Here is a 288,358-nt window from a genome sequence, read left to right on the forward strand (position 1 = left end):
CAACTATTTCCAGCGTTTGAACAATGGATAGTGTGAAGTTGCAATACCTGGGGGTGTTGAAGCACTCCAGGTCACCTCCCTGGAGACACTGTCAAACATGAGATGTGGCAAGTGCAACCAAAAAAGGAAGCTTTCTTATTGGATGGAATTTCCAGGACTATTGAAGGCATGCTAAGGTTCCAAACTGTTGCACTTAGTTTTTATTTTTCTAAGAAATTAAATTGCTTCTTTGAAAAGTGATTCTTACATATTTCTTAAATAATCAATTTTTAATGATTGTTAGTCCAAATTTTAAATTGTGTGTTGTGTGGAAGTGTGAGCCTAATTTTCATAATTATTGGGAGTGGTGGGGACAATTATAAGTAGTACTCCATTGCCTTTCAAACCTTAGGCTTGCGATTTAAGAGCGCCAGCTTTCAAAATAAGGACCAGGCAGAAAATTTTGCTATTTTTCACTTAAATGTATCAGTTTTGTTAACATAAATGTTATATTGATATTTTATCATTTTAAAATTAATATATTTTTACAGTTTCAAATAGCAATAGTTGTAACTGCCCCAAACAAAAGCTCCTTTAGGTCCTCAATAATTTTTGAGTGTGAAGAGGTCCTGAGACCAAAAATTTCACAGCTACTGTTCTAGATCAATAATATTCCATTGGAAACATTTTTTTCAAGGGGGAAAAAAGCTCATTCATAAACACCACAAAACCATTAAAACACATGGAGATACCTAGAATTAAAAACAAATGAAAATAATTTTAAAACTCTACTATGGAACATATTAATATAATAAAGAAGCAATATTCTTCTTAGATAAGATTGAATTATGTAAAAATGCCAAAATTATTCTGAATAACAATCTGTGTAAGCCAATGTAATTGCAATAAAAATGTCAGTAGAATTTTTATTTGAGTGAAAATTGAATACTTCTAAAATTTATCTGTAAAAGTACAGAAAATTCTGGAAAAAATAGGTATTAAGGGTGTGTTGGGGAGTAAGCACTTGACTTAGACGGGAAAACATATATGTTACATATAAAACATTTTAAATTAATGTTAAAACAATAGTAATTAAATCAGTAATGGTAGTGAATAGACAAAACAATGGAACTGAATAGAGTGTTTATAATATCAAATATAAAAATTTATTATCTGGTGGAGATCACAGTCTAGATCAGTAAGGGAAAATAATTATTATTTCCGTAAGTGGTATTAGACAACTAGATAATCTTGGCAGAAGTTTGTGACTCTTTACCTCACCCCTTAAATTATTTAATATAATTTTCAACTGCATTATAGACTGACATAAAAACAATCATAAAAATATCAGAAGAAAATATGGATATTTTTATAATCTTGGACAGGGAAAATTCTTCCTAAACATGTTATCAAAGGCAGATATTATAAAGCAGGTCAACAGATCTGATTAAAATTTAAAAGTCATAAAGAAATATTATAAATAATAAAATGACAGAAGAAAAAAAATACTTGCAATGTGTGTAATAAAAGATTAATGATTCCTAACATGAACCATAGCAAACTTATAGACATGAACTCCCACAAGAAAAAGTGAAAAGAGCATAAGAAGGTATACAATATACAATAAAGAGAAACAGCCATTACCGTTTTGAAGTATATTCACTTTCACCAAAAATAAAAATAATACAATAAACTTTTGGCTCTTACTGAACAATTAAAATACTGACAATATTCTATGTTGTTGACCTTGTGAAGAAACACACTGTCATACACTAGTGGTGGAAATGTACACTGGCATCGTTCTGGTAAAATAGTTGGACAATTTAACTCCAAATTTTAAATCTGTATACTCAGTAACTCGGAAACTATACATCTAGAAATTGAGTAGAAAGATGAAAGAATAAATGTAGTCTACACACAGACATAAGCAGCAGCCTACACTGTATGTTCATGAATGAACTTCCCTTATAATCAAATACTGTAGACTAGCAAGACAGGTAGATTGATACATACTTCCTGAAATATGTGTTGATTGCATTTTTGCTTTATGAAACTCACGTGCTAGTTGTGTGTGTGTGGACATGCGCACATGCATAGAAAGATGTCTAGAGGCACCAGCAAAACGTGTTGGGTCTGCTGCTGGGTAGACAGATGAATTTGGGTAGATTACTACTTTTGTGTCACTACATACATTTTGTTTTATGTTCACACTGCCTGGCAGATTATTATGTGGCATGCATGCAGAAAACTGTGTGGGTAGGCATGGATTCATATTATATCCCCATTCTCCACTGCTGATTTTAATAATAAAGCATTACATAGCATCATAGAAATGTCTCATTTGATAGAAAAGAGCAACAAGATTTCAATCTAGCACATTTACTCTTGATGTCCCAGAGATAGTTTACAAATATATTTCTGAATATTTAGCATTTTAGGGATTAACATATTGGATACAAAGAAACCTTTGAGAGGAACTAGTGTGTTGGTTCTTTACCTATTGTCTCGCAGCTCCAATTCAGGTCCGCCTTTCTATCCTCTGTCCAATGGAGCTCTGAGATGCTGGTGCTGGGACCCTGCAAACTGCATTTTCTTGACCCCTTTGCTGCATTCCGTTTAGGTTCTGCCAATAAGAAGTTCTACTAGAGGATAGTTGGTAGGGAAACAAGATTTACTTCTCAGTCTTTGCCTGCTGGTCCTACCAGTGTTGATCTAATAGTGTCCGTTGATTGCAGTCTTCAACTACTTTAAGAACTTCTAGAACTATCTTCATTGCATCCCTCCAAGGTAGGAAGAACAGTTAAGTTAGGTGGTGGATTTCCTCAGACTGAGCAACAACTCCATGGGGACTTGGAGCTCCAAGTTTCTGGTAACCCCAACTTATGTTACCTTTTGTTTCTCTACCCCTAGGAGTGGCTGCATCCTGCAGCCAGAATCTCTGGGTTACCTTCTAAAGTCTCTACCATGTCTCCTCGGTTGAAATACCTGGTGCAGGCTTCCCGGATTGGACACATGCTGCTGGAGGTGCTATCTGATGCGGTGAAGTGGTTCGTGGCAGGGTCAAGATAGACACACAAATGCTGAAGGCCAGCGCGCTCAGGTCAGCACTCTGGACCGTGTGTGTGAATGTTCCCTCCCGGGTATCAGTAGAGGAAGATGCTCCTGTCAGTAAGGGGCTGGGGCATCTCTGTCCAACAGAACTTTCTGCAACAATGGAAATATTCTAAAACACATTGTCTGATAGGATAGCCGGCAGTCACATTGCCATTGGGCATTTGAAGTGTGACTAGCATAAGTAATTTTATTTGGTTTAAACTAAAATAGCTACATGTGGGCCATGGCCATCACATTGGACAATGGTCTAAGGTGACTGGAGGGCTGGAGAACCTGCAAGAGTTCACCTCTATGAAGTTACTGAATATTTTAAAAGGTATCGGGGGTTACAAAAACAAGAGATACTGTCTTCCTCTAAAGAAGCTCAGTCCAGCAATGGAAGACAGACATGTAGAAACTTTTTGAAAGATAATTCTGCTAACCATGTGGAAGATGGATTGTAGGAATAAGGTCAAATAGAAGGCACTAGGGGCCAAATCCAACCATGCAAGTTTAAAGATGAGACCTCATCAGCAGTAGAAATTAAAGGGATACATGAGTAAGTATTAAAAAGTTTGACCTGTTGCCCTGGCTGCATGGCTCTGCTGGTTGGAGCCTTGTCCCATATATTGAAAGGTATGGGACGATGCTGGTTTGATCCCTGGTCAGGGCATATGCCTAGGATGCAGCTCTAGTCCTTGGATGGGACATATAGGGAAGCAACCAATTGATTATTTCTCTCTCTCTCTAAAAATCAATGGAAACATGTCCTCAGGCAAGGATTAAAAGAAACAAATATTGACCTGTTCACATTGGTAATCAATAGGAAATAAAAGAAGAATTGATAATTTCCCACTTTTGGATTATTATATAAACAAGTGAATATATGAGAATCAGGCTTGGGAATAAGTGATGAATTCAGGTTTGGACTGTAAGTTTGAAGTGCCTGTGAAACTTGCACTTCCAAGTTTGTATGTATGTTAAACTAACAACTGGAAGTATATATGGACCTAGATTTCACAGGGAAGGCTTGCTTAGAAACACAGATTTTCAAATCAGCATGTAGGCAGGGCAGGAAGACAAGGCAGTAGACATGCCCACCCAGGAAAGGTGAAGAGTTACAAGAGGTCTTGACAGCAGTGATATTTAGGGAACAGAAAGAAAATGACAAGGAATGCAAGTAGGAATTAGAGTAGCTCAGAAAAGCCTGCCTCAGGAAGGCAGGGATTTTAAAAATCAGGAGCAACAGTAACCAAGTGACAAGTATAAAAAGGGCCGACAATTACTAAACACTATGTGGCAGAGATTACCTAAGTGTCTTACATATAGAAACCCATTTAATCTTTTAAGAATCCTGGAAAGTGGGTCATACTGTAACTCTATTTCATAGATGGAGAAACAGGCACAGAAAGGTCGAGCTCACTCAAGGTCCACATGCAGCTCGCCGAACCAAGATCCAGGACCCAGGCACTCCGGTTCTAGAGCCTGCACTCTTAAACTACTCAGGAGAGAGAAGTCCAGTCAATTAAACACAGAAAAGCACGTACCAAAATAAGTATGCTCTATGGCTGAGGGCCAATCAGTAACCCCCCTGCCTTTTCATGTGATACAGACTGAGGTGAAAAAGCAAGTTTCTCCACCTGAGTGCTTTAGCTAGGTTCAACTAGTCTCCCAGGGTAGGGCCACAGGTCAAGTCGGAGAAACACTTACCAGATGTCCTTAAAGTCTTTTAAGAACCCACATGACAGGACTGCTTACATGCTTTGGATGCACGACGAGGGTGAAGAATTCTAGCCTTGAACAATGATAAAAAAAAAAGAATACTAGCCTAGCTCTAGATTACTGAAAAAACGAGAGGATCACTCACTAAAAGGCAAATATTGATGTTGTACGGGCCTTAGGCTAGTACAAGGCAAAAAAAAGAGAACTTTTTGAATTAATTTTGTAGAAAAGCAATTGTCTCAAAATAAAGGATGTAATTTAAAAGTATAAGTTCATGTTATATTACATTTATATTCTCCGCATAACATTGGATTTTCAATAATGTCCATCCCCTTACCACATCCTGGTTAACTAATAATTGCCTGTAAGTTTACAGGTACAAAGAAGAAAAGTTGAATGGGGGGATCCTATCCAATGTCCTCACTTTTCTTAGTAAAGCAAAGACATCATCCTGTTTTTACTGGAGCTGGCACTGAATGGGAGATTGAGAATAACAGCGAGGGGTTGAAATAGTCATTGAGAAAACCTGTATATGGAATGAATGAGGATTTCTGAAATTCTGGTGTGTGTGCATGTGTATATGCAATTATGTACATAGTTCCGTCAATCATGCCTTATTTAAGTAGTGTTGTATTATTTATTAGTATTTGATTATAAGTCACGTCTATCAAAGCTACTTAGAAAAAGTACTAGAGGCTAGAAACTACAGGAGGGGTAAAGAGAAAGGATATATAAAATAGATGACATCTCATTTTTGTAAAAGCAGTAACTCTCTTCTCCCAATCCATCCCCCCCCACCTAAAAAACCCACTACTGCTTATGTCTGTTCACTGTATAGGGTAACATCACCCAAACATGGAGGAGTGTGTGGCCACTAGGGTCAACAGTAGTGCCTCCAGGCTGGGGGTGAGGTGGAGAATGGAAAAGGGATGTGGAGTAGGTAAGAATAAAAACACTAGCAAAATAGAAACAGATCCATGATATAATGTTAAGTAAAACTAATGAAATAAACACATGAACACGGACAAGTCAACAAGGACTCCTGCATTCATTTGACAAAGGTCTGTTCAATAAAAACACGCTGAACTGATTAGGTGAATGCTTTGTCAGCAGTGTCTAATTGATATGCTATAACTCTAATAGAGTTTTTAGCATCAAGTGGAAGTTAAAGAAAACAATAAAGCAGATATAAGAACAGAACTATAATCCTGAGGCTAAAGGAGAGAGGCTAACAATCAAATTTTTGTTTTTGAAAGGGAGAAACGTGAACTGGGCCTTCACATACTGTTATGGACAAAACTGTGTGTCCTATCTGCCTACCAAATTCGTATGTTGAAGCGGTCACCCACAGTGTGACTGTATTGGAGGGACAACCTTTAAAGAGGTAATCAGGGTTAAATGAGGTCATCAGGGTGGGCTCTAATCCAGCACCACTGGTGTCCTCACAGGAGGAGGAAGAGACGCCAGGGCTGCTTGCGTGCAGAGAAGGGGCCGTGTGAGGACAGAGCGAGAGGGCGCTCTGCCAGCCAAGGAGAGGCCTCAGGAGAGAACTAAACCTGTCAACACCTTCATCTTGGACCTCCAGCCTCCAGAACTGTGAGGAAATAAATTTCTGCTTTTTAAGCCAGTCTATAATGTTTTGTTAAGGCAGCCCTAGCAAACTAATACATGTACTTTGGATAAAGTTATCATGGGCAGAAATGATATTTAATCAGTGTAATTTTATATATATATATATATTTTTTTAATGGAGGGTTACCTCCATTAAAGGGTATCCCTCCTTGCTTCTCCCAAGCATCAGAGTGACTGTACTCTTGGAAAAGGACTGGAGGACCCAGAGGCAGAAATCAACAACTCTGTATCATAAAACAAAGACACTGACCTAGAGAATCAGGGAGAGAAACCACCTTGGTCTCAAATTTAAACTAAGGAAAATAATTTTTAATCACTTCTTTGAAATTACAAGTGAGGGAAATAAGAAAATCTTCCAACAAACAAAGGATCATAAGTAAATGGAAATTAAATAGCATCAGTGTAAGATGTGGAAAGTGTTCGTAGTTTTATTCAGTGCTGCGGTTCTCAAACTTTAGCAGACGTCCAAATTGCCTGAAGGACTTGATAAAACATAGATCCCTTGAAGAGCTTCTGTATCAGCAGTCTGGTGTGGGACTCGGAAATTTCCAGTTCTAACATGTTTCCAGATGCTGCTGAAGCTGCTGGTCTGAGACTACATTTTGAGAACCACTGATTTGGGTATGGTCATTACAGTATTTTAATGAATCTGAAAAGTATCAGTGGGGTCTCATAGGTCACTCATGGCTACAGTCTCCCTAAGCCCTGTGTTTAAAATTTCCTACAAGTCTTAAGTTCTATTTGAATTGCTCCTTCTATTATTTCAAAATATCATCTTTAGGGAGCAGGAAGGGAAAACTATAGTAATCAAAATAAGTCACTTATGCCACAGACAGCAGTTTTATGAGGTTCCAAGTTTTAAATTACTGCCTGTAAGTTATATTTAGCCCAGTAAATAATATAAGGACATTTTATTGACCTAAACCTTAAAACTAGATTAAAGCTGATATAAAACAAGTGGTTTCTCCAGGTCTTGAAAAAGGTTACTTCTGTAACTTCCAGTTCATTACTAGGAATGAATGAACTGGCTTTTAGAAACAAGGTAAATACAACAATGAAACTTACCTTCAGCACAAGAGCCACATACAATTCTCTGGATGTGGCCTGTGAAAGGAGTAACTTCCACGTGGTGTGTGAGCGCTTTGTGTCTCAGAGTCCGCTGCACACACAACACAAACCACCTTACTGGTCCGGCTGAACGTCACCAAATACTGAGGATGATTTACAAAAGCTTTGATGATCCGTAGAAAGTCCCTAAAGTTTTGACAGAACTTAAAAACCAATGCAGAATATGAATTCTGCTCAAGTAGAGAATATAAAATCTAAACCAAAACACATTTTGATAGCTATGATATGCAAAATTTATATTTACAACGGAAATAGTATCAAATCCTTGTCATTAATACCTTAGCAGTACATTGATACCTTTACAAGGAGCATCATATAACAATTTAATAGTTTCTTTTTCCTCCTTTATCCAGGATCTTTTGTGAGAGGCACTTATAAAGAGCACTTTTGGCGACGCTGTAACATACATACACATAAAATAATGGTATATTTTACTATGCTAACAAAGTATTGTTTATAAAGAAATTTTTATAAATTCAAAAATAGGTTGTTGGTAATGTGATTACCTTTAAAGCATTGATTTTCATTCACAATATTATTTCATCAATCTTAAACAGAAGTTCCATCTATAAAATGTTCTACAGCCTTTTCCTTTTTGAAAAGGAGGTAAAAATAGCAGGTAAGATACTCATAAATTCTAGGTAAACAATGTCAACCTCGTGTCACAGCACTGATTAGTAGAGAACATTTTCAATTACAGTGGCGTACAATTCACAAAAACAGAACGGTTACACAACGCAAAGCACCGCCTCCGTTGTGAAGACTGTGCGCGCGCCTGTGTGTATCGCGTGTGTGCACATGTACACAGTTCTTACAAGTTCCACTAGTAAATAGCCCTTATTCAAGTATTTTTTTTTCTGGTACCTCTTGAAATAATCACCTTGCTATACTATTTGTAAATACATAAGAAAATAAAAGTTTAATCTAAGAAAAGGTTAAAAGTTTCAGTGTGGTTGGCTTAGCCACTCACTTTATAGTGAAACCCTGATTTGAATTCAAAACAGGTTTAGGTGCCATATTAAGTTTAACAACTTAGTCAAAAATATATATATATTTAAGTGTCAGATATTTAGTAAATATCTAATATGCTAACATTTGATTAAAATCAAAAGTTTGTATTAATCTATTTATCACCAATCTTAATCCCCAAAATTCATTTATATATTATAACTAAAATAATACACTGATATATAATATACCTGCTAACAAACAAATAGGTAGCCATAAATAAAACTTTATTCTTTAATTCCATTTACAAGCTACCAAATATGATGTATCATACACAGTGCTGAACACTTAAATGGCTGTAGTCATGGAAGGATCCAGACTAAATGAAACTGTAGATAAAGATAAAAGCAAAGTAATACTGTAACATAAAAGTGGCAAAAACATGGTTTCGCCACGATGAAATCACTCAGATCTGTAATTATACACGAGTGCTGATGAAAACACAGTCCGAGCGCCATGCGATTCTCAGGTTTATTGTTTGCAGTCCAGCTAAAATCTTATAGTTATTTTGCATTTTGCAGTCATTAAAATAAAAAAATGTTAAAAATGATAGCAGCAACAAGCAATTCCTGTGACAGGAAGGCAAGGGTTAAAACTAAAAAAAAGTTTATACAGTGTGTTTAGGGAAGAGTGTGCTGTTCATCTTCCATCAGCAGGAGTTCGACTGAGGGACAACATGATTTGGGCAAATCGCTCACACAGTTCGTGCGTGGAATAGGGAGGTATCTTCGGTGGCTCCTGGAAACCTTTAATCTCTGTAGAACAATCAAGCAGTTTTGGCAGGAAATCTGTCAGCTTCTCTTGGAGGTTTGCTGCAAAATACAAATAGAGGTAACAAATAGAGAGCCAGTTCGAGAAAATTACCATCTTCAACAAGATTTATAAAACGTGAAGTAGCCAGTTGATGATTCATTTTAAAATAGATAAAACAATGACCATTTTGAGGGAAGAGATGAAAGATAAATGGCAATGGTAGAATTCATAGCTTAATTTGTAAATAAGAAAAAAGGGAATACTGTGAATATTACTGAATATAAAAAATGATACAAATAAATATAACATTTACTTCTAACTGCTTTATATTCCAACCAACTCAGATGCCCACTACCATTGTTTAAACTTACATTCCATTTCTTGTCCAAGGTAAGAACACCATCGATTTCTCATATCTTCCACAGCAAGTATATCTTTCTCTTCCATTTCATCCACCAGTAACAAGGGCAAAAATGGGACAATAAACTCATTCATAATAATCAGACCATTGTTTACTTCGCAGTCCTCTCCAGATTCAAACAGTTCTGCTGCTTGCTCATTTAATTTCTTAATAAAATGAGGAAAAAAAAACAGGTTTGTTTCCTTATTTAATGAAATAAAAATACCTGTAATTGTAAATACTGAAGACAACATAATAAATATGTCCACAAACAGTATTAGAACAAATGGCAATCAAGAAAAAATAATCTCAGCCTGTTCTAGCTAGTAGGCAAATCTCTTGGAAGAAACTATAACAGAAATAAGAGAAAAAAGAAGTGGGGAAAATACTGTCATGTTTTTAAACTTCATGTTCATTTTATATTGATCATCATGATAGGGGTCAATTTTTATTTATTTTCCAGGGATGAACTTCCCCCAATACTAAAATTTAATAAGCACTGAAAGTAATTTAAAAATAAAGAAATTCAAACTCCATATTAATTTAAAAAAACCTCTTTATCGTCTCCATAAATGTCAACTGAATAAGAAGGGCTATATTCCTTGGTATAAAGATATAAAGGCAAACAATTAATTCATTTATCCCTTCAAAAAATTCCTACTGAGTTCATGCCACGTGCCAGCAACTGCTCTAGATGCAGGCGCACTCGAGTGATCAATACAGAGCCCTTTCACGAGCTGAGTGTGGTATAGGGACCAGGGGGCTTTTTCTGTGAAGGACAGGATAGGAAATATTTAGGCTTTGAGGGCCATATTGTTTCTGTTGCAATTACTCAACCTTGCCATTGTTCCACAAAGGCAGCCATATAAAATACATAAATGAGCATTTTTGTATTGTTTATGCTATTAAAATTGTCCTGGTTTTGTTTTCTCTCCCTCTGCCCATCTCTACCCAGCCCCAGGCCCTCCCCTCCTTCACTCATTCTCCATATCGGGGTCCGTGTCCAGGGGTCATACGGGTCATGCATAAATGCTCTTCGACTAGTCCCTTCACCATCTTTCATCCAGTCCCCCTTCCCTTCCAGCAACCGTCAGTCTGTTCCATGTATCCATGCTTCTGTTTCTGTTTTGTTTTCATCAGTTTATGTCATTCATTAGATCCCATATATATGTGAGACCATGCGGTATTTGTCTTTCACTGACTGGCTTATTTCACTTAGCATGATATTCTCCAGATCCTTTGAGCATGGCTGTGTCTTAATAAAACTTTATTTACAAAAACAAGTGACAAGCTGGACTGCAGGCCAAATGTGCTGACCCCCTAATGTAGAACATAGAAATTCTTAAGATAAGAAATACAGATATAAGAGACAGATAAGGAATACAGAAAGAGCTCTAATATTTAAGGATTTAGGTTTGAAATCTTATGTTTATAGCATGATAAATATGATTTTAAAATCATCATAGTTTTAAGCTGAATTTAAAATCCAAGAATTGTATTATTTTTATGATTATATGATTCTTGTGCAATTTATCTTTAGTTAGGTGAAAGGCTTATGTTAAAAATCTAACTAAGGCCACCGACTAATTATCTAATCCTGAGCAAATAAGTATCTCTTAGCTTCAGTTTCGCTATTTGAAAAATGATACCATTACCTTCCTTATATAGTGGTTATGAAGGTTAAATAAGTTAAGTCTTGAAGTATCTACAATACTATAATTTTTATAATATGCATTCTCTTTTTTTATTGCTGTTCAGTTACAGTTGTCCCGCCTCTCCTCTCATTGTCCTGTGCATTCTAAGACATATCATTATTATCTTTGAATTTAACATTAAGTTTGGCATGATCAGGTTTGCTCTCAGAAAATCCTGGCAGTGCTATGTACTGGAGGATAGACTGGGAAGTAGTAGTTGAAGTCAAGAGGGTAAGAACTTCAACTGCGGCAAAAGTACAACAGGCAAGAAGAGGAGTGTAGAGAAGATGCTGGAACAAATGGAAGTCAGGCAGCTTTGACAGCTCTACAGTTTCCTTTCTACTCATCCAATATAGTGCATTTCTGGTGCCAAAAAAAAGCCCACAAAGATTTTTAACAGCTTATAAGAACAATATTTCAGCACAAAGACAGTAAAAACATTTGAGGAACAAACTAATGACTGAATTAAAAAACGCAGTGTGCCCCTGCGCACTACCGTGATCACAACGCCCCCCTGACGTAGGCACACCCAATCCACTGCCGGCCGCACAGCTCAGGACGAGCCTCATTGTTTTTCTGGGGTCGTAGTAATCCCTCATGCTCTATGTAGCCTCTCCTCTCCCTCGAAAAGGGTGTGGCAGAGTGATGAAGAAATCTAGACATAAACATGTAATCATTCTGATCTCATTTTAAGAACATTTATGGTTTATCATATGTAATACTTAGGTTCCATGGAGAAGACGAGATAAAGAACTTAGTGTATTCTCTCATTTTAAGGGAGCAGGCCTATTACAGACATCATCGTGATTCTTACCCCATCAGAGTTTATAGAGTCAATCGCTCTCATCTATCTGTCTGGGTACTTTGCTCAATGTAAGAAAAAAGATGGAGTAAACAAATAAGCCAGTCAGAGAAAGACAGATACCATAAGGTTTCACTCATATATGGAATCTACTGAACAAACTGAACCAAAAAGCAAAACAGAAACAGACTCACAGATGGAGAGCAGATGTCGGCTAGTGGTGTTCGGGTTAGGGGGTGGAAGGATTGAACAAAAAGGAAAAAGGGCCCATGGACATGGACAACAGTGTGGTGATTGCTGGGCGGGGGCGGGGGAAGGGGTGTAAGAGGACTGAATGGAAATGGGAAAAATACAATAAAGATTAAATTAAAAAACAAATATTATATGCATTCAACTTACTAGTAAACATTCCCTTCTATAATGTGATATCAACTCTTCATCATGTCCTCTGTAGGGGCCTTTGGACAAGAGTTCTTTGTTATTCTGGTAAGCACAGATAAGGAACAGCAAGGAATCTATATAACTTGAAAATTACAAGAAACATACAGCATTAGTATTGCATATAAAAAGTCAACTGTAATTATAAAACATTTTAAATATTTACATTTTGGTTATCTAGAACATTATAATAAAAGCTATCATCTGATGCATTGTAAAGCCTAAGAACCATGTTTTAAAAATAGATGCATTTGAACCCAGGAGATAGTTAGTTATGTCTTAAAAGTGAAATATAAAAAACAAAACAAACAAAGAAAAAAAACTGAGAGAAAAGGTCATAACTGATGAATTCAGGTAGTTCCTTTTGTCTGCTTTGGCATTTATTTTCCTGATGTCTTTCACTTAGATTCAAAATTCAGACTGACATGAAAGCCAATAAACTACTTGTTTAGTATAATGTCATTTTTTTGTGTGAAAGGCAGAGTGTTATTTTGTTTTCTGATCACATCATTTGGTTCATTCAGTGACTATGTGGTCAGGTTTCTTTTCTATGCCACAGGCACGGTTCCAGTCACTGAGAAAAATTTAAAGGCAGAAGAATCTCTAAGGGAGATGGGTGAAGTAAAAAAGGGAAAGAATGCTTTTAAGTCTGGGAAACCTAATAGGATGAGAAGAAACAACAGAAAAGGCTGAAAGGGTAGAGCTTTGTATAGTACTTAATACAAATAGTATTAATTTGTTATAATGATCAAGTCCAGATATTATGAAGTTCAAACTAGTATTCATAAAGGGAGGAGAGAAAAAATGTTTGAGTGTTGTATTTGCCTTTAAACTAATTACCTTTCTCCTAATATGCTACAGGAAAAAATACATACAGATATAGATTTCTATAACCAAAATGTGAAAGATATTTTAAGGTATCTCCAGTGTGTTACTTTGTCCAATCATAACTTTCATAAAAATGGAAGATCTTAAAAAGTGAAAAGTTACAAAACTCTAGGGTGAACACTCAGTCAGTGTCATTGTTTTTTGTTCAACTTCATGTGTTCAGATATAATTCAATTCTATACTCCAATGGTTAAATGTAGAATTATGCAGCTGTATGATTTGTAAAAATCAAATTATACCCATGAAACTGTCTTGAAAAAATAGGTTATTTTATACATTTATTAAAACTGGCTTCTTCCAGAATTTATTTTTGAGAAAATCCAAAATTTTGAAACTTTATTTTGAAATAATATGGACACAATTTCAGCTAAAGATTTTTTGTTTCATTTATGAAAAAAGAAGTGACAGCAATATTGAATGTTATTTTATGCCACGAAGTCTAAATAGTTTGTTGGCACATCTACTTTCGCTTTCATAGCTATTACGTTTCCTGTTACAAAGGTCTCCCCTGAATGACATTCATATCTGGCCTCCTGGACCTGAGTCACTTCTCTGAGAAGAGCCTTGAAACCATGACTTTGTTCCAATTTTCTACTGAGGCACCCAAAATGTTCCATATTTTATCAACTTTCAAAGTTTTAAAATATATTTTATTTATAAAATACTTTTAAAGTCTTATAAATATATTTTCAAATGAATCAGAGTGAGAGTCAGCAGTCCATTTACCACGTTCTTATTTAAGAGAAAACTGGGTAGCCTGGCGGACTCCCTTTTTGTCTTCACTTATATTCCTTATACTCCTGTAAAATTATGGTTACTAAAAACATGACTTGACTTTACCACTCATAGAACTGACAATGACCTATCAATAAATATTCCATTCATGGCTTTAAAGTATTATGTTTTCATTAAAACCAAATTTGACAGAACCTACTGGCAATATTTTACATGTTGCTAGCTATGGTAACTGCTATAGTTAAAGCGACAAAATTAACATTTCTTTTTACATTACTCTGTAAATATTATTTGTCGCCATTACTGACTTTCCAGTCCATCCTGCCAATTTAACTAACACTTGCTATACTAGAATACTGACTATAGAACAAATATCTGAGATAAGGAAATTATAAAATTTCAACATATTTCCAAGTTATATCTTTTTAAAGACCTTTAATGGATGTTCACAAAAAAAAGCTAATATAGACACTATGCAGACAGCTATAAAGTGACAGCTTCCCCTTTTTAATTCTGAATGAGATAAATGAGTAACAGTTTTTGTGCTTAAATGATTTCATTGCATTATCCAGAAATACAGGGGTCTCTATTTTAATTTTTCTCCTCTAGTTAGTTGTGTGGCCACGACAAAGGTATTGCACTGGGGAGCCTATTTTCTTTTTTTTTAAACAATAGCATTTTGGTCTTAGACACTCTATTGAATTGTAGCATCATATTAATACTTTTCTCACATCAGTACAAACCTGAGAAATCCTAATGTGAGTTTAAATATTCTTTTTAAAATATATTTATTGATTATGCTATTACCGTTGTCCCATTTCACCCCCTTCACTCCATTCCATCTAAATATTCCTATTAAAGAAATAAAACCTTGATCAAAATAATAACTTACAAAATAGAGCTTATCAAAATAGTTTGTTTCAATGGCCAATGTGAAGTGAACTATGTTATAAATTATACAATAACTAGGACGTTAATAATTTGCATCCAAGTATTAATATTACTTTTTACTTTTGTAATAACTTGAACTGTGGGAGTGACAGCGTTTGCACTGTCCAGTGTACAGGGCGGCACTGCCCTGGAGAACCTCTGTAAGGAAGGAGGCGCTTTGTCTCTTGGCCAGTATGGTAGTTACTGTATGGAGCTGCGGAACATTCACCATGTGGCTAGTCTGACTGAGAAACTAAATTCTTAGTTTTAAAAAATTTAATTAAATTTTCACACATGGCCGGTGGCCACCACGTTGGAGATCGCAGCTCTGGAAGTAAAGGTCTAAGTTATCATTTAAGAAAAAATAATTTCATCACCTAGTGGGGAAAAGGGAAAGACAGAGGAGGGGGAAGGGAAAGGGGAAGGGAAGGAAGAAAGAATTCAATATACCTTTTACTTTGTAATATGGCACTATTTAAAATACAGCACTTTTTAAAACAAATCACTAGTCAAGTTAAGTTCATGTTAAACGATATAAAGAAATATATAGAGAAATAAGTAAATGCAAACTAGTGAGTAAATAAATCAATATACATCTTTTCTTCTTGGTAACAATTAAAATAGTAAATAATAATATTATAGCTTAAGTAGATGTTCCTTTAAACCACTTGCAATTTAAATTAAAAAAAAAACAATATAAAATGTTTGCAGTCACAATGTTCAGAAGAGATCAGTTTTCTACAGCTATATTTTTTTATAGTCATGGAAAGTTCAGGCCAAGACATAGACTGGAAAAATTATCTCTGAACTGAGGCACGGACTGGACCCAGAAGGAATGTGAAAAGGCAGGTGCCTGTGGGGAGATGTTAGGGAATACAGAGAACTCCATGTGCCGGCTACCCACACCTCCAACGTCCAGCAAACTTCTAGGCTTCTATTCAATGCTACCTCATCTGAAACTTCCGCTGTAGAATTTCAGAGCTGATACAAAGATACTGATACCAACCTCATAGATTTAATTTATAATAAAAAATACATTGTATGTAGGGTATATGAAACTCTCTGTATTAACTGTGTAATTTTTCTGGGAAATCTACAACTCTTTTAAAATAAAACATTTATGAAAAATATATAATGTGAACAAAATCTTTTCTATAGATAAGGTCATATCTGAATATTAAGCTCTTCTTTTCAGCTGTGTCCACTTTTCCTTACCTTTCTTTCTGAAAATTTTCCAGCCCGTTTATGAGATACATAGTTGTTTCCCTGAATTTCCTGTAATCCTGATGCCAATCCTGTAGGTGAAAGAAAGTATTAAAGGTTTACACAGGAACACATTAAAACTACAATGAAATCTCATCATAAAGTAATACACAGTTCTGATAAATTAATAGAAGCAAAGAGTTCAAAATTAAGATAAACTAGAGCTAAATCAGGGAGGGGAGTGTGGGGGAATGGGTGAAGAGGAGAGGGGGTAAGTACAAATAGGTTGTTACAGAATAGCCATGGGGATGTACAGTACAGTGTAGGAAATGGAGAAGCCAAACAACTTTTACACATGACCCACGGACATGAACAATGTTAGGGGGACTGCCTGAGTGAGTGGGGGGTGCTGGGTGTAGCAGGTAAAGGGGGAAAAATCAGGACAATGGTAATAGCATAATCAATGAATATAATTTTTAAAAGTCATGAGAAAAAATACAATAAATGTTAACTTAGAAAAGACTTCAGCCCTGGCTGGTGTGGCTCAGTGGATTGAGTGCTGGCCTGCAAACCAAAGGGTTACTGGCTGGGTTCCCAGGCAGGGCACATGTCTGGGTTGTGGGACAGGTCCCCAGTAGGGGGATGCTCGAGAGGCAACCACACATTGATGTTTCCCTCCTTCTCTTTCTCCCTCCCTTCCCTCCTCTCTAAAAATAAATAAATATAAATCTTTAAAAAAAAACCCAAAAGACTTTGATTTCTGACAAACAGGTTTACTTATTAGTAAAATAATAAACAAAAAGTATTAGACATTGATGAAAAATTAAACAACAAAGATTGCATTAGAAGACAACAGGCAGGATAATCAATCTGGTTATCTCTCGCTCTAAAATTCCTCAGTATAAAAAGCATATAATGAAAATACAGGGTAGGGTAAAAGTAGGCTTACAGTACACAAACCACAGAGTTTATTCTTGTATTATTATGTTTTAATTATTGTGTTATTTTCCATATGAATAACTCTAAACCTACTTTTGCCCCACCTTGTATTATATTTATATATCTATATGACACTAAATGTAGGAAGTAAATAAAGCTACTCTAATGTAACTCAAAGCTTGAAGACTATTATTTGATGAAGAATTTAAACTAAAAATAAGTTTTATCATAATGAATTTATTTAACCTTTAATTTTGTCAAATTTGTGTTTTCTTTTATTGTTTTAATTGAATTTATTGGGTTGATATTGTTTTACAAAACCAAACATGTTTCAAGTGTACAACTCAACAAAATGCCAGTCATCTGCACACTGCATCGTGCACTCATCACTCAAAGCTAAGTCTCTTTCCATCCCCATTTATCCCCCCTTAACCACCTCCACCTACCCTCACCCCCTCTTCCTCTCGCTATCGTCACACTGTTGTGTTCTAGGTGTTATATACATTTTTTTTTTTTTGCTTAATCCCTTCACCTTCTTTTATCAGCACCCCAACCCCTTCTCCTCTCTCAAAGAGTCAGTCTGTTCTACGCATCCATGCTCCCGTTTCTATTTCGTTCATTAGATTCCACATATAAGTGAGATCACATAGTATTTGTCTTTCTCTTAATGGTTTATTTCACTTAGCATAATAACCTCCAGGTCCATCCATGCTGTCACAAAAGGTAAGATTTCCTTTTCAATGGACACATAGTATTCCATCATGTAAATGTACCACTGCTTCTTTATCTGCTCATCTACTGATGGACACGGGCTGTTTCCAGATCTTTGCCATTGTTAATAATGCTGCAATGAACTTAGGGGTACATATATTCTTTGAAATTAGTGTTTCGGGTTTCTTTGGATATATTCCCAGAAATGGTATTGGTGGGTCAAAAGGCAGTTCAATTTTTAATTTTTTTGATGAAACTCCATACTGATTTCCACAGTGGCTGTACTAGTCTGCACTCCCACCAACAGTGCAAAAGGGTTCTTTCTCCACATTCTTGTCAGTACTTGTTGATTTATTGATGATAGCTATTCTGACAGGTATGAGGTGATATCTCCCTGTGGTTTTAATTTGCATGTCTCTGATGATTAGTGATGTTGAATATTTTTTCATATGTCTGTGGGACCTCTGTATGTCTTCCTTGAAGTGTCTATTCAGGTCCATTGTCCTTTTTATAAATTGCGATGTCTTTTTGGTGTTGAGTTGTGTAAATTCTTTCAACTTTTTGGAAATTAACTCCTTATTAGATCTGTTATTTGCAAATATGTTCTCCCACTGAGTTCCCTTTTCGTTTTGTTGATGGTTTGCTTTTCTGTGCAAAAGCTTTTTAGTTTGATGTAGTTCCATTTGTTTATTTTTTCCTTTGTTTCCTTTGCTCAAGGAGATATACCAGTAAACATACTGCTATGAGAAATGTCCAAAACTTTACTGCCTATGTTTTCTTCTAGGATTTTTATGGTTTCACAATGCAATTCCTATTAAAATACCAATGGCATAGCTCACAGATCTAGAATGAATATTCCAAAAATTTATATGGAACCACAGAAGACCCCCAAAAGCCTCAGCAATCTTGAGAAAGAAAAACAAAGTTAGAGGAAAAACACTACCTGATATCAAACTATACTACCTGGCCATAATAATTAACACAGCATACAGTGGCACAAGAACAGGCATATAGAAATCAATGGAATAGAAAAGGGAGCCCAGAAATAAACCCACGTCTTTATGGTCAATTAATATTTGACCAAGGAGGCAAGAATATACAGTGGGGTAAAGACAGTCTCTTCAACAAAAGGTGTTGGTAAAGTTGGACAGATACGGGAACAAAAATGCAACTGGACCAACTTACACCATACACAAGAATAAATTCAAAATGGATTAAAGACAAATTTGATTTTACATGCGGCCGGTGAATAGTCTATTCATCTGAGTCATAGTGAGAAGGACTGATGCATTCCACATTTCACTGCCCTACCTCCAAAAAGCCAGCGATAGGGCAAGTAATAGGACTAGACAATTCAGAACTGACATCCTAGAACTCCAGAAAACAACAAAAAAAATCATCATGATAATTTTTTAACTTAATAAAAATTGATTCAAGGAAAACCATAACTGCAATACAATATAGGAATAACCTAAGAGATATACTGATAATAAAAGTATTAAAGCTCTTATACACACATTTTTATAAGCAAATTAAAGTAAGAAACATACAGACCAGTTATTGACCAATTATATTCTCCCTGAATGTAAACCACTTTAATTTTTAAGTTTTTGAGGCATTATTTTTACACTGTTAGTAGACCTTAATAACAATAAAGGCAAAATTTGTTTTGCAAATATAAAGTTAGCATTCCTTGGAAAGTATTCAAGTTGCCACTTTATTGTCATTAGAATTGCCTCAGAAGTTATGAGTTAGTAAACTTTTTCTGTAAAAGGCTAGACAGTAAAAGTTTTAGGATTTACAGATTACTCAACTCTGACAGCTGTGTGAAAACACACATAAACAAATGGCTGTGTGTCAATAAAACTTTATTTATAAAAATAGATGGTAAGCTGGATTTGGTTTTCAGGTCAAGGTTTGCTGATCCTTAACTTAGAGTAAGACAAAGATGGTGAGATATAACAAAATCCAAAAGTATGTTATGTGAATACCTGTAAGATTTAATGGCTCTGCAGTTAGAAAAAAATATAACAAGTTTGTAGAATAAAAATATGCTGAATCCAGTCTGATGAAGCAACCCAGGGGAGGAACTGCAGAATCAAATCACAATTAAAAATTCAGTCCCATGGAACCTGAGTTTTGGGAACGGGGAAGAGTTAGCAACCAATTTGCTTGCCATCTGTGTCACGTGTCATGTGTCCATTGATTTGGGGCTATGTTCTTGATCTATTATGCTTTATTGTTCTAGTTTTCCTACTCTTTAAGTTAATATTTTTATAAACATAATAGTTATTATGTCTTTATTTCTAGTAAAATAAGCCTTCTTACTTTGTTCTTCTTCAAGAATGTCAGGACTAGACTGAGATCATTGCATTTCCATAAAATTTGATTCAGTCTATCAAGCTTCCTAAAACAACTTGCTAAAAGTTTGACAGAAACTGCAGTAAATCAATAAACCATTTAGGGGAATCCTGTCATCTTTTTAATACCCAGTTTTCCAAACATGATACATATTATTCATTTTTTAAAAAGATTTTATTTATTTATTTTTAGAAGGGAGGGAAGAGAGAAAGAGAGGGAGAGAAACATTAATATGTGGTTGCCTCTCACAAACCCCCTACTGGGGACCTGGCCTGCAACCTGACTGGGAATCGAACCAGTGACCCTTGGGTTCGCAGGCCCGAGCTCAATCCACTGAGCTACACCAGCCAGGACTACATATTATTCATTAATATAGGTCTTCTTTAATGTCTCCTAAAGTCATGCACATCTTTTGTTAAATTTATTTCCAGGTATTCCACAGTTTTGGCTGATATTGTAAATGATGTTACTTTTTAAAATTTATTTTCTGATTATTTGTTATTGGTATAAAAGAATAAAATTGATATTTGACATAGGTTTGCATGTTGCAAAGATCTCCTATTAGTTTGAATAAATTTATCTGTAGATTTTGTTTGTATTATATTGGTATAAAATTGAAAATAATAACGTTGTTTCTTCTTTTCCAATCTTCTATTTTTTGCTTAATTTTGTTGCCTTAGCCCTGCTTGAACCTTCAGTACCATCCTGAGGAGAAGCAGTGAAAGCAGGCAGCCTTGTCTTCTCCTGGTCACAAGAGGAAAGCTTTCAGTGTCCGCATTCTATACACTTGCTGTAATTTTGCTTTTGTTTTTGTTTTTTGAGGCCCTCTTTAGCAGATTAAAGTAGTTACCTTGTATTCCAGGTTAGCTAAGGGTTTTCATAAAAAAATGAATGTTTTCTGTACCTTTCTGTCATATTATCTGTTATAATATGGTGAATTGCCACAATTGTTTATGGGAATCTAAAATAACTAAGTGGAACCAAACATTAACTGAAGCACTCATGAAAGCAACTGAAAATATACTGGATTCATAAAGTGAAAAAGACACTCTATAGTTAAATATATGTATGAATAATGTATTATAAACATTACATTTAATAATATACATATATATGAAACATTATATATAGTATACATTTAAAGTTTAAAAAATATTAAGTATTTGAATTGGTAAATTTAAAACGACATTAATTTTAAAGTCAAGGTTAAGACAGAGAATTTTGTGCAGAAAATTACTGCAAGCCCAATACGAGTACTTGTGCGTGCTCTCTTACACGCATTTACACGCATGACAGCGTCTAGTAATGATAAAGACAGGTGTGGTTCAAGGATTAAAATAAATTTCTAACATCCCATAAGTATGTGATGAAACAAATGAAGAAAAATATACAGCATGGCTTCAGTAAAGGATAGCATTTAAGAATGCAAGTTCTAAACTGAACTAACAAGCGAAATAGAGACAAGACTCATAGACAGAGAACAGGCCGACAGCCCCAGGGCAGGGGGCAAGGCTGGGGAGATGAAGGGACTGAGCAAAAAAAAGGAAAACCCGGGGGAAAAAGAACACAGGTTCTGTTAACCAAGTTTAACCTGCTAGCTGAGAAAAACCTTGGTAGGTTATTTCCCCACTGTATGCCTCAGTTTCTCAGGGCTTCGCTGGGCGAACCTGACGATCAAGGAACCACAGAATTTCTCTGTCTACAGTCCAGCCTCTCAAAAGCACATTACCTCATATTCCTCCAAATTCACTTCTTCAGGTTTTATCATTTCAAGTTTGGCTTGAGCAACTTTCATTATGTTGTGACACCTTTAAGTAAGAGAAATATATTCCTAAATCACAAGCAAAATCCATAAAAACTGGAAAATGTATGTTACACAAGACAAAACTATCCAACACATGAAAATGAAATCCACTGTCACTGAGGAAACAACTCCCAAGTAACTTAAGTGAGAACGTGTTTAGGGACCAATGCTGGATAGTTACAAAGTATGTAAAAGACAGTCCCAGTAATTCTAAGTTAAATTTACTATGTTACATTTATATATAGTGTGTAAATTATATTCTATAAATAAAGATTGCATAGTTAAAAATCTGTTCAAAAAATAATTTATATTTATTTAGCAAGCTCGAGGAGACATTAAATTTTATTTTCCCCCAAATGGCATTATTTGCAAATAGTAAAAAGAATCCAAAATGTGCCTATCACTTTAGGTAAGAATGGAAACATTCCAATAAATTTTATGATCAAAATCACCGCTAAAGAAATTCCCACAAAATATATTTAGTTATCACGTGCATCTTAGTCTCTCTTTCAAGCACAGCAGAAATTAGGTTATCAAAACAAACTGACTATTTGCAGTCCCCAGGACAAATAATTGCAAAAGAATGAAAAAATGTGATTATTCTACAAATCTCTTCTCCAAATTCAATAGCATATATTCACTGGAACACAGTGCGTTAACAAATAGATAATAAGGGTCACAATCAGTTATACTTCTGAGCTATTTGTGATCATATTTAACAAAATAGACAATGCGCCCTATTAAAACTGAAATAGCCGACACTCACTCTGGGCACTCACTGTCTACCAGGTACTGTTCAAAACCATTTACTTGCACTATTTCACTTAGTCCATGGTGAGGCAGGATTAATCCTAGATGGTTGTTTCTCCTCACATTCTCCTCTGCTAAACATATTTTTCATTCAGTATTTTTGAAACTGCCATAAAAGGATAATCACTTATTTCAGAATTAAAATGTGATTACAGTGAACTCCAAGACAGCATAAATGTTTTCATATTCTAAAATTACTTCCAACACTTTGATCTTTAACAGAGACCCACCTTTTTAAAACAATACACGTTTTAAATTAAACTGTAAAATTTTAACATTAGAATAGTTTTAATTTTAACATTAGAATAATTTTAAGTATTAGAATAGTGAATAGTTTTATAGGAGCTTCTAAGAGAAGACATTTTTTTGGTAAACCAAAATTAATTTAACCAATTACCTGACTCAAAGTATTCATAGTGTAAATGTTGAGAAAGTCTTTTCTTTAAAACATTAAGTCCGTCAAGGCAGTGATTATAGTATACTCTTCTTTACATCATTATATTGCCTAGTTCAGTACCCTGTCTCACAATTAAAATGTACTAAAATGATATAAATAATTTTAAGTTCAAGCTTTTAAAAGTCATGGCTATAAACTGTAGCTAAATTACAAAACAACTGTTCAAATTGAGCAAAGTCTAATTTTGTGTTTTATTTATTGAAATGTCTGTGTATGTGTAAAATAAACATTCAAATGTTGCACTGGGAGCTATAAAAGGCAAGAACAACTTGAGTATATGAATTAGGTATTTTGTATGTTTAAAATTACCTTTCATCAAAACTCAAATTTCTGTCTGCAAATTGTTCTAGCAATGTTTTCTCAATGATTTTCTTTGGTGCCTGGTTCTGGATGAAGTAGACCACTACATGATGCAGACGGTAATCTGTTTCTGGGGGGGTATCTTCTTGCGCCAATTTAACCAATCTTGAATACTCCAACTTAATTGCCTAGGAAAAGCAACAAAATGTCAGTTTTTGTTAATTGTAACAATTAAATCCTTCAATATTATAATTTTAATGATTATTGCAGTAAAATATGCTTTTTGTTTCCTCTCAAAGTATTATAAAGTCGTACATCTAAGAATATTGTTCTATTGTCCATAGATTAAAATAATTTTCTAAGAAAGTGACCACAGAAGCCCTTACTTATCCATTCATTATATGTTCTTTTTGTTTCCACACAGAGAACTGGTGAAATAAACAAAATATCTAAGTTTACTGCGTGAATAATTTTGTAAAACTTAAAAAAATTAAAAGCCTAGTCAAAGGCCATTCAGAGGTATCCTAAGATTGAGATACTAAGTATCTCCTATCTTATACTTTCTAGTATCAGTTTGATGTAGCCTCTAATATCCCAAATTCTAGGGCTGAAATACAGCTCCATTAGAACACCCAAAGAAAATGGCTGGTTCTTGAATGCCTGACAATATCACTGTAAGTAACGTTTTGCTGAATAGCCCACAAATAAGGGATGAAAGAGCAAGCCATGAGATTGTAGTTATCATAGAATGAATCTGTTGCTTCAAAAAATGTGCATTTTATTAGTATAATTATTTATTGATGAATATTATCACTATTACTACCTTGATGCTGGCACATATTTTTCCTTTAAGGATGGAAACACCTCATAATTTATTTTTATTTTAAAAAAATATTTTATTTATTTATTTTTAGAGAGAGGGGAAGGAAAGGAGAAAGGAAAACAAACATCAATGAGCAAGAGACACATTGAACGCCTGTCCTCTTGCACCTGGCCGGCAACCCAGGGATGTGCCCTGACCAGGAAACGAACCAGTGATGTTTTGGTTCACAGGCTGGTGCTCAATCCACTGAGCCACACCAGCCAGGGCTAATTTATAACTAATTATAATGGTAAATAAATACTAATATATTTCAACACATGAGCAAATGATCTGAAAATATTTGCTCCTATAGAAATATAGAGTTATATACATCAAATACTGCTGTATATAAGAACCCTATATGATTAAAGATAATAATTTTTAAATTACTCATTTATATTAGACATATTTAAATTTTAGCTCTACTAACCATAAATATTTGGAGGCTGCATGTAAAACGTATTATAGGTTATCTACTCTATTCCAAGGGGTTTTCTTGGTCAAATGTATGCCTGCCTTTCTGAAGCAATTCTTGGGCATACATATATTACCACCTATATGACTATTTTATATAAGTGAGAAATCATAACTAACAAACATTAAATGAAATGTTCTAGTTATATATTGTTATACTTCATTAAGAAGGGTAATAAGTCCTTTTTATATAGTTTAAGATTATAAATAAAGATTATATATTCTGTTTTTAAAGGATCTACATGTCATCCTAAAATCTTAGAGGTAGGGTTAAAAACAGCCATGAAAATTAACTCTACCTTGACATGTGAGATTACCAAGGTGCACTTCTTGGCACACCTACAGCACATACAAGCTTTGCCTAGAGCTCTTTAAAACATGTCCCTATTTTCCCAATTTGAAAAAAATAAGGCACATGTTCATTTAATAACCAAATTATACTAAATTTGAGAAAAAAATGTAAAACAAAAACAATCAACTCTTTCTTATTATAGCACTTAGACAATGACTATTATGGGCTATTACAGGGTTTTTTGAATATTCAAATATTTTAGATACTGTGCTTTTGGCCAAAATTAGTATGCCAAAATAAATCAAATTTGTATTGAGTTTGTTAAAATAATACTATGGTTTAGAGATAGAAATAATAGCCCTAAATGGTTATCCATTTTCCTACCTATTTTCAAAATAAAGACTGATTATTTCACAAATAGTATATAGACTTCTACTACAGGGCCGGGATGTATATTTATCTTCTTTTACTCTAAGATTATGTTTATTTCTTGATTTTGCTCTACTTAAGATGCCAATTTTCACAAGTAAATGCCAAATTTACAATCTATAGGTGTTTAAAGCAGTAAAGGTATGTTTTAATTTCTAGGAGTAATTCCCTCCCCCCTCCCCCCCAACACAAACCACATTTTACCAGCATACATTCCTCATTTTTTAAATTTAATTTTCTAACTTTTAAAATATACTTCAATCATATCTATTCCTTCAAACTGTCAACAGATTTACCATGCTGATATATTTAGCAGAGCTCTACACAGTCTAACATGAGTACAGTTAATACTGTAGAGTTGTTAAATTTGCCTCATTTTAATTCCTCAGAATCCTTTATACTTAGAACTGTGTTTGTTCTTTCCACACTTAAGTTCATTACCACAGACACTGCAATGAAACCACCACACATTTACAAAATGAAATGTGACACTGGTCATTAAGCGACAGAACTGCTTTACATTTAATTTTAAATTTATTTTCACCCGTCCTTTTACAGGGTCCTACTAATAGGCCCAGTGTCACCTATTCAGTCTTATTTCCTATAACTCTTCAACAGAGATCTCCTCCGTCCACCGAGGTCAGGCTCGTCTCCTCAGATGCGCACGTGCCTTTGTTTCTTAAGTTCTCCACACGCATGACGTCTTTTCGTGTTCATTCCCCACCCATCTGCAGATGACTCCTTCAGTAAGACTAGTTTAAGTCTCTCTTTTCAAATCTTCAGTTCTAAAGATTCAAATGATTTCTACCTAAACATTTTTTTTTACTTTTCTAATTAATTGTAAAGTCATTCTAAATTTTATAACTTCTTAGAGACTGTATTTTGATGTAACTATACATAAAGATGTATTAGAAGATACCAAATGTACAAACACACAATATACTATGGAGGCTATAAGATCTAAGGGAAAATTGGCTAGACTAAGATTCTGAAAGCTAGGATATCATTTACTAATTGTGACAAAAACACAGTCACACAATTCTCCAAGTCTTAAGGCTTTTATCTCTAAAATAGTGTTTAAATACAGAGGAAAAGTGTGTCTATATATAAATAAGTATGTACATTTAAAATGCTTATGGACTATTTTTTAAAGACTGACAGTGTACCAAGAGCTGAAGAAAACCCACTTCACATTCTACGGATCAGCATCATGTAGGCTATGATTTTGACCACAATCCAATACAAATAGAATTAAAACTAAAGATAACTCCCAAATAAAACACTTACAAATTTAACAATACTGTTTTAAATAATTCTTGAGCCCAAAGTGTCAAAATTATGTTAATATTGGGAATATGACATATCAAAATATATAGGACACAGAAAGACTTGTAAAAAAAAAAAATTCCAGGACTTCCGGCCAAGATGGAGGCATAGGTAAATACACTTTGCCTCCTCATACAACCAAAAGAAGGACAACAACAAATTAAAAACTAAAAATAACAGAACTTCCAGAAAATCGAGTGGTATGGAAGTTTGACAACCAAGGAGTTAAAGAAAAAACATTCATGCAGAATGGTAGGAGGGGTAGAGATGGGCAACTGGGGTGGAGAGGACTGGCTAGTGGCAAAGCAGGGGCTGATGGACCGGGTGGCCCCACATTCTCATGCAGATAAACCAGGAGGAACAACTGGGTAGCAAGACAGACTGCACAACCCAGGGTTCCAGCATGGGGAAATAAAGTCCCAAAACCTCTAACTGAAAAAAACATGTGGGGGTTGTGGTGGCGGGAGAAACTCCCAGCCTCACAGGAGAGATCATTGGAGAGACCCACAGGGTCCTAGAACGTACACAAGCCCACTCACCTGGGAATCAGCACCAGAAGGGCTCAATTTGCTTGTGGGTAGCGGGGGAAGTGACTGAAAACCGGCAAAGAGCTGAGCAAGTGGCACTGTTCCCTCTTGGACCCCTTCCCCAGATATAGTGTCACTGTGCAGCCATGGTGGGTTGCCCCACCCTGGTGAACACCTAAGGCTCCGCCCCCTTACTACTTAACAGGTGTGCCGAGACAAAAAAAATATGGCCCAAATGAAAGAACCTATCAAAACCCCAGAAAAAATAAAATTAAGCGATGAAGAGATAGCCAACGTATCAGATGCAGAGTTCAAAACTCTTGTAATCAGGATGCTCACAGAATTGGTTGAGTATGGTCGCAAAATAGAGGAAAAAGTGAAGGTTATGAAAAGTGAAATAAAGAAAAGTATACAGGGAACCAACAGTGACAGGAAGGAAACCAGGACTCAAATCAATGGTTTGGACCACACGGGAGAAATAAACATTCAACCAGAACAGAATAGAGAAACAAGAATTCAAAATAATGATGAGAGGCTTAGGAACCTCTGGGATAACTTTAAATGTTCCAACATCTGGAATCATAGGGATGACAGAAAAAGAAGAGGAAGAGCAAGAAATTGAAAACTTGTTTGAAAAAATAATGAAGGAAAACTTCCCCTATCTGGCAAAGGAAATAGACTTCCAGGAAGTCCAGGAAGCTCAGAGAGTCCCAAAGAAGTTGGACCCAAGGAAGCACACACAAAGACACAACATTATTACATTAACCAAGATTAAAGATAAGGAGAGAATCTTAAAAGGAGCAAGAGAAAAGGAGAGTTACCTACAAAGGAGTTCCCATAAGACTGTCAGCTGATTTCTCAAAAGAAACCTTGTAGGCAAGAAGGGGCTGGGAAGAAGTATTGCAAGTCATGAAAGGCAAGGACCTACATCCAAGATTGCTCTATCCAGCAAAGCCATCATTTAGAATGGAAGGGCAGATAAAGTGCTTCCCAGATAAGGTAAAGCTAAAGGAATTCATCATCACCAAGCCCTTACTATATGAAATGTTAAAGGGACTTATCTAAGAAAAGGAAGAAGATAAAAAACATGAACAGTAAAATTACCACAAATTCACTATTATCAACAACCAAACCTAGAAACACCCCAAAACAACAACAAAAATAAACTAAGAAAACAAGTAGACCAGGAACAGAATCACAGAAACGGAGATCACATGGAGGGTTATCCACAGGGAGGGGGAAGAATGGGGGAAAAGGTACAGGGAATAAGAAGTATAACTGGTAGTTACAAAATAGGCAGGGGGAGGTTAAGAACAGTATGGGAAATGGAGAAGCCAAAGAACTTATATGTATGACCCATGGACATGAACTGAGGTGGGGGAATGATGGTGGGAGGGGGGTACAAGGAGGAGGGGAATAAAGGGGAGGAAAAAATGGGACAATTATCACAGCATAATCAATAAAATATACTAAAAAAAGAAATTTGATTCATCTAAAGTCGCAAATTGTATTTCATCATTTTCTTTAAATTTATCTTCAGTGTCTTACTGTGTAGAATTTTTAAAATCTTATAAAATATACCAATACTTTCTTCATGGATTTGGGCCCATATGAACATTTCCAAAATCATGCATATCTTTAATTCTAATATTTTTAGGATTTTACTTTTTTGATTAGATTCCTAAATATGGAATTTCATTTTCTCCAAATAGAGAAATAGCCAAACAATCTACACATAAAATTTTGACTAATGCATCCTTTATATACTGTCTTGAAATGACATATTAAGTACCATTTCTAAGGGGGTCTGTTTGGGTCTTTCTATTTCAGATATATTTTATATCTATTGAATAAAGAAAGGAGTAATAATAATAGGCATTTCAAAATTAAAAGAGAGAAATTTATTTCAATTGGAAACAATTGTTATGAAGCAATGAAATAAATGTTAAAAATTTTTCATAATATAAAAGTGTTATTACCTCATTAAAATCCTAAGGGCACTTCAACAGGTATAGAAACAAATATACAAAAAAGAAATTTTAGTTTCTCTTAAGTAAATGAAAAAAGTTAAACTAATCCCACAATTATAATTATCATCATCTCCACCTCCCATCCCCGTACATATACTTACAAGCAACTAGTACTTTCAGAGGAATATTATTATTTTTTGTCTGGCTTTTATTTTTGTTCATCCTAGTAGTCCTGCACTGCCTTTCTCTGGGATTTCATTTTTGTATGATAGAAACTTCTGTCTTTAAGCCACTCTTTTTTCTGGGCTGGGGGGGGCGGCATCTGTCAACAATGAAAACTAATCCTAATAAATAGTCAAATTGGGAGAAAGATCTAGGTAAGTATATTTACTCATTTATTTTTCCAGATCTGCCTGACTGTTAACTCTTTCACACTGTGTTTCCAGGGCACTCCCTGTGGGCGGCTGACATAGGAACTGACTGACTGGGTTGGTAACTCCTAACTCCCTGGAGAAACCTCGGTAAGTCCACCACCCAGCCTGATGTCAGTTTCACTTTGCAACTCACATTTTTATCAGTAACAAAGTTAACACTTTCATCACAGTTGTACCACCAGGAAACATAAACAACACAGAACAATTTAGTATGATCATAGGAAATCCTTATTTGTAAGTACTCAAGCACAGAGTTGAAAAGCTTCTTTCTCCTAGCTAAAAAGCCAATATAAAATAAAGCTGACAAAGATATGCGATGTACATATTTTGGACACCTCTATATTACTGAGTGACTGCACAATGCACATGTTACTTTTGTAATTCACATCATAGATTTCCTAAAATCATATATTATCAGCTAGAATTTCCCAAATGCTAGTCATTTACTATACCAAAAATATACATTAATTATAAATAAATAACATTTACATAAGATTACATTACATTCCTCAATTACACATGTGTAAAAATAAAATGTGGACAAATACAAACTTTAGAAATTTGTTGCTGCATAAAAATTAGAGGGTAAACCAAAAAGAGAAATACATGAGATATAGACAATGCACACAGGACAAGATGTAAAAAGCACCCCCAGGTGATGGTGAAAGGAGATCTTGGGGTAAAGAAAACCAGTGCAGGCCATGAAGTGCCAGGCAGATCTCCCCAAGAAGACAAAATTCACAAAGAACAGAAGAGGAGGAGATTTAAGCAAATGGTGTAGAGTTAGAAGTGAAACAGTGATGCACAAAGAAAAGTAAGCAAACCAAAAAACACTAAAACTGACTCCAAGGAAGATAAAAGCTGAGGTTAAACAAGGTAAAATAATAATGTTTAGAACTTAGCTCAATCCTGAATAGCATACATAAAAATAATACAAAGAATTCTGATTTAATCAACATGACAAAATTTTAGGTGGGGGGGCAGACAGTGTAGGTGGACAGATGGGAACTTTATGTGGGCGGGGATAAGAAAGAGGGCTCATCGTTCACATCCCATAGCAGGGAATTCAAAGAAAATGTGTAAACTAAGGATCGTAAAGACAAACAAACAAAAGCAAGCATTCTAGTTAAAGTTATGGAAACAATGCCAACAGGCCTAGATAAAATAATTAAAAGTTGTTTCTGTAGGGGAAGGGCGTGGGGTGAGTGTTGCTTGTAGCACGTATAACTGGAGGGCTCTTTAAAATATATGCAGAGATTAATTTCATAAAAATGAGACTTCCAATTCAACATAAAGATACCCAACTTGATAAAAAATGACAATGGCACTGTAAACGATAGATAAGTTTTCCAAAGGAAATAGATGGAAACTTTAGAAAATAAAATTCAGTGTTTTTTAAGAAAAGAAAATGTAGCTAGACTATCTATCTAGGAATAAAGATGACTTCTTAAACATAAAAGGTTTTTTTTTTTTAAGAGTAGCTTTTCAACCTTTTTTTAAGGGACTTTACTAGGGTGATCAGCTCATTCTGGGACCATTTTGCCAGAACTTCTACAGTTTGTTACTTAGGGTGTCTGTCTCCCAGGATTTCTCACAGTTCTGGGCATACCTGGATGGTTGGTCATGCTAATTCAAACAAGTTCAAAAGTGTTGATTGATAGAGGCTACTATGCACAAGGCCTTTGTTTTGTATTATATATTGAAAGAAATACCCCAAATAAATAGTTTTTTGAAGACTGAGTTTGATGACGGCAGAGTACAAAAAATTAAGAGGAAAATTTAGATTTTTTATGTAAAATATGGGAGCATGTGCTTACTGTAGTGAATTATACCTCAATAACCCCGCCTTTTTTTTTTAATAGAAAAAACAAAGACTAACAAGGTGATAGGAGTGGAAAAATCCTGGTAGATTTTGGTTAATCTAACTAAAATGACAAAATATACAGTATTTTCATTTTTCAAATATGTAAAAGCAAATAATATTGTAATTAAAACACTGTAAGGATCTGGATTTAGAGGAGAAAAAGACTGAGTCACAGAACAACGCATCAGCCTGATGGTCTCACATGTCTTGAAATGACTAGGATATCAAAAATCAACCATGGGGAAAACAAAAGTGACTAGAAGAATAAAAAGATAACACATGAATGAATCACTTTACAAACAAACCAAGAAAAAAGCAAATTAGTGTCATGTGATAATAAAATTAAAGAAAAATATTATAAGACTGACTAATAGTGTTACTAATGAGGAAAAAATAAACTACTACCAGAAAGTTACTCAGCTCCTAGTTTTGCTCATCAATATCCTTTATTCCTTTCAAATATAATAAAAACAAAAACATAATTCATATTTCTGCTAACAAATTAGAGGTGCACTATTAGGGTAACCCAGGTAAAACGCTTTGTTTTTGTTGAATTATCTGTATTAAAAGAAATAAATAATCAGTCTTAGATTCATGCACAAAAGAAACCTCCAGAGCATCAGGTGACTGTGGCTACGGTAGGAAAGGGGAAATTATACAGGAAATCAAATTTAATTCAAGTAAAGAAAACATTTTAAGAAGTCTAATATAAAAAGTAAGAAAATAAAATGAAAATGTTCATTGTACCTTAAAGAACCCTGCTTCAGGGCCACACCTGTCATACACACTTCTGGATTTACCTATCGCCATGATAATACCTTGCATGTTCGGTGTCATCATGATCTGCCACAAGGGATTTAAAGTAAGAGTTTTTGAGTGAGTAATGTAAAAAAATTTAAAAAACCAAAATAATTTCTTCACATGCAAGTTAGAATTCCTTTATTTCTATTTATAATCAAATATTGCATTTTTATAGCAAATGTGATCCAATATGCATGTAAGTATATTTCAAAATCATCTATACAGGGCCACATCTAGTTTATATGGTGCCTTTGTGCAAAATGCAAAAAGGCATCTTCTCTGAACCAAAGAATTTTGAAAAGACATCTCCTTCTTTCTTGACAAATTAGAAAAATGTGCTGCTCTCAGAGTAAGAGAACCATTCAGAGCTAGCAACAATCTTTGTATTTAAAAAGGTGCCTCTTCATTAAGGCTTGGGGTGCCGCTCAGTCAGCGAAAGCTCAACTTCAACTCTACTTCTGCCTATTGGCTAGGCGTCCCGGCCAAACCGTACAACGGAACATCCATAAGCAGTAGCCCTGTATCCATAGGACTTAGTTCCAAGGCACATGCACTGTTAAACCGCCACTCCAGTGAACTAAAAAACAAAGCAAAGCTCTGCTGGTAGCATAAGCATTGCACAAAAGAGAGTGTTAAGTGATTAATCACAATTCTATTTTTCTTTTAATGCCAGAAGGCTCACCCTCAAACAAGCACTAAGGTATTTGATAAATGAACTAGCACTTTTATTAAAAACAATAATTTCCATAATTTTCAAGCACCAATATGGAATTGGTAAAATAGTCAACTAGAACAGCATATTGCTATTAAGTACTAAATACTTAAGTATATTTTTGTTTTCATATAGCTTATTATTCTTAGCAGTTTACATTTTAAAATATCTGCAAAATGAAATCATCAAGGCACTATGAAGCTATTATATTAGAGCTATCGAGAGACTGCATCAGTCACCTCTGACTCACTGAACCTATTACTCATAGTACTTCGGATTATATAATGAGAATTGCAGTAACATTAAATTCTTGAGAAAAATTCTTCTGACCAGTTCCTGTCCCATAAACCTGCTTCTTATTCTCATTATAGCCATACTTTCTTACACTGACACAGTAAAACTTGTATCTCTATGATACCTCTGATTTTAGTATCATAAAGACATTTTAATTCTTATATAATGGTTTAATTATAACCTTGGAGTGAGTCTGGAAGACTTAATTCTTATCTACGCCAGTAAAAACTAACAAATGATAGAATCCAAGGTCTCCTCTATTGTTATGCAGAAGCAGCCTTCCTGACCCTCCCTGAAATACGGAAAATATCAAAATGTGAGAGTCTTAACAGGAAAGCGGAGGAACGGGGAGAATACGACGGGACCAGGACACAGTGCATTTTCTGGATTCCCAAAAGAACATATCATGAGAAGCGAAAATGGCTGCATTCTGTTAGAAAACTAAGTAGATGAGCATTAATAGTGAAGAGGTAAGAAGAGATAGCATGGAGGTCCCACTGTGTGTAAAACACTGGTAGTCATTCAGCAACTGCTGATGAATCACTCGATTCATAGTCACATGGATGTTGCAGAAACAAAAATATAAATCATCACTTTGCAATCAGGATGTATGTTGTGGCAGGAAAAGGTGAGCAAAGGATTATAATAAATAATTCAAATGTAAGAAAGAATAACAAAAATTATTTTTAAAATGTTCGAAATTTTTGCTTTTTAAACAAACCTTATTTTAATATATCAACCTGAGAGTAAACCAATCCTATGTCAGCATAAAATAATTAACAGTAGAAACATAAAGTTATTATTTTGAAAAATTCCACAAGCTTTCTGCTTAAATTTCCATTTGAAATTCAACGTACTGCGAGCAATTGGTAAGGTAATTTCAGACCAGGAGTGGCAACGCTGTGTGTTATGCGGCAACAGACATAAGTGAGGGGGTGCAGGCATACCCAAAGTACTGGTGGTAAGTGGCCAAAAGTAAGTAGGAACAGTGCAGAGTGGCATGACAAAAGTACCTCATCATCATAACCCCCCTCCTTTGACTCAATCATAAATTTCCCTACATGGGGAATCGCCACCTCTACAACTTGCTGGTTAGAAGGTGGTTGGCTTGTAGTACCTTCAGGTTTCTGTAGAAAAAAAATCATTAGTATGAACATTAGAAAAGAGAACAACGAAGTACCCAGTTTAAGTGCAGAGATTCTCAAGTCTTTTAAAAATACCTGTATTTGCTTAGTGTGAAATAAAACCACTTAAAACTGAGTATTAGAAGCAAATGCATTAATCAAGTGATGATACAAGATCTCCAGCTTTCCCTTTACATCTCAAACACTAAATTAAGTTTTCATTTTTCTCCCCCCACGAAGCATCTCGGACTCTAAATCCTTAAAAATAAGAAACAGGGGAGTTGTATTTCCAACTGCTATCTTCAGAGCTAAGGATTTTATTTGTTAAAAACATTCTATCAACTTCATAAAGCCTTTCTTGATATCTCCATAAAAATAATACATGACCTTCCTCTGAACTCAGGAGAGTATGCAGGTGTTCTTTCTTATAATTTTACCTTTCTATCCTGTCTGGTAATCAAATGTATGTCCATTTAATATCCATACTCTATTGTGCTCAATTCATTCTGTACAGCCTATGGCCCAATACCGTATATTTACATCACGTGTCCAATGAATTGTTTTTGAAAAAGCTGCTGAAAAGGGATGCCATTTTTAACAACATAATCAGTTTTTCTTTTCTTTAACAAATTCTATAAATTTCACTAATCCACACTAATAAAGTCCAGAAAAGTCCATTCAAAATGACTCACACAGCTCATTCAAAATACTGTTCAGATGTTATTTTACTGAAGAGAATTATAACTAGCATATTCACTATTTACCTATAAGCAAATTTCAAAATTACCTAAAACACTTCAATGCAGCTTTGTTTGAGTAATTTCAAATTGCACCATAAAAGTTTTCTAAGCAAAGATAAACTTTAGTTTTGATATAACATAAGCAGAAAACTCTAATAAGATAAAATAAAGGGTTTTGTTTCAATTTAAAATATAGTTACACTTTAGGGATATGAACACATTCTGACTCTCCAGAAGTACATAGCAGAAAGAATTTAATTAAAAGATAAAATAAAACTAATGACCAACACTGGCACTTCTCCTTTTAAAATAAATGATATTTTTAACTAACATTTTTTAAGAAAAGGTTTCCTTACTTTATTTGAGTCCTCAGTGTTTCAAGGGAAAATAACCAGCCTGCACGTTTGCCATGGTCATGAGAGAGAATATTCAGGTAACCCGGTACCTGTGCATGATCGCTGTTCTACAAAGGACGGCATTGCCAGTATTACTATACTGTTATGCTACTCAAAATCGCTTGTGTCTGAATAATTCTAACCTGATGTTACCATCACAAATATCCTATAGAGATATGTTTGGCCCGTGGCATTTAATTAAGAATTTTTAGTTCTAGTGTTTTAAGAAAATGGTAATTGTCCTAGGTCTTCAGTCACAAGAGTGAAACATAATCAAATAAATTAAGAAATCTGTCTGGACTTTGTGGTGAAAAATTTCTCACAAGAAAGGCAATCTAAAACATACCATCTTAAGAAGAGAAAAGATAAGTTTAAGGCAAGTAGCAACTGGGAAATGTATTCCTTAAAATTCTGATCCTTGTAAAACAACACATTCCCCCTTTGGAGAAAAAATTACACTTAGAAAAAATAATCAATGTTTTATAAATCTTTCCAGTTACCACAAAAGAGTTTCAACAGCATAATAGTGATTAATTATGTGGGAGATAGTTGAAAATTGAAAGAAGCTTTGGGTGCATGTAAAAATTCTGTAGTATTGTTCTCAAATTTAGATATCCTAAGGTACCCTAAAAATATTCATATAGAGAATTTAAGGGTTCACTGAAGTAAAGTAGATGTATATTTATCTTTTGTGATTACTATCAGGGCCTGTAAGAACAGCTTCACAAAGCCTAAATTTGAAAGGGGTTAAAAATAAGTTCCTCAGTTAGAAGTTACAAAAATAATTAAAATACAAAGATTTTTATTGAGGGCCTGAAATCCATTAAATGCATGATTTTTTAAAAACGTGGTCACAAAACAGAGTGGCTAAAGAGCTACAGAACCGCATCCGTTGTGGCCCCTAGTATGCTCACACCTTTCACCTCATAATTTAACTATGGGAAAGCTAAAGAAATAACCTAAAATATGAAAAAAGTTTCATTTCTAGCAGCCTATTTGAAATAATGTAAAAGTAGAACGGAATATACAAGGGAATAGGTAAGTAAACAAGAATTTAATCACTCAGTGGAATAATACTCAACCTTTAAATGTTTTTTAAAGAGTTTGTAACATGGGGAAATGGTTAGGTTATAATGGTAAGTGATCAGAAAATTAAGATATACAATTCTATATGCAGTAGTAACAACTATGAACTCCAAACCTGTATATAAAAATAAGAATGACAGAAAACATACTAACATATTCACAGTGTTTAATTTTGGATAGTGGGACTATGCATGATTCTTTTTTGGAGTCCACTTTTTATACATTTCAAATTTCCTAAAATATTTCATTTAAATTTAAGGATGATCTTCTAAAACGAAAGCTATTTCAACATTTGGAGAGTATCTCTCTCTAGTTTCTGAAATTCTAAGCTTTCCAGGGATTTCTCTTTACACTAAGGTTGGAGCTTAATATATTGTATATTTGTGAAACGGTTAGTATCTAAACATTAAAGGGAAGCTAACAGCAACTGAGTGCCTACACGACATGCTAAGCATTTTTAAAAAATGATCTGAATTAATCCCATAATCACCTCCATTTTATGTAAAAGAAAATCGAGGTGTGGAGAAATTAAGCAACTTGTTCAAGTTTGCATAGCTGATAAGAAGTAAAACCAACATTCAAATATCAGGACTACCTAAATTTCAAAGTCCGAATACGCTTTTCATCTATGCATTTAGTTTTTAAAGTACACCTTTAAGTCAGAAAACCCGATAGTGGTTACCATGACTCTAGGCAACTGGCCAGGACATGAAGAACACAGGCTGCCTCAGACAGCCACGGTTAACGCATCCTCAGACATGCTGCAGGACTTACAGAGACAATAGGGCCAAATGTTGGCGCCGTTCCAGAGGGTGAGCCAAATGGAAAACAGTTCATGCTAGCTGTCTGTCATATTCTCTCCATTCTATCCCCCTTTCTCAAGTAAAGGTGAAGCAGTAGGTTGCTAGCTTATAAGGTGATATCCTTATTAATAAACTATGCAATCAAAACTTAAGTGCTGATTTCTATAAATTTAATTACACATGATTAGCCAAACAAACAAACAAAGAATCATGATGTTAACTTAGATAATGCTGGTTTGGCTTTCTGATACCAGTGTAAAGCATTGTATTTATTAACCATAACATAAGCCCTAACAAATAAATATCCTAATTAGCAAAGGCCTGGCAAATTAAATTTTTTTATTTCTTGCAAAAATACACAAGAAATATTTTGCATACGTCACCTTTTACCTGCTTCTCTGCCCTTTTCCCTCCCTCGGTGTTCCTATCCTACCATCCCCTGAGAAGCAGGCATCTAGATATACTGAAAGAAGCATTTCCAACAAGCACTTGACCCTTAGCAAGTGTTCATCTCAAGCTCATTTAGAGTCTATACAGCATTTGCAAAATTTGGATAGGTCAAAAAAACTCTATTAATACATTGTTTTTTATAGCAAGATCATATATAATCAAATTTATTCAAACAGAAAAATGAAGAAAACTAATTCTATTTCATTCATCAAAACATAACACAATACCCTATATTAATTGGACACTTTGGTTACTTGAGGTCTTATATTAAAGACGTCAGTGCATTTAGCAGGTTATTGTTTGAATTAAGTTCATATACTAAGTAGAAAACTGTAAAAGATGGTATCTCCTGTTCTCTTTAATTCTCTAGAAGGGGAATCTCCAAATACTAAAGTATTTGAAGCTATTGTGAAAACCTGCATTAGAGCTGCCTGTGCTAATAAAATAAGACTAAAGCAACTAAATGTTTTTTAACACCATATTCTTGAAATAACATCACCCAGAATGTCATATTCATTGAAAACAGAGTGCAGTACAGATGTGCTTAATTTACTGTTATAAAAACACACATTTGAGAACTACCAACAGATTTACAATGACAATTATGACAATTTTTGAATATGATAGTATCAAATATGCATAAATCATACTGTAAGGTATTTATCCTAATACTACTCTAACCTAGGGTATCTAGTATGTTATTGCTAAACACATTGCATGCAACAATGAATATTATACCTTATTCCCAGCTACTCCAATGTAGTAAGACTAGAGGTGGAGGGAGGCCTGAGGGACAGGAGAAATACAGTTGACCCTTGAACGACACGGCTTTGAACTGTCCAGGTCCACTTATACATGGATTTTTTTCCCCACAAATACTGTAAATGTAGTTTTTTTTCCTTATTATTTTCTCAACAGCATTTTCTTTTCTCTAGTTTATTTTATTGTAAGAATATAGCATGTAATACATATAACATATGAAATATTTGTTAACTGACTGTGTATATTACCAGTAAGGCTTGTGAGGAGTCAAAAGTTACATGTGGATTTTTAACTGCTCGGAGGGCTGGTGCCCCTAACCCCAAAGTTGTGCAAGGGTCAACCTGTAATGCTAATGTTCTGGTTCTCTTTTTAAGTTCCCAAATGACCAATTTAGTCTATGATTGTAATTTTCCATAATCCTCTAACAGGAAGATAGAAACTTATTTCTAAAAAGAATCATTTTTAAAATTACACCTGAGAAAACGACAGCCTGGGAATTGGGTGACACCCAGTCATTGTTCATGCGGCCAGAGGAGCCACCCCTTAGCTCCGCTGCTTGACCCCTGGCAGGTCACTCTCCGCCACGGGTGGGGACACGTCGTGCACACGGCTATGATCAGAGGCTAAAAGAAAAGTTCTTACCGACTGCAAAACTGCCTCAGGACTTTTATCTTCATGATCATGCGATGCCTTGGTAATTACTTGAATAGTTTCTTCTTTCAAATGCTTGGAGAAATCACTTCGTGATGGCTGCTCTAGATATTCTGGTTCTCCCGCTAGTCCTTCATGAGGAAAGAATCAATCGTACAGCTAATAAAGTCAGAGCGTCTACACTACGGTGACTCCAGTATTTACATCTCATTCAAAGTTAGGCAATAAACCAATTTTACCGTTCTGCAGAAAGTGATATACCCTTCAGCACAAAGCATTTCCCCAGACTTAAAAAAAAAAAGAATCCAAAAGTAATAAAGTAATTACTGAAGAAAGTACCCATTATAGTTTATAATACAGAATAATAGTATATTTTTATGCCATAAGTACAAAAACCTCATTTTGGAAAACCACTAGCATTCTACCAAAAGAAAAAAACCCCACGAATTTGGTTTATACAACAATCCTGGCCTAGGTTTCCAAAGAGCACACTAGTTGTTCTTCTGGCCACAGCATCCTTTTTCACACTTACCTGACAAAAATATCTCTAACCCTGAATGAAACCAACCTTCTCTTTTTTCTGAATCTGCCCCTGGTAGCTGAGTATTGCCAGATGAAAAACAATTACAACTTGACATCCCCAAGGGGGTTTGAGGCAGAGGCTTAAAAACTAGTTAAACCTAAAATTTACCCAGAACAGAGCTCTATCTGCACCACACATTTTTATCCTGCTTCCCCAGTGTATACTAATTTTGGCTATACTTATAAAATGTTGGCATTCCCATCCAGTGAGGGGCACCCCTAGGAAACTTATTATTGAAATCTCCACAGGCAATGAATTCAGTTCAGAAAACATACAAAGGGCATCTACCTATGTCATTTGTTGCGCGAGACTCTAAAGATTTAAATAGTGGCATCACACAGTCCCTGTTTAAAGGAATGTGAGCATACTAAGAACACTGCTCCTTCTACCAGGTCTTCCTCTTAGAAATCAGCTGGACTTTCCTGGGACATTTGCTTACTTTTAACTTTTAGGTAGTTATTTGTAGGAAAGTCCCAGGGCCAATTCTGCATGACACCTCTTGACAAATTTATGAAATCTTATGATATGCATTTCATACCAATGTTATCCATTTTTATGTTCTTTCTTTGCTTTTGTTTTTTTAATTAAATTTGAGTATGCTATATATGTTGTAAGACTTTAAATATTTTTTTTAGTAAAATAGGAGTAACACAAGTAATATAACAATTCAGGCATAGCTCTTCTCTCCGTCAGATTAATTTCTTTGTTTTATAAATATAGCTGATAGCCTTAATCAGTGGTACACCTTGAATTATCTGAGGGTTCTATAAAAAAAAAATATATATATATATATTCTGGACCCTTCCTTCAGAGATTCGGATCCCAGTAAGTCTTAGGTGGTTAGGTGGGTTATGCTATTTATACTCAGAAAAAAATCCTCAGGCAATTCTGATGCATATATGTATAATAAGGAACTGTTGGCTATATCTCCAAACATAAAGGTCCGGGTAAGCTCTCCTTTGCAGTGAGCTGGTTAGGGAGGCAGCATGAGATAAATCAAATAATACTTTCCTATCACTTACTACTTTGTTGCAATAAGAATATGAATGATACCGGAGAAGTGATGCCTATGGATTTCACATATCAGCAGAAGAGGAACAAAATACTGATTTAATCAATACTATGTAAGTTATATTCTTATTGGAATATCACTCAGAAGAAATTGGATTTTAATAGCTCTTAGGTTATACTCTTATTGAGAACATTTGTAGGGAGGGAAGAAAATCACTGATGGATTTTATCAGCAAAATTTCCTTGTATAACTTCATTAGTCACTCATAATCCCAGGGCACACCTGAGAGACCTTAAATATAGGTTTTCTTTGATATTCTGAAAGTATTATACCAACTTAAATTACTTGGAAAACTGTGAAGAGAAATAGGGAAAAGATGACATGGTCAGTAAAGTAAAATTTGTCTACTAAAAATAGTAGGTATGTGGTTCCGATAAACATTACACTAAGTTCCTTATCCAACTGTGCTGTCTTAAATTCTCCCGCAACACAGGGTGCATTCCTTAATACGATATGTAAGATTAGATGGTAACAGAAACCGGTCTTTTAAACAATAATCTCACGTCCCAAGTTTATAGTTAGCACATTCCATTTCCACTAATTCAAACAAATCTCAAATTTCCAGCATTTCCGCGGAGGACACAATGTTTCCTATTAAGGCAGCACTGCCACGGCTTCCCAAACACCCAGTCTGGAAGATAACTGCAACAGTTATATGTGAATTGACCATTTTTCTCTCTTTATCTTTTAGATATTCTAGCTCCTCTCTGAAATATTTGCATTTTCTTCAATTTTTTTTTAAATACTAAAAGGAGAGAAATGAAAATATGTGAATGAAAATACCTACTACTCATTTTTTAAAATTACAAAACAGCATACGAAGTGTACGGTAGAATGCACTAATCACAAAGAAAGGATGGGGGGGGGGCATACAGACACGGCCTTTTATTCAGAGAAAACAGAAGATGAAAATGTAAGTGGTGGGGCAGAGCTGGCGAGCCCTGTCTGATATGAATTAGTATTGTCCACTTCTGTGGGAATATGTATTAGTTTGATTGGTGGAAATAAAATGTGTTAAATCTGTAAATTTAGAGAGTCTTGTGAGAAATACACCAGATGAAGAGACTACAGAATTTAATATTTTTAGTTTCATAAATTATAGGTGAACCAAGAATAGAGTTGAAGCTTAACCAATGAATGCAGGATTCACCTTCATCTGAGGCCTTAAGTACCACTACCACTATACCAATTACTCAGCCCCGTTATCCCACGAATAATGAGAAGAGCCCCATGCAAAGGGAGCATTAGGAACAGTTAAAGGAAGAATAACACAGTAGCTAGACCTTGTGCAATTTCAGGGGAGTGGCTTGGGAAGGGTATGTAAAGAAGACAAGGAAGGAAGTCACAAAGGGAAGGAATTGCCTGAAATTGAAATAAAATACAATGTAGTTCTACACTGTGATTTGAACTCAGAAGCCTCTTGATAGCTGCTGAGCTATGTAATTTCCTACCGAAGTGGACAAAGTCCCTGTAATTAAACTGCATTGTTGTGAAACCTGTTCCATACAGTGGCCCTTGATGTTTGGAAAGAAAGTGCAGTCTTGCTAATAATGGGAGAGGCTCACCAGATGAGAAAGGTGCTATTCAGATATTCTGTACCGCATTTACATATCAAACGTTAACGTTAGTATCTTTGCTGGTATAATACCATTACCTTGGTCTTTTAAAAGTTCTAAATCAGTGCCTCTTAATATCAAAGACTCAATTATTCAATTTATACAATTAGTTACAAGTCAGAATAGAGCCGTGCGTACCTACATCAGTCACAACAGTGTATTGTGGAATTGTGAATCTCCCATTGAAAGAATAATGCCTTCTGAAGTTCAAACGACAATGCTAAAACCCACCTAGATAATGCCGAATGGGAATCTGTCTGTAAAAGAAATTACACAAATACCTAAAACAATTCCTAAACAACTAAGAGCTAAACATGCACACCTTGCAAAAAAAAAAAAATGAAGGTCATTCAAAAAGATCCATTCAGAGTTATAAAAAAAGAGACAAATGAATGTGAAAAAAATGTTTTTATCTCTTCTCATTTCCCAGCTACTAGAGAAATAGCACTTTTTCTACAGTAGGAAATATGTTGTCCTAAAACATACAATTCAGTGATGATGAAATTAATCTAAAAAAAAGTCATTAATCTTCTATTTTCAATTTTGCTAGAACATATTTTCTTTACTTTTGTATAGTTTACACTAAATATTTTATTGATTTCATCAGCTAATAACTTCAGAATGATATTTTAAAGTATTATATCTTTATACATTTTTTTTTGTTTTATAGGTTTATACAAATTTATGCTTGGAAAATACTAATTATTTAGTTTTAGCTAATTTTGTTTTAAGAATTATGAAACAATTAAGTATATATATTTAAGTATACTCAAAATACATATGAAGCAGTGTTACTCTGCTTGAATAAAAAATCACCAGAACTCATTTTATTGATAGCTTTAGTAAACTGGTTTGTCTTAATTTTGTTCCAACAGCTTTTTCATGCTTCCTGCCAAGAAGGATCAAGCCCAGTCACAGAGACAGGATAGGTAGAGGGAGAGTCTGCAGTATCACCTCTTTTAACACGAAAAAGGCGTAAGGGTACACTCGGGTTTTCTAATGCAGAGGCGGTGGGCACCCCGCCCCTACGTTGTTGCAGGATCAACTGTCTATGTGCACTGTGGTGTCTTGCAAACGGGTAAACTAAATTATGACCTGTGGGTATCTCTGAGTGAGGGAGTTTCAGATCATTTTTACTAGCTCTTCATACTTTAAGATAAAGTTTGTTTTTTACTTAACGAGCATCTTATTTTTAATAAAATATCAATAATAAATGTAATTGGTAATAAAATACAGTGTAATAAAATGAACTAACCTGTTGTTACAGAAGGCTCCGACTCCCTCAATTTCTGAGATGCTAAGAGCTTTTCCTGCAAAGCCTTCTGGGCAAGTTGTGCATCCCATTCCTCCAGTTCTTTTTCAAATCGCTGGTTGTCTTCCTCAACAAAATCTCTTAAATCTGGCGGTAATGTTTCTATTCCAACAAGGGCCTGCCCAGTTTCTTTATTAAACTCTTCTGCAAATTATATTTCAAAAACTAATATAAAATTAAGAATTAAATGGAAAATGCAAAGCTCAAAATAGAATGTATTTTAAATGGGATTTCAAGTATGAATTATTACCATTTAGCAAATCAATATTACCTAAAAATTAAAAGAAAACTCAAACAAATTCTCAGAAAAACTATGATACAAATATTTCATAATCCATTATAGGTAATGGTCTCAGATTTCATTTTTAATCTGAATAGTAAAAAAATACAACAAGATATAAAGCCAAAATTGCTACTCAAACACTGACATAGTACTACTTTTTCTGGTATTTTTCTGTTAAAATACCAGATTTCTGATTATTCATTAAGTAAAACCTATCACAAAATGAGAAGAAATAACTCATGACCTTATTAAGCTCAAAATGGAAAATTCCTTTTCATCTGAGGCAATTAAGTATAGCAATATATTTATATGCAATTTGGAAACTAATTAACATAGCAAGATTTTAAAAGCACTGCATAAATATCATTTCAAAGAGTTACTCAACTTCCACCCCATACACACAAAATAAATTTTGGCTTTCAGTCACTAGTGGATTGCCTAGCTAGTTTTGCTGAATGATTAAACACAAAAGCAAAGCTGATTTTATCAGTTTTGACACAACTTTATTGAAGTGTTTTCTACATGGAAAGCCTGTATTAGAATATAAAAATTTTAAAAGATTAAGGCATAGTATGACATGGTTCCTGGCTTTGAGCTGATAAAAATGAAGGGGGAAAGGACAGCCAGCGCACAATTCCAACACGCAGCAGGCGCCTGACGGAGGCATGCTATGAGAACACAGGGATGGTTACTTTGGGGCAGACAAAGAAAACTTGGCAGAGCAAATGACACAAGTTGAATCTTGACAGATGAGCAGGAATCAGGCAAAAGCAGCAAGAAATAAGAACCCTGCTGGCCAAAAATAAAAACAAAAACATAAGAACATACATGCACAAATGTGTGAATGAAGATCTGGTGTGAGCAGAATGCAACGAGAAGTTCAAATGTCAGTCTGAAGTGGATAATGGTCATAAATGAGGCTGGAGAGACAATCAGAGGCCAGAAAATGGAGGTCTCGCATGTCAGGTAAGGAACTTGAACCCAAGTCAATGTGTGATATAGTCATTAAAGGATTTTAAGAAAGGAGAAACCTGTGGGGTTTACATTTTATAATAGTTAATAAATAGTTCACTTTGAATGCAAAATATATTCCAATTTTCAGCCCTGGTCATATTACTTTTTGATTCCAGTTTACTCACAATAACCCAATAGCACTTTCTAATCATATCCATCACCCTCTGGGTGAATTATACCTAAGTAATTATACCAGAGACCAGAGTCACACAAAAGGGCTACTTATTTTAAAATGTACACCACCCTATATAGTTCATATTCTTACCTTGTATTAAGAACTGTGCCTTATCATTTATGTACATTAAACAGTATGCGCTGGCATTTCTATAACCACCAAAGGAGTCCCTCACTAGCTCTTCCCATGATGATTTTGTCACAGCAATATCATTGTACTTCATCCACCTATTTTCACGATGATCAAAGATGTATGCCCAGTAGTGCCCGGCATTAGCTTGGCCTTCATGAACCAAAACAGCATGTAAGCGGTAAGGAACCTGAATATGAAAACAGAAGAGGCAAATGGCAGCCAAGCAGTCTATTGTACCACATTCCATGAAACCCACAAACCATGTTACTAGAAGACACCATAGGAGTATGTATTTCTTATCAACAGAAAATGGGCTGAGATTAAAAGTTTGAAAAAAAATTATGGAATAATAAAAGAAGGAGAAGATAAACTAAAGACATGGAAATCAGACAGGTGTGTAAATAGGATGATTTTCAAAATATTGAACATGTATTTGTTGATCTATTTCAGTTACTACTTTTGAATAAAGAACTTACGAATATTTTTACACATAGCACATAATTCGTCCAAATCTTCACAATTATAAACTGATAGCCGAGTTTTAAAGTGGCTTATTATAGTATAACAGAACTTAAAATGTAATTGAGCCCTATACTATTTCCCATAATCTTAATATCTTTAAACAATTTTATAATTCTCATGATTTTATTTTAAATATTAAAGAAAATTCTGATAAATTTTATTGTAAAATAATAAAGAGTAAGCAATAAATACAGTATAAGAATATAATGCAATTGGGTAAACACTAATGCGGCTTCTTTAAGTTCAGCAATTTTGTCACAAAACACCTAAGAAAAATTTGGTTAAGATAAAGATAAATAAAAATATGTAAATAATTTTTATAATGCTTACTAGCTCAAAGTTTAACTTACTTGGATCATAGACTTGTCAGAGTACATTAGTTCAATTGTCCGATGGATTCTGGATATGCTTTCCTGCAAATCTAAGGATAGAAGATGTCATTTAATGATTAACATCAAGTATGTTTCTGGTGAGATTCATAAGGCAGAGGTGAATGGTTTTCCTACCATTATGTTAGGAGAATAAAAAAAATTTCCTAACACAGTAAATCACTATTATTTGGAGTCTGTATAAATATGTATAGTTCTCCTTAATAAAAGATACAGCACAAGTTCATAATTAAGAAAACAATATGGTTGTTTTAGAAAATGTGCTGAACCAGTAAAACTAAACTTCATTCCTATAAGTAAAAAAGGTTTCAATGAAAATTAAAACCCCTTACCTATTTATATAAAACAGAAAGGCTTTAAACTGAAAAAAAAAAATAACTTTACCATATATCCTTTATAGACACGTAATTGAATAAAAATCCATGATAATTACCAATGGAATAAGTTCTGAGAATCCCATTACTTATTATTTATATGCCCAGTAGTAATCTATCCTACAAAATTATTCAGAGACAGGGATGTTCACAGCTATATTGTCCATATAATTAAAAAAACTGGAGACAACCTTAATCAATAGGAAAATGGTTAATTATAGTATAATGGCATAATTACACTTATACTATGAGATATTAGTATAATATCTAATTTAGATAAGAATCAGAAACAAACCATAAAAGACTACAAAAAAATATTAGTAACTTTAGACTGGGAAAAGGCATTCCTAATCCTGACAGAAAATCAAGGAACCACAAAGGAAAAATAAGACTCCCTCCCCAAACTTAAGAAAATCTACACTATAAAAACAAAGCAAATCTAACACAAAGGAAGTCAAGTGACAAAGACAAACAGGGGAATAATATGTGCAGCATACACTTCAGGCAACAAGTTGATACCCACTAACGTCAGCTTCCATTAGGCAGTAAGAGAAAGACAAAAGGTTCCATATAAAAATGGGCGGATGTCACAAAAATCTACAGAAAAAAAAAGCTGCACTCATAATTAAGGCAATGTAAGACATCAGAATACCATTTCTTCTCCCAACTAACAGGCTACTAGACCAAAACGTGCCCAGGGCTAGGGAGGAGGTTGAGAGACAAGCTCTCTCACACCGTTAGAAATGCAAACTGGTTCAATATTTTGGGGGGACGATTTTAAAATAGTCAAATTTAAAATACATACACTTTGGACCAGAAATGGCACTTTTAAGAATATATCATACTAATAAAAGTGTATAAACATAAATGCAGGAGGCCAGCACTATTTGCTGTATCAATAGAGATATTAAATAAATTACAACACACTCATATGTTGGAATACTACACAATGGTTTAAAAAATAATGCTAACAACTAATATTAACAGGGATAAACAAAAGAGCAAAGAGTCCTGGGAAAATCTTCTTACCTGATCCATATTATTATAGGTCCAAATCTTATCACATGAATGTCTCCCAAGCTCCTCACACATTTAAAATGGCCAAAAGTGGACTCATCATATTCCTACTTCCTCCCCAGAGGTGGAGACCTGCTCACCCACCAGTCTGCCTTTTTCTAAAGTGCATTCTCTCTATTTAGTTATTCACACCATTATGAATGACTATAAAAATCATCCTTGATTTCTGCCACTCACCCTTCGTCGGTGACCTACTACTGTCAGTAGTCTCCCAAGAGTATTTCAAATCTGTTCATTTCTTTCCTCCCTCAACGTTACTTACCTTGGTGTCAAAAGCTTCCTAGCCTCCACCCTCCTGAATGTAATCTTATAAAACAAACACATCTGCCAAGTCCAGTAGAAAATTATGCCAAACCTAGCAGCACAGTGTTCAGGAAAACCTACGTGCTTAATTAATGTGCTACTAAATTTAAATATAAAAATCCCTTATACACGAAAAATACTAAGAGAAATCGTTTCAGTTACCAATGCTGTTAGTCACCATCGTATCCTATTTCCTCACTATTAAATTAGGACTGGTCTGAATTTACATATTGTCTATAAAGCACCAAATGGGGCACAATAATTTAATAATTGATATTGTTTAATATAGTTCCAACAGTAGCTATTTTTAAATTTAAATCTTTAATTTTAAAAATCCTGTTTTTTTCTCTTATCATAGATCAATATTAGCTAAAGACTGGGGAGCAGTAATAGGGTATTATATTTTTGATATGTAAAAAAAATTATAATAAAACCTACCATAAAATATTAACATTACTTCATTAAAAAATAAAGGACATCTGAACAATAGAGAAGTAGGAAGATCATTTCAGAATAGAGGAGAGTTCCTTCCAAGAAAGGACAGATGGCAACGGAACACCAGCACACACATGCACAGCCCCCTCCCCCATACAGCACTGTTCTCCTTTTTCTTACTTTGCTACATGCCAGTTAAAACTCATTACAGGCTGGCAATGCACTCATAATTGGGAATCTCATTAGAGCAGATTGAAAAGTAAGGTTCTGATTCTTTTCTTAATTCTGATTCTTAAGCCTAAAGAACGTTTTTGTCACTTGAATGTCACTGTGTAAACATCAGGGTAGGCACAGAATTTATATGTACAAGATCTGATGTTGTATGATATTTCACCAATGGAGTAGCTGTGAATCCAGTTGATATAAACCTAGGGCACTAAACTAGAAAATCAGACCATCTGTTACGGCATTAATCAGCTAAGTAATCCAGGGAGAACCTTTCGGTTTCTCTGAACCTGATATTAAGATTGTAAAAATGGGAAGCCAGACTAGTTCATCTTTTAGAAAATCCTTTCTAGAAGAAAATACTTTATAATATTTACATATAAAACCCAGAGCAATTTCCATTTTCAAATGTATCTTTATACAGATCCACGAGGCAACAGTGACCGTGCTACGAGAACCTTCTTACCTCTGGTGTCATTTTCTATTTCTGTCCTCCAGCGATGTAAACAGCTTTCTAGTACAGAAAGTTCTTCTTCTGTTATGTGCCTTGGTGCCGGATGCATGGGCAAGTCTGGAGGTATCCGAGACTGAGTGAACGGTTTGTGAATTACCAGTCTCGATGAGATGGCACCCATTGATGCAGGTGATGTGCTCGGCAATTCTGAAGAAGGAGCTCCTTGTTGTTCTGTTGTGCTGTATTTTAAAGCATAAAATATTAAATTTTTAAAGTGTAAAATATTAAATTTCCAAACTGAAGCTCTGGACAAAGACTGTGCCCAATATACAGCATTAAACTGGCTTATAATTTCAAAAAGAAAATGTCTTCAAAATAAAGAGAGATGTGATTAACCTAATATCCTAATGAGATCCTTAAGATAGGAAGACTACTTTATTATATGCAAGAAATCGCGGCTTCACAGTAAAAATCACTTGATCATATTTACTTAAAAAACAACAAATCTTAAATGTACCAAAATTATCAAGACCTTCCCTTGCTAACACTTCCAGCCTGTGTTCTAGAAGAAATTTAGAGTATTTAATAGTATTATTATGGATAAAAGGTTGAAACAGATAACATACTAAAACAACCTAAAGTATAACTGAATAGAAAAAAAAAGAAAAATTCAATCCATAACCAGAAAATCTATTGAAACAATGAAATAAGAAAGCACCCAGAAGACATACAATGTTCTAAGTGTATCTAATCTTTTTAGGGTTCATTAAAATCAATCACAACATGCTTATAAAACCTTCTTCAAAGGGCATCAATTACATTATTATGTAATATAGATTGCACAGCTGTATTTGGTTCCAAAAAGACTTTTTACCTTGGTAACGCCTGTGATGGAATGGAGCCACTAGGTGGGGAACTAGCATCAATGTCTTCAACAGGAGAAGTGCAAACAGGTTTACTTGAGGCAAATTCCAACGCATACTGTAGAACATCTACCAATGGAAATCGTTTGGGACCTGAACCATAGCTTAAATATCTGTTAACCATAAAATGTATGGATGCTTTAATTTATATTTAAAGCAAATTTGTTTTTTTTTCAATAGTTTTTATAAAACATGACACACATATTTCAATGAATCTCCCTCAACAATGAAATTAATTTTCAGATGAAGACAGTAAGACTAAATACACATTTAAGAAATAAATTAAATGGTCTCCAAAGACAAGGAATCAAAGCTGACTAAGACTGAATGTGTGTATACACTGTAACAAATTTTAAATGGCTGCTCTAACTTGTAACCCAATAGGAAAATGAAAACTGACAGTTTCATCCCCTGAGACTATTTTTATTTTTAGATCTGTCATCTGGTTTCATGGTGACTAATATTATCTTCCTACTTTTTTTACCTCTGATTATTTTTCAATATAATTACATATACCTTTCAAGAAAATAATTATTGAAATATGATACATTATTTCTCTATAAAAATGTTTTAGGGTATTGATTTTCAAATAACAGTAAAACAAGGGAAGGAATATTAGGTCAGAGATTGCAAACTGGCATCTCTCAGGCCACATTTCAGCCTGTGGATCTGTATTTACAACACAGAACATCAGTCTAGATTTTGGCTTCTTCTGGAAACAATCTGACGTGCTAGATGACCCTGAGATGACATCTGTCATGACACCACCCGCTAGTGTGGATGGCAGCCCCTCCCTCTCCAACGGCTGCTCTCTAGGTGCTCCTTGCCCACCACTTATATTTGAGTTGGTTCCATTCTTTACAAAAACTCTCCGAGGCCCTCTTGACCTTTGACTTTGTATCTTCTGTGCTAAGAAGGAAAACTCAGTCACCCCTTGTCTTAATGGAAATTTCAAGAGTAGCATTTAGTCTCATGAAAGTATAAACCTCAATTGTTAATTAGTTTGTCTTTATATCTATTTTTAGCACCATAAGCTTTATCTGTTGTTGGTGACAATATTTAATTTTAAAGATTAAAATAATATTCTAAGGCCAACTATAAATTATTTTGTTTGTAACAATTCAAAACTAAACTATATTAGTAAATATATCTGTTCAGAATGATTATCTACTCCCAGAATCATAAATTACTCAAGAAAAATTTAAAGATTCTAGATAATCCCTAAAAAATAAATTTCTGCAGCTAGCTTCTAATTCTATAAAATTTACAATACCTTTCTAGTCTTTGTTGTAACACTGTTAGGTAATCTTTCAGTCTCTTGATCTCTTCTCTCTTAATTCTTGTTATTTCTCTGTTTCTGTGCATATATCTATCAGGAAAAGAAAAATAGCAATCATTAGTATTTCTAAATGTCATAGAAGTAGATACATTATTAAGACTAGACAATACTACAGAAGATCAACTCATTTAAAATTTTATAATAAAATATCAGATAGTACAAAATAGTATTTTTGAAAATTCTGACAGAATTATGATACAAAAAGTAACCTTTTTTAAAACTTCCTTAAACATTATTTACTTAGTAACTATACCTTACTAAATAGAAAAGAACTACGTTTTTCTTGACAAATGCTACTTGATATATTATGTAAAAAGTAGAGATTAATTCTAAGGAAATTAAGCAAAATTCTTCTCTAAACACAGTAATTCTTCACTTGGTTACTATTTCAAAACTAAGTCATGCTGTATACCAAACCATACCTGTCCAGATATAAAACTTGAGGAAATTCTAATTTGTTGTGAATTTTTTCTGGTCTTCCCAATGCCTGATTAAATTCAAATCTTGACAATTCAAATGTTAACACGGGTGGTAGTTCAGTAAACCAATGCTGAAAGAAAACAATAATTAAAAGCCTTAGTATCACTTTTCTGTTTTCTCCATTCCGATTGGAGGCACAGGGTGTCCGCAAAGGCACTTTTAAATGTATCATCACAATGCTGACATCACAAAGAAATGAACAGGTGTGATATTTAGATAAAATTCAACTTCATCCTAAAACTTTTCACACCTCTTGAAAATTTCAAGGATGAGGATAATACACAACCAGGAAAAAGAAAAATCTAACTGTCTTTCCATGATAATTCTTTACATTAGAATCTAACCTAAAGAGAAAGGTATTGGTGAAAATCACAATTTAGCTCAAGTCTTCTGACTTCTTTGATATTCTGTCACTAAACACAAATGATACATTGTTCTTATTATAGTCAACCATACTGTCTATGACCTGTGACAAAGTTGTAAGATGCAGTACATAAAGGAAAAAAGGTATAGCATATACAATCACAATTCTCATACTAAAAAGCAGAAACTGTTTTACATTCAATTTTGCTATGGGAATTTTGACTAAGAAAAAGATCTACCACTAATAAACATGGAATTCACACTTATGGTAACTATTTTAAATCTTTTTAGTATTTAATGAAATAAATGCTTTATTGCTATGGACCAACTCCTCCACACACTTTGGCAACTGCTCAGTGAAGCATGAAATACAACAAAACTTCAAAAATCATTTTCATAAAACAGATTCATGTTTTATATAAACATTATTCACTTAAACAAAAATGAACAAAATTGTGAATCAACAAATACAGAAGTACAAAATAATGCAACAAGAATGTTTAAAGTGCTTATTATAAACCATGCAATGTACAGCTTTTTACTACTATAAAAATAAATTGATACATACTAAATTATGTGTAATGTTTTCAAGCGCCAGAAAATGATACCACACAAATGTCAGTAAGCTGAGAGTACACTAAATTCGAACATCCAAAAAAGCAGGAATGATGTACATCTGGCAAACTGGATTTAACTAAAATCTTGTTACTTTTCTCTAATAGAGCTTATAAAAATAAATGGTTATTCAAAACTATTTCTGTCTCCCCAAGTGCTAATGATTACTTGAACTGAGATTTCCTGAACTGGATTTGGTTTATTTTCTATTATAAGTTGAAGTTTAATGAATTTGTTTTATCTTATATATGGGTATTATCTGAAGCTGACTAGAGAAAATTATAAAAGATCAGAAACATCTCTTAAGTTTTAAAATTCTTGAACAGATTTGCTTATTTATTTTGTTCTCACATGGCACTGGCAAAAATTTTACTTAGCTTTAATCCACACCTATAACTACTGTTAAGAATTAAAACAGCCCTGGCCGGGTGACTCAGTGGTTGGAGCATCCTCCTGTACACCAAAAAGGCTGTGGGTTCGATCCCCAGTCAGGGTGCATATGGGAGGCAATGGCTCGAAGTTTCTCTTTCACAAAAGTGTTTCTCTCTCTCTCTCTCTCTCAAAATAAACATTTCTTCAGGTGAGGATTAAAAAAAGAGAAATTAAAACATACTTCATACATATCACAACGAAATGTGATTTTTGAGCCTTAGGATATCATTCTCTATTCCATTTGATGATACTGAAACAAGTACATAAAAGTAGATTTCACGAACTATTACTTTCATATTTTACTGCAACACGTTAAAAGTCACCATTAAAATGAAATGGTCATATACTTTAATTCATGGAACCTCCCAGGGCCAAGGGAAATAAAAATGACCCAGATTGGGCGTATGCTTCTCTGTAGACCATAAAAAGTCCAAGAAATAGCTTCCAATCTTTACCAAAGGGTGTTCATAATATGTTATGTAATATGCGTTTGTTATGAATGCATTTCCTCTAACACCAGGGTCAGTTTTTCCGACTAAAGAAATAGAAGCATTTCACTTGCTCATTCTCAAGCTGATAGAGAAAAGAAGAGGTAGCTAGACATTCCTGAAATTTATTTTAGAAAATGTTATGGGTAACTATAGCTCCGTGACTTTAGGATTACAAGTACAATAGTATATAACTAGAATATCAAATAAGACAATGAGAGTTTTTTTCTTTCAAAATATTATTTTTCCATGCACTAAAAAACTGAATTTACTTCTTTAATCTAATAACTGGTATGTGATGCTCATGAGGCACAGGTCATCAAAGGTAAAAATGATGTTTATATTCTCCACATCCCTAAACATATTTATTATATTTACATTTATATAATAAACCTATAAGAGTGATAGAATAATGTAATTTATGAATAAAAACATATAGTTAGCATTGGCAACAAAGGTGCTTCTAAATTTAGCATGACTATAAATCTGTTTTCTAGGAAGAATACAGTCATTTTTATGAGTTGTAAGAGCTAATTTTTCTATTAATATGTTTTAAACCTTGCTTTTGTGAAATTACATTACGCAGGGGGGGGATAACAAAAAAAACCAACCAGACTCGCCATTTCGAATTTCCCCCAGAACACCAAACAAAGCCAAGATGTAAACTAAGGATGAAAATCAAAAAACTTCTATTCCAATCCTAAAAACAGTCTCCGTCTTTTAATTGTCTTTACTTGTTTGCCCTTTTACCTTAAAAACACATTTTAGAAATATATTTTGTGAGTATTTATCTTACATATTAACTCCTTTTAATTTATTCAGTTGTCTCCTGTTATGTCATTCCAGAAATTTAAACTCTTACAGCCCACTGAATGTTTTAACATGGTAATTCTGGAGACTGAAGGTATTCCCAGTAAGTCGACCACAACTGTTTCAGCAAAAAAGATTTTTTCTGTATCAAAATAAAATCAACAATTTTTACTAAATAACAGTACTTGAGGAGTTATCATCAGGGATTATGCCACTTTAGAAACAAGCCTAAAGTGTTTTTCATTGGTCTTTGTAGAGACTCAAGAAGAAATAAAAGACTTATTCTGAAGGATATAATGAAATAAGACTATGATTTAAAAATGGTATTAAAAACTTTTAAGATAGTCAATTTTTGTTGGTGATCCTCTTAAACCAGGTTGAATTATCATTGAAACTATGGTGTTCAGCAAATCTAGGCAACTGGTAATAGAAATCACAGGTGATTAAATATGTTATTATTGAGAATGCTTAAAAACTGCTGAATTTAGAGGTGATGACAACCACTGTATTCCACAGGTCAGCTGGAAAAGGCTGGGCAGAAAGTATACAGCACAGTATAAGGCATTAGATTATGAGACAAAGGGGAAGGACAAACTAGATCTTGAAAAATAATGACATTCCAATGTAATGTAAGAAAAGCATTTTTAAAAGCTCGGAACATGTTACAAAGATTACTTACCAATAAATCAGAGTATTTAGCTTACAAGCTACTTTGATAAAGTAAGGAATATGCCACCCTACCTTTCCCTGCCTGAACCCATCCATCCATCATCATTTTACTTAATAATAGAAAGCAGATCACACTTCAAGGATGCCTGCTTTCTTGTCCCCTATGGGATCCTGGGAAAGTTGCAATCCTAGGAGGTCTATTTCCCAATCAAAATAAATAAATAAGCTTTATTTAAATATTCTTAGTCACAGGTCTGTATCCGAATCACTTGTGGAGCTCTTGAGCAATGTATCGCATCCCTACCCTAGGCTCTGATCTGACAGTTTTGCAGTGGGGCCTAGGCATCTGTTGAAAATTACTGAAATGGACAATATGTGATGTAGATAAAAAAATCACTTCACATATTCTTTTTCTTTTCCTTTTAAAAAAACAAAATAATAAATATTATTTATTTCTGTTTTTGTGGGGGTGTTTGAGGGAAGAAAAGGCTTTAGAACAAAAAATGGTTAATTATATATATATTTTTAAAATCACACAATTCAGATTAAATCAATTTATTACCAAGATACAAGAACCTGGTCCCTTTTTACATAAGCAACACAGAGATAGCACCACTCAATATTTATTAAGCACCTATTCAGGGGTAAAGACCTCAGAATTTTTTTTGATAACACTAAGAGTTTCATTCATTCCGTCAATAAATGTGTTACACAATTCTATTAGCAGTTACTGTACTATCCACTAGGGACACAGCAGTGAATGGCGCAGATGAAGATCCTGCCCTGAAGCTTGGAGCTTACGAAGAGACAACCACCTGCAACTGCTTAACGATGATTTTAGAGACACACGTCCTTTGCTTTCTACTGTGCTACCGCTCCCCGATGGATAAACACATGAATGGGTAGATGGACATACAGATGGAGCTGGAGAGACAGCGTTGGGTGGGAGAACAGACCAGTGGACACAGATAAACAGGCAAAAGATATTAATATTTTGCAAATTAATTTTTTTGTAGAAAGCAAGTTCTTCCATCTGCCTTTAATACAATTAACCCAGCAATTTTACAAGAAAAGGGCTCTGGTGTTGCCTATTTAGGCCTGGACAAATTCCAACAATATTTAATATAAGTAACATATCTACATAGAATTCCACCCTAATATCAGTGTTTTACTTCTTTACTTCCAGAACTAGCATGCTGTAACAACTGGTACCTCACCTAAAAAGTCTAAAATGACTGAAAAATGTCCTCAAGGAAAATTTTAACGGAAAATTTTGAGAACGCTTGTTTATGTGACAATTTAATACAGATTATAAACTACAGTAATGTGTCTAAATTACCATCATTAAATGCAAACATACATTCAGAGTATTCTCTCTCAATTATTAGGTAGCTACAGAAATAGGGCCTTAAATTGTGCGTTATAGCACTGTCGGGAAGACCTGAGGGAGAGGAATAATGGAAATGCTAAACTCACCTCTTGGCCTGATTTTCCTGAATTCTCTGAATGTAAAGATTCAATTTCTCCTTCAATCATAGCAGCTTCTAGGCACTCATGCAGATCTTTGAATCCATTGACCTGAAGTGGGTACTGACCAAACATTTCAGTATTTTCAAATTTTTTACCTATAGGAGGGGGGAAAATTAATTAAATTACTGTTTCTCAATGTGGCCTTTTAGCTACTAACTGTATATATGAATTATCTCTTGAACCTCAAAACTGTAACTCTGACTGATTATGTTCCAGGGAGTGGTGAGTTTGGGTAATTTTCCTGTTGGTTTATACATGTACATATGTACATTCACATCTAGCCAGAGATATTCAATTCACACACACACACACACCGTATCTATGCAATTATATCTACACATGTATGTGTATATATGTGTATGTATATATACACAAACACACATATTTTTACTTATTTATTTACTCTTTCAAAGAGTTCCATCTAAAGGCAAGACGCCGTGCTGAACACTGAGAATATGTAGAACAGTGAACAAGAGCAACACGGTCCCTGCGCTGAGGAAACTCTCAGCCTCTCTGGCAGAAAGACATGATATACATTAATTGCACATATAACAAATAATGTTTGTTGTTTTAAGTGTGATAAAAGGTGTGCTGAGACAGACTGCTGTGAGAGAGTCAGGGCTGGAGAGTAGAACAGACAAGACTTCCATAGCAAAAGGACATTTATGCTGAGACTTGAATGGGGAGTGGGAGTTAGCCAGGCCAGAGCGTCAGGGACCTACGGAGTATTCTTGGCCAAGGGACAGCACACTCAAGAGTTTAAAGCTGCAGAGAACTTGGCATGTTTGAAGAATTAAGAAGAGGACAGTACAGCTTGGGGAAGCAATGGGGAGATGCCAATGAAAAGTTAGGTAGCCGCGTCAAAATCTACAAAGTCTAACAGCCCTTGTTAAGAATTTTTTTTTCAGTATATTCTGAGTATAATAGAAGGTCATTGAATTGTTAAATCTAGGAATAACAGGATCAGATTTACGTCTCTAAAACATCCTTCTAGCTTCTGTGTTAAGTGAGTGGTAGACTATTAGGAGAGTATTACCGAATCCATCTAGAAATAAAAGTAGCATGGGGGTGTTACTAGTAAAAGTGTACAAAAGCAGATAAATTTACACACAGACACACTGATGCATATACGAGAGGGGGCACCAGCAAGTACTGGCTCCTAGGCACGATGGAGGCAGAAGAGTAAGGAAGGTATCAAGAACGAGACTCAGATTTCAAGCATCGACAATTGGATTGGTGTTTGTGTATTGAAAGGGACACCACTGAAGAAAGAAGAGTGGATTTTTGTCCCTTTTGTTTTAAGGTATTGTGGCCATCATTGCTTTAGAATGTACCAAGAGATTTCAAGTGGAGAAGATAGCTGGATATATGAGCCTGTAAGATTAATCCTCTGGTCTGAAGTTATAATTGAGAGAGTTGCTGGCTTGCTGAGAGCATGAAATCGAGGGAGTAAATGAGACTGCCTAGGGAATTAGTCAACAGGGTAAGGACGAGGGCCTAAGCTGAGTCCCAAAGATGCCCTGCCTTAGATATAAGAGACTGTAAATATAACTTCTAAGAAGTGCTCACACAGAAAATTTTTAAAAAGCCAACAAAATATGGTGCCACAGAAGTCAAAGAAGTATTTTTATGCAAACAACAGAAAAAAGAAGAAGAAGAAAGAGTAGAGTCCATAGAGTTAATAGCTGGTAAGAGTTCAATGTGAGAAACAAGAGGGATCCAACGAACCCGAACACGTAAAAAGTCAATACAATAACCTTAAAAAGATTCCTCTTAGAAGAGGTCTGGGCCAGAAGCAAACGTGGGATGGTTTGAATAAATGGAGAGTTAGCAGGTGAAATCAAAGCTCTCTTTAAAGGGGCTTAACTTTACAAATGGGATTAACTGGAAAGAGGGTGTGAAGGGAAAAGTTCTTTTAAGATATACAATACCAGACCATGTCTAAATATCAGTGAGGAAGGCACATTAAAGAGGGAAAAATACAAAATAACAAGAACAGCAACAAAAAACTACCCACAGGACAGTAAGTACAGTAAGGTCTGAGTGAGAGCATGAAGGAATGAGATTCTGAGAACATACAAATAGCCTGTTCATATTGGATTGAATATTCCTCTATTACCTGAAGAGACAAATATAAATGCAGTTGCATTAGGAACAGATCCAGGCTGCAGAGTCTGAAGCACATATATTTGATGATAGTGTTTTTAAGAATTATAATATAATATTATTTTTACAGATTAGATTCAGTGCCTTAGGATGACTGGTCAGGTTTCATTAGCTTCTCAGTAAACTCATGAAATTTGAGGTAAGGTGTCTTTTAGACAATGAAGAAACAAAGAAGCCAGACTGAAAGTAGAAAAGATGGAAATCATTAATGCAGAAAACAGGACTGTAGACAGTGGCTGAACAAAAGAAATACGACTGCCAAGTGGGGTGAGAGACTTGAGACCAGTGAAGTTTAGCATCTACTACAGATTCTTGATCCACTAGAGTTAGCCCATTTAAGTGACTTTTCCTCAGCAACATCCAGGTACTCAGTGCACACAGGGAAAAGATGAATAGCTGAATGGCAGTCAGAGAATAACTGGAGAGATGGTGCCAGCAGAGAATGTGACAAAGGAAGTTTTAGATATTTATATAAGTAATGGTAATGGACAAGGAAGAAAATCAAGAAAAGGGCTGAGAGGAACTGAATGGAGGGAGCAGACAGTGGACTAAACGTTATGGAAAAGTTGAGAAACTTTTTGCAAGGGGATACTTTAGTAAACAAACTGAAATCACCTCAATTGGGACTTACTGATCTAAAAGAAAGCATTAGGAAGATATATATAGAAGTGATCAGAAAGTACTCTGAAATAAAGCAAACACAGTTCATGTGGAAATGTATTAAAATCACATTTATATAGCAAAAGTTTTGAAGAAACTACTAAGTACAAAGACTTCAACACTGATTGACAAATTAAGTATTTTAAGAGCAATCACTTTTAAGAATCAAGGTAATACAGACAGAAATGCTCATGAAGAGTATTATAAATAGTGGCCAGTAACAGCCTGATTAGAGCTACACTCTGGCTTCAGATACAGCATTCTTCTTCAAATAAAAATCTGTATTACAGTATGAATATCCCAAATTAAAAAGTAATGTACTATGTACACTATTCCACTATTTATATAATGAATATTTAACTTTTGAAGCAAACGAAAATATACTGACACTTCAATATAACATTTTAAATAACTGAACAATTACTTAGTCTCTGCCTTTTTCCAAATTCTAAATTCTATAACTATAATCAAACAAAAATTCGTGGGAATCCTTTACTTAACATCTAAAAGGAAAACCAATTTTCCAAATTTATACTTTGGGTGGACTTCCAAAAGTTGATGTACTGGGCCATTCGGTAAAAATAAGTTCTTAAACACCTTTTTGGGAGTTAGTATTAGTAATATTATTATTTGAAGTATATCTACTGACTCAGTTCTATCCTTTGTTAGGAAAATCAAGGAGTAACTGGTTAGGCCCAGATTTTAAGAAATGAGCATTTAGGGTAGATGGAATAGTATCACTCAGTTTTAACTGACTTTTCAAAAAATAGAAGACAACTCTTTCTTGAAAAGTAGCCTCAATAATTGCTTTGCAGCTCCAAACAGACTGGTGAGTGCCAGACACAGGCAGTGTCTTATGTTGGCCTGCACCAGAGTCTCTCCCAAGAAGCCCAGAACCAAAACACTCACTGGCCAGCTTCAGAAAACATCAGAGCAGGATCCAGTGAGCTTCACAAGCAGCAAATACACAGGGAGATTTTGGCAGGCACCAAACCCTGCCGAGGCAAATTCCACTTCATGTGGTCAGCATCTACACAGCAGCTTATACACTGAGGTCAGGGTTCAGTCTCACACTCAGCCAGCCCAAGGGTTGATTCCACACAGAAATCAGCCGACCCACAAGGAATGTTCCTGGAGTACCTAGCTCAGGTGATCAAGGAGACCGCACCACTGCACCCCGCAGGACATATACCCCACGAAGACTGGGAGTCATAGCAGATCTATCTAGTACATAGAAACAAACACAAAGTGGCAGCCAAAAGGGATAGACAAAAAAAAAAAAAAAAAAAAAAAAGGTCCCAAATGAAAGAACAGGAAAAATATCCAGAAAAAGAGGTAAATGAAGTGAAGGAAAGCAATTTATCAGGTATAAAATATAGAGTTCAAAGTAATGGTGATAAGGATGTTTGACAGCATGAAGGACATAGAAACCATAAAATACAAGCAGTCAGAAATGAAGAATACAATATTTGAAATGCTGAATACCCTCAAAAGAATAAATAGTAGGTTGGATGAAGCAGATGATTAAATCAATAATTTGGAAGACAAGGTAGAAAAAAACACCCAATTTAGAGCAGCAAAAATAAAAAAAAATATTCAATTTATTATTATTTTTTAGAGAGAAGGGGAGGGAAGAGAAAGGGAGAAACACTGACATGAGAGAGAAACACTGATTGGTTGCCTTTCGTACATGTTCCAATCAGGGACCTAACCTGTAGCCTATGCATGTGCCCTGACCAGGAACTGAACTGGCGACCTTTTTGCTTTCTGGGATGACACCTGACCAACTGAGCCACACCATTCAGGACAGAAAAAATAATTGCAAAAAAAATGAGAACAGTTTAAGAGACCTTTGGGACATGAAGTGTAACAATATCCACAACACAGGGGGATACCAGAAAGAGAAGAGAAATTTGGACAATCTGGATGGAATGGATAAATTTCTAGAAATATGAAGTCTTCTGAAGAGGTGGATTACAACCAGTGAAATTGAAGCAGTAATCAAAAAACACCCAACAAACAGAAATCCTGGCACAGATGGTTTCACAAGTGAATTTTACCAAACATTGGAAAAAGAACTAACATCTATCTTTCTCAAACTATTCCAAGAAATTCAAGAAGAAAAAAGACTCCCAAGCTCATTTATGAGGCCAGCATTATCCCAGTTCCAAAAACCAGATAAAGGAACTAAAAAAGGAAGGAAGTGATATGTCCATATTCCTGATGAACATAGTTGCTAAAATCCTCAACAAAATATTAGCAAACTGAATATAGCAATACATCAAAAATATCATACACTATGATCAAGTGATATTTATTTCGGAGATGAAAGGTTGGTACAATATCCACAGATCAATAAACACAATATACTACATAAACAAAATGAAGGATAAAAACCACATGATCATATCAATGGATGCAGAAAAAGCATATGATAAAATCCAGCATCCATTTATGATAAAAAAAAACAAAACAAAACCCAACTCTCAGGAAAATGGGAATTGAGGGAACATGCCTCAACATAATAAAGGCCATATAGGAGAAACCCACAAAAAACATCATACTCAAAAAGCAAAAAACTGAAAGTGTTTCCATGAAGATCAGGAACAGGACAGGGATGACTGCTTTCACCACTCTTATTCAAAAAGTACTGGACATCCTAGCCATAGCAATCAGACAAGAAGAAGAAATAAAAGGCATCTAGATTGGAAAGGAGGAAGTTAAACTGTTATTATGTGCAGATGATATGATACTATATAGAGAGAACCCTAAAGATTCCACCAAAAAACTACTAGAATGGATAAATGAATTCAGCAAAGTGGCAGCATACAAATTAATATCCAGAGATCAGTTATATTTTCATATGCCAATACTGAACTATCAGAAAGGAAAACTAAGGAAACAGTCCCATTTACAATTGTATAAAAAATCACCTAGAAATACAAGTAAATCTAACCCAGGAGGTAAAAGACTTGTACTTGGACAATTATAAGACACTGAAGAAAGAAATTCAGGAAAATACAAATAAGTGGAAGCATATACTGTGTTCATGAATAAGAGGAATTACATCATTAAAATGTCCATACTACCCAAAGCAATCTATAGATTCAACACAATTCCTATCAAGATACCTATGGCATATTTCACAGAACCAGAACAAATATTCCAAAAATTTTTATGAAACCACAAAAGACTCCTACTGGCCGTAGCAATCTTGAGAAATAACAACAAAGTTGGAGGAATCACACTAGCTTATATCCAACTATACTGCAGGGCCATAGTAATCAAAACAGCATGGTACTGGCATAAAATCATACCCGTAGATCAAGAGACAAAATAAAGAGCCCAGAAATAAACCCAAACCTTTATGGTTAATTAACATTTGAGAAAAGAGGCAAAAAATTACACTGAGGTAAAGATAGTCTATTCAACAAATTATGTTGGGAAAACTGGATGGGTACATGCAAAAAATACAACTAAATAACCAACTTATACCATACATAAGAATAAATTAAAAATGGATTAAATACTTAAATGTTAGGCTTGAAACCATAAAAATCTTAGTTGAAAACCTACGCAGTAAAATCTAGGACATTTGTCATAGCAATACTTTTTCAGATATCTCCCCTCGGGCAAGGGAAACAAAAGAAAGAATAAACAAATTCATCTACACCAAACCAAAAAGTTTTTGCACAACAAAGGAAACCATTAACAAAATGAAAAGATAACTCACAGAAAGGGAGAACATATTTCCCAATACATTTGATAAGAGGTTAATATCTAAAATTTATAAAGAACACACAAAACTCAACCCCTCCCAAAAAAAGACAATCCAATTAAAAAATGGTCAAAGATCCTGTATAGACACTTCTCCTTAGAAGACATACAGAAGGCCAACAGACTTATGAAAAGATGCTCAACGTCACTACTCATCAGAGAAATGCAAATTAAAACCACCATGAGATGTCACCTCATACTTGTCAGAATGGCAATCATCAATAAATCAACAAACATTACAAGGGGATCTTTGTGTTGACAAGGATGTGGAAAAAGGGGAACCCGTTTACACTGCTGGTAAGAATGCAGACTGGTGCAGCCACTGTGGAAAGCAGTATGGAGTTATTTCAAAAAATTAAAAATGTAACTGCCTCATGACCCAGTTACTCCACTTCCGAGAATTTATCTGAAGAAACCCGAAACACCAATTCGAAAGAATATATGCAGCTATGTTCATTGCAGCATTATTTACAATTGCCAAGACTTGGAAGCAGCCCAAATGTTCCATCAGTAGATAAGTGGATAAAAAGCTGTGGTATATTTACACAATAGAATACTACTCAGCCTTCAAAAACAAGGAAACCTTACCCTTTGTGATAGCATGGATGGACCTGGAAAAGATTATGCTAAGTGAAATAAAACCAGTCAGAGAAAGGCAAGTCCCATATGATTCCACTCAAATGTGGAATCTAATGAACAAAATGAACTAACAAGCTACATAGAAACACAGTCACAGAGAACAGGCTGACAGCTGTGAGGAGTGGAGCTGGGTTGGGGAGTGGAGGGATCGAACAAAAAAAAAAAAGAGAGAAAACTCTTGTTCAGGACAATAGTATGGTGATGTCTGGGGAGGTCAAGGAAGGTAGAGAAGGGTATGGGGGGGTAAATGGTGATGGACAAAGACTTGACTTGGGGTGGTGAACACACAATACCTTGTACAGATGATGTGTTATAAAATAGTGCACCTGACACCTGTATAATTTTGTTAACGAGTGTCACCCCAATAAATTCAATAAAAGGGAAAAAAATCCTGCAATATCTTGATTATGCTAAATTGTTAAAGGGAGCTTTCAACATTCATAGACCAGAAACCCTCAAAAACAGTGATAATAGTCCAAAACACAATATTTAACTACATTATTATTTTCCAAAGACCCACCAACAATTGCCCCCTTAATCCCTGTATCCTAATATTCACCAATCATATAAGCCTTCCCAGGGAAAGAACAACAGGATAATATTAAGTATCAATTAGCATGTGATAAGTCACTCTGTACCTTTGTTTTCATCACATATTCTGTGCTTTGTATATAAATGATTAGTAGTAGCAATGTAACAGGAATTCTAGACAGACTAGGTCAATTAAAATGAACAATCATTCAACAAAAATGAGTTAGTATTAAGACAAAGGAGCTAACAGATAATATCTCTTCTATTGTAATAAAAGGTAAACATGTAACTATACCTTCAAGTACTCCCACAGCTAGGAATCTTCCATAGAACAACTCCACCATGGGGTTTTTTGGCTTCTCTTCGTCCCTAAAGCATGTTCCAAAAAAACCATAAATATGGTTATAATTTTTGTACTTGTAAATAATAAAGAAAACATTAAAAGAACAATAATGTATGTGGTTATCATGCACTCAGCTCTGCTATTTAGTGTCACCTTGGGTAAAGTACTTAAATTTACTCTTCCATTTCATCACCTGTCAACTGAAGATAATAACTGTAATTAAACTCACAAGGGCATTTTAAAGGTTAAAATGAGTTACTATGCAGGATGCCCTTACAAGAGGACCTGACACAGTCTGTGCTCATGAGTGCCTGATCTTTCTATTATTATACATTTCAGTACCAGACTTTTAGTTTGTATGATATATGCTTATTTGGGCTTGTTGGGAAGGGCAAAGCCACTCTTAATCAAACATGCCTTATCCATCTTCTGAGCTGAAAGATTCCACCAGCATTACTGTCCTGCCAGACTAACAGAGAGCCCATGTGTACTTCAGCTATGGTTATCCACCCTGGTTCCTTTCTTAAAAGCTCATGTTCCTTGTAACTTCAAGGTTCTAATACTAAAATTTATACTTTTAGAGAGAGAGGAAGTGGGGGGGGAGACGGAGACATCAATGTGAGAGAGAAACATCAATTGGTTGCCTTCTTGTATGTGCTTGGAGCAGGGATCGAACCCCCAACCCAGGCATGTGCCTTAATGGGAAACTGAGCCAGCAACCTTTCGGTCTATGGGACGATGCTCCTACTAACTGAGCCACACTGGCCAGAGCTCTCAGTAGGTCTTTAAATGTTTTACCCTGAAGCCCCTAGTTCCTCCTCTCAAATCTATCCAGATTTTCTGTAAGCACTTCATATAATGTCCTATCTTCAACACATTACTCCTCAACTGCTTTTTATCTGGAGTCTTAGAAGAGTGCCACTATTTTCTGAATCCTTGTTCTAATGGAGTCATTCTATTCCAATTTTGAAGTCTTGCATATTAATTTACTTTCTGTAAATTTTCTTTGGGTTCTAGTCAAATTTTCTCCCCTTTTTCTAAAACTGTTTTAGAAAGAGGCTAGAACTTTTCCATTTCTTCTGAAATCTTAAGTCTTACTTGAAATATGTCCCTCTCTTCACTGAATCTAAGGAAAAGAAGGGGGTATATGGAACTAGCCCTTTCAGGGATCAGTTTTTACATCTTTCTGGCTAGATTCTGCTCTTATAGTGGAGATCTAAAGCTACTAGCCTTTGTGGTCACAAATTCCAAACAGCTAGTCAATAATATAGAGGTAACATTTGGGTTCCCATGCGTCTGTCTCAGATTCCTATTTCTCTGTTGACTTTGAATACATAAAAGGAAAAAAAAAGCCATTTATAAAGCTCTTAAAACCCTAACAATAAATTTCATGGTAACTTACGTCTCTTCTTCAGCTTTCATTTGGAAGGCATCTTCTAACCAATCTAACAATTTGTGTGTAAACTCACTCACGTCTTGCTGTGGAAAGAAAAAAAGTCTGTTGATTTTTGAGCCTATTAACAAAAATACTGAATATTGCAACATAAAACTTACAGCCATTCAAATGTATAATTACTGATTCCTCAAAAGGCACCACATGAAATCTTTCACGTCAAATGCGAGAAATGTTTATAACTTAACCTGAACATAAAACCAGTATTTGAGAAAAACAAGCACTATATTGATAGTCATTGTGATTGGGTTCTACTTTAGGAAAAAAAATTAAACAAATGAGATTTTAAAAAGGAATTATTACTCTCTCAAAAAAGCTCTGTAATGAATATTAAAAAACATCCATATCACCAAAAAGTTCTTCATTTTATAGAGAATTATTAGTGGCTTCTCTCTTAGAAGATATGCTTTTCTTAATTGATTCTTTAAAAAGCCATAACAACTTAACTAAAATATCTGTTAATTCAGGTTGAGTTCAATCAGTCACTGCCTGCCCAACTATTGAGTCTACTATTTCATGAACTTCAAACTGATCCTCCACTCAGAACTAGCACATCCGTCACCTTCTGTCACCCCTTCCTCCAGTTTTAGCTCCCCTAAGAGAAAAACAGGAATAGCCAATAGCAGTTGTACAGATCAACTACCATCATTCTTTCAGATGTATGAGTTGACACATAGAAAATAGGTTCATATAGAACCTAGGGGGGGAAACAGATAAATCAATGTAAGCAATGTCCTTAATTATCAAAATAGCCCTAAATATGAAACAAAGTTACTATCATATGTTTTTCCATCTAAAAGTTGTTTAAAGAGCATCTGGCCCACCTATATACCTTTAAAATATTGAAACTAAGGTCTAGGAAGATTACATAAATTACTCCAAACTTGCATAGTTAAAAACAATTAAACTCAGCAAAAAATCCAGTTATAAATATCCATACTATCTATAGTAGGTTAAACAGTTATCTGCCAAAATATATGTCCACCTGGAACCTCAGAATGTAAACTTATTTGTAATAAGTCTTTGCAGACATAATTAAGGTAAAGATTTCAAGATGAGATCATCCTGGGTTAGGAGAGGCCCTAAATCCAATTATGAGCACTCTTACGGCACACAGAACGTGAGCAAACACAGACGCACAGAGGAAAAGGCCCCCTGAGGGAGAAGACAAGAGACTGGAGCTGCGATGCCATGAGTGAAGAACACCAGGAGCCAACAGAAGGTGCTGGAGGCCAGAAAGGCTTTTCTCCCTTAGGAGGAGGAAGCACATCCCAGCCAACACCTTTATTTAGGGTTTCTGGCCTCTAGAACTATAGTGAGAAAAATTTTCTACTGTGTTTAAGTCACTTGGATTGTTGTAACGTGTCACAGTTATCCAAGCAAGCTATAGCACCTTGAAACCTTCCATAGTTTTCTAAACTTCACTTATCTTGCAAGGATATTTGACAAGAAACAAAAAGGTTTCCTAGTTATCAAACTACTCTTCAGAAGAAATTAATACCTGTCTTTTTTAGCAATCAATCTAAAATTTACAATTATAAAATAATTCTACCTGCTTTCATCAAGAGAAAAAAGATGAAACCTTTATTTTAACAGTTTAGTTTTAAAGTGGTAACTAAAATTGGCAGTACTGTATCCCAAAGGGCATGCCCCCAAGACTCTTGCATATTTCAAAATATGATATAATTAAAAAGAACATGAAATGTTAGCATAAATTCACTTTTAAAAAAGACATAATGATGCTTACTTCACTTATAGGTTTATTCCACTATGTCACTAACGTGTACTTCAGATTCAAGTGCCTTAAGAGTAGAGAATCAAACCTATATCTGCCTCATTTGATGTGCAAATACTTTTAAAAGACTCTGTAGAGAAAAAAACCTACAATGAGAAAACAAATTATTCTACACTGCTAGCACAAAGCAGAGGCATTCACGCTGTGGCACTCTGGAGTACATCACAGCGTTAACAGCTGGTTGTCTCCTCTCCCCTCAAACAAAACCAGAGTCTACCTACGCACAGACACAACTCCCAGTGAAGCTTGTGCTGCCTTGTAAGAAAAAGACAACGAAAAAGCAATTCCAGAAGAAAAGATAAGTCAAGGTATAGAAGTGACTTTTCAAATTTAATTGTGTACTCTGTGCCACAAGAAAATACGATATACACACTAAGAAAACAACACCACAACCCCCCCAAAAAAACTTAGAACCAGAAGGGTTTCAGAAGACAAGGCTGAACTTCCTCCACGGCATGGTGGATACAAAAAAAACATTGCGAACCTGGGAGCAGTCTTTCATTTCTACCCTAGTAAATCTTACCACACCCCATCTCCCATATGTGGGTCCCTGAAATGCTGTTCTTACTACTCCGTGTAAGGAACCCATTTCCAACATCATGGGCACTATTTTTGGTCATTTATCTTTGCCGTAAAACGTAAAAAAAAAAAAAAAAAGCAATGCACAGGGAAGGTGGTGGCAGAGTGGCAGAATCACGTATCTTTCAGAACCCTTCTCCTAACACACTCTCCACACATCTGCACACTGAAGACAAACCTAAGTACTACAAAGACTACATGGAAAATGCAGTAGCAGCTTTTACGAAATGTTTTATCTCTTCCCACTGCTTCATTGCCGTGTCTTCCAACACTGCTGCCGTTATTCTCTGCTACTTTCTCGCTTCTCTTCTGTTTTCCTCCTTTAATTTCTCTGCCTTCTCAAATTACATGTGAAAATGTTGGTGTGTTTACAGAGGTTTTCTATTTTATAAAAAAATTCCCAATATTCTTTTAAAGAAATGAATAAAAAGCCACTAAATAGCTCTACATAAAGAATATAAAAAAGCAACAACAAAGTTAATGCAGTTCAGAAACTTTCTCTGAGTTTTTAAGGAAAGCCATTCCCTGCCAGCAAAAACAGGCATATCAAAAGCAGCTATACTGTACTAGCATTGGGTTATCATAATATGTGAAGACTTTTAATTATACATTTTAGAGCATTCTTTCTTTTACCTATTGTTTTATTAAGTTACCAATTTCAGTCATAAATTATATCTTATTACTTTTTCTTAATTAAAAAGACCTTCCAAATTAATAATGTCTTAAATGGCTCCAGCTTATTTTAATAAAGATGAATTTAACATCTTCAATTGCATGAATCTTTAAAAAAACTGCTGACTGAACAATCAGATTAAGTAAAACACAAATGGTTAATACACAAGTAAGCACAATACAGCTACCTGCTGGGAGTCGTTTGATTTGAAAGCATCCTTAAGAATCTCCACTGCTCTTGATGGATCAACATATTTCCTTTTAGTACCCACAAGAAGTGCAAATAGATATCTCAGTTCACGCATAAAAGGCAAATTCCGATGCTCCTATTGGGAAAAAAAAAACCCTTTAAATGAAGATTAACAAAATCCTTACTGGTAAACAGATATTCATTTTAAAATTAACGGAAATTTAAGTAATATAGATTAGGAATGAGCCCAGCACTCCTACATCATACTTAAAGAAGTGTTGTTATTGAGACTCAAAGCAGTCAAGCATAAAAACAGCAAAGGACCTAGGCTAAGCTCACAATTTCAGCATAAATGCCACATATTCATAGCAAATGATGTCACTACACAGCCAAGAATATCTTCCTCGTTCAAGAGTTTATTATAATCCCTTCTATTCAGCAAGGCCCAGATGTTGCTGAGGACAGTGGCAACAACTTTCACCATTAAATGAGTGCTAACTATGTGTCAGGGACTGTTTTTAGGTACTTTACCTCAATAAACCCACTTAAGCAAAAATTCCTCCTCTTCCACGAAGCCTTCCCCAATCCTGCCAAGTCAATAATTCTTTCAAATTCCACAGGTACTAAAATGAATGTGTTTCATTCAACAATGAATCACCAACTGCCACTGTCATGTGATGATCCTAATTATCAGAATAATATTTAAAAATCTGACTAGATCCTAAAATTAGACTGAAGTAATAATATATAGTGTTCCTTTGAAATCTTGTGTTTCTCAATTAAGACTATAAAATTCTCAAAGACAAGAACTTTTGTCTCTCTTCCACAACATTTTGCTCCCCAAAGCACTCATTCAATTCTTACTGGTTGATTAAACCAAAGAATAAAGCAACTCAATATTATCAATCATGAGCAATTTATTTTAAAATAGGAAACTTAAAAGGAATGTAATTCACATGCTAGTACAAAATACTTTATGGCAACAAAGGTAATTCTTACTACAGTTAGCTCTTGCAGTAACACTTTTAACAGATAAAACTTATGCAATTTAAATATTAGAAAAATTTTCCAAGTTTGCAGAGTTGGAGTTCTCAGCATTATAAAATGTGTATATATTTGTATAGTTCTTTTCAGACTAATATAAACAATATAGAAATAGCTACTTCCAGAATGCATTAAAAAAGGAATCCTAAGAAATAGGTGTAAAGGAAGAAAATTGATTCCAAATATACTCGCCATTTGATAGAAAGATATATACCATTACAGCAATCACAAAGTACACTGCCTGACATAACAATGCTAAGTTATGGAAAGCATAGATTTTATTTAAGTATAATAAATTCCATAAAAGTTAAATGGAAAAGTTTTAAATGAGATAGAAAATTAATCCATAATTTTTCTGTTGTACTTTCTATTCCCCTACAATTGTCCTACATAAATGCATTTTCGAAGTGTAAATACTACAAATTTAATTCATAATATCCATAAATATCTATAATTTTCTGAGATCAATTTCATTATCTAAAGTCAGTGCAGCGTTTTGAGACACTCTTTGCCAAGTAACAAGGATAAAATAAATGACTTAAAAATTAAGTGGAATTCTGCTGAAAAGCATATTTGAAAAGGAAAATACTTTAATATAATAAAATATTTTTCTCTCAGACAACTCCTGTGGCTAGAAAATCTTTTTGAATTTCAAATGGCAAAACTGTAAATCATGTTAAGAGCAGCTACTGCATTTGCCTAAATCATGAAAATACCACCACATACAAAAATATTCTAACACTGTTCTTTGTCTGTTTTCAGACATATTTATCGAGATATAACTGATGTACAGTATGGTGTACCTTAAAAAGTATATAATTTTATAAGCTTCAGACACGTCTGTTCATGAAAGCATCACCACAATCAAGATGAAATACCTACCCATCATTCTCCAAAGGTTCTGCATCCCTCCTTCCCCTTCCTAATCCTCCCAAGGCAACCATGGTCACTCTTTACTTTCTAGAAATTTATATAAATCAAATCATACCCTATGTACTTGTTTCAGTCTGGTTTCTTGCAATAGTCATAATTATTTTGAGCTTCACTCATGTGACTGTGTGCCTTAATGATAATTCATTCCATTTTATTGCTCAGTGGTATTTCATTGTATGGAAATACCACACTTATTTATCCATTAACCTGTTCCAGCTGCTGTGTATATTACTGTACATGTCTTTGGGTGGACCTATGCCTTCACTTTTTTTGAGTAAAAACCTAGAAGAGAGGGGCTAGACTCTATGAATGTTTTTAAGAAACACCCAAACCATCTTCCAGAGGCATTGCCCTATCTTCCCACTGGCAGTGCACTGTGAGTCCTAGGCCCGTTCTACACCACTTCCATGTGAGCTGCTTTTAACTTCCGTCCTTGCAGGTACACGGAACCTTTAGTTTCAAATTGCATTTTCCAAATGACTTACAAAGTGAGCATCTTTTCATGTGGTTATTTATAATCTGCATCTCTTATGTGGTGATGTATGTGTTGAAATATTTTTCTCAATACAGTAATAGGTTACTTGTCTTATTATTGATTTGTACAAGTTCTGAATATATTCTAGCCACATTAGCTGATATGTTTTGCTAATATTTTTTCCTTGTCTGTGGCTTGCCTCTTTTGTATACATTTTTCAAAGATTATAAGTTTTTAATTTTAATGAAGTCTAATTTATCATTTTTTCTTTTATGACTTGTGCCTTTTTGTCATCCTACTTAAGAAATCTTTTAAATCCAAAACACTAAAATTTTGTTTTCTTCAATAATTTTTATGCTTTTAGTTCTGCCTTTTAGATCTATAATCGATTATAATTTTTTTTCGTATACAGGTTTCCCACACTACCTTAATGTAGTGTTCCCATAAAACCTTTCCTAAGTCAAAATAGCATAATATGAAGAGTATCCTCCTCTTTCTAAAAGTTCAAGTTATGCCAGGGCTTCTACAAAATGTTCAAGTTAGGGCTTCTACAAAAGCCCTACGTTAGTACTGAAAAAGTGTTTTTCGTTAAGAGCAAAAAATCCTCTTTGGATTTCTAAAGCAGGGCTGAACTATATCCTGTAAGAATTGAGAATCATTTTTCTGGCTATGACACCACAATTTAAGACTTTTCTTTGCCCAGTGAATTGTTTTGGCAACACTGATTAGAATCCATTCGCCCTGTATGTGCAGTTCTGTTTCTTGGCTCTCTACTCCATGGTCTCCATGACTATCTTCTCACCAATAAGAGAGTCCCTTGATCATTGTAGCCTGGTAACTACTCCTCCAAAATTGCCTTTCGTTTAAAAATTGCTATGACTATCCTGTTTTGAGTCTCCATATAAATTTTAGGATCAGGATGCCAATTCCTATGAAAAAGCCTCCTGGGATTATGACAGGGAATGCACTGAATGAAGATACTAAGTTGGGGACAAGTGATACCTTAACAATATTGAATCTCCTGATCCATGAACATGCTACATACCACTCTTTACTACTTTAATTTCTCTCAGCAATATTCTTTTAAAAATAAATTTCAAAGAATTTTAAGATTTTTTTAGGGAGAGGGGAAGGGAGGGGGAGAGGGAAACATTGATTGGTTGCCTCTCATGCACCCCCAACTGGGGACCTGGTCTGCAACCCAGGCATGTACCCTGACCAGGAATCAACCCGGTGACCTTTTGACTCACAGGCCAGCACTCAACACACTGAGCCACAGCAGCCAGGGCTCTCTCAGTAATATTCTGTAGTTTTCCATATATATCTCTTGTCTACTTTACCCCTAAAAGTCTGTACTTTATGCAATTGTATGTAAGTATTTTTAAAGTTTAAGTTCCCAGTTGTGTACTGCAAATATTTAGAAATATAATTGATTTTTGTATGCTTGCTTTGTATCATGTAATCTTGATAGTTCATTTCTTGCTTCTAGGCTATTTTTTTTTTTTTTGGTAGAGTACTTGGGATTTTTTACATAGATAATCAAATTATAAATATACACATACACACACACACACAGGTTTAGTTCTTACTTTCCAATCTGCATGCTTGTTTCTTTTTCTTGGCTTACAACATCGGTTCAGTCTAATGTTTAATAGAAGTGGTGAGAGCTGACATCCTTGATTTTTCCTGATCTTGGGGAAAAAGCATTCAGTCTTTCGCCATTAGGTATATTAGTTGTATATTTTTCATAAATGAGCTTTATCGGGATAAAATAGTTCCTTTTTATTTGTAGTTTTAGAGATATTTTGCCATAATTAGATGTCACCTTTTTGTCAACCCCCTTTCCTTCATCTACTAAGATAATCATATGGCTTTTTTCTTTAGTCTGTTAATGTGGTGAATGACACTAATTTTTGAACACATAAGTAATCTTGCAGTCCTGGATAAACCCCATCTGCCAATAAGGTATTAGCCTTTATATATACTGCAGGATTCAATTTGCCAAAAGTTGCCACAACTTTTGTTTCTATATCCATGAGAAATATTGGTTTGTAGTTTTCTTTGTATATCTTTTTCTATAATACTTTTGGTTTCAGGGTAACACTGGGCTCACGAGTTGGGAAGTATTACCTCTTCTTAAATTTTCTGGAAAAACATTTAGAGAATTGGTATTATTTCTTTCTGAAAATGTTTTAAGAACCATTGAACTAGTTTGCTGTTAAATTTTTGGTGGCAGGGTTCTTAACTAAAAGTCCAATTTTTATATACAGGTTTCCCACACTACCATAACGTACTGTTATAATATAATGTAATATAATGTAATATAATGTAATGTAATGTAATATAACATAATATAATGTAATATAATATAGGGATACTCATTTATTCTTTGCATCAGTGATCTTGGGTAGCTTGTAGTTTTTAAGAATTTTATCTCTTGTTTATAATATTCCACTATTCTCTTTCATTGTTTATGGAATATGCAGATATGCCCCCTTCCATTCTTTATATTGATAATTTGTTTCTTCCTTCTTTTCTATTGCTTGGTCAGCCTAGAAGTTCATCGCTTTTTCCAATTTTAAGTAGTTTTTTATTTCATTAATTTTCTCTATTGTTTTTGATTTGTTTCATTGATTTATGTTCTTATCTTTATTATTCCTTTTCTTGTTTTCTGTTTTCTGATGAAAAATTAATCATTTTTCTCATCAAGTTCCTGATGAGTAAGTTGTCATTAATTTGAAACCACTCTCATTTTCTAATAAAGTGTTTAGTTCATATATTTTCCACTAACCATTGCTTTAGCTGGAGGGTAAATTAGAACATATAATTAATCCCTCTAATTTTGATATGTTGTGTTTTAATTTTTATTTGGTTCAAAATATTCTGAACTTTCCCTTTTGACTTTTTCTTTGTCCTTGGGATTATTAAAAGATACATTATTTAATTTCAAACTGTCAGTGAGATTTTCTAGATATCTTTTTGCTGGTTTCTAACTTAATTTCATTATAGTCAGAAAAACATTTTTTATGCTTTGAATCCTTTAAAATTTATAGACACTTGTAAATCCAGGCTCTGTTACTTCATCATGGCTGAACACAGAAGTTCCATAATGCCTTTTATTTGTAAAATTCATAAATCCTTCAGGTATTTGTGAAGTAATAAAGTATGGCTCAATGCTTCACACTTGTGAGTAGTAAAAAGTGGGGAGAGCCCTGGCTGGTATAGCTCAGTGGATTGAGCACAGGTCTGCAAACCAAAAGGTTGCAGGTTTGATTCCCAGTCAGGGCACATGCCTGGGTTGCAGGACAGGTCCCCAGTAGGGGGATGCTCGAGAGGCAACCACACATTGATGTTTCCCTCCTTCTCTTTCTCCTCCCCTTCCCCTCTCTCTAAAAATAAATAAATAAAATTTAAAAAAGTGGGAGATATTATTTATTTGGAAAATGCCGTAAATCAAGACTTTAAGTAATATAAACCTATGATTAATAAAACTTTAGCTATCTATGTACAGATTACTTGTAAATATTATGAGGTTATACATCTTTGTGTTGTCAACTTTTCATATATGTTCTGCTATCAGTTTGTAACTTCTTAGGCCAAAGAGAGTATGTGTGAAGGTGGAGAGGGTGAGATGTTTACAGTTAGAATCTATCTTCCAATTTCTGTACCTCACTGTTCTCCTAGACATTAATATTGTGAACAGTACAAACAAATAGGAATGTATAAAATTAGGTTCAACTTCTAGGAACTATAACCAAGTCTACCTAAAATACGAACCACTTTCAAAGACTCCACCTCTTTCTCTCACTATGTATGTAATACAGTATTTGCGGTAACCTTTAATTGCTGATAAAAAATACCCTGCTTAGCAGTATAAACAAATAACATCTCTGTGATTTGATCAAAGTGATCCCCAAGGGTATGCTGTACCTTAGCACATAATGGTTTTCAAGCTCAGTGTAGCAGTAAACATGAGTTAAATATAAATTCATTATTAGATAATAGGTGACAACATTTACACTGACACCTTTTTAAAAACCTGTGTCTTTTATCACCTCGACTGAATATAGTACCAATCAGTGGCTGATTAATTACCTATAAATCCCCCATGTTTGCTTCAAAGGTGGCAAATTATAGTATGTATTGCTGTCACCATGCCAAATTAAAGAATAACCTCATTTGTGGAACAATCTTTTACAAAATTGTGCAGTATGCTTCTAAGAAGTAGAGATTCTTTTTCTTCCTTAAGCTAAAGGGACACCTGGACATGCTGACCCCTCCACTGCAAGGAATAAATTTCTCCAGAAAGGTGCTAATGATTAGACCTACATATTTCTCTAGCATTCAACTCCACATTCTCATGACCCCAAAACCAGCTCTGGTACATAAGCATGAATACCGCAATTGTTTACTAAGATTAGAAAAGTAACCTGGTTTTAGTCAAACCTTTAAAAAATAAAAAAATTAAAACTCTGTATAGCACAAAAACATAAAAGGTCAAGATACGTAAGAATATGTAACTGGAAGCAATATTTTAAAGTAATGTTATATAAATTATAAATATACTCCAACTGACACATCAGAAGAGAGGGCTATTGATATTAAACTGTGATAAAGGGAAGCAGTAATCTAAAAAGTTTCATGTAAAATCTGTAATTGCTTAATTTCTCTGGAGGTATGAGGAGTTGTCAGATGATCTTTGTTTCCTTTTCAAAGTGGCTTGTGTATCAGCCTGACACTTTATAATCTAAAGATTATAGCCTGAAAACCTGGCTATAAATCACGCTACAATCCCATTAGCTTGCATTATAAATGTTTCATGTGTTTGCAGAAAAAGTAATTTTCAAAATTATATACTAAAAGAAAAACATAATTTAATAATTTATCATTACTACTAACAATAGGTCACACAAAGTTTAACACTTAAATGAAATCTAGACCCTTTAGGGCTACAGTATCTTTATGACAAGGTCACCGAGGACCTACACTCAAGCATAATATCTCCATAATTAATTTTTTCCATTAAGCATGAATTTCTGCATGCAAATCAGTCCTATAGTTTGAAAAGCTAATGTGAACAATACAGTAACTAACAAAAGTTGATACCTGGTACTTGCTATGTACCAGGCACTTCTAAGTCCTTTACATGTTTTATCTCATTTAATTCTCACAGCTACTTGATAAAAAGAATTGTTATAATTATTAACACTTTTCAGACAAGGAAACTGAGCAGAGACAGGTCAAGTACAGTGCTCTGTCTTGCTTTAGGTCCTCAGGCAGAACTGGGCCTTGTCGTCTGTGCTGTCACATTATATCACCCAACAATATTAACTTACAAAATAAACTTGCACTGCAAAGACAGCCAGAGCAACACTAAGCTTTTAAAGGGCCAGTCTACAGAAAAACAAGTGAAAAAACTTTTGATTTTAACAGAATTTTTCGGGAAACAAAGAAAAATCTTGAATTGTAAATTATAGCCTATAAAGTTTACTAATATTGGAATGCCCAAAGAGAAAAAAGCAAGTACCAAAATTATACAAAAAATTGGCATAATACTGACACACAGGTGAGGAAAAATTCATATTTATAATACACTGACAAGGAACAGAAAGTTACTGTAGTAGTAATTGAGAATAATGAGTTGATATTCAAATTTGACAGTTTCAGATTTGATGAGAGGCAAGTGCCCCAAGAAAAACACAGATTAAAAATTAAGACCCTCTGTTTAATTTTACCTTTTGATTTCGAGGTAAATCTTGAGCATTTGATGGAGGCTTATAATTCAGAACTAATCTTCTAAATTCCAAAAGATTGAATAATGACTGAAAAAGAACAACAATTTAAGAAACTTAAGGAAAAATTCCACTAACAGACCTGTAAAAATATGATGCATTTCAGAGATTTATTTTTGACAGCTACACACCTTATCACAGAATTGTTGGAATTGGTGAAAGGTGGCCTACAGGGTCCAGCACAAATAAGGCCCCTTCTTTTTATTATAAATGTAAGCATGTAATTCTGTAACATGACAATATCACACTCAAGCACATCATATGACATTTTAGGTGAAATGTTCAAATTAAAACTATGAATTATTACACCCATGTAATACCCTACCAACCACATTCAAGCAGGAGTTACTTCTGCCAGACCTTGTATTTTTCCCTCTGAGAAAAAGTCAAATTACTTATATTTGGACATACTGTTCTTGATCATTAACAAATTTACTATACTGCAAAGCAGAAATGATCCATGGACAACTCAAAAAAACATACTACATATTAAAAGCTTTCTTTATGTTATTCTGTGCCTAACATGCAGTTTCCTCAAAATAAAAGGTATACAAATGCGAAGTCTAGAACTTCTTTAATACATTATGTTCACTATAAGTCATATAGAGGTATCAATTCTACAAAAATATAGTACAAATAAATTTATGGGCCATATGCCTGGTGACGGAGACACAAAGAAATTATGTATTATCCCTATGCTCAAGGAGACACACAACCTAGAAGGAAGACAGATATATAATTATAACAATATAAATGTGACTCTGAGATATAGTAATATTGTTCACACAGTGTATAATGAGAACATACGAAAGGTACCCATGGAAAGGCTTCCTGAGCTGATTTGAAGCTATAGCTTATAATCCATTAATGTCATCATGGTAAACACTTGTATAAAAAATTAAATAAAATACAATGGAAAATATCGGAATACATCATATACAGTAAATTCACCAGAGTATTTTTATAAATTTCATTGTAGATATTTTACATACATATGTATATGTAAAGTGTTTTACAATGCAAAATGTATTCTTTTTGTGAGTCAGTTTGTAAAGTTTGAAAGTCACTGTGCAGGAAGTGATAATGTATTAAATCTAAGTAAAGATGGGTTAACCAACTTGATAGAAGGCCACCCAAATCAATAAAAAACAAGAGTTGTTGGGGTTTTTTGGTAGTTAGCTATTACGAAAAGTGGCCCACTATTATAGTTATAAGTATACATAAATATACGTGTGGATTAAAGACCTAAATATGAAAGGGAAAACTATAAGTCTGCTAATAGAAAATGTTGGAAAATATTTTGGTTATCTTGTGATCTAGAAATAGTTCATAATTAAACAATATGAACCCGTGAGACAATTCATTTATTTATTCATTCAACAAATGCTTATGGAGCACCCACTACATGCAAAGGAAGACAGGCAGCAAAGAGTAAAAGGTACCAACTCTCTGCCCTTGTGGAGATTACAATCTACGATGGCAGGTTAAATCAATGAGTAGATGTTATAAATCAGAAATAATGTGAACATGGTAACGGCAGATGAAGATCAGAACCTGAGGGAAAGAGAAGCATTTAAATGCTACAGGCAAAAGTGTTATGAGAAAGACAAAATAAGAACAATAGGGGAAGTAGAGTATGAGATTAGACGAGAAACTGGAGTAGAAAAAGCAAGGGCTTTCAAATATAGCTAAGTGTCAAAATAACTGTAGAACTTAAAAAAAAAAAAACCCTACATCAGAGGCCTTTCAACAAAGATATAAAGTACCACAGACCATTCTCATCAAAGAATCACTGGCAGATTTTGAGAACAAGATTAGTAATACTTGCAAAGGTTGCCACGTTCCAATAAGGTAAGGGCAGGAAAATAACCTTTAGATTCGGCATTTGGGATGTCAGTTGGTACCTGAAGAGCAGCAACGAGTACTGAAGAATGGGATATAAGTAAGGGAGACAAAATATAGACAAGACAGTTCCTGGGAAGAATTTAGGTAGGAAAGGGAATACTGATAAATTAGAAGACTCCCAATCCTACTTCTATGCCCTGAGCTCCCACTGGAGAACATTTTCCTTCTTCCTCAACTCCCATTAGAATCACCTCTGGTGTGGGTCTGCTGCTGATGACTTATTTCAGCTTCTGCTTGAATGAAATTATTTTCTCTTCATTTTGGTAAGATTTTTGCTAGTTACAGAGTTCTAGATGGCCGGTTATCTCTTCCAGCACTTTAAAGACAGCATTTCTGTTGAGAAGTCAGCTGTAAGCCTTACTTTTGTTCCTTACACAGGTGTTTTATCTTATACATCTGGCAACTTTTAAGATTTTTCTCTTTGTTTTTGTCTATCATTTTTCCTGCTTTATTATGGTATGCCTTGTGCAGAGGTCTTCATGTTTATATTACTTGGCTTCTGTTGCTTCCTAAATCTGTGGCTCGATCTCTCCATCAAGTCTGGAATATTGTTCTCTCTCCAAACACTGCGTTTTCCCTTTCCCTTCTTTCCTCTCCCCGCAGAACCACAAATACACTGTGCTCGTCGTACTGCTATTCACATGTCCAAACTCGAGTCTCACTCGTGCTTCTTGGCTTTAGTCTCAACACACTCTTCAGACCAGTTGCCCAGCAGACTCATTCTCTTCAGTTGTGTCTTGTCTTAACTTATTAGCTCTAATTTTCAGTCCTAAAATTCCTACTTTCTTCTTTTTATAGTATTCTACCAAAATTCTCAATCTTGCTTTCAAATCCTTGACCATATTAATAATTATTATAACAATTCAACTTTCATGTGTCCCTGTAGGTATATTTCTACTGCCCATTATTTTCCCTTAATTTTTAGACACATCTTACTTCCCGGCATGACTAAATATGACTTGAGTGCCAGACAATATGTGTGAGAAACTGGAGAAAACGCAAAGTTCTTAGTATCTTCTAACAAGACTGGGACTATTTGATATCCCAGGTCAACTCGATCTAATCGGCTCTGAGATGAAGCTGGAATTCAAAAACTATGAATTTTTTTCATAATTTTTTATTATTTTTAGTTCTCAATTAACCCCAGGTTCTTCTATCCCTTCGGTATTCTGAAAAGCTGAGGTGTTTACCAGGGCTCCGAGTCTATGCAAAACTGTGCTTAGCTTCCCCGCCACTCAGCAGCCACTTTGCGATTGCCTCAAGGATAAAAACCAGCCCAACACATGAAGGGTATGCCCTGAACACCCCGCTCACGCTGAACTTAGCCTCAAAATTCCTCCATTTTAGAATTATGTGATGCCTTCAAAAAGCTGATTTTTTGCTTTGTTTTGTTTTGGGTTCTGGCAAAATGTGACCAGACAGGTGATCTAAAACAAGCTACTAAGCTATTACCCAAAGTAGAACTTATGACTATTATAACACAACATAGAAATTAATTTTTTTTCAAGTCCCAAACTCTTTATACCCTAAATCACAGTCATAATGATATTGGTCAACATACTCCTTCAAAAGTGGTGGGACAGGGTAATTGTCACTACTGTCTAAATTGTGTTTGTGACTGACGCACACTGAAAGTAAGTATCCCTGTATTCGGTCCAAAACTAATACATGAATGTTGAAGAGCACTTGTTAAAATGGAGTTTGGCTAGATTCTTGCAAATAACAGTTATGAGAGATGAAAGTTCAAATAATCTGTAGAAAACAAAAGAACTCATGACAAGAGAGCAAAAGGATATATATAAACTGCCTACAGTAGAGGATACTGAGGAGAAGCAAGATAAATTCTCCTAGGTGGATTATTTAAAAAATAGAATGGTATCATATAAATTTCAAGATGAAGTAGAGAAAGCAGATGGATTAAAAGATAAAAGGCTGCATACAGAGCAATTAAATGCCTATATCCATCCCAGACAACTACTACCTCCTTCTTGGGATATAGAAGATGTAGTCTTTGAATATTACTGAACCTCAAAGTCTCGGGTTTAAAAAATCAATCATAGCGTGCACCAGGAAAGAAAGAGGGGATGAGATTCAGAGCTACAAAAAGGAATACTAAGTAGAAAAATGCAAACAGACCCCTCACTAATCCTCCCCCAACCCCCTTTTTCTAGACCTGCTTTTGGAAAGCTAGCAACCACAATGAATCAGAATTCAGTCTGATTTTGAGGCAGAGAAATTTTCTGTGGTCAAAGACTAAAACAACCAAGCTAATACACTTCAGCATGAAGACCATATTATTGATAAGACCATTAAGAGATGTTGGAGCATTTGGAAAATTTTAAGAATAAGTATATAGAAAATAGAAAAAAATGGTGGCAAACTCCAAGAAAACAAAGGATTACAGAAGGGTAGTGCTAGTAAATCACTGTAATATTTACAAAGCCACAGAAAATGTAAACACTGACTACTATTCTCAACTCGTGCTATAACTATGTTGGTTGAGGAAGGAGAAGGCAATTCTAGATAGGCGAAAGGGAAGAGCTAAATCCTTACCTATCTCAGCAGGAAGGCATGTCATTTATAAAAATGAAGTTAACAGGAGAAACAGCCAGAACTGACTGTAGTTGCTGCAGGACTATAGGCAGGCATGTTTAGGACAGATTATTGCTATTTTTCACTATAAGCCTTTTACTGCTGTGAAATTCTTGGTTTTCTCACTGAACTACATATCTGGGTTTTTTTGAGGAAAATTAAAGAGATAAAAACAAGTGATATGAATAAACATGGTAAATGATCTCCTGATCTTTTTCTTCTTTTGAAAATTTGCAGTATCTTTTCAATCCCACACATCATTAGGGTGATAGAAGCTTCTTAAGTCTTCAGTTCTACCATAAATTATATATGCTCCTTTTTTGGTTCATTCACTCACTCATTCAATAATTACATAGTGGGCTCTTGCAAGGAGTCAGACACTGTACTATATTCTGGCACAGAATAACCTAAAGATGTGTTCAATGCCCCCAGGATGTTTATATTTTAGTCAACCAGAAATTACTTGATTTATGAGTATGGTTTATGAGTATTTCAAATGGGTCTTTCTTATAATATGGTATGGAGAAATAAAGAGAATTTACTCTAAATAACAAATATTGATTATTTGCAACTGCTTTCTTTCTTCTCATGATTTATGAATATGAAAAGCTACTTAGAATAGACTTTAAAATTATAGTAAAAAACAAAATGAAGTGATCTTTACACAAAGTTTTTTCCACCCATGATTTTCCAAATTTAAAGCTTCATGTTTTTCCATACCTCCAAAAATGAGTATCTTAATACTTTATTATAACTAGCTTTTTCAAGGTTAGAAGTCACTTCTAGGTGTGCAGGTTCCTCCAAAAGAAGAAGTAAAAAAAAAAAAAAGAAAAGAAAAAAAGAAAACAAAATAAAAAGCCAAAAAAACCCCAAAAAAACAACACCCAAAAATTGAAATGGAAAGGAAAAGCTAAAGTTAGCAAACACCAAGTAAAAACAGATGAACAATTCTTTCAGATTTGAACTAAGTTATTAAGAGAAGTTTATCCTATGAAAAGAGTGATTCTGCTCAAATGTATTAATATTAATTTAATTATCATTTCAAATGGGTCTTTCTTACAATATGGTATGGAGAAATAAAGAGAACTTATTCTAAATAACAAATATTGATTATTTGCAAGTGCTTTCTTTCTTCTTACAGTTTTCTAAGAGAAGCTTCTAATCAATGAGCCTCATTTATTGGCCATAGCAGTGCAGAAACAGCATTTGCTTGTCCAAGGACAGGCAGCAAAGCGTATTCATGAACACTCAGATCACAGCCATAAAACTGTGCTTCCCCTTTTAAAGTGATGTCTGAATTATTTAGATTGGACAATGAAACGCAAAAGGCTTACTAAGAGTGAAAATAAGGTAAAGCAACATAATCTAAGAGACTAAAACAGCAAATACAAGTTTAGATACTGTTGGCATGTAGCTAAATAATTAATGCATAATCAAGGCTGGAAACAAAGGTATTACTACAGATTTATGTTAATCCAGATATTCCTTAACATTTCAATGGCCTGGAAAATAAATAACAGTATATTAGTTATTAACTAATGTATACTAGAGTATATTAAAGAGGCGTAAATCCAGAAAACCAAAGAAAATCAAATTGTATGGCATTATGTGTCAGAAGTAAAAGGGGTGGGGGCTCAAAATTACACCACTGAAGTAGAAAAAAAGTTAAAGTACATATTAATTGCCTAGAAAATACAATTAACAATTTTGTAGAAAATGTAAAAACCAGTTAGTTGCTTTAACATAGTATACAAGTTTATGCTGTCATTTTATGGGGTTGGAAAGCTAGAAGATGAAGAGATACTTTTACTATAAAAAGAAATGGCATACACATCCAATGATTTAAAAAGTAATCATTAAGAACATTAAATAATAAGCTGTAACTGAACCTCATTAGGAAAACAAACACAAAATATTTTCTTAAAGGGTAAAAAATTAAGAGAATGTTAGTATTTGTAGATTATTTCATTTACAGAGATTCTTTAATTTAAGGTTTTACACCCTGATGGATAACATTATCAATGTCTGAGAGTGGTAAAGAATTTGATAACAGTCATATCACATAAAAGCTAAAAAATAAAAAGAAAAACTAGTTGAAATTAAGAAGAATATGGATATCTATGCATACAAACATTTTTCATTTTAGAATAAGGGGCTCAGGAAATAGTTTAATAAGGGCTTTACAAGTTAGGGAAAAAATGTGTTATTAATCTATACCCTCCTCAAATAAAATGCCCCCCTTATAATAAAAATAATACGTAAAAAATGAAATTCAATGAACAACATTTTCTATTATATACAAGTCAGTCTCATCTGTCTGGTTTCAAATCTTGACTATATCCTTCCCTAAATTTGCAAGGAAATACAGGCAGAAATGTTTTATTTACACTCTGACACCAATTCCTAACAGCAGGGAGCGAGAATAAATTAATTTCAAATAATACCAAAGAAGGCATAGGTCATACTCTACTGTTCAAACTCCATCCTGGGAGTGAGGAACAGAGGAGGATGAGGAATGCTACAATCTCTAAACTAATTCGTTAGAGAGCATTCTGAAACTTCATGCAGTTATGTGTCCAGTAGAAGAGAAACACAGTCCCAAGTCCCTGTCCCGCCAACTGCTCTTACGCCCGCCAAACAAGATCTGCGTGGAGATCCTCACCTGAATGACTGCACTAAACCAGCACGTATTGCCAACATTCTTCAGTCCAACAGGAGCTTTGTCCTGCCTTTTTCTGTCGTACGGGTTTCGAGAATCCCTCCAAACTTCTGTAGGCGTCTTCTTCAAACATGCTTTGTTTTCTGCTATGCTGGCTTCAAGAACTCTTAAGCAATGGGGAGAAAATAATAAAAAAAACCCTATTAATTTAGTGTTGTACTCTAGAAAATAGCATAAACTAAGTACTTTTAATAACTTAAGCTTTAGATAACATATTTGGGGAATTAATATTTAGGGCTATCTTTACTCAGTAGAGGTTAGTCTTATGTAAAAATATAGCAGTGGTAATGCCAAAGGATCCAGAGACATGCAGCCTTTTTTCCCCTAAGAAAAAGGAAATTCAAATGTAAAGACAATGTTTGTAATAGAAAGCATGTTAAATTACATTTCAACAAATTAAAGGCTTAGTACCAGGAATATAGCACCTAGATAAATATTCTGAGAAATCACTGTATTAAAGTGCATATTTACAATATAACAAAATGACTAGTTTTTATAACAATTACTTTAATCATCAAGAAAATACTAAAAACTGAACACAACGCACTTCTACAACTCTGACCATTAATTTACTTTTCTATAAAGTTAAGGTAAATTCCAGGGTTCCTGTCAGTTCTAGAGACCTATGACTCTATGACAGCTAAACAGAGGAAGACAATTCTTATGTGTTCCCTTATTTACCCAAAAGTTTGCCTAGGGAAAAACTTAGGGAAATAATATATATGTATCAGAATAACAGGAGAGTAACCTCTTCAAAATAAACTCACCTACAGAATATCTTAAATATATCTAAACACGACAAAAGCAATGCTACTCTGCTTAAGGATGTTTTCTTGCACCATCACACTGGAAAACCCTAATTCCCACCTCTGAACTGACAAAGAATATTTCCTGCTCAAGGCATGTCTTACTTACTGTTCTAAATAAGCAAAAACAATATTTAGGTGTCTCATCACATTTTGTTAATTATAAAAACCTCAGCAAGAATGAAGTTTTCCAACTTTTAGGGTTCACCATCTTTATCCTAAAGATTTTACCCTATCAGATTAATGTCAAAATAATATAACTATACTCCTTAATTATGGGGAAAAGTAAATGATCCTTTTACCTCCAGCAGCATTATTTACAACATGACACTGGATACAATGCAGTAAGATTCCAAGTTATTACTTAAAATAACATGTGAATATAGGAGAAAGTCTTTCTTTGGAAATAAATGTTAAAAAGCAGGTAACAACATGTTAAAATGTAAAGATCAAAGTAAACTCACATATTTAAGAATAAACAGTTTACATCTCTGTCACTATGAAGAGTGATCGAACACCACCAATAGGCTTTCCATAATATCAACTCTCAAATGCAACCTCAGACACCAGAGGCTTTTCTCCAACTATTTACCACTAAAAGATACCATAACTCCTTGGAAGGTATTTAATTAGATTAATTGGGGCAGAAGAATATCAAAATTTATACAGAACATCCCACTGTTACCAGAAACAAGCTTTTAAGTACATAAGGGGGACATAAGAAGTCAAAGAGCCAATGGAGACTTCCTACTGTCCAAGATTGTTCAGTTCGGCCTAATATAGCACAATGATAATAATAATGAACTGGAACAAACTGAATTTGTACGAGGCAACTAATTTATACTCAGAAGAGAAAGTTAATGCATAGTATACAAAAGGTAAATATAACACAAAAGACTGCTTGCAGCATATAAGATGGTACGTTTAACTTTTATTGACTTTTAAAAATGTGTTTTCTTTTGAAATTTTATTCCCTTTGTAATGCATATCTATATTTAGAGGTATAAAGAAAGCTTACTGCCACCTTGGTAATTAGAGATGAATGAACTAAAACAAGCAATGAGTTCTGTGCAAACTAGCAGTGACACCATAAACGAGAGAGAAGAATTAGCAGCAGTGGTCACATATGGGAGAGAGAAGAGGCATCTAGCAATTTTTACCCATACTAGTTGGCTTGTACAACAACCACTTAATAGAGGACTCTAGAGTTCATTCTTAAAGTATAAACTTATCAAAAGTCTAGGAGAATTACACTCAATCCTGAATCTCCTGGTGGCTCAACCTCTACCATTATACATTTTTAACTACTAGTTACAATAAAATACTAATAAGAAACAAACCCTTCTTAATAATGCCAACAGGTCAAATTACATTTACTAAAGTTATCAGGCCTTGGGTCACAGAGACATTATAGAAAACCTGAGAATACTTAATTTCTACAAAATACACCCAATCTGCAAAAATTAAAATCTATATATGCCACATGAAGAAATAACAGAGAGATGCAGCCTCAAGACCAGATTGACTAAAACGGGGTCTCATGTTCCGCAGAAATGTCACCAACCCATCCCAAATCTCCATCCAGACTGCCCTGAGGTCATAATATTCTTATCCAGAATTCCCATGAAGTTTGAAAATGCAGGAAGTTTGTTTTTCTGATGTTTCCATACAGTAATTCCTTCAACCTCCTCTTCTGCTCCTCTCCCACCAAAACAATGCAACTCTTCATTTGTATGTGTGCATACAAATGATGTAATGTAAATGTTACCTTACTGTAATGAGACAATGAAAGTGTTTTAGTGCCCTTTCCTACTCTCCCCCACAGGACTTGGAAGAATGCATGGCCTCAAATGTACTTTCTAGTATCAAGCAGCTTGCTTGTACAGTTTGTGTTACTACTCCACAGAGGAAGTTGGGAGGGGAAGACACCAGCTCCCCAGCATTCCTATGTACCTTTCTTCACAGAGGTCAAATTAGGTACACACTCTAATAACTGATCAGGCCTCAAGACACACATGCTTATGCTCCTCGAAGTCACCTAAAATACAAAGAATATCTGTTTCCTATGTCGTATTTATACCTGGGATGTCATATATAAAAAAGTAACTATTCATGTAACTCTCAATTCACTCATAGGGTAGATTTCATCAGTCACTGATTCTTAAAAACAACAGGTTTATTATAATATTCCCTAACCATACCATATGGTAGAATTATGGCACTAAAAGATGGTGAATGAAAGAACGCTAAGACTCTGTATAGTCTCTTTGATTTGGAGATTATTTATACACACCCAGTTTTTTATCACCAGGGACTTAAGACATGCTTCAGTGGGTTTCTTCCTCCTACCTCCTCCTGGCTCCTAAAGGACTTAATACTATCACACTGAACCAAAAACAGTTGTAAATCAACTCGTCCCTTTTCAGCATCTGGAGAGCAGAAACACAGATTTTTTTTCATCCCAGGAGCACACGTGGTAAGTAGTAGTAGGTGCTAAATAAGTGTTTAAAGTAAATGGGTGATTAAGATACCACTTTGTTATTTTTCTTAAGCAAAAACCCAAAGTGTTGCCCAAATACTACTCTATTCCCAAACCCTTTGTTCCTTTCTATAGTCCAGTACTGGCATAATGAATATAAACTTTCTGTAAAGCCAAGTTCTACCTGAGGGTATGTTTCCTGGCCTCACACAAAAAAAGCCAGTTGTACAACCCAGGATTTAAAGTTTAAAGTAAGTTACAGCTACATTCCAGGTATTAAGGTTGCCAATAGACAGAGAGGAGGGCCGGGAAACAGTGCAAATCTCAAATGGCTCAGAAGTAGCTTATACCAAAATGCAGCATGCCAAAAGGCAATCCCAAAAGCCACAAATCAAAACGCACACCCCACCACACTTCACATGCTTCCTTATCTTCCCAACACTGGTCATGACCATGGCATTCAGTAATGTAAAAAAATAAAAAGATGACAAAATGTTTGCTGTCTCTTTTCCTTTCACACATTACACTGAATGTTTAAAGAACCTATTTATGGTAAATGTTCATCTTCCAGTTAACCTTTCACTGTACTGATTGTGGGCCTTGTTTTATTTTGTTCTGTATTGTTACTTAAATTGTATTAGAAGTAATGTTCAAAACATCCCATTTAGATCATCTAAGTCCATTATGAGGAAGCATCACACTGCAAAACATGTGTTTCATTAAGCTGTACAGACCAACCCCAAAAAGAAGGAAGGCAGGGAGGGAGAGAAGGAGGGAGGAAGGAAAAGAGAGGGAGAAACCATCATGTTGATTTCCTTAAAAAAAAATCTATTGTTATTTTTATAGTTATTTATAGGGATCACACTAAACCCCTAGGTCAATTTAAGGAGAATTGACCAATTTTACAATGTTCAGCCTTCCAATTTGTGAAATAGAATATATTTCCAATTATTAAATATTCATTAATCTCTCAATGATATTTAATAATATTCTTCTTAGAAATTCTCACATTTCTTAATAAACTTATTGTTAGTCTTTGAGAGTTTTATGTTATAAACAACAGCTTTTTAAATGTTTACCTTCTCAGTTGTTCTTATATATAGACATATAATTTTGTGTACAGTGATTTTCAATTAACATAGCTAAATACATTTTTTGGTAAGAATATTTTGAGAAATAATATACATATAACATACATAAATCTTAAATAACAGATCAGTGACATTTTTTACATATGTACACACCCATGTGACCACCACCCAGATCAAGATATAGAAAATTTCCATTATTCTAGAAAATTCTCTCATGCCCTTTTTAGCCAGCAGTGTATGCTCCATCTCCCAGATAATCACCATTCTGACTACTAAACATTACATAAACGGAATTCACAGCAGTTATCCTTCTAGTTCAACTTCCTTTCACTCATGTGTTGCTTTGAGGATTCCTGCACATTCTTGCAAGTATTAGGAAAATGTTTTCCATTTTCTGTTCAGCATTCCATTGAATTAATATACCACCAGTGTTTACTATCCTGCTCTTATGAATATTTAGGGTTTTTTTACAGTTTTTATTATCAATAAAGCTACCATGCACTGCTTTCTCAAGGGTCTATTTCTAGGAGTGGAAATGCACAGTATATGTTGAAATTCATTAGAAATTTCCAGTTTTCCAAAGTGATTATGCTATTACTCATTTCTACCAACAGCATATGATAGTTCTAGTTGCTGGACACGCTCACCAGTACTTGGGAGTATCGGTCTTTAATTTAAGCCATTGTGATGCACAGCGGTGCTTGTTCTTTAATACGGTGACTCATCAAGCTTGCATCACCCAGACTGTCACCACTGCTGCAATCTCCCATCGCACCCAGCGTGGCAACATGCCCACAATCATACACTGAGTACAAATGAAGGGACGCATGTTTCTGACCCAGAGGCCGCCACTGCATTCAGGCATGTGACTCCTGCCAAAAGCTGATCTGTCTCTCACAGTGAGGAAGGCCACACCGTACGCGTTGCGGCTCCTGTCCACTTTTGGCAGACTTACCACATTGGACCTTTGACCACTTCCACCCCCGCCACCTGCAGCCCTTCATAGGACTATCAGTGGTACCTCACAGTTGCTGACACTTTTTCTAGAGCAAGTGTTGCTGAGAGTACTGCTGTTCAAGTCTGTGATCAGGCAGCTCTAGCCACATCCTGGTGGCCCTTGAAACTAATAAGTTTCATATTTTCAACTTCTATAAACCATTTGTAATCTGACAATGATGTATGTTTTTACATAAAAATCATTAAAAAATAGAATAGTCAAAATATTCAATGCACCTTTCGTGCTATCATCCTCACAAATCAACTTAAAAAAATGGTAATTGCTTCCTCACCTACTCCTGTTCCACACACCTCCTTAAGGCAGTTCTACCTCACAGTGGCTTCCTACGTAATGATCAGGAAGAAAAGGGTGAGAGTTATAGACATCTATTTTAAAAATACAGAATTCTACCCTTTTCATTCCCCTAGGCTGATCCGGTTGGTAAACCCTCCTCCAGGTGGCTTCCAAACTTAATTCCAGTTCAGACACCGGGATTTCCTTGTTGCACTGAATAGTCTTAGAGTATAAAAACAATGATTACTTGGTTTAGAACACTACTCCTCCAGTTCCTCATCAGTGGCCCATGTTGGTCAAAATGGGAGGCACAAATGGTCCCTATAATTTTACAAAAATGCCTTTGTTCCTATTGTACCTGACCTTTTGAATGAAAGGTCAGGTGCAAGTAGAAAACTGCTGGGAAAAAAGGTGAAATTATTACTGGAATGGGACACACCAATTTTGTAGCAGTGGAGGCGGTACAAGCACCCTACGTCGGGTGAGGGAGACAAGGGACAGAGAGTAGTTACTCTTGTCTTTCAGAGCTGCCCCTGGCACCTTCACCACAAGAAACAACGCCATGGTGAGACTATGCCACCATGCTTTACCCGGTACAAACTCTGGTGTTCTGTTTCCATATGCCTTATTTGCTGTGCCAATTTGTGTCATGTGTCACTATTTTCAGGATAATTCCACCTTTTTCCTCTGCGTACTTTTTAGATTTTCCCAGTCTTTAGTGTTCTGGAGTATCACAATAATGCAATGTATGTATTGGTTTCTTTTAATTTTCATGATTGGGATTTGTTGGGCTTCATAAAATTACAGGTTTTCTTTTCATTTCTAAAAAATTCTGAGTGATTACCTCTTTACATTTTGCCTCTGACCCACTGTCTCTTCTCTGTAATACCAATTAATGCACTTTAGACCTAGTCAGTTTATTTTCCAAATCTTGCAACCTTTTTCCATCTTTACAGAGAGCTGTCCATTACAGGCTGGATAATTTCTTCTTATATATCTTCTAGTCTACTAATATGTTCTTTAGCTATTTCTAAACTGCTATTAAACCTTTGTTGTATTTATTTTATTTTATTAATTCCAATTTTCATTTTGAAAGGATATTTTCTTTTTTTTTTTTCAAATGTGTTAGGTCATTACTTTCAAGCATTCCTTATTTCCTTTAAAGTTAAAGCATAATTCCATCAATCACAATATCTAAACAAATGAGTACATTTTTACTACATAACTTTTTTCCAAGTATGCTTGGTAATTTTGATTTGTGGGGCTTATAGAGCTTCAAAAGTTACCAAAAGGAGTTCTTTGAAGCCAAGGATAAAGACACCTTCCTAAATAAAGAATGTAGTTTTGATTCTTCCAGGGACTAGGGACAACACAAATCTAACACCCTTTAAAACTAAATCCCCAACTTAAGACTTATTGGATCATTAAAGTAGCATAGATTTCAGTTTCAAAACCAAGATACAGCTCCTCAGGGGCAAGTTCCATTATTTATAACAGCGCTCCTCGGAGCCAAGGCAGCTATCTTTATAGAGCTCGAAGGGCTTTAGGGGGGTGATGATTCTCATTTAACCCTTGTTATGAATGTCATCCCTTGGTATAAACATTTAATAAGGGGAATGAGCTCCTATTAAAGCTTCCTACCTTACTTACATAGACACATTCTAAAGGACATCATAAATAAAGTTCAAGTTTATATACGCAAGCACATTCATCATCTCAAAAAGTGAGTTTCGGTGTTCTAAACTTACTCTTTGGGCTCATTCTTTCACTTTGATTTTTAGTCTTACCGTCTTACCAATTCTGTAATACTTTTAAGAAGATCTTATTAAATTTTATATGACAGAAACAACACATTCTGGTTGTTTCCACTAGAAAATGTGTCAGTCTACCATATTTCTTTGAACAGTTGGAGGTATGCTCTTTTTAACAATTCTAACTAGAATCTAGCCTTATAAAGCTCATGAAGCAAGTCATTTTTACAAGAAACATGTCATAGACCTAAACCTAATAGTTTAGTCACAATGCACTAAACTGTTGGCAAATTTCAACTATCCACACTCCACTTATTCTCCACCTAAACAATGACAACCAAGAGATAATTACAAATACATCCAATCCTGAAAGTAAGAAGTAATTATATTAAGAAGTACACTTTAATAATGTGTGTAATCATAGATTCTTAAGTGACATATATAACATAACAGTTGATATGTATAATTATAGGTAATTTATACATAAATGTTTATTTGTAAATAGAGCATACATTTCTCATAAAAATTTTAAAAATCAACTTAAAAAATTATACCAGGAAATTTATGGGTGCCTAAACAGAGGATTGTAATATGTAAAAAGATAGTCTTTATGTCATTTAATTATACACAATAATGTAGTGTTCCAAATATGTAAACTCATATTAAAGTTTGTCTACTGAAATATAAACATAAGTCAAATGATTCTAGCATTTAATTTGGCAAAATTTTGTCAACTGAACTTGGGTAATAAACAAACACTTAAATTTACTTTTAAGCACAGCATATAACATTTTTCCATTAAAATGCATGATTTTGCCTTTAGAACTTAAGTCCTACCCTTAATAAAAACCTATAGAACAATATATCTCTGCCAAAAGTTTAGCTAGAATTTTCACATTCCCTTTTTTCCTGATACAATGTGATTTATATACATGCTTATTAAGTGCACATTTTGCATTTAACATTTTTAAATTATAAAATGTACATGTTTATTAACTGCACATTTTGCATTTAACATTTTAAACTGTAAATTAGAAAATCTATACATACCAATAAAAAAAACTGCATTTGCAACAGTAAATTAATCACTTTTTATTTCTATGTAAAATTACACTATTCCAAAACCTCTATAATGTTTTCTATAATAAAAAGTTTTCATAAAATATTTACTATTTTAAAAGTACACTAAAAATGAAAACACCAAGAATAAGAAAAAGAATTATATTAGGATTGTTTTTCCTATTTGGACAAAAATGAGTATCTAAAAAAATATATAATATACAGGCTGAACTTAATAACAGATTAGAAATAGTCTTAATCCCCTATCTTTTAACTCCTTTTTACTTTTTGTTACCTAATCAGTACATACTATTTTAAAATTAGAAAACTCCTGTCATAAAACTGCTGACCCTATTTTACAACATCTTTTTCACATAATAGGCTTCCACTCCCCTTAAACATGAAACCCATCTCACGTATTTCATGTTTAAAACATTTCTTATCAAAGCTTAAGTACTGTCTGTCAAGTTGTGTAACTACTCAAGACAACTATTTCATTTCAATCTCTTTTTTCAAAAGATTTTATTTATTTTTCGAGAGGGGATGGGAGGGAGAGAGAGAGGGAGAGAAACATCAATGTGTGGTCACCTCTCGAGGCTCCCGACTGGGGACCTGACCCACAACCCAGATGTTTGCCCTCACTGCGAATCGAACCGGTGACCGTTTGGTTTGCAGGCCGGCACTCATTCCACTGAGTCACCAGCCAGGGCTCAATTGATTTTTTAAGACAAAAACTAACCTTATAATTTCTCCAGTCCTTCACAAAATAAACCTATCTAAAATGTTTAAAGAGAGCCTGTGTATTTTTGGTTTTCATTTAAAATTACTGGCATTAAATGATATTAGCCACAATAAAAAGGTTAGTAAATTTTAATTAAGCTTTTCCATTTTAATACAAGTCCTACAGGTAGTTTCCAAAATAACATTTAAAGACATTTAAAAGTATTCCTAAGAAAAATTATGTACATAGCATAAACATAGCATTTTGAGATATCTCCTACTATACACTAATTTCAGACTACTTAGAAGGTTACTATTGCTATTATGCCAAGAAAATTATAAAAAAGCTGGTATTTTCTGTTACCAATCTGTGTTATAGGAAAAATAACTCTGGAGTCGTAAGACCCATCTAAGCTGTAAACCTTGGGAAAATCATACAACCTTTTAAAAGTTAAATTTCTCCTTCAGTAGAGTTACCAATGCCTCCAAAGAGTTGTTTAGAAGATTATAGTTAGTTATAATTTACATACGTTTTTTAAAAAATTAGAATTGTTTTGTGATAAAATCAAGTATACTTATTAATCCTCTGGTAGGATCAAATTATTTCAAACTAAAAAATTCTGGCTATAATTAAATTAAAAAATACATTCTATCATTCCATCACACATCTTGGAATCTTGCCAATTTCTTTAAAAAAGGGAAGAAAAGAAAAAAACCTTATGCTATCATCAGTGGTTGGCAAAATATGGACCATGAGCGGCATCCAGGTGGCAGCCGGTTTTGGTAAATCAAGATTTATTGGAACACACCCAACTCATTAAATTATGTGTGATCAGTGGCTGCTCTCACACTGCAACAGCAGAGGGGGGTCATTGCAACAAAAACGATATGGCCAGCAAAGCCTAGAACATGTACAATAGGCCCTTTACAGAAAAACTTGGCTAATTCCAGCTATAAATGACAATTTTAAATAAAATTGGACAATGTACCCAAAAAGGGGTCAGGGGAAAAAATCAAAGAAATATTAAAATACACACCTAAATATATGCCCCATATTACCACTTCGAATCCTAAAAATCTAAGCTTCAAATACAATTGGAACTAGAATATGAAAATTTTGGTTAGGTAAAATATAAAAACAATACTGAAGTATATTAATAATTTATTTAGAATAACATAGTATATCTTTGTGCCTCTTGAAATTAAAGCCAATTACTATTTATATTATAGATAGTACTTGTATCTATTTATACAAATTGTGTTTTTACCTGCTAATGGCTTGCTCCTCATCAGTTATTCCAGTCTCCCTGAACGCCCTGTTTGATTCCGCCAAACTCAAGGCAATTGCTCTCTGAAGATCATCTTTATCATCTCCAGTGAGATCAATCACATCTGAAAAGCAAAACTATCTTACTCAAAATTAAAAGTCAAACAAAATGAAAGGTAATTCTTATCATGGATATTTTTATCCCCGATATATTCTTTCAAACCAAAGCTAACGCTAACTTAGTTATGTATGAGAGCCTCTCTGAAGAAACGAAAAACAATTATTAAGTTGGTATACTTCAAAACTTAAAGATCTTCTCTAAAATATGTCTAAAACAATAGCAGCATAAATATTTTCATTGCAGGAATCTCAGTATTTATTACATAGTCTCTGATTAAAAGCTACTGTCTTTACTAACAAAAATCAAAATCAACATTCACATTTATGCTTTCCAAAGTTAACACACACACACACACACACACACACACACACACACACACACACTACAATATAGTTCACCCAAGTGGCCACCTAGATATTATCTGTCATGTATAATAATTAACAGCTTAGTTGTCAGAAATTATGTTTCAAAAACTAACCGACTATGTGTGTGTGTATACACACACGTACACACACATACACACAAATACATTTTTTTTAAAGTCTGGAAGTATGTACCAAACTGTTAACAGTGGTTCATTTTGAGGAGGGAGGGTTAAGGGAGAAGAAAGTGTAAGGATCTTTCATCTTCTATAAAAAGCACTTCTGTACCCTCTGAAGTATTTAATAAACCTGCAGTCCTTTAAATATTTTTTTAAATGTGTTTATTGATTTTAGAGAGAGAGGAAGGGGGAAGAGAGAGAGAAACATCAATTAGTTGTCTCCCATACGCGGCCCAACTGTGGATCCAATCCAGAAGTTAGGCGTGTGCCCCGATCAGGAATTGAACCCCCAACCCCTCAGTATACAGGGCAGTATACAGGTGTGGCTCCGACCAGCGGACCCACACTGGCCAGGGCAGCCCTTTAAATTTAATAAAAAGATTTTATTTCACCAAAAGAAATATACAAATAAATGATACTATTTTTTCTAACAATATAGTCGTGGTGCTGTAAGTATTCTTTATCCAAAAAATAAAGGCCATAATTATCACTGTACTTTAGAAAAACTTTTAAAATCTGATTTGCCAATGTAAACTGGTCAATTTCCTTAACCCAAAAGATGACAATAATATCCCCATTATCATTTAAACAATGATAGGGATCATAATTGTTGCTAAGTAGGGGTTTAACAAAAGAATATGATGAGAAAGAGAATGAAGTATAGCTATTATTACCTTATCTCTGCATGGCTAGGATTATGCTTATTGATATTTTGAACAAGTTCTATATTCATTGTTTATTTGTATTGCGCCACATTAAATATTAATTTTTTTGTGTAATCCTGGAATTTTACAACAGACAAATAAAATGGGATATGGCATTGGAAATAAGGTACCTGCATTTTACCATCTGGCTAAAGGGTTTTATACAGATACTAGAAAAGAATATCCCACACTTAATAAGTAGGAAATAATGTATATTGACAGTTTCAAAAGCCTACTTCTGTTGTTATCCACACTTTTTTTCTCCAAACAGTACCTTATAAGAATATTAAAAATATTAGAAATAATAGTTATCTATGGAAGGTGTTTTTTGAATGTCCTTAGTATAGTAAATCTCACAAGAATGTAGTAAGTAGGATCCCCCACAAATTCCATCAAATAAAATGTGGAGTAAAGTTACATAGCAAGGTAACTGAAATGCTGAAGCCTGACTATGTACACCAACCACCCAAAGGTTTCCTAAGCCTGGCTTACAAAATGCAAGTCCAGCTGGAGCACAGCTGCAGATGGACGTCATCCAGTCCAGCAGGAGTCCGTATGAATACTGACGAAGAGAAAGGTAGGACGAGAGAGGCATGAAAATGAGTCATTAAGTAATGACTATAACTTGGATGAGTACAGAAGGAATAATGGAAGTAAAGGAAATAATTTGCAAAGCACAAAGAAGCAGATAAACCAGTTTGGCAGATATGATCAATTAGCCCTCAGACTCCATTCTCTCATCCTCCTACTGTGCTTTCTTCAACTAGAGAAGCTGTAAAGATTAAAACAAACAAACAAACAAACCTATCTTCCCAATTCACTTGTGGTTGAAATTTTGGGTAAAATTTAAGTCTACCAACTGGATGCGCTAACGTGAGATTTGGAAGGCAGAAGTGAGGGGAAACCATTATCCTGCTTTTGGCTGTTTTCTCCAATACGACCGAAGAGATGTGGGGTGTTCCATTGTCCAGTTTCCAGTCTAAGGGATGTCAAGAGATAGAGAAGTGGAAGCTAGGCTCTGCACGCCAACATCCAGGCACAGCTCAGTCAGGGGCTGTGGCCTGATCCTGGCGGCCTGCTCCCTGGGCTACAGCTACAGAGGCATGCTCCTGAACTCAGGGGTCCCAGACACGGCCTGATTCACACCCATCCTGACTGTGGCAGAGGGAGTAGCTCCTCTGGCTGGCCGATCCAGCAAGAATCTGGGTGTCCTTTCAGAAGGCTGAACTACAGTCCCTTCACTGATTCCTGAAGGACCCAAACCCCCATTAAACTTCTTTTGAAACAATCAAGAGTGTTTACTGTTTCATGACTGGTAAGTAAACCAAACTGGCTAGAGCAGAAAATTAAATCAGAATAGCAACAATCATAACTCAGAGCTTTTCATAATTTATCAATTGTAACTCAAGCAACAGAAAAGAAAATAACAAGGCAAGATGTTTTTAATCCTATTTCATAAATGAGATAACTCAAGTTGTGAAGTATAACATTATAAGAATAAAGATTGTAGATGGGCTTTGATTTAAGTCTTCTAACTATTAAATCAAGTGGTCTCTTCTGCATACTGGCAGTTCTCCAAGTGTGGTCCATGGGTCCCTGGGGATCCCCATAACCCTATGAGAAAAGGGAAAACCCTAAGGAAAACATATTCTCACAGTATTACTAACATGTCTGCCTGTTCTACTGTGCTCGCATTTGCCCTGATGATGCGGAATCACAGTGCCTTAAAACTGCGGCTTCTTAGCACAAATCAAAACAGCAGAACCAAGCTGTGTGCACAATTCATTATACTCCTCATAACTACACACACTATTTTTTTTCAAAAAGGTCTAGTTTCTCTTAATTCCCTGATAAAAAGGGGAAATTTTTATTAAATCTGGAACACTGACTTACACGTTCTTTAATACTCTCACAACATGGGAAGTACTCTGGCTGTGTACCCAAACAGGCTGCTGCTCTACAGCAGGCACTAGTGCAGTATTTCAGCTGCGGGCTCAACTGGCTGGTTTCTTCATGGAACACTACTTTTACTCAAAAAAACATCGACTACAAACTATGAGTATTCAGGCTTCAGTACTTGGAAGGCATTTTCTCCAAAGTTAACAAAGTGACCTGTCACTTGGAAGAAAACAAATAAGAGTATTTGTTGTCAATGACTAATATGAAAATTTTAAGCAAAAATTGGACCTTTGTTAAACTTGCTTCCACCATTGTGACCTTAGTATCTTCCCAGTACTTAAAAGCTCTTCTGATGAAATCAAATACTAAAAATTTCCATTTGTTTTATAATGTAGAGATTCCTCCAATATTTGAAAGAAGTATTTTCTAAATTACCAATGCATGATGCTATAAAATCAAGCAAAGGGCAAAATAAGTGATAAAGATGCAACTTTTGTTCTAACACTTGGTTTTTGACCTTGGTTCCTGATGCAGAGCTCTTAAAACACTTGAAATTTCCTGAGTGATAGAAGCATCTTCTGTTCTAGTGAGGTGACTCTTGGTGGACTCCTAAGAGTCCAATGGACACTGCTTCAGAATGGACACTGGTTACCAGAAAGACAAAACTATGGTGCAAATCTTAGAACTTTGAGCCCCACCTCCTACTCTCCAGGGAAGAGAGAAGTCCTAACATTAAGTTAATAATCAATCCTGCCTCTCTGGTGAAGCCTCCAGAAAAATAACTAAAATAGAGGGTTCTGAGAGCTTCTTGGTTGGTGAACATATCCACGTGGTACGCTGGCAGGATGGTGCACCCCAACTCTACAAGCCAGAAGCTCCTGTGCTTGGGACACTTCCAGACCTTGCTTTACGGACCTCTTCACCTGGCTGTTCATCTGTATCCTTTATCATATCCTTTGTTACATAACAAACCAGTAAATATACATGTTTCCTTGAGTTCTGTGAGCCATGATAGCAAATTATCAAACTTGAGAAAGGGGTTGTGAGAACCTCCAATTTGTAGCCAAGTCAGACAAAGTGTGGGTAACCTGGGACTCACTACTTGTGAATGGCTTCCAAAGTGGTGGCAGTCTTGTGGGACTGGACCCTGAACCTGGAGATAGTTTCAGAACTGAATTAAATTGTAGGACACCCAGCTACTGCTGGTGAATTGGTTGTTCATGGGGAAAAAACTCACACATCTAGTGTCAGAAGTATTGAGTCTTCAGGCATGTCCCGTGCCTGAAGAAGTATTGCATGTTTTTTTTCCATCTTCAATATTAAAATGGCTACATAAAAATTCACCAATCTTGATTTTTTTTTTTATTTTTTAAAGGTTTTATTTATTTATTTATTTTTAGAAAGAGTGGAAGGGAAGGAGAAAGAGAAGGAGAGAAACATCAATGTGTGGTTGCCTATCATGCACCCCCAACTGGGGACCTGGCCCACAACCCAGGCATGTGCCCTGACTGGGAATCAGACCAGCGACCCTTTGGTTTGTAGGCCCATGCTCAGTCCACTGAGCTACACCAGCCAGGGCAATTTTGATAATTTTTAAAATGCATATGACAACTGTCACAATACAATGTAATAAAATTGTTTCAAATGAAATTGAAGAAACTAAGCACTATTAGAGCCATCTTACAGAAAAAACCAAACTTTTTGGCCAACCCAATATTGGTGTGAACCCAATCAAGTGCATAAGCATGTTAGTGTTAGTTGAATAACACTGCAGAAAATCACATGTCACGAAAGCCTATAAGCTCCAATATTTTCAAGTCTGCCCAAATTAAAAAATTTTTTCCATGAAGTCAGAAATTTACAGACTAAAACATAACATTCATCCTAATAAATCTTTCACTTTCCAAAGAATTGCAATTTGAGTGAACTTTAACTACCAATCACTTCTCTGCCAACTTCAAACGACAGGCAGCCATCAGTTTACCAATAAATTAGACTTTAAATGTATGCAATTGTTAAACTCATTTACCATGAAAATAACATGTTCAATGACAATGAGGCATCTACACTAGTTGACAAAAGGTAATTTAGCCCATAATCTAGTTGAACTACAATGTATAAAGATTTTGATTTCAGAAGAAAAATAAGTTTTTCCATTGTTTTCTTTATTTACATGGTGCTAAACCTAGGAGAAATACTTTTTGTTTTTTAATAAGCCAAGTTTATATTTACCACCAGCAAAAATTTCTAGGCAGGGGAGTGATATTAGCAGAAAGAACTCTGTATTGGGAGTTAGGAGTTAAGGTGTTGAAAAGAGTTCAAGAAGAGTTGCAATAAGAATATGTACCAGCACAGGAGCAACTGAAAGAAAAAAAATATATATATACACACACAAAAGCTGACACAACTGCAAATTAATTGGTTGTTTTGGAAAATTAGGAAGAGCTATGAAAAAGAAAAAACAAAAACAAACAAACAAAAACACCAGAAGGATGGGAGTGCCCTTAGAGAGAAAGGCAAGTGTGAGCACAGGGATGGTGAGCAGGAGGCTGGGACTGAGTATACGACCCTTCTCACCCTCACTCCCTCTGCTTCAACATCAGTTGTGTCCTCACAACTCACCTTGAGCCAAATCCACTCTTGCCGTGAGGCCCTAGCCTGAGATGTGCTTCCCTCAGACATCCACGAGGTTCACTCCCTCACTTCTTAGGTATCTATGAAATGTGACTTCATCCAAGAGACATTCCTTACTGGCCCTGTATCTAAAACACCATATCCCGTGCCAGACCTGCAACTGTATCTCAGTCACACTCTGTCCCTTTACCCTGTGCTAATGTTCTCCATCAAATACTACTACCTGTCATTATTTATTTATTACTTACTGTCTGTTTTCCCCCATATAAATGGAGACTCTGTGAATTTCAATGGCCTAAAAAAGTGCCTGATACATATTAGGCAATCAACAAATATTGGTTAATCAAACAAAAATATCTAGAGACTGCAGAATAGAGATAAAAATTAGTAAGGCATCTTCATAGAATTAGAAGACTTCAGAACATATACTCTATCCATCTAAAATTTTTTCTAGTAAGTGAAAGGACAAATAGTATAATAAAGTATCATGTTAAGAGAATACTTAAACAAGGATAATATAAGCAATGTAAACTGTTTTACACTCCACTCTCCCATTTTCCTCTGCCCTCAGTCAGCTCTCTTAAGATATTCCCCTTTTCCCATCTTCCCACTGATGAACTCATCAAATCTCAGAAACAGATGTCTGGTATAACTTTCTACGGTAATGGAAATGAACTATTATCTGCACTATTATCTGTCCAATGCAGTAGCCACTAGTCACATGTGACTAGTGGCGAATTTTAATATTATTAAAATATTAATAATTTAATATTATTAAAATATTAATATTATTATTAATTACTAATAATCAAGAATAATTAATAGTCTGGTGAATTTTAATATTATTTAATTTTAATTTATATTTAAATTTAAGTTGCCACATGTGACTTTTTTTTTTTAAAGATTTTATTTATTTATAGGGAGAGGGAAACGGAAGGAGAAAGAGAGGGAAAGAAACATCAGCATGAGAGAGGGAAACATCCATCAGTTGCCTCTCATACACTCCCTGCCCAGGGACTGTACTAGCAACCCAGGCATGTACCCTGACTGGGAGTTGAACTTGTGACCTTTCAGTTTGCAGGACAACACCCAACCAACTGAGCCACACCAGTCAGGGTACCACGGGTAATTACTGATAACTGTGCTGAGCAGCTCAGCTCTAAATAGTTTTGTTCTGTTTTTATTAATAGCTGCTAAAATTGTAATGGCAGCATCAATTAGGAAAATAAATAGGAAATGAGCCATTCCTGAGTTTTGTCATCAATTCTACTGTTTTCCAACTTGGATTGTGAGGACAATTTAGTTAACATTCTATATTAGTCAACAAGAACTGCAAAGACCGTGACTTTCATTCTGCCCTAAAATTAGAGAAAATCCATGAAGTTATGCAAGTCCTTTGACAGTGCCCGTCTAATGGAACGCAAACCTAATTACATCCAATCGGTTACCAGTAACTGCACACCACTGTAGCATCTCATTTCTAAGATTAGCCCAGATTTTTGGTGAATCTCCAAAATAGTTTTATGTCTCCAGAAATCCTGATGGAAAAAGAGATTTAATTCCACTGCATTTTTTTCTATCTGCAGTTATTTAAAAAATCTGGGGAATGGGAAAAAATATCAGTGTTCAATTAATAAAAGCCTACGCTGATTAACATAAGGGATTTAGCTTCAGCAGTAATGATAGTATTAGACTTGGATCCATTTATCACTTGCTCTTTAAATCACTTTTAGGCCAAGACCAGAGCTCTATGACATAACCTCAACATTTTTCTCACCTTCTAGGCAATCCTTACAAAGCATTCAAGTTCCTTGGGGTGGGGGTGGGGGAATACAATGATGCTAAATAGGTGAAGGATAGACCACTTAACACTTATTCCAATGTGTTATACCAAGTTCTCTACAACTAAAGCCAGTAGGTGGCATTACTTTCTGTGTTAAAATTACCTACCTAAATCTCTCTTATCTTTTGATCCATACTTTGATTGCTCAATTGTGGCACATCTTGTTCTGGTAGGCATATACTGTTTTTTTCCTGTTTTAAAAAAGTTCAAAAGCATTTAATGGTCATGAAAGAAAGAATACGACTATTTGATTTCAAATTGGTAACAGCCACGTATGGTCCTGTCTACGACAGAGTTTGCCATGACACAGAAGCTTCACAGAATCTCTCCGACTGTTAAGTACACCTGCGAGAGCTGCTCAGTATCTTGCATTGTTCCCCTGACCCCATTCCATCAGTACTTTTTACTGCAAAATTCCAACACGATTTTATTTCAAATTTAAACTGGAGGTGAGAGGCACTAATCTGAAAACCACAATATCCAATTTGGACAGGACCCAAGCAAGCAATGAAAAAAAGGTGTCTAGAGGTTTTGCTAATAACAGTACAAATGATTTCGGCATTCTGCCAGAACTCAACAGGGTATTATAGTATCAACAGGTACACTACTTCTTAATTCTTTGATATGCAGATAATAAGCTTTTCTTGAAATGTTTTTCTCTCAAAAATGAAAGGTAAAAATGCACTGAAAAGGCCAATGTTTGTCCCACTAACTACTAAAAATGTAATTATTTCTTCAGTATTAAGTGGAGGTTCACAAATATGCATTCTTCAAATCAAATGGAACGGTTTACTTTACCTTCTGGTGTACCCGGATATGCACAAATGAAAATTTCCCCACAAGCCCCAAATGTGACTTCTATGGGATATTAGTTGAAAAGCTAAATTTTTCTAGTCACTAATAAAACTATATTTTATTTCTTGTAATAGAGACCCACAGTTATAAAGTTATATTCCAGCTTATATCAACAAAGAATCATGTGTATTTTGCATTAGATACTTTATCTCAAAGTATAGATATTTTGTCCACATTGTTATAGATGACACACTTAAAGCTGCAAAGCTTTTTTTTTAATAATTTAGCCCTGGTTGCAACAGACATATACTTAAAAAAATGAGTTAAAAAAACAAAAACCCTTGCCATATTTGAAAGAAATAAGTGAAGTAAGTTAAACTATGGGCAACTTTCAAATAACAATGCATTTCACATAAAATTAAGAAAATGCCCAAAAAGGGTTTTTATATGTAGAACAATCCCACGAAAACTTCGAAACACTTTCATCACTCCAATACTACACATTCCTTCAGCATTCAATGCAGTTTTTTCAGTAGAGGCTTGCGTTTGAATACATTTTCATTCGTAATTACTTAGCTTTCCTACCCGCATGTCTTACCACTCTCTCCCAGAATTAAAAATCACACAAAGATTTTGATTCTTCACAATAGTAATTTAAAGAATCTGCTAAATGCGTGACATCTTCATTTCTTAGTTTTAAACCATGTAACGATATGACACTACAAAATTTAAATGTTGAATCAGGGCTACTTCTTAAAGGCAGCCATAGTTCTTAAAACTTTATAAAATATGGTACAAATCTGTTAAATTGAAAAGAATTACTATTACCTCACCAGCTATTTTTCCCAATTTGATACTATTAATAATACAAGCACTACATTACAACTGATCAAGTTTTTTCTCAATAATTTTAAACCAACTTTATGGAAACACTATCCAAATTACTGAATTACTAAATATGAATTGGCATAAGGTTAGAAAAACAGCACATTTTATCAATAAAGAAACCACAAGAGCAAGCAATTTGCTCAATACAACAGTCAATCAGTTGAGGTGAAACCAGAAACTCTATTTTTCTACCATTTCTTTCAAGTGGAATATAAAATTACTTAGTGGATATTTTTCAAGAGCTACACACACACACACACACACAAATTTTAATTATGACCAAATGGGCCACATGCCTTCTGAAATCAGTTTGCCTTTTCCCTCGGTGCACCTATCCAAATCTTCTTAAACATAACATTTTCGCTATTCCTTTGGCAAAAATCTTGAACAGGTGTTAACGTCTAGCTTAAACAATATTTGCTGACTTTCTCACAGCAAGCAAGACATTTTCTTTTGTTTATAAGTCTTACAATCCCTATTCCTCTGAATACCTATACGTGCTATCTCATGTCACAAAGTGTACCAACTGCACTAGAACTCCCAACTCTCATTCTAAAATCTCTTCATCCTTTCTGCTCGAACACTGAACCATGACTGTTGCCTTAACTTTAAGGAGTTACCTTCAATCAACATCATTCTATTTTTCCTTTTTCTACCTAATTATGTTTTTTCTCCAAGCCTCCGGACTTTGAACGGTATGTTATTCTCACATACTAATTCCTCCTCTATTTATACACTTCTCTTTAAAATATCATTTCTTTTTCCTTTTTGTCTTGCAATAATCTTGTTCCCTTTCATCAATTTTTCAAACAGTTTTTTTACACATATAAAAATAATTCCACAAACACTTTTTGAGAAACTGTGACATTCTAGTATGATGGTGGGTCAATGGTCTCTTGCCTTGTTAAGCTTCCAGCTTGGTAAGCAAGCTTGGAAGGCACAAGCAAATAATTTGAAAACAACACAGTACTCTCTAAGAATAAAGTACGCTCTAGGTACTAGAGAAGCACTTGGTCCAACCTAGAGGCCCAGGGAAACACTCCAGAAGAAAGGAGTCTGGAGTTAAAGGCTAGAGGGGATTCCAGACAGAAGGAACAGCAAATGTAAAAACAAAAGACATTAAATAGCATTGGGTGCATGAGAACATCAAGCCATTCTGTATTATCGCAGTGTGAGTGGGAGAAAAACAGTAGAAAATGAAGTTAGAGATACAGACAGAGGCCAGACTATAGTTTGTTTTGAACTTGGATATAAGCAAGGTCTGTCTTAAGTGTATAAAACTCCTCCCATCACCTATTTTCTGTGTAAGATAGGAGTATTCTAGCTTTGGCTAACCTAAGATCATTTGTGCAGGAATAATACAGATTACCCTGAAAATGTGAAATGAAAATATTTTATTAACAAACACTAAGCAGTGTTTAACGCTGATCAATAGCTATAAACATCTATGTGAAGGAGTTCTTCCTGCTTGCTTTCTAAACTTTATAAAAGTCTATAAACAAAATCAGAAATTCTCTTCAAATACCAAATACAAGTTAGTAATCAAACTTTGCAAATCCAGAATGCACAAAAATAAATACCTACACTATTTATAGAGTACAATTATTGTACCATAATAATATATGGAGGTAACTGAACACATTTTTAAAAACTGACTGCTATATAAGCATGAAGTATTCATACTATGAAGAAAAGTTAGAATCCCATGTAAAATTTTCCATACATATGTATGTGTGCATGTGTCTGTGTGTGTTCATTTATTTTGTTACATGGTAATAAATCTTTTCCCAAAATGTTTATTTTGGAGAGGGGTTGAGGGAAAGGAAATTCTATGAAATGGTAAACCTATCAGTAATTAGAAATAATATTTTATCTTCAAAAATAATCGTAAGGCCCCTAAGGTCCCCATTTAAAATTCTAGAAAAGTTTGTTTGTTTAGTAACACCTGTAGCTGTTCCCTATTTCAAAACAACAAATACTATGTGAAATGCTCTATAACAGGAAAAATAACTTAAATACAACCTTTTACTCTTCAACTGGAAAAAAATATATAATGATGCTAATAAAAACATTTGCTCAAGTACACTAAAAAGAACCAAGTTTAAAGTAGCTCTTTCATTGTCCTTCACCTCTGCTTACACAAATATATATATTCCCAAGGAAAATTTTCATTATGCTCTTAATAAAATACTAAGAAAGAGAAAGCGAACTCACTTGTGTCTGCCTGGCTTCCCACACTGATGTATCTGTCATTGCCAGGAAGCGCTGTTTGGTAGTAAGTTGTCTCTTCCTGCTGAGGGGTCTTGGCATTCTTTGCAGTAAGGAAAGCCACTGCCAGCTCCAAGTTTCCATTACTATCCTTCAAATATCAAGAACAGAACATCAAATATTTTGAAATATTTCTATACATCTTCACATGATTTATGTGATTTTCTCCACAACTAATACTTAATAGCAAAAATAGATTTCAGATTTGAAATTATTATGATTCTCATTTTGTACTGTAAATTCATTGTAAGCAAAGTACTATGTAATTCCTATTTGTATTAATTAAAACTACTAACATAATGTAAAAATCACTTCTATAGTTAATTACTTAGTTTTCCATTACTCTCATACCTGCTTAACAAAAGGCAATCACAAACATACTTTTAAACCACTGAAAAAAACTAAATGTCTTCTGGAGCTTGCCATATAAAGGTGTAAAAAATGAATATTCATAATAGTACTTCTGCAAATAAGGGCATTAAAAGATATTCCCTTTAATATGGATGCTGAGTGCATACCTACAGCCAAACTTAAACAAGTAAATGTCAAAGGCTTGTCGAATGAAAACAGCAAAACGTTCTGAAGCTTGACAGTATAAGACACACGCAGAACTCCCAGACAAAATACTCAATATCGACAAAAGAACAACCCTACCCAAATAATAAACACTATATAAATTTTACCCGGACCCAAAATCATACCTGGACACGACTTTATTCTAGCATTAGTTTAGAAGAAAGCAGATGCTAGGAAACTAAGAATTTCTAAAGCAAAAAAACAATGATTTGCCCAGTTATAGCTCTATATTCTCTGCATACTTATCAATAAATATACCACTAACAATGATAGCTAATTCAAGCCACACTAACAAATACAGATATTAATAATGAAGTTATCTTTGTAACACAATGCCAGAACACATAAAGCTGCGTAGGCCTTAGGAACTTGGCCATACATGCGAAGTATAACAGAAAGCCAGCAGAGAGTATTGGACAGAAATGACATGGTATGGCTTACATTTTAAAAGGACCACTCTGGCTGTGTATTAAGAATAGATTATAGGACAGAAAGGGTAGCAGCAGAGACCAGTATCATTTGCTATCATATTAAATATGGGGGATGGTAGAAGTAGAAAGATTAGGATGATCCCAAGATATGAGACCTGAGCGATGGAAGAATGAAGTCCCCAGCCCACCCCATCTCCAAATCTAGTGGCTAGTGAGGAGAGAAAAAAGTCACAGTGCAGTTTGAAAAGCACCCCTGTTTTAAAGTTTGTTATTTATCACAATTACTGTAAGATTCTTACATGAATGATTCATCCAAAATATGGGTATAATAACATATTCTATAGTTAGATAAATAAACTAGCTGTAAAATAATTTGCAATAACGGCTAACATTTATTGAGCACTTACTACTTGCCAATAAATGTGCCAAGTGCTTTTCATATACTACCTGGTACAATAACAAACTGAGTGTACCCAGGATTTGTACAACCTGAAGGTCACTAACTATGGAGGGCTAAAATAGATACTCAAAATTAAATGAAAGTGCTGACATGAATACATTGTGGCTTCCAAAAGGTAACTACTTGTCAGTATAACTGAGTCAAGTCACTATTAAACATCATACAAATTTATACTGGGCAACAGTTAAGGTTTAAGCACACCATTTCCCCCCACCCCCTCCCAGCCACTGATACCTGAAACAAAAGTTAAAAAAAAAAAACTATAGTCACATAACTTACCTCAAAGCAAATATGAACAACAATTAACTTAATTCTTTATTCTTATGTAATTAAGCATATTTTGTTTCCCAAGTTAAAAAAAAAAGTAAATTCCCTAAATTTGCCCCGACAAGGTAACAGGTGTAAGACTCACACTCAGTCATGGAGAATGGGAAAGATACTTTCTGAAAATACTCAAGGGTTAATTAAGTCATATAATCAGAATAAAGAAAACACTGGGAATCATCTAAATGTCAGAATCACAAAAATCGAGGTATGACAGTTTTGCTTCCTCTCCAAATACTTACACAGGCTTCATAAAACCTGCACATTAATAATGCTCTGCACAGTCCTGTTTCATCATTTTTCTGAGGAAAAAATGCTAACGCAAAGCTACTGCTAAAAGCAGAAATTAAAAGATATCCCCTTTAATACGGATGCTGAGTGCATACCTACAGCCAAACTTAAACAAGTAAATGTCAAAGGTTTGTCGAATGAAAACAGCAAAACGTTCTGAAGCTTGACAGTATAAGACACACGCAGAACTCCCGTGTGGCACCCTGGAACCAGGCTGCTCGGTTTCTACTCTAAGCTCCCACATATCCTCGCTGTGTGATCTTGAACGAGTCACTGTAACGTCTGTTTCCTTATCTTCTATAAGGGGATGAGAATAATACCTACCTCATAGAGTTATCGGGAAAATGTCAGCCCCATGAAGTACTCAGAATAGCTCCTAGTACTGGAAGTGCTTAAAGCGTGCTAGTTATTATCACCAGCATTACGACTATGATGACACTCACCTAAAAGATAAATTATTTCTAGAAACAAATGAAGAACTCTGGGCTCAGAAATCAAAAGCTACATAATTAACTTTGCCTCATGGAGCAATTTCCAAAGGATTGAAGCTGTGTTTCAGGCCTAACTGGCACAAATGCTGTAAGTTAAAATGCGTTCTAGTTCTTAAACATCTTTCACGCACTTGATCTTTTCCAACACACAGATCCCTGTGATCTGACTCATCTGGTGCCTCTCTGTGGAAATGGAGACACTGCATAAGATACAACCAAAATGACACAGTTCATTTGTTGCATATACTGAATAGTTTGATGTCGAATATTCTCAAGGTACAATAAGCTGAATGTTAGCCAATTTATACTTCACTTTCTTGGAAGGAAAAATATGTAAGCTTTTGACCCTCTACTAATTTTCTGCTTCATCCCCCTCCTCTGCCTCTTCCTGCTCTCTACCCCACCCGACCCACCACCCCCGTTTAAACTCTAACTCATGGCTCTTCAGTAAAACCAGCTATTAGCATTGAGATTCACACCCCTTCATTCTGTATGGAAAGTGTTTCTTAGGAAGAGTTATCTGTCACTCCACGATACCTTGGAACACTACGTTGCCGCAAGCTAACATGCTCAAAATTGTAGTATGTTAAGTAAGGCTCTTACTTTATAAAAAGTTCTTTCTTGTAGCTCTACTACTAGAACATGGTATAACTAAAAAGCTCAGCTTTCAAATATGGTAGGCAGTGGAAACGAGGGTTCTTACCTTCAAGGCTTGCTGTAGTATCTGGGTGTCATTAATCCCAGTAATTTCTCTTAGCTGATTCAAAAAAGTCTGCTGGTGCTAGAGGAGTGGAAAAAAACAAAATCACTACACGCTGAAATCTGAAAATATAAATGACTTTTCTGGGGGAGGCAAAAGTGCAAAGTAAACTAGAGTAGAAAACTTGAGGGAGACAGAACAAACTTCATTCCTTCAGGAAGAATGAACCCTTGTTGTGGGAACCCTATTCCATTGTCATGTTTCCACCACAAGGGAACTTTTACATTACCCCTCAAGAGTAAGTCTTACTGCATTAGGTTTGTGGCCTATGCCTCACAGCCTCAGCCTATTTCGTCTTGTCTCCCAGGATGAAATAGGGTGATTTGCATGATGGCTAAGCCCAAGAACTATCCCTTGCGCTACTTCACTAGCGGATGGCACTACTGACCGAAATCAGGCAGTTCTGGTCATTTCTCCCTGCCTCTTGGGTCAGCTGGCTGGCATCCAAGCACCTGGAATGTTTGGAAAAGACATGCTTTTGGCAGGCCACGCACTAGGTGGGTTTATTACCATCACGGGGATCCTAAGATGTATTTGAGTAAAAGGAGAACCATCTCATTCTCTAATCTGTCATAACAGATCCTACATAGAATTGATCATTTGCCCAAATTTGCTTTGAACCTGTTTATACTGTTGGTCTATGAGTATATAGTAATTATACTCTATAGGAGAGAAAAAGTGGTGGGTGGATAGGATCCCACAAACACATCCTTCCCTAAACTAGCCCAATTAAGTGCCATGTTCCTCCCTACATCTCTACATTTCTTAAAAGAAGTTCCCAAGACAGCACCATGAAATAAAGTCAGCTCAATGGATACGATATGAAAAGCAAGGCATCAGTACATTAAAGGATCTGACGAAATCTTTCTTGAAGATGTTTTACATTAATCTCAGTAATAATTCAGTCAAGAATCATCAGTGGATGCTAAAAGTACTGGGTGAAAGTTTAATAAGAAACAGGATAATTACATAGTTTCAAGCTCTCTTCCTAGGGATTATAAAGGGAGAAGGAGTAACTATAAAGGAGAAACCTGACGGAAACCCCTCTGCCAAGTGATCAAAGTTAATATTACCAGTAATGGGTTAAGATAATAGTGAGTACCTCCTGCTATAGAACATGATACACCAAGAAGACAATCATCTGTGGTATTCCTGCCAAAAAATGCACAAATTGAATCTGACCTTGAGGAAGCATCAGACAAATCCAAACTGAGGGGCCTGTATCTTCAAAACGTCTGTACCGTGAGAGACAGAGGATGAGGCTCCAGATCAAAGGGGACCAAAAAGGCACGGCAACCGAAAGTGCTGCGCGAGGCCAGACTGCTTCTCCTGGCAAACCATTAGGGGCATTACGGGGACAGCTGGAGAAACACGAATACGGGCTGCTTAGTAACAACACTGTATTAATATTAAATCCCTGATCTTGATAACTGTGCTGTCCCAAATACACCTTGAAGTATTTACGTGGTAAAGGGGCATGTGACTTACTCTCATATGGTTCAGAAAAAAATGTTATGAAAGTTTCTTTCTAATAATTTTGCAACTTTAAATTTAAAATTACTTCAACAGTTTTAAAAGTTTCTGCATGCAGATTTATTGATGTCAGAATTGCAAAATGTGCATTTCAAAACATGCCTGATAATTTAAATATGCAAAATGTGTAATTCAGATGAAGAGTCCTAAACAAATTTCAAAATTAAAATATCAAAGCAATTTTAAAGTCTAGTTTGAGATACCCTAGTCCAAAAGTCTGTTACAGAAACCACATGTATGCATCAGAAATTATATTCAGCTACATGTAACAGAGCCCCAACAAACAGGAGCTTCACCATACTGCAGTGCCTTTTTCCGTAATAGAAGTAGGCTGGAGGTGAGCAGTCCAGATCTGATAAGGACAGACCGTATGATATCAAAGATCTAGGCTCCTCCTGTCTTCCCACAAAACATTCCTACACACGAGAGTCATCAAATGCCTGTCACTCCACGTCGCCTCCTCCAGAATCATGTCCAAGTTTTAGATAATACGAAGGAGAGAACAAAGGACAAGAGGTGTCTGAGAAATGATTGCTCCTTCTCTAACAACCCCATTTATTCAAATACCTTCCACTTAAAGTCTCATTGAGCAAAACAAAGTCAGGTGGCCCATCACAGTTGTAAATGAGGTTAGGAAATGAACCTTTTCAGCTAGGCAAAAATCTGCTCTAAAAATGAAATAGGGTTCTGTTTATAAGGAAAAGAAGGAATGTATATTATATCTGCCATATATATAGATCTGCCAAGCCATCAATTAATTTTCTTGTCCATAAAACTCTGAAAGAGCCAAGAGAACCAAGATTATCGAACAATACATATACAATAAAGTACACAAATGAAGTTAGGGTTAAAATGCCATGAAGAATCAAAATTGTTGAAGAATCAAAATGCCAGATTTACAAAGCTGAAATATAAGAAAAATAAAATTCTCTTTAAACCTGATAACTTTTCCACTTTCATTCAAAAACTTACCGATAACTAGCAATGGAACCACGACTCTCAATATCCAACATTCCAAATTAAAGATGTATAAAAATATTGCAGAAATTCTCCATGTGCAATTCAATGTTTTATTTTAGTCATAATAAAATGCTCAAAAGATATTAAAACCCGGTTTGTAATCTCACCATCACCAGCACTCCAAACTCCATTATTTGCACCAAATATTATTTTCCTCAACTGCAAATTACTCAATCATGGGTCAGGAAAAGACTGTTGAATCACTCCCCCAAATCAGTCATTTGTACAAATGTTGCTGGCTCTTATATACAATGCTGGAAAAATAGAAACTGCAAATGTCCTTCCACTAAAGAAGAGATTCTAAACTTCAATGTGTGTAAGAATGATCTGATGAGTTTTTAATAATGAAGATTACCAGACCACACCCCCCAGAGATTCTGTTAATAAGCATCACAAATGATTTTGATACAGATGAACCTAGAAGTACAGTCTGAGTAAGAAAATACAGTGTATTACAAAATCATATTAAGCTGAAGTGATGGAATTCAAAATAGTACATGAAGTCTGTCTGGAAAAAGTCCACCCATTGTTAATATAAGAAGAACCGTTTGTGCTACATTGATGTAACCTGGCAACCGTGGAAAGTGGACTGGAATGTGCATGTGTGAACACTGACAACTCCACTGTATTAGTGGCAGTGGCAGACTCTGGTGAGTGAGCATGTGTACTGTGTGGCTATCACATTCTAAATGACTGAGGCAGTAGAGCAATGAATCTGCATTAAATTTTGCATTAAGTTTGAACATTCCTCTGTGGAAACTATTCAGATGATTCAGAAGGCCACAGCTATGAGCAACTGGTGATTGGTAGTTTCATCACGACAAAGCATCTGCTCATGCATCACGTCTCATGCAGAGATTTTGGCAAAACAAATCACCCAGATGACTTAGCCCTGCTCCAGCCCAGATTTGGTGCCCAGCAACTTCTGGCTTTTTCCAACACTAAAATCACCTTTGAACGGGAAGAGATTTCAGACCATCAATGAGATTCAGAAAAATACAATGGGACAGCTGATAGCACCTGGGAGAGCTATGTGAGGTCCCAAGGTGCCCACTTTGAAGGGGACTGAGGTATAATTGTCCTATGTACAATGTTTCCTGTATCTTATATCTTCTTCAATAAATGTCTCTATTTTTCATATTGTCTGGCTGGATGGTTTCTGGACAGATCTCATACATACAAATTAATGACAACAAGGTATAATGTAAACACAAATATAAAGCCCTGAAAAGATTACAGAGCCTATGTTAGACTTCTAATTCTTCTCCCATCTCTGTATCCACCACACTCTTTGCCATCTTCACTGCCTCCCATGAGAGACGAGCTGTGTTACCTTGCTGCATTGAGGGTGGGCTTGCCATGTGACACATTTTGACCAATGCCATATTAGCAGACAGCATGGAGCAGACATAAAATGAGCTTGCATGGTTGGGCTGGCCCTCTTGAACTTCTGCAACTTCCTAAAAAGAACATGACCTGGGTAGCTCAGTTGCCCCAGAAGAATGAGGTACATGTGGAGAAGAGCCACGCAACCAGCCTGCCGATCTGTGAACGTGATGATCACATTTTGGTATGCCACTAACTTTTGGAGTGGCTATTATGGTGATCGTTGACTGATACAGAGTGCAATAAGAATACTGAGTACTTTATAAGAAAAGCACCCTCTCTGAGATATGTTCATGGTTTGGTGTTTTGTTCATCTTTGCCGGCTAAATATCCTAGAAAAAAACCCCAGGGATAGTCCTAGCATGGTTCATGATCTCATAAATTTTGACTGAAAATAAAACAATGAAGAGAAAAGCATTGGGGTGGTGAAGAAGGCTAAGTGGGAAAGAGAGAAGGTGAAAGAATTTTCTTAACTAAATTAACAAGAAATGGGAAAGAGATAAAGAAAAATTTAGTTTATGGTATGGAAGCCGCCTCATTTATCAAGTTTCCCCCTGTATTACTGGCATCTCCCAGCTGCGCTGCTTCGGTCTTTGAAAACCTGCACCTTCGTTCTCTGCAATTATGTTTTTGTCGATGCTGTCTCTGTTGTGATTAAGACCCCAGTCTTCCTTTCAAGATTTGCACCTCTCTATTTACAAAACTTCTGGTCTGTGATGCACCCTAATCCTCAACCAAAAACATCCTGCATATGGTTCTCTCCTCCTTGACTAGAAATTTTGGATCCAAGGTGGACCCAACCACTTCCATTTCTAGAGCTTCTTTTCTGACCTCTGAGAAGCTAGTAGGTATAAACTTCTTACCTAATGTATGAGGTGGGGGCAACCTGGCCCACTGCTGGACCAAGGATGTCAAGACAGAATGTTCAAAGAGAGTCAGTGACTTGCAAAAGCCACAATAATCAATAAGCAAAAAAGCCAAGTCTACATACAGGCCTTCAAATTCCTTCCTCAATGTTATTTTTACTGCCTGATGACATCCTCAAGCGCCTACTATGTGCAAAAAAGGGATGCAGCGCTGACGACAGGGCAGGAAAGCTAGCTCTCTGAGTTAAGGGGTGAATGATTCATAAGCCAGTCGTTGGTTCTTCTAACTGAATTTCCAAATATAAATAAAATTGGGTTTAGTGCAGAGACAAATAAAGTCAAGGATTTCCATCTTCAGGGGAAAAAAAGGCAATTTTACAATGACCTCTAAGAAAGAGTTCAAATTTTCAAGGTGGGGGAAAAAATCCCAATTTCATAGAAAATCCGAAGGCATTCTGAAACTTCAGAATTATAGGCACTAAAGCACCGTTAGGCACTAAGTGATAAACATTTCAACGTTACCTATCAACATACTGCTACCATTAGGTATGTAACCACACACACATCTGAACACCTTCTGTATCTACCTGGTAACACTCAGCTGCCCTAGTTCATGTTATCTCTGACCATAACAAGAAATCCCCAAACTTCATTGACAGGTCATTTCAAGTACATAATATGTCCCTCGTGTAGCTCTTTGTAAGTCCCAAGCCTGCCTCTAACCAACTATACAAACAAAACAACAACAAAACCAGCCAAAGAAACAAACGCCAACCCACATAAAAACAAGAACGTGTGTTTCCTGAACCTGCTGTTTTTTTAAATCTGTAATTTATGAGGGACAACATAACCTTGATTTCCCTTCATTTGTAACACTCTATGACCTCTGTGAGGAATTTTGCTGATGTCTAATTCTTGTGGCTTAAAGGATCCTTCCCAGGCCACAGCTATCTCTAGCCTCACTTTGTCTTCCTCTTCCCTCTAACTTTCATTCTCAGTCTAAAAATACCATTCTGCTTTCTAATTCAAAGTTTTTTTTGTTTTTGTGTGTGTGTGTGTATTCAGCTGCCTTCTCTTAAGGTTGGAGATTCTCCTGGAACCACAGAGTTTAATAATATACCATGGTTAATGACCAGACAATAATTCCAAAGAGAGCACGGCCTCTGTTTTGCTCATTGACGCATTCCTGGTAAGTAGTACAGTGTCTGGCATGTGATAGGCATCAGCAAGTATGGGCTGAAAAATGAATAGAGCAGAGTTGGCAGAGGTGAACTGGAGTAAGTTGGATCACAAAGCTTGGACTCATCCACAGGCAAGAGGTACTAACTAATTATTGGAGATGGAACAAACATACATAAATCAAGCCCACTTAACTAATCAGTTAGCTTTCTATAGTGGAGAAAATACTCTATAGAATTTTCTCTATATATTCTATATATTATTTATAGAGTATATATACACTCTATATACTATAGAGTATTTTCTCCACTATAGAGAAAATAGGGGTGTCAAACTCACTTTCACTGGGGGCCACATCAGCCTCGTGGTTGCCTTTCAAGGGCCGAATTTAATTTTAGGACTATATAAAGGTACCATATTTTTCAGACTATAAGACACAGCAGATCATAAGAAGTACCTAGGTTTTAGAGGAGGAAAATAGGGAAAAAAAAACCCATTCCACCACTGCCCCAACCCAGTGAGCCAGGTAAGCTACACTGGGACTATAAGACGCACCCCCATTTTCCTCCCAAATTTGGGGGAGAAAGTGCGTTTTATAGTCCAAAAATACGGTAACTACTCCTTAACTAGGGTAGGAGCAAGGAGCTCGGTGCTGCCACTGGTTAGACTCAAGGTGCCAGGCCAGATAAAACAAGGTGGAGGGCCAGATTCAGCCTGCGAGCCTTGTGTTTGCCCCCTGTGTTCTATACTCTCCTACATCCTACCTAGCATTTCATAGACTTCATTTCCTAGTTCTGTTCCTATCAATACTGCTTCAAGTTGAATACACAACACATTTAGTACTGTTGAAATTCCCAAATACAAATAATCTATACAGTAATCCCATGAATGGTTGGGGTATCTTGTATTTTCCACTGCCATAGACTCAAGGCTTATCTTAATCATTTTGCGTTACCGGCATTTTAAGGACTATATTAATCACATGCCTCTGTGGGTATATAAATCTGAAGGTATGCTTCTTTATTCTTCACTATGTACTTTTAGGCTTAGAAATGTCAGAAATCCTAAATTTAAGAAGTTATTTCCTATCTTTTCACAGAATCCTAGAGCAACATTATTAAGCTTTCACATAATTAAAAAAAATTAATGAAATACTTTATGGGAAACAAGTAGCAAAAGCAATGAATGTAGTTGGTCCTCAATAAATGTTTCCTTCCTTCCTCACCTCACAGTTCATATCCCTACTCACCACTCAACCCCTCAACCGACCTAACAGTTGGATGATGTCCACATCCCTAAAGGAATCCCCCATCCTTATTAACTAACAGATAAAAAATAAATGCATCATAAGAAACTCTAAATGCCGTTTTCCCAAAAATATTGTTCCACAACGCTATAAACTAAGTTCTCACAGAATTAAATATATTTCCAGGCCAAATAAGAACCCAATACCATGAAACATGGTTTCTATGGGAACATGCATTTTGGTTCTGAAAACCCAAGTTGCAAAAAAATCTTTTGGAATAGTGTGTTTTTTGAATTAGAGTGCTATATTCTGCAAAACATGTGGTTAAAACAAAACTTTTGTGAATCATCCTGGCTGGTGTGGCTCAGTTGGTTGGAGTGTTGCCTTGTATACTGAAAGGTCTTGGGGTTCAATTCCCAGTCAGGGCACATACCTAGGTTGTGGGTTCGATCCCTGGTTGGGGCGTGTAAGGGAAGCAACCAATTGATGTTTCTCTCTCACACCGATGTTTCTCTTTCTCCCTTCCTCTCTCTCTCTAAAAATCAATAAATACATATATTTTTAAAAAATTGTGAATCAAATCATATCTTTAAACTACGATCTCTGAAATTGAAATAAAATATGTATTTAACTTGTTCTGATGCTAATAATCTGACTGATTCCTTATATAGTTCTCTATTGTCCAATTACATTTTTATGTATGTCTAGTTTCCTTACATAAAATTTCAGAATTCACTTGCAGGCCAAAAATAAAATCCTTTATATTAATAAAACAAAATAAACATGCTCTAAGTGGAACTTTCAAACTAGAATACTATATAATTCCTAGCAGTTATGTGTATCACAAACAATTACTGACAACCAATAAATACAGTTGTTGGTCATACTAATTACGCATACATAATACACCATACTGACTATTAGAAACTCCATTCATCTAGACATCATGCTAGGTTCATTTAATTAATTAATTAATTAATTAATTAATTTATACTCACACAAGGACATGTGTAGAGGGGAAAGGAAGGAGAGAGAGGGAGAGAAACATGCATGTGAGAGAGAAACGTTGATCGGTTGGTTGCCTGTCATACGCACCCCGACTGGGGACCAAACCGTTTAGGAGCAGGCCTAAACCAGCTGAAACTGACCTGTAATGATACAAATCAGACCAGTGGTTACCTGGAGTAGGGAGTGTGCAGATGCTAGATGGAAAGGGTGGCATATTATCTTCTGGAGTGACACAAGTATTCGATAATGACAAAATTCATCTGATTACATACTTTTACATGGGTGTTTTCTTTTTTGGTAAATTATATCGCAGTAACATTAACTTCAAGAAGTCAAGATGGTAGCTAGTGGGATGTGGAAGGGAGGGACGATGTGGGTGAGGCACTATGGAAAGTTCTAGAATAATAACATACTCTATTTCATGTCCAGGTAGTACAAAGGATAGTAACTTTACTATATTTCTTTAAAGTATACTTAAGTTTTCATACACTGCACATACATCAAAAAAACTCTCAGAAATGATTCATACACATACAACACCAAAAGACAAGACAGAATGATGGAGAAGTAGCTGACAGACAAGCTATCCTCACCTCCCACCTCCGCCCCTGATGCCTGCGTGGAAACTTTCACAAGAGTCAGTTGGATCCAAAGAGAAAAGTACATGCAAGTATTAAAATTTAAACAACACAATAACCCTTAGTTCTTCACAAACAGAACCCTCTTTATAACATGTGTTTCTACAGCTACCTCATGTAAATACTTCAGAAGTGTGTTAGGTACTAAAGTATGGAACTGTCCTTTAAAATCAGCAATAAAACACAATACCACTATCATCACTTCTAATCAAAATTTATTAGTGGTCTTACCTATTACAACAAGAAAACATGTAATTACAGGCATAAAAATTGGAAGTAAATGAATAAAACCATCATAACTTATAAGTATAATCTTTTACATACAAAGTCCAAAATTATCGCTGGAAAAGTATTAAAATAGAAAAGCTTAGCAAGTGGCTGGATATTAGGTTAATGTACAAAAGTCATTTGCATTTGTATACACCAGTAACAAATAACAAATATTCTAAATCACCACATATAGCTGTTTATCAGAAATTATCAACTATCTCGAAAAAATAATGTATAAGAATTATACAGTTAGCCCTAGCTGGTGTGTCTCAGTGGATTGAGCACCAGCTTGTGAACCAAAGGGCTGCCGGTTTGATTCCCAGTCAGGGCACATGTCTGGTTTGCAGGCCAGGTTGCCAGTAGGGGGCACATGAGAGGCAACCACACATTGATGTTTCTCTCCCTCTCTTTCTCTTTTCCTTCCCTTCCCTCTAAAAATAAATAAAGTCTTGGGGGAAAAAAGAAGTATACAGTTAAAGTTACAAACTGAGTAAGAGATATGAAAAAAGACCTAAATAAAAAAGTATACCCTGTTCGTGGAGAGACCCAATATCAGAGAGGTGTTACTAATGCCAAATTAGTCTATAGATTCAAGGGAATTAATAAATAACTCAAACAAGGGTTTCTCAGAGAAAGTGGTATGATTATTCTAAAATTTCTAAGGAAGAATAAAATGCCAGGACCCACTGGAAGAAAAGAAGCAAACTTACTTCACTAGTACTAAAGATTATTACGAAGCTAGAGCATTGCAGACAGGACGGTATTCACAAAGTGAGTGATGGAACAAAACAGCACAGGGGAAAAAAGCATTTTACATAATGTTTTCATATATGACAGAGATGCCATGTCAGTTCAGTTGGAGAGAGCATTTAACTTTTCAATAAGGTAAGATTAACAACAAAAAATCATATATATACATATACTAAACAATAAATTAGATCCCTATCTCATACCATGTACAAAAATTAAAAGCAGATGAAAGAAGGCTGAAATGTTGCAAATATAACTTTAAAAACTCTTAACAGAAAAGATAGATGAATATCTTTTAGATATCAAGGTAGGAAAAAGTTCCTAATTTTAAAGAACTAAAATTAAAAGCATACTTTCAGGAATTCATAGAGATGCAATAAAAAGGAAATCAAAGGGAGAATGAAAACAGGACTCAAAATGAATACAATTTCTTATGGAAACAGAGAGGTGGGATGAGGGGGCTATATGGTTACATATAAGTTACTTTCTAAGTTCTAGCTTTTACACGTAGTGGGTTTATGTATGTTTATTATTGAAAATTAGTAAGTAATTTCATAAATGAAAACATTTGCATATACAGCTGATCGTGAACCAATGTTTGTGATTAATTTCATTCTGTGCACTTCAGAACCAAGTAACATGTATACTATTTACACGAACCATCCAAAAATATGTGACCACCTAGGAGGTAGTAAACATAACATTAGCTTTACAAAAACAATAATCTAGACAATCAAACTAAAAAGTTATCTTAACACATAGGACAAAAGGAGAGAGAAAGAAATGATAAAGTTTGAAGTGAGAGATAAATGATATCTAATATTCAAATAATGTAGTTACAGAAGGAGAAACAATAATTTTAAAGAGTAGAAGCAATAATTTTAAAATATCTTTTTACTGAAAAGAACACTAAAATCTTCAGATCAAAAAACCTAGGCAGGACTGTTAAAAAGATACACACACAAAATTTTAAAAAGTAACATCAGCCCTGGTTGGTGCGGCTCAGTGGACTTATTGCCGGCCAGTGAACCAAAGGGTTGCCAGTTCAATTCCCAATCAGGTCACACGCTTGGGTTGTGGGCCAGGTTCCCCAGTAGGGGGCGCCCGGGAAGCAACCATACATTGATGCTTCTCTCCCCCTCTCCCTCCCTTCCTCTCTGTCTAAATATAAATAAATAAAATCTTTTTTAAAAAAGTAACATCACACTATTATACTATACAGAAAAACATAGTTAAAAGTAAAAGTAAACATCTAATTTTTTAATCTAATTATTAAAAAACTAATTAACTTCTAACATGTAACATGATTAATATTTTTGATATAAGGTACACCTTGAGAAATTTAAAAGGGTATCACTTAGAATTACAATTCGACAGTATCCCAATAAAACCAGGAATGCTGTAAATACAAAGTATGCTATAAAGTCTCATCTTATTGGTTACCGAAGGAAAAACTCATTTTACATTTCGACAGAAAAATATGTGCTTGGATATATTTGTTTAAAATTAAAAGAGCAGAAATGAGAAAGATTTCCAAATCAGTACAGGATATGGAGGCAAGGGCTAGGAAGGTGAAACAATGAAAGCTTGACCACTCCCCCAAAACTGAATGGGAGAAACATGACTAGTGTATGGAAACTCAGATGACAAGAAAAAATTAAATGTATCAGTTATCACCATATATGTGAATGATAAAATCCTACTAAAGACCAGCAAATATACATTGAGTTTGTATTAGATCCATTAGAAATACAAAGAGAATTTGGTGAAATTATGTTAGAAGACATCGACATCTCTCCGAACTTAAGAAATAAAGAATAAGACATTAAACATTCAAATCACACTATAAGTGTTCATTTAATATATACAGAATTCTGTAACTTTCAAAGAATACACATCCTTTTCATGTGCTCATTAAAACCTCAGGTACTTAGTCATAAGAACATCCTAATAAATTTCTAAAACTATTACAAATCATATTCTCTAGACAGTGCATCAAAACTAAAAATTAACAATTTTTAAAATGCAACAACTCGGAAAGTAATCCAAAAAAAATCTTTCAAATAAGGTCAAAATCAAAAAAAAATCAGATGAAAATCCACAGCCCAAAATGCTTTTCATTATTAAACATGATTGAAAACTCACTAAAGGTGAATTGAAGTATAAAAAGAGCAACTACTAGATAGACTAGAAAGGTGGAATCATTAAAGACAAAAGAGAAAATTTTCAAGTTAGAAGACAAACAGAAGTTATATATGAAACGGCTGGATTTTGAAAGCCCAACAAAATAGATTAACATCTAGCAAATAAACATTACTGAGGAAACAAAACAACACAAATAAGAATAAAAAGGGATCTATCTACCTATACAGAGATTTAACAAAATATCAGACTAATATATATGAAAATCTAAATGAAATAAAATCTGATTCTATAAAACATTCTTAAACTCAACCTGAAAGAGGTAGAAAATCTGTAAGATAACAAAAATTTGGAAAGCTTACCTAAAACTTGTAAACAAAATGGTCATTTTGATACATTTATATTCATCAAACTTTCAATGTAACAAGTGCTTATGTTAAATGACAAAAATTCATTTAACACCACCAATTTTGAATGGCTTAACCTAATCCTATAGTAAACAATTCCAAAAGCACAGAAAAACACAAAGAGCATCCTAATGATTTTATGACCTAACCTTACCTTGGAAGCCCATATGCACAAAAGCAAACCACGTAACCAATCTCATTTAAGAATACTGACACCAAACTCTAGATTAAAATTTTGTACAATGAACTTGGAGGTATCATGACTAAAGGAGCTTTTATTATCAGAAAGCCATACAGCACAATGGTAAAGAACAGTGTTCCTGAGCCTCACAATCCTGAGTTTAAACCCCACTCTCGACACACGAACAACGAAATGTCGCTCTAGTTCTCTCATTCCCTTTCCTCAACCACAACGTGTGAGGGAAAATAAATACAGTGCTCATCTACTAAGTTGGTTGGGAAGATTAAATAAAAAAACCAAAGTTTAAAAAACTCTTAGCATAATTCCTTATATAGTATATAGTAAATATTTCAAATGTTATCTATTACAACATTCTTATTGATTATCACATCAGTTGTTGCAAAAAAAAAAAGACATTTGATAGAGTCAACATCCTAAATCTGACTCCAAAACATTTAAAAAACTTGAAACTACAAGGAAATTTCCATGTCACAATGAAACAATACATACCAGAAATTAACATTAATTCTAGTAGTATTCTGTAATCTTAGCTAAAGCAATAAAATAGTAAGTGAAAAAGGTATGAATACTGAAAAGATGTCAGAATAATTATTTGCAAATGACAAGTACTATAAACATAGAATATTAAAAAAATCAATCAACTATTTATTAGAACAGATGAAAATTCATAAAGGAAGCTAGATACAAGGTTAGTACACAAATCAAAATTAGGTGAGAAAGGAAAGGAATAAGAAGAGAATAAACAGCTGCATCCTTACCTCTCTGCCCAAACCAAGTCTTATACTAATAACAAGGTAAGCAACTATTTAGAGCTAAAGAATATTCATTGTATGTAATGTTTACAGCGATTTATATGAGGTATGTCCGGAAAAAATCCAATCACTGTTAATATAAAAAGAACGATTTGCACAACCTTGATGTAACCTGGAAGCCAAAGAGCGTGGACTGGAATGCACATGTGTGAACAATGATGACTTCACTGTACTAGTCAGTGGGGGCGGTAGACTCTGGTGAGTGAGCATGTGTACTGTGTGGTCACTGCATTCAAAGTGACTGAGGGAGTAGAGCAACAAATCTGCATCAAATTTTGTGTTAAGCTTGAACATTCCTCTGTGGAAACTATTCAGATGATTCAGAAGGCTGCAAATAAGGCAACTGGTGACTGGCAGCTTCATCACAACAACACACCTGCTCACGTATCACCTCTCATGCAGTTTTTTGTTGAAACATCAAGTCAACCAAGTGACTCAGCCTGCTCCAGCCCAGATTTGGCACCCTGCAACTTCTGGCTTTTCCCAAAACTAAAGTCACCTTTGAAAAGGAAGAGATTTCAGACTGTCAGCAAGATTCAGGAAAATACAATGGACAGTTGATGGTGACTAGGAGAATTGTGTGAGGTCCCAACGTGCCTACTTTGAGGGGGACTGAGGCATCATTGTCCTACGTACAATGTTTCTTGTATCTTCTTCAATAAATGTCTCTATTTTTCATATTACATGGCTGGACGGACCTTGTAAAATGTTAACTGTCCCCTGAAATGCTGTATTGTATTTTTATAACATTAGATGATACCTAAAATTAGAAAATACTACATTATTTTATCTAAGAAACATACCCTGAATCCAGTTTGTATTGTTTCTTAAATTTTGTTTTAACACTTAATTTGATTAATCTGTGACATTCTTCCCATCTAACTCCCAGTGACTAATGGAAAGTTGAGTGTTGATCCATAAAATTCCTTCTTCCTCTATCCTCTACTATTTTTTAATCCTGCCTATCTTAAACAAATGCATGCTTACATTCACTAAACATTCAGATCTTAAAAAGTCGCTCATGTCTAATCATACTAACTTTGAGGCATTAAATGATGATTCAGAGGCATTCAATGACTCGCCCACAGTCATCGTAAGGTGATTTAGATCCTACCCACCTCCTACTGTCTTTTCATTACACTGCCTCAATTCCAACAGTTGTCCAGTTGGAACTTTCGCTGTTTCCCCATAATGTTAAATCTTAAGATTCAGAGGGAACTAAAATAAGTACTGCAGTTGCATCCCTGTTAGAAAACATTCACTCATTATTTCATCATCAAATATTTACTGAAACCTACTATGTGCAAGGAACTGTTACAAGCCCTATGGTGAAACAAAACAGCCAAAATACCTGCCCTTATGAACCTTACATTTTACTCAACTCAGAAGTATGCATTTAAAGTAAATAGTGTCCAGCTCACTTCACTCTATAAATTAATTAGGTTCCTGGGAGGAAGCATTTTACTGCTGCTCTAAAGAATTCTCACCTGGGACCTGAATCTATGTATCAAATTTCTGAGATCTAAGGATCCTACACTTAGAAAAATAACAAGCACAAAGGATGAAGATACATGTTCAAGAGCAACGGCAGGATTTAACTACATCTGATCTGCCTCCAACTCCACCTCACCTGTATCTGCTAAGGCTCAGAAAAGCAGCTCTCTGCAGCGGTACTACATCTCTTATCTCTGCCATAGCCAAACTTCAGCATGAAGCAAAGAACACACCTGAGACAAAGACAGCCCTTGAGTTATATTATATTATGACAAGCTACCCTGTAGGTAAACAGAAGACCTAGGAAAGTTTTGTGTTGTGCTGCTTTAAAAAAAACAACAACAACAAAGCGATTGTCACTAATCATAATATCCTCTGGAAGGAAAATAAAAAGAATTTGAAAATATAGGAACTGTTCCAACCACCAAAATATAGCTATTTACATAAAACTAAAGTTATACAAGCACTTACACACACACAATTTTTTGAGAGCAGAAAACGGCCTGACATTTTGGTTATGCAATATGCACTAGACAACCCTTATGTTACTAGTAATTCATAAAATTTTGAAGTGAACACAAAGAGTTTCACTTTTGTTTCTTCTGAAGTATGAAGTTCACTTCCTAGTTACTAGCTTGAAGTCCACTTCCTAGTTACCAGCTTGGTGAGTTTAAATCTATCAATTTATTTGAAGTAGGTGGTATAAAGTATTCATACCCAATATTTTTAAAAATAGCTCTAACATAAATAACAAAATAACAGTATATTAATACAGAAAGTAAACAAATCCACTGTTTCTTTTAAAAAATACAAATACCTTGATGAGAGTATGAAAATAATATTGCTCTAAAAAATTCCCCAATATCAATGAAATAATCTGACGTACACTAAAAATAGCATCATGATGGTAATACTTTAAATTAACTACTACTCTCTTTATGTAAGGAGGGGGTTAATTAAACCAGAAAATTGGACTTGATGGCCAAGATCACTTTCAGTAATTTTAATTCTTAATCCTATAAGTTTTTGTATAAACGTCTGAACCACGCAGATCTGTATTATCTGATTCTATGCTAAAGAAGTACTTTAGTCAAAATCAATTTAAAAACTCACAAACTTTTTGCCATTGTTGAAATTTAAGAGGTGTAAAAAACTATTTGCTACATTTCCCATTTTGAAGTAGGCTATAATGTTCAACACTGAAAGTAACTATAAAGAAAAAAGATACCAAACGTATTAAATATAACAATATATATAAATTTAACTAATTTATATATTTAGCTATCAAGTATAGTTAAATATATAGATTTAGTATACATGACCACAAAATCCTGTTCTAAGTATTACCATTTTATCAAGTACTAACTAGAACATCAAAAACTGAAGCTTAAGACACTCTAAAACAGTATAGATGGGATCAGGAGATAAACTGTTCTAAACTCCCATTATTAAATCTAGAATTATTTCACTGTAAATAAACAGCACTCTGATATAACCTTCTAAATTTATCAGTGACAGTTAACTAGAACACACAAGAATTACAAGAGAACTTTCCCAAAGGGCCTAAAATAACAATGCACACTGCCCTTGCTCTCCAAAATTTCTGAGCATCTTCAATTACCTCAAGTACTATCATAAAACTCTAAAAATAATCTCAAGTCAAAAACTTAACGGGCTGTGAACACACACACAGACCATTTTAGGACAGCAGGCCTTATTCTATACCCAACACAGGTATGCCCAAACTACGACAGGGTGGGGCAGGCATGTTCACCCAGATAAGCCACACGCGACTTTGCTCCCAGCAACGCGTCGATCTCCCCAATTCCAACACGACTACAGCAATGTTTTCATTTTATCCAAAATGCTTCTCACACTAATGACAAAAAAAATTAAGTCACAGCCAACTACTCTTCAGGATAGATATAGTTCAAGCCATGAGAGTGCACTTGAGATTCTGAAAACAAAATCTAGAATGAAAAGAGCGTCTCTCACTACGGACTATGTAACATCTGAAGCTTCACAAACAGATCTTTTAAGTGACCATTTGAACGTGTGACTGAGGCCAGAGTAAAGGGTGAAAGATGGAACAAGGTCAAACTTAGGGGACAAAAGATTCCTGGAATAAATATGGCCAGAAGGGTTTCCTTTCTTTAGGGGCATTTCCTGTATTAAGAAACGGAAAGAGGAAAGGGAAACCAAATCCTTGTACAAACAGAGTCCACCTGGTAAACGTACCTGCCCCGCCAGGCGAACGATTCAATTCCCGAGGAGACCCTTTTGCAAATAGGAGGCCTGGAATGGTCCTACCTTCGAAATACAAACTGTGCTCAGAAGGGATGACAACTGGCTGTTCTTTTTCTTCTTCTTTTTTGAGGACAAGTTTAAGAAGCCAGATAGAGGAGTGTAGAAATGAGGGTCGCTCTCAATAAACACCAGCCACCGTTTGTTACAAAAAAAAAAAAAAACAACAATCGGCAAGAAGGAAGTGGATTGAAACCCGCCAACTACACCCTGCTTCCACAAACAGCTCAGCACTGGGAGCGACGCCCCCAAAGGCGACGGGCAGGGGCAGTAGGTGGCGGAGGAGGGAGCCCGGGGCAACCGAGGCCCGAGCGGCGGCGGGGGGAGGCCGGGCAGCTCGCGGCCCAGGCGGGTGCGAGCCGCACGTCGGAAGGAGGAGCGGCGCTGGACCACGCCGGCTCGCGGACTTGCCTCACCTTCTGTGCCGCGCTCTGCTGCAGCACATTCTGCTCCACGGTCATGGCCCTCGCGGCACCGGCGGCGACACAGGCGGCTGCGTCCGGCTCCCCGCGCCTCCGCGGGCCCCGGCTGCCACGCTCCGCCGAGCTCCAAGGAGCAGCGGGGACAGCGGGGGTAGACAGCGCCCCCGCCAGCCAGGCGCGAAGGTGATGGCGGCTGGCGTGCGCGGGCACCGCGGGCTGGCGGGGAGGCGCGGACAGCGAGGGCCACGGCTGCGACTTCACGACTCCGTACCGCGCGCCCTCAGCGCCGCTGGTCCGCTGCTGCCCGGGCCCGGAGCGGGCGGCGGACTCGGGGACGCGGGAGGGCGCGAGCTAGCTGGGCCGCGTCACGCGCGCGCGCGCGCGTTCCCTCGCTGGCGCTCGAGGGCCACTGCAGGGAAGGGAGAGGGAACGGAGAGAACTGCCGGACAGAATGGCGCTGTCCTCCTCCAGCTCGAGTCCTTCTCCCTTCCCTTCCCCCACCGACCGTCACCGCCCCTGCCGAGCGACTCCGCCCCCACTGAGCCGCTCCCGGCGGCCGCCCTAACCCTACATTGTGACCCGCGGGGTGGAGGGGCAAGGCGGGGCCGCCTTGGAGTCCCGCCCCCCCGGGCCGGGCTCCTCCCCTCCTGGCGCGGGCACGGCGCTACCGAGTGCCGCGAGGGCGCGCCCCGCAGGCCGGACCTCTGAGCAGCTCCTGCGGCTGGTTACGCGACGGCAGTGGTTGGCTCCGCGACTTTCCAAACCGAGGCCGGAGGGGCGCCCGGTGACTGTCGGATAGTCGGCTCTCCGAGCTACTTCAAGTCAAAACATTTCCCTCTAGGCCCCATAACCTCCCCAAACCGTTTTGGGTCCCGAATCCCGGCTCCTTTCTATGTTCCCCGTCCTCTGCCCGCGACTTCTAGGAACTTCCCAAGCAATAAACTTGCTTGAAGGGCAAAGTCAAGAGTGACTTAAGCAAATAGCTGTCAGAAGTCCTTTTGCTACAATGTACTTTTTTCCTTTACTAATCATTACATACATCAATATTGACATTCTCCATCTATGTCATTCATTCAAACATGTGCCAGTCACTGCTGGGTTTTGGAGAAATAAGCATTATTTCTTGAAGATTTGTTATAAATGAATTATGGTTTATACAACAGACAACATTACTAAAGTATCACTGCCTAATGCATAGGATACATTGTAGTATCCTAGTCGTCAAGCTATCAATTAACCACCCTGTGTGGAATATATTCATATATATATGTATATATATGAAATTGTAAGGAAAACTTAACATGGACGAAACAATCTCTATCCACAAAAAAGAAAAAAAATCTTGAGCTTTACCAGCTAACCTGGGAATAGGAGGTGAGGGTGCTGCAGTGGGAGGGGGGTGGAATGTTCAGTGCATATTGTCACAAATTCAATACACATATGCAAATCCTGGTATAAATTTTAATCTGTTGACAAGAAAAGAAAACTTGGTAAATAAACATTGAAATATTATTTGGCTTTTTTTAATAATCATAAATCAGGTAACCCTTAAGGCTTTGTAACAAATCCGTGCACATTACAATTGTTTCTGCACCTTACGTTATCTTCAAGCACTTTTTGAAATCTTTTCCTTGAGTCTTTATATTTTTTGGTCATATGATTTTGACAAATTATGAATTTTATTTTATTGGTATCTTATGTGTTGCCAGAAGAATTTCAGAAAGTGAGGTGGTTGGAAACTCAGTGTTTTAAGAACAATGCAACAGTTCTGATAGAATGCACACATTTTTTTATGATAACGCTGAGACCCAAAGAGAGTGACTTGTCAAAGACGGCATACTAGAGCCCACTTTTCCCCATTTACAGACCAAAGTTCTTTTCAACTTATCAACTTCATGTTTCTCTGTATTCTAGATTTAAAAAGAAAATCTGTGAGGTTCATATTTTAATTTAAGAAAGTTAAATCTAACATAAACATCTAAAACTGTGGTTTTTGAAAAAAAGATACTGCCAGATACTAACGACTAGTTTCAAGAATTTGGCAATGTGTTCCTGTGAGTTAAAATTTAGTTTCATCAGAAAATTATGTTACCTGCACTTTCTGGGTAATCATCAAATAAAGCTCTTTATAGGGTGGTCATACATGTCCACTTTGGTCATTTATTCCCATCTTACTTCTATGGTTTCCTACTAATTTTTTTTAACCTTAATTGTTATTTTGTAGAACTTTGAAAAGAAAATTTCAAGTTTCATTATAGGCATTCTTTTTTAGAAGGAATATAATTGGAATGAATAGAAAGTGGAAATTTGAGAATTTGAGAAAATTTGCATATATAATCCATTGCCAGATATTCTACTTCATTTAAAAAATTTGTCACACTGTCAGTTTTGCTGTTCATGAGTCAGCCTTAATATGTATAGTTGTTGGAATGATAACCTAGGGATATTATTTAATAATATCTAAACTGTTGCTTTAATCTGGATTCCTGACATTCAGATAAACACATTAAAGTGCCAGATTTAGTATAAAATTTAAAATTTAGTTTTTAATACCAAGTCTGTTTTTCTATTTTGGATCAAAATTATTTCTTACAATATTCAGTATTGTGTCTTGTATGTGAACCAAGGAAATTGGTACTGTTCTATTTTGACTATTTGTTTCTCTTTGTTTAGAAAGTGTTTGAAAATGCATTTCTGGACACCGAAAATTTAATACATTGCTAAAGCACATTTGTAAGACATGAATAAGAGAGAAACATTCAATTCATAGTGCAGATTTGAACAATTTCCATGACAAAAGAGTGGTTCTTTACTTTAAGAAGGGTAAGAATAATTTTTCTTTTCTTTAGATGATCGACATTCTGGAATAAATTTTTTCCACCAATAATAAAACCATAAGCAATTATTCAAAGAGGAGCTCACAGTGGTACCATTTAGTGAGAGGGTGTTCATAGATTAGAACCTGTAAGAGTACTATCTGCCTGATACATGCACAATAAAATGATTATTGAATTAAGTGGGGAGCTATGAAGGAGAGAAGAGAAGTTTTATTTATGCTTTTGTGTGTATGTCTAACTTTAATCTCATTCCAATTGTACAGCTTTGTGGTTCTGGCAGTCATACTGTTTCATATAACAAAGCTTATCATTACTCGCATCTCCAGCAGTCCATGGTGCCTTACACATTGAGAGTCTCCAGATCTTGCTTCTTTGTATGCTCGGGCAGCCATAACAAAACATCACAGACTGGGTGGCTTAAACAACAGAAATTTGTTTTCTCAAAGTTCTGGAGGCTGGAAGTCAAAGACCAAGGGGCCAGCAGGATTTCTTTCTCCTGTAGTCTCTCTCCTCAGCTTGCAGGTGCCACACCCGTTTGCTGCCTCTTGGCATGTGTTTGACCCTGTGTGCATATACTCCCCGGTTCCTCTTTCTGTTTTTGTACGGACGCCAGCCATATTGGCTTAGAAGCCTACTCTAAAAGCTTCATTTTAACCTAATCACCTCATTAAAGGCCTTATCTCCAAATACAGCTATATTCCCAGGTACTAGAGGTAGGGACTCCAACATATGAATTTTAGGGGAACACAATTCAGCTCATAACAGTCATTTACTTAATCCTACACTTTACACCTTTGTGCCACTGAATATCCTTTGACACACTTTAAAGAATAGTACTTCTGCATTTTCTGTCAATTTTGACACCTCCAATTAGAATAGTTTTGGGGAAAGAGATTCTGTGAATTAAAATAGGAGTCTAGTCCAATGCAAAGTCTACTTTAAAAGCAAGTTCTACTTGGGTAAAAAGCTACAGTTTGTCAACTGAGAGCCAGCACAACAGTGCAGGTTTCTTGCATGAATCACTTGCTCCCCTTACGTGGAACATGCCCAAAGGCATACTCCGACAATGAAAATGGCTTAGAGTCCCTCTACCCTCTCTTATTTCTTTCCCTTCTATAGTGTTAGGCCTATGTTTTCTTAAAGTTATCCTATAGCATATACAGACAGAGAAAACTACGTAAGCTAAGTTCACCTCCCAAGACCTCGTTCTCTCACATCAGAGCACATGATCGCTACACATACACAAATCCCAAAGAACAACCCAGAGGCTGCTAGTTCTGTGATGTTAAGCAACTCGCCTAAGCCTTTTGCACAGTCCTTAGCTATTTTCTATCAGGTACATTCCTTGCACTTCAACTTCTTTGCTCTGAGTCTCAGAAAAGTCTATCCCTGCATATTCCATGCCCTCAGGTCAGGTGGCTTCAGAATGGATTTGGCCAATAAGAGGCATAGGTGTGGTATTGGCGGGTGAGGGAAAGGGAGAAACCAAGCTATTATTTCTTTCTTCTTCTCCCTCCCTGCTTAGGTGGCATCTCCTAGGGCTATAGTTCTCTCGGGGTTCTATCTCTCACAAGACTGGTATACCCTGGTTTAAGTTTCTGTGGGAAATCTTGCTTCCTTCCATAAACCTTCCAAATTAAGAATTATAATCAGTTCTTGAATACTTTTGTTGTTGCTAAACTCTAGATTAACTTACTGTCCTTGTTTGGCTTCTCAGGTCTCCTATTACTTGTGTAACCAATTCTTTGGATTAAGTATCACTTGATTTAAATATTAAGAGAGCATTCTGTTTTTCTGACATGACCTTTATTGAAATATGTTTTGGGGTTAGTTTTGTCATCTATAAAATGGGCATAATAATATAGGGTTATTTGATGATTAGATTATTAAGTACATGTAAAGTATTTAGACTACTATAATGTACTTACTTTTTGCCTTATATATAACGAGAAGTATAGACATTATATAATAATTGTATATACTAATATTATAATATTATATTACACAATCATTTATAATTAATGTATAATTATTGTATATATTATATTATAATGTAGTTATATAATATAATTATTTAAGTTAAAATAATTACACTATTTCCACAGAGAAGGAAGCTATGGCTTATTTAAGTGAATTGCCAAGAGCACAACCAGAGCACCAAACCAGTCTGAATCCAGATGGGAGGTCTATCTGACTTCAAAGCTTCGGCATGGAAATCCCCTACACTGTAGACCAGCCTTTTCTAAGTGTGGTGGGTGGATTTCCAGAGGTTCTCAAAAACCCTTTTAAGTGGCCAGCAAGATGCTCCCTTCACAACTACATGCATATCTGTGTGAGACTAGATTGTTCTCATATATTTCACCCCAAACAGAATATGGTAAGAGATAGAATGCAGAAGCAGATTAGAGAATTCTGTTGTTTCCTGTTAAATCAGACACTAGATATCTGCAAAATGCTGAACTATGTCAGTCTTCTTGCTAATCCAAAGCTAGCTTTGTTCTACATTTTGTTCTACATTTTGTTTCTACATATTATTGTGTAGAAAAGAGGAGCCCTAGAAATGTGTGGATGAAAGAATAAAACAGAGAATGTGGTTCCACCTTTTCAGTTGTTAAAAGAATCAACAATGAATTATTTGAATGTGCTCTGAAAATAGTAAAGTACAATTCAAATGTATGATACCGTTGTAAGTTATAATATTTCGGTAGTATAGAATTATGGAAGTTAGAAACTGGCTTTGAGTGATAACCATAGTATATTTAACAAATACAATTTTATTACACTATTACATATGTATATAATAACTTGGACAAATAAATGGGAATGTAGTATATACCTTGTTTATGACAAGTCCACTTAAGACGAACCAGTGAGTCCTTGCTATCGGCTCTTTCAAATTTCAGTACCATGGACAAAGTCCAAAGAAAAACAAATGATTCGTACTGCCCACCCCTGCCCCCCCAAAATAGCTGGTGGGGAGTCAGCTACAGCTACAGTGTCATGGTGTACAAAGTAATGAGGAAACAAGGGATAGGGAATACCTAACTCTGCCTAAAAAACACAGTCTTTGCTCCGACACAGCTTACAATCTGGTGGAGAACTAGAAATACTGACGACAGAATATGAAATGTTAATAAGCAAATTTATTTACAAAAAACTGGAAGTCAGGGGAAGGAAAAATTGACAAATGGACTCGGTATGAGAAAATAAAGCAAGGTTTCACAGAGCAAGTGACCTTTGATATAGGCCTTGGTGAAGAAAGAATGAAGTAGAAGGAATTATCAGCCAGGGCCTCATGTACCAGCCTACTGAATGAAGGTACTAAGAACTTGACCTTTCCTCTACCTTTGTCTCACAGAAACCTGGAGTAAGTGGTCATGAATCTATCGTGTTTGTTTGACCCAGTTACCTGCATGTGATGAGCAGGAAATTCTGTAGCCAAAGTCTCTATAACAGTTAGGCTGGTGAGTAGAAACATGGCTGGGGTGGGAGAGCGGCAGGAGGAACACTCTTGACAATGGCAGTCACACTTCTTGAACAATGCAGGATCCTCATTCCAGTTAAAGGGAGTTACCCATAGCTGTGAATATGAACGGCAGCTTCTGGGAAGACGAGAAGTCTCCAGAACCGTTTTGTGTTATCTCCTCCTTTATGTAACTACAATTGGCCATTAAATAATCTTACTCTGTTGTTCTAAATTTCTCTGCTCCCATGTCAAGTCTTTCTTGAAATTCATATATCTGCTCTACATTTTCTTTCAATAATGTCATCAAACTAAGCCTAGTTGTAGAAAACATCAACACTTTGTGCCGAGATATCAGAGGCTGTGGTTTGGGCAGAGGCAGCCCACCACCTGGACCTCACGTTTGGAGTATTGGCCATTGTGTCTTGGTAAGTTGTGGAGCCCCACCTCCTGCCACAGAAACCAAAATGCCAGATACTTGCTCCCTCCAATCCACAGAATGAACTCTGCCGATGAGATGCTCGTTCAGACCCACTAAATCTTTAGCTAGTGAGGTACATAAAGAGATAACCGAGAATTCTTTCTGGTGACAGTAGTGGGGGTGGTGGAAAGGTGGTGGCAGAGGGCTTCTTGAGTGGTGTCCAGTGTCGAGCCAAGGATGCACCAACACTCTGCACTGGCTGCATGAAGGTTAGTTTGTCAGCTGCAGTTCCAACTCTCCCCACATACTTCTGTGGTTCCTACCTATTTTCCATGTTGAAATTTCTACCCTTTCTTTTATTCTGTCAGCTGCCAGATTGGTTTCCAACACATTTCTTTCTTGAAGATGAAATTGCTTTCTGTCACTTTTAACAAGGAACCCTGAGTGGCCTAGTTTTTCCTAAGTATCAGAATGTATAATGTAATTGTATCTTATAGTACTTGTAATTGGACAAGTTATATGGGAAATGCATTTTAAGAATGTCCTAACAATTGCTAAGTGATAGGCAATGACATCTCAAAGGAAGGATGTCTTTATGATTGAATATGAAAAAAGATACATTAATTTGAACAGCTCACATGGACTCCCTAACCCAAGAGAATAAACTTACATTAGACTTTGCAATGCTAATGCTTGCTAATTATAACCCAAACATGGCTGGTTAATGGATATAACTTATTCTCCAGTTGTGAACAGTCAGAGAAAGGAATAAAACTAGGAGGTGGGGAGAGTAGTTTGTTAGTAGAAGGACTGAACATAAAAAGAACCAGAGTACTTCAAAAAGGAATTCATCCATTGATTTATTCATTCAAAGAACACTCAAGAAACATTTATGTGCCGAATGGAGACACAAAGAGAACCAAAGAGGAGTCCAGCTTTCAAGAAGTGTATGAAAATATAGACATGTAAAAATGTAATCATACAAAGCTACCACAGTTGCCTAAAATATTTCACACACTTATGTATTAATTTTTTTATGGTTCATAATAAATTGCCATAAACATAGTGGCTTAAAATAACTTGCTGTTATTATCTCAGGTTTCCATGCGTGAGGAGTCCAGGCCCACCTTCACAGGGCCCCTGCTCGGGGCCTCACACAGCTGCATGCAAGCCGTCACCAGGACTTGGATCTCCTCTGGGCCCTGGTCCTCTTCCAAGCTTACGTGGCCATTAGCAGAATAGTTTTCATGCAGCTGCAGAAGTCATAGCAGTTTTCTTCTCCAAGGAAAGAGAGTCTCTAAACCTCAGTAACAGAGCTCATGTGATTATGTCAGACCCACACAGGATAATCTCCCTTTTGATTAACTTTAAAGTCAACTGTTTAGAAACCTTAATAGTATCTGCAATATCCCTTGACCTTTTCCATAAGACATAATCTGAGGAGTAAGATTCTCAAACATTAGCCATATTGTGTCGATTAGAAGCAAGTTCCAGGTCCCACCCACACTAAAGGGAGCAGGGTGGATGGATAGCACCAGGGTGTGTGTCACTGGGGGTCATCTCAGAATTCTGCCCACCACAGCCTGTCACTTTCTTCAGTCATAAATGTATGAAGGAGAAGGCAAGTTGAGTAAGTGACAAACCAGAAAGAGAGGTCACGCAAAGTATCAGCCTAGCCCTTGCACTGGAGTAGAGGCCTTCTTTCGCCTTCAGGAGTCAGGTCTTAAACCAGTTGCCCAACAATAAATAGGTAAGAAGCATCTTAAACTTCATTCAACAAAGTTTTGTGCTATACATTCTAGTCCAGGGAATGCCAGGAGAATATAAGAAGTTTCTGTTTTTAGTGAATTTATAGCCAAAGAAAGAGACAGACAAGAGCACCCTTCTATCCAACTTACATTGACAAGTATTACAATTAGCAGTGATTCGACAACATTTCTTTTCTTTTAAAGCTAATGTATTTATCCCTGGCCAGTGTGGCTCAGTTGGTTGGAGTGTTGTCCCATAAGCTGAGAGGTCATGATTCAATTCCTGGTTGGGCCGCATGCATAGGTTGCAAGTTCTGTCCCCGAACCAGGCATGTACCAATGTTTTTCTCTCTCAAATCAATAAGCATGCTCTCGTGCGAGGATAAGAGAAAAAAAGCTAATGCATCTTTTCTTCCCAAGCCCCCACATTTCTCCATATCCATGTAGATGTTCCCTTCCAAAGATAGGTTCTTCTCATAATTTAGAAAATTGAGCCCACCCTCAATTCAACTAATGCTAATGAGCTTCCATATGGATGAGATGAGGAATGGAGTCGCATATTAGCTCCCTTATGCACCACATAACATCTGGGTAATACCATAAAGATGTGAAAGGGTTTTGGCCCTTTTCATGAGAGCTAAAGGTATAAGACTTACCTTTCATTGCCCGAGTAATGTACCTTTTGCTATGGTTTTTAAAACTATACCTACGGAACAGTCTGCGAAAGCCCCAGTTCACTGCTTCCATTTTGCTTTCACGTGAGAAGATGAAGTTTGCTACTGCTCCCACTGTCTTCCTGAACAGACCATTCCACCCCCTCAGGCAGGTGCATTTTGCTGTTGTGGGGTGGATGGGTCTTTGAAGCTTCTTTCTGGGCATTCTGAGTCTTCCGCATTTGAACCACCTCCAAACAGATTGATCGATGGAATGTTTAGATGTCTTACCATATTGAATCCTGGGATATTTCGGAGAGATATCCCTGCCCGAGTACTGATCAGGGGACTGAGGTTGCCTAAAGGCTGGAAAGGGCCTGACTTGTAGCACCGTGTCTAAAATAAGGAACTGATGGACACCAGATCTTGATGGATGTCGTGCAGAGCCTGAACTTGTGCGTCCTGCTGCGGACCGACAAAGAACAGGAAGCAGGGAACCATGGCACTGCCCCATGTCTATCACCTAGAGACTGGGAACCTCTCTATAATAGGACTCCTCCTGTATCTAGTAACCACACATGTGAGAGGCCTACAGTCTTAGCTTTGGACTTCACTGTTTGCCCTTGCAGGTGTCTAGGGACAATTAATTCATTACTATGGCCTTCAAAAAATAGAAGTTAGTTGGAATATCATATTGCTGGCACTTACTAACATTTGGTCAACAAAATAAAAAATGTTAATGACCACATAATCCTGTTATGTTTAATTTTATTTCCAAAAATGCCTCCTCATTATAACATAAGGTAATAGCAAAATGACAGTTATATTTCTGCACAACCCTTGTCAACAGGAAGCATAAGATTCCCTCACCCCCAATCCCATACATTTCTCTAGTTGGTGGAAATAAAAGTTATATTTTCATGTGAACATTTTTTTGTCCTCGCCTGAGAACATGCTTATTTTAGAGATAGGGGAAAGGTGGGTGAAAGAGAGGGAAAGAAATATCAATGTGAGAGAGAAACATTGACCCGCTGCTTCTAACATGCAGCCCCACCGGAGATCAAATCTAACCGTGGACAAACCCGCAACCTAGGCATGTGCCCTGACTAGGAATTGAACCTGCACCTTTTCAGTTTACAGGACAACACTCCAACCAACTGAACCACAGCAGCCAGGGCCACGTGAACATCTCTTAAGAGAAGGCAGTAAGTGCCAAACAGTAGTTATAGCTTTTATAAATTCAGGTACCTCAGCCAGACCCCAGAAACTGATTCAGTAGGGCTGGGTCTCTAGCATTTGTATAGATTTTTGAAATAGATAATACATACATATAAAGTCAAATTTTAAATTTCAAAAGAATATACAGAGGAAAATTTTTATTTCATCAAATCTTCTTTCTTCCTCTAGGAGACAGTTGTTTTCACAGTTTCTTTCGTATCCTTTGTTCATATACGACCAGATAGAAACCAGAGAAAAAAGATACTATCACACACACTCTATTCTTTACCTTACTCTTTTTAATTTAATAATATAAACTGAAGACCATTTCATGCCCTTAAAAACATGTACCCTCAATTCATTTCAGTCGATTCATACACTGGCAAAAATCTTTAATGTGCCTTAGGCTCTTGCAGTATTCCACCAGGGCAGTTCTGTGCTACAACCACACTGATTTCAAAGGATTCCATCGAATCCACATTCTCTTTATTGTTATCTACCAATCCAAATGTACTTAGCAATCTATGTTTGCTACTTCTTTGTCATTAAAAATATAGAGTTCATATGGGACTGGCCAGTACATTGGGACACTTGTCTTAACAGATCTAGGAAATAACTACCCCTCATAAAATTCTAGCCTTATTACTTTCACTTGTGCTACTTCTCAGGAAGTTAGTTAACAAGAATATGAAGTATTTGGTTTGCAAGTATTTACACTTTAAACTGTATGCTTAAGGGCAGAGTATTAATCAATTATTCAAGATAAAAAAATGAAAACAGACAATACCAATGGCTAAGAATTGGGATTTTAAAAGGATTTTACTTTACTCTTGAAATTTTTATTTTGTTCAAACACATATGGTGAGACAAAAGTTTAAGAAGAGTCACTTTAATCCCCAACTAATTTTATTGCTGCTTTGACTTGAACCAAAATTAACCTGGAAATCACATTGAATAGACTAAAATGATAACACACGCACACGTCAAGAAGCCTTGTACCTGAGAAGCCCCAGTTACAGTTAGTACCATAGGACAGTAAAACAGTTTCCATCTTACTTTAGTTAGAATTTACCCAGCACAAGTACTTTGCTGTTTAAATATTTAGTAAAGTGTTTAAATATTAAATCGAGATCCTCTCTGGTCCTAGGCATGCTCTAAAACAAATTGGAATTGGTTGCTGAGTTTCAATGTTAGTATTCTTTTTGGAAACAACTGAGAAAAAGAAAACTTAATGACAAAAACAAAAAATTGCACACAGAGACATCCTCAAAGCCAAAAATAAGACATATGCACTGTATATTGATAACCAAAAATCTACATATTCTTATTTCTCAACTCGACTAAATAAAAACTTACTATACTTTCACACTTTTGGACTAAGTGGTTGTGGAATGCAAGTAAAATACATATAGTAGGGAATTATTGTCTTTTTTTTTAGAAGTAGAAATGTTTTTTAATTTTTTGTCTTTGTTTTCTTAGTATTTTGGTCTTTCCTCACATAAAGTTAGCATTTGAAAACAGGATATTTTGCCTATGTTTCGTGACACAAGCAGCACTTATTGGATTTACAAAGGTATGTAATTGCCTTTCATATTTTGGATAAAATGGCATACTATTAATTGCTCATTTTTCCACATCTTAATTTGTTTTTTACTAATTCCTTCTTTATGATGATAAACAGATTTTTATTCTCTTTCCTTTACATCTAGATGACTATCTAGCCAGTGCCCCAAATTTAATTATAAATGTGAGTCATAGAGTGAATATGAATAAATCACAGGATTAGAAATAGATTTTCCAACTTTAGTAGAATTCAAAAAGAACTCTAACAATCTTAAAGTTTTAATTCAAGTCCATGCTAGTTACACAGTAAAAGTGGTCTGGGCTGCATTAATTATTCCCCTAACTCAGACTGTTCTGTTCACATTTTTAAAAGACAGTGATCATTTTTCTCAATATTCTTGTACTGTTAGGCATTCTGTTTATTGGCATGTGGTCAAATACAAATGTATGTCCTACTTGTTTGAATGGGAATTAATTTATAAACCTTTCTTATTATTTATTATTTTCCCAGGCATTTTAATCATATTTTAAAAGTTTAAATTGATTTTTGTAACATTGGGAAGAAAATTGTACCTTTACTTGATACTACATTAGAAACAATCAAAGTGGGTAGATAAGTTTATTTTCTCAATAAAAACACTATAGCTGAAGACATATGGAATTATTCTTAATTAAGGACAATTCTATTTGTCAATAGAATAGAGACTTTTAGAAAACATTTTTAAAAATTGAGATTCATTTCCATTCATTCACAACCTTTTTTTGGGGGTGGGGGGAATACTTTAGAGAGCCATCTCAGACCTTATGAAGTAGTACTTGGAAATCACATCTTTATCCTCTACTACACTATTGATACTAGTTCTGACTGAACTAATAATGTTGTATGCTTACCCAACACACTTTAAAAATAGAATCCAAGAGTGGAAAAAAGAGACCTATGATATATTAACTCTTCTCAACCAGAATTATGCCTTAATGTGAACTATATACCTACGCTATTTTTCTTTCATCAAAGTCTTGTCATTTATGTTTGGAAATGACCATTTGAATGAATATCCATTCAAAGTTTCAAAGGACATTTACATTAGTCAGTCAGTGGCTTAGATTCAAGAGTAAATAAGAAAAACAGTCCTTGCTCTCAGAAAGCTTATTGTCTACAAGAGGTAAGACACAGGTAAACACAATGATATAAGTGCAATGATATGAGAATGTTCAGGATAACAAAGACAGATGTGATCACCTCTAATGGGGAAGGCCGATGTAATGGACTGAATGTTTGTGTCCCCCAACAAAATTCATATTTTGAAATCCTAATCCTGAATGTAATGCTATTAAGGAGTGGGGGCCTTTGGGAAGTGATTAGGTCATGAGGGCAAAGCCCTCGAGAATGAACTAACCCTTATGAGTGCCTCTACGGAAGAGGCCCCAGAGAGCTCTCTAGCCCTCTTTTCACCATAAGATACAATAAGTCAGCGGTCTGCAACCCAGAAGAGGGCTCTCATCAGAACTCGACCATGCTGTCACCTTAATTTCCAACTTCCAGCCTCCAGAATTGTGAGCAAATACATTTCTGTTCTTAATGCCACTCAGTTTGTGGTGCTTTCTCACAGCAATAAGCACTCTAAGATAGTGAAGTCTTTATAGCAGCAATAACACAAATTGTATCTCAAGGTGGATGGACAAAATGGCATAAGCAAAGGCACAGAAGCTGAAGTATCACATGCTTTCTGGGAACAAGAGTGCTGGTGAGCAGCATGTGGGGATGGTGGGAGCAGGAAGAGTCTGATAGGAATTAAGGTTGGGAAGGCTGGCAAAAGTCAGGTAATACAGAGCCTTGTACCAGGCAAAGATGCTTGAGCTTGTCAGACTTTATGTTGTCTATCACTTACTTTTGGTATTTTTAAAACTATGTCTAGAATTGGAGTGCCTTTCCGTAAGAAATATCATGTGAAAACTCAATGTATAAATTATACATACATGCAGCCCTCTCAACTGAAGTCAGTGTGAAAAGCCCAAAGCCACTGTAGTACTATAAAGATCTGTTTCAAATGTTTGTCACAAAAACACATTTATACAAAGAGCAGCCACCATATTGTTTGAATGTTGAGAGTGGCATGTCCACTCAGCATTTGCCAACAAAATAAAAGATTTAGTTTAGTTGTATAAAAATATGAAGAAGTACCACAATAAAGGAGATTGTAGCAGTAAGAAAAAAACAGTCTATTGTTATTTTCTTAACAATAGACATCCTTCCCCTCACCTATGAAGAGACTTGCTTTTGTTTGGCAGGGTCTTTAGAAGCGGGTTGGGTGCCATGCTTAGTGAAACAAGCAAGGGAAAGCTTTAGTCTCTTTTTAAACCCTCCAGTTTATGATTTGCTTTAGTTATTTAAAATTGGGGATTATAGTTTATACTGGTAACAATATAGTGGTTTGCTAGATACTGAGTGAAAGAACAAAGGAGAAAAGATAGAAAAGGGAGAATAAGCTGTTTAGATTGGGTGAAAGACATGAAGAATCCTTATGTCTAAAAAGGATTTTGCTTAGGTTTCTGCAACATGGTATGTAATGTGACATACCTGTCTGCAAAACCTTAGGTAAACCATCCACTTCTCATTACTGCTTGGCAGAGTTTTGAGTGCTTCATGAGAGACCCAAAGAATGCTGGAGACAGCCACCAGGTGGGTGAGGAGCCAAGGCTGAAGCTAGCCCAAAAAGCCTCCATGAACAAGTTTCATACAGGTGAAGAATGATCTATAGTTTATCCTGAAACCCACTCCTCCTCCCATATTAACTTAGAAGATACATGTCACTTTATCCCACTGTTAAAATTGTGATGTGATCGTGATGTCAATTAAAGTTGTAATGGCAACTGAGTCCCCACTTTCCCAAACACTGGAACCCCAAGTCATAGCTACAAGTTGAAAGTGGCTATGGAGCTAGATAACCACAGGTAATTCAAAATCCAGGTCTGGAGTGGAGGAGACATACATTTATTTGACCTTTCAGTGAAGTCATCAGTGTTTGTATATTAAGATCCTGGGAATGGATGAGTCTACCCAGGAAAGTATGAGCTGGAGGACGTGGACACAAAATGAGGCCATGAGGGAGAGTAAGAAGGAACAGTGGGAGAGGTAAAAACAAAGTCAAAAGGGGAGTCTGGCGGAAGACCAGAGAGGAGAGTGCTCCAGCAGGGAGGGAATGGTCAACAGGGCCACATGTGACAAAACAACATCTAGCCTCGCGGAAACCAGTCCTTCCTCTGTGATTCACTGAATCTGTCAGCACCACATCAAGATTCTAATCTCTGAGAGTCAAAGCCTGATATCTTTGCTTGACTCATCCTGCTTCCTCATTCTCCATACTTAAGGCACTAAGCTCTCCTTTCCATTTCTTAATATTTATCCCTTTCTTTCTAAGACCAATTTCATATGCAAGTCCAAATACACCTAGCTGACACAGAGACTTCCTGTATGTTACAGCTGGGACCACTTCTGAAACACTTTCTTTCATTGTGCCATGTTTATTTTCTTCCATACTTCATGTTTTTTAACTAAAAAATTGTGTTTTGTTTAAGAACATGAGCATCTATGTATCTAAGTATTAAGAAATGTATGGGAATAATAAACAAATTTAGGACAATTTTGATATTTTTAAAATTATGTCTAGAACTGGAATGCCTTTTCCTCTCTGCACAGTGTGGGACAGTTATGATGAGGGGAGGGAATACAGAGGTTTCAACTGCCTTAATGATGTTTAATTTTGAAGTTAAGCAACAGGATTATGGATTTCAGTGTCTGGATATTTAAATAAAATAAAAAAAATATTTAAGAAATACTTTATAATGATAGCACTCTGAATTCCAGTTTTTGAGGTTTTCTCAATTGGGGACCCTGCTCCCTGTCTTATATTATTTTCTATAGTCCTTTACAGTATGTGCTTTGGGGCCCATCTCCTCTCCATATCATGCAGAAAGGTCATTGTCATATGCATTTCTTTACCATCTTCCATCATAGTGCCCCTTTTCCGGAAATGCATCTCCACTCAGTCAAGTATTCTGTTCTAAAATATTTGTTGCTGATTTCTCCATTGTATATGACCTCTTTCTTCTCTGAAATCTCAGGAGTGTGTGTGTGTGTGTGTGTGTGTTATTCTTATCCATCACTTCCTAATCTATTTGTATGAATATTTTCTTACTGTTTAGTCTAGTAATTCTAATCTTGATTGTGATTGCACATTAGAATTACCTGGGCTGCTCTTAAAAATTATTGGTGCCTGGGCCTCAACTCAAACAGTTCGCACTTCAAACAGGCCTGAATAACAACAGAATTTGTAAAAAGCTTTCAAGTGATCTAATTCCACAGTTATGCCCTGATCACGCTGTAAGGACAGGGGCCACCTTTTCTCAGCCATCTTTCCACCAGCACAAAATTTCACACACGTGAAATGTAGAATATGTAAACCTGAGCTCACATACCAATTTCAGTTAATGAAAGTAGGAAAAGCTACTAATCTTAAGAAACTGTTGCATTATTTTTCTTCTGACATTACAATATATTAAAAAGTCCACTTAACAGTAACTTGACCTTCACGGTTGAGTGTCATGGATATTTGGAAGCAAGTTACCCAAATGTGCAAACATGAACAGCTAGACTGAAATCAAACACTGCCTGAAGTGACGTTAAATACTGGTGACCAAGGAGTCAAGGCTGTAAATAAGAGCTTTTAGTTCCAATGTTTGACAGCGGATCCTTAATCTCAGAAGGGATCAGGGTGGCAGTAGGCAAGTGTAAGGATATAGCATGAAAAATATAGGGCATTTAGTTAAAAGAAAAAAAGACAATGAAAGATGTTTAAAAATCAGTCAGGATGCTGTGAGACAGTGTGAAATATGTAGAATCCTGTTCTAACTCTCCTAATTAAATACTAACTGTACACATGCTGAGCCCCCAGAAAGCCCCAGGGATTCTGCTGGGTCCTGAGCCCGGAGGCTCTGGGGGAGACAAGGCTCTGGTCCCAGACACCTATGAGTTATGAGGACCAATAACTTCACCGATTCCCAGCCCAGACATATAGTGGTTGGGGTGCAGCAGGAGAAAGAATCAAGGTATAGAGGGAAGAACATGAGCTTTGGAGCCAGACAAGCCTGGGTTTGACTCTATGGTCCACCTTTAACTGCATGTGTCACCCTGGGCAAGTTACGCAACCTCAACCTCTCCGTCTGCTTGCTCATGTGTAAAGGAGGGCTAATCACACATCCTTCTTGCTGAGTTATGGTGAGGATTAAATACCACACGTACCATTTATATGAAGCACAAAAGCAGGCAAAATGAACCTGTGCTAGCAGAAGTCAGGATCATGGTTACTCTTGCAGGGGCTGGGGATTAATGACTGGGGTGCTTGTGATGTTTTACTTCTTGATTTGGTGCTAGTTACACGGGTGTGTTCACTTTGTGAAAATTCAGCAAGTTCTACATATGAAAATACATAACACATATATAGAAAAGTTGCGCTTTGCTGTATATATGTCATACTATAATGAAAAATTTTAAAATAACAGGCAAAGCACCGATTTCAGTGTGGTGCTTGGTAGGCATGCAACAAATGCCAGTGCCCTCCCTCCCCCATCCCCCACCAAAGGTGGAGACGAATGGGGAAACCTTCCAGGTGACAAATACCAGAAGAATGGGGGCTCACAATTCTAAGCAGGAGGAAATAGCTGGGCTGAGGGGAGAAAAAATATTAAATGTATGTCACTTATGTTGCATTGCTCTTTAGAGACCAAATGGTATTTAAGTGCCTGAAGTTGTTTTATCGATGCTAGTTGTATTAAAATTATTTGTTTCTATTTGCAATAGTCTTGAGAGCAAAAGTTAAATGATTATTTACATTATTGGCATCCAATAAAAATGAGAATGAATTTTTAATCCAATTTCTTGAAAGAAAATGAGTAGATATGCTAGATAGCTTTTAATGTTTTCCAACCCTTCGATTTTTTTAACTAAATTTCTATTGATTTATCTTCAAGCTCGCTGATTCTTTCCTTGGCCATCTCACGTCTGCTGATGAGCCCACCGAAGGCATTCTTCATTTCTGTCACAGTGGTTTTGATTTCTTGCATATCCTTTTGATTCTTTCTCAGATTTTCCATGTGTACTCACACTGCTCTTCTGTTCTTGCACATTTCTACTTTTCCATGAGGGCTCTTACCATATTAATTAATTTATTTTATTAAAACATTTTCAGATAATTCTGTTTCTTTTGTGTCAACCTTATTTCCATTTTTAGTTTATTATGATCCCTCAGTGGTTGTTCCTACACACTGAATGGCTTGAGCAGTAGGAGCTGCAGACCTGTTTCACTGGCGGCCTGAGCACTCCAGTCTTCAGTAGGAAACTGCTGAATCGGCACACAGGGCACTTGCCAGTCTCAGATCAGTCTGTGATCTTGTGTTGAATAGCAGTGCACTCAGGAGCTGGAGTAGTCCATTCATCCTGAAATTCCTCCTTGGTCACGGCCTTTTTAGCAGCAGCCTGCCCTTCATTTCCAACCTCTTCAGGGTCTCTGTAGAAGTAGAGACAAGCATGACCTGCTGGGGCTGCTCACAGGTGATGGTCTGGTGCATGCACAGGATTTCCTGGGCCAGTATCCATCACATCAGATATGTTGAGTGAGCTCCCTTGTCGTTGCATGGCATGGCTGTGTCCACATAGTGCGGAGAAGAGGCTATTACACAGAACAGTGGTAGGTGGGTTAACTTGAGTCTCTGTGACGGGCTTGTGGTGAGCCTGGGATCAGTAGCCACCAAAAGTCCTGGCTCCCAGAAGGCTGCCTGGATCTGGATCCAGGTTCCAGGGGTGAAGCAGCCAGCAATAGCAGTGACTACAGTGGCAGCAACAAACTTCAGCGCAGCCCACTGGCCAATAGTCCTGGGCAATACGACACTGACATTAGCCAGGTTTTCGATGACAACCATGGCATGAGCTGCCAGCAGAAGCTTCGTTTCAGATTTATAATGGACATGCCATCATTTTTCCTATTGTAGATGTACTGTTCCATTTGGAAGTCAAGGTTTGTGCCACCTACATGAGTTCCTGCTGCAAGAAGTTTGAGGACAGCCTCCTCCTTCATTTGAAGGACATCAGAGGATCTGGACATTGTGATAATTTCTCTTTAAGTAACAGTGGGAACCCCCTATAACACTGTGTGGATCCCTAAGTAGTGTGGAAAAGCTCGTCACAGTTACTCTGGACTCCCCGTCTGATAATCCTAAACCTGTGCCATGTCTCAGTCTCGTTCTAGTGCTTCCTTTGGGCCTTCAGACTATATTTTTTCTTGCCTTCAGCAGGCCTTGTAACTTCCGTTGTTGAAAGGTGAATATGATATGTATGAATAATTAGAACTGAGGTAAACAGGCCTCTAGCGTGAGGATTTATGTTAATTTTTGATATAGCTATAGATGCTAGAAGCTTCAAATTCCTTTAGTGTCCTTGTTTTATTTTCCCCCTTGACACTGGATTTCTCTAAGGACCCCTCCTTAAAGAGAGTCTTCTCTGTGCAGCGCTTACAGGTATAACCGCTGTTGGACTGGAGCCCTGGTGGCATGTGGTGTGCTGTGGCTGAGGCGGAGCATTTGATAATCTGTCAGTGAAGTGTCAGTGTTCTGGCAGGCCTTCATCCTTGGACTGTGACCTTCACAAGTGATTCTCCAGTGCAGCGATTTTCAACCTGTTTTATCTCATGGCACACATGAACTAATACTAAAAATCTGTGGCACACCAAAAGGCATATATTTTTGCCTGTCTGACAAAAAATATGGGTATAATTTTGACTAATTTACAACTGATGGCTATTGCTGTGTTGGCTGTTGTCAGTTTTTGTTATTTGACAGTCCAAGGGAAAAGAGGTCAGTGCCCCTGACCAAATAGTCAGGTACTCCATGTTTTACCATTTCATGAAATTTTCTGCATAGGTTACATTATTTATACTCCCATTAATCAAGAAAATGTTTGTTCTCATTTTAAGCTGTCAGTGTATTTTGGATATTAATGCATTTCTTTAAATAACTCATGATATCTGAAAACTTTGATCAAGTTTTTCTTACTTTACATTTTTGAAAGTATTCGTTCTGGTTTCTTAACCTGAAATATGTTGAAAAAATCACATGTAATGTCACAACCTAAGGACTATTTTGATTATTGAAGCTTCTCTGGAATAAAGGGAAAGTGTTGTTACCGATTGGGTTTAGAACACGCTACCCCCAAATGTGGCACCTTGGTACGTTGCTTTAAGCTAAAGGAATTTGAGAAATGGCAGGTGCTGAAAGGCCTCTCCACCCTTCTCCCCTGAAGCAGGTCGTGAGACTCTCATGTGAGAGGTTTTTCCCCACACCCAGAGGGGAGGAGTATCCTTATTTCTGAAAATGAATGAACAGGTTTTGTTAAGTTTCCCCAGTCTACTACACATAGCTTGCACCATTTTTGTCCTATAACATATTCCCACAAGTTACTACTCTTCATCAAACCTAGCATAAAAACACTTAGATTTAACTGCTTTTTTGGCTTTCATTTTCTTATCATGGCTCTCAGGTCACATAAAACTTATATTAAGTACATTTGTATGCTTTTCTATCTGTCTGTAGTTACAAAGGTCTAGCCAAGAACCTAGAAGGGTAACAGGAAAAATATTTTTCCTTTTCTACATACAGATAATGAAAGTTTTATTTTTGTCTTTTATTTTGGGTTTGTATGAGGTGGTCACAGAAATGTTGTAACAAGCCACCAATATTATCCAAATTTAAATAATTGTTATTTTGGCATATTAGACTGAAGGATTTCCTCATCTGAGAGGCTCTATGATAATTTGATATCTTGTTTCATATTCCAGGCCAACTGTGGGTAAGAGATGGGACCCTTTGTCTAGGGCTGTAATTTCAATCAGCCAATCCTGGGAACCAGGGTGCCTTGGTATGGCTCAGTCACTATGGTTATTTCTGGAATTGCTCTATTAGTATAGGCTTAAATACATAGAAATAAATTTAAATGTGTCTGTATTTTTCGTGGAAGTAAGCTAAAACCCTGAAATTCTGTAAGGCAATGGAGAAGGTAAACTGTAGAGCTCAGTACTTCTGGATGCTCTTTATGGAAAATGGAAACTGTAATTCCTTGCTTGTTGCAATGGAATGAAATGCTATAAAAATGCCCCCAAAATATTTCATCAATCTGAGAATCTCCTGGGTAGGTATCTGACTTGCCTAAGAGGGGAGTCCGTGAGATTTCTCTGAATCAGTTCAATCTCCTACTCTTTTATAGTTATTTAATATTTGCTTCTCTACGAAAACCTCCAAGACCTCCACATTCCTCCTCATTATTAACTGATGGCCTTGTTTCTAATTTCATGGAAAATAGTACTAATCTGCAAACCTACATCTGTAATCATGTACCCTGTATTTTCTTCTGTAGTTCAACTCGGATCATCCTTGGTGCTAAGGCAAATACTGCCTCTTATTACCTCCCACCTGTATGAAGACTTGGCTAATGCAATTGTCCCCCTTCTATATGAAAATACAAAAACAAACAAACAAAGGACAAAAACTCACCCTGGCCGATGTGGCTCAGTTGGTTGGAGCAGTGTCCCATAGACCAAAAGTTTGTGGATTTGACTGCCAGTCAGGGCACATACCCAGGTTTTGGGTTTGATCCCCGGTTGGAGCTTGTACGAGAAGGCAACCACTTGGTGTTTCTCTCTCACACTGATGTCCCTCTCTCTGTCTCTCTCTGTCTCCTCATCCTTCTCTAAAAGCAATGAAAAAAAATATATGTCCTTGGGTGATGATTAAGAGAAAATGAAAACAAAACAAGGATGAAAAAGAACAAATACCTTGGTTTTGTACCTCCTTCAGCTCCATTTTCCACTTCTCTTTTCCCCTTTACAGCCAAACCTCTCAAAAAGAATTGTGTCTACTCATTGTTTATAATTCTTATTTTCCTACACTCTCTTGAACCCACTCCAATCTGCCTCTTTCTCGTCATAACAGTTGTTTGTTCAAGGTCACCAGTGACCTCCATGTGGCCAGATCCAGGGGTCAATTCTCAGTCTTGGTATTGGCTCACCTATAAGCAGCTTTAGCATCAGAATAACTTCTGACACAAATGATTATTCCCATCTTTTTGAGATACTTCCTTCCTACACATCATGACCCTCCTTGCTCTTGATGACTTCTGTCTCACTGGCCACCCCTTCCCAGTTGTCTTTCTAGGATCTGGTTCTGCCTTACCTTGAGTTGGTCTGCCCCAGAACTATTTTATCCTCTATGTATATTTACTTTCCAGGTAATGTCATTTAGTTCCATGGGTTCCATGACATCTCTATAAAAATTCTAAAATTAATATCCGCCTGTTCCACATGGCTATCTACAAATACCTAAAACATACATTATCCAAAACTGAACTTCTAATTAAACCTCTTTCTCCCCAAGCCTCTGCATTGTATATATTTGGGTATTACTACTTCCTAGGTACTAAATGACAAAAACAGAAAGGTGTTTTTCACATCATTTTTAATAGTTAAATTTTGTTTTTAAAAATATAGTATGACAGAGTTTCCCCAGTGCATACTCTGCCTCTTTAAGTGAAACTTTCTCTTATTTTAAGGTTGTGAGAACTAACATACTAATGTAGGACCTTTTCCTTCCTCTTTTTAATTTTTTTAAAGCAAGAGACACTGATTCTGTTATTTGGGCTGTGCATGGGAGTGGGCTCAGTTGGGGCCTGGGACCCAGGATTCAGCTTAGTGCAGGTGAGTTTATCTATAACACTAAAAAATAATGACTTTTACCAAATGATTGTAATTTCCCAATGCATTTTGGGACATACATCAATTAGGCAAAATGCCACTTATCTTTAGTGTAATGGCTACTTTTCCATAAAGTTTAAGTCAAAATGTAAATGCTAATATACCAGTTGACTATTGTGTCCCTACCTAAAAGGATGTATCTACAAAACCATGTTTCCTTAGCATACGTGGAATAACTCTATCACCATCAGCCTACTGCTGCATCGCCCAAGCCCAGGGTCTCCATTCATTCATACTAAAGTCCCGGTGTAAGGTGCCTTGCAGTTCTGATGGCCCCAACCATTTAATCTATTCAATCTGTAGATACAGATTGGTTTTGGCTAGTTGGCATAAGCACTTTATTTTTCTTAAGAAAATGAATTCTTATTTCAAAACCATTGTTTTGTGTGGGCAGAGGGCTGTGATAGAGCCTAGTAAGTAGTAAAATATTTGTCAATACCAGAAGAAAAATACTCATGGCTTTTTAAAAGTATATTTACTATTTTAGAAAACCAACCTCAATGATTAGACAGGAAGTAGAAATGGCAGTTTACTTGATGTTGATCATTTAATCTTTTTCATAAAAAATTGCCCCTAACTAAAAAATATCATAAAACAGCAGTTGTATTTAAATATTGTTAGCATGTTACTTTCGATTATTCTCATGTTACTCATTAAGTATTTCAAAGTGAAGTTTATAACCACAATTGCTTTCTACCCTCTTGTCTCCACTACAGCACACTGTTCCCACACTTGAACAGCATTTTCAAATCAAGTTAGCATATTTTCTTTCCTAGAACAGCAGTAGTGGAAATGCCTGGGAGAAAATGTGTACAGGACCAAGCATAAACTATGATATTTCTCATGCTCTATTCTTTATTACAAAGTTATTTGTAATCTCTGTAGACTTCACTTATTTTTCTAATTACAATGTCAGCCCTCTGAAACAATACTTGTATATTTAAAACAATCTTTTTAGAATGAATCCTAATCTTTACAATGAATTGTAAGACACACATCAAATATTTTTTCAACAAAAAAATCTTTCATTGAATAACCTTTAAAATAAAAAAATATGGATATACACTAGAATATTGGAGAAGTGGAGGAAGAGGATGTCAAAAGAGAGATGGAGGCTTGGCCGGGGAGGTAGGAGATCAGAATCTTATCCTCTGAAGAAAGGGGAAGAGTGTTCCCGGGAGGAAGTTAGCAACCGTGTCAGACAGGTCTGAGAGTTCAGAAAATTAATGACTGTGTTGCCACCCTTCAAGGCCAGGCAGGTCCATGGTATTTGTGCAGACGGAAAAATATTCACAGAGCTGTTGGAATGTCTGGCATGCTTTTATTCATGGGTGGGCGAGCCACACACACTGCACGCTGCGTGTCTATCTGCATGTCTCATGTCGTGGCCCCTGCTCCCCAGCATGGCACCCATTGTGGCACCTGTCCCCTTGTGTGTCTCTCATCATCATCGCCCTGGGAGTCCCATAAGTACTAGAGGGGAACAAAACTGGCAAGATGCCAGAATATTATCACATAACGTAACATAATTCTGCACATGCGAGCCCATTTCATGTTATGGGATCAGTTTTTCGTACCCAGTCTCCAGCTATGAGAACACTAGTTATCAGGCCCCTCCAAGGCTATGGGAACACTGCTTCCCTTAGCAACCCAGACACCTGGGTGAGGAAGCCAGACTGCCTCCACTTACCCTACAATGACTGAAAAACGGTATTTGATTTCAACAAAAAAGTTCGTTTCTTCAGAGAAAGCAGTTTTACACAGATCTGCAGGAAGCATTTGGAACTCAGCCAAAAATTGGAGGTAAATGGGATGTTAGAAAGTAGAAAAGTCTAGTGTAGAGCAGTTTATAGAGAATAGTCAAGAAGTTAGGCTGGGAAGGAAAGAGAGGAGGAAGTAGCAGAATGGAGAGGTAGGGCTGGGGTTGATATTACAAAATTATTAAATATAGGAGATATTAAGAGCGTGTTTAAGAATAGAAAATAAGGATCCTGAAGTTAGGAAAAAACTGAAGACTCGAGTGGGAGAAAGGAAGCTGATGCTGCAGGGAGACCCTTAGGTGGCAGAGCGGATGGGATCAGATGGGATTCATTTTTAGAGGAAAAGGAACCCTACATCACTGTGGCCAAAGCGAGAAGGGATTAATGGGCGACAAAGATAAAACTGGAGTACATCTCCGATATCTGTGTTAGGACTGCACATTTTTACACACTGCTATTTGCTCTTTCTGAAATACCCTACCCCTCCCTCTATGGACACTTATACTCCTAGCCATATTTCCATGCATAGTTCAAACATTATTCCTAGAAAACCTTCCTTGGCATGTATGGCAATCTGCTTTGGAAGTTTCTCCCTGTGCTCTCAGAGGCAGCCTACAAGGTCCAATGACAGGCATTTGCTTGTCAATTTCCTCCTTCAGATTGAAAAAAAAGCACATGGTATTTGTGTTTGTATCTCACAGCCAAATGCATATGAGGAAACTTTCCTGCATTGGTTACATTAATGATCATTTCCATCTAACTGAAATGAACTGCCATAGGCATACTTCGTCTGAACTTTGTGAGTGGCAGGTGTGGGAATGGTAGGTAATCTCCCATCTTCCTCTGCTGTGAATTTCTGCTTCCGGCTTCACTCACTTTTAATCATCTTCTCCCTGCAGCTGTTCTCTATGAGATTGGCTTTACTCCAGGCTTCACGAACGTGGCTTCACCAATCCTCTTTCTTTATTACAAAAAGCTGCCCTAAGTAACAGACTTTTCATGAAATGTTAGGGCTTAATGGAGAAACACAGAAATGTGCAGAACAGGAATCAATTCAAAGTGGGATGACAAAAATTACGATAAAAATCAGCTTAAAGTCTCATTGACAATCGATCCTTACTCTAGGGAAACTCTGACCTGGATCTCTTCCTTGTGAGAACACAGCCTGCCTCCCTGCGCAGGGACTGCCCAATCCTGATCTCTCCCCATAATCCCTTGTCTCCCATGCCATGGCACCACTCCTCCCTGCAAGCAGAATAACGGTCACTCCAAGATGTCTGTGTTTAATTCTCAGAACCTGTGAATATGCTATGTTACATGACAAAGGGGAATTCAGGTTGCAAATCTCTAACATCGATGTTTCTCTCTCTCTCTCTCTCCCTCTCTCTCTCTCTCTCAAATGAATAAAAACATATCCTGAGGTGAGATTAAAAAAAATTTTTTTTAAAAGGAGATCTGGAATTGATCAGGCAGATCCAACATAATCACAGGGTCCTTAGAAGTGAAGAGGAAGACAGCCAACATTGCTGGCTTTGAAGATGGAAGGGGCCACAACCAAGAAATACTGGTGGCCTCTAAAAGCTGGAAAAGGCAAGAAAATGCATTCTCCCCTCAAGTCTCCAGATAGAGACTCAGCCCTTCTGACATCTTGACTTTAGTCTACTAAGACCTGCGCTGGCTTTCTAACTTACAGAACTATAAGACAATACATTTGTGTTGTTTTAAGCCATTAACTTTTTCTTTTTTTATAATTTGCTATAACAGCAAATAGAACACATATATAAGGACCAAGAAAACAAATCCACATTCATTTTGATATGACATATCTTAATTTTTTTTTTTACTCAAAATCTGCCTCAGCCCAAGTCCTGGGACTTTCCTTTGCCAAATTAAAACTAATTTTAACAAACTTCCCTTTATAAACTAGCCGTCTAGCCCTGAGATGAATGGAAAATAGCCCTATCCAGTTCAAGACCTTTTCTACTTATGGCGTTTTTCATTTCTATCATAAATACACTGTTCAATGTACAGCTCCAGAAGGAATATTGTCCCTCTGCCAGGGAGACATTAAATACGTTCATGTAAACTACACAGTGCATTTTAAATGAGCACGTGTAAATGTGTCTACTGAAGGGAAGGGAGAAAAGAAGTTTGAGAAGTAGGAAACTTTTAAAATGTTAATTTACCAAGCTCTTTCAGCTTGACTCTTACAACTCAGTATTAAATAGGTACACATTGAAAGGGCAGAATATTCCATTTAATGATATTGAACAAAAACATCATACTACTTAACCCTTTCAATTATTCATATAGAGCTTTCTATACAGAACAGGAATACAGTTCTAAGGCAATACTCCTCAAACCTTTATCACATGGAGACCTTGTTAAGATACAGACTCTAATTTAGAAGGTCTCAGTGGGGGCCAAGATTCCGAGGTTCTGACTTTTTAATATGCTCCTAGATGATGCTGATGCTGTTGGCTCCTGGATCACACTGTAGGCAGCAAAGTCATAGACCCTGAGGGTCACAGTAGAATCTCATGCTTAAATTCTGTGCTTCTATAAACTAAACATATTAAAAGTACATGCTCAATTATCTCAGTGTATTAAGCAAAGAGAAAATTTAAAAAATTATTTGGAATTAAAAATAATTTTATAACTGGACCTCAAGACTATGAATTTCACTTGCGATTGCTGATGGCATCACGACTCCATGATTATGACAAGCTCTGGGTGCCACCCCAAGTGTGTACATCGAGCATATGCTTCCAGGTGAGTTTCTGCTAGCTTATGATAAGAGCTTTTTCATCTGTGTACCAAGAAGAAGTTGTGTTATGAGGTCAGATGCCATTAGCTAGCTCCCTTTCCCACCTGAGAGAGTTGCCAAATCTCCAGTAGGAGACTCGTTGGCTGAGCTTCCACATACAACAGGTTTCTGGAACAACTGTGCAACAAATATGATCCTGTTATCTAGACTTAAAACATATCGATGGCCCCTTAATAACATCGACACAACCTGCTCGCTGTCTTCAGCTGAGCCTTCCAGGCTCATCTAGGCCCAATCTTTCTCCTTCATTGCTTCATCTCCAGCCACACGGATTTTCTTTCAGTTTCTTTATATTCCATTCTCCCTTCCACCTCAGGCCCATGTTCATGTCCTTCTCTCCCCAGAGACACAAATCTCCCAAACTCCTAACTTTACTGAATTACCTAATCATTTTTTTCCAATCTCAACTCAAAAGTCTTCATGTCAAAGACTTCTTTGACGCCTCAGACTAAATCATGTGTCCTTGTCACCCACTCTCAGAGCTTCTTCAAGTGCACTTATCAGAGTTCCTAAATGTATACGTGTGTTTGAACTGTGACTGTTCGAACACACTTTTTCTCCTTAGATGACCGTATGTTTCACAGGGCTACTTCCCTGCCGCTACTGTACCCAAATTGCCTAACCCAGGAAAAACCATTTGATAAATGTTGTTGAAGAATGAATTCAAAATTTGCTTTTTTGATGGACTGTTTAGACTACTAACATCAGAACCAAGGAAAAATTTTCTAATAGAAAAATGGCTGGCTGGGAAATGAAATTTTACAACAAACTTTTTAATTCATTGATGGCTGATATGATAGGCTGATCAGTTCTCCCCTAAACAATCTGTTCATTTGTTCATTCATGACCAGGAACTATGCCAGGTGTGGGCAATGTAGATACGGACCTAGCAGGCTCCTCTTTGTGGGCAGCTGAGCCTAGTCCACAGACCATGTGGACTGTGCAATGCTCGAGCAACCTGAGAGAGGTTTGTGCATAGTTTTCATCTGTGTCTAAACCTATGATTACAATGGAAAATATACAGCCAGGGAACAATTAGAATCTAATTCATGTCATTTCTAAGATGAAGACCTGTGTGAACTGCCTGTTCTATGGTTTAAACAACAGGATGACTAAATATTATTCCACTTTAATGAAGCAAGACAGTCTTTTTCCACCTCCTCTTCTTAACTAAGTGTTGTTTACAAATTTAACAATGATCAGAATCTGTGTTATGTAAATGCTTAAAGAAAAATAATACCTATACACTTCAGAGCACTAGAGCAATAACATTTCCACTGTAATTGGATTTGAACACAAGGCAGACATTTTGTGTTTTCCGTAAACTCACAAAAAAGAACTTTGCCTATATATTTATTTATTTTTTAAATTTATTTTTATTTATTTATATTCTCTTTTTTTATTGTTGTTCAAGTACAGTTGTCACCACTTTCCCCCCACCTCTCCCCCCCACCCCACCCATCCCTACCTCCCACTCTCAATCCTACCCACATTTGACTTTGTCCATGTGTCCTTATACATGTTCCTTAATGACCCTTCCCCCTCCCCCTCCATTATCCCCTCCCACCTCCCTTCTGGTTAGTCAGTTTGTTCTTAATTTCAATGTCTCTGGTTATATTTTTCTTGCTTGTTTGTTTTGTTGATGAGGTTCCTCTTATAGGTGAGATCATATGGTATTTGTCTTTCACTGCCTGACTTATTTCACTTAGCGTTATGCTCTCCAGATCCATCCATGCTGTTGCAAAGGGTAGGAGCTCCTTCTTTCTTTCTGCTGTGTAGTATTCTATTGTGTAAATACACCATAGTTTTTTGATCCACTCGTTTACTGGTGGGCCCTTAGGTTGCTTCCAACACTTGGCTACTATAAATTGTGTTGTTATGAACATGCGGGTGCATAGATTCTTTTGAATTAGTGTTTCAGGATTCTTAGGGAATAATCCCAGCAGTGGAATTGTGGGGTCAAAAGGCAGTTCCATTTTTAGTTTTCTGAGGAAATTCCATACTGTTTTCCACAGTAGCTGCACCAGTCTGCATTCCCACCAACAGTAAGTACTAGGGTTCCCTTTTCTCCACACCCTTGCCAGCACTTGTTGTTTGTTGGTTTGTTTATGATGGCCACTCTGACTGATGTGAAGTGGTATCTCATTGTGGTTTTAATTTGCATGTCTCTGATAGCTAGTGATACTGAGCATCCTTTCATATGTCTCTGGGCCTTCTGTCTGGTACTAGCATAAGAACAGACACATAGATCAATGGAACAAAATAGAGAGCCCAGAAATAAACTCAAATCTCTGTGGTCAATTAATATTTGACAAAGGGGCAGAAGCATAAAATGGAGTAAAAATAGCCTCTTCAACAAATGGTGTTGGGAGATCTGGACAGCTACATGCAAAAAAATGAAACTCGACCACCAACTTACACCATACACAAAAATAAACTCAGGGTTGATAAAAGACTAAAATATAAATCTTAGAGAGGAACATAGGCAGGAAAATCTCAAACATTCCACGCAGCAATATTTTCGCTGATATCCCCTAGAGCAACAGACATAAAGGAAAGAATAAACAAATGGGACTTCATCAAAATAAAAAGCTTCTGAATGGCTAAAGAAAACATCTGCAAAATGAAAAGGGAACCAACAGTATGGGAAATTATATTTGCAAATGTTACCTCAGACAAGGGTTTGATCTCCAAAATATCTAAAGAACTCACATGACTCCACTCCAGGGAGACAAACAACCCAATTAAAAAATGGGCAAAGGACCTGAACAGACACCTTTTCACAGAGGACACACAGAGGGCTAAGAGACATATGAAAGGATGTTCAACATCACTAGCTATCAGAGAGATGCAAATTAAAACCACAATGAGATACCACTTCACATCAGTCAGAGTGGCCATCATAAACAAACCAACAAACAACAAGTGCTGGCAAGGGTGTGGAGAAAAGGGAACCCTAGTACTTACTGTTGGTGGGAATGCAGACTGGTGCAGCTACTATGGAAAACAGTATGGAATTTCCTCAGAAAACTAAAAATGGAACTGCCTTTTGACCCCACAATTCCACTGCTGGGATTATTCCCTAAGAATCCTGAAACACTAATTCAAAAGAATCTATGCACCCGCATGTTCATAACAACACAATTTATAGTAGCCAAGTGTTGGAAGCAACCTAAGGGCCCACCAGTAAACGAGTGGATCAAAAAACTATGGTGTATTTACACAATAGAATACTACACAGCAGAAAGAAAGAAGGAGCTCCTACCCTTTGCAACAGCATGGATGGATCTGGAGAGCATAACGCTAAGTGAAATAAGTCAGGCAGTGAAAGACAAATACCATATGATCTCACCTATAAGAGGAACCTCATCAACAAAACAAACAAGCAAGAAAAATATAACCAGAGACATTGAAATTAAGAACAAACTGACTAACCAGAAGGGAGGTGGGAGGGGATAATGGGGGGGGGAGGGGGAAGGGTCATTAAGGAACATGTATAAGGACACATGGACAAAGCCAAATGTGGGTAGGATTGAGAGTGGGAGGTAGGGATGGGTGGGGTGGGATGGAGTGGTGGGGGAAAAATGGAGAGAACTGTATTTCAACAACAATTTTAAAAAGAGAGAGAGAGAGAGAAAAGAAAATGGCTCTGAAACACCAAAAATAAAAGTTAATTCAGAGAAAGCTCTGGAAAAAATAAGTTAATAATTAACTCAGAAGAAGAATGCAGAATTTGGGGAGATTAGAAATTGAATTTTACTCTTTATATCTCTTTAGTAAGTGACCAAGAAAATATTATGTAGTACTTAAATGAAATGTTTCTAAGTTATGGGAAAAACTTACTTCTAAACCCATTATCTTAATGCTATATTACAATAGAAAATCTTTGGCCTTTCTCGTTTCCCTTATTAGTTGACTGCAGCTCTGTAACAAAATCCTCCACAATTTGCTGCTTAATGACTTAAAACAACAAACATTTGTCGTCTCAGACTTTCTGTGGATTGGGAATCCTGGGCATAGCTCACCTGGGTGCCCCTGATCAAAGTTTCTCGTAAGAATGTAGTTAGGGTGTTGGCAGGGCTGCAGGCTTACATGAAACAGTCTTGATGTTTCTTTCTCATTCTCTCTCTCTCAAATCAATACATAAAAATTTAAAAAAACAAGTTTATTCTAGAATTTATAAAAACAGTAATTACTTCCTATAGATTCTATGGTGTGGTACTAGGACACAACTTTAAGGTTGTGAAACACATAACGTTTTTCAATTCTGTATGATTTTATGTTACTCCTTTTAGAAAATCCTTTTAAAGTCAATTCTTGCCCTCATGAACTTACAATTTTAGCCAGATGACTCCCCTGGTAGCTTTTCCTGTGACAAGCCCTAAGTTATTCAATGTAGAATGGGTTTAATAGTGGGGGATTCCAAATTCTTTCCTCTTACACAAAATGTCGTAGACAGTCTTACCTTAAAATTAGGCTAAAATTCTGTAAAGCATAGAACAGAAAGTTCTGCAGAACAGGTAGCATAAACTATCTATTCATTCTAATAGAAATATGAAGAAAATATCTTTAAAATTAAGCTACAGGAGAAATGTTACTGGTTGTATTATCAATAATAAAAATGTCTTGATAAGTATGTGCAATTATTCTCATGGAAAAACTTATTCCCTATTCCTGATGTTTCTTATATGTGGAGGGAGCTCTGTCTACGTGACACTCTTGAGCCTTTTTCTTTCTCTTTTATTTTGGGAGTTGGGGAAGCAACCAGCCTGTGTGCATAAAGAATGCACTTGGCTCTGCTCCTGCATGCTGCATGTCCTTCACGAGCAAGCAACCACGTGAAGAGATCTGTGTGAATCCAACACTGTCTACGACTGAATAAATTAGTGTAACTTCAATATCTTGCATTAGGAACATCTTCTCCCTTCAGATATGTCAGATTCTCCAAAATGAGCTTTATCGTCAGTGAAAGTAGCATTTTACTCACCATTTACCTTCTGTTTAGATTTCTCAATTAGTTCAGAATTCAGGTGAGAAACAAATGTGCTATGTTGATAGCTCTCTGTTATGGGTTGAATTATGTCCCCAAAAAGGTATTTTGAAGTTCTAACCCCTAGTACCTAAGAATGTGATTTTATTTGAAAATAGGGCCATTGCAGAGTTCATTAGTTAAGTTAAAATAAGATCACAGTAAAGTAGGGTGGGCCCTTAATCCAACTCGACTGGTGTCCTGATAAGAAAAGAACAGAGAGATAGGGATGAGGGTGATGTGAAACGGGGGCAAAGTTTGGAGCTCTGTTGTCCGTCACACTCCAAAGAATACCCAGGGCTACCCGAATCTGGAGCAGGCAAGGAAAGGTCCACTTCTAGAGGCTTCAGAGGGAGCACGGCCTTGCTAATACCTTGATTTCAGGCTTCTAGCCTCAACGATGTGAGAGAACACATTTCTATTGTTTTAAACTAAACTACCCGATTTGTGGTACTGGTAGCCCTATTTGACTAAGACAACCTCATTATAATATCAATAAATGTAAAACATGAATGAACTAATCTTGAATTTTACTTTCTCCTCTTCAGATCAAGATAGAAAAAAATTGTGCAAAGTCTTCATTCACTTTGGTGTTAGTAAAACCACTCTACCCTGAAATTACCTACCTTCTTGTTTTAGTATGGAGATAGTTCAAAAGAGACCTGTGATGATCTCATTTAATTAACAGTAAGAATCAACTTTGATTATCTTTGAGGAATATGTTTGAGCTCAGTAGTGAATATTTTAGTGATCAAGTGCTTTTTCCTGTACATGGATGCATATTAATTGTACAACACGTACTGTGAGTCTCCAAACATAAATTACATTTCTCAGAAACTTTTCTTTTTATTACAGTGTGATATTTGTGCACATTAAGATACTTATTGCATAATTTGTATCTTAATGCATGATTTGGCATAGTTAGATGCATTTTGTTTCAAATAAATTTAACCTCCTCTTTTATACTATATTTTATTATTTATGCTATTCTAGTTGTCCCAAATTTTCCCTTTCTCCTCCTCCGCCTAGCCCCATCCCACTCCCTCAGGCAATCCCCATACCATTGTCCATGGATAATACCTATGGGTCATGCCTATAAGTCTTATGGCTAGTCTGTTCCCTACGCTGTACTTTATATCCCCATGATTATTCTGTAACTATAATACCAATTTGTACTTTTTAACCCCTTCACCTTTTTCATCCAACCCCCCAACCCTCCTCCCATCTGGTAACCATCAAAGCATTCTGTGTATCTATGAGTCTGTTTCTGTTCTGCTTGTTTGTTTATTTTTCTATTTTTAAGTATATTTTATAGATTATGCTATTACAGTTTTCCCAATTTTTCCCCCTTTATCCCCCCTCCACCCTATACCTCCCAACCCACCAGCATTCCTCCCAACCCTTAGTTCATGTCCATGGCTAGTGCATATAAGTTCATTGAATTCTATTTCCTATACCATTTTTGGTCTCTCCCTGTCATTTTATGCCTATTAATTATGCGTCTTCTTCCCTGTACATTTTCACCCCTATTCCTCCCCTCCCCCTTCCCACTGAAAACCCTCCATGTGATGTCCATTTCTCTGATTCTGTTCCTGTTCTAGTTTGCTTAGTTTTTGTTTTCGTTGTTTTTTTTTTTTAGGTTCATTTGTTGATAGTTGTGAGTTTGTTGTCATTTTACTGTTCATAGTTTTTAATCTTCTATTTTTTAAATAAATCCTTTTAACATTTCATATAATAAGGGCTTGTTGATGATGAACTCCTTTAACTTGACCTTATCTGGGAAGCACTTTATCTGCCCTTCCATTCTAAATAATAGCTCTGCCGGATAGAGTAATCTTGGATGTAGTTCCTTGCCTTTCATGACTTTGAATACTTCTTTCCAGCCCCTTCTGGCCTGCAAGGTTTCTTTTGAGACATCAGCTGACAGTCTTATGGGAACTCCTTTGTAGGTAATTCTCTCCTTTCCTCTTGGTGCTTTTAAGATTCTCTCTTTATCTTTAATCTTGGGTAACTTAATGGTAATGTGCCTTGTTGTGTTCCTCCTTGGGTCCAACTTCTTTGGGACTCTCTGAGCTTCCTGGACTTCCTGGAAGTCTATTTTCTTTGCTGGGTTGGGGAAGTTTTCCTTCATTATGTTTTCAAATAAGTTTTCAAATTCTTGCTCTTCCTCTTCTCTTTCTGGCACCCCTATGATTCAGATGTTGTAATATTTAAAGTCATCCCAGAAGTTCCTGAGTCTCTTCTCATTTTTTTGAATTCTTGTTTCTTCATTCTGTCCCAGTTGGATGTTTATTTCTTCCTTTTGTTTCAAATCATTGATTTGAATCTCGGTTTCCTTCCCGTCACTGTTGGTTCCCTGAATATTTTCACTTTATTTCACTTTGGGTAGCCTTCATTTGTTTTTTCATTTGGCAACCAAGCTCAATCAGTTCTGTGAGCATTACCAGGGCTTTGAACTGTCCATCAGATAGGTTGGCTATCTCCTCATCACTTAGTTCTCTTTCTGGAGTTTTGCTCTGATCTTTCATTTGGGCCCTATTTCTTTGTCTCGGGCTGCGCTGTCTAGTCTGTCGCCTCGCCCTGGGTCCTTTCAGCCAGCCCCGCCCATGCAATCTGCTGCCTTGCCTCAGGTTTTCTCTTTTGCCTGTCTTGCCAATCTGGTTGGTCTGGTTGACTGTTTCTTTAATTCCTTGGTTGTCAGAGTTCCATGAAGTTTGATTTTCTGGCACTTCTGGTTGTTTATTGATTTTAGATTGGTTATTATCCTCCTTTTGGCTGTGGAAGGAAGCGAAGCATTTCTACCTACACCTCCATCTTGGTGGGAACTCCCTGTTTAATTTTTAGATTCAATTGTTGATAGATATATATTTATAATCATTTAATTGTTCATATTTTTTATCTTCATCTTCTTAAAGAGGACCCTTTGACATTTCATATAATACCAGTTTGGTGATAATGGACTCCTTTAGCTTTTTCTTGTCTGAGAAGTTCTTTATCTGTCCTACAATACTAAATGGTAGCTTTGCTGCATAGAGTAATCTTGGTTGTAGGTCCTTGCTTTTCATCACTTTGAATATTTTTTGCTGATCTCTTCTAACCTTCAAAGTTTCTGGTGCTGGAGCTCAGGAGGAGTAAGTTTGAGAAAGTCTGTGTGTGGGTCTCTTAAGGCGAATTTCCTGGGTTCCAGAAGTTTCTGTCTTCCACAGTCTCAATCTCCACAGTTTTTACAGCCAGAAGTTATGGAGACTTATCTTCCTGGCACTGGAACCCTGATCTGGGGATGCCTAGTGGGGGGCTGGGAGCTCTTGCTCCTGAGATATCCCTCCTGATTTTTATCCACTACATGTGGGTTTGGGACCAGCCTGTCCCATGCCTCTGCCCCTCTTACCAGTCTTGATGTGGTTTCTTCTTTAATTCCATAATTGTAGGACTTCCACTCAGCTCAATTTCTGATGGTTCTGAATGGTGGTTTTTTATAGTTTAGTTGCCCTTTTGATGTGGTTGTGCGAGGAGGCAAGCCATGTTTCCCTACACTGCCATCTTCTCTCTCTTCTTGATCAGAGTAAAGAAAAAACAAGCACTAAAAGACTACTTGCTTTATGAAATCATTCCTTTCAAAGTATTCAAGACAGTATGATATCAGTGATTAAATCTAACCACACCTGTACACAGAAGGAAAAATGCTCCCCATAGTTGATAAAGCATATGGATATTTGTGCCAGACAGAAGATCTTTAATTGATTGAATTATCATATTTGAAAAGAAAATAAAAAGGATCATGAGTGAAATATGACAACTTAATTTATTAAAATCAGAAATGGACTCAATGTTTACTTCTTCTACTGCTACCTCTGGGAGAGTCTGTAACATGGATGGATGATACAGAATCACTCCTCTCTGATTGTGATAATGCTTTTGAGACAGGGGAAAGGGCTAGATGGCAGGGGAAGGCATTGATGGATGCTCCAAAAGGAAAAAATATTTTTATCCAGATGTAAATAACACTTAATCATATTTTCTAAAATATTTTGTTGCACCTTTGACTTAATCTAATCTAGAAGAAACATAGGAGCATAGGAGTCATCAGCTAAAATTCTCCACAATAAATAAGCAGGGTCTGAATTTAATTTAATTGGTCATTTAGAGTGTTTAACATTGCTAAGTACTATAATGCCATAATAAATGTACCTCTTTATAACTGTATGTTGACATAAGTAGTTAGCATATCAATTATATGTGTATCAAAGCAGACTTCTAAATTGATTATTTGGAACAAAGTGTATGTTGCTTCCTTGTACACATTCTAGTTGTCAAGCTAGTCTAGAAAAGCCTGTTTAATACAGACAATATCCAAGATAGTATATTTATAGTGAAAATACAAAACCAAACATGTTTATATCTGTTTTGTGACTTTTGTGATATAAAGGAAGAAAGAAAAATATCTTTCCTTATTTTTTTTGAAATTCTAGTATTTGAGAACTATGTGAATAGAAAATGTATGAATCCTTTTTTTGAATTCTGAAGGAACCCTATTCATAAGGTTTTCAAAATTAATGGAGTCAGTCTTTTTCCCCTTCCCTCCCTTCCACTGTCCCTCCCTCCCTTCCTTCCTCCTTTCCTGAGTCTAACCTCACGACAAAATCCTGGGTCTCTTTATTTGTAATAAATCATACTTTTTATCACCATTGTACACATCAGCTGTGATCAGAATTAATTTTGTCCACAAAAAGAAGGAGGAAAAGATAATTTTTTTAAAGGAAAATTGGATAAAGGTGGAACTAGAGAGGAGGATTGGTTGTGAGCATGCATGCAAAGTACTTTTATATGGAAAAATAGAAAATCATAAGGAACAAACTGAGCAGGAAATAAGAGAGGAAAGCATGGCCTAATTTGAAAGGCAGGACACAGGAGGTAGTAGGTAAGACCAAGAAGAAAATAAGGAATTCTTCTTATGGACTCTTCACAGGTTGGATGCCAAAGCCCAGTGATTATGTTAAAAGGGTTTTGTTTGACCCATTTGTATCATTCAATTTGGAAAAGTCAGAATTATTTCATTCCTGTAATGGTGGGGCATGTGAGGAGAGGTACACGCAGCACAGAGAAGTGAGCATCTTAGTGATAAGCACATCACTAAAATTTGACTAAAGGAGATATGTGATGAGAAACATCATTTCTCATCATATGAAATATTTATTCAAATGATAATTTGCATTTTACTAGTGTAGAAATCTATTTTCATATAATAAGCTGTTAATTTCCTGTGTCAACCCACATACAGTTTGGACTAATAACACAGCTGACGGTAATCATGAACGTAAACATTGGGATCCATAAGTTTAACAAAATTTGTAAACCATATGCACAGACTAACAAGTTCAAAATCCTTGTGTGTGAGAGCAACATTAAAAGTCTTTTAGCTGATGCTGTTCACTTCTCACAATACACTAGCTCCTTAGTTTTAGTTACAAATTGTAGCTCAGAGACCCCGGACATGGAGTGCCCATACAACAGGGTACCATATAAAGTATCTGAATCTACAAAATAGAAATATATATATATTATATACAAATACAAACTTATAATTAAATTAAAAATAAATTTAAAATCCAGTAACTCTTGGGAATAAATATTAATTTTATACTATTCTTCCGATGAGAAAATTACTATGATTTCCCCCATCTCTACCCCTAGAATTTTTTCTTTAAGGGAAAGGTGTTCTGAACGTATAAATTATTTTGAAATTCCTTTTTGGCATAATTATCCAGTTCTATCATTAATAGTTTTTCTTGTTCTTAGATTAAGTTCATCAATCCCTTTCAAATAAGAGCTGTTTTTTTAATTAAATATCATTTTCATACATGGACTTCGGATGCATTGTGTTCCTTTATTTTGTTGAAAATGTGTTAATAATTTTTTCTTGACAGTTTTACTCCAAACTCATACATTTCTTAAAAAATTTTAACTTCAAATATGTTCTACTTAAAGTCTTCAGGATTTTCTAAAACATTTATCTAAACAGAAGTCTTCAGCCATTTTTTCTCATAATTGAATTTTTGTTGACAGAAAAATAAGTACAAGGAAATGCTACTTATTTATATCAAAAGCTATAACCAGTGCAAATATGCTGTTCTGACAGAGTATTTATTAACCAAACAGTACTTTGTTTTTTTATTGATTCACTTATTTCAATATAAGCATAATTAACATTCTCAACATATTCAGGTGTAATGTTTAATATTCAATGATTAAACCCTTAAAAATCATCTACTAAGTGAATCATCATTATGCTAAGTGAAATAAGCCAGGTGGTGAAAGACAAATACCATATGATCTCACTTATAAGTGGACCCTAAGTAACAAAACAAACAAGCAAGCAAAAGATAACCAGAGACATTGAAATAAAGAACTGACAGCAACCAGAGGGGAGGGGGGGAGGGGATATCAGGGGAAAGAAGGGGAAGGGTCATCAAAGAACATGTATAAAGGACCCATGGACAAAACCAAAGCAGGATAGGATCGAGGGTAGGAGGTAGGGATGGCTGGGGGGGGTAGTGGTGGGGAGGACACAGAGACAACTGTACTTGAACAACAATAAAAAGAGAGAGAGAGAGAGAGGGAAAGCACATAGTAATATATTCTGTCATAGCACCAAATGAAGTGAATGCCATTGCTGACTTTTATGTTTACATGTTGCTTTTGATTTTTGTTTTCTACATATCCCTTATAAAAAACTCTCACAATAACATTGAAATATCAAAGACACGGTTGAGAAAACATCAATTTTTGTGTCTTATTTCCCCTAGGATTCTTGCACCTCTGTGCTATTTGTTGAATGCTTTCCCAGCACCCATTCCCAATGGTATCAGATTTTTGTTTGGTGGTGTTGGATAGGGAAGGTGATCCCCATGGTTCCATGTGGTTCTAGGGAAGCTAAAGAAAAGTTCTAGGTATGGAGTATGTGATCTACTCTAGTCAGTTGACTGTACCTCCCTGGATACAAGGTGTGGTACAAGTGGTGAGCATGGGGCATCAGCCAGTGCAAAGATAGTTAATCTTAAAACAACTGAGTAAATACAATTTCAACATCGTGCAAATGAAGAAGCATGTGTCCCAGGGACCTGCATGTAGTCATCACGGTAGTATAAGAAGAGTCATTGTTAGCATGAAACCAGCTTGGCAGAGGGCAGGTTGGAAAGACAGAGAAGCTGGATCATTGGTGATGCACTCGTACCTGGAGCTGAAGTCTCACTTGAACAAGACATACCTTTATGTTTTTTTAATACATGAGCCAACACATTCATTCTCTTTACTTTTTAAGCCAGGTGGAGTAAGATTGTCTATTATTTGCGAGCAAAGTATTCTAACTGATATTGACACTCGGGTAGAAAAACTGCTCGTGTGTTATATTCCTCCATATAGAATAGTCCTGTGGCAACCAGGTCTTTGTTTCCAATTGCTCTCTGCTTCCTTGAGAGTGCTATCTCTAGTTCAGACAGAAAAACATTTTGCCCTGATTTTTAGTGTATTTTTTTTTCTATTATATTTAGGTGTCTTCTTAGTTTTTGAAAGTAATTTAGCATTATTTATATTTTTGCTTTTTAAAGTGTAAGTCATGTAAAAATGCTTTGGAAGACATAAAACTCTCAATTTTATGCCCATTCTTAGCAGTTGGAGGTGTGTACTGTAGATAGCAATGTGTGAAAGTCTGAGGTTAATTTTAAAAACATTTAGTAAGCATTGAAAAGGTACACATAATTCTTATATATGGTTATTTAACTACTTGTTACTTGACATTATTAATTTGGTAAATTAATAGATATATTTTGTACCATGATCACCCTGTGTAACAGTAAATTGGTTTGAGTAATCATGTAAAAACCATACCTAACTGAACTGGAGAAAGTATATCTAATTATTTTACATGTGTAGAATAAGACATATAAAGTAATTGAATAAATGGACATTTTAATACTGATATTCTTTAAAAGTTCCAGCTTTACTTTAACCTTTATGTTATTGAAAAAGTTTGGTGCAGACTTCTAATGTGAAATTTTATTTGCTATATTTATGTTGTTATTAGCCATAACTGACTGAATATTTTATTAAATATTCCATTATTTCACACATTAGTACCCTTGATTAATATGGTAGCCAAACTCTTCGAATTTTTGTGAAACGCAACAGAATTTGTTTTGACATTATTTTCATATGAATCAAAGCTTCTGGGAAACAAACCATCACTATCCAATGTTGGAATGCTAAATGATTGATGTAGAGTAAAATATGTATGCAGCAAACAATGCAAAGGTGTGTGCCACTGTGGACAAGCTGGCTCCTGCTAGTTGCTAGGTAGAAGATCAGGCTGCTAGAAACCATGAGTGGAATGTCGTCAACAGTTGGATTATATAAGGTGGGGCTATAATTCAAATGGTACACATATTGTTTTGCCTGTCCAGGTCATTAGAGTAATGAAATACACATTGAGGCCTAGGTTAGCCCAGCCCTTCCTCACACGCCCCCAGACCTCCTCAGGCTCTTTCCCAACACTCTGGCCTGTGTCCACTTTAACTGGTCATTACCCACGCTGTGCCAGTTGTAAAATATTTTAACACCATTTTTAGTACACACCATTTTTGGTATATGTTACACTTATTTTTTCAGTAACATTTTCACATTGTAAATACAATGGCGACTTCAGGTTCACCTTTGACTTAGATGATTTCTTGTACTTTTGACAATTCTTCCATATTAGCAGTATAAAAATTGTTTTGTTCGGAGGTGGGTGTCAAGCATCTCTCCCCCAAACCAACTGCTAACAATGTTAACATGTTCTCTGTAATGGGGAATACTGGGAGGTGTCCCTGAACATTCTGACACCCATCTCACAACAGGTAAGTAACTCTCTTGAGATTGCAATTGGGCAATTCTGCCTTTTATATAAAGTTACTGATTCTTCCTTGGGAAAGAGCTCAGTTATGGCTGCTTTTGGAATGAAATCACCAGCTCACAACAGGAGGTCTGGCTACTCCTTCAGTCTGAATGCCAGTGACAGCAGAAAAGTTTAGTCCTTCTGTCTGTCCACAAAATCCTCAAAATTCTGTCTATTCCACACTCTTCTCCTGTATCTTCCCCCACCTCACCCCAGGGTGACTTTCCTTCCCTAGCATATCTGTATCACCCTAGCCACTGAAGGTTTTTAAGGTGGTGGCAGTTAAGCGAATGGGAAAAAACGTGAAGGAAAAGTAAGGAAGAAGTGCTTAGTGAGATTTACGGAAGCATTATCTCTGGCTCCATGCTTTACTGAAATTGAATTATTTAGCATACATCTACCCACTCTTCCCATCTGTTTCAGATTCTTATGCACACCTCTGTGTCCAATTCCTTTAATATTAATATCTCTTAGTTATTCACACATAGAGAAGGCACATTTTTTTTAATTTGGAAATTTCGTGATTGTAAGCAAATATAAAATTTCCCCCAAATAATAAATAAATGAATCCCTGTATTCTCTGGGCTGGGAATGACATGACTTTGTAAATTATTATAATAATATTTTGTTTGGGCAAATATGTGCTTGTGGTCTCTAAATGCACAAAGAGCACTTGAAAACACAGGTGGTTAGTAACTTGAGCGGGTGGGTGGGGGAGAGCGACAGGAAAAAAGGAGCCTTAGTAGTTAGGCAAAATGAATGGGCCACACGGATGTTGATGCGGTGTTGACCATAGGCTGATCCCCACAGGAGCACCTTCTGCACCCATCCAGGTTTTCAGTGCTGTTGGTAGTGGTAATAGAGACTACAAATCATCTCTTAAGAATGTCTTGGCTAATGTCCATTTTTGGCTAGAGAGTCAGAGAGGAGACTGCCGAGCTTGGGAGAGTATAAGAATTACTCCTGAAAGAGAATAGAACATATTTTGGGGAGAAAAAGTGAGACGTTAGGAAACAGATATGGAGGCGTCACTGGAGATGGCATGATCTACTGGGGTGAGTGGTTCTGAGAATTATAAAATCTGTTGGGTTAGAATACCTGGGTTGTGAGGTCTAGTGGTCTAGCATTCCATGGGCCTGAGATTCCAAAAGAGTAGCAGCTAATCCCCATTCAATCTTCTTGAAATTTCATCCCTGCTTAATACACCAGCTATTCTCAATGCTTTCCATCAACATTTGACGTAGAAGCTATAAATTATCCACTGATATTCAGATTTGTATTTATGTACAGTGTTTACTGAGCTCAAGATGACTTAACTCCTTAAATTGGAATTCAATTCAGTACCAGGGTATGAGTAGCACTATGCAGAGCACGGGGTGCTACAGTCCAGAGATAAAGTCTGAAAGGTCATCTGAGGAGAAATAGCATTATTAATTCTGAGTATGCTCATGAGGAAAATAAATGGTTGGCTAATTATATCCTATTGGTACAATAACTTACAGTTGACGTGTATTTTTTTAAAATTTAAATGTCTTGTTATATTTTGTTTGCTTTTTCTTTTGTTGATTATGTTCCAGTTAAAGGTGAGATCATATGGTATTTGTCCCTCACCGCCTGGCTTATTTCACTTAGCATAATGCTCTCCAGTTCCATCCATGCTGACATGTATTTTTTAAATCACATTATCTGAACCAAAGTTTTTAGCTATATATGTGCATGTGTGTATAGTGTTTCAAGGTTCCAGAAGGAAAAAATGTGTCATCTTAGTTCTAGTTTTTTGGCATAAAACATAAGTTTTTCTATTTCTAAGTATTTAAGATAAACTGTATTTCAAATGTGTAGAGCTTTACATTTTTTACAATAAACTCCAGCATTTAAGGTTTTATTTGAAAAATAATATTTGAAGCTAAATGGGGAACACATACATGACCTAACTAGAGGCACAATGGCCTTCTAGACATAAGTGATAACAACTGACAATCTAGAGGCATATTTATTCAATAAAATTATATCTAGAGTCCTCTTGGAAAGTTACATAATTATCATCTCAGTTTTAGAAATTAAAATACCAGTGAAGATATTGTAAGTGATTCATCTTTGAATACATAGCATCCAATGCGAATTAAATAGGAGACTTTCAGTCTTAAAAGAGACAACTACCAATTGTAAAAATTTCAAAATCATATTTGATTTAGTACAAAATCTCATCCAAAGAGCTAGACAAAAACTAAAATTGTTTTCTTCATTCTATTAATTGAAGTATGGATTATGAACTGTTTTTAACATGTTAGTTTAGAAATACTTTTTTTCTGATTAAAATAAGAAGCTTAATCATAGCATTTTTATAGTTGAAAAGCTCATTTACATATACCATTCTATTATTTTAGCCTCATGTGACTCCTCTGAGGCTAACTAAAAAGTTGTAGGCACTAGACTCCAAGTTTTCTATTCCTACTGTGGGAGGCAGTTAGGCATGAGCAGAGCAAGGACAACAGGCCAGGAACAGAAGGTCAGCAGGGCAGAAAGCCCTGGGTACCTAGCAACTGGAAAACCTGGGGAAACAAGGACCTCACCCCAGGGTGGCTTTCCTTCACTAGCATATTTCTGGTCATGAGGTATAGAGCCCCTGACCTTTCATGTGGCTGGCATGTCACTAGTCATGCAGCAGGCACCCCCTGGAGGAGGAACAAGGCTGAAGAGTGGCCTCATACAACTCCCATTCCACGGGCCCTTCCATGGGAGTGGTCCCTTAAGCATTAACCTGTAGGGATAACACATAGGCCTCAGTTGTGTTCTGGCTCCAGGCCCGGAAAAACAACAAAAGCAGACAAAACTATGCCACAGCTGCCTCAGGACCAGCTGCAATGGCTGCTGACCCCCTGCCCTGGTGTTGACCAATCAGTAAAGACCATAACTCTGAAAGGACACACCTGGAGAATCTGATGAATGTTCTACTGAGATCCTCCGCTGGGACCTCCCCTAAAATCCCCACCATTAGAAGCCCTTAGAACAGAGGACCCTGTGTGCCCTCTCTCTCAGGACCAGGACTGTGCCTTTCCTGTCCCCATCTGTTCCCCCAGGTGCTTTACCTTTACCTTTTACCTTTCTCTCTCCTAAGCTCCAAGGGCCCTTCTTTGCTTCTGTAATTTGTTTCCTGAACCCATTTCTTCTACAACTCACTTCTGCCTCTGTGACTTTCTAAATAGACTTTCTGTTATAGTTTGAGGCTGTTTTTTTGTTTTTTTTTTTTTTATTTGCATGAAGTCAGTTTATTTATTTTTTTTTTCTTTCTTTTTTTTTTTTATTGTTATGCAAGCTGGTCTCACCTGACTCCACCTGGTGCTGTTCTTGCTGCTAAAACTGTCATTATTCTATTTTAATTAGATGACTTGACCTGCCTTAAACTTATTTTCTATTTTCCATTTTACAGATATGGGTAGGCAAAACTTTATTTTCAAAGTTGCTAATTAGGTTTACATAGTACTTATTTTCTTATTACAGTGGCAATTCATAAAAAAAGTGAAATTTATTTTGAATAATGCTATGCTGGATAACACAAAACAGTGAATAATATTTAAATTGTATTTGAATAATTATGTATCAAATGAGTTAAGGGAACAAGAAAAAACAAGTCACTTAAGACAGGTAAGATCCTGATCACAATGTGTATTATTGACATACAGCTTTAGTTTTGTTGTCAGATAATTTATACTTATAAAATGGGTTTTAAAAATAATGTATGGGTGATGATTTACGATATCCAAAATCTATAATATTCCTAGTGATTTTGTTTTAAAAAATCTTGAGATGGAGTTGAGAGATTTTCTCTTTTCCTTGTTAATATGAACCAGAAAACTCATTTAAAAACTCATCTTAAACTATTTTTATTTTGAAAATTTTATCTGCCTGCCATTCTTCTATCTCCCCTTGTCCTATGTTTATTAGTTATTAATACTTTCATACCCTTAAAAGTTTTTGTTTTGTCTTGAGGAATGTTTAATATTTTTAAAATTAAAATATGAGTTTGAAAAAAGGAGAAAAACATTAAGAACTAAAGGTGTGTTACGTGCCCTTGAGTGCGCTCCGACTCCTGGTAGCCCTGTGGCTGAGTGATGTCACGAAGACACTCGAACGGCCATCGCCCCGATTAGCCATCTCACTTTGAGGTAGCCTTCATGTCATTTTTTCCAACTCGAGATGATATGGCACAGTGCTTTATAACCTGTTTCTGTCATTTAAAACTGTTGTAAGAAGAACATTCTCTATATGGCCGATTTTTTGACATGCAATGACTTTTTGGGGATAATTAATTTTGGATGATCTATTTCTTTGATTCAATAAATGTATTCTGTTAATTAATTTTAGGACAATTTATTCATATTTATTATAAAAGTATATGTTATTTTTCAGTGGTTGGCCTTTCTTTTTTAGGTTTTAACTACATGAATCTTTCTTTCAGAGATGGCTCATTCAGCAAACCCCAATAGAGGCAGTGTGGTATTCATGGAAAGAATTTCAAAGTAAACTTGTGTAATCAAGTTATTCTTCCTAGCACCTTACTCTATCTGCAATTTTACACATGGAACAACTTCAAATTGTAATTTCCTTCTCTGTTAAATGGCTATAGCACTACCTTCTCAATAGGCTTTTTTGAGGAGAATATATCACTCTGACAGGGAAAACACTTTGTAAATATATTGAATATGGTTAATTGGTGTAAAATATTCAGGTCTGCAACCTTTTCGTGGGCCCTTATGTACTAAAGAGGCTGAAAGAGACCAAATGCCACAATGCCCAGGCTCTCTTGCATCTTTGGTTCTGTATATGAAATCACTTTCCTAACAAGATGCCAGATCTCAGGGAGGAGGGAAGTGAGCTGGAGACGTCTCCTGCTTGTTTTACGCTGTGTGCTACTGGCAGGAGGAGAAACACGAGGCAATGAGAAGTAGAGTTGAAGATGTCAGGCGGAAGCCATGCTGGAGGAGGTAGCTGGTTTCAGGGACCAGTGTTCTAGGGTCAGTTTCCTGGGAGCCATGGGATGTACTCTAGCAGTGGGTTTTATTCTTGAAGAGATGCAGTCCTGGTTGTGTTTTCATTATTTTATTTTATTACATTCAATGTTTTAAAAGTAACTCAGTAGTTTTATCAGTGATTCCTGATTCCCTGACTTCCTAGTTTGGGCAGAGGTTAGATCTGGCCCAGCCTTCAATCCATGCCTCCAGTTCTCCCAACAGGTTTACAGAATTCCTTGATTGAATTCTCTTCCTGCTTAAGGTACCTAGAATAATTCCAATTCCTAAAGTTATTCCTAAATTCATGACTAATACCTTTGATCATAAAGCAATGCCAAAATGGCATTTTAAAAAATTAGTTATTTATTAATTATAACAGTAATCCTTCTCTCTCCTCATTATCCACAGTTGAACTCCCAACTCTTTCTGCTTAAGAAGTTGTTTTATTATTTTATTGATTATATTATTACATGTTGTCCCATTTTTTTCTCCCTTTTATCCCACTCCACCCTGCATCCCCCCTCCCACCAGCATTCCCTCCCCCCACTTATTTCATGCTCATGCTCATGTTCATGGGTTGTACATATAAGTTCTTTGGCTTCCCCATTTCCTATACCATTATTAATCTCCCTCTATCTATTTTGTACCTGCCAATTATGCTTCTTATTCCCTGTACCTTTTCCTCCATTCTCCCCCTGCTCTCCCCACTAATAACCCTCCATGTGATCTCCAGTTCTGTGATTCTATTCCTGTTCTAGTTGTTTGCTTACTTTTTTTTTTTTAGGTTCAGTTGTTGATAGTTGTGAATTTGTTGTACTTTTATTGTTCGTATTTTTGATCTTATTTTTCTTAGACAAATCTCTTCAACATTACATATAATAAGGGCTTGATGATGATGAACTCCTTTAACTTGACCTTATCTAGGAATCACTTTATCTGCCCTTCCATTCTAAATGATAGCTTTGCTGGATAGGGTAATCTTGGATGTAGGTCCTTGCTTTTCATGACTTTGAATACTTCTTTCCAGTGCATTCTTGCCTGTAAGGTTTCTTTTGAGAAATCAGCTGATAGTCTTATGGGAACTCCTTTGTAGGTAACTCTCTCTTTTCCTCTGGCTTCTTTCAGGATTCCCTCTTTATCTTTAATCTTGGGTAATGTAATTATGATGTGCCTTGTTGTGTTCCTCCTTGGGTCCAACTTCTTTGGGACTCTCTGAGCTTCCTGGACTTCCTGGAAGTCTATTTCCTTTGCCAGATTGGAGAAGTTCTTCTTCATTATGTTTTCAATTTCTTGCTCTTCCTCTTCTCTTTCTGGCACCCCTATGATTCAGATGTTGTAATATTTAAAGTCATCCCAGTGGTTCCTGAGCCTCTTTTCTTTTTTTTTTTTCTTTTTGAATTCTTGTTTCTTCATTCTGTTCCAGTTGAATGTTTATTTCTTCCTTTTGTTCCAAATCATTGATTTGAGTCCTGGTTTCCTTCCTATCACTGTTGGTTCCCTATACATTTTCCTTTGTTTCACTTTGTATAGTCTTCACTATTTTGCACCCATACTCAATCATTTCTGTGAGCATCCTGATTACCGGAGTTTTGAACTCTGCATCTGACAGGTTGGCTATCTCCTCGTCACTTAGCTCCTTTTCTGGAGTTGCGATCTGTTCTTTCATTTGGGCCATATTTCTTTGTCTCGGAGCACCTATTACATTGTAAGGTGCAGAGCCTTAGTTATTTGCCAAGGTGGGGCGACCTATGTTGTTGTGTTGTTGTACTGTATGTCAGGGAGGGGTCCGAGATTAACCAATGCTGCTTGCTCGGCTCTTGCCCCACTTTCAGTCACTTCCCATGCTACTCACAAGCAAATTGGGCCCTTCTGGTGCTGATTCCCAGGTGGGTGGGCTTGTGTATGCTCTAGGGCCCTGTGGGTCTCTCCAACAATCTGTGTGAGTCTGGGAGTTTCCCCACTTATGTAACCCCCACAGATTTTTATAGCCAGAGGTTTTGAGGCTTTAGTTTCCCACACTGGAACCCTGGGTTGTGTAGTCTGTCTTGCTCCCCAGTTGTTACTCCTGGCTTATCTGCATGTGAATGTGTGACTGCCTGGTCCATCACCTTGGCTCATGTCCTCTCCACCCTGGCTGCCTATCTCTGCCCTTCCTGCCAGTCTGGATGAATGTTTTTTTTTAACTCCTTGGTTATCGGACTTCCATACAGTTCAATTTTCTGGCAGTTCTCATTGTATTTTGTGTTTAAATTTGTTGTCTTCCCTCTTTTGGTTGTGCAAGAAAGCAAAGTGTATCTACCTATGCTTCCATCTTGGCCAGAAATCCAAGAACTTGTTTTAAATTTCCTTCTTATTTGGGAGTCACTAAAGAATTTGAACTTAATGATTTATGATATAATTCTCATTTCTAGGCTATATTGTCTTTTTGCTACACATTTATATTATTAAATCTAAAAATAAAACAGAGAGGTTGACTTTTAAATTGTTTTGACATTGAACTAGACCAACCTTTTTTCAGCCTGTATAGTCTTAACAGAGTAAGAATTCTCAGATGACAACCAGCAAGGACAATGAAGACAGGGAGACTATTAACCTTCTCATTGGTGAGCTGGATTGAAAGACATGCTTACCAGCATTTATAAATGAAGCACGGCAGAAAACAAAATAGATTATTTAGAGTGTTTGTCACTTTACACATACAAAAGACCTATGGATAATTGAAACTGGATGTATTTCAAAGCACCTTGGCATGCTTCTAGTCATTAGGATGTGGCTGTGTCGATATGTGTAATTTATTAAGGAAGAATTCATCAACATTGCCATTTTGTATGCTCAATAAACCAGCAGATGGTGTATGACAATTTCTTCAAGGTGACATCAAAAACATTCCATGGAATCCCTTCTTGTTTCCTTCAACACCAATATATTAGAACACATTTTCATTTGCAAAATGAAAAGAAAACCAGACATTTGATTGACTTTAATGGGCAGAGACAAGTGAACGTTCAGGACACACTTAATTTGCCTCAGTGGTCTTGTGTGAAATGTACTGAAAAGCATCGACAGAGCTTTAAACACAGGGAAAAAACGTTAGCATAGAAGAAAAATTACCATCATACTTTAATATGGCATGTTTCTTGCTTACCCAGAAATTAGATGAGATCAGTTGAGTTTGAAGATAAGCTGAAGATGAATTTTAAATACTCCTTTATATTTGGCCCCCTCCGGAGCAAGCTAGGGCAGCGTGCATACAGTGGCTGTAATACCTGGATCTCGAGGCAGTTTAATTCATTTACTTTGAGAAATGCTGAAATACTGCTATTTATGCCAGTTTTCCAATAACAACTGTTAGAACTAATTAAACAAAACACCAGTGTTGGAGATTTAATATACCAATTTATAAATAAATATTTGTAGGTGAGTATTTATTGTTATAAAACATTTATAAAGGTACTGTGTAACAAATTTAATAACAACAGAGTCAATACTCTAATATAATAAACGGCTAGCAGGCAAGATTTTAAAAAGTAAAGTTTTAATTAAAAATATAGTCAATGCTATATAAAATAAAGAGAGTGTATTAAATATATAGTATTATTGATTTTTTAATAAAAATGAATCACTTATTACAGATGAATAATAATAAGCTTATTGTGAAAAAATCTTCAGTTGCTAGTAAAACTTTTTCTGATTTAAAACTAGTTAGGGGCAGTGGTTGTATACTGTTTGTTTTTAGCCAATCAAAACGTTTCTCTCTCACCCTCTTCAACAGCTCCATGTCTTATTTGATAACTGTGAAGTGCTTTTTGAACAACGTTTGCTTTTGATAGTGATGTGGCACTTGATTGGTGGCAAGCTGAGGTTGTTTTCAAATAAAGCATCTGGGGTTCGCAATCCCTTCAGTTTCATTTTTCACTGATGGAGATTTGGGTGCACTACCATTTTCACACTTATATTTCACTTGTTCTGAAAGTCTCTGGAGTAGAAAAACATTTTCTTGCATCTGACTCTTGATGAGTACCCGCTACGGCGCAGTGAGAGTAACACTGGTCCTGGTCTGCCAGACACGCAGACTGACCCACGGGTTGTCTTTCTTTTTTTAAACACAAGTTAAGTTCCTGACTTAAAAATGAGTCCTTAAAACTTAACTCAGATGTCAGATTTTTAAAGTACAGAACCAATAATATTCCACTGACAAAATGGTTAGAATTTTAGTGTTTAAATTAGTGCTGTCAGAAAACTACAACATGTATATACAACATCACACACATATACTGCTACTTTGAAGTGATAAAGGATTGCTGAATGATTAAATTAAGAGGATTTAAAAAAAAACTAAAGAGAGCATGCCCTGGCTGGTGTAGCTCAGTGGATTGAGCACAGGCCTGCAAACCAAAGGGTCCCCAGTTCGATTCCCAGTCAGGGCACATGCCTGGGTTGCAGGCCAGGTCCCCCCACCCCTGGTAGGGGGCTCATGAGAGGCAACTACACATTGATGTTTCTCTCCCTCCCTTTCCCTCTCTCTAAAAATAAATACATTTTTAAAAAAAAGCTAAAGAGAGTGAAGAATGAGAAAAAAAGAAAAGAAAAGGAAAATACCCTGCCAAATTAACCTATTTTGGTGGCAGCAAAGTAGAATTTAGGGAGAGGAAGGATGGGGGTGGGAATTGGGGGTGCAATAATGAACTACTTTGGTTTGATCTTTCTAACTGCAGTGTTAATAGCAGTAGTAGTTAATTTTGAATGCTTTGTCATTCAGCAGCCCAGATACTGTGTAACCTATTCTATATGAATTATAAAACTTAATCCTCACAACAACCCTATGAAAGCAAGCGTTATAATCATTTTACTGAGGCTTATGGGTGTTAAGATATTTACCCAAGGTTATACTGCTCAAAGCTCATGAACTTCGGGAAAAGAAGCAACAGCTTTGACTGAGGAGCTCAGTTATAAGCTGTGTTTTGGAACCGCTCTCCTGAGTCTTCATTATACTGGTATTCCAGCAAGAGGAAAATGGGAAGGGAGGCCTTGCCTTTACATAGTTAATTTTAACAGCTAAGCACTAGCATGTATTTGAGCATTGAAATACCATCCACAGTATCATTAGAAAACTTGTCAAAATCTATTTGCAGTAACAGTCAAACAAAAGTCCTAATTTAATGTGCTAAACTTGACAGTGGTTTAAAATGGAGCCTCTGTGTACTTTGCAAAGGATTAACTCTGCCAATGATTAACACTCACCACTGCAATCATCACCATAAAATGACTTGTTGAGCCCAATGCCATGTATTTTCACATTCATTGTCTCAGTTGAGAATAGGGGTTTCAGACCGTGGCAAAACAAAAGCAGAACTGGGATTAAGGAATGCACTGCAGGGAGATTTCAAAAACAATAACAAAACTGACTAAATTCAATCTGCTTTTTATTACCACTAGCATCAGCATCTCTAAACAATGTCAATAATAAAATACTCCTGCCAGGAAAGGATCTCTTGTTGGTCTGAGTTCTAAACAATTGCTGTGGTAACTATGGTATTGAGTTTTAGTAATACGAATGCAAGCCTAAAATTGGTACATTTCAAAATTACTAACCCTTTAATGAACAATATATTTTATATGGAAGTAACTTAAAAAAATTCTTTGGATACAGCTGCCTCTCCCTGTACGTGTGCGTGCTTGTGCACACACAGCGGCCCCAATTCAATATTGTTAATTTATGCATCCCAGTTGAAGTGAAAACAGGTCTAATCTAGGTAACTTCATCCTTCCTTATCCTTCATGAGTACCACAAACGTACTTTTGCCTGGGTTTTGAATAATTGAACAAAATGCTTTGTGGACAAGACCTTAGGATTGCATCAATTTAGCATAGGAGGGAAACTGAGGGAGACAAAAAGCTAAGAACAGGTAAATACACTCCAAAAATAACTTAAAACTTGTAAAATACATTGTTTTACTGTATGTTTTTTTCTTTTTAACTGCCCTAATAAGCAGCTTTTAACCCCGCACTTCACACGCTTTAATCTATGGTTCTTGGGAATATAAATTCTCACCATCCTTTATGGAGAACATTTTGGCAATACTTATCAAAATGTAAAGTGTATAAACTCTTTGATTTAAAAAGCTTGTTGAATTTAGTGGGGTGACACTGGTTAATAAAGTTAAATAGGTTTCAGGTGTGCAATTGTACAGCACATCATCTATGTACCGTATTGTGAGTTCACTATCCCAAGATAAGTCTCCATCTATCACCATTCACTCCCCTTTATCCTCTTCACCTCTCCCCCCCCCCTTTCCCTTTGGCAATCACCATACTGTTATTGGTCACCACGAATCTTTTTCTTCTTTGCTTAATTCTGTCACCTTTTCACGTCGCCCCCAATCCCTTCCTCTCTGGCTGCTGTCAGTCTGTTCTCTGTGTCCATGAGTCTGTCGCCACTTTGTTAGTTTATTTTGTGCATTAGATTCCACATGTAATGGAAATCATATGGAGCTAAAATTCTACTTCAATACATTTATTCTACAGATAAACTCATATGCGTAAAATAATGTATTAACAAAGATATTCATTATAACATGTCCATAAAAACAAAAGATATCAATCAACCTAAATATCCATCCTCAGTATGGTTTTTGTTAAGAAATCTCTGCCCATGTGCGTTTGCTGATGTGAAGCAGGTTATCTCTAGTGAGGAGTGCAAGCTCTGGAACTGTACTGCTTGGAGTCTCGGCTCCACCATTTACTGCTGTGTGGGCAAATCACTTAACCTCCGTTTACTTCCATTGGGTTAGTAATAGTTCCTACCTCATTGAACTTTTGTGTGGGTTAAATGAGTGCAGTGAGAGTTAAAAGTATGTGCACCATTTAGCACAATGCCAGCACAGAGCAAGTACTTAAATATTAAATCTTCTGTGCAGTGGAAAACATGTATTCCAGGTAGGTAAAGGAATAATGATAGTCGGTGGCATCAGAGAGGGCACAGAGAAGGAGCGATTAATGTTGTCTGAGATGTAAGCTTGAACATGTTAATGAAGATGACACTAAATGTAGACGATAGACATGTAAGTTACGGAAGGGTTAACTTTTCCAAATGACACTGTATAGAAGGAGTAGCAAATTATTCAAATATTTATTTTCATAATTGGTACATGGTAATGGGATGATATTGAACTTGATCTGTGATCTATTCATCTTTGGACTGTTGCCCGAGTCGTTAGGAGGTGATAGCTCTAATAAAGAGTAAGTAAAATAAAAGTTAGATCACCAGTCTTATTACTGGAAACTATGGGGATAAGTCAATGCTGCCAGACGACCAGGATATAATGCTGATGGGGAGAAAATATTTTACTCCACTGGAGTAATTAGGAAAGGTCAGAATATCAGATGGCAAGAGAAAAATATTTCACAGAGATAATGAAAATGTACAGATGGTGGTGACAGCTGTGTTATGGGCATTCCCAGGGCAGCATCGTGTCATCAGAAACATAAGAAGTCATCACTTAGGGTGGCTAACAAAGTGACCCCTGGTGACAAAGCCCAGTGGAGTGTGAAATAAGAAAGTAAGTGATGCACTCAAGAATCTTTCTAGAGTCCACTTGGACCAGACGTTTAAGCAGTCTAACTTTGTATCACAAAACAATTGTTAAATATATTGCATTAAAAACATGTCCATGTCACATGTTTAGTTTGCTGAAATGTCAGGAAAAAGAATCGTACCTGCTTGGGTAGGTCCTTGCCTGTTTGTCTTAAGGTTCTCACTCCAGATGTACAGCGTATTTAATTTCTTTAACATGTTTGATGTTTTATATTTAGATTTTTGAAACTGATTTTGGCAATAGTTATTTTGCTTTGTGGAATATTGGAAAGATTTATAGAGAATATAAGAAAAAGGAAGAATGGTTTTTAGTTTTACAACTCACAGAATCACTTGTTTTTCCTTTCCTTGTACCTGCATAATTAGATTGTCTTATGTCTTTAAGGATAATAAAGATTTTCAAACATAATATCCTGAATTCACAAAAACCAAAACACTAAGCATAGTAGCTGTGAATAAATACAAACATCTCCAGTAGAGACCCTTGAAGTGTTTTCTGTATGGAGAAATTCCTTAAAGTTTTAAAATAAGAGACATTGTTTCCCCCCTTGTTTCTCCTTTCTTAAGCCAACCAAGAATTTAATAAAAATAAAGACAGAGAGAGGGAAATGTCAACTTTAGTGAAATGATGAAACCATTTAGCACTGACAGTTAGTATATATGTATAAAAAGGGTGACTAGAGGCAGGGTGATTGGATCAAAGTAAAGAAATAAACACAATGCATTATGCAATTATTGGTGTTTTAGAAAAGAGGAAGGGGAACAAAGGCAAAGTTGGCTCTTTTAAAATTGAAACTTGCTTTATACAGGTAGCTGTTGCAAGTTTCTGAGAAGCCTGCTTGGAGAGGTATCTTCTGCATCTTTGTGGCTGTATTAATGTTTGTAGTATAACTCTATAATCCAGCTTCATGTGGTATCATACTTTGTGCAGTATAAATCTTTCCAACAGTATATTTACATTTCTCCTCTCCTAGCCTTTTCACTATTGTCGTACATTTTGCTTTTCTACACTTAATTGAATGCCATACTACATACCACATTTAATGGAGTAACTTGCAACAGTTAAAAGAAAGAAACACCAAATAAACAAGGGACCTCTTTTGAATTATATAGAATATTTTTCAAAATATACTTCTGAATGAACACAGAAAGGTGAACAGTATGTGGTCTGTGTGTGTGTGTGTGGCTGTGTACACAGATACATTTATACATATCTTTACAGAGAATAAGACCATCTTGGAAACAGATGTAACAGAACAGTAAGAGGTCATAATTTCTGTGAGGAAATTATGGGAATTGGGGAACTTGTTTATCTTTTGTATTTTGTACCTCATTTGTGCATTATCTGTTAAAACAAACAAGTAAATAAATAAATGGAGGTAGATAGAGAGGGTTCATACTGAATCGGGAGACACTATTAGAAGTCTCTACTATCAGACACCTGACTGAATCAATATCTGACTCATAGAATCATAGAAAAAAAGAAGAGGAGGAACAGATATGGAATACTGAAGGATGAGTTTGGTTCTTTGAATATTACATCAGAAAACATAGCTTTAGAGATGAGGATTAAAAAAACACGAATGAGTTGAGATGAATATTTAAAAATCTCTTGTCTATAGGCATTAACTGAAACATGACAGTGAAGAAGTTCACCTGGACTGAGGGTGTAGTGAAGAAGGAAGACGGAGAGAGGTGGAATTATGCCACAGGGAAAATAAGAAGTGCTGTTTTAAAGAAAAATGAAAAAGAAATAAATTCTGCAAAGAATTAAGAGAGGCAGAGAACTTCTGGTTAAAATGAAGCAAGTCTTCATGCTTTAAACTTTTCTAAAATTGTCTCAAACAAGCAGCATTGGCCTCTTTGTGTCCCTTACCCCTTGCTAAGTGGCCCCAGGCCCAGCACTAGTGGCAGCCAGCCTTGGTTCACAGCTTGACCGCTCTTAGGCATCTTCAACCTCAGTACATCTGCAAGTAGCAGCCGTCTGCAGATTGCTCTGTAGCTTGTGCAGAGTGGCCCCAGGCAGGGTATAGGCAGTGGCTGACCTTGCATGTCCGGGGAGGCCCCAAGACAGTGCACCTGGTGGAAAGCTTCAAACTATGCCAGATTACACCCCTACCATCTCCATGAATGACACATTCAAGGGGCAGACTTAGTGAGACCAAAAACCCGCTGGCACAAGTCCTGCTCCATAGGGTTGACTCCTGTACAACAGCTCCTCTGCTGTAGTCACAGCCAGTCCTTACGCTGATAGACCGGTGGTCAATCCTTCCCAGAGATCACAACAGCAATCAAGGCTCAACAACAACAAGACAGTACACACACAGAGGCTCACCTAGTGCCACTGGCTTGAGTGACTGGGGAGGCTGCATCACTGGGCTGCCTCACAGTACCCCTAATATACAAGGCCACCCTACTAAGTCTGAGAGACATAGCAGCTCAACCCAATAGAAGCAAACATAGGGAAGTAGTCAAAATGCAGAGACAAAGAACCAGGTCCCAAATAAAAGAACAGAAGGAATCTCCAAAAAAAGAATTAAATAAAATGGAGGCAAGCAAACTACCGGATATAGAATTCAAAACAAAGGTTATGAGGATGCTCAAAGAACTTAGTGAGAACTTCAACAGCATGAAAAAGGACATAGAAACCATTAAAAAAAAAAAAGAACCAGTCAGAAATAAAGAATACATAACTGAAATGAAGAATAATTTATAAGGAATCAACAATGGAGTAGATGAAGCTGAGAATCAAATCAGCAAATTGGAATATAATAAAGCAAAAAACACTGAAGCAGAACAGCAAGAAAAAAAAGAATCCAAAAAACACAAGGAGAGTGTAAAGAGCCTCTGGGACAACTACAAGGAAACCAACATTCACACTATGGGGGTGCTGGAAGGAGAAAAGAGAGAGCAAGAAATTGTAAACCTATTTGAAAAAGTAATGATGGACAACTTTGCTAACTTGGTGAAGAAAATAGACATACAAGTCCAGAAAGCACAGAGAATCCCAAACAAGATGAACCCAAATAGTCTCACACCAAGACACATTATAATTAAAATGCAAGTGTTTAAAGACAAAGAGTGAATGTTAAAAGCAGCAAGAGAAAAACTGTTAGTTACCCACAAGGGTGCTCCCACAAGACTGTCAGCTAATTTTTAGCATAACTTTGCAGGCCAGAAGAGAGTGGGAAGAAATATTGAGTGATGAAAAGCAAGGACCTGCAACCAAGATTACTCCACCCAGCAAAGCTATCATTTAGAATGCAAGGACATATAAAGAACTTCGCAGGTAAGAAAAAGCTGAAGAGTTCATCACTACCAAACCAGTATTACATGAAATGTTAATGGATTTTCCTTTAGAAGAAGAAGAAAAAAGAATAAAAAATGAGCCAAAAAATGGCAATAAAACATATCAACAAAACAAAGTAAACAAATGAGCTAAACAGCAAGGGACTCATAGATACAGACAACATTGATGGTTGCCAGATGAGAGGGGAGTTGGGTGGGGGCATGGGTGAAAAAGGTGAAAAGATTAAGTACAAATTGGTTATTACAGAATAGTCATGGGGACGTAAAGTAAAGCATCAGGAATGCAGTCAATAACATTCTAATAACTATGTATAGTGCCGGGTGGGTACAAGCTTTATCAGGGTGATCACTTAGTAAGTGATATAATAATGTCTAATCACTGAAACTAACATAGTATTCTACGTCTACTCTAACTGAAAAATAAAACATGATTAAAAAAAAGAATTAAGAGAAGCAACGATATAAAAGGAAACAAAGAGAATGTGATATATTATGTGGACTAAAAATAAAAACATAATCCTTAATATATTTTTTCCATTACCATTTAGTCTCCTTATACCTCCTACCCCCAGTAATCACCAACAAAAATTATATATTAAAAAAACAATAGAAGGATAAGAATAAGTAAAGGAGATCAAATAAATACAATAAGGAGAAGAAAAGTACTGGGGAAGAAAATAGTTTAAAAGCACTTTAAAATCAATTCGTTAAATAGGTAATAATTCAAATGATTCAAAATTCAAATGGTACAAAAGGATGATAGTGAAAATTAGGTCTCCTTTCCTAGCCATGTCTTATCTATCTAGTTCCCTTCCCCAGAGTTACCAAATATAATCTTGATTTAAGTTAAAAAAAAAAAAGGAAGAAACAGATTAAGGGATTAGGTTGAAGTACATGGTAGAGATTTTTGATCTGTATTTATCTCTAGGCCCAGGGGCCTGTAACATTTTGTATGTATATTGCTTTCACACTTTCAGAGATACAAGTTTTCATATATATTATATATACATGTATACACATATACATGTATATATAATACTTTTTGTTATGACCAAGATCCTGTAAAATAATCAACTCTGTTTATTTCTCATCCATGAACAGATTGTGAGGCTTGTGTTGAGGGACATGACCACGAGTTTCATTTAGCTCAAAAACAGTAACAGTTTTTCTGCCAATAACATGCTGTTTTGATTATTGTCACTTTGTAATGTAATTCGAGGTCAGGGAGTATGATACCTTGGCTTTGTTCTATTTTTCTTAGGATTGCTTTGGCTATTCAGGGTCTTTTGTGGCTCTATGAAAATATAATGACTTTTTTTTTGTATTTCTTTAAAAAATGTCATTGGGATTTTGATGGGGAATATGCACCCCTATGTTCATTGCAGCATTATTCACAGTGGCCAAGACATGGAAGTGTTTTTTGATAGATGCTCAGAGAAAGAAGTTGTGGTGCATATATACAAAGGAATCCTACTCAGTCATAACATGATATTCTACCATTTGTGACAACATAGATGGACCGTGATAATACCATGCCAAAAGAAATGAGTCAGACAGAAAAATTCAAGAACCATATAATTTCACTCATATGTGGGATGTAAAACTGAAAGCAACAAATGAACAAACAAGAAAAACACAGACAACCGTATAGTGGTTACCAGAGGCAAGGGGGGTAAGGGAGTTGTAAAGGGTAAAGGGTGGGGGTCAAATATCTGGTGACAGAGAAAGATTTGACATAAGGTGGTGGGCACACAATGCAATATATGGATAATATATCATAGAGTTGTACACTTGAAACCTATATAATTTTATTGACCCCTGTCACCTCAATAAATTTAATTTTAAAAATTAAATAAAAGAGAATACTAACAACTTAAAACAAATGATTGGTTCTGAAGTCAGGCTCCACAATAAGAATAATTTAGACCTTTTAGAGTTATCCATGATCCTTGTTATGTGGGTCAACTAGAAAAAGATATACTTGCCAAGAATATGTCATAATCCAAGAATTCAGCCAGTGTCCCCCATCCAGTCTCACCATCACTTCACCTCAAAACAAGTGGTTTTGTCCTATGATGGAACCTTCTTTTTTCTGCAAAAAGGCGAAGAAATGTAAGAGAATATGAATTAGTGACTTGTGGAAATGGAAATGGTGACTTCTCATTTAAGTGAATCTGGCTTATTTCCTACTGATCACTAAAGAAAGGGCGGGAAACCAAAAGGCAGAGGTATTTGGTCAATGTTTGCAAATAATTTTGCTAATTTCAACATTAAATTAAAAATAAAATCTTTTCAAACACAATTTAATTAATTTAAGTAAAATAAATAATTGTACTGAGATTGTGTGTATTCCCTGGAGACTAATTTTGTGAGGAATAAAAAAAGCTGCCTCACCTATTTTTAAAGAGCCCAATCCTACTTCTGTGCTTTAAGTTTAGGGTATCTTAGCAACCCAGAGAGCAGAATATGTGTGTCTGGGACAAGAGAAGATTCACACTCCTGTATGCTACAGTTTACAGAAATGTTAAAACTTAAGATTTTTTGTTACATTTTAGATGAGGTAATCCCTTTCTAAAATATATGAATGGCATTTCATTGCATTGTAGTTCATGGGGAGAAGGCACTTTGAAGTTTTCTTTGGTTCCCAGAAGTTACATAGTATTTTAGAAGGATGAATCAAAGTTTTCATCACAGAGTGTACATATAATTATAGATTCTAATCAAGCATTTATAAAGGTGAGAATGCCTGTCAGTATTATTTATCTAACTTCATACTCTAAGCTAACAATGTTAAGGGACACTAAATATCCTGAGAGTAGGCATTATATATGTGTTAATGAATTCATTCTGTATTTATTGAGCATCTACTATGTGCCATGCACTGTGCAAAGAACTAAAGAGATCCATTTAAAAGTGGCAGTTTCTGTCTTCAGTGCAAGAACATTGTAAGGGAGGAACAAACTAAAAAACAAAAAAAATGTACAATGCAATTAAAGCAATAAAAATAGATGTGTACTGGGATATTATTGTATCAATTAAGTTAAAACACAAGACATATACAGGGCTACAAGATAACTTTTGTTCAGGGAATACACATTTTGAGCTAAGATGTAGGGTGGATTCAGAAGTGAAAAAACGTGTATGTATGAAGAGGAAAAGACCAATTATCTTGAGTTCAACTTATTAGATATTTGGGGAAATTTTTTTGCCATGTAGTTTGCATTTAGAGTATCATTTATGTTGTGGTGTATTTTTGTATATTTTACTTCAGCCATAAAATGTGCCAAATTACATTATAAAATATATTTATTGCATAGGAAAACAAAATATATGCCTAAGATTGAGGGGTTCCTTTTTATGATGAACTTGGTGTCATAAAATAAATGTACCTGATTTCTTTTTTCTAGTTTAAATGATGGCTTAGTCTGCTTGATGAGAACAATGAGGCTGAAGTATTATTTTAATTTTTGGAATTCATTTTTGTTTTGAAAACTCTATGGCATGAATTATTGACTTAAGCAGAATACTCCCTCTTTGCAGACTTTTATCATCATTTATACAAACATTTTCATAATAGTTTGCACAGACAAGTATTTTCTCAGAAAAGCCCTTGTAAATATTAAAAGACTAAGTTATCCAGCCCAAAGAGTACTGTATGAACCACATCTGTGTTTTTCAAGTATTGTTTATTTTGCTATGTGAACAATTGAGAATTGTCAAAAAGATGGGTTCAATCCATACACAATCCTAAAAATTGGTACAATCCATGTATAAAACTAATATTGATAGCAAGTAATGAACAAGAGGAGTCATTGGTTTCCTAAGGTTTTACTAGGTTACAAGTAATTTTCACTGTTATTTCCTGCAGATGATAGCAAAGTTTGATGCTCCATTAATAATTTTTCTCCAATAATCTTTAGCTTTCATGTTTTCAGTTTTCTGATTTCCTCGTTGTAGACAGTGAGTTAGGGTTAAGGGTTTAAATCTACCAGCCCACTCTTGCATCACAGAGATGGTGGCTCACCTCTAGACAGCTCTTCATCGGGAAACAAGGCTCTAGGCAAATCACATCTGTCCTGTCCTTTCTATTCCCACTCTGTCACATCCACTGCCTCTGCTTCCAGGGGTGTCCAATCTGCGGCCCACAGGCTGCATGGAGCCCAGGATGAGCTGTGAATGAGGCCCAACACAAAATCGTGTTGATTTTAACACGACTTAAAACATTATGAGATTTTTTTTGTGATTATGTGTCACAATGTATTTAATGTGTGGCCCCAAACAAGTCTTCTTTCTCTAGTGTGGCCCAGAGATGCCAAAGGGTTGGACACCCCTGGTAGACCGTTTGCTCTAACTGCATTAGTTCATCAGTCTCCCTACCTCCACAGTCGCTTCAGGCACCCTTAGCAAACAAGACCTTCTCAAATCTAATACGGACTCTTTCATGCGAAAAAAGGGAAAAGGATTCATAGATGTGGACAAAGGTGGGGGGACTGCCGGGGAGAAGCAGGTATAAGAGGACTAAATTGTAACAGAAAAAAAATACAACAAAGATTAAACACACAAAAAAGAGGTCTACATTTCTCTCAGGCCTCTTTTTTTGGATTCCTGACAGATGGCTTGAACAAGAAAAGATGAGAGCTTTCTGGTGATGACTGGGCAAATTTGCATTAGAAAATTTTCCACTACCAGTGTGTTCATGGGCTTGGACAATGTAAAGAGGAAGGAAGTCCTAGGGAGGAAAGAAAACACTCTGGGATGAATCCTCAGGAAGGATGGCTTATTGCAGCATTGCAGAGCCCAGGGGCGTAGACAGGGACATTTAGAATCTCTGTTGTTACAGAGAGAGGGGGGAAAAGAAAGGACTGTGATTCTGCCAGAGGAGGCATGGGGCCAAGTTTTGGGACCCTGTGTCATAAGAGGCTGAACTAGAGGGAGTGGATGATAGTGTTTTCACTTCTGTACTTTGGATCCAGCTAATTTAAATGAGCTTTTCTTTGAATAACCAAAAAAAAGAGGCAGTAAAATATACCAATCTGACAATCTTAGTTCTAATCTGGGGAAATCCCTTTATGTGTACAGGTAACCATGCTTCCTGGGTGTGGTTGCTGATGGGAGGGATAAACCACATGGTCCCTCCTTCTTTCTTTTATCTCTCTTACTTTCTCCATCTCTCCTTCCTTTCTTTTTATTTATTTTTTAAATGGACATAAAATAATAATTATGGTATACATAATATACGAACTATAACAATACAAACACCCATGAATCCACCATCCCATTAAAATCAGAGAATATTGCATTTTTTTAAAAGTTCAGTGTATACTATTCCCCCACAAGCCCTCCACAGGGGTAATAGCTATAAGAATTATGTTTATTTCCCTGACTGGTGTGGCTCAGTGGGTGGGGCGTTGTCCTGTAAACCGAAAGGTCTCTGATTAAATTCCCGGTCAGGGCACATGCCTGGGTCGCATCGATTCGGTCCCCAGCCAATCAGAGTTTCTTTCTCACATTGATGTTTCTCTCCCTCTCACTCCCTCCCTTCCCCTCTCTCTAAAAGTAAATAAATAAAATCTTTAAAAAAAGAATTATGTTTACCATTCTCATGTTTTTCTTTCTCACATGTTCATAATTTTAAATACTGAATTGTTTAGTTCTACATTTTATAATTTTATGTAACAAAATCATCCTTTATGCATTCTTCTGCAGCTTCCTTTCCACACCCCACCTCTGCCCGAACTTATACTCTTGAAATGCATCTTTGTTGTTGTGCATCACTATTGGTTTATTTCATTATCGGGTGGCCTTGTGTTGTGATAGATATTTGGGTTGCTTCCAATGATTTTGTTTGTTTTGCTATTACAATTAGAGCTTCTGAGAGTATTTTGGTACATGTTTCTTGATTCATACATAGAAAGGTTTCTCTAGTGTATAAACACAGGAGTGCAATTGCTTTACCGTCTGTGGGATAGACCCATCTTCAACTCTAGATACAGCCAAGGTGTATCTAGAGTGACCATATAGACTGATACTCCCACCGTCAGGGAATAAACGACGTCTTAGTTGTTTCCGCATCCTTGATAACACTCGATACTCTCAGTCTTTAAAATTTCCAGTCAGGCAAACATGAAACAATATCCCCTGTGGATTTTTTTCTGATTAGTAATGAGGTTGAAGATCCTTTACATATCCATTGACCTTTGGGATTTCCTTTTCTATGCAGTGCCTAATTAAGTCTTTTCCTCATTTTTCTACCATTTCTTGTCTTTCTCAATTTGCATTACAAGCCATCTCTGCCATTGAAATGTATGTTGTAAATGTCTCCTCCCAGTTTGTGTCTTATATTATTACTCTCTTTGCAGCATTTTTAGATGAACAGACATTCTAGCATTTCATGTAGTCAAATTTATGAATATTTTCCTGCACTATTTTCCTAGGTTCAGAAAGCCTTCTATATCTTAAGAATATAAAGATAGTTTAAATTGTTTTGTAAATCATTCTTTAATATACTTTTTATTTTGAAATGATTGTAGGTTTATAGGAAGATTTCATCAATACTACAGAGAATCCCCATATATCCCTCCCTCAGCTCCACGCTGTGTTAATATCTTACATTACAGGGGTACATTTGTGAAAGCTAAGAAACCAATATTAGTACATTATTATTAGTTAAACTCCAGATTTTATTTGGATTTCACCAGTGTTTTCTCTTTCTGTTCCAGAATCCATCCCTATGAGAAAGCACATTTCTTAGTAATTTTTTCCCATTCTCCAATAGTCTGTGACAATTGCTTAGTCTTTCCTTGTTTTTCTTGACCTTGGCAATCTTGTGGAACACTGGCCAGGAATGCTACACAATGTCCTTGAATCTAAATTTTTCAGATGTCTTTCTCCTGATTGGAGTGGGGTTAAGGGTTTTTTGAAAAATTATCTCATAGGTAAAGCACTGTTCTCACCCAAAAATATCAAAAGGTACATACATATCCACAAGACACCACTGGGGATGTTAACCTCAATCAGTTGGTTAAGTACACCTGCAGGATTTCTCCACTGTAGTTACTATTTTTCTCCTTCCATACTCTGGTTCTCGGAAATAAGTCACCACATCTAGCTCACCCACAAGGAAGGGTAGTGGTGGTGATTAAGCTCGGCCACCTTGAGGAAGAAGTATCCACATATGTAAAATAGAATTCTGCATGGGAGATTTGTCTCTTCTTCCCAGTTTATTTATCCATGCATTCATTTATCTTTATTTATGGGTATATATTTTCATGTATATTTTGTATTTATTCACATATACTTATTCTGTACTTTGGGTTAGTATTGTAGTTTTTCATTCACATAATTATTATTTTTTTGTCTACCTGCATTGGCATTTTTAAGGTGTGGGATAGGGGACTAGTTTTATTCTTTTATGTACATTAATTAATAGATATACCTTTATAGAAAACTCTATCTCCCAACACAAACATATACTTATCTGTACTGACAGTGTATTCAGAAAAAAGTTCTGTTTAAAATATTCTTGCCAAGCTATTTAATTTTCATATATTGAATTTTAAAGTTTAAATTTTTAATGATCCTAATAGTTTTATTTACTATGTGGTATATTCCTTGTGGGTGTCACAACTGTTTACAGCATGTATGAATTAAAAGTCTTTTAAGAATACTTGGAATTTTTTAAAAGCCAAAATAAAACATTTAAGGCAATAGCAGTTATTGTTGATGAGATGCTTACTTTGGGCTTTATCCTAAAGCTTTACTTCTATTCTGTCGTGTGGGCCTCACATCATTTTTGCAAGAAAGGTGCCTTTCAGATTGCACAGATGAGAAACTGAGGATCACAGAGAACAAATAATTTACCCCAAGTGATTGCAACAAAGAGTGGTAACTGCTAATCAGTGGTAAAGTCAGTTTCAAACCTGGGTTTGACTTCAGAGTTCATAGTTGATTGCTTCCAGATGCTAGTTGAAGGGTTCTGCTTGGTTTATAACCTAATTCTTTTGACTCAAAAAAGTTTTCAGTGAGCTCTGGCCTCATGGCTCAGTTGGTTGGAGCATCATTCCATGCAAAGTGTTGCCAGTTCCAGTCTCAGTCAGGGAACATACCTAGGTTGTGGGTTCACTCCCTGGTTGGGGCATGTGCAAAAGGCAACCAATCAACGTTTCTCTTTCTCAGGTAAATGTTTCTCTCTCTCTCTCTCTCTCTCTCTCTGAAATCAATGGAGACATGTCATCAGGTGATGAAAAAAAAATTCAATGAACCATTACTGTAAACATTCCAAGAAACATTTACTGATTAGTGTAGGTTCTGCTACATCTGCCTGGGCTAGTGCTGACTGCAAACAATAGTGGTTTCAAATTGAAATAGATGCATAATTTAAAAACCAAAGCAAGCCCGAAATACACCAGAAATGTTAAACTGTGCTTGAGAGAGAAAACGTCACCACTTAAAAATAAAACTATTAGAAAGAACCAAACTTACAAGCCTACTTAAGCTATTAAAATTATTTTTAGGGGAAGCAATAAGCCAAGCGGAACCAGCAACTGCACCTTGCTAATCGAAACGTGGAGAGTTAAGATAAGATTGGAAAAAGAGATAGGGAACTAACTTATAAGAACAATTTAACATCTTTGAGCTAATAAGAAATACTCTTGTGGTAGATATTTGATTTTTGAATTTTATTCCGCAGAGCACATTTTATTTTAAAAGGAGCCATAATTAAGTAAAGGACCACAATTTTTAGCCACGGATCTGTGTTGCTGATAAATCTTACGGTTGGCAAAAATCTGGCTATCCAGACAAAATTCTCATAGAAAATAGGGAGCTGGATGAAAAAAATTAAAGTGCTGGTCACTGAGAAAAAGAACGTTAGAAGTTACTGGCTTCCAAAACAAACCAGAGTAGACAAGGTTAGAACGTTCTGACAACAGGTAGCAGCTCTTATGAATCATTTCCTTCAATTGTTCAGGAAACACTGCCGTGATTTTGCTCTGGACAGTGAATTCTTTCCCTAAAGTTTGATATAATGCAGATTATGAATTCTTATAAACTATCGAACCATACTTTACTGGTTGAGAATTTTGGGCATTGTAGTTCTGTTTCTCTAAGTCTTTCCTTTAAAGACATTAACTAAACAATACGAATGTTAAAAGTTACTAATTTCAAAAACTTCAACATAAAAATTAGAATTGTTACACAAATTTCAACAAATTCTCAAAAACAAGGATGCTAAAATCATGGATGTAAGATGTTACTGTATTGGCTTTTGTCCCCAAAGTAGTATGAAATCAGAAAATCGGTTTAGAGAAAATTTGTTGGATAGTGATAACTATACATCAAGTAGAATGAAAATTATCCAAAATCATTTGCAAATGGTTATTCCCTGGAACAATTCTTAGATGATCAAATTGATGGGTGTGGTAAGCCAGATATTGTCCCCCAAAGATGCCCGAGTTTTATTCCTGGAGTTTGTCAATAATGAACGGCTAAAAGGGAATTTTCAGATGTGACTAAGTAAGAACCTTTAGCTGGGGAGATTGTTCTGAATTATCTGCACTTGCCCAATGTCATCACAAGGGTCCTTATAAAAGAAAGAAGGGGAAGGAAACTCAAAGTCAGAGAAAGCAGACTTGACCAAGCAGAGATCACAGTGCTGTGCTGCTGGCTTTAAAGACGGAGAAAAGAGACACGAGCCAAGGAATGTCTGTAGAAGTTGGGAAAGGCAAGGAGATGGATTCTGCTCGAGAGCCTCAAACTATGTAGCTAGCCATGGGGCATATTGATGTTGGCCCAGTGAGACTCATGTCAGAGGCCTATGCCACAGATAATCAGTTTGCATTGCTTTAAGCCACTATGTCTCATGGCAATTTGTTATAGCAACACTGGAAAAAATAATATAAAGGGTGAAGAAATAGCAACAGTAATTTTTTAAAAAGCAGAACCCTGTGTTATAGAAGAAAGTGAACCATAATGATTTCCCTGGAAGTCCGGGCAATGGAGAATGCTTCTACTCTGTGATTCTACAACTATCAGTTACAAATGCTTGTAAGAGAAGTAAACAGGCACCAACACCCATGTATAAATATGGTGCAAGGATGTGGCAAGTCCAGCAACAGCTGATATCTTTGGAGCAACACTCCAGGGTCACAGCTTCATGTGGTCATGCACCTTCATTTCAGAGAGGACAGTGTTGCTTGACTCGGATTAGATGGTTGGCTACTCTGCTTTCAGAATGTCTGAACAGCGTTCATATCCCATGCTCAGAAGCACAGTTTACATGACTATTTGTGCTTGCTTGCTAGTAAATATTAGACAGGACTGAACCTAAAACTTGTTTTCATTATTAACATACTGTGGGGTAGCAAGATTGTGTGGGAGAGGACTGCCAGCAGACGCCTACCTTTAATCATTGGGAGCTGTCAGTATTTGCCAAAAGAACCTGATGATTATTAAGTGGTCAATTTGGCTTCTTTCAGTTTCCCAAGGGACTTTACATTCTGCTTTAAGGAACGTGCGCTTCATCTCTTAGCCAGTGTTTGTTAAAAAGAGGTATGCTGTCAGAAATACTCATGTGGAGTTTTACATCCTGTGATTTCAACAAGCATCTCTCCCATTCCCTAAACACTGAGGTTTGAGAACACTGGTTGAAAGTGGAGAATTACTAATTAAGTGCAGTAGTTGTATAATCAGACCGGCTGCAGCTTATCTCCTTTCTCCCGCACCAGTTCCGAACTGGAAAGGCGCTGTGTCTTGATCATTGCTTTAAAGACTATGGCATTTTTCCCTTCTCATCACACTTGGAGTTCCTCTCCATTATCCTTTTTCTCTTATCCTGCGACCTAAATTTTCCTCTGACTCTGATTTTGTCATAAGTATAGAATAGTACAAAATGGACATAAAGGAGAATACAGATACTATTACCAATCATTTGCTATTTATCATTTTAAACATAGTATCTTATATGAAGGGATAGAAGGAAGCATCAGCACTATTGAAAACATGATGTTTAATCTACCTTGTTTCCATTCTTTGCTCTCATTCCTCAGATACCCTTCTGTGCTAACTACAATTATCTTCTTGTACATTAGCCCTTACCTTCACCCCTTCCCAATCATCGCTCAGTGCCTAAGGGATTTCTGCTTCCTCTGCAATGTCATGGGACTTGCCTTGTAATAGTGTCAAGTTTATCTTTCATAGAGGTCTAAGGTTTGCAAAAAGCAAAAGTGACAGAGGAAGAAAGGATGGAAGGAAGGGGAGGAGGGAAGTAAAGAAGGGCCCTTGTATTCTTGAAGAATAAAGTGAATCATCTAATCATCCTATATGATAATTTTTTTAAAGATTTTATTTATTTAATTGTTTTAGAGAGAAGGAAAAGGAGGGAGAAAGAGAGAGAAACATTGATTGGTTGCCTCTCATGCACCCCCAACTGGGGACCTGGCCCTCAACCTAGGCATGTGCCCTGGCCAGTAATCAAATTGGCGAATTTTCAGTCCATAGGCCTGTGCTCAATCCACTGAGCCACACCAGCCAGGGCTTATAATGATAACTTAAAATTAAAAACAAACAAGCAAACAAAACTTTATGATTCAAGGCTGTACTTCCCAGGTATGGTACTCCTGAAAAAGTCTCCTTCTTTTCTCATTTCATTTATCAGCATGATGTCTGAACCATGTAAAGATCCATAGCTATTCTAATGGGTCTGGATTATTAGAAACATTTAAATCAAATACCTCCCTCCCACATGCAGCACTGAGCTGCTTCTTTTTCTCCTCCTGGGAGTTGTATAGGCTTAGGACACAGAAATTTCAATAATTATATTAGGCAAATTTACATAGAAAGACAGTTTTATGATTTTGTATTAAAATGTTTCAAATTTCAATTTTCAAAATCTCCATATTTAGAAGTATTGATCTCTTCTGAGAGGCTTTCCTCACCTGTAATCTTTGGAGGTGCCCCCTACTTAATGGTTTTTGGAACACCCTGAGATTTTCTCTTTCAGAACCCTTACTAAGAATTACCTCTTTCTCTGCTTAGACCAAAACTAGGCACATAATAGATGTTTAGTAACCACAGGATGGAGGAATAAATGAATTTTTGCCACTACTTAGATTTATTTTCTTCCCATTTGTGTAACTACATGATTGTCCTTCTTGACGTTAAGGCATTTTTACAGAAACAGCAAAACATTATTTAATGTGAAAAGACATTATGATCTTTTATAATCTTCAACCCTAAAATAGAAAGGAACAATTTGTCTTTTCATCCAGTGTCTAAATTGTGGGTGACGAGTTTCAGTTTCTAAATGTAATTGCCGTGCAGATCTTATTCATTTTGTTTTTCTTAGATCTCCCTGAAGCATTCCTCCAGCCTTTTACCTCTGAGTTTTGTTTTAAGAACACTCTCGTCAATTGAGATTAAGATAACATTTCTATGTGAACACAAAAGCTAAGAAAGAATTCCAATCATGCTGTCTGAGGAACCAGCTGTGCTGTTCCTTCTGTTTTCTCTCTGATCTTCTCCAGAGTGGAGGCTGTGCCCCACACAACAAGAGTCAACAGTTACCATTGCTGGGTGAGGAAAGTGTTGCACAATGTTCCCTCAACTACCACAAAGAAGGGTAAAGCGCTGGGTTCCAGGCTGGCCTTTTGTCGTTCTATTAAACATTCTGGAAAAGCTGACTTTTCAAATAAGAATTTCAGGGTATAGGAAAGGCTTTCACCATACTCTTGCATCTCCTTGTCCATTTTCTTTTGATTTAGTAAACACCAGGAAGGTAAATCTAATCAGGGTGTACTTTTCACCAAAACACCTAGAATTTTCTTGACCCTAAAAAATCAGAGTTCTTGGTTAACATAGTCATACAAAATATTCATTTCGTCCTGGATTCCTTTGTCCACAGGCCTATTTTCTGAAGTGACTTCAAGTTCAATCTGAGCTCTGCTGTAAAGGAAATTCTTCATTTAACAAATACTTATGTGTATATGATGTGGTACTAAGTGTTAGAGAGAGAATAGAGAACAAGGTACAGAAGGTGCCTATCTTTGTGGTAATTTTGTCCTAATGATTTTCTGTCCTGAACCCTGTGGAGGTCACTGTCAAAAAAATTACAGCATGGATCGTGTGTATCCGAGAGATACATTCATTACTAGTATGTACTGAAATGCAAGAAATAAATAAAAGCACTGCAAATTTGCATTTATTATATTTTATAATAAATTACATGATTTTTATTTATTTTCATTTCCAATCTAGAAATTATTAAACAAAGAAATATAAAAACATAGAGAATAAAAACGTTTCTTTTCAAATAATGGAAACATGGATATTGCTAAAACCTGCAACCAAAAAATATCTTTAACATTAATTAGAATCTTCAATGGTTGGCTTTGCAAAATGTTTGGAACAGTCATCGCAAACAATATTGCTGTGCTCAAGGCAAAAATACTTTCCACAACACTGCAAAAATATTTTGATAAATGACTCGAGTAGCATTTGCTAAAGTTCTTCATCTCTTGGATTATCAAATTGGTATACTTTTCCAGCCATTTTCAATGGTAAATAATTTTTTTAAAAACCCACAACACTGACTTCAAAGTTCATGGAAAAAAAAGAAAACTACACCAACTCTGACTTCGGAGTTCATGGCGTCTCTCAGATACAACTTCCTATCGAATAGCACACACCAAATGTGTTATAACCGAACTCACAGATTAAACATTATGGCTTAACAGTCATGCACAAATGTGCAGCTAGTCCTGACCTTGAACCTATGCACCCAATATATGTGACAATATTTAAGAAAAAAGGAGTGCATTTGTATCTCTCAGATCAGCCGTGACATCCACAGGATGCAATATCATAGTCCAAAGACCTGAACAAGTTGCTTACCAACTCCTGCTGTTCTGTATTTTCCCAGTGTTTTGCAAATCTCTCTCTCAGAAAGGCATAAGACAACTTCGTAGAAACTGCGATGTTTAATACACATTCCTGGGACATTTATTAAAAATTTGATTTATCAGCCTGTTAAGCCCAGAGATTTTGTTTCTGTAGGCAGGATTGAACCAGGAATTTTGATTGTTAAAACATTTTAAATAAGGATTTTTAAAAAACACTTTAAAAATGGGTTTTGTTTGCCAGTGGGTGAGGCAACATTTGAAAATCAGAAAAATTCTGTAATATCTAAAAATTCACGTGATCAAGTGCTGGTGAGGATGTGGAGAAAGGGGAACCCTTTTGCACTCTTGGTGGGAATGCAGACTGGTGCAGCCACTGTGGAAAGCAGTATGGAGATACCTCAAAAAGTTAAAAATGGAACTGCCTTTTGACCCAGCAATCTCACTTCTGGGAATACAGCTGAAGGAATCCAAAACACCATTCGAAAGAACATAAACACCTCTGTGTTCATTGCAGAGTTATTTACAATCACTAAGCTATGGAATCAGCCCAAGTGTCCACCAATAGATGAGTGGATAAAATGACTATGGGACATTTAAACAATGGAATACTGCTTGGCCATAAAAAAAGAAAATTTTACCCTTTGCAACAGTATGGACACACATGAAGAACATTATGCTAAGTAAAATAAACCAGTCAGAGATAGAAAAATACCATATGATTTCACTCCTATGTGGAAACTAATGAACAAACTGAACTAACAAGCAAAATAGACAGACTCATAGATAGAGAGCAGATGACAGCTAAGGGATGGGGAGGAAGGTTAGGGGTGGAGGGATGGAGCAAAAAGGGAAAAGGGCTCATGGACACAGACAACAGTGTGGTGATTGCTGGGGGGAGGGGAGTGTAAGGGAACTAAATGGTAATGGAAAAATATGATAAAAATGAATAAACAATAAAAAAAATTTTAAAGAATTTTTATTGTTGATTGGGTAAGCATATTTAGTCATGTTTGGGAGAAAATTATCAAAAATAACCCAGTGCAGCAATGACCATGATAAAAATAATGACTAATCCTTCTGAATAACTTGACCATTGAACTTTTTCTTCCAACTCATGCAATACAAATTTAAAATAAATCTCATCATGGACACAGACAACAATGTGGTGATTGTGTGGGGAAGGGAGGCCAGAGGTGGAAGAGGGTTTGGGGGGATAAATGGTAATGGAACAAAATACAATAATAAATGAACCATGAAAAACAGAAAAAATAAAACAAATCACACAAATTAATAAGAGTTATATAAGAATGGTGAATATAAAATGAATGCACACCTTTTTTTCTAGTTAGATGTAGTATAGCATGTATCCTGTCTTTAATGGTTTGCATAGGACTGCAAAAAAAATTTCTGTATAAACAGGCAACATAGAAACACTCTATTGTTAGATTTTTATATACACATATGCATTGACAGAGCCAAAGGCTAGAATTAAGTCTAAGTAACTTGGTTTTCTCCCTGGAGTAGTACAAACCCTTCAAAGGGTATCTATAAGGAATGACTTTGTAGTCTTAGGTCAAAATTTGCCTTATACACTCAGCCTATTATTGTGCAAAAATGATTGAATGATAACAATGGTTGTTATGCATATTTTACTTTCTAAAATTTCCATTACTTTAAATTAATATTTAAAAATTCTTCCCCCCAAACTTTGTATTTCCAAACACAACAAATAAAATAATAATTTCTTATTTCCTTCTTCCCAAGTGTCTAAATTTTTGTCTATTTTTTCTTCATTTTAGATTTGATACAACCATTGAAAAATTAATAAAATGCCTCTTACGTTTATCCAGAAATACAGAATTCATAAAGTAGACCAAAAAGAGTGAAAAAGTTATTTACCTTGGGCAGTAAAAATGTTCTGAAATTAGACTGTGGTGATGGTTGCAACCCCCTGTGAACGTACTAAAACTGTATGCTTTTGAACTGTATGCTTTTGTGAAATAAGCCAGGCGGTGAGGGACAAATACCATATGATCTCACCTTTAACTGGAACATAATCAACAAAAGAAAAAAGCAAGCAACATATAACCAGAGACATTGAAGTTAAGAACAATCTAACAATAGCCAGAGGGGAGTGGGGAGGGAACAGTGGGGAGAGGGGTTTACAGGAGCTACTGTAAAGGACACATGGACAAAAACAAGGGGGAGGGTGGAGGCAGGAGAGAGAGGTGGGTTTGGCTGGGGTGGGGTGAAGGGATGTGGAGAAAATGCAGACAATCGTAATTGAATAACAATAAAAATTTAAAAAATGAAAAAAATAAATGGGTGGTTTTATGATATGTAAATTTTATCTCAATAATGCTGTTAGAAAAATTTTATTAGGTTTATTTTAAATCCTAAAAGCATTTGCTAAGCTCTTGTGGGCACCTCTGAGGCAAGAATAAGGAGGCAACTAGAGAAGTAGATTTTCCCAACGTTTTTCTCCTCTTTTTTTTTTTTAACATTTTAAGACATAGTACAATCATGTAGTAATCCTCCACAAGCAAGGAATAGTTCTTGTAAGCTTGGAAATTTTAGTTAAGATGGATATCATAGGTAAGAATAACAATAAGACGTGTAAAAATAAAGGATATACATTTTACTTATTTGTAATGTATTTTCTTGAAAGGCTACACATTGTATATTTGTCAGGTATCCAAGCAGACTTTCCTCTACATTTGTAGAGGTTGCTTTAGAAGACATCCATACTGAGCATGAAATTGGGCTTTTAAAGGCCTGTATAATTCTGAATTAAGACCTCCATGGACAATCAACCTCACTGCAATAATTTCACTGTGTTGTCTTGAGGGGCGTATTTAAATAAAGCTTAATAATGCCAGAACACTTTGCAAGAAATATACCATTTAAAACATATCACTCAGAATGGCCATCATAAATAAATCAACAAACAAGTGCTGGTGAGGGTGCGGAGGAAAGGGAACCCTAGTATGTTGTTGGTGGGAATGCAGACTGGTGCAGCCCCTTTCAAAATCAGTATGGAATTTCCTTAGAAAACCAAAAATGGAACTGCCTTTTGAACCAGCAATACCAATGCTGGGATTACACCCTAAGAATCCTGAAACATCAATTCAAAAGAACCTATGCACCCCAATGTTCATAGCAGCACAATTTACAATAGCCAAGTGCTGGAAGCAACCTAAGTGCCCATCAGTAAATGAGTGGATCAAAAACTATGATACATTTACACAATGGAATACTACGCAGCAGAAAGAAAGAAGGAGCTCCTACCCTTCCCAACAACATAGGTGGATTTGGAGAGCATTATGCTAAGTGGAATGAGCCAGGCAGTGAAAGAAAAATACTATACGATCTCAACTATAAGTGGAACCTAATCAACCAACCAAACAAACAAGAAAAATATAACCAGAGACATTGAAATAAAAAACAAACTGACAGTGACCAGAGGGGAGGTGGGAGGGGTTGATGAGGGGGAAGAAGGGTGGTCAAAGAACATTTATAAAGGACACATGGACAAAGCCAAAGGGGGGCAGGATTGAGGGTGGGAGGTGGGAATGGATGATGGGGGGAGTGGTGGGGGAAGATGGAGAAAACTGTACTTGAACAACAATTAAAAAAAAATTAAAAACTCACTTGGAATAAAAAATGCATATTAAAAGAAGTGCATTTAGGAAGGAGACTTGGCTTGAGGTGCTAAACACACAATGTAATATACAGATGATGTATAACATAATTGTACACCTGAAACCTATGTAATTTTATTAACTAATGTCACCCATGTAAATTCAATAAAAAGTTTGAAAAATTCATCAAAATAAAAGAATTTCTAAGCTCAAATGGAGGAGAGAGCAAAAGGAAAGTGCATTTATAAAGCAATTTTCTCTTACTCACACGTACTTTAATAAATGTTAGCTCCAGTATTATCCTCCTGTCTTTATGGTAGTCACGACTTTACTGTGGAAACAAAGGCCAATCTGGGCTTAGAAGACTATTGACGCCACGAGTCACGCCAGTGTCATGGCAACCTACATGGAATACTTTAAGCTCATCACAAAACGTCAGTTTTATAAACCTTAACCAGGCCAAGGTTTTTTCCGCCATGCAACATCAGTCAGGCCTCACAGATCATTCATTCTCTCGCCATTTAAGTAGCCCACCTCCATACATGGTTACAAGGTTCTCGGGAGAGCTGAAGGAGTCAGTATTGGTGTTTATCTTTAGGAATCTTTATATATATATATAAAACCAGGTTGTTTGTGTTTTTTTGTTGTTGAGTTTTCTCTATTTATTCTGGATGTTAACCCATTATCAAATGAGTTTTACAGATATTTTCTCCCATTCAGTGGTTGCTACGTCACTCTGTGCACAGAAGTTTTTAATTTTGATGCAAATCAATTTATCTACTTTTCACTTGTTGCTCTAATACTTTAGTTCAATAAAATGGCATTCAGTTGAATTGGTCATGGTTATAGTCATAGTCAGTTATACTCAGTGTTTTCCATATAAACTAGATAGAATTAAATACATTTTGATTGCGAACTCTGTCTCTCATACATTCTGTAGAATCGGTGTATAGTACAGGCAGTTTTCCTTATTTTTGTATTTTTTTCTTTTGATTTCTACTTGTATTTTCAAATAAAGAGACCATTTTATCTGAAATCTTAATTTAGGTTAAGGGACCTAAAGTTTCTGAAACAAATTTTTTTTAGTTGTTATCATTGATACTTTTTGGACTTACTATATAGAAGTAAATCAGAAGTTCACCCCTGAGACAGGGCTCTGTTCAGATCCATTTGTTCTGTAGTCACTTCTGTTTCTAGTCATGTGTTGTTTAAGTACAGGAAAGGTCCTGAAATATTCTTGAACTTGACCCAGCCCTTTGGGATTCCAGATCTTTAGGACAAGAGTCTATTTCAAAGATCTCTGGTATAGTACAGTGCATAATGCTTTAATTAAATATAGGTCAATGGGCCCCTAGATTTAACCATATGCCAGTGGATAAAGTTTGACAGCAATCTCACCATGTGGATGCGAGCCTGCGCGCGCACACACACACACACTAAAGAAAGTAGAAATAATCTAGTGCTATTTGCCAAAAGGCTATTTGCAGATAGCGACCAAAGTGTTGGATTTCAAGAATTCACTGAAACAAGCAAAATATTAGATTGTCCCATTTTCTATTTAGATGAGTCATTTCTAAAACTTTTTAAAAAATGATTTTATTTATTTATTTTTACAGAGAGAGGAAGGGAGAGAGAAAGACAGGGAGAGAAACATCAGTGTGTGGTTGCCTCTAGAGTGTCCCTTACTGGGGACCTGGCCCACAACCCAGGCTTGTACTCTGACTGGGAATCGAACCTATGGCCCTTTGGTTCGCAGGCCAGCACTCAATCCACTAAGCCACACCAGCCAGGGCTCATTTCTAAAGCTTTTAACTTTGAAAATGTCTAAAATTTGAAATTGTCTAAATTAGATTTAAGGTTGTGAGTAGGTTCCAAATGCTAACATGTTACATGTAGGAATTTTAAAAGCATATATTTTCAGAAACAGTCATATAAGAAAAAAAATAACTTGTTTACAAGCTGGGTGAGGAGTAGTTGGTAGGATTTTAGTATCCCGAGGTAAGTGCTCCAGTCCAAATATATGGAGATATTTACTTAACATTTACAGTTTAAGTAAATTATTTTCTTTTATTTTTTTAAAAAAATTTATTGTTATTCAATTACAGTTGTATGCCTTTTCTTCCCATCCCTCCACCCCAGCCTAGCTGAACCCATGTGCCTCCCCAACCTCCACCCTCCCCCTTGATTTTGTCCATGTGTCCTTTATAGTAGTTCCTGTAATCCCTTCTCCTCACTGTTCCCTCCCCACTTCCCCCTGCCCATTGTTAGATTGTTCTTAACTTCAATGTCTCTGGTTATGTTTTGTTTGCTTTTTTCTTCTGTTGATTATGTTCCAGTTAAAGGTGAGATCATATGGATGGAACTGGAGAGCATTATGCTAAGTGAAGTAAATTCTTTTCTTATATACCCAGTTCTTTGGGTCTAAACTGATTTGGGTTTTCCAGCATCCCTTGTTGAAACTAAAGCTGAAAGAATTGATATTCTTATCAGCTGAAATAGGCCAGTAGCCAGCTGTGAGCTCTTGTGGAAAAAATAGAGGACTGAGAGGTCAAAGGTCCCAAGATGGAAAGGAGAGATGTGAAGATAGGATGTGGACCTGCATCTCACACCACTGAAGATTCAGATGAATTGAAGAGGTATAGTTAAAAAAATACTTTAGACTAAGAAAGGTATACTAATTATTTTTCAGACATATGCATTGGAGGGGCTTTGTATATAAAAATGTATTACTACCAAAATCATTATTCAAAAAACAGGTAAAATTAAAAGACATAGTAAGAAAACAATCATCTCAGACATGAGAGCTGATACTTTTTACATGGATTAAAAAAAACAAACCCCAAGAACTGAGATCTTAAAAATAGCAAATTCATGGAAGAATAAATATCATATACTGTACCTCATTTCTTTTTTTCACTCTCGACATTTTTTTTATTATTTATTTATTTATTTATTTATTTATTTTTATTGTTATTCAATTACAGTTGTCTACATTTTCTCCCCATCCCTCTACCCCACCCCAGCCAAACCCACCTCCCTCCCCCACATCCACCATCTCCTTTGATTTTGTCCATGTGTCCTTTATAGTAGTTCCTATAATCCCCTCTCCCCACTACCCCCTCCCTACTCCTCTCTGGCTATTGTTCGATTGCTCTTAACTTCAATGTCTCTGGTTATATGTTGTTTGCTTTTCTCTTCTGTTGATTATGTTCCAGTTAAAGGTGAGATCATATGGTATTTGTCCCTCACCGCCTGGCTTATTTCACTTAATTATTAAAAATTTTTTTCCATCACTATCTTCCATACCCTCTTCTACCTCCCCCCCACCCCACCCCACTATCACCACACTGTTGTCCATGTCTGTGAGTTCCTTCTCTCTTTCTCATGCCTCAGTTTTTGATAGTGACATGATCACTTGGAAAAAAAAGTATCACTCCAAAATAATAATCTTTCATTGAGGATAAGTGATTTAAAAAGAAAATATGATATAAGGGGCCCTAGTTCATTCCCTGGGTCATACTATTTTCTCAGTCACCATAATTACTTGGATCAGAGTTGGTTTAAAAACAGTGCCTGCTCATTACTGAGCTATTTCTCAAAGGCCATTAGGACGGAGATGGTAAAAAAAAAAAGGTGATCAATGGTTCCATGGCTGCTGTCACTGTCATGACAGTATAAGCACACAGCTTTCCTGAAGACTTTGCATGTTAAGTTTTCTTTGGGGTGTATTTAAAAGGAAAACGCTTGTATGTGCCTGCATTATTCTATATAAATCGTGAGATAATTTTCAGGGGGTGACTGATTTTCTAGTGAAGGAAAGCACTTTTTATTTTTCTTTCCATTTTTTTCTGTACTCTTTTTCCTAATAACCTGTTAAAACAAATGAGGAGAGTTAACAAAATATATGTTTGTATACTTTTTTAACCTCACCATTAACCTCATTACAGCTTTTTCTTGCCTCCACTCCACAAAGGCTGTCGCTCTAGCAATAGACCAACCTGCCGGTTTCCTGTAATTTATCTAAATTGCATATTGTCCGCGGGCTAGCTATGGTCTCTTATTCCAGTTAGTCTAGGTTAATTGTGTTAAGACATTATTGTATGAAATCTCTTTTTCCAAGAATATAGATCTCAATCACTTTGTTCTTATGCTATCTTAGCTATAATTTCAATCTTACAGTAAAAGGAAACTATAGTTTGAAACTATATTTGGAATTTACACCACATTATTTCAGAGAGAGGTCATTAAATGGCATCTTAAGGGTCTTAAGTTGTTTTCAGCAAATCTGCCTCATCTAGATGTCTACATTATAATGGGCCAAGCAGTCACATCACTGCCCAAGTTTGTGTTGGGGTATGATAGTGTGTTTGTGAAAAATGAAAGCTAAATCACCACGCAGTAAAGGTTTCACAGCACTTGAAATAGAAAAGATGTGTCAATCAGTACAACCATTTCCCTGGCAAATGTTTCTAATATTGACCTGCAATAATTCAGCACCAGAAAATGGGCACTGTGGAACAGATGACAGCTGTCCGGGGTGGTGACTGGATGAAAGAAGGGGAAGGGATCAGCCAAAGAACATATACGCATAACCCCCACACACAGACACCAGTGTGGTGATGGCCGGAGCCAAGCAGGGGGCTTGGCGGAGGTGGGCTAAGGCCAGGGGGATGGAGATGTCTGTGATAGTGTCAACAACAAAAATAAAGTTAAAAATATGCAATGAAGAAATTTGCTGCTTTTAATTGGCAGCAACTAATAAAATACAGAAATATTTAATGTCAATTTCAACAAAACCACATGCTTTAAGTAAACACAACAGCTGTACTCGTTTTTCACCGGAAAATTGCTTGTTGACTAAATTGTCACTATTCTGAGTTAGTAAGATCCTGAACTGCTTCACTTCATATAATACATATATGTGAATAGGCAATTATTACATTTGTAGGATTTATGTATAAACCCAGAAAGGGGTCAAATCCAGAATAGATCTAAGGCAGCATTTTTCTATTAAACTCAACAACATCTGTCGTTGCTAATTTAAATGTTGAAAAATTTTTGTTTAGCTGTACTTAAGTTGAGAACTTGTTTAATTTTATAGTTGTGCATATCTCCAAGTATAAAATATGTATTCTTAGTTTTATTTGTATTTAACATTATAGCTAAAATATTTTATCCTAAACATGATTTTCTTTAGATTGAATCCAAATATAATTCAAGATTGAGAAAAAAAGCTGGCAAAAAAAATTACATTACCTCTTTTTCATTCTAAGGATTAAGAATAAAATCGAATCATAAAATAAGTAGCCTTAGAAGAACATGAAAATATCCCACACATTCAAGCTGTATTAATGCTAGTGTTAACCAGATAAAATATAGATTTTTGAAAATAAACATTTTGTTTGGTAATTTTTCAGCATAATGAGAGTAAATGATAGATGTCAGTGATTTATTTACTGCTTATTTTCAAATTAAAGACATAATCTTTATATCTGATTTTAGACAAGTACTAAAGTCCTGTATTATGAAATCCTTCTAACTGCTATATCATATATATTTTTTGTTTAGAAACTTTCTTATCATAAGCAGAAATTCTTGTCTGTCTTTGGTATATGTTTTCAAAATATATGCCTTGTTAGGATAGTACAATACAGTACTACTATTCCTACTGCTCATGAAAATAATACAATACAACTAAATATAAAACTAAAGTCTAATAGTGTTATGGGGTTTGGCAATCTATAAAATACTTTTCAAATATTAATTTTCTAATTTGCAATATTAATTAGAGTGATATGTTGATGGAGGCCTATCAATCTCAATTTGCAGGTAAAGAAATAGAGATAAAGAGGTTTATCCCAGATCATAGTGTCAGTGAGCAATTTAACTGGTCATCTGTACCTAGTTTATCCCATATTGTTTTAAATCTACGGACCTCTCTCTTTGTAGACACACGTCCCTTAAATATCACCTGGCAACATCCAAGCCTGAGTACCTATCATAGGTTGAGTCAATTAACTTGTGGTTTCTGGTACACAAATAATAGGAATTTATAACACAATACCATTATTTGCATAACATTCAGGGAGTATCTGCTGGGGTAGTCCATACTTGATTTATTCTATATGAAGGTTCTAAATTGAGTTCGGTAAAGTCCTCGTGTAAATGAAGTCTAGAAATCAAGGATCACAACTGTGTTCAAATTCTCCTTTACACTTAGAATATTTTTCTTCTCAAAGATATCAGTAGAAAGGGCTTTGGTTATTCAAGAGAGAACATCAAGTTCACAAAATAAAGACTCTCCCTCCATGCCTTGTTCTTTCATCTGAACAAAATGCAAATGAACAGAAGGAGATGCCAAACCCTTGGAAGCAAGCAAACATGTTAATGCTGTAAAAGTGGAAGTGGAAAGTTAGAAGAGGGAGAGAGCAGGTGTGAATGAAATATTTCTTTAAGTGAAATATACCAACAGACTAAATTTGAGGTTCATAAGGATAGTGTTAGAAATTAACCTTTTTATCAACATGATTACAGAAAGTACAATCAAGATAATTTGTCAAGGATTTGTTTAGTGCTATGTGAATGAGTTTGATTCAGAAGAATGATTCATTAAGCTGTCACAGTAAATGCAATAACTGTTTAAAAATTATCATTTTCCTTCTTAAGTTGGGTTCTTTTAACAATTACCTTTCATGGTGCATTTATACCAGGAAGGGAGCTTGCAAGCTGGGATACATATGTAGGTACCAAGAATTGCTGTTTAATCTGAGAAGATAACCAAACACCCTTTTCCTGCAAAATGCCTTCCTTCAGACTTGACTGAGTATTAGTGTCATTCCATCCTGACCATACCTCTTCTCCAAGTAAATAGGAAAGGTATTGTTTCTACTGGTATTCATGGTATCTCAGAGGTCTGCTGTTGTCATAAACAAAAACCTCTCGTTTGTGAGCAGATAAATCAATTTCTCACTGGACCCTCCTAACAATGTAGAATGATATTTTTCTCTATTCCATGACTGAACTAAGTGAGGCCAATGGCGTTCAATTAACCTGTTGAAGACATAAATGTCAAAAAACATCAATCTATTGTCATCTTGCAGGATTACAGATGACAGTGGGAAGGATGAGATGCAGGCAGGTAGATAGTCATTTTGGGAGACTGGGAGATACAATGCACGAAACCAAAACAAACAACAACAAAAACCACAGCAGCAACAAACACTTTGGGCCTAGGTCAGTAGAGGCAGACAAAGTAAAGTAGCAAATTTAAGAACATTGGATCAAATTTGTAGAACCAAGGTAGTTGTGTCTGTTGTGTTAGCCAAAGGTGAGGGAAGTGTCATATGGGACAAGTAGGATGCAAACAACACAGAAGACACTCTGACCATGATTCATATTGATCTCAGACAAGCATGTAAGGAAGCAAGAATATCTTATTTTTCCAGTGTGGATGACTATCAAGTAGAATCTCAGCCGTTAAGACGATTTTGACCATTCTACACATAACCAAATGGAGTCGTCTTTAATTTGGCTGAGGCATGAATTTAATTGCATAAAGAGAATTGAGACAGTCCCTTAGCTGGTGAGTGATCCTAGGTCACCACTCAGCACTTCCATCTCTACTTTTTATCTTTTTTCTTATTTTCTACTTTTGGTGCAACTTTCAAGGAAGGCCATATATTGTCCATGATTTGAAATACAGCCCTCAAGGGAGAGTTAAATCTTGAATACAAAGTAGGTACTGTAATAAACAGAAATGTCATGAGGGGAATTAGATTTTTAAGAAAACTAAAAAACTGTATTAAAAAAACTGTGTTTGGGGATTTTTTAAAAGTGCTGGTACATGCCATTGTTAAGGTCACATTTACTACACTACCATCTAAAGTACAAAGCAAACTTCTTTGAATTTAGTTAATTTATATAAAGTTTGCTCTCTTGTACAAAGCAGAGAATCGCTAGGGCCTGTAGCAAAAGACATAAATAAACTTCAAGACCCTAAGACAAAGTCAGACAAATACATAATATAATGGCAATCACTCTGCAGAGTCTGTTATAGGCACCAGATGATGAGGAAGTGGCAAATTCTATTTAAAATGCCACCCTCCACAGTTGACATATTTTATATTAATGTGAAAAGGACTTCCTGTGTCCAACATAAGCTGCTTAGATTTAGAAGATGATCAGTTTCTGCTCTTAAGTGCCAGACATGCCTGATCAGTAATGGACAACCTCCCAGCCCATTTCTCATGGACAGATGGTGGGCTGTGACCTGACCTTGACTTCATACGGTCATATGAATGTTTCTTCACACCAACCTTAATGGGGTCAATGGAAGGATTACAGACTTGGGAAAACAGCATGTTAAAAGTTCATTTGTAATTTTTGATAGATCTCGATTAAAATGCAGAAAGTTGATGTACAAGGGAGAGGGATACCTCTGTTTTCCCAAGGTCACTGTGATGTGTAAGGAATTTTCTGATATACTTTAACTCAGAAACTCCTGTTGGTAAAGTTCTTTTAAGAGATGACCAAGCAGGTAATTCCCAGAAATGTTTATATGAATCAATTATCAGACAAGACAATTATCTTAAACTGAGCTTCAGGCCTTCCTCATGCTTGAGTTCACTGTTTATTAAATATCTGTATCTGAATCAAGTACCAGGCAAATAGCCTCTGACTCTGGCCATTTTTTTGGTTGTGTGTTTTTAGGGCTGTATACTATATTCTGTGAGCAACTCATTTAATAATGTTATTTTCTTTACATTATTCCATTAAGTATTCAAATGCCTTATCTGCTTATCAAACTTCTTTTCATTTAAATGGATTTCTGAAATCAAATACTGCCAAAGGAATAAAGAGCTTTGCATTTATCATGCAGCAATTATGTGCTTTGACCATTTAATGGAAGATGTATTGATCAATTACTCAAGGTTTACATTTTTGGCTTTAGATTGGAATTGGGATTCAAGAAGACTTCATGGTGTAGTGGTCTGCCTCCGAGTGTTTTTCCCAATTCTGCTTGTTAGACTCAATATAAAACCCCACTTGTATTCATTACGGCATTTAACATATTCATTCTTCCAACTGTGCTCATTTTTCTATATGAAATATAGTTCTCCAGAGCATCTTTGTTGTCTTGGCATTTTCTTACTGAGCCTTTAACCACATACCTATTCAACAGTGCTCTGTACTGGTGGTCCAATGGTCGGTGTGTTATAGCCAATATTTTCATATTGGTTTACTCCTTCCTTGGTAGTAGTTACTCACATGCTCTCAAATCAACCAGCAATTGCCTGGTTACATCATAAAATTGAGACCTGTGCTATAAAATAGTTAACATGAGTGTTGAGAATCACGAGAAAACCTTTTTTTCTTCTTTTTGCTATTGGATGTATCTCCTCTCTGGAAAGTTCTCCTTTGTAAGTTGTATGCAATACAGTTCACTTGTGTAAACTCTTGAACTCTAAGATGGTCAATTATTAAACCAAAACCTACTGGTAAAGTGGAGGTTTATGCATCTCCCCAGGGTTTTTTTTTTTTTTCCCCCTCATGTCTTCTGTTACTTGATGGTGTGCCTGAATGAAATGGAATCTTAGAATTTTATGTTGTTATATTTTCTGAGACCCTAAGACCTAAAAGTATATATATTCTCTACTACAAATGATGGTAAAAGGTTCAGAACAGGCCACTCCAAACATGCCACTTGGGCATATTGATTATTTTGAGCTGAAGGCATTTGAGAAACAGCAGATGCAGAAGGGCCTCCCTGACTTCCCCTTTCCTATCTAGAAGCAGGTCACAAAATGACCCATGAGAAAGGTACCCTCCTTGTACGAGAAAAGAACTTTCTTATCACTGAAGTCTGGAAGTTGAAGTCAAATGGATCTGTACAAATAAACCTACCAAAATAACCTCTGGCTCCCATCAGTTTTCCTAGTACATGTCCTAGTCTCTTTCCAACAACTTACCACCTTCAGAAGCATAAGCTATTTTCCTTTGTCTTGTCATTTTCCCACAAATTTATCACTCTTTGATTTTTTAAAAAAAGTATATAAGCTTTCGGACTTAATTGCTTCTTTGGGCGTTAATTTCCTACTGTAGCAGGCAGTTAGACAGCATGGGCAGAGCAGAGATGGTAGGCCGGGTATGCAAGGTCACCCAGGGTGGAAAGCCCCCTGTGCCTAGCAGCCGACAGTTGTAGGGTGGGGCCTCACCCCCAGGGTGACCTTTCCTCCCCTAGCATGCCACTAGTCATGTGGTAGACCCCCTTAGAGGAAGACCAGAGGGACCAGAGAATAGCCTTAAAAGACTCCCATACAAGCCCTTGCATGAGTACTCCCTTAAGCATTGAGCTCTCAGGACAATGAGGATCTGATCAGCATCAAGAAATCTTAAGAACAAAGCCTTGGGTCTGTTTACCAGAGAGTCAGAACTTTGGTCAAACTAGAGATGACATTTAGGCCTCAGTTGTTTTTCAGCTCCAGTCCCAGAAAAACAGTAAAACCAGATGAAGAGATACCATGGCTGACATGAGAGCCAGATGGATGGCTAATGACCCCTCACTTAGCACCAGCCAATCAGTAAAGCCATGACCCTGAGAGGACACAGCTAGAAAAGCTGACGAATATTCTATTGAGATCCTCCCCTGGGATCCCCCCTAACATCCCCACCTTTTAAGAGGGGATAAAACCCCTCAGGATGGAGGACCCAGCACTTGCTCTTTCTTTCTCTGGGGAATGCCTCTGCCTTTCTCCCTTTTCATTCCCTCAAGGTGTGCACCTTTGCTCTTTCTTTTTTCTAAGGTCCAAGGGCCCTTCTTTTGCCTCTGCAACTTGTTTACTGAGCCCACACAGCCCAGCTGCTCACCTCTTTCTACCTATAGGACTTAGTAAATAAACTCTTCTTCCATTTGAGTTCCTTGGCTCTGAACTCTTTCTTTGCCAAACTCAAGTATCGAGGTTGCTGAACCGAGGTCTAACTCCACTGGTAACACCTGGTACAGTTTTGCCCCTAATGCTATGAAGGCTTTCATGTGCACATAAAAATATTATATAAAATTTGTATGCTTTTCTCCTGTTAACCTCTTTTTGTCAGCTTAATTTGCCAGGGAACCTAAGAAGATACAGAGAATTTATTTTTCTTTCCCTATACTGGTCATGTGTGGGGAACTGTTCCAAGCGTGGGAAATGTGGCTCAGCCCCCACTCGGAAAAGCCAGTGGGGAGCGAGGTTGGCGGGCAGGACCCACATCCATGGATAAGTTCTCCAGTGGGAAATCAGGCCTGCATTGTACCCAGACTGCTATGAGACTTGCTCTTGCTGAAACTCCCTCACCCTGAATTGAGGAAGCAAATGTTTACTGAGGATTTTTATCTTTATAGAATCTGGGCTAGACCCTCCAGGTATGGCACAAAGCTGGTTTTTTCGACCATTTCTCCTTTTACATTGCAAATGTCCTCCTTTGATGTATTCAGTGACATCCTCTCTGTTGTCAGCAAAAGATAACCACCCAAGACAAACCTTTGTATAGTAAAAGAGGACCTTCTTTGATGTTAAGGGCCTGAAAAACCTATAAAGGCTGGTCAAGGCAAGGCTCTGGCCGCTCCCCCCTTTGAGGGAGTGGCCGAGGGGATCAGAGGCACTCTCCTCTTGAGAGAGTGGCCGTGCTGTCCCTTTGCCCCCACAGACAGGACTTCTCTAGTCCGTGTGTATGTGTCTTGGAATACTGCAACTCCAACAGCAGATCTTGCAGGCCGAGATCTGCGTCAGTCATGGTTCAAACCCATGATTATGCCCATCTGAATATGAGATAGGAACAATATGTTTAAGGAGACAGACAGCTAGAATGGAATATTTCACTTACTATTCTTAATTAACAAAGTGTGTGGAGTGGGTTGTCTGACTTTTCAAGCACAAATTCTAATAACCCCCCCAAAAACCAGAAACCAAAAAAACAAATTCTAATAAACCAGAAAGACATGTATGAGCCAACCTAGGTTACATAGGTGCAAGCTGTTTGTAGTGTTGTATTTCCACATCCAAGGTAAACCTTCCTCCTCAGATTGGAGGTAAAATGTCTCATTCTTAAGTTTGGGAGTCAATTTCTTAAATTATTTAACCTGGCTATTGTGAGGTTAACAGACAATAAATCATCATTATCAACAACAAAATAAAATGAGTTTCCATAGAAATCAATGATACGCTATTGCTATAAGGTTACATTGAAGGCTATTTTGTAAAATGTAGACAAAGGGAGCCCTATGTTATGAAGAGTTAGTTTGTAACCACCAGCTAGATAAATGTGAACACTATTTTCCTTGCTGTGGGTGGGAATGCAGTCAATCTCTCATATCGACATCAAACATTCTGGGAATGCAGCATGACTCTTCCCAGAGTAGGAATGGTCAGCAGGGAGCGTTACCACGTGGGGTGAACATTCTTCATTTACTTCCCCAGAGCACATAAAATGAAGGTTCACACGATTCTGTTTTTAAGGGCTTTGTTTTGGCTCAGTTCTGGGAACTCCCTTGTAAAATGATGATGGCTTCTTTCCAAAATGTGTTGATGCTAAGATAAATTTACGATATCTTAAAACAGGAAACTATCTATATCTCCTATATTGAAAAAAAAAACTGTTTAACGTAACTGCTCCCGTGTTTTCTATATTTGGGAAAAATTTTGAAGCACTAGAAAAAATAAAAATTGACACAACTTTTGCAATAAACAAGACTTTAAAAGGTCCACAGAACACTTGGGTTTGAGTTCTGACTCCAGCACTAACTAGTTATTTGATCTTCAATAAATCTTAGTATCTCTACCTTTCAGTTTCTAAGCTTGAAATGAGAGTAATAAAACATGCAATAGTTGCTCAGAATTTAATGATAAGAATATGCAAAAGGACCTAACAATGCTTAGTGTCAGAGAAAAACCAGAGCTAGACAACAGTTAACATGGTAAAAACAGATTTTATTCAGAACTATTGCAGTAAGGAAAAAAGAGAACTTGCTATAGAACTGGGCTTATTTCAAAAGACAGCATGGGCAAGTGGAAATTTATAGCCAAGGAACAGAGTGGAGGTCAGTGGATGAAAAATTTGTAAGAGGAAACATCAGAGATAAAGGAGATTCTGACTAAACCAACCTGACAGGATCTTTGCTGAAGACAGGCCAGGGTGATCGGGCATCACCTGGGGGGTGGTGATGGAGGCTCAGTAACCCGATGAGATTTCCAGGATGATCATATATGGAGCATGGGGAGCTCTTGCTACACTGACTTAACAAGGCTCTTGCCAAAACTGAACTTTACAAATAAGTGCACACAGGTGGACCTAGGTAAAGGTTGAGGAGCCTCACTGAAGTTTGGTCAAGCAAAGAATCTTTGTCATTGATCACAGTATGCTCAGTAAGTCTTGGTATTTACACTTCCTATTATTTTAATATTTGGGAACAAATGTTATTAATCTGCAACCTAAGTATGGTTTTAATTTCATCGATGTTATTTTAGACTCTCAAGAAAAAATGGTAAAACAGCACTGAAAATAATTTTAATATCTCTTTAAAAAGTGTTTTCATTTCTACGGTTAATGCCATAAGCTTATATTTTATGTGTATGAATAAATATTAGAGTTATTGAGGAAATATTAGTAAAAGCTTTAAAATTTAGATTCCTTCTATTTCAAAGAGTATGTGAGCCCAAAATGTGGTGCAGCTTCTGTGCATTAGTCCCTTGCACACGCCCACAGAAGCCTCCCATTAAGCCTTGACAACAGCTTGTCATCCACTTGGCAGAAATTTTACTCTTTGAGAACAACCAAATTTCAAATTGTGGAGGTGTTTTTTAAAAATGGGAGCTTTGGTTTTTATTCTACTATTTTTTTTCTGTGTGCATGGGGTATAAGGAATTTCGAACACTTAAAGGTAAAGAATTTAATGAGGATACATTCTATGTTTTGATCTAAGCTTTATTTCTGAATTTAACACTCAAAAGTACATTGATTCACAATTACTTTATAACAAAGAGATACCGCGTACTGAATTCAAGCTGAAATATCCTTTTTCTTGGGCCTGACAACACATTTCCCCTTTGAAAATGGCTTTGGAGTTTTATGGCCTTTTATGCAACTCTTAGTTTTAAATCTCTGATTACAATAATTCACCCATCTTAGTTTCCCTCCAATTATCCTCTCACATTTGAGACTCACAGGAGCGAGCACAAATAGAACAGGATGGCTTGCAAAAGATGATTCTGGGAACTTGATGAGCTTTTAATCAATTTATTTTCTATAGCCTATTTACAGGTTGGCTCACATGTAAAATCTGCAATTCTGACTCTGAACTGAGTGACTATAATTCTGTATTTTGACTTTAATTGCTTAGTTCATATCCGTGTCACTATCTTACTGAAATCACTTAGTTTGATGCTATGATATAATTGTGGGTTCTCTGAATAAAAACTACTGATTCTAAAACCTAAGTCAAGAAAATGATTTAAATCAGGTGATAGGAGGAAAACATTTTAGAAATGCTATTTTGAAGGAAATCTAAAAGCATATCTCATAAGTTACAGTTTTTCAGTTTCACAAAGAATTACAGTTACTTCAAACGTGTATAATTACAATAGACTTTGTCCATGCAGCATTTGTCACAGGTTTTGAATGGGACTAAGCTTTGACAATGAAATCTAAAAACCTTTTAATATTAAAATAATCTTTTGGAAATCTTTTAATTACACACACACACACACACACACACACTGCTTGTCTCTCACTACATTTTATTCAGGAACAGAAATTTTATCTGCCAGATGCTGACCCAGTTGAGGTAATTTTATTTTGGGTTTGTAAACAAGATAACTAAACTGAGAAATTAACTTTACTAAGCTTACCACTCGATGATGGAGGTGGGAAGTGTGACCTGGGCTTTCCTAATACCACCACCACTTTATCTGCTCCACCATGCTCCATGCCCTGACATAGACGAGCTGAGATCTCTGCCCGCAAAAGACACTGTCCAAAGTTAGAGGCAAATATGTAAACAACCATATATAATGCACTTGAAAAGCAGAATAAGTTTTACTAGTTTAATGGAAACTTTAAAAATATTTTTTTAACTGAGATACAATTGCATATAACACTCTTCAGGTTTAGGGTGTACAATGTGTTGATTTGATACATTTATATATTGCGACATGATTACCACCTTATCATTAGTTAACACCTCTGTCATATACATAATTATCATTTCTTTTTTGTGGTGGGAACATTTGAGAGGTAGTCACTTAGCAACTTTGAAGTATATAATGCAGTATTGTTGATTATAATCAGTATGCTCTGCTTTAGATCTCTAGAACTTACTCATGTTCTAAGTGCAAGTTTGTATCATGGGAACTTTTTACAGGACTGACTTCATTTGTCTTTAGAATCAGGGAAGATTTCACTGAGGAGCAGACCTGAGGAGGAATATAAATGTTTAAGGCAGAATAGGAAGAAGGATAAGACAGAAAGCAAAAACAGTACATGTAGGTCATTTGAAACATAAGAGAGAAGAATCTCAAAGTCAAGAAAGAGGTACATGTGATGAGAGGTGCATGTAGAAAGACTTAGAAAAGAAGAGGGTGCAACAAGTGTTACAGTCTTAGACATCATGCCAAGGAACTTGGAGTCTTTACTGTAGGTCGTTAGAAGCCATGGGAGGAAACATCACTTATTCAACAAACCCTGGAGTGCTTATTATGACCAGGCACTAGTCCATTAAATTAGACTAATTAGAGACAAAATTATAGATTGATTAGAAATGGAAAAGACCAGAAGCTTTTTCAAAACTTTGAGGCAAGAATGATAAGACAATTGTGTTAGAGACTAAGTCTATTTCACCTTTAGTTAACCATTGCCAGAGAGTAAAATGATAGCAAATACGATTTTAATAGCTTTCTCTTCTCATCATTATTCCCTGACTGGCCAAGCTGCTAATACTCTCAGTGCCCCAGCAGACTTCTCAGGGGCACACAGGTTTCTTGTGAACTCACATACTACTGAACACTACTGGTGGGCAGTTATGAACGAAAAGGAACAGAGCAAACATCTGAGTAAGTTGGATTAACGAGGCAGGGGTAGTTTCACAGTCACTGCAGGGAATAGCCGGCATCGCTCTGCCAAACACGTTCACATCCCAGTGGGCAGGAAAGACCCGCTTTCCAATCACCCCAGGGAACAATAGACTCCATTCCCCGGTAGCAGGGGGAGGGAGAAACGGTGAAGGGAATGCCCTTTACTAAGCGCACGTGCAATAGGAGCCAAAACTGTGACCCTAAAAGGGGGAGGGCATTAGCTTGGGCAAATCTAAGAAAGAGATTGGTTAGGGGGAGGGCACAGACACAGTCTGGGAAAAGCCAGAAAAGAACGTGGGTACTTTGAAAGGAAGCCTGCTCTTTTTCCTAAGCTCAAGAAAGTGTAGTGAGACAGAAGGAAGGCTCATCTCCTGGGTGGCCGCTGCGCATGGCCAAAGCACAGGGCTGATCTCAGCGCGGGAGCTGTGGATCCTTGGCAGTGGACATACAGATGGGGAAATGAAGCACAGAGAAGTTAAGTATCTTGCCCAAGGTCACACAGCTAAGAATTTCATGCCATCTGGGAGCAGAGACTGAGCTGGACTACTGGAGCCTCGGTGCAGGGGGGTAGGGGCGTTTGGGGTGGTGGTGGCCCTGCGGCTCTAGGCCCTGACCGTTCTGGGCCTGGTAGGTGTGGGTGCGCGCCTGCGGCAGGGGAGCTAGACTTCTGCAGGGAGGCGGAGCTGAACCACCTGGTCATCGAGCATGGTGTTTCTGGGGACAGAATGACTTCTGCTTCTGGCCGCACTGGGGAAGTGCCTGGTCGAGCATCTAAAGCAGCCTTTTCAACGGCATCTGTGCCCTGCGTGCCTTTTCTTCTCCTGGGCCGTACTTTCGCACTCTAATAAATTGTGCCTCTACTGGTCAAATCCTCCTTCGAGGGTGTTCCTGAAATTCTTTTTGGTGGTGTGGGGGGGTGTGGTGCACCACAAGAACCGGTTTCCAGATGCGTCTTCTTCTGGTGACACTACTACCTGGCTTGTTCCAGTCACAGCTGCATTTCTTTACCAAGCCTGAGATACTGTCTCAGGTGGAAATCAAGTTCAGAAGTTAAAATATTTACACAAATTACCGGTATTACTTTCCACAGGCTTCTGTCTATAGTACAGGGCTACGACACTCTTCTGGTTTATGTAGTGAAATGCTTTCCGAGAAGCGTAAGCCACTCAGGAGCAACACCGTACGTTTGGCTCAGTCCTTGGATTTTTCATGGAAAAGCTCATTAAGAAGTGAAGAAGGTCCTCCTCCACCTCTCCAGGCATCTTATGCTACTAACACTCTAACTTACAGCTCTTCCCTTCCCCGTTTTCATTCTTTTCCCACTTCAGTTGTTGCACCAAAGCTTAGTGACATTCATGTGAGAAGGACAGATATGAGGAGACAGGCACAGTAGTTCAAGTACTGCAGTTTTACTGTAAACTAATACATGAATGAAAAGTCCACTTAAAGAAATCTTTACCCATGGTCTCCAGGGACCAGGTCTGTGGTATATAGTAGACAATAGATATTACATATTTTAAAAAAGATTTTATATATTTATTTTTAGAGAAAGGGAAAGGAAGGAGAAAGAGAGGGAGAGAAACGTCAACATGTGGTTGCTTGTTGCTTCTAGTGTGCCCCCTACTGCAGACCTGGCCTGCAACCCAGGCATGTGCCCTAACTGGGAATTGAACCAGGGACCCTCTGGTTCGCAGGCTGGCACACAATCCACTGAGCCACACCAGCCAGGGCTAGATTTTACATTTTTAAATTAGACTTTATATTTTAGAGCAGCTATAAATTCACAGTAATGTTGAGTGAAAGGTATGGAGATTTGCCATATATCTCCTTCCCTCATACGTGCCTGGCCTTCTCCACTATGAATATCCCTCGAAGAGCGGTACCTTTGTTACCACTGATGAACCTGCCCTGACACATAGTTATAATCCAAACTCTATTGCTTACATTACAATTCACTTTTTGTGTTGTATATTCTTTGGGTTTGGAAAAATGCATAATAGCGTGTATCCACCATTATAGTGTCCTACACAGTAGTTCTACTGTCCTTAAACTCTCCTGCACTTTGCCTATATATCCTTTCCTGCTAATAAGCACTGATTTTTTTTTTTTTTTGCCTTTTTGAAATGTCATATAGTTGGAATGGCATATAGACTTTTTAGATGGACTTCTTTCACTTAACAATATGCATTTAAATTTCCCAATTGGTTATGGTATATAATTCTGTTCATATGTTGTTGGAATCAGTTTGCTAATATTAGCTGAGGATTTTGACATGCAGTTTTCTTTTCTGGTAATGTCGTTGTCTGGTTTTGGTAATAGGGTAATGCAGGCCTCATAGAATGAATTAGGAAGTATTCCCTCTGCCTCTATCTTTTGAAAGAGATTGTAGAGAATTGGTCTAATTTCTTTTTTAAATATTTGGTATAATGCACTAGTGAGTACAATAAGGCCTAGTGTGTTCTGTTTTGTAAAGTTATCAGTTACTGATTTAATCAGATTGTCTGTTCTTGTGGGAGTTTTAGCAGATCTGTAGTGATATCCTCTTCAATTTCCAGATTTAGCAATTTGTGTTCTCTGTGTTTTTTTCTTAGTTAGGAAAAAAACTAGTTAGCCTTTTTAAAACCTTGTACATTTTATTGATCTTTTCAAAAACCAGCTTTTGGTTTCATTGATTTCATTGTTCTATTGACTTCCTATCTTTTTAAAAAATTTTTATTTTATTTTATTTTTTAAATTTTTATTGTTATTCAATTACAGTTGTCTGCCTTTTGACTTCCTATCTTTATTGTATTGATTTCTGCCCTAATTCTTATTTATTTTTTTCTGTTTACTTTGAATTTAATATGCTGTCCTTGTTCTAGTTTCCAATAATCTAACTGAATGCTTAGATTATTGATTTTAGATCTTTCTTCATTTTTAATATGTCTTCAGTGCTATAAATTTTCCTCCAAGCACTGCTGCTTTTGCTATTCCCCCAAATTTTAGTAAGTTATATTTTCATTTTATAATCCAAAATAGTTCAAAATTTCTCTGTGGAGTTCTTCTTTGATTCATATGTTATTTAGAAGTGTGTGTGTGTGTGTGTGTGTTTAAATTTTCAAGTCTGTTGGGATTTTTCAGTTATCTTCCTGTTATTGATTTCTGGTTTAATTCATTGTTGTCTGAGAGTAGACATTGCATAATTTCTGTTCTTTTAAATTTGTTAAGGTGTGTTTTATGTCCCTAAATGTGGTCTAACTTGGTGAATGTTTTATATGAGCTTGAGAAGAATGTGCATTCTGCTGCTGTTAGATGAAGTAGCATATAGATGTCAAGTATATCTAGTTGACTGATGTTGTATTTAACTATGCCCTTGCTGATTTTCTGCCTGCCGTCTCAGCCATTTCTGATAGAAAAGTAGTCAAGTGTCCAAAACACAGGGAATTACCTATTTCTCCCTGCAATTCTATCAATTTCAGCTCCACATATTTTAATGTTTTATTGTTATGTTCATACATATTGAGGATAGTTGTGTCTTATTGGAGAGTTGACAACTTTATCATTACATTAGGCCTTTCTTTATCCCTGATAACTTTAATTGCTCTAAAGTCTGCTTTGCCTGAAATTGATATTGTGACTTTCTCTTTTCTTTTAATTAGTATTAGCATGGTATATTTTTATCTATTCATTTATTTGTATTCTATATGTGGTTTTGAATTTAATATGGATTTCTTAGGTGAAATAGGACGGTTAGAATGAGCTAGAGTTGGTTATTTCCCTTTTTCCAGGTCAGATAGGCTGTGAAGGAATCGTAGCAGGTGGGCTCTGGTTAATAAATAGTTTCTTCTGAGTGCAGACTTTGTTAACAAGAAAAGAATGATGTGGTTTATTTCACAACGGTTCCTTCCCCACCGCCCGCCCCCACCCCCAACCGCCTGCTGGAAGTGGAGGGTATTTTTCTCCTTTAGTCACCGTGAGAACCTGGTAGAGCTCCGGGAGGTGGTAATCACAAAATTGTGGCGGCTTCCACTTGGCTGGTGCGTTGCCACCCCTCAAGGCTGGGCAGGTCCATGGTATCTGTGCAGACAGAAAATATTCACGGAGCTGTTGTGATGTCTGGCATGCCTTTATTCACGGGTGGGCGAGCCACGCACACTGCAAGCTGCGTGTCTAGCTGCATGTCTCTTGCTCCCCTGTGTGGCACACATCATGGCCCCTGTCCCTTTGCATGTGTCTCTAACTAGTGAGAAGCCCCTACCTGTTTAGGTACTAGAGGGGAACAAAGCTGGAAGACTGCCAGAACACTACAGAACATAACCTAATTCTGCGCATGTGAGCCCACTTCATGTTATGGGAACAGTTTATCGGACCAGGTCTCAAGGCTATGAGAACACTGGTTATCATGCCCTCCCAAGGCTATGGGAACACTGCTCCCTTTAGTTACCCAGACACCTGGGCGAGGAAGCCAGACTGCCTCCACTTACCCTACAACCAGATTCTTCTGAAATTTTTAGTTATTCATGCTGAGCCACCAGCAATGCATCAATTATAGTTCAGGTTTTCCTTCCCAGTACTGGTTCTAACAGAGGTTTCTGCCCCAAGTTGAAGAATTCCCTTCCTTTACATGCTTATGTGCCCGTAATCTGCTTAGCATAGTGCTTGGCACTTGGGAATCTCCTAAAGGCAGTGTATATCCAACAACATATTAAGTGCTGGAGGTTGAGCGTGAACCAGTTCAACAGGATTTCTTGTTCATTCTTTCACACTCATAAATCTCACCCAGGGAGGCTATGGAGAGGGTACCCTGGAGTTCATACTGAAAAATCCTGTAATACCAGTTTATGAAAAATCTGTTTCTTTCTCCATTTGTATAGCTCTACAATTTTGCTTAACTTCGAACACAGGTAGCCCCACAAAACCATCTGTTTTATAAGTCTTATTAACTACCAGATGGAAATATGATTTAAAAACACATGTAGTTTCTGTTCAACTTTGAGCAAAAAAATCGTAATGCTCCATACGTCACATTCTGAGACACTTTTCCCTTGGATATAGGGATTTAAGGTTTTTTTCCCTGAAGGTCATAGCCTGACATGCAACACCAAGTTCCACATATTCAAGGCGGGCAACCGTGGGACAGCATGCAATCGATTCAGCTTCAGGGTGAAGACTTTAGTCAAAGTTGGGGTAGAACACATATTTCTAGAAAGAGCAGAATATGTTTACACATAAATATCTTCCTCTCTGGTAATAAAGGCAGAAATGTTTATCTAGCAGTAGCACAAATCAAAACAAGTTCTGGTTGAGTTATACCTGAACATGTAAGATAAAAAAAATCAAACCCCAAAAACCCTGTTCTCACTGAAGGAGAACTTGTGGGAGGGGTTTACCCACTGTTAATATCACCACCAAAGTTCTTTCTTGCTCCTTGTGTTACCTGTACTCCTCATTTTGTACCTGCCATATACTCTTGTATTATCCTTTACTGTCTCAAACATTTGTTTCTGCCGTTTTACTGGGAACCAGTGAGGCACAAGGTTCGTTTGGTACTCTATCTGTGTGAGTCGAGAAAACAGTAAGGGTCTGGACATGTTAAAATCAAGTAAACAAACGTGCTTTGATCACTTACATAGTCAATGGCTATGGACACAGCACCAGAACTGGAACACAGAGCTCACAATTGGCCCACTCTTCCCGAGAGTGTATAAACACAGGAGGCTTAACAAAACCTCATTGAGCAGTTTCTGGAATTAAAACAACTGAGCTATTTGCCACACCTCACAGCTTGGAATGTAGACAATCAGGATTTAGAGGGTGTAAGGCACCAATCAAGTTAAGATGATGCAAGCCACTGCATTAGATGGTATGGAAGGTCTACTCTCCTCCTACTCAAAATGCCTGGGAAACAGGAAATACAAATTCAGTTAAGATGGTCTTCCCTTCCTGAAGGGAAAAACTAGTTGTCACATGCTAGACACCAGTGACAGAATCTTATTGATAAGTCTGTGATCAAAGGGGACTTGGCTTCTGCTTTTGCGGCAAGAATTTGACTGCCGTCTTGCAAACAACACAAGTTAATAGGCTCATGATGATTGAACAATTACAATAAAAAACTTTGGCTTTGATCCTTGCTGGAAGAAAAAGAAAGACCAAGACATGTCCAGGATGGTAGTAACTCAGAGTTCTCAGAGGCATATAAAAGTTTGTTATGCTAGAGTGCATTTTATTCAATGTGGAGACTACTCTGAGAACAAAGATACCTAAGCTTTAGTACCCATGTCCTTTTGAGGCCGTATTTTATACTATTTGTGGGTAATTTCCCACAGTGTGTAATCTTGTTGGGAGGCACACCTTGGCAGCCAGGTAGTGATAATGATTTAGTTCCCCCAGTTGGATTTTTCCACACATGACTTGGGATCTCTGCTCTGTGACCCGTACAAGGATAGAAGCAATTCATTGTGAAGAGCAGCATCCACATATGGGACCGATGAGGTGCTAAGAGATGCCCCATCAGACGAGCCATCTATCTATCTATATATCATCTATCTGCACCTATATATGCGCATATATATGAGGTCTGTCTGGAAAAAGTTCAACGATTGTTAATATAATAGGAATGGTTTGTGCAACATCAATGTAGCCTGGCAGCCAAGGAGAGTGGACTGGAAAGCACATGTGTGAACAATGACGACTTCACTGTACTAGTCAGTGGGGGTGGTAGATGACACTGAGGGAGCTGTGTACTGTGTGTACTGCGCGGCCACCACATTCAAAATGACTGACTGAGTAGAGCAATGGATGTGCACCAAATTTTGCAGTCAGCTCGAACATTCCTCTGGGGAAACTATTCAGATGATTCAGAAGGCCACAGCCATGGGCAACTGGTGCCTGGAAGCTTCATCATGACAATGCGCCCACTCTGCATCACATCTTGTGCAGTTTTTTTGCAAACATCAAATCACCCAGGTGACTCAGCTCCTCTATAGCCCAGGTTTGGTGCCCTGTGACTTCTGGCTTTTCCCCAAACTAAAATCACCTTTGAAAGGGAAGAGATTTCAGGCCCTCCATGAGATTCAGGAAAATACGAAAGGGCAACTGATGGCAATTGAAAGAACTGTGTGAGGTCCCACAGTGCCTATTTGAAGGATACTGAGGAGTCATTGTCCTATGTACAATGTTTCTTGGATCTTGTATCTTCTTCAATAAATGTCTCTGTTTTTTATAGTTCATAGCTGAATACTTTCTGGACAGGCCTTGTATATCCTTAAATATATCAATATTTATCTATCATCTGTCAGCTTAAGCTAGCCACAATATATTTGTTACTTATTATAAAACAATGTGTGAATTGATAGTTAGACCAACACAAGGAAAATATCCTTGGGGAAATATGGAGAAAAATGGATTGATTATCTGGTTTGGATGTATCCAGTTAAAAGTCCTATAACATTCCAGGAATTTAGTAATTCATGGCACCGGTTGTGAAACTCCTAATTCAATCGTGTTGTGTTCACCTGGGAACAAATTCTGAGAGACAGCATTGCTGCCCCCAAAGAATGGAGCAGGAATTCAAGAACTGCATGGCTCCTTCTGACTAGATAGCTTAGAGAAAGGAAATGTCTGAATTCAGGAACTAGAAATACAATGTATAGGTGGTTTGCACCCACCTTCCACTAAGCGTCCTCTGCCTTCAGAAGCAGATGCCCTTTTCATCTCTGATGGTTCTTTCTCTCTGATTAAAGATTGTTCTGACACTCTCTCACATTAGTGAGTTCCTTGCAGAAGTAGCCCACTACCCACATCTGTTTCCTCATCCCTACTTTACCCAGACCTGTAAATAGAATTAGGTGTCGGTATAGCAAAAGAGATAAACCACAAATAAGCCTTGCCAGTAGGGTTGGTATTGTATCCCTGAAAAGGAATCAAAGACTCCTTTACATTGCTGATTTACATTGGAAAAATCTAGAGGATACGTATAAGAGCAGATTTTTTTGGTGCATGTTAAAGGCTGAAACATTTTTAGATCACTGGTACCAGTTGCTAAGATAAAATTGTCTCCTGCCATACTGTGAACATAGGTACTTACATAACTTTGTTAAAACCTTTTTCATGTGTGTTTTTAAGCAGCTAATATAATTAATCATCATCTCCAAGTGACTCTATAAAGAAACATATTTGAAATACTACAGATTTAATGGATTATGCAACTTTGTCAACAGTTTTCTTTTTGGTCCCTACATATCCTCTCCTTAGCTGTCTACACTTAATTTATTTTCCATAACTATCAGTGATGTATTGTCTCGCTAGATTAGCTAATAGATTCAGGGACAACTTTACACGTACCTTTTGGAGTTCCTCCTACTGTGTAACATCCACATCATTTTTTTTCTGTTTAGCCGCAGTGGAAAGAGAGGGTTGAGCATAAGAATACAAAATTTGTCTTCATACACTCATTAAATACTTTTCTTCTAGACCTCTCCATTCCTAACTTGCCTTTTTTCAATAAAATATTTTGGTTGCCTCCTATCACTAGAAGTTATCATTAAGATGGCCCTGACACTCAAGCCATTGGTAAATTGTTCTTAATAATAATCTTCTGGGAACTGCTTTATAGAATGGGCAGTATTTCTTTCCATAGAATTAAATATATTGTGATTTACTGTGTTTCAAAATAAAAATTAAAGGCAATAGTTGTGTTTCTGAAAAAAAAAACATTGGCTTGAAATCCACAAAGGGACATTAGATACATAATTACAATGTATTCATTTATTCAGGAAGGCAAAATAAATTTTAATGCTCTTTAAGGACTGGTATGAAAGCAGCAATAGGATAAGAGAGAGATTTATATATAGAGAGAAAAATTTATTTTCAAGAATTGGCTCACCAAATTATGGGAGCTAGCTAATCTGAAATCTATAAGGTAGACTGAAAAGCTTGAAATTCAGCTAAGAGCTGATGTTGCAATTTTAAATTTGTAGGTTGGAAATTTAGGTAGAATTTACATATTGCAATTTGGAGACAGAGTTCCTTCTACTTTAGGAAACTTCAGTATTTCCTCTTAAGGCCCACCCACATTTTGGAGAATAAACTGTTTTACTCAGTCTACTAACTCAAATGTTAATAACATCTAAAAAATACCTTTACAGCAACACCCAGACTGTTGTTTAACCAAACAACTCAGCACCATAGTCTAGCCAAGTTGATCCACAAAATTAATCATCAAAGAAGGTTTAGAGAGAAAGAACATTTTGTATTTAATCTGGTTATAATTACCTGCAGTTAATTTTTATGGTCATCATTCTTAATTGATTTTACTAAATCTTTGACATTAGTTTAAATATCTTAGTCATAGATTCCTGTTTAGTACATTGTAATGTAAGATTCAGCCATGAAAAATTCACCCCCGAATATACTTGAATACATTAGGTCCATTCTCCTCTGCAAGTCAGCATCTAATAGCTCCTGTTTTGCTTGGTGATGTAACACAGCAGCCCACATATAAAAAATAGTGTAAAGAACAGAGTAGACAAGTGCCAATTAAAATTATGCAAAAAAGAATTATGTCCCCAAAATGAAAGAATCAGAACATTTTGTTCTGACATATTTGAGAGTCAGAAAAATAAATTAAACAGGAAGATATACTGGGATATTTTGAGTAGCAGATTATAAATCTACAAAGTAACTGTTATGAATTACAAGTCATTTCTATTGCTTAGTGGAGCCTACTCTTAGTTGTGTCTGCAAATTACGTATCAAGGATTTCTGAAAGCATCCCTATCTCAAAAAAGTCAAGCTTCATCAAAACTAATGGCACAAAGCTAACTGTATTATTTCTGCAGAAACTGTATTGTGTCTCTCTGATATGACTTGATAATTCATGTGCTACTTAGAATTATTTTTATTCTACATCTTACAACTGAGCATCACATAAAGCACATGAAAAAATTAATCTAAACAGGTTGTCAAGAAGATAACAGAAGAAAACCACCTATGTGGATGACCCATGCTGGAATCAATGAAAAGGTTTTATTTTTATTTGTTTTTTGTTTTTATAATGAATAAAGATGCAATATTTTGCTCTAAATTTTTAGTGTGATAAGTAAAATTCCTTTTGCAGCAAACACGGAAAGTCATTTTATATTATCCTAGTACTTTCGTCGATGTCTTTTCTCATCAAGATTCTGCTTGTGTCCAGCAGTAGGAACACTCAGCTGAAAGGAAAATGAAATAGAATTAAAACCAAAATTTTTAAAATGCTATAGACTCCGGGATACCATAACTCTATTTCAAAGATTTAGATGCTCTGAAGCTGGGCCATGTAGTCTGTGACTGGGCAGTTTTTACTGGACCTCGACTCAGGATACAGCCGGTAGAGCTCCAATCTAAAATGCGGGCCAGGACTCCACCTTTGGTTTCTTTATGCCTGGGAGGCTGTCAAAAGTGCTGGTACGGCTCTTAGTAGCTAATGTTTCCAGATGAAAAATTGTCCCCAAAGCTGATGTTACCTTTCTGAGCTTTTATCTTCTGGGTAGATCTTGACCTGGCAATTCACCCATTCTGTGAGCTTTCCAATGCCATTTAGTTAATGACTTTTATACTGTAGTCAGCTTTTCTCCTTATCTTTATTTTGGTTCAAAATCTGCAGAATCTGACCAGAAGTAGAGTCCATTCCCATTTTTCAGCTCTTTTATATCCTTCCTTCTCTCTCTTGAATTTGGTAGTACACAACGACCACCGCACTGAAGATCAAAGCTAAGTGTCACATAATCTAATTTATAGACTGTAATGTAGATAATGTTGCTTTTAACATGATCTCATTTTGATGAGCCTAAATTAGAATTGTTTATTGATTGCCTTTGAGCCTCTGGCTGGGGCTTTCTTCTGACTTCAAAACCTCCTTACCTCAAGGTTGCTTCTTCGTCTTCTACCCAGATTAAAGGTAAGTTCAAAGCCAAGTCTATCCATGACACCTTCTACCCCTTCTCTCCATTTGCTCACTTGGTTTTCTGGAATATTATTTTACTTCTTCTCTATGTGGCACACGTAGTGTTTCTACTCATTGTGTTAGCTAGTGTGGCAGGCAGGATGCCTCGTGTGCCAGCCTGGATTATGTGAACTCTCCTGAGACAAGGTTTAAGCTCTTAGTATCTTCCTCTGAATTTGTTTGTTTGTTTTTGAGATTTGGGGTGTTTATTTTGCTGAAGCATACCTTAATATGTCCATACTGATACAATTTCCAACAGTTAAGTCATTGGTGAAAACAGTCACTTCAGTCTTAGGATTGTTATAGTGGAATAACAGTTGATGGGGCTAATGAGTTTACATTTACATAAAAATGGAAAAAATCAGTTTAGGCCACCCAAACAAATCAACATATTCATTATCTTGTATGGTGTAACAAGAAAATGTGAAATCAGTTCTAGATGAAGAATACTTTATATGATTTATTTTTTTTCCATCTTCCTCTGAATTTGAGTGCTTTATATACAATGGAAAATCTAGCACTTGTTAGAGAGATCACTTTGATTAAATTAAAGGTTTTTCTTAGCTCTCTGGATCCCATAAAAGCTTCTGAATATTATCGTCATTCAATGTATTTTAGTGAGAGAATTTTTAACTGTATATAGTGTTTTCCCTCGATTTTGAACACTTACGACTTTTCATGCGTATAAAATACAACATGAAACCCACGGTTGTGCAAATATGGTTAGGGTAATGTAGGCCTAATGAGTAACAGGCACATCAGTGAGCAGATAAAGGATTTTGCAGAATTCTTGATGATAATCAATATGGTAGGCTGATGGCAAAAACAGTTTTGATTTGCTCACAATTTGACTTTGCAGCTCCTCCCATGAAGAGGTGGTGTTCATTTTCTTACCTTTGGAATCCAGGCTGGCCTTGTAAACTTTTGATCAAGAGAATGTGGCCAGAGTAGAGATGCTACTTTCAAGTCCAGACTTGAAAAGGCTTGCACATTTTTGCTCCCTTGCAATCTTAACAAGGAATTAGAACAAGCAGAGGCTAGTCTGCTGGATGACGAAGAGGGACCAAATGGAGCAGAGGGGGTCTTCCCACCTGTGGACATTCTAGCTTGGCTAGGCCCCAGGCAACCCTCGGCCAGCTGCAAATGCTTAGGAGAACCCTGTCAACATCACTGTGACTGGCTCAAATCAACTGGCCCTGAGGTTTTTCTTTTTAAATCAGGATTGTTTTTGTTAGCGTTCCAGACATTCAGAATGCCTCAGTCTGTCTTCTATAGCCATGCTTTAATTACTTAATAAATAATTAAATTTATTGCGGTGACACTGTTTAATAGGGTCATATAGGATTCAAGTGCACATTTCTACGATACATGATCTGTATATTGCATTGTGTGCCCATCACCCATAGTCAAATCATCTTCCCTCACTATATAGTAGCCCCTTCACCCTTTACCCTTCTCCCACCCTTTCCATCTGGTAACCTCCATGCTGCCTTCTGTGTCTATGAGTTTCAGTTTTATATCCCCCATATGAGTGAAATCCTATGGTTCTTAGCTTTTTCTGACTAGCTCATTGTACTTACCATAATACTCTCAAGGTCCGCCTATGTTGTCACAAATGGCAGTATTTCATTTTTCTAGTGGCTGAGTAGTGATCCATAATATATATGGACCACATCTTCTTTACCCAATCCTCTATTGAAGGACTCTTGTTTTCTCCATGTCTTGGCCACCTTGAATAATGGTGCAATGAACATAGGGATGCATATGTCTTTAGAATAAAAGTTTTCAAGTTTTTTGGGTAGATAACCAGAAGAGAGATTGCTGGGGCACATGGTAACTCTATTCTTAATTTTTTGAAGAACCTCCATACTGTTTTTCATGGTGGCTGTACCAGTTTACATTTCCACCAGCAGTGAATGAGGGTTCCTTTTCCTCCACGACCTCCCAGCACTTGTTACTACCTGTCTTGTTGATAACCGCCATTCTAACAGGTGTGAGGTGGTATCTCATTGCAGTTTTTGTTAAAGATATTTATTTATTTATTTATTTACTTATTTATTTAAAGAGAAGAGAAGGGAGGGAGAAAGAGAGGGAGCAAAACATCAATGTATGCTTGCCTCTCATGCTCCCCTCACTGGGGACCTGGCCTGCAGCTGAGGCATGTGCCTTAGACTGGGAATTGAATCTGTGACTCCTTGATTTGTAGGCCAGCGCTCAGTCCACTGAGCTGCACTGGCCCAGGCTCATTGTAGTTTCATTTGCATTTCCCTAATAACTAGTGAAGTTGAACAATTTTTTGTGTATCTGTTGGCCATTGGTATGTTTGCTTGGGAGAGGAGTGTGTTCAGGTCCTGTGCCCATTTTTAATTTGGATTGTTTGTTTATTATTGAATTTTATGAGTTCTTTATATATTTTGCATATTAACTCTTTGCCAAAGCTGTTGTTTGCAAATATCATCTCCCATTCAGTTGGTTGCCTTTTTGTTCTGTTGGCAGTTTCTTTTGCTGTGCAGAAGCCTTTTAGTTTGATATAGTCCCTTTTATTTATTTTTGCCTTTATTTTCCTTTGACTTTAGGGTCAAATTCACAAAATGTTCTCTCTGACCAACGTTCATAAGTTTAGTACCTATTTTTTTCTATGTATTTTATTGTTTCATATTCTATATTTAGATCTATGATCCATTTTGAATTAATTTTTTTTACATGGGGACAAACTGTAATCTAGCTTTATTCTTCTGCATGTAGTTTTCCAATTTTTGCAGCACTATTTATTGAAGAGGATTTCTTTTCTCCACTGTGGGTTTTTGACTTCTTTGTCAAAAATTATTTTTCCATATACACGTGGTTTAATTTCTGGGCTCTCAATTCTGTTTCATTGTTCTGTGTGTCTTTTTTCCCTGCCAATACCGTGCTGTTTTGATTATTGTAGTCTGTAGTATAATTTGAAGTCAGGTGGCATAATACCTCCAGCTTCATTCTTCGTCCTCGTTATTACTTTGGCTATTCCATGTCTTATGTGGTTCTATACAAATCTGATCATTTTGTCCTATTTCTTTAAAAATGGCATTGGGATTTTGATGGGGATTGCATTAAATCTGTATATTGCTTTGGATAATATGGCCAATTAACTACTAGTTGATTCTTCCAATCTATGAACAGAGAATATATTTCCATTTCATTGTCTTTTTCAATCTCTTTTAATAATGCTTTGTAGAGTTTAGTATATACGTCCTTCACATCCTTTGTTAAGTTTTTCCCTAGGTATTTTATTTCTTCTTTGCAATTGCAAAATAAATTCTTTTCATTTCTTTTTCTGAAGTTTCATTGTTAATATACAGGGAAGCAGTGGATTTTTGTACATCAATTTTGTATCCTGCGACTTTATTCATTTATTGTTTCTCATAGTTTGTTTGGTTTTTTTTAGTCTTTAGGGTTTTCTGTATATGGAATCATGTCATCTGCCAAAAGTGACACTTTTACTTCTTTCTTTCCAGTTTGGATGCCTTTTATTTCTTTCTCTTGCCTGATTGCTCTGGCTAGGACTTCCAGAACTATGCTGAATAAGAGTGGTGAGAGTGGGCATCCTGTCTTGTTCCTGATTTTAGAAGAAAAGCTTTCAGGTTTTCACCAGTGAGTATGATATTGTCTAAGGGTTTGCGATATATGGCCTTTATTATATTGAGGTAGTTTTCTTCTATACCCATTTTATTGAGTGTTTTAGTCATAAACGGATGTTGTATCTTATCAAATGCTTTTTCTGCATGCATTGATAAGATCCTGTGATTTTTACCCTGTGTTTGGTTAATGTGGTGTGTTATATTGATTGATTTGCATACATTGAACCATCTTTGTGCCCCTGGAATGAACCCCATGTGATCGTGATGTATCATTTTTTAAAGTATTGTTGTATTTGATTTGCTAGTACTTTGTTCAGGATTTTTGCATCTGTATTCATCAAAGATATCAGTCTGTAATTTTCTTTTCTTGTGTTATCCTTGCCAGGTTTTGGTATCAGGATTATGTTGGCCTCATAGAATGTGTTAGGAATTATTACCTCTTCTTCACATTTTTGGAAGAGTTTGATAAAGATAGGGTTCAAATCTTCTTTGAATGTTTAGTAGATTTCATTAGTGAAGCCATCTGGTCCTGGACTTTTTATTTTTGAAAGACTTTTAATGATTGCTTCAATTTCCTAATTTTTTGATTGTTTTTTTTTTAGATTTTTAAATTCTCTGTGATTCAGTCTAGGAAGGTCTTGTATTTCTAGGAATCTACCCATTTCTTCTAGGTTATTGAATTTGGTAGCATATCATCTTTCGTAGTATTCTGGTATGATACTTTGTGTATCTCCGTTGTTTGTGGTAACTTCTATTTCATTTCTGATTTTGTTTACATGAGTCTTTTCTCTTTTTTTTTCTTAGTGACTATAGGCAGGGATTTATCTACAAGGGAGGACCCAAAAGAAACCCCAGGATTATCTTTTGGAGGGTGGTCCCATTGTAGTACAGGCTTCCCTCAATAGGTGAGTGTTTAGGAACATTTGTATCAGTGTACCATCTGGTGGTGTTGTGAGAGGCTGCATTTGGCTTCAGTGAATTTTTTTTGCAGACTCTTTCAACAAGTTTGTCCACTTCACAATGAAACCCCTTCGTGGTTTAGTGGCAAGGATTCAGCGCTCTCATAATGAGTGATTTATGAGCACACCTGACCAAACTGTGCTGAGTGTTTAGCAGTTTTTGACCAAAAACGGCATGAATTCTGTGCCCCACCCTCTCTATTCACCTGATCTCACCCCCAAGTGACTATTTTTTGTTTCACTGGATGAAAAATGTCCTCAAAGGGAAATATGTTGCCAATGTGGAAGAGGTGAAGCAAAAAACAGCAAAAGCACTAAAAGTCATCAAATTCAATGAATTCAAAAACTGTTTGGAGCAGTGGAAAACATCTCGATAGGTGTATTATATCAAATGGGGAGTAATATGAAAGTTACTGAAGTTTAAACATGTAAGAATAGATACACAATTTTTTTATAAATAAATTCCTTTTTGGGGGGTCTCCCCTCATATTTTATTAATCTTTTCTTAAAAAAAATTTATTTATTTATTTTTAGAGAGAGGGGAAGGGAGGGAGAAAGAGAGGGAGAGAAACATCAATGTGTGGTTCCCTTTTGCACACCCCCTACTGGGGACCTGGCTTTCAACCCAGGCATGTGCCCCAAGTGGGAATTGAACCCGTGATCCTTTGGTTCCCAGGCTGGTGCTCAATCCACTGAGCCACACCAGCCAGGGCATTTTATTAATCTTTTCAAAGAATCAGCTTTGTTTTATTAATTTTTTATAGTCTTTTTGTTCTCTATTTCATTCAATTCTGCTCTAATATTTATTATTTCCTTTTTTCTGCTGACTTTGGGTTGCATTTGTTCTTTTTCTAGTTCTTAAAATATAATGTTAGGTTGTTTACTTGGGATTTCTTTTGTTTCTTGAGACAGGCCTGTAATTGTATACATTTCCTCTTACTACTGCTTTTGTTGCATCCTGGAAGTTTTGATACGTCATATTGTCATTCTCCTTTGTCTTTCTATATCTTTTGATCTCACCTTTTCTTTCTTCTTTGACCCAGTCCTTTTTTAGTAGTATGTTCTTTTATCTCCACATATTTGTGCTTTTTTTAAACTTCTTTTTCGCAGTCGATTTCTAATTTCAAAGGATTGTGGTCAGAGAATATGCTTGGTATAATTTTAATCTTTTTTATTTTATCCTCACCTGAGGTCATTTTTTCATTGCTTCAAGAGAACGAGGAAGGTAGAGAGAGAAATGTCATGTGAGAGGGAAGCATCGACTGGTTGCCTCCCACAGCACCCAGACCGGGGACTGTACGCACCCAGACTGGGTGTCAGACTTGCAATACAGCATGTGCCCTGACCAGAAATTGGACCCCTAATCTTCTGGCTGTGGAATGACAGTCCAACTAATTGAGCCACACTGGCCAGGGATAATTTCAATCTTCTTGAACTTGTTGAGGCTGATTTTGTGACCCAACATATGATCTATCCTGAGAATATTCCATGTACATTGGAGTAGAATGCATAATCTGATGTTCTGGGATCCAAGGCCCTGTAAATGTCAGTTCTGTCCTTTTGGTCTAATGTGTCATTTAAGGCCAATATTTCTATTGATTTTCTGTTTGGATGATCTATATAGAGCTGTCAATGTAGTATTAAGGTCTCCAACTATGGCTGTGTTTTCATTTGTTCCTCCCTTTAGTTCTGTTAGTAGTTGCTTCATATATTTCAGTGCTCCCTCATTGGGTGCATATACGTATATTAAGAAGTGTTTTGTCTTCTTGACGTATATCCCCTTTATCATTATAAAATATCCATCTTTGTCTCTTCTTACCTTCGTTATCTTGAAATCCACTTTGTCAGATGTGAGTACTGCTACACCTGCTCTTCTGTAGATGTTGTTTCCTTGGAGAATCATTTCCCACACTTTCACTTTGAAACTACAATGTCTTTGCAGCGTAGATATGTCTGCTGAAGGCAGCAAGTGGTTGGGTTTTGATTTTTGACTCAATTTGCTGCTCTGTGACTCTATATTGGTGAATTCAGTCCATTTACTTTTAGGATAATTATTGGTGTATGAGGGTTTCCTATACCCATTTTATCTTCTGTTTTCTGGTAGCTTTGTGCCTGCATTGGTTCTTTTCTTTTGTGTTTCTGTCTGTTGTTTTTGTTTGGTATTCTTTTATTTGTGTGGTATTCTATGCTTCTTCCCTCTGTTTTCTCTCTTTTTTTAAAAACTATGTGTTTCAATTTTTGTGTATGTGGTTACCATTAGGTTTATGCAAAAGAATGTTTCTTATATATAGTAGTCCCTTTTCTCTTTAACTCATCTGATTCCATCCTCTCTGCAAATTCAGACCTTTGCCCCCACCCCTTTTATGTTTTTTGTTGTCACAAATCATCTGTTTTATTGCTGTAGGTTTTTGGTGATTTTACTTGTAGTTTTATGACCTTTTATTCTTTGCTTCAGCTACAATAACCTCCTTGAGTATTTCCTGCAATGAAACTCTTCTGGTGATAAGTTCCCTCAGCTTCTGTATGTTTGGAAATGTCTGTATTTCTCCTTCATATTTACTAATAACTTTGCTGGTTATATTATTCTTGGCTGGTAATTGCTCTCTTCTAGTAGTTTGAATATTTGGTTCCACTCTCTTCTAGCTCGTAGAATTTCTGCTGAGAAACCTGATGATAACCTAATGGGCTTTCCTTTATAGTTTATTATCTTTTGTCCCCTGGCTGCTTTGAGAATTTTTTCTCGGTTATTAATTTTTGACAGTTTTAATGCATTGTGATTGGAAAGGCCCTCTTTGGATTGAGGTAAGAAGATGTTTTGTTTGCTTCTTGGATTCAAGGATCCAGTTCCTTTCATAGACTTGGGAAGTTCTCATCAACTGGTTGTTTGAACGGGCTCTCTGTTCCCTCTCCTTTCCTTCTTCTGGTACGTTTATTATTCTTATATTGTGCTTTCCAGTGGAGTCAGATAGTTCTTGTAGAGTTCTTTCTTTTTTTTTATGTTCAAGTCTGTCTCTTTTCTCTTCTGCATCATTTCTAGATATCTCTCTTTGATATCACTAATACTTTCTTCCACCAGGTCTGCTCTATTTCCTATGCTTGCTAATTTATTCTCTTTCATTAAATTTTTAATCTCCAGAATTTCTGTTTGATTCTTCCTTAAAGTTTTCATCTTTTTAGCAAAGTGCCCTGAATTTGTTCGTTGACTTGTTTTCTGACCTCATTAAACTGACTCTTGGTATTTTCTCAATCACGGGGTATTTTCAGAACTGCAATCGTAAATTCTGTCATTTAGATCACATATTTCCATGTCTCTAAGTTTGTTTTCTGGAGATTGCTTTTCTTTCTGAGCTGCCTCGCTCCCTTGATTACTCATGGTATTCCATGAGTTCCTTCTGTATCTAGGCATCTATGTGTGAGTGGCATTTTCCTAGCAGATTAGTACAAAGAGGTCTTTCTGTTATTTTCCAGTAGGTGGCGCTGAATCACAACTTTTTAGTTCTGTGAAATCCCAGTGCAGCCCTCCTTGGCCAGATGCTGCTGTCAGTGGTCGCAATGTGTGCTGCTGGAGGGGTAGGCTGGTGGAGATCAGCAGCCTTCTGTGTTGTTTTGCCCTCCCAGTAATGGTGGCCCCCTGTGTCTCCATGGGGTCCCCCTGTGCCCTGACCCTGGAACCAGTCACCGAGTATACTTCTTGGTCAGGGAAAAAAGTGAGTCTCTAATACCAGCTCTTGAGTTCACAGATAATGTGCTCCACAAGCCAACACCAAGGGCCAAAGGAGGAGAACTCTGGGAGACTATGGAGTCGCAGGGCTTCATGTCTTTGCTTCTCCATCGGGAATGCTGACTGCCTGACAACCACGGCTGCACCCCTGTGCTTTGTCCTTGTCCAGGTCTCTGTGCTCACCCAGAGCTCATATTGCTCACTCCTGCAGGAATGCCCCAAAATCTCTTTGCTCTTTCTGGCTGAAGGGATCACCAGCCACAACCAGATTCCTCCCCTCTCTGGGCTGAGCTTTGCTGTGAGCTCCTGGCTGCAGGGCTGTGTCCGTGGCTTATCTTAGCCCTCCTCCCTTCTTGCTTCCCCCACTTTTTCTCACCTCCTTACCTTTAGATCTTTCAATGAATGGATATCTTAAGTATGTTTGTGCATTGAGCGGGGAATTCTTTGAGTTATAGCTGTTGATATTGTTGCAACTTCAAGGGGAGAGGCCAGGGGGACCTCTCACACCTCCACATCTCTGATGTCCTGCTATTTATCTAACTACTTATTGTTAAGTAGTATTGTGGCAATAGATAGTGAGTAAAGAGAATGCCAAAATTAAATAAACACCGATTTATGTATTTTACTGGTTATAATCTTTAATCTTTTGATTTGTATTGTATGATAGGGCACACTTCAGAACCTATTCCAGCGTTGGTTGTGGGAGAAAAAATGAAGCATTCTTTTTATCCATTGTAATTCAACTTAGTAAACTTCAGAGTCTGTATCTTCTACTTTTCTTGTGGAATACTCTTCCAAATATCTTTCCTTACCATTACTCTAGGATTCCAGAGCAGTGGATTCATAGGAGGAGACTGGTGACAGGGATGGAGAGATGGGTAAAAGAGATCATCAAAGGGCGGGAGGCATTCCAGTTAAAATTGCTTTGATAAATATTCATTAATTTCTTTAATTTCTTAAAAGTTTCAACTACAATCATGACTGATCAGTACCCCCAATATCTTCTGCTCTTAAAAGAAATCTAAATTATTACTTTTCTCTTTAGCTAGAGCAATTTCCTTGAAGGAAGTCCTCTATCTATTTTTCAGAATGCTGTGGAAAGGGAGGCAGATTGGATTTGAAAGCAGATAAATCTGGTTTGTGTCCTGACTTCATTTTCATCTCTGTGACCTTGGCTAAGTTATTTTATCTGTGAGCCTGAGTTTCTTTCTCTATAAAGTGAGAATAATACCGTTTTTAAAGGAGACTTAAGGTACCATACATAAAACACCTGGTACAAATACATACAAAATGAGTTACTTCCTCTAACTAAAGCAGCCTGTGGCTTCTTAGATGCTGAGTACCATCATCACTCATGGTCAGATTCTGGTGAAGTCATTCTTCCTGGTGGCAGACTGCTGGGGTTTTTTGTTGTTGTTTGTTTGTTTTCTTTTTTTTTTTTCTGTGTCTTTACATGGCAGAAGGAGGGCTGGAGAGCTCTCTGCTCTCCTGCGAACCATTCATGAGGACTCCACCTGCATGACCTATTTATCTCTCAAAGGCTCCACCTCCAAATATCATCGCATTGCAAGCTAAGATGCCAACAAACAAATTTGGGGGAACATAAGCATTCAGTCCATAACACATCCAGAGACACAACTGATTTTAAACTGATGTGAACTTTCTACTTCCAGTCACTCTTTCAAGGTTATGGGCAGGGACTTGGCTCTGATCAGAGCTGTATCCCCAATTTATACTTGTTGAATTAGTTTCACTTGCTCTACAGTTTTTATTAAAGTTGGTGAACTGATCACATTTTCCCAATATTTCCCAAGGTATTGAAGCTATGCTAAACATAGCAAGCTTCCCAAGACAATATTATTTTTCTTTTAATTTTTAAAAAAATTGATCCTGTTTCATCTTTTTTCTTTAACTGCAGCCATGTCTTTGCAGCACTACCTTGGGTTCCTGCTAACTGAAGTTTTACTAGATGCCTATTACATTGTGAATCTGTAGATATGAATATTAGATTGAATATCAATATAAACTAGAGCCCTTAGACCAGAGGGATCTTCATAACACAATTAGTACATTCCTGTCCGGTCAGTATTATTTGGAAACACAGAATTTAAAGACTTTGGATAATTTAGGCTCGAGGCTCAAACTCCTTATATTTGTCTGGATTCCTAAGAAAAACAGAACCAATAGGATATGTATAAAATTATAATATATCCCTTTATATACATAATAACTTACTTTATATATTTATCTATAAAGTATTTACTATTATTTATTATAATATATAATTTTCTGGGGACAGAAAAAGTAGGTTTACAGTTGACATGAAATACAGTTTATTATTGCCTTTTTAAAAAAGATTTATTTCTTTCTAGAGAGAGAAAGGAAAGGAGGGAGAAAGAGAGAGAATCATTGATGCATGAGAGATACATTGATTGGTTGCTTCTTGCACACCCCCAACAACTGGGACCTGGCCCACAACCCAGGCATGTGTCCTGACTGGGAATCGAACCAGTGACCTTTCAGTTCACAGGTCAGTGTTCAATCCACTGAGCCACATTAGCCAGAGATATTGTTTTATTTTTTTTTATTTTTTTTTTTTTTAAATATATTTATTGATTATGCTATTACAGTTGTCCCATTTCCCCCCCCACTCCACTCCATCCTGCCCACCCCCCTCCCTCCCACATTCCCCCCCCATAGTTCATGTCCATGGGTCATACTTATAAGTTCTTTGGCTTCTACATTTCCTACACTATTTTTACCCTCCCCCTGTCTATTTTCCACCTATCATCTATGCTACTTATTCTCTGTACCTTTACCCCCCTCTCCCCCTCCCACTCCCTTATTGACAACCCTCATGTTCTAGTTGTTTGCCTAGTTTGCTCTCGTTTTTGTTTTATGTGTGGTCGTTAATAACTGTGAGTTTGCTGTCATTTTTACTGTTCCTATTTTTGATCTTTTTCTTAGGTAACTCCCTTTAACATTTCATATAATAAGGGCTTGGTGATGATGAGCCTCTTCAACTTGACCTTATCTGAGAAGCACTTTATCCTCCCTTCCATTCTAAATGATAGCTTTGCTGGATACAGTAATCTTGGACGTAGGTCCTTGCGTTTAATCTTGGGTAATGTAATGATGATGTGTCTTGTTGTGTTCCTCCTTGGGTCCAGCTTCTTTGGGACTCTCTGAGCTTCCTGGACTTCCAGGAAGTCTATTTCCTTTGCCCAAATAGGGAAGTTCTCCTTCATTATTTGTTCAAATAAGTTTTCAATTTTTTGTTCTTCCTCTTCTCCTTCTGGCACCCCTATAATTCGGATGTTGGAACGTTTCAAGGTGTCCTGGAGGTTCCTAAGCCTCTCCTCATTTTTCCAAGTTCTTGTTTCTTCATTCTTTTCTGGTTGAATGTTTGTTTCTTCCTTCTGGTCCATACCATTGATTTGAGTCCCAGTTTCCTTCTCATCACTATTGGTTCCCTGTACATTTTCCTTTGTTTCTCTTAGCATAGGCTTCATTTTTTCATCTGTTTTTCGAATAGATTCAACCAAGTCTGTGAGCATATTGATAACCAGTGCTTTGAACTGTGCATCCGATAGGTTGGCTATCTCTTCGTCGCTTAGTTGTATTTTTTCTGGAGCTTTGAAGTGTTCTGTCATTTGGGCCATTTTTTTTGTTTGTTTGTCTTGGCGCGTCTGTTACTTTAAGGGGAGGAGCCTTAGGTGTTCACCGGGGCGGGGTAATGCTGGTCGCTGCGCTGTGACGCTGTACGTGGGGGCGGGGCCGAGAGGGAGCAATGGCGCCCGCTTCACTCTCCTCCGGATTTCAGTCTTTCACTCCGCTACCCACAATCAAACTGGGCCCCTCTGGTGCTGGTTCCCGAGTAAGTGGGCCTGTGCACACTCTAGGCCCCTGTGGGTCTCTCCAACAACCTCTCCTGTGAGGCTGGGAGTCTCTCCTGCCGCCCCAACCCCCAGGGGCGCTTTCAATCAGAGGTTTGAGGCTTTATTTCCCCGATCTGGAGCCCTGGGTTGCGCAGTGGTCTGCTTCTCTGCCCGCCGTTCGTCCGGTTTATCTGTGGGCGAATGTGGTGCCGCAATGTGCTATCCGCCACTCTGCCTGCCCCACTCTCCGCCACTCTGAGTCCGGCCCTCTGGGTTTATCTGTGCAAATGTGGGGCCGCAGGGTCTGCTAGTGCTCGGACTGCCTGCGCCATTTGTCCCACACTCCGCCAGTCTCAGTCCCGCCACAGCCACGCGAGTCCTCTCCACCCCAGTGCCGTCTCCGCCCCTCCTACCAGTCTGGATGAATGATTATTTTCTGTTTCCTTGGTGTTGGTCCCCCTTGCTGTTCGATTCTCTGACGGTTCTGGTTGTGCGAGGAGGCGCAGTGTGTCTACCTACGCCGCCATCTTGGTTCTCCCCTGTTTTATTTTTTTAATTAACTAATTTATTCTTCATACAAACAACTGTAGCCTATTTTTGCCAACCCCTGTATTATATGTAAATTTATTTATGAGTACATAAAGAGGTTTACTATAATTTATTATAACATATAATATATTTAATAACATATAATAATGTAAATAATATAAATAGGTTTATTGTAAGAAGTTAGCTCAGATGATTACAGAGGCTGACAAGTTTAAAATTTGCAGAGCTGAGGTCCCAGTTCAAAGACCTTTAGGCAGGAAGAGCTGATGTCAGTTGAAGGCTGTCAGGAAGGGGGATTTTCCCTTACTTGGGGAAGGGCTGGCCTTTTCTTCTGTTCAGGCCTTCAGCTGACTGGCTGAGGCCCACCAACATTATGCAGGGCAATCTGCTTTACACAGTCTGTTGATTTAAGTGTTAATCTCATCTGAAAACACACTTACAGAAGGACCCAGAATAATGTTTGACCAAATAGCTCGGCATCCTGTGACTCAGTCAAGTTGACATAAAATTAACTGTTACATTGCTCATTCTTCAGATGGAGATCTGAGGCCTAGTGAGGTGTAGAGATTTTCTCAAGATACAAGTAATGACACTTGAGTTGGGAAACATTGGTGTCCTGATAAAAATCAGATCTCCAAAGAGGGGAAAGAGATATTAAAAAAAGTCCTGGTTTGTAGCACTTGCCATATTCCATGGTGGAAATAAGAATCGTGATGGGATGGAATGGAAAAAGAATGAAAAACAAGGCCTGTTTTGCAAGAATAAAATGTGCCACATAATAAGTAATGTAATCAAAGCAATTTTCTTCACCTAAGGAACAAAAAGAAAAAAACCACATCTGGTCAGTCACTGAGCCTGCATTAAGTGATAAACTACATCACATCAATGCTTAAGGTGTTTGAGGATAGCACCTCAAATCATTGACCGGGGTTCACTTGGATGGTTCTTACCAGTAGAGGAATTGGGGTCAGTTCAACTTATGGACTATGTGAAGTTTTGTCACTAAATAACTCTTCACAAGAAACAATGTCAGTTCCCGTAGGTACAGCTGAACACATCATCCACCCCAGATTCAGTCGGATGGGCTCCAGGACTGCTCATGGACCCTGGCGAGGCGGCCTTCGAAGCGAGTGAGCCAGTTCTCATGCCTCCAACCTTCCCTTCAGGGAAACTGGAACAATATAAAGTTTGCTTCTAATTACAAATTTTAAGACATCAAAACTAAAAAAATGGGGAAAATATTCCAATTTTTTAATATCTCACCTTAAGTTGTGTTTCTTCAAACTTTAAGTTATTAGATTACATATTGAAAGTGAGAATGTTACAGACTTTGAGAACCAATTTTATTGATATTTGAGGTTTGAATGATTAAATATTCCACCTATGAATATTTAATATATAAAATTTATAGTAACCAATATCAAAGAATAACAGTATTTTCTTGAGCTATTCTTATTCCTAGAAGCTTTCCCGACATACCAATGCTGCAATCTGAAAGTAATTCTGGAAAAGGATTTTGAGTTAGAAGGGCTCAAAGTCCAATTTAAAAAATCAAATAAATAAACACTCACGTAACTGGGGAAAGAACCAATTGTTTTGTGGGTATGTGTTCTAAAAAGATTCAGTGATAAGCACTTCTCTTCTCCCAAAGCAGGGTTTCATCTCCTTGCCAATAGGTGTTTCAAGGTACTAGCGAATTAGTGGATCCATTGATCTCACAGTGTGGTCTACTAATCAGTAGCATCAGGAATTGTTAATCTGCAAATTCCTGGCCCCATGTAAGACCTACTGAATCCGGAAACCTACGGAGTGTGAGGCTCCGCAGTGGCTTTACAAACCCACCAGGTGTTTTTAATGCTCGCTAAAGTTTGAGTGTGACTTTAGTAGATGATTCTTCTTCTTTAGAAGACCATGTCCTACAGAAACTAGGTTCATATTCACCTCTCATGAGGCAAAATCCAAATTAAAACAGTGTGTGAAAGCAAGAACATTCTGTTTTAGTGAGGAGTTAGGATATGTATCTTTAACTAAACACTCAGCACTTGTTCTCTCTCTTCCAACAAAACAAGTCATTCTAATTCTTAGCATCCCAGATTTGAAGGATTACAAACTACTGTGATATTCTTTCTCCTGAAGGTCTGTCTAGATTTCTCCTGGACTGGGATTCCCAGATATTAGCCTCAGGTTCAACACTTCACTAGGACTCACAGGGTTCAGCATACAGTTCTACTTTACAGCTATGATTTATTGCAGTGAAAGGATGCAAAGCACCGTCAGCAAAGAGAAAAGGCATCTGGGGCAAAGTCTGGAGGGAAACAGGTGCAAGATCCACAGGTCCTCTCTCCGGAGAGTCACAGAAGATGAATTCCTGCAGCAACTCCTTGCAACAACACATGTGAAATGTTGCCAGTCAGGGACCCTCATTAGAGACCTACTGCTTAGGGTTTGTATTGGGGGCTGATCGCATAGGCATCCTTTGCCTGGTATGTACCAAATCTCAGATTTCCAGAAGGAAATCAGGTGTTCATCATCAACCACATTGTTTGTAGAAGCAGTAAGGCATGGTGAGCCACTCATCAGTTCTGGGAATGGTGGGAACCCTTCTGAAATTCAAGTTCACCTATGCCAGTCAAAAGCCAACTATATAAACAGGATATATCCTTTCAAAGGTTAGCAGTCACTCCTGCTATGTTAGTTACTTTCTGCATACTTCCTTTCTGCTTCCTTCATCTGTAAAATGGTAATAAGGATCTGCTTTACATAGTTGTTATCAAGATTAAATGAGATTATGCATACAAAATATGTAGAACTCTCACTGACACAGAAGAATCCCTCAATAAATTGCACCTTAAGTTGGGGTAATTAGTGTTGAAGAGAACACCCAAGAACCAGAATCAGATGTTGGCAGTCAAGGGCGGATTATAGTTAATCTATTCCTCTTCCTAGTGCCCACCACATTGTCTAGCACACAGTAGATGCTCCTTAAGAATTTGGTGATGACGGTAGTGATCCACCATCCAATCTAATCCCTCTATTTTACCTTTCAAGCCTTCCTATTGGACTTTCTTACAACTGGTTTAGTCTTGAGTTAGTTTTCAAAATGTTTCACTGTATAGAAAACAGTTTCCATGGTCACCAACACCAAACTTCTCTCCAAAGTTATGTACAAGAATATCTAAACAGTAGTAGCATTGATGAATTGGTGTAGAGCCAACAGACCAGGCACTCAAGGTTCAGCTCCTTCTCATTTCTTTGTCCCTTTACTGGTAAGCAGAACATCTCAACGTCCAACTATGTCCAATTATTAGTTGAGTACTGTATATCCTTCCTTTAGCACAGCTTTTCCTTTAGTTTCTTTATTTCTATTTTCACTACCGCCACGTATGAAACCTATTCCCTTCTCCCTGACCAAACAGAGAAGGCATTTACAGTTGCACTACTAAAGTTAAAAAAAAATTATGGAAGGGGTTGGAAGACCCAGTCTAAAATTGGTTCTGACATTGCCCATGATGTAACTTTTGTCAAGTTTTTTACCTGTAGTTTTCAAATGACTTGAATTAGAGAATTCTAGTGTCAACTCCAGACCTTTCCACCCACTGATCTCTGAGACATTTTACTGCACCCTCCTATTTTGAGTGCTTGTGCCTAATCACGCCTTGGCCCAGTTTCCTCTTCCAGATGGCCTCCCACAGCCTCTCAGATTGTAGTCAGGTGTCTAGTAACACCTTGTGCTCACCTCAATTATACTGCTGCAGCCATCCATCTAACAACAATTGGGTCTTTACCACACGTGAAGCGCTTGCTGGCTTATTATGAATAGGGAGACCCTGTTCCTTACCTGTTCCTGACATTTGAATATTGTATTGTATTCGTATATTTGTGTTTCTGTTTTCTGTAGTGAACAGAAATAATTACTGTTTTATGTAGTGAACAGAATAATTACTTTGAAGGCAAGGTTGTGCTGTATTTATAAATATGAAACACTTCTCCAATAAACTCAGTAAGTATTTGCTAAAAAAATAATCAGAGGTTCCTACAATTTATGATTCTTTTTTAAAATTTAAATCATTTTTTTTTTGCCCTGGCTGGTATGGCTCAGTGGATTAAGTGCCAGCCTGCAGACTAAAAGACTGCCGGTTCATTTCCTAGGCAGGGCACATGCCTGGGTTGCAGGCCAGGTCCCCAGTTTGGGGTGTGCGAGAGGCAACCACACATCGATGTTTCTCTCCCTCTCTTTCTCCTTCCTTCCTTTCTCTCTCTAAAAATAAATAAATAAAATCTTTAAAAAAATAAAATAAAATTTAAATCATTAAAAATTTTTAAATTATAGTTGACATACAATATTATGTTAGTTTCAGGCATACACCCCAGTGATTAGGCATTATATAACTTATTAAGTGATCATCCCAATAAATTTTGCACCCATCTGACACTATACATAGCTATAACAATGTCATTGACTATATTTCTTATGCTGTATTTTACATCCCATTACAATTCTGTAACACCGTATTTGTACTTTTTAATCCCTTTGCCTTTTTATACATCCCCTTAACCTCCCTCCCATGTGGCAACCATCAAAATGTTCTCTGTATCTATGAGTCTGTTTCTGTTCTGCTTGTTCGCTTATTTTGTTTTTTAGATTCAATTGTTAATATGTATTTACTGACATTTTATTCAAATTTTTATCTTTTTTTTTCTTTCTTCTTAAAGAAGACACTTCAGCATTTCTTGTAATACTGGTTTGGTGGTGATGAACACCTTTAGCTTTTTCTTGTCTGGGAAGCTCTTTATCTGTCCTTTGATTCTAATCGACAGCTTTTCTGGGTAGAACAACCTTGGTTATAGGTCCTTGCTTTTCATCACTTTGAATATTTCATGTCAATTTATTCTGACCTATATTATTTCTGTTGAGCAATCAGCTGACAGTCCTATGGGAGCTCCCTTATAGGTAGCTAATGGCTTTTCTCTTGCTTCTTTTAAGATTCTCTTTTTGTTTTTAACCTTCGACATTTTCATTATGATGTGTCTTGGTGTGGACTTCTTATTTGGGACTCTGTCTTTTCACCAGGTTAGGGAAGTTTTCTGTCATTATTTTTCCAGCCAGAAGTTATGAGAACTTCTCTTCCTAGCACCAGAACTCTGGCTTGGAAGGCCTGGTGCAGGGCTGGGACCTCTCACTCCCCAGGATGGACCCCTGCAGCCTAAATATCCCTCTTGATTTTATCTACCACACGTGGACATTGGAGCAGCCCATTCCCCATCTCTGCCCCCTTTTCAATCTCAGTATGGCTTCTTCTTTAAGTCTCTGGTTGTAGGACTTTCATTCATCCAGATCAGGTGGTTCTGAATGGTGGTTGTTCTGTGGTTTAGTTGTAATTTTGGTCTCTTCCAACTTATGATTCTAAACATATTTGAACCCCAAATCTCTGATTTCTGCCTTCCTTTATGGATATGTCTTTGGCACCAGTGGTTCAAATAAGCCAACAAATAAAGAAAAAATTAACAAACATAGAAACAAAACAAATTCAACAAATAACAAAAAATTAACTGTGTACATTAATCTACATGACTTTGATTTCATTACTTTTCATCCTAAAACATTCAAGATGCTTTGTTCCATAGTAGCATCCATGCTCCAGGGACCAAACCCAGCTGGTTTTCCTCAGTGAGTAGTACATCAACCACCACGCTGAGCTCTGCACTCACACAGGCCACTTCACAACGTTTCTGAAACACAGGTGCCAATAAAAACTTGTGTTGAATCAAAAGGGTTACAAAATTTAAAGAGAAATTTGCAGTTGCACAGCGTGCATTCATTTTCCTTCATGCATGCTTTTTAATTAATTATTTAAAGGCTTCTAACACTAACATTACATCATGACACACAGGCCGGTTTACTCACTTTGAGAAAGATTATACCCAGGATAAGTATAACATTGAACTTTACTATTCGAATATTTTCCTTCAATCTCAACATTTTATTTCATATTTAAATAAATGCACTCGTGATCATTTGCAGCTATGCAGTATTTACAATTTGTTTCTTCAATGGCCACTAGATGGCAGTGTTGTATCATACCAGCGGCATTTGGTTTGGGGGTTTTTTTGTTGTTGTTGTTCGTTTGTTTCTTCTAGGTGTAGACCAAGAAGTTTTTTGAAGAGCAAACTGTTACAGGGACTTTTTAGAGTAAAGATAGACAACCAACTAAAAATAGCAATTGAATATAATTAAACTCCCCCTACTTGAAGTAAATGAAATTTTACTGTATATTTTTTTCTTCAGTCAGATTTCTTCATAAGAGACATATGGGATTAAGTTTTTTCTTCAGAAAAATCCAACAATTTTGTCTTAAACAAATGGCTAAATCTTCTCAAACCATTGTTTTCAAATCCGTAAGTATTTATTATAGCATCTACCCCTGTCGTGTGTTATATAAGAGGATGTTTGCCAGGCCTGAGGCCACATAGTGCTAACTTTATTAATAAAATGACATTTTATTATTAGTTTCAGAGTCATGGCAGGTGGGAAAGAGCTGCAATAAAAAATCTTCACCTTGAGCTTAAGCAGGGAGAGAGAAAGAAAAGTACTAAGAGCAACGAAAAGGGGATTATCTAACAGGATTTTTCAAGAGAAGCACTGGTATACAGTGAAAAAGAGCATCAGTTTTAGAGCGATGAAAGGCCGGAGTTGGAGTGCTGATTCTCCTGTTTGCTCCCTGTACGACCACGCATTCGTTACTTTGCCTCGTTCAGTCTCAGTTTCGTTATTTGTAAATCAGAATGCAGAGTATGACACTTTTAGGGCTAACGTGAGATAAAACAAGCTAATACACGTAAAATGCTTGGCCAATAGTAGGTATTCAAGGTTGCTATTTCTTTGAGACTTTTATAAAAACTTACAAAGAAACTTAGCATATTAAATTTTGATTTTATTATTTTCCAGGTGCTTGAACTCTTTCAAAAGTCTATAGAAAATATAGATCTAGGAAACCCTTTTGTATTTCTTCATGAAAATGTCAATGTTCCAGCACCTGGAAATTAAGTTCATAGTTTGAAAAGGTTTTTTGAACGCATAAACTATTTTCAGTCTTCAACAGTTTTCTTTAAACTTCCATTCTCTGGGTGAGATGTTAATAAGCATTGAGAGACAGGACAAGGCATTCTAAGAAATTAGAAAAGACAAAGAGGACTAATGAACTAAATGGAAGTGCAGTCACTGCACGATCTATGTTTTAAACGATTATAAAAAATGAACTTTTTCAAAGTGATATCTAAGGATTTTTTCCCGGGGTTAAGAGAATTAGATTGTGGACTAAAGCCAGTCAGAAAACAAATCGCGTCGGGATGAGTGGATCAGTGTTGACGAAACAGGTGCTGTGAGTCATGGGGAAGAATACTAACAGCGGCAGTGTGAGGACGCTCTGTGTCCCTCCTTTTCAAAATGTAACAGGAAAATAGGTAGTATAGAATACTCTTCCCTCTTATGGAAAAGGATCTGTGCCTCTCAAAAGATAAATTCCAGAATATTTGTTTTCAACAACAGTATCAACTACTTGTTCATTCACATCTCTCTCTCTCTCTTTATTTTCAAAGACAGCAGTATATTTCAAAGTGTTGGAAAAACTTACCATTTGGTCAAATCAATTGTATCACCATCAAAGACACTGAGGCCTTGAGAGAGGAAATGAGCTTTCCTGGCTGCGCTGGTGGTTAGCAAGCAGCACAACTCACCTAATTCCTAATCCACTGTCTTCGATCTTTGCGTTCTGCTTCAAGATAAAACCCACAGTTACATTCCAGTTTATTTATTTGTTTATCCGTAACTAATTGTGAAATCCTTCTCTGCATAGCAGACCATAGATCTGCTGATGGTAAAAGCAAGAAGACAGACCATAAAAAGAAAATCTCACTTTATGATTTCAAATTAAAAAGATACCTTCACTAGACAGTTTTAGAGACATGGAGGGATTTCTGGTCTTTGGTTTCTTATTTATTCCGAAGTCAAGCTATAAACCACCCTAAATACCTTACAAAGGCTGTTTTATCTCCGCTGATCTTGAAAACCAAACTGAGAGAATAGTGGAGGAACAGCCTGAACTCGAGGATAAACTGCACGGAAAGGCAAACACGTAAGTGCAACGGTTGTCCTTTCAATCGTGCCTCTCATTCCCGGGGTGATGGAAAGGTGTTCAGATGCCTCCATTACGTCGCTCACTCCTGCGGGCCCTAAAGGCCCGGGATTCTCATTAATTCAATGGGAAGCTGCTAAGCCCGTGCGTTCTCACCATGAAATCACCACGATCAGCACTATCCGTCACTCCCAGTTTATTATTGTCCGATAGCTGAAAGTGCTGCTGTATTTCTTAAGGACTCTACTTTTTTTGGTAGGTTTTGGATATAGGTACTACAGCACAGGAGCAGAACATTTCAAATGCCAACTAATACACAAAAACATGTTAATGTGGTTTTTTAAGTAACTGCATTCTTTAAAAAAAGGAATATTTGGGAGAACATAATCCAAATGACATTAGGTGTAGTTGAAAGACTATGCTTTCTTGTTTAAGGTCTTAGGTAATGTCTCTACTCTGCAATTTACTGATTAAATGTTAATTCAAAAAACTTACCAAAACCCCCTACTCTCTTAGGAATTCCATTGTAAATCAAACTGAAATATTCTTTGGCATTGGATGGTTAACCTCCTCCTTTAAAGATGAGGGATGTGAGGCTAAGAGAAGTTGAGCTGTTGGGCACAGGTGACTGAGCCAGTTAGAGTCAGTGGTGGCTGGAACTCAGATTGTGTCCTCAGCTGGCACAGAGCTTTTGACTAAATCAAGTTGTTCTTGGTTAGACCTATTTTGAGGTTGGTTCACCTGGGAGATTGAAGGAATAAGGCAAACTGCTCTCATAACTTAGAATTCTTGTTGAGAATGGGGTTAGATGAAGAAAAATACCTAGCTTGGCCATGTTCTATAAAAAGAATGCCATTGGAAGGTATAGGGAACTGTTCCACGCTTGGGAAATGTAGCCCGGCTCCCACTTGGAAAAGCCAGTGGGTACGAGGTCTGACACACAGGACCCACGCCCACGGACAGGTTCTCCCGTGGGGAATCAGGCCCGCATTGTACCTAGGCTGCTATGAGACTTACTTTTGCTAAAACTCCCTCACCCTGGATTGACACAGCAAATGTTTACTGAGTATCTTTAATTTCCTAAAGTCAGAGCTAAACCACCCAAGTATGGAGTGTAACTAGTTCAACCACTTTCCCCCTTGATCTGTAACATCCTTCTCTTTGACGTAATTGGCAACATTCTGTCCTTTGTTGTCTGTAAAAGGTAATCACCTACAGTGAACCTGTGCGTAGTAAATGAGGACCATCCTCCATGTAATGTGCCCAGAAAGGCAATAAAAGCCTGTCCAGGCAGGGGTCGGTCTCTCTCTGGCCCTCTTGTCCTCTCTCTCACTTAGAGAGTGGCTGTACCATCCCTTTTCTCCACAGGATTCCTGTAGTCTGTGTGAACTTGTCCATTGCTGCCAAAACACACGGATCCCGCGGACCGGGATCTGCATCAGAAGGTACCATGGTTGGATCAGCACGGAGGGAGGTCTGGTACAGGGAAAGATTGTGAATTCTGATGGGACTTTCAATATGCAATTTTGGATTTCTTTGCCTGGGAATTGTGGGTGGGAGGGGTAGTGTTACTTGATCTGAACTCCTAGTTTTCTCAAGTAAAAATAGGAATAAAAACATAAGCCACAGAAGGGTTATTCAAGTGCTAAGACAGCAATTCACTTATATTTGGCATTTAAGAAACTTTAAAACAATTTACCAGCCTCCTACAGCAATTAGGCATTTAAACAAAATCTGAGATTAAAGCCAGACATAGGGTAAGAGAGCAAGAAGTGAAGGAGGCTCTGAGTCAATTTGACAAACACCACAACCTATTAGGAGCCTGTCACAGTCCTCAGTATGTTTTTCCGGGAAATACGATGCCTTTAATAAGTTAACAAATCATAAGGCCATCTAGGTCTGTGTTTCCTAGGCTTTCCATCTCACTTTAGAACATCTCAGTCTTAGCCATCGCTAGAATATGATGGAAACAACTGTGGGAGGCATCTCAGACAGCCTTCCAAAAGCAGTACATTTTAACCGATAATGCTTTTTAAAAAGATTATATTTATTTCTTTTAGAGAGGGGGAGGGGGGCAGAAAGAGGTGGAGAGAAACATCGATGTTCAATCGGCTGACGACAAAAGCTGTATTTTTCTGTCTCTTCCTTTTGTGCTGTGGTTGAAGGCAAGATGACATTCATTTGTACTGTCATTGTATTTTCCTCATATTATTGATCTGAGGCAAATAGCATACAAAGGAGAGAGTGTTTTCTTAGGCTCTTGTCCAATCATGTGCTAGGAAAAGACATAAAATTAGCAATTCTGAGATGTGTTCTTTCCACGATTTTGTCATGGGGATAGACATCGAGAGAACACGTGCTCCCTGGGTCTTGAGAGAATTAACAACAACTTAGTCTCAGTTAAATGTAGGTAACCTCGCCCATTTCGTATTTGTGAGGTTTTGGGAAATTTTCCTCAGGGAGCTCACAATTTAGCTCTTTTTAAGTGAGCATTTACAACAATTTTCAGAGCTGACTTTTTAGTCAAGAAAACGGAAGAGAATCTACAAACCAGTGTTTGTAGAAAAGCAGGTTGCCTGCTGTTGAGAGTAACTCCACATACAAATTTTCGCTGCCATTTAATAAACAGAAGCTTCTTGGAAGAGAAAGATTTAACTCTTTTTTTTTTCTTTGAGGTGGAAATTTGATTATATGCTTTCCCCTTTGCAGGAACTTACTTTTAGCTTAAGGATATCCAGATGGCCTTTTTTCCCCTCCTTGATCATTATTCTCTCAACTCAGCGTTTAGATGGACAGACTATTTAGAATTTTGAATAGAATAGTTTTTATGGGGTTTAAGACACATTACCCTAAAATGGCACTTTGATATACTGAAAGTGATAAGGGAAGAAAGTGATAGGAAAATAAAAATATCAAAATTTGATTGAAATAATTGACTGGCTAAAAAGCTTGTATTTGATCCCATTATATCTTAGAGATTTGATAATGAAAAGAAAAGTTATTAAGAGGTATAGAAAAAGATCCATAAAATGATATGGAATGAAAATGTAGATGTGTTAGGGTAATAGATGGTTGTTTTCTAGGCAGCCAAAGGGTGAAAGATTTCTGGCTTACTTTTACTCCGCCCCCCTCAAATTGATGCCAATTCCTAGCATATTTACTTTTTTCATTTCTACTTTGAAACTATTTTAAATATCTGTGACATATCGTAATGATAGTGATTATTCTTTCTTCAAATACACGTTTTATTAGAGATTATTATTTTTGTATATATTTGTTTGGGAGCTAAAAGTTTTCAATTAATATAGTTTCTTTAAATTTTAATGGGAGATACAAGAAAAAAGTTTCAATATAAAAATGTGTAGTATGAGAGCATTTAAGGAACTTTTCAAATCCATACATTTTGAACAAAGAGCTTAACAATTGGGTGGTCTGATCCCACTGACTGGGTCAAAAGTGGGATATACTGCTACCTAAGTATGTGAAGAGCAGGCATGCTAGAGGCAAGGGTAGTGGTGGGGAAAAGGAAAACTTTTTTAAAAGTTTATTCTTTATTGTATTTTTTTCCATTACATTTGGTCCCCTTACACTCCTCTCACTCTCACAATCACCACACTGGTGTCCACGTCCATGAGTCCTTTTATTCTTCTTGCTCGACCCCTCCCCCTCCTCCCCTCCCCCTCCCCAGCTGTCATTCTGCTCTCCACCTATGAGTCTGGCCCCATTTTCCTGTTAGGTCAGTTCGTTCTTTCATTTCACGGATGAGTGGAATCGTGTAGTATATTTCTCTCTCTGACGGCCTTATTTTACTTAGCATCATGGTCTCCAGGGCCATGCACACTGTTGAAAAGGATAAAATTTTCTTCTCTTTCGTGACCCAGTAGTATTCCATTGTGTAAATGTCCCCTAGTTGTTTTATCCATTCATCTACTGATGGACACTGGGGCTGCTTCCAGAAGTTTGTGATTGTAAATAATGCTACAATGAACATAGGGGTGCTTATGTTTATTTGAATTAGGGTTTTAGATTCTTTCAAATATATTTCCAGAAGTGGGATTGCTGGGTCAAAAGGCAAATCTATTTTTAATTTTTGGAGGTATCTCCAAACTGCATTCCACAGTGGCTACACCAACCTGTATTTGCACCAATAGTGCAAAAGGGTTCCCCTTTCTCCACATCCTCTCCAGCACTTGCTGTTTGTTGATGAGAGCCATTCTGACAGGTGTGAGATAATATATCATTGTGGTTTTAATTGGCATTTCTCTGATGATTAGTGTCATTGAGCATCTTTTCATATGTCTATTGGCCATCTGTGTGTCTGCTTTGGAGAAATATCTATTCGGGTCCACTGCCCATTTATTTATTGGGTTGTTTTGTGTGTGTGTGTTGAATTTTGTAAGTTCTTTATAAATTTTGGATATTAACCCTTTATCAGTTGTATCAGCGAATATGTTCTCCTAGTCTGTTTGTTGTCTTTTATTTTGTTGATGGTTTCCTTTACTGGAAAAAATTTTTTTACTTTGATGTAGTCCCATTTTTTTATTTTGCTTTTGTTTCCCTTGCCTGGGGAGATATACCCAATAAAATATTGCTACAAACAAAGTCTCAGATTTTGCTACCCATGTTTTCTTCTACAATTTTTTTAGTGTTAGGTCTAACATTTAAGTCTTTCATCCATTTTGAATTTATTCTTGTGTGTGGTGTAAGAAGGTGGTTTGGTTTCATTTTTCTGCATGTATCAGTCCAATTTTCCCAACACAATTTATTGAATCAACTATCATTAGCCCATTCTATGTTCTTGATTCCTCTGTCAAATATTAATTGACTATAAAGGCGTGGCTTTATTTCTGTGCCCTCTATTCTGTTCCATTGAGCTGTGTTTCTGTTTTTATGCCAGTTCCGTGCTGTTTTGATTACTATGTCCTTGTAGTATATTATCATATTAGGTAGCATGATTCCTCCAACTTTGATCTCCTTCATAATTGATGTCGCTATGTGGGGCATTTTGTGGTTCCATATACATTTTTGAAATATTTGGTCTAGTTCTGTGAAATATGCCATTGTAATCTTGATAGGAATTGCATTGAATCTATAGATTGCTTAGGGTAGTATGGACACTTTAATGATGTTAATGCTTCCTATCCATGAATATGGTATGTGCTTCCACCTATTTGTATCTTCTTCAATTTCTTTTTTCGGTGTCTTAGAATTTTCCATGTACAGATCTTTTACACCCTTGGTTTGGTTTATTTGTAGGTATTTTATTTTTTTTGAAGCAATTGTGAATGGGATTGTTTTCTTCATTTCCCTTTGTTAGTTTGTTATTGGCATATAAAAATGAAACATTTCTGGATATTAATTTTTTATACTGCTACTTTGCTGAATTCATTTATCAGTTCTAGGAATTTCTTGGGGGGAATATTTGGGGTTCTCTATGTACAGTACCTTGTCATCTGCAAATAATGACAGTTTAACTTCTTCCTTCCCAATTTGGATGCCTTTTATTTCTTCTGCTTGTCTGATTGCTGAGGCAAGTACTTCCAGTACTATGTTGAGTAAGAGAGGTGAAGCAGACATCCCTGTCTTGTTCCTTATCTTAAGAGGAATAATTATAGTTTTTGCCCATTGAGTATGATGCTGGCAGTGGGTTTGTCATATATGGCCTTGATTATGTTTAGGTATGTTCCCTCTAACCCCTCTTTGCTGAGAGTTTTTATCAGAAATGGGTGCTGGATTTTATCAAATGCTTTTTCTGCATCTATTGATATGATCATTTGGTTTTTATCCTTCATTTTTTATGTGGTTAATAATATTTATTGATTTGTGAATGATGTACCAACTCTGCATTCACAGAATGAATCCCACTTGATTATGGTGTGTGATCTTTTTGATTCATTACTGTATTTGGTTTGCTAATATCTAGTTGAGGATTTTAGCAACTATGTTCATCAGGGGTATTGGCCTATAATCTTTCTTTGTAGTGTCTTTATCTGGTTTTGGAATTAGGATAATGCTGGTCTTGTAAAATGACTTTGGGATCCTTCTCTCTTCTTTAATTTTATGAAATAGTTTGAGAAAGTGAGGTCCATCTGACCCAGAGCTTTTATTTATTGAGAGTTTTTGGATTGCTGCTTCAATTACACTAGGTATAATCTTTCTATTCAGATTTTCTGATTCTTCCTGATTTAGTTTTGGAATATTGTTTGTTTCTAGGAATTCATCTATTTCATCCAGGTTGTCCACTTTGTTGGCATATAGTTGTTCATAATATTTTCTTACAACCTTTGTATTCCTTTGGTGTCAGTTGTTATTTCTCCTCTTTCATTTCTGATTTTATTTATTTGGATCCTCTCTCTTTTTTTCTTGATGATTATTTTTTCTCTCTATTTTTTCTCTTGAATTTATTGATCATTCATATCATTTTTAGATTCTATTTCATTTATTTCTGCTCTGATCTTTATTATTTCCTTCTGTCTACCCACATTGCGTTTTGTTTATTGTTCTTTCAAGTTCCTTTAAGTGTGAAGTTAGATTGTTTACTTGAGCTTTTCCTTTTTTTTTTTTTTTAAGATAGGCCTGTAATGCTATTAGTTTCTCTCTTAGGATTGCTTTTCCAGTGTCAACAGATTTTGGGTTGTTGCATCCTTCTTTTCATTTGCTTCAAGGCATCTATTGATTTCTTCCTTGACCTTGTTGTCGACCCACTCATTGTTTAATAACATGTGATTTAGCTTCCATGTCTTTGTGTGGTTTTCAGTGTTCTTCTTGTGTTTGATTTCTAGTTTCATAGCATTGTGGTCAGAGAAGATGCTTAATATGATTTCAGTCTTCTTTAATTAATTGTGACTTGTCTCCTAATATGTGGTCTATCTTAGAAAGTGTTCCATGTGCACTTGAAAAGTATGTATATTCTGCTGACTTGGGGTGAAATGTTCTGAAGATATCAATTAAATCCATTTGGCCTAGTGTGTCATTTTTGGCCGCTGTCTCCTTGTTGATTTTCTGTCTGAAAGATCTATCCATTGAAGCACACTTGTGCCTCCTCCCCACTTCCTACCATTCTTGTTGTGGTGAAGTGGTTTCTTCTATCTCTCCGTGGTTGTAAGGCTTCTGTCCAGCTAGTATCCAGTTGGTTATTCAGGATGATTTCTCTACAATTTAGTTGTAATTCCAGAGTTGTCCTGGGAGGTGGTTAGTGTAGCTTCCACTTAGTCCTTCACCATCTTGGATCTCTCCCCCAAAGTTTTTGTTTTATTAAATTTATTTAGGTGACATTGGTTAATAGGAGAAATACAAATTTTTGTAACTATCTTCTTAGAGTTCTTTGGGTGGAGCTTGAGAATTAAATTGACAAAAGAGAGACCAACAGGAGAAAAGCACCACATTAATTTAATACAAGTTTCACATGACATTCCTTCATAAGGAATGAAAAAAGTGGCAAAATATACTTGCTTTTGTATTGGGCTGAACAAAGAAAAACAACTGAACAGTAACTAAACTAAAGGAAGGGGAGGCTAAACTAAACTAATGGGGAAGCTAAAGGTAGATAGCAATTATTTTAACAAAGCCTCCTTCTACAGAATTCTCTAGGTCTCAACTTCTTATCCTTGATGATAAGAATGTTACTTTCTTCTGGTATAGGGAGGGTATCTTTCATATAGAAATTTCATCTTATACATCTAGGAAAGAAGCCCAGAGAGTTTTTCTGTATTTCCTGTGTCTTCAGCACCTTTAACAAAAAATAGACAATATGCCAGGGCAGCATATTTTGGGATTGCTTGTTCTGAACTCTTTCAGTGCTGTGCTCCTATCCCAGTCTCTTTCTACCATACATCCAGCAGGTTAGAGGATTTACAATGAAATAGCTGTTAGAGAATTTTTCATGGACTCAGCAGACTACAATTTGGAAGAGAAGTATGTGGTGAGTGAATGTGTGTGGCTGTCCCTGAACAACAGTGGTTTTCTCCAACCCCAAACCACAATCTCAATAAAAGCCTGTAGGTCACTGGAATGAAATGTGGTCTTGAGGATGTTTGTAACACAAGGCTGGTCTGAACGTATTCCCTTTGAATTGTGGCCGTTGAGAAATGTTGGGGTCAATATTAGTAAATTCTCTTCTTATATCCATCTATTGACTGGATCACTACGATACCATGCTAGATATACATTCGATTTGATTTTTAAAAAAACAAAAACAGCAAAGGAAATAAGATTCAGTCCTGCATCCTTGCCTGAAGACAGTTTCTAAATTAATAGGAGAGAGAAGAGCAGCTGAGGAGCTTTTGACAAAGCTGTGCTGCATACTCATACAGAACACTGCCATCACCTAGGGAGTTCTCATGTCCCTTCCCAGACGACCTTTGTACCTCCAGCCAGAGGAAACCACCATTCTAATTTCTGTTACCACCAATAAGTTTTGAACTTCCTCTAAATGGAATAATATAGTCAATACTCTTTTGTGTCTTTAAAAAAATTTTATTTATATATGTATTTATTTATTGATTTTTCATCACTATTTATCCCCCTTATACCCTCTTTGGGTTTCTTTGGCTAAATTCTCAGAGGTGGAATCACTGGATCATAAGGCAGTTCTATTTTTAATTTTTTGAGATGACTCCATACTGTTTCCCACAATGGCTGCAGCAGTCCACTTTCCTACCAATAGTGCATGGTAGTTCCCTATTCTCTACATCTTCACCATCACTTGTTGTTTGTTGATTTATTGATGACAGTCATTCTGACAGCTGTGTGGTGATATCTGATTGTGGTTTTAATTTGCATTTTTCTGAGGATTAGCGGTGTTTGCTCAGCAGAATTCTCTCTACGTTCATTCATATTGCTATATACATCAGTAGTTCATTCCTTTTCATTACTGAGTAGCATTCCACTGTCTGATCATATCAGAGTTTACATATTACCTTTTTGATGGTCATTTGATGGTTTACAATCTTTAGCATTAATGAATAAAGGTGCTACAAGTTTTCTTGAACAAATATTTTTTGCACAATATGCTTTTACTTCTCTTGGATAATACTAGTGGAACTCTTGGGTCATAGGCTATGCACATGTTTAAATTTATAAGAAACTGCCAAATATCCTTCTAAAGTGGTTGTACTATTTTATTCTTCCATTAACAGTATATAAGGTTTCTGTTTCTCCATATTCTCACCAACTTTTGGCATTGTCAGTCTTATTAATTTTAAATATTCTAGTTTGTATATTGCATTATTTCATTATGGTTTTAAGTTACATTTCTCTAATGACTAATGAGGTTTAACACTTTTTCACATATTTTTCCACTATTCACGTGTCTTCCTTATCATTAGCTTTGAGTTTTTGGGTGGGATGTTGATGGGCAGTGTTTAGGGATAGCTCTAAATACAGGAATAAGCATTGGCCAAAAAACAGAACTCTTGGCCAGGCAGGCTTGTTAGCTAGTAATACTAACAAAAATGGTCATCAATGTTTCTCAAAAGATTTTGTGTTACAGACTAAATAATTTTTTGTGTGTTTTACCTTTGCTTTTTAAATTATTAATGAAGTCATACATTTTGAGCATTTAGAAAGTACAGGGAAGTCACAGAAAAAATAAAAATTAATAAAGTCTACCATATGTAAATAACTAATCCTTTATTTTAGTTAGTGTATATCCTTCTGGTCTTCCCTCACTTTCTTATACACACACCAGAGAAAAATACAGAAGTAGAGCCTCACAGAACTTATTATGAAGAGGGACCCTGAAAAACCTGGAATTTATTTATATTGTAAAAATTGTGTATTTATTCCTACACGTTTATACTTCAGTCATCTTCAAAGTACTCTCCACTTGATGGAATACACCTACCAGGATGTTTTTTCCTCTGCTCAAAACAGTTTTTAACTCATCAGTTTTGATGCACTTTAGTGCTTCTGCTGCTTTTTTTTCACCTCTTCCACATAAGCCAAACATTTCCCTTTGAGGGTTTTTTCTTCTGGAGAGACAAACAAACAAACAAAAAGTCACATGGGGTGAGATTGGGTAAATAGAGAGGGTGGAGCATGGGGGTCATGCTATTTTTGGTCAAAAACTTCTGAATACTCAGCACAGTGTGGGCAAGTGTGCTGATAAATGACCCATTATGAAATGAGCAAACACACTGAAAGAGTCTTCAAATAAACAAACATTCACTGATGCCAAACACAGCATCTCACAACAACGCCACCTGGTACACTGAAACAGATGGGCTCCTAGAACACTCACCTAGTGGCGGAAGACTCTACCACAAGGGGCCCACCATCCAGAAGTTAATTCCAGTTTTTTGGGCATTCTTCCTCATATTTGGTAGTGTTTTATTTTTAATTAGTACTATATAATAAATATTTTTGTATAGATTTAAGTATTTTTGTATAACATCATTTTAAATGGCTAAATGTTTTCATTGCATAAATGTATCATAGTATATATAACAAGTTTCATAGTGTTAGGCATTTTTGTTATTTCTTATTTTTCACATATAGGTAATGTTTCAATAAATATTGTAGCTAAATCTTCAAACATTTATTGAAGTATCCATCTTTTCTCTACTGGAATTGAAAAGTAACTTTTACCACATCTTGACACTGAGTCCTTTCTGGACTTTACATTGATTCCTTGTTCCGCCTGTTCTTCCTATATTTGTTCCACTCTGTTTGAATTACTTTTCTATTATTTTCATTAATACCTCATAGGCAAAAACAAACACACCCCATTTTTAAAAACTCTGCCTTTCCCTCATTTATTTTTTAATAAATTGACACATTAGACTTAAAAAAACCCTATAAATTAATTTGAGGAGAATTGACATTTAAAAAATCGTGTATCTTTTAAACATTAAGATACTTTTATTCTTAGCTCAGCCTTGGCTTTATTGAAAATGACACTTGCATTTTACTTCTCCCTTTGATATCAGTTTTTGGATTTTCAAGTGTAGTCTGTACCATGTTAAGAAGCTATCTGAGAGCTAAGAGTTGTTTTGTTTATTTAAATCAAAATGGAAACTGAATTTTATTAACTAAATACATTTCTGGTATCAAGATGATCATATGATTTCTCTTCTTTTACATAGCATAGGATAAATAATATTAATAGAGTCCACATTTGAATTATATCTTGCACTCTTGGAATAACTATACTTGGTCACAAATAAAATATCAGCATAAGATAACACTCAGTGTTTTGCTAGCTTTTTGTTTGGATTTTTTTGTATCTAAATTCTTAAAGGAGATTATATATTTTTATAAAATCATGTTTCTAAACTTCAGAAAAATAAACCTGAGAAATATATTTTTTAACCATTCTAACTAGTAGATAGTAAGGGTGATATACATGCTGCATTTCAAACACTTAGCCTGAGGAAAAAAAAGAACACATACATCTCATTTTTATTTTGATTATATATTAGGCTAATATTTCAGATATATTGGCTTTTATAAATTCTAAATTTTTATTCCTAACATATTATTCCAATTATTCATCTATTATTCAATTAAAATTTGTCTAATTTTATTATTTAAATGTAACTTTCATTATATTTCTATTGGATACTCTTATCTATAATATTTAAAGGAGGAGATAAATGGTCTAGTTCTTAGAAGTTTGAAAGGAACAGTTTATTACAACAATTAAAACAGTGTGGTTCTGGTCAAGATGGAGGCGTAGGTAAACACGGCTTACCTCCTTGCACAGCTACAGCAAAAATTACAACTAGACTACAAAACAAGTATCACCCAGAAACATCAGAAAATTGAGCTGTATGGAAGTCTGACAACCAAAGATTTAAAGAAACCACATTCATCCAGATGGGTAGGAGGGGCGAAGATGTGGAAAGATGTGGAGAGGTGGAAAGAAAGGCATGGAGAGAAGCTGAGATGAAGACTGGCGTGGAGAAGGACAGAGACACAGAATGGGTGGTCCCACATCCACATGTGGTGCATAAAAATCAGAAGGAATACCTCGGGAGCAAGGGATCTCAGTCCCAGACCAGACATCCAGCCCAGGGTTCTAGTGCCAGGAAGATAAGTCCCCATTACTTCTGGCTGTAGAAACCAGTAGCGGTTGGGGTGGTGAAAGAAACTGGGGTTCACAGGAGACTCCTCTTAAAGGGGCTATAATAGACTCAGGACTTACAAGACCCACACCCTCAGAGATTCAGCACCAGTGGCATAAGGGAAGAAACTGAAGTGACTGGCATCAGGGTGAGTTCCAGGAGACAGCTGCCTTCCAGACAAAAGTCCACAGGCCAGGCAGTGGCATTGTCCCCTCTCTGAGACTTCCCCCACACAGAGCCACAGATTGCCCCACCCTGGTGACTACTTATGGCTCCTCATCACACAACTAACAGGTGCTCTTTTCTACAATAGGCCATGCGACTAAGACAGGGTGTCAGAGTAGCTCTACCTAATATACAGAAACAAACACACAGATGCTGCCAAAATGGGGAGATAAAGAAATATGGTCCATGGAGCAAAACTCCTGAAAAAGAATGAAACAAAATGGAGACAGGCAACCTATCAGATGCAGAGTACAAAACACTGGTTATCAGGATGCTCCGGGAACTCACTGGATACTTCAAAAGCATAAAAACAACCCAGGCAGAAATGAAGGTTACATTGAGTGAAATAAAGAAAAATCTATAGGGAACCAACAGTGGAGAGGATGAAGCCGAGAATCAAATCAACAATTTGGAACATAAAGAAGAAAAAAACATTTAATCAAAACAGAAAGAAGAAAAAATAATTAAAAAAATGAGGATAAGGTAAGAAGCCATACCTTACCTGAGACATCTTCAAACATACCAACATCCAAATCATAGGGTTGTCAGAAGAAGAGGAAGAGCAAGAAATTGGAAACTTATCTGAAAAAATAATGAAAGAAAACTTCCTTCATGTGGTGAAGGAAATAGACACACAAGTCCAAGAAGCACAGAGAGTCCCAAACAAGATGGATGCAAAGAGGCCCACTCCCAGATATATCATAATTAACATGCCAAACGTTAAAGATAAAGAGAATCTTAAAAGCAGCAAGAGAAAAGCAGATAGCTATCTACAGAGTAGTTTCCATAAGACTGTCAGCTAATTTCTCAAAAGAAATTTTGCAGGCTAGAAGGGACTGGCAGGAAGTATTCCAAGTGATGAAAAGCAAAGACCTACAACCTAGATTACTCTATCCAGCAAAGCTATCATTTAGAGTGGAAGGGCAGATGAAGAGCTTCCCAGAAAAGGTAAAACTAAAGGAGTTCATAATCACCAAGCCATTATTATATGAAATGTTAAAGGGCATTATATAAGAAGAAGAAAATCAAAACTATGAACATTAAAATGTCAAAAAATTCACAACTATCAACAATTGAGTCTAAAAACCAAACTAAGCAAAGAAGCAGAACAGAAACAGAATCATGGATATGGAGATCATTTGGAGGGTTATCAGTCGGGAGGGGGAAGGAGGAGTATGGGGGGAAAGATGCAGGGATTAAGAAGTACAAATTGGTAGGTACAACATAGACAGGGGGATGTTAAGAACATTATAGGAAATGGAGTAGCCAAAGAACTTGTAATGCATGACCCATGGGCATGAACTAAGGAGGGATTGCTGGAGGGGGGGTGGGGTATGGGTGGAGGGAGGCAAAGGGGAAAAATTGGGACAACTGTAATAGCATAATAAATACAATATGTTTGAAAAATAAAAAATAGAACTGTGGTAGCAGGGCATGAAAAGACAGACAAATCAATGTAATACATTGAATGCAAAGAATTTGACTGGTAGAAGAGGGTAAACAGGAGGTAAATGGTGACAGAAAGAGAATAGACTTTGGATAGTAAGTGCACAGTGCAATGAGTAGATGATGTTGTATAGAATTGTACACTTGAAACCTATGTAATTTTACCGACCAATGTAATACTAATAAATTCAGCAGAAAGGGAATCACAGAATTTGTCTTTTTTGAGTAATGACATTTTAATGAGAACTTCAGTGTCTTTGTATTTTTGTTTATTAAGCCACATTTTAAATCAATTTTTGATAATGCATATTTTTTCTAGAAAATTGTTTTTTTTCACTCAAATGCTCAAGGTTATGAGTATAGAATTAAACATTTTAAACATTGTTATTCTTGCAGTGCTTCTCAACTGGGGTGAGTTTGCCTTTCCTGGGGACATTCGGCAATGTATGGAAATATTTTGAATGTCATAGCTGGGGGGGGTGGGAACTTTGCTGGCAGGAGAAAAGGAAGGAGGGAAGGAAGGTAAGAAGGAAGGAAGGAAAGAAGGGGGAAAAAAGGAGGGTAGAATTAGCTTTACTTGGCCAAATTATAGGGCAATTACTTCTAAAGAGCAGGGTGTGAATTAAACCCACAGGCAGTCACAACAGGAAGTTTTGCCCCTCTGCCAAGAGCAGTCTATTCCCTCTTTGTTTGCTGGGATAATATTCCTGTTCTCTTCCTGGCACAGCCTGTCTCTTCAGAGGCCAGCTGTGACATTGCCCCTATTTTACTTGGCTTGCTATATACAGTTCAGAGGTAACCTGGAGCAAATTGTGCAGTGAAATCTCACCCTTGTAGCTCTAGATTTGCAACACCCTCTCCAAACCTCCTACCATTGTTCTAATGCCCATTTTTACTCCAGGTCCTACTATTCTGTACTTGGGGTCAGTTTTTAATTTGAGTTGTCTAACTATTCTCCCAACTTATTCTGCTTGCAATATATTCTGCAGAAATTTCTTGGTTTTTCCTACAATAGTTGGGGTTCCTTCCCTGATTTTCAGAGCCAACACAAATTTTCCACAATTTTGTAATTCTTTTGGTAATATACTGGGAACTTTGGAGATTAAAAAGTTAAATGCAAAAATTTAGACCACAAATATTTCTTTTTAATTTTATTAGAATAGCTTATTTTTAATCGCTATACCATAATTAAAATTATATCAAGTTAATAGGATATATTGAGATATCTCCTAATTTTTGTGGTTTCTTAAACTCTGTTCTACAGATTAACTACTTTAGAAATATCTGGGGGTTGCTTTGCAAGTGAAGATTCTCAAGTTCCACCGAAAAGATTCTGATTTAGGAGGTATATGTGGACCTAGGAGTATACATTTTAAGCCTCTTTCTGAGCAGTTTTTAATTTATTTTTATGATCAGCCAGGTTTGATGTCATTGCCCTCATCTAGAACAGCCAGACCCTTTGTGACTATGATCTTATTATTCTATTTTTAATTTTAGAACTTCTGTTCCAGCTCCTGGGGTAACAGAGTGCATTTTAGTCTTTTTTATGAGAGCAAATTTAAATTATTTTTATTTTAGAGTTTCATGACACTTGTTAAGATAACTGAAGACCTCCTGAAATATGGCAACTGGAAATTATTGCTTGAACTATAGATTGATTGCAGCTCCATCTGAATGGGGCACTATTTGAAATTGAGGTAGTAATCCCCTAGCAATTCTCTGCTGGAGTTCTTAAATCTGGAGAAGTGATTTCATCATGTGTTGGTGATTATTCGGGGGAATCTTAGTGTGCCTTTTTAAAATGGTAGTGTGGAATTGATGAGGGAAAAATGAAGAGGAACAGCTGGAGGCTTTGCAAGCACTCTCATGAGTAGGGTGTTCCATGGCCAGGAGGGAATACATTTTATGGGAATTTTAAAATAAAAATGTTCTACTTCATGAATACATTTTTACTAGTGTTATTTAGAAATTTCAATACTGGCTTTACTCTCTGGGGTAATAAACACAGAGATGCCGATAGCTGAAAATTTAGTTGATACATTCTGGCTTTATTAGGAGGGGAAGGAATTGACTATTTAGATTAATTCATTATTAAAATCCAATGATATCCATTTGAAATGTTTATGCTTAAAATGGCACATATACATGAAAATAGAAGTCATCTTAAAACTTTTTTTTAACTAAGGAACTCTGCTCTTCGGCATTCAAGCATCTGGTTGCCCTTCTCTTGCCTGCCAAAACTAACAGCCAGGACCTCTTAAGCAGAGATTAGATGTAAAACCCTGATAAACTCCATTCAGTTTGAGCTTTGTACTAATAACAGGACATTTATTGTTCATCTGCCTTTGGATCAAACAGGGAGCTTTGGTGCTAGCACTGCGTGAAATAGAGGGTCCTGAGTCTACCTTGTAGTGAGCATTTTTATTCAAACTGCAATCGATGATATAGACTTACACTGCTCTGTACTCTGAAATCGCCCAAATAAAATTGCTTCTGGCCCCTCTAGAATTCTGGCCTAACTAAACAATAACATCCACATCTAAATGGCTTGTGTGATTACACACATACACTGCAGGTTTTCTGTTAGGTTTACCACTCCCTTAGGAACTTTAAATCTCATTGTACCAGTTTTTAATTTCTCCTCCCTCCTATTTTGCTTGTCAGTGCAACTTGGGATTCAAAGCAGCAAAACATTTGCAAGGCTTCAGGGTTTAGAACTCCACAATTGCGGATGAAACAAATTAACATGCAAATCCTTTGTGTAGATCATTGCATCATCATCAAGAACAGAAAGTTAAGTTTAATTTTAGAAGGTGTGTATATAAGATAGGTAGGAAAAGAGCTATTTAGACATGAAATGTAAGTCAAGGGTAAGTGCACAAATGACAGACAGAACTACAGAAAGAACCTGTGTTAGGTCCTGCCCAGTGTTTCAAAACCACTAAGTTCTCCTAGAGCGTGAAGTGCGCACACACACACACACTATGGCTTTTGGCTGTCTTTGTTTTCTGTTGCCCCATAACAAATTTCCACAAACTTAGCGACTTATAAGATTAATTTATTATCTCATAGTTCCCGTGTGTCTGGAGTCTGGTGTGTTTTAGTTGGGTTCCCTGCTTAGAGTCTCACATAGCTGAAATCAAGGGTCCAGCCGACTACATCCTCTTCTGTAAAAATCACTTCCAAGCACTCACAGGTGGTTGGAATAATTCATTTTCTTGTAGCTGAATGACTGAGGTCCCCATTTTTTGCAAGTTGTTGACAAAGATCACTTTTAGCTCTGAGAGACTACTTTCCATAACCCAGAGGGCCCTTCCATGGAGCTCTCCACTACAGGGCAGCTTACTTCTTTAAGGACAACCTAAGTGTTCACTTGATTAGGTCAAACCCACCCAGAATAACTTTCCTTTTAATTAACTCGAAGCCAATTATTAGGAATCTTAATTATATCTGTAAGATCCCTTTACCTGTGCCATATAAAGTAACCTAATTATAAGACTGATACCTCCTCATAATCACAGGTTCTGCCTGCACTGTAGGAGAGAATTAGATTAAGCATGTAAACCAGGAGATAGGGATTTGTGGAAATCATCTTAGAATGTACCCTACTATTTATAGCCTTTGTCTTAATCCAAATACCCTGACCAAGGTGGGTCAGGGTATCCTGCCTCACAACCTACTTTTTAAAATTTTACAAGCTCAAAGTCATTATTTTATTTATGATTTTACTATATTCCTAATCACTGGCCTTGAGTTCCTGGGTCACTACCGTGATCCCCCATTGCCTAGGCTGCTGTTGTTTAGTTGGAGACATCACTTGGCCTTTTATACTCGGTCAGTTTCTCCACCAGAATAGTCTCAAGCCAAGGAATTCACCTGCAGTCAGGATGCCCCCTCACTGTTGAATGCTTGCCTGATGAGCATCTTAGATAGATGCAAGGTATGTGATCCCGTCCAGGAGGGAGAGGGAGGAAAAATGGTAATACCTGCAGAATTAGATGTACACCTAGACTTTCACATACCTATTTGGTGGGCAGCCAGGTATTGTTAGATTGGGGGGGGGATGAAGAACAAAGAATCCCTTCTACCTAATCAGCTTTGCAATTCCAGCATTGGTAGAGTCCCCCATTAGGTGTTAAATGGCTTCTTCTAGGCAGGATGGGATAGGTGAACCTTCTTGGTCAGGTGGCCAGGTGCTGTATGTGACCATTTATTCTACAACTCTGATCTTGGAATACATTTCTCCATTGTTTTAAACAATGTTTTGGTTACTAGGTCAACCTGCAAGCCATTTAACAACCACAGCAACAACAATAACAACAACAAAAGATGGATGAGAAGATTCCGTAAGTGCAGAATAGTTCATAATGACTGCATGTCTACATTACATATCTACATTTCTCCTTTTTGGAGGTTTGACTCAGGCACTCAACAAAGCTGAGCAGGGATAGTCTGTTTTAGAGTGTGAGGAAGTGTTATTATCCTACTTTTAAACATTATTTTCTTGAGTAAGAGTTAATGGCTGTATCACTGTGGAAATCAGTTTTGATGTCCCTGTGACTCAACAATTGCACTCTTAGCTGTAATCCCCAAGGAATTGAAAACAGGTGTTCAAACAAAATCTTTTAAGTATATTTTATTGATTATGCTACTATAGTTGCCCCATTTTTCTCCTCTTAATCCTCCTCCAACTTATATGCCCCTTGCTCTCGCATTACCCCCTTATTTTATGTCCATGGGTCACACATATAAGTTCTTTAGCTTCTCCATTTCCTATACTATTCTTAACCTTCTCCTATTTTGTGCCTACCAATTATACTTTTTTTTAATTTTAATTTTTTGTTGTTTACAGTTGTGTGCCTTTTCTTCCCATCCCTCCACCCCACCCCAGCCAAACCCACGTCCCTCCCCCACCTCCACCCTCCCCCTTGATTTGGTCCATGTGTCCTTTATAGTAGTTCCTGTAATCCCCTCTCCTCACTGTCCCCTCCCCACTCCCCCCTGTTAGATTGTTCTTAACTTCAATGTCTCTGGTTATATTTTGTTTCCTTTTTTCTTCTATTTATTATGTTCCAGTTAAAGGTGAGATAATATGGTATTTGTCCTTCACTGTCTGGCTTATTTCACTTAACATAATGCTCTCCAGTTCCATCCATGCTGTTGCAAAGGGTATAAGCTCCTTCTTTCTCTCTGCCGTGTAGAATTCCATTGTGTAAATAGTTTTTGGATCCACTCGTTTGCTGATGGGCACTTAGGTTGCTTCCAGTACTTGGCTATTGTAAATTGTGCTGCTATGAACATTGGGGTGCATAGGTTCTTTTGGATTGGTGTTTCAGGGTTCTTAGGGTATAATCCCAACAGTGAAATTGCTGGGTCAAAGGGCAGTTCCATTTTTAGTTTTGTGAGGAAATTCCATACTGTTTTCCACAGTGGCCTCACCAGTCTGCATTCCCACCAACAGTGCACTAGGGTTACCTTTTCTCCGCATCCTCTCCAACATTTGTTTGTGGATTTGTTTATGTTGGCCACCCTGACTGGTGTGAGATGGTACCTCATTGTGGTTTTAATTTGCATCTCTCTGATGGCTAGTGATGCTGAGCATCTTTTCATATGTCTCTGGGCCCTCTGTATGTCTTCCTTAGAGAAGTGTCTGTTCAAGTCCTTTGCCCATTTTTTAATTGGGTTGTTTGTCTTCCTGGAGTGCAGTCGTGTGAGTTCTTTATATATTTTGGAGAGCAGGCCCTTGTCTGAGGTATCATTAGCAAATATGTTTTCCCATACTGTTGGTTCTCTTTGTAATTTGTTGCTGTTTTCTTTAGCCATGCAGAAGCTTTTTATTTTGATGAGATCCCAATTATACTTCTTATTCCCTGTACATTTTCCACCCCCTCAACACTGTTAACCCTTCATGTACTCTCCATTTCTGTGATTCTGTTCCTGTTCTAGTTGTTTGCTTAGTTTGTTTTTGTTTCAGGTTCAGTTGTTGATACTTGTGAGTTTGTTGTAATTTTACTGTTCATAGTTTTGATCTTCTTTTTCTTAGATAAGTCACTTTAACATTTCATATAATAATGGCTTGGTGATGATGAACTCCTTTAACTTGACCTTATCTGGGAAGCACTTCATCTGCCCTTCATTCTAAATGACAGCTTTGCTACATTGAGCAATCTTGGATGTAAATTCTTGTCTTTCATGACTTCAAATACTTCTTACCAGCCCTTCGCTGCCTGTAAGGTTTCTTTTGATAAATCAGCTGATAGTCTTATGGGAACTCTTTTGTAGGTAACTGTCTCCTTTTCTCTTGTTGCTTTGAAAGATTCTCTCCTTATCCTTAATCTTGGGTATGTAACTGTGATGAGTCTTGGTCTGTTCCTCCTTTGGTCCAATTTCTTTGGGACTCTCTGAGCTTCCTGGACTTCAATGTCTATTTCCTTTGACAGATTGGGGAAGTTTTCCTTCATTATTTTTTCAAATAAGTTTTTAATTTCTTGCTGTTCCTCTTCTACTTCTGGCACCCCTATGATTTGGATGTTGGGATATTTAAAGTTGTCCCAGAGGTTCCCAGGCCTCTCCTCAGTTTTTTGAATTCTTATTTCTTCATTCTGTTCTGGTTGATTGCTTATTTCTTCCTTTTGTTCCAAATTGTTGATTTGAGTCCCAGTTTCCTTTCCTTCACTGTTGTTCCCTGTATATGTATATTTTTAATTTTACTTTGTATAGGCTTCACTTCTTCCTTTATTTTGTGGCTGTACTCAGACATTTCTGTGAGCATCTTGACTACCAGTGTTTTGAACTCTGCATCTGATAGGTTGGCTATTTCCTCATTGTTTACTTCTTTTTCTGGAGTTTTGATGTATTCTTTCATTTGGGCCATATTTCTTTGTCTTGGTGCACCTATTACATTGTGAGGGGCAGAGCCTTAGGTATTTGCCAGGGCAGGGAACCCACTTTGCTGCACTGTGACACTGCCTGTAAGGGAGTGATCAGAGAGGGAATAATGCCCCTTGCTCAGCTCTTGCCCCACTTTCAGCCACTTCCTTCACTTCCCACAAGTGGATCGTGCCCTTTCTGGTGCTGATTCCCAGGTGAGTGGGCATGCATGTATTCTAGGATCCTGTGGGCCTCTCCAAGGGACTCTCCTGTGAGACTGGGAGTTTCCCCCACCACTGCAACCCCCACAGGTTTTTACAACCAGAGGTTTTGAGACTTTAGTTTCCTGTGCTGGAACCCTGGGTTGTGCATTCTGTCTCACTTCCCAGTTGTTCTTCCTGGCTTAGTCACAAGCGAATGTGGGACCACCTTGTTGCCAGCCACCACCTTGCTGTGCATCCTCTCCATCCAGTTCCGCTACTAGCCTGGATGAATTTTTTTCTTTAACTCCTTTGTTGTTAGACTTCCACACAGTTTGATTTTCTGGCAGTTCTGGTTGTTCTTTTGTTTGTTTAAATTCGTTGTTATCCTTCTTTTAGTTCACTTCTTTTGGAAGTGAAGCATATCTACCTATGCCTCCATCTTGACAGGAACCAAAATCTTATGCATGAATGTTTATAGCATCATTATTTACAATAGCCAAACAGTGACAACAACCCAATGCCCATCAACTGATGAACAGATAAACAAAATGTGTTATATTTACATAATAGAATATTATTCTAACTTTAAATGGAATAAATAAAATTATGGTACAAGCTACAACATGGATGAACCTTGGAAATACTACATTTTTATAATTTCATCATAATTTCATAAGTAAAAGAAGTGAGATACAAAAAACTATGTTTCCATTTATATGAGATAATCATAATAAGCAAATCTATAGAGATAGAAAATGGATTAGTGAAATAGAAAACAGAAAAAGCAGATAATAAGTAAATGTGAGATTTCTTTTGATGGTGATAAAAATGTTCTAAAATTGCTATGGTGGTAGTTGTACATATCTGTGAGTATACTAAAAACCACTGCAATTGTAGACTTTAGATGGGTGGATTGTACGGTATGTGACTTATAGCTCAACAATAAAAATGATTTAAATAAAAATAAATAAATAATAATTTGTCACACTTTAAAAATAAAGAAATGAATATATTCTATAATTTCCATTGGAATGTAAATCAAACTGGAATAAAAATCTAATAATACCCTTGGAAAAAGGAGTTAATAACTGCTAAAACTGTTGGGTAAACAGAGGTAAAACATGAACCCATTTCTCAAAGCCTAACTAAAACCGAGAACCTCATTTATAACAGAGTGACTTACTCTTGGCCAAATCTTTCTTATTGAATGAACACATACATTTTTTCCTTTACTTTTTGATCTAAAGAGCTTCAGTGAGTCTGTGTTGTGTTTTAGTCAGACTGAGAGTACTCCCTGGGAGGTATATATGTGGGCTCTGATCTTGGACTCCAGAAAGAACAATAACTCACCTTTGCTATTTGAGATTATTTACTTGTTTCTCTCATTGCAAAGTACCTCACTGGTAGTGTTGGGAGGGGGTGATTGTGGACATTCACGTTTAATTTCTGTGGGATTGTTAAGCAGCTTTACTGATGCAGGATTGTTTCGAGGAAGAAGAGAAAGAGGAGGAAGCCAATAATAATAGGCACTTATGAAGGGAGGCATGCCACATATCTTCTCATTAATTATGTGTCTTCCATATTAAATAATTGCCATATCTACTTAGTTGATTAGCCAATATAATTTCCATACTGTAGATGAGGAAAGTAAGGCCTGGGGAAATGGTAACGGAGAATAAATAGTAGAGGTGTAATTTAGTTGCAAGTTTTTTTGGTCCCTTAAGGCCTCATCCACCCCACCCCCTTCTATTTTTACTTTATATCAGTGATTCACAAATGAGGGCAATTTTGGAAAATATCTGGAGACATTTTTGGTTGTGACAACTGAGTAGAGGATGCTACTGGCATCTAGTTGGGTAGAGGCCATGGATGCAGTTAGATATCCTGCAATGCACAGCACATCCTTGCAGGAAGAATTCTCTGGCCCCAAATCCCAGTGATGCTGAGGATGAGAAACTACTCTTTACACAGCTCGATATCTCATAAACTTCCATGTGCTCAACAAAAATCCATGGATGCTTCTATTTCTCACACTTATATGCCTAGTTTAAGTGTCTATTAAAAGCTTTGAGCTTATGTATGCAATCACTCTTTAGAAATACATATTCCCCAAACTAAAAATATTTAGTCATCACCTATTTGGTCAATATTTAGATTTATAGTTATAGCATTAACATCACAATTTTGTTTTATGGTTTATTTCTTTGAATCAGTATATAAATAGAGTCTGCACATTATGATTGCTGGGTATGTCCCTAAACACTCTTCCAATTCATAGTCTTCTTTCATTTCTTTTGTAATGTGGGCTGATTTTGCTGATTATAACCTTTGTTCTAAATTTCTTGTACATTATTAAATGTTCTGGAGGTTTAATTAGAGGATTGATTAGGTTCAAGTTCAATTTTATTTTTTGAAAAAATTAATTCATAGGTCGTGCTGTGTTTTTCTATGAGGAGACATTTAAAGCTTAGTTGTTTCTCTTTTGAAGTCTTAGCTAAACAGTATTTACCTTCATTAACTCAAATGGGAATGTACTAATTAAATCATTCCTTCCTCATGGATTAGCTGGAGTGTTTCTATAAAAAGCAACTTTCCCTCATCTAACATTGGTTACCTCTTCACAGTTCACATGGAAAAAACAAGAAACTGCTTATTTCTCTTTATTTACAGTTTTCAACATAATTTACTGGTATTCCTTAGTGACAATCAATCAGTTTTATTACCATATTACTACGGACTTATGGACTGAAACTTATTTGATATATTTTACTCTATTGTAGTTATTATGATTATTGTCATTCAAAATTTTCCCTTCGGTGAGTGAGAACCTTCTGAACTTGGCTCCTTAGTTCCTCCAGATGTTGGAGGTTCTAATACTGGACTGAAGTCCCTTTGCCTGTCTGATCCCGTTTGATTTCTTTTTTATTTTTGCAGATCTCCCATATTTCTGTTTTGTAGATGGTATTTCTTATTCTTTCCCAAGGCCGTTACTTATTTAGTCTTTAAAACAGCCTCTTTTTTCCTGGGGAGAAAAAGAGTGTCTGGGGGGGAAAAGGTAAAGGAAATGAGGAGTCTCCTGTCCTGATCTAAGTTCTCTCTTTTTAAAAAAAAAAATAGCTTGATTGAGATATAATTGACAAATAAAATTGCAAGATGTTTAAAGTGTACATTGTGGTGATTTGATATATGTAAATATTGTGAAAGGATTTCCCATCTAGTTAATTAAAACATCCATCACCTCACATATTTATTTTGTGGGGTGGGGGTAGGTGAGACATTTAAGTTCTACTCTCTCAGCAGATTTTAATTATATAATACAGTGTTATTAACTATAGTCACTATATATTGACCTAAGTTTTAGAGATCTTTCTAAAATATAAATCAAATTATGCCACTTCCATGATTAAAACTCGTATTGGCCCACAGATGACACCAGAACCAAGTCTTAACTTTTTAAAGAGCCCTGTTATCCTCTGAATCCTGCTTACCTGGCTTTTTTCTGGCCCCCTGCCCTGGCTAAACTTCAGCCAACATGGAATCTCTTGTAGTTCTCCAATTATGGCACTGTTTCTTCAGTATCTAGTTTCTTGCTCATTATGTTCTTTATGCCTGATCACCTAGAACAGGCTCTCCACTCTTTCCCCTTGGCCTCCTTAACTTCTATTCCTCCTTAGGTCTTACCTTGGATTTTATTTCCTCCTTGAAATCTTGCCTATGACTCCTATTTTTGCTGTGACAGTTCTAGATTATGCCTGATGAAGATCAATTAGTTTATTTTTAATGCACCTTTTCATTCTCACAGGAGTCCCATTTTGGATGATACATTATGTAATCCTCCTATCTCTGAACCCACAGTCCCAGAACTGTATTATGTACTCATCAATTGGCCTTCCATCCCATTCTATAATTGCACCTAACATTTCTCAATTCAATTACACTTTTCAATTTTTTGTTAATCTTTGTTATGAATTGCATCATGTTCCCCCCAATTTATATGTAAAAACCCTAATCCTCAATGTGGGTGTATTTAGAGACAGCATCTTTAAAGCAGTAATTAAAGCTAGTGATGTCATAAGGATGGAGCCCCTAATCCAATGTCACTCGTTTCCTTATGAGAAGAGGAAGAGGCCCGGAGATGCACACGCACAGGGGAAAGACCAGATGAGACACAGCGACAAGGCAGCCATCACAAGCTAAGGGAAGAGGCCTCAGAAGAGACTAAATCTGCTGGCACCTTGATCTTGAACTTCTAGTCTCTATAACTCTGAAAAAATAAATGTTTTTTAAGCTAGTTAAGCTGTGCTATTTTATTATGGCAGCCCTAGCAAAATAAGTCTTCTTCACTATATTGACTTTTTAAATGTTTTAATTCCTATTGCTAGTCATAGTGGTTTGTTTCTAGTGGGCATTGTATTGCCAGGGTTCAGTCAGAGAAACACAAACGTTAGGTGTGATATACAGTAAGAATTTTTTTTATAGGGAGTCCACCTTATGTTATTGTGGGAGCTGGCTAAATAGTCCATAAAACCTGTTGTCTGTGTTGGAATTAAGAAGGCAGTCACCTGGGAAGAAAGGACTGAGGTGAAGTGAGGAGCAAGCAGAAACTGGAGCCCGTGAAGATAAGGCTGGAATTCATCAGGATGGACTAGAGTACCTGTGTCAGTCTTTTCAAGTTTCCACCTTCAGTGTTGCAACTGACGTGTAACGGGAGCTTGAGTCCTTTGTCACAAAACTAAACCACTTCCCCGTCCCAGGAGTTGGACACGTGAAAGGGGGCCCGATTGGAGCTGTGGTGGGGGGGACTGAGACCTGCTCCGCCACGAAGGGGAGCCCACGTGGGCCCGCCCCGCGCCAGTTGCAGTAGGGCCTGGCAGAGAGCCTGCATGGACCTCCCCAGTATTAAAAAACAGGCTGCTCCGTCCCTTGCCCCTCTTAAATGTTATGCAAATGTCACTGTGGGCCACACTAACTTGAAACTACACAGTGAAGAGAATTCTGGGAAATGGGTTCCGCTTTAGCTGAGTGACGCAATGTGAATCCACCACAGACACTCAATATTATTTGTTAACTAATTAAATGATACTGAAGCTAGTGACCTCATCATAGTATTTTGATACTTCTCGTAGAAGGAAAAAGAATTATGGAACTCATCTAGAATCTTCTCTAGAAGTTGCACATATAAACCTTCCTTTATAGACTTTGAGGGTATAAAAAGTTTTATTATGTGGTTGGTGTTTTAAGATGAACCAAATATATGAGATATAATGCTCCAAAAACAAGCTTGAATCATGAAAACTGGGTATAGAATTAATTTCTAATTTAACTAAAATGAAAGATGGACAAAGAATATCAAGTAGTGGTCCTTATTACTTCATATTCATTCACAAAGTAATGTAATTACAAATTACTTAGATTATGAATTAGCCAGTTTAGTTTTTTTGTTTTTGGTTTTACTTCTTCCATTTAATGTCTGCCTTTTTCTTCATTCCACATGAACTGAAGTGGGAGAAGTGGGAATTTCTGAAACACGTAATATACCGTGACATTGAAACATTTTGTTCTCTAGATTTCCTAGGGGCCAGTGGTTTGAAGTGGAACAAAAAACACAATTGCTGCTGATTGCTTATACTGAAGGACAAAATATATTTCAACACCTTAACTCACAAAAATGATTCATCGCCACAGCATCGGAACAGTGTTTTGTAGCCAATGACTGTAGTTTTTAGATAAGTGATAATTTGCATGAATAATGCTCAATCCCTTTATCTCTGGGACACTTGAAGCAGCTCAGCCATTACACAAAGATCCCATGAACATGGGAGATTTTTCTTTTGATTTGCTAGTGTTACTTCGGGAATCAACCCCTGGACTGTGGATCTGTTGTTCATTCTTAAGCTCTTCTACTTGGCCGCTGTTGGAAGGGAGGTATAGCTGCAGGACGCAGATGTGCCTGCTCAGGCTTAACTAAGTGTCGGTTCAAAGGCTACATATAAAACATCTGAACTACTTTGGCAAACGTGTGCAGTAGAATAATTGGTTAAAATATTATTAGGATATAGGAAGATTTTATTCATTCAGTTAAATCTCAGGCTACTGTGTATAATTGTAGGTTGCTAGCATTTTTCTTTCAATTGGTTTGGACTATGCAGAATAATTTTTACAAAAATCTTTCCAGCTGCTTTGTTAGAATTGAAGGGAGAAAGAATGTCCACTCCTCTCTCATCCTAGTGAGGTAAAAGTCAGAAAGCTGGAAAAGCACATGGATTTTCTTTTTACTTAGAATATTTGTTTTAATACAAACATAAGAATGATAACCAACTTTTTGTCCTCAACTACTTCCATAAAGAATTGTACATGGGACGCTGTATTTGGACTTGGCAGTAATATGAGAAGAATTTGCATCCTCCCAAAGCAATGCAGACAGGAGAGAAATGAGCTGAAATAATAAGAATGAGAAAATGGTAATAGATCACAAATGATAATCAGAAAGATCCTGATAAATCAGGACAATGATCTAATAAGTCTCTGAAGGTCCATAAAGTCCTTTGCTGCCAGCATAGCAAAGGAAGGTACCCCATCAAGTCATGCTTCTCCGTATCTCTTATTTTTGCAGCTCTGTCTTCCCAGCTCATCAACTCTCATAGCTCTTAGAGAGAAATTAAATGGGCTCTCTCTCCCTGTCTCCTTTGGTCACTAAAAAATACTCAAACCACTAGAGGGATCTCTCTTCTTTGGAAAGGGGAAAAAAACTATATTGTATAATAAAGTGTCTACTTGAAATAACATGGGAAAAACCCAAGTAGGGACCACAAATTAACTATTGCAATTTTCAAAGACATTTCGGTGTCTGCAGAGGGCTCCTGCCCCCAGGGAGTCTGGCCTTTTCAAGGTCCTGAAAGAGAAATGGCAAGCGTGGACTTTGTCACCCGAACACACTTTGAACTACTTGTGTGGGCTTCCGTGCTGGCTTGATGGAAGGAGGCTACAGACTGAAGATCATTAAGGACAATTGCCACAAGCCCTTTGGAATTTGTAACTTCCATTTTATGGTTGTTTTGAAGAACTTCACATTTTGACATTTCAACCCCTCAGATATTTGAAAAAGAATGAGAACAACACATATACTCACACACGTTTAATTCAGTTTATTAAACAGATATTTATATCCCCATTATATACATATAATACTATATATATCATACTATTGTATTATATATATATATATATATGGAATAAAAATTGGGGAAATTTCTCCAAATACTAAGTGGAAAAGCAAAAATTTTAACTCATTTCAGGTACTTTTTCTTTTGCTTAAGCTTCCTATGGAAATAAGCAGAATTTTGGAAGAAAGGGACTCTCTTATTGTAAGTATCTGATGACTAAGAAATGTAATACAGAGAATAGTTAGTCAAATAACATAAACTTTGAAAAACAGAATTAAGGAAGTTCAGAGAAAAAAATTAATAATTTTATATAGAGAGACTTGAAAAGGGAAGGTGACTGGAAAAGGCTAGAAGAATCACAAAAGTGAAAATATGGCAAAACAGTCACAAAACTGCAATGAGGAGCAAAAAGAGCACACCTAGAGGAGTCGGTGTAGAGACACAGAAAGTCTTCGGTGAGACTCAATCTTACAGGATATGTGAGAGCGATGGAAAGAGCCGTGGATCTTTGAGGACCACGTGAGGGAGCAGAGCAGGTCTAAGGAGGGTGTGTGAGGTAGTGGAATCTCTGTGTGAACCGTGGGTGGGAAAATGCTCAGACCAGTGCAGTGTTCAGGCTACATGAAGAGGGAAGCTAATGAAGGGTAAACTTGGTATGTGGGGCAGATTATATACGGCTGATGGATGAGAGGAAGAAAGCAGATCAAGACTTAATTTTATATACATTATCAACCTTTTTAATATATTGAATGTTCTATCAGAAAAAGTAAAATCAAATTTGGAAAGTTAAAAAAAAAGGAATGGGTGAAAAACTCTAATTAAGAAGATATTAAAGCTCAAGGAAGATGGGCAGATACTCCTGTTCAACAGCAAGTCTACCTATATCCCACCTCACCCCTATTCTGTGTTAACAGAGAACCCTGAATTTTCAACCATTAGGCAGTTTTTGGCTTCAAGGGAGAATGGACTCTTCCTGAACTCCAAGTGTTAAATCTTGATTTCTTGAAATGAATCCTAGTAATTTCATTCACTTTTAAGGGATTGATTTAAGGATGGGGATGTGACATTATTTTGAACAGGGAGACATGAGGAGAAGTCTTATCTGGGGTGTTGCTGGAAATATTCTTCCTTTTTCCAAACAGACACATGGAAGAGAGATGCCCTCTTCTTCTCTCCTGGACTTTAAATAATGTTGCTAAACATGGATGACTGGAGCTGCTGCACTCATTCAAAGTCATTACCAGAGTAGCCCACCCTATCTTGATATAGTTTAGCATCTGAAATAACCAACCACAGAAATTCCTCTTTAGGTCTTATTATGCAGAGAGTGCATTTTCCTTATTTGTTCTAGCTATATTTTGAGTCTTCTTGTCGTGACAAAAGCACTCTTATACTCAAGTGATCATTTTATTTTAAAAAGAAAGATTCTGTACAAAATGATAAAAGACATGAATTAAATAAAGTTGATATAAAAATTCTTACTCTTTTAATGAAAAAGTAAAGCAAACTGGAGTAAATAGAACTCAACAAAATTGTTTGGACATTAGGGAAGCTAATGTTATTAGCCTGTGATCTCAGAAGCAGGGAGAAATTTCAGAATAATGGCAGTACTGAGCCATCCGTCATGGTTAGACTTTGTGAAATCGGAAGCACACTCACATTTACTGGTAGCTCCAGAATAATTTGGATGTGTGTCTTCAACAGATCACTTGTATCTGTTCACAAAGTGGCGGTTATCCCAGCAAAGACCTTCTGAGACTTTTAATGTGTCCTGAGGTATCATTAGTTCTGTCTCCTCAGTGCCCCCCACAAAGGTCAACAAAATCATTTTTTCCCATTGATTTTCCATTGTCCTTCAGTTTGGAGTGCCCTCTCCCTTGGTTTTTTTTTTCCTGTCTTTTTTGCCTAACCAATTCGTATCGTTCCTCAATGTCTCTTGTCTTGCTTTGATACCTCTAGTCTCAGTGTTTCCTCTTGTTTAAGAACTTAAAAGTATTCACTGGTGGTATTATATCATTGCATAATTTTTAAATACATGTTTGTATTACCTCTCCAATATTACTATTTCTGTGATGACTGTGTTGTTTTGCATAGTGTTTAACTTATAATGCTTACTCAACATGGACCTGTTGAGATTGAAAGAAATAAAACTGGCTGGGTAATTTGTAGCCATCCAAATTTAGAGAGACTGGGAATCAGGGATTATAAAGAAAGTGAATAGGATTTGGTAGTGGATGAGTATTATGTGATAGAAAAAATTGGTGAATTACAAGATTTTTGGCTTGTGTGTCAGGAGATCCTCTTGGTGTTATCAATGGAAGTAAATAACTGGAAAAGAAAGGTTTTTGGTGGAAAGATATGAGTTTCTACTGAGACTTGGGCCAATTCTATGTTTTGGCCACATAGTCAACTTTTTATATAGTGTAATTTAAATATACTGAAAGAAATCTCTGTCAAAGCATCTTGTTCATTAGCATTCCAGAATGCATGATTTTAATTCCACCTTTATATATCTGCCTTATCATTATGGCGCTAAGGTGCAGCAAGCTGTATTTCCCAGACTCATTTGCCAGCTGGCTTCCTGTTAGGTTCTGCCAAGAAGCACTAGAGTGATAGGAACACAAGAAGAATGAAGGAGGACTTTCTTATTCTGTTTGCTATCCAGATTGCTATCACCTGGGTAGTGACAATTTGCTCCAACAGTGGCATTTCACCCCAGCAGGAATAGTTTGTTTTAACAGTGGAAGTTGGTTTCAATCTCCAGGTTCTTTGAATTCCAAAACTAGCTTATTGCTGCCCTCCCTAAGTACACTGTGGCATTTTACCCAACGTAGAGATCTGAGTCCCAGATCTGCAAGGCCTCTACTCTCAGATTCTAAATTCTAATAATCTAACCTTTTTCTTTTTATTCCCTAAAATCTGTCAGTAATAGCTACTTGTTTTCTCTTGGTAATTTTTAGTGTTCACTATCTAGCTCCTTCACCCCACAAGCAGGTATTTTAAACTTTTTTGTTGAAATACTTACGGTATTTTTTTCTCTGTTGGTGTGTAACTGATGCACTGCTAAAAGGCTGTAACAGTTAAAGGTCTATGCTAATAGAGTGACGTGCTCCAGTAGTTTAGTTGGGAAGATCAGAGAAGGATTTATGATAAACAGTAACATTTGCAAATAACCTTGAATATAGGTAGGATTTAGAGGTTTAAAAATGGGATGGAAAAAGCTTTTCAAGGCTGGGAAGCCCTATGAAAAATTTTCATTAATAGAAACGCAAAATATTGTAATTACATTGGAAATCGTAATGTGTACAATTTAGTATTTGGAATTCAATTTGTAGAAGAAGGATTGGATCAGATCTTGATGGGGATCTTTGATGCCAGGACCAGAACTGTTGAATTATTAAAGGCTTTTGAGTAGCTGGGTTGCAATAGTAGGAGGTCAGAGGAGGAAAGAAAAGAACGTACACATTGAACACACCTATACTTTGGAAGGTAATGTAGTGAGTATGAGTAAGTTTTGGGTTAGTAGAGATGTCATATTCTTCTATTCTTCTAAATAAAATTTAACTTGTCCCTAAGTTACCAATCATCTGAGTGGCAGGACATCCAGTACCAGTATTGGAATTTGCCCTTTATTTTCATCTGAGAAGTGTTACATTATTCATGAAAATGGAAGAGGCCCCTGGTCTGTATTTCATGATGGCCACAATTGTGTTCTTGTTGATTTTATTCCTGGCCTACTTACTCTGTTGAGAGCTGCAGAAATGCTCTGGGTGGGTTCCAGAGATGCCTTTTTACATCGTCACCTTTGCCACGAGAACATCACAGCTGTTCTCAGGGCCAGCAGAATTAGTTTTGTTGTCAGTATCTTTGCATATCGACATTCAACCCACATCAGTAGTTCTGTCACCTCCTGAGATTTGCCTGGAGTGGAATGTAGGTTCTGCACATGCCCTGTGGTAGACAGAATGATGGCCTCCCAAGGATGTTACACTCTGCTTCCCAGAACTTGTGGATAAGTCACGTTATATGGAAAGGGGAAATGAAGATTGCTGAAATAATTAAGGTTGCTAATCTACTGATTTAAAATAAGGATATTATCCTGGATTATCTAGGTGGGCCCAATGTAATCATAAGGGTTCTTAAATGTGGAAAAGGGAGAAAGAAAGAAGGTTAGAATGATACCATGTGAGGACTCAACCTTCTGCCTCTGGTTTGAAGGTGAAGAAAGAGGATCACAAGCCAAGCAACTTAGGTAGCCTCTACAAGCTGGTGAAGTCAAGGAAATTTATTTTTCTTAAGAGCCTTGAGAAAACCATCTTGATTTTAGCCCAGTGAGACCTCTGTTGTGCTTTGAACCTACAGAACTATAATACAATCGACTTATATTTCTTTAAACTATAAGCTGGTGGTGATTTGTTACAGCAGCAGTAGGAAACTGATATCCTGCTGGAGCTGCCTCTTCTTTTTCCTCTAGACGCAGGATGTCTGGGTCCACAACTGCATCTCTGATGCAATCTGCCTTCCTCCTCCCTCAGTTCCAGCACATCTGCCCTTTCCTGATTCAGGCCAATCCTAGAAACACAGGGAAATTTCTGTAATACAAACCCAGAAATACAAAAATATTTTCATATTCCCTAAGGAAAGCCTAGACTTCATGAGTCAACAAACCCAGATCCACAGAGGAATACTGGCCCACTGCCTGTGTCTGAAAACAAAGTTTTATTGGAACACATGTATTTATATATTGCTTATGGCTGTTCTCACACTACAAAGAAGGGGTTGAATAGTTGTGACAGAAGGTCCACAAATCCTTATTTACTTTTTGGGACTCGGGATGTGTGCTGACCTCTGCCCTAAAAACAGAATTATGGCTAATCCTAGGGTGGGGATGTGGATAAGTATGGGGGGCAGAATTTACTTTTGAACTGTTACTCTATAGCAGCAATAAGTAAAATAGAAATTACAATCTCAGTAGACTAACTCATGGTTGGTGTAATGGGCTGAATGGTGGCCCTAAGGATACCAGGTTCTCTCCATGGAATCTGTGTTAACTTGTTTGGAATATGTGAATTTATGAAAGATAATTTAGATTAAGAGATAATTCTGGATTTTCCTGGTGGGCCCTAAATGCCATCATCTAGTTATAAGAAGGTGGTGGAGGAGATTTGATACACATACTGAGGACAAAGTCAGGTAAAGACAGAGGCAGAGTGGGCCCACCAACTAAGGAGCCCCAAGCCGCTGTAAGCTAGAAGATGCAAAGGATGGATTCTCCCCAAGAGCCTCAGGAGGAACCATAGCCTTGGTGACACCTTGATTTTGGACTTCAGGCTTCCAGAACTGTAAGGAAATGAAAAATACATTTCTGTTGTTCTAAGTCTCCAAGCTGTAGTCATTTGTCACAACAGCAATATGAAATTAATGCAGATGGGAAGACCATATTGAGAAGATAATAACCTTTTAGATAGTCTATATGATTAAAGCCAACAGAAATTTTATTTGCTTATGAATTCTAGACTCATTACTTCACATAATATTTGGCTTTGGTGGAAGAAATATAGGGATATGCAAAGGAACAGGCTTTAGGGACTCCTAGTTTTCTTGGGTATTCAAATCATTTAACAGTATATAAATGACTTCACAGTAATAGAGTCAAAGTTCTTAGAGTAAATCATTTTGAATCCTACTTCTGTCTGGCACAGAGAAATGACCAGCATTTCAAAATGAGCCCTTGGCTGTTCCAGCATTGACTCAATAACTGCTTATAGAGCATATGGTATGCCAGCTTATGTTCCCTTTTTATTTTCAAACTTTTAAAGATAAACATATATATTTACATTATGTTGTATTATGTATTTGAGATGCTTGTCTACCATTTTTAGCATATTTAATATGCTGAATATTGTAAATATTTAGGCTTACTACATTGAAAACTATTTATAATTGGTTTATTTTTACATGATTTTTAGTATATTTTATTGATTATGCAATTAGAGTTATCCCATTTTTTTCTCCCCTTTGTCCCCCTCCTCACAGTACCCCCATTCCCTCCCAAATTCCCCCTCCTTAGTTCATGTCCATGAGTCGTACATATAAGTTCCTTGGCTTCTCCATTTATTATACTATTCTTAACTTCTCCCTGTCTATTTTGTACCTACCAATTATGCTTCTTATTCCCTGTAATTTTTCTCCCATTCTTCCTCTTCCTCCTCCTGGCTGATAACCCTCCATGTGATCTCCATTTCTATGATTCTGTTCTTGTTCTACTTGTTCAGTTTGTTTTTGTTTTTGTTTCAGTTGTTTTGTTTTTGTTTCAGGTTCAGTTGCTGATAGTTGTGAGTTGTTGTCATTTTACTGTTCATAGTTTTGATCTTCTTTTTCTTAGATAAATCCCTTTAACATTTCATATAATAAGGGCTTGGTGATGATGAATTCCTTTATCTTGACCTTATCTGGGAAGCACTTTACCTGCCCTCCCATTCTAAATGAGAGCTTTGCTGGATAGAGTAGTCTTGGATGTAGGTCCTTGTTTTTCATGACTTTGAATATTTCTTGCCAGCCCCTTCTTGCTTATAAGGTTTCTTTAGAGAAATCAGCTGACAGTCTTATGGCAACTCCTTTGTAAGTAACTGTGTCCTTTTCTCTTGCTGCTTTGAAGATTCTCTTTATCTTCGATCTTTGGCATTTTAATTATGGTGTGTTTTGGTGTGACCTTCTTTGGGTCCAGATTGTTTGTGACTCTTCTGAGTTTCCTGAATTTGTATGTCTATTTCCTTTGCCAGACTGGTGAAGTTTTCTTTAATTATTTTTTCAAATAAGTTTTCAATTTCTTGCTTTCCCTCTTCTGGCATTCCTATGATTCAGCTTTTGGAATGTTTAAAGTTGTCTCAGAGGTTCCTAAGCCTGTCCTCATTTTTTTGAATTCTTGTTTCTTCATTATGTCCTGGTTGAAAGTTTATTTCTTCCTTTTATTCCAATTTTTTAAGACTTTATTTCTTTTCTTTTCTTTTCTTTTTTTTTATTATTTTATTGTTGTTCAATTACAGTTGTCTGCATTTTCCCCCACCACTCCCCATGACCCCAGCCAAATTGTTGATTTGAGTCCCAGTTTCCTTTCCTTCACTGTTGTTCCCTGTATATGTATATTTTTAATTTTACTCTGTATAGTCTTCACTTCTTCCTTTATTTTGTGGTTGTACTCAGACATTTTTGTGAGCATCTTGACTACCAGTGTTTTGAACTCTGCATCTGATAGGTTGGCTATCTTCTCATCGCTTACTTCTTTTTCTGAAGTTTTAATGTATTCTTTCATTTGTGCCATATTTCTTTGTCTCCATGTACCTGTTATATTGTAAAGGGAGGAGTCTTTGGTATTTGCCAGGGCAGAGAACCTGCTTTGCAGAATTGTGGTGTTGTATGTGGGGGAGGAGTCAGAGAGGGAACAATGCTGCTTCTTCAGCTCTTACCCACTTTCAGTCACTTCCCCTGCTTCCTGCAAGTGACTGGCACCCTTCCAGTTGCTGCCTTGGTGCTGATTCCCAGGTGGGTGGGCTTGTGTACATTTCAAGACCCTGAGGCCCCTCAAACAGACCCTCCTGAGAGACTGGCAGTTTCTTTTACTACCACACCCCCCACAGGTTTTTACAGCCCGAGGTTATAAGACTTAATTTCCTGGTGCTAGAACCCTGGGTTGCACAGTCTGTCCTGTGCTGAGATTGTTCGCTCCTCAGTTGTTCCTGCCAATTTTTATCCATACACAAATGTAGGACCACCCAGTCCACCAGCTACCACATTGTCATCATCCTCTCTGCCCCCGGATGTCCATCTCTGCCCCTCCTACTGGTCTGAATGAATGTTTCTTCTTTAACTCCTTGGTTGTTGGACTTCCATATAGTTCAATTTTCTGGCAGTTCTGGTTGTGTTTTGTTTTTAAGTTGGTTGTTATCCTTCCTTTGGTTGTCCGAACAGGTAAAGCATGTCTACCTATGCCTCCATCTTGCTTGGAAGAGATGGGTGCATATTTGAACTCAATATTTAATATATACTTTTTTAACTTTAATATATATATATATTTTTTTTTTCCCGAGGAAGCTGCATACTTGGTAAAGTTGGTAATAATAAGATGATCTATTTGATATTTTGGCTGTTTAATAACAAAATTTCTAAAAGTAATATTATTATTCATTTTCTCTCTCAAATCAAAAGTAAGTCCGAAAACTCCTGTACGAGTGGGAATAATCCCCTTTTCTGGTAGCATAGGCCTCTTGTGTACAGTATTGAATTCTCTGTGTCTAGCCATGGATGCAGGAACTAGTTCTGCACTTCTTCTCACAGGGCTAACCTAACAGGGCATGGACTCAAGTATTTCAGGTGTGGTGCCATGCCTCTTCCACCCTGGGAGCTCCCTGAGGCTGAGAGAATCTGCTTCTGAGATCCATTTCATTAGGCTCCTCAGAAAGCCTCTCCACTTGAGTAACTCTTGTGGTGGCCAACTCAACAATGCACCGTGTAAGGACCGTCCCTTCTTTCCTGTTTCCCACACTACCTCTGTCACATCTTTGAATAGTCCATTCATGCAATAGCTTTCCTCTTAGACTTTGTTTTTTCAGGAAACCCAAGTTAGGGCATTAGAACATTGCAGTTAAAAGAAATCACAAGTAAACACTAATATTTAAAAACTTTTCACTATGTGAAAAAGTTTTATAAAAAAGTTTGTGAATATTTATAAATAATCACAAAAATAGAGAGAAGAGTAAAAACAGAACCCCAAGAAACCCTTCACCCATATAACTTTTCCAGAGTATCATGGAAATAGATTTCTAGACAAGATTTTTCTTGGACAACAATCAAAAGGTAAATACACATATAATTTTGCTAGTT

The 288,358-nt window shown here is 36.6% G+C and overlaps 1 protein-coding gene and 1 pseudogene across 8 annotated transcripts; both read right to left on the bottom strand.

Moving 5' to 3' along the window:
- Window positions 1–943: 943 nt before the first annotated feature.
- USP25 (ubiquitin specific peptidase 25) lies at window positions 944–129,418 on the bottom strand. Of its 8 annotated transcripts, none has more exons than XM_053918258.2 (27): window positions 128,827–129,418; window positions 111,097–111,174; window positions 107,767–107,911; window positions 103,977–104,060; window positions 96,129–96,252; window positions 85,607–85,769; window positions 78,391–78,477; window positions 70,202–70,339; window positions 66,917–66,993; window positions 65,467–65,540; window positions 57,345–57,493; window positions 52,434–52,561; window positions 51,946–52,041; window positions 50,624–50,785; window positions 49,762–49,988; window positions 46,843–46,913; window positions 45,929–46,157; window positions 44,310–44,510; window positions 39,775–39,914; window positions 34,786–34,899; window positions 32,713–32,808; window positions 23,797–23,975; window positions 22,146–22,224; window positions 16,418–16,497; window positions 12,611–12,734; window positions 9,687–9,882; window positions 945–9,374 (listed from the first exon to the last, which is right to left on the bottom strand). In XM_053918258.2, exons 1-27 carry the CDS (start codon window positions 128,869–128,871, stop codon window positions 9,202–9,204), a joined length of 3,459 nt encoding a protein of 1,152 aa, XP_053774233.1. In that variant the 5' UTR covers window positions 128,872–129,418; the 3' UTR covers window positions 945–9,201. The 8 variants fall into 8 exon arrangements, with proteins under 8 accessions (XP_053774235.1, XP_053774233.1, XP_053774232.1 ...); XM_053918257.2 differs by lacking the exon at window positions 128,827–129,418 and adding an exon at window positions 128,417–128,437; XM_053918260.2 differs by lacking the exons at window positions 78,391–78,477; window positions 128,827–129,418 and adding an exon at window positions 128,417–128,437 and having other exon boundaries at window positions 944–9,374.
- Window positions 129,419–147,026: 17,608 nt separating this feature from the next.
- Window positions 147,027–147,892, bottom strand: LOC112309913 (small ribosomal subunit protein uS2-like; annotated as a pseudogene).
- Between the last annotated feature and the right edge of the window lie 140,466 nt (window positions 147,893–288,358).

The sequence above is a fragment of the Desmodus rotundus genome, chromosome 2 (assembly GCF_022682495.2).
Source record: "Desmodus rotundus isolate HL8 chromosome 2, HLdesRot8A.1, whole genome shotgun sequence".
NCBI classification, from domain to species: domain Eukaryota; kingdom Metazoa; phylum Chordata; class Mammalia; order Chiroptera; family Phyllostomidae; genus Desmodus; species Desmodus rotundus.

What these genes read in the sequence shown, in the direction of transcription:
- USP25 (XM_053918258.2), bottom strand. Translation starts at nt 128,871, where the DNA reads ATGACCGTGGAGCAGAATGTGCTGCAGCAGAGCGCGGCACAGAAG. An exon ending in ATGAAAGCTGAAGAAGAGAC is followed by an intron (nt 65,541 to 66,916) that starts GTAAGTTACCAT and finishes AACATGCTTTAG; the next exon opens with GGACGAAGAGAAGCCAAAAA. An exon ending in GGAGCCTTCTGTAACAACAG is followed by an intron (nt 39,915 to 44,309) that starts GTTAGTTCATTT and finishes TTCCTCATGAAG; the next exon opens with GACTAGCGGGAGAACCAGAA.